At 43.7% G+C, this 225,000-nt stretch overlaps 2 protein-coding genes and 1 long non-coding RNA gene across 8 annotated transcripts in view; 2 read left to right on the top strand and 1 right to left on the bottom strand.

Moving 5' to 3' along the window:
* LOC123730512 (uncharacterized) overlaps positions 1 to 31,071 on the top strand; it is a 68,948-nt gene extending 37,877 nt beyond the window's left edge. The window contains exon 4 of the long non-coding RNA XR_006761954.1: positions 29,475 to 31,071. This is a non-coding gene — a long non-coding RNA (uncharacterized lncRNA). The remainder of the gene's footprint in view (positions 1 to 29,474) is intronic.
* Positions 31,072 to 102,027: 70,956 nt separating this feature from the next.
* LOC106586785 (lysine-specific demethylase 6A) lies at positions 102,028 to 215,925 on the bottom strand. Of its 6 annotated transcripts, none has more exons than XM_014174411.2 (31): positions 215,475 to 215,925; positions 215,277 to 215,340; positions 197,279 to 197,387; positions 196,646 to 196,695; positions 193,082 to 193,140; positions 187,711 to 187,773; positions 184,015 to 184,135; positions 160,788 to 160,842; positions 159,775 to 159,809; positions 149,181 to 149,274; positions 147,494 to 147,620; positions 139,217 to 139,315; positions 138,515 to 138,734; positions 137,835 to 138,002; positions 130,762 to 130,884; positions 130,399 to 130,452; positions 123,232 to 123,339; positions 122,597 to 123,037; positions 120,844 to 121,769; positions 120,234 to 120,363; positions 118,497 to 118,602; positions 115,007 to 115,212; positions 114,716 to 114,762; positions 114,466 to 114,540; positions 113,984 to 114,132; positions 113,187 to 113,301; positions 112,742 to 112,929; positions 112,344 to 112,485; positions 112,079 to 112,205; positions 108,282 to 108,452; positions 102,028 to 103,475 (listed from the first exon to the last, which is right to left on the bottom strand). In XM_014174411.2, the coding sequence occupies exons 1-31, from the start codon at positions 215,609 to 215,611 to the stop codon at positions 103,449 to 103,451; spliced, it is 4,536 nt and encodes a 1,511-aa protein (XP_014029886.2). In that variant the 5' UTR covers positions 215,612 to 215,925; the 3' UTR covers positions 102,028 to 103,448. The 6 variants fall into 6 exon arrangements, with proteins under 6 accessions (XP_014029886.2, XP_014029887.2, XP_014029890.2 ...); XM_014174412.2 differs by having other exon boundaries at positions 187,711 to 187,752; XM_014174415.2 differs by lacking the exon at positions 137,835 to 138,002.
* Positions 215,926 to 217,858: 1,933 nt separating this feature from the next.
* LOC106586791 (FUN14 domain-containing protein 1) lies at positions 217,859 to 221,031 on the top strand. Its single transcript, XM_014174446.2, has 5 exons — positions 217,859 to 217,949; positions 218,482 to 218,638; positions 218,867 to 218,942; positions 219,151 to 219,279; positions 219,533 to 221,031. Exons 1-5 carry the CDS (start codon positions 217,931 to 217,933, stop codon positions 219,608 to 219,610), a joined length of 459 nt encoding a protein of 152 aa, XP_014029921.1. The 5' UTR covers positions 217,859 to 217,930; the 3' UTR covers positions 219,611 to 221,031.
* The last annotated feature ends 3,969 nt before the right edge of the window (positions 221,032 to 225,000 follow it).

Here is a 225,000-nt window from a genome sequence, read left to right as displayed (position 1 = left end):
CTCCATGTCTCCATAGACCAGGAAATGGCTAATTGGAGCTGGCTTCCCTCTCTCTGGTTGGACGGTTCCTCAGATCAGACTCTCCAGATCTGGACATGTTGAAGCTGAGAACTAGTATCTGTTTGGCCGATGCTCTGAAAGAATGACATGGTAGTTGGTGCTGAAAGAGGACCAGAGAGTGAGGTGCTGTAGACTAAGGGTTGTTTATGGATCTCTGGTTTGAATTTCATTTAGTGCAAAAGCAACTTGTGTCTCTCAACTATGGATGAAAAGAGGAAACCATAGAAATTAAGATTCTGGGGCCTGTCGTCCCAACTCACACATCCTACACACACACACATCCTACGCACACACACTGTCCTCCCAACTCACACATCCTACACACACCCACTGTTCTCCCAACTCACACTCACACACTCACACTCACACATCCTACATACACCTACTGTCCTCCCAACTCACTCTCACCCTCACACACACACTGTCCTCCCAACTCACACATCCTACACACACACACACTGTCCTCCCAACTCACCCTCATCCACTTACACATCTTTTCACCCCTTCTTTGTCATTCTTCACTATGTTTATGTAACCGGTGTGAAATGGCTAGCTAGTTAGCAGGGTGCGCGCTAATATCGTTTCAATTGCTCTGAGACCTTGAAGTAGTTGTTCCCCTTGCTCTGCAAGAGCCGTGACTTTTGTGGAGCGATGGGTAACGATGCTTTGAGGGTGTCAGTTGTTGATGTGTGCAGAGTGTCCCTGGTTTGAGCCCAGGTACGGGCCCAGGTACGTGTTCTATATAAACCTTTTTTTGCCTACTGTAGGATCACGTTGTGTTTGGATGCTTGCTAGCTTTCAGGATTCTTAAAGTGTTGTAGATTTGCTAACCTACTGTATCTAAAAATCTGCTGTTTTTTTGCTTTGGTCACTGGAACCTGGACTAGTGTAGGTCTGTGTGAACAGAAAAGGATCTGTCTGTATGGTGTGACTGTGCTTCCATTGACCTTGTTCTGGTCAATAAGACTTGTGTCCCTCTCAGCCATACTCTTCTGGGTTTCACTGGAAATAACCGATCTCTTTACACACACTTGACCCTTTCTGATCAGCCACACTGGCAGAATCACACACGCACGCACTCACAAACAAACTAAAAAACAAACAAACAAACAAAGCATCATCAATGGATGGAAAGAAGCAGATCAGAGAGAGAGGGAGAGTGTAACATATCAGCTTACCACTGACCATGTATCTCTCCCCCCCCCCCTCTCTGTGTACAATGTCCCGGGTCCCTCTCAGTTCATTCATGCGGATCCAGGAAGTGCATTCCTCGCCACATCCCCAGGCCATGCTCCATCACCACGCACTCCGCCCATCCCTGCCACCCTACCACACACAGCACTGCCCAGTAGTTTCTAGATGGCCACGCTAGAAAGGACAGAAGTGACAATATCATCAGCAAGTGTCATTAAATAGATAAAAGACAGAAGTTTGGCCCATGTCGTTGACTAGGTAAAATACTGAGAAGTTTGGCCCATGTCGTTGACTAGATAAAAGACAGAAGTTTGGTGCATGTCGTTGACTAGATAAAAGACAGAAGTTTGGCCCATGTCCTTGACTAGATAAAATATTGAGAAGTATGGCCCATGTCGTTGACTAGATAAAAGACAGAAGTTTGGCCCATGTCATTGACTAGATAAAAGACAGATGTTTGGCCATGTCGTTGACTAGATAAAAGACAGATGTTTGGCCCATGTCATTGACTAGATTAAAGACAGATGTTTGGCCCATGTCGTTGACTAGATAAAATACTGAGAAGTTTGGCCCATGTCATTGACTAGATAAAATACTGAGAAGTTTGGCCCATGTCGTTGACTAAATAAAATACTGAGAAGTTTGGCCCATGTCATTGACTAGATAAAAGACAGAAGTTTGGCCCATGTCGTTGACTAGATAAAAGACAGATGTTTGGCCCATGTCGTTGACTAGATAAAAGACAGAAGTTTGGCCCATGTCGTTGACTAGATAAAATACTGAGAAGTTTGGCCCATGTCGTTGACTAGATAAAAGACAGAAGTTTGGCCCATGTCATTGACTAGATAAAATACTGAGAAGATTGGCCCATGTCATTGACTAGATAAAAGACAGAAGTTTGGCCCATGTCGTTGACTAGATAAAAGACAGATGTTTGGCCCATGTCGTTGACTAGATAAAATACTGAGAAGTTTGGCCCATGTCGTTGACTAGATAAAAGACAGATGTTTGGCCCATGTCGTTGACTAGATAAAATACTGAGAAGTTTGGCCCATGTCGTTGACTAGATAAAAGACAGATGTTTGGCCCATGTCATTGACTAGATAAAAGACAGATGTTTGGCCCATGTCATTGACTAGATAAAAGACAGATGTTTGGCCCATGTCATTGACTAGATAAAAGACAGATGTTTGGCCCATGTCATTGACTAGATCAAATACTGAGAAGTTTGGCCCATGTCATTGACTAGATAAAATATTGAGAAGTTTGGCCCATGTCCTTGACTAGATAAAAGACAGAAGTTTGGCCATGTCATTGACTAGATAAAAGACAGAAGTTTGGCTCATGTCGTTGACTAGATAAAAGACAGATGTTTGGCCCATGTCGTTGACTAGATAAAAGACAGAAGTTTGGCCCATGTCGTTGACTAGATAAAATACTGACAAGTTTGGCCCATGTCGTTGACTAGATAAAATACTGAGAAGTTTGGCCCATGTCATTGACTAGATAAAATACTGAGAAGTTTGGCCCATGTCGTTGACTAGATAAAATACTGAGAAGTTTGGCTCATGTCGTTGACTAGATAAAAGACAGAAGTTTGGCCCATGTCGTTGACTAGATAAAATACTGAGAAGTTTGGCCCATGTCATCATTGACTAGATAAAATACTGAGAAGTTTGGCTCATGTCGTTGACTAGATAAAAGACAGAAGTTTGGCTCATGTCGTTGACTAGATAAAAGACAGAAGTTTGGCTCATGTCGTTGACTTGATAAAAGACAGAAGTTTGGCCCATGTCGTTGACTAGATAAAATACTGAGAAGTTTGGCCCATGTCGTTGACTAGATAAAAGACAGATGTTTGGCCCATGTCATCATTGACTAGATAAAAGACAGATGTTTGGCCCATGTCGTTGACTAGATAAAAGACAGATGTTTGGCCCATGTCATTGACTAGATAAAATACTGAGAAGTTTGGCCCATGTCGTTGACTTGATAAAAGACAGATGTTTGGCCCATGTCATCATTGACTAGATAAAAGACAGATGTTTGGCCCATGTCGTTGACTAGATAAAATACTGAGAAGTTTGGCCCATGTCATTGACTAGATAAAATACTGAGAAGTTTGGCTCATGTCGTTGACTAGATAAAAGACAGAAGTATGGCTCATGTCGTTGACTAGATAAAAGACAGAAGTTTGGCCCATGTCGTTGACTAGATAAAATACTGACAAGTTTGGCCCATGTCGTTGACTAGATAAAATACTGAGAAGTTTGGCCCATGTCGTTGACTAGATAAAATACTGAGAAGTTTGGCTCATGTCGTTGACTAGATAAAAGACAGAAGTTTGGCCCATGTCGTTGACTAGATAAAATACTGAGAAGTTTGGCCCATGTCATCATTGACTAGATAAAATACTGAGAAGTTTGGCTCATGTCGTTGACTAGATAAAAGACAGAAGTTTGGCTCATGTCGTTGACTAGATAAAAGACAGAAGTTTGGCCCATGTCGTTGACTAGATAAAAGACAGATGTTTGGCCCATGTCGTTGACTAGATAAAAGACAGATGTTTGGCCCATGTCGTTGACTTGATAAAAGACAGAAGTTTGGCCCATGTCATTGACTAGATAAAATACTGAGAAGTTTGGCCCATGTCGTTGACTAGATAAAAGACAGATGTTTGGCCCATGTCGTTGACTAGATAAAAGACAGAAGTTTGGCCCATGTCGTTGACTAGATAAAAGACAGATGTTTGGCCCATGTCATTGACTAGATAAAAGACAGAAGTTTGGCCCATGTCGTTGACTAGATAAAATACTGAGAAGTTTGGCCCATGTCGTTGACTAGATAAAAGACAGATGTTTGGCCCATGTCATTGACTAGATAAAATACTGAGAAGTTTGGCCCATGTCGTTGACTAGATAAAAGACAGAAGTTTGGCCCATGTCGTTGACTAGATAAAAGACAGATGTTTGGCCCATGTCATTGACTAGATAAAATACTGAGAAGTTTGGCCCATGTCATTGACTAGATAAAATACTGGGAAGTTTGGCCCATGTCATTGACTAGATAAAAGACAGATGTTTGGCCCATGTCGTTGACTAGATAAAAGACAGAAGTTTGGCCCATGTCATTGACTAGATAAAATACTGGGAAGTTTGGCCCATGTCATTGACTAGATAAAATACTGGGAAGTTTGGCCCATGTCGTTGACTAGATAAAAGACAGAAGTTTGGCCCATGTCATTGACTAGATAAAATACAGAAGTTTGGCCCATGTCGTTGACTAAATAAAAGACAGAAGTTTGGCTCATGTCGTTGACTAAATAAAATACTGAGAAGTTTGGCTCATGTCATTGACTAGATAAAAGACAGAAGTTTGGCTCATGTCGTTGACTAGATAAAAGACAGAAGTTTGGCCCATGTCGTTGACTAGATAAAATACTGAGAAGTTTGGCCCATGTCATTGACTAGATAAAAGACAGAAGTTTGGCACATGTCGTTGACTTGATAAAAGACAGATGTTTGGCCCATGTCATTGACTTGATTAAAGACAGATGTTTGGCCCATGTCGTTGACTAGATAAAATACTGAGAAGTTTGGCTCATGTCATTGACTAGATAAAAGACAGAAGTTTGGCTCATGTCGTTGACTAGATAAAAGACAGAAGTTTGGCCCATGTCGTTGACTAGATAAAATACTGAGAAGTTTGGCCCATGTCATTGACTAGATAAAAGACAGAAGTTTGGCACATGTCGTTGACTTGATAAAAGACAGATGTTTGGCCCATGTCATCATTGACTAGATAAAAGACAGATGTTTGGCCCATGTCGTTGACTAGATAAAATACTGAGAAGTTTGGCCCATGTCATTGACTAGATAAAATACTGAGAAGTTTGGCTCATGTCGTTGACTAGATAAAAGACAGAAGTTTGGCTCATGTCGTTGACTAGATAAAAGACAGAAGTTTGGCTCATGTCGTTGACTAGATAAAAGACAGATGTTTGGCCCATGTCGTTGACTAGATAAAAGACAGAAGTTTGGCCCATGTCGTTGACTAGATAAAATACTGAGAAGTTTGGCCCATGTCGTTGACTAGATAAAATACTGAGAAGTTTGGCCCATGTCATTGACTAGATAAAATACTGAGAAGTTTGGCCCATGTCGTTGACTAGATAAAATACTGAGAAGTTTGGCTCATGTCGTTGACTAGATAAAAGACAGAAGTTTGGCCCATGTCGTTGACTAGATAAAATACTGAGAAGTTTGGCCCATGTCATCATTGACTAGATAAAATACTGAGAAGTTTGGCTCATGTCGTTGACTAGATAAAAGACAGAAGTTTGGCTCATGTCGTTGACTAGATAAAAGACAGAAGTTTGGCTCATGTCGTTGACTTGATAAAAGACAGAAGTTTGGCCCATGTCGTTGACTAGATAAAATACTGAGAAGTTTGGCCCATGTCGTTGACTAGATAAAAGACAGATGTTTGGCCCATGTCATCATTGACTAGATAAAAGACAGATGTTTGGCCCATGTCGTTGACTAGATAAAAGACAGATGTTTGGCCCATGTCATTGACTAGATAAAATACTGAGAAGTTTGGCCCATGTCGTTGACTTGATAAAAGACAGATGTTTGGCCCATGTCATCATTGACTAGATAAAAGACAGATGTTTGGCCCATGTCGTTGACTAGATAAAATACTGAGAAGTTTGGCCCATGTCATTGACTAGATAAAATACTGAGAAGTTTGGCTCATGTCGTTGACTAGATAAAAGACAGAAGTATGGCTCATGTCGTTGACTAGATAAAAGACAGAAGTTTGGCCCATGTCGTTGACTAGATAAAATACTGACAAGTTTGGCCCATGTCGTTGACTAGATAAAATACTGAGAAGTTTGGCCCATGTCGTTGACTAGATAAAATACTGAGAAGTTTGGCTCATGTCGTTGACTAGATAAAAGACAGAAGTTTGGCCCATGTCGTTGACTAGATAAAATACTGAGAAGTTTGGCCCATGTCATCATTGACTAGATAAAATACTGAGAAGTTTGGCTCATGTCGTTGACTAGATAAAAGACAGAAGTTTGGCTCATGTCGTTGACTAGATAAAAGACAGAAGTTTGGCCCATGTCGTTGACTAGATAAAAGACAGATGTTTGGCCCATGTCGTTGACTAGATAAAAGACAGATGTTTGGCCCATGTCGTTGACTTGATAAAAGACAGAAGTTTGGCCCATGTCATTGACTAGATAAAATACTGAGAAGTTTGGCCCATGTCGTTGACTAGATAAAAGACAGATGTTTGGCCCATGTCGTTGACTAGATAAAAGACAGAAGTTTGGCCCATGTCGTTGACTAGATAAAAGACAGATGTTTGGCCCATGTCATTGACTAGATAAAAGACAGAAGTTTGGCCCATGTCGTTGACTAGATAAAATACTGAGAAGTTTGGCCCATGTCGTTGACTAGATAAAAGACAGATGTTTGGCCCATGTCATTGACTAGATAAAATACTGAGAAGTTTGGCCCATGTCATTGACTAGATAAAAGACAGATGTTTGGCCCATGTCGTTGACTAGATAAAAGACAGATGTTTGGCCCATGTCATTGACTAGATAAAATACTGAGAAGTTTGGCCCATGTCATTGACTAGATAAAATACTGGGAAGTTTGGCCCATGTCATTGACTAGATAAAAGACAGATGTTTGGCCCATGTCGTTGACTAGATAAAAGACAGATGTTTGGCCCATGTCATTGACTAGATAAAATACTGAGAAGTTTGGCCCATGTCATTGACTAGATAAAATACTGGGAAGTTTGGCCCATGTCGTTGACTAGATAAAAGACAGATGTTTGGCCCATGTCATTGACTAGATAAAATACAGAAGTTTGGCCCATGTCGTTGACTAAATAAAAGACAGAAGTTTGGCTCATGTCGTTGACTAAATAAAATACTGAGAAGTTTGGCTCATGTCATTGACTAGATAAAAGACAGAAGTTTGGCTCATGTCGTTGACTAGATAAAAGACAGAAGTTTGGCCCATGTCGTTGACTAGATAAAATACTGAGAAGTTTGGCCCATGTCATTGACTAGATAAAAGACAGAAGTTTGGCACATGTCGTTGACTAGATTAAAGACAGATGTTTGGCCCATGTCATTGACTTGATTAAAGACAGATGTTTGGCCCATGTCGTTGACTAGATAAAATACTGAGAAGTTTGGCTCATGTCATTGACTAGATAAAAGACAGAAGTTTGGCTCATGTCGTTGACTAGATAAAAGACAGAAGTTTGGCCCATGTCGTTGACTAGATAAAATACTGAGAAGTTTGGCCCATGTCATTGACTAGATAAAAGACAGAAGTTTGGCACATGTCGTTGACTTGATAAAAGACAGATGTTTGGCCCATGTCATCATTGACTAGATAAAAGACAGATGTTTGGCCCATGTCGTTGACTAGATAAAATACTGAGAAGTTTGGCCCATGTCATTGACTAGATAAAATACTGAGAAGTTTGGCTCATGTCGTTGACTAGATAAAAGACAGAAGTTTGGCTCATGTCGTTGACTAGATAAAAGACAGAAGTTTGGCTCATGTCGTTGACTAGATAAAAGACAGATGTTTGGCCCATGTCGTTGACTAGATAAAAGACAGAAGTTTGGCCCATGTCGTTGACTAGATAAAATACTGACAAGTTTGGCCCATGTCGTTGACTAGATAAAATACTGAGAAGTTTGGCCCATGTCATTGACTAGATAAAATACTGAGAAGTTTGGCCCATGTCGTTGACTAGATAAAATACTGAGAAGTTTGGCTCATGTCGTTGACTAGATAAAAGACAGAAGTTTGGCCCATGTCGTTGACTAGATAAAATACTGAGAAGTTTGGCCCATGTCATCATTGACTAGATAAAATACTGAGAAGTTTGGCTCATGTCGTTGACTAGATAAAAGACAGAAGTTTGGCTCATGTCGTTGACTAGATAAAAGACAGAAGTTTGGCTCATGTCGTTGACTTGATAAAAGACAGAAGTTTGGCCCATGTCGTTGACTAGATAAAATACTGAGAAGTTTGGCCCATGTCGTTGACTAGATAAAAGACAGATGTTTGGCCCATGTCATCATTGACTAGATAAAAGACAGATGTTTGGCCCATGTCGTTGACTAGATAAAAGACAGATGTTTGGCCCATGTCATTGACTAGATAAAATACTGAGAAGTTTGGCCCATGTCGTTGACTTGATAAAAGACAGATGTTTGGCCCATGTCATCATTGACTAGATAAAAGACAGATGTTTGGCCCATGTCGTTGACTAGATAAAATACTGAGAAGTTTGGCCCATGTCATTGACTAGATAAAATACTGAGAAGTTTGGCTCATGTCGTTGACTAGATAAAAGACAGAAGTTTGGCTCATGTCGTTGACTAGATAAAAGACAGAAGTTTGGCCCATGTCGTTGACTAGATAAAATACTGACAAGTTTGGCCCATGTCGTTGACTAGATAAAATACTGAGAAGTTTGGCTCATGTCGTTGACTAGATAAAATACTGAGAAGTTTGGCTCATGTCGTTGACTAGATAAAAGACAGAAGTTTGGCCCATGTCGTTGACTAGATAAAATACTGAGAAGTTTGGCCCATGTCATCATTGACTAGATAAAATACTGAGAAGTTTGGCTCATGTCGTTGACTAGATAAAAGACAGAAGTTTGGCTCATGTCGTTGACTAGATAAAAGACAGAAGTTTGGCCCATGTCGTTGACTAGATAAAAGACAGATGTTTGGCCCATGTCGTTGACTAGATAAAAGACAGATGTTTGGCCCATGTCGTTGACTTGATAAAAGACAGAAGTTTGGCCCATGTCATTGACTAGATAAAATACTGAGAAGTTTGGCCCATGTCGTTGACTAGATAAAAGACAGATGTTTGGCCCATGTCGTTGACTAGATAAAAGACAGAAGTTTGGCCCATGTCGTTGACTAGATAAAAGACAGATGTTTGGCCCATGTCATTGACTAGATAAAAGACAGAAGTTTGGCCCATGTCGTTGACTAGATAAAATACTGAGAAGTTTGGCCCATGTCGTTGACTAGATAAAAGACAGATGTTTGGCCCATGTCATTGACTAGATAAAATACTGAGAAGTTTGGCCCATGTCATTGACTAGATAAAAGACAGATGTTTGGCCCATGTCGTTGACTAGATAAAAGACAGATGTTTGGCCCATGTCATTGACTAGATAAAATACTGAGAAGTTTGGCCCATGTCATTGACTAGATAAAATACTGGGAAGTTTGGCCCATGTCATTGACTAGATAAAATACTGGGAAGTTTGGCCCATGTCGTTGACTAGATAAAAGACAGATGTTTGGCCCATGTCATTGACTAGATAAAATACAGAAGTTTGGCCCATGTCGTTGACTAAATAAAAGACAGAAGTTTGGCTCATGTCGTTGACTAAATAAAATACTGAGAAGTTTGGCCCATGTCATTGACTAGATTAAAGACAGAAGTTTGGCTCATGTCATTGACTTGATAAAAGACAGATGTTTGGCCCATGTCATCATTGACTAGATAAAAGACAGATGTTTGGCCCATGTCGTTGACTAGATAAAATACTGAGAAGTTTGGCCCATGTCGTTGACTTGATAAAAGACAGATGTTTGGCCCATGTCATCATTGACTAGATAAAAGACAGATGTTTGGCCCATGTCGTTGACTAGATAAAATACTGAGAAGTTTGGCCCATGTCATTGACTAGATAAAATACTGAGAAGTTTGGCTCATGTCGTTGACTAGATAAAAGACAGAAGTTTGGCTCATGTCGTTGACTAGATAAAAGACAGATGTTTGGCCCATGTCATTGACTAGATAAAAGACAGATGTTTGGCCCATGTCATTGACTAGATAAAAGACAGATGTTTGGCCCATGTCGTTGACTTGATAAAAGACAGAAGTTTGGCCCATGTCATTGACTAGATAAAAGTCAGATGTTTGGCCCATGTCGTTGACTTGATAAAAGACAGAAGTTTGGCCCATGTCATTGACTAGATAAAATACTGAGAAGTTTGGCTCATGTCGTTGACTAGATAAAAGACAGAAGTTTGGCCCATGTCATTGACTAGATAAAAGACAGATGTTTGGCCCATGTCATTGACTAGATAAAAGACAGATGTTTGGCCCATGTCGTTGACTTGATAAAAGACAGAAGTTTGGCCCATGTCATTGACTAGATAAAAGTCAGATGTTTGGCCCACGTCGTTGACTAGATAAAAGACAGAAGTTTGGCCCATGTCATTGACTAGATAAAATACTGAGAAGTTTGGCCCATGTCATTGACTAGATAAAATACTGGGAAGTTTGGCCCATGTCGTTGACTAGATAAAATACTGAGAAGTTTGGCCCATGTCATTGACTAGATAAAAGACAGAAGTTTGGCCCGTGTCGTTGACTAGATAAAATACTGAGAAGTTTGGCCCAAGTCGTTGACTAGATAAAAGACAGAAGTTTGGCCCATGTCATTGACTAGATAAAAGACAGAATTTTGGCCCAAGTCGTTGACTAGATAAAAGACAGAAGTTTGGCCCATGTCGTTGACTAAATAAAAGACAGATGTTTGGCCCATGTCGTTGACTAGATAAAAGACAGAAGTTTGGCCCATGTCGTTGACTAGATAAAATACTGAGAAGTTTGGCCCATGTCCTTGACTAGATAAAAGACAGATGTTTGGCCCATGTCGTTGACTAGATAAAAGACAGATGTTTGGCCCATGTCGTTGACTAGATAAAAGACAGATGTTTGGCCCATGTCATTGACTAGATAAAATACTGAGAAGTTTGGCCCATGTCGTTGACTAGATAAAAGACAGAAGTTTGGCCCATGTCCTTGACTAGATAAAAGACAGATGTTTGGCCCATGTCATTGACTAGATAAAAGACAGAAGTTTGGCCCATGTCGTTGACTAGATAAAATACTGAGAAGTTTGGCCCATGTCGTTGACTAGATAAAAGACAGATGTTTGGCCCATGTCATTGACTAGATAAAATACTGAGAAGTTTGGCCCATGTCATTGACTAGATAAAAGACAGATGTTTGGCCCATGTCGTTGACTAGATAAAAGACAGATGTTTGGCCCATGTCATTGACTAGATAAAATACTGAGAAGTTTGGCCCATGTCATTGACTAGATAAAATACTGGGAAGTTTGGCCCATGTCATTGACTAGATAAAATACTGGGAAGTTTGGCCCATGTCGTTGACTAGATAAAAGACAGATGTTTGGCCCATGTCATTGACTAGATAAAATACAGAAGTTTGGCCCATGTCGTTGACTAAATAAAAGACAGAAGTTTGGCTCATGTCGTTGACTAAATAAAATACTGAGAAGTTTGGCTCATGTCATTGACTAGATAAAAGACAGAAGTTTGGCTCATGTCGTTGACTAGATTAAAGACAGATGTTTGGCCAATGTCATTGACTTGATTAAAGACAGATGTTTGGCCCATGTCGTTGACTAGATAAAATACTGAGAAGTTTGGCTCATGTCATTGACTAGATAAAAGACAGAAGTTTGGCTCATGTCGTTGACTAGATAAAAGACAGAAGTTTGGCCCATGTCGTTGACTAGATAAAATACTGAGAAGTTTGGCCCATGTCATTGACTAGATAAAAGACAGAAGTTTGGCCCATGTCGTTGACTAGATAAAATACTGAGAAGTTTGGCCCATGTCATTGACTAGATAAAATACTGAGAAGTTTGGCTCATGTCGTTGACTAGATAAAAGACTGAGAAGTTTGGCTCATGTCGTTGACTAGATAAAAGACAGAAGTTTGGCTCATGTCGTTGACTAGATAAAAGACAGATGTTTGGCCCATGTCGTTGACTAGATAAAAGACAGAAGTTTGGCCCATGTCGTTGACTAGATAAAATACTGACAAGTTTGGCCCATGTCGTTGACTAGATAAAATACTGAGAAGTTTGGCCCATGTCATTGACTAGATAAAATACTGAGAAGTTTGGCCCATGTCGTTGACTAGATAAAATACTGAGAAGTTTGGCTCATGTCGTTGACTAGATAAAAGACAGAAGTTTGGCACATGTCGTTGACTAGATAAAATACTGAGAAGTTTGGCCCATGTCATCATTGACTAGATAAAATACTGAGAAGTTTGGCTCATGTCGTTGACTAGATAAAAGACAGAAGTTTGGCTCATGTCGTTGACTAGATAAAAGACAGAAGTTTGGCTCATGTCGTTGACTTGATAAAAGACAGAAGTTTGGCCCATGTCGTTGACTAGATAAAATACTGAGAAGTTTGGCCCATGTCGTTGACTAGATAAAAGACAGATGTTTGGCCCATGTCATCATTGACTAGATAAAAGACAGATGTTTGGCCCATGTCGTTGACTAGATAAAAGACAGATGTTTGGCCCATGTCATTGACTAGATAAAATACTGAGAAGTTTGGCCCATGTCGTTGACTTGATAAAAGACAGATGTTTGGCCCATGTCATCATTGACTAGATAAAAGACAGATGTTTGGCCCATGTCGTTGACTAGATAAAATACTGAGAAGTTTGGCCCATGTCATTGACTAGATAAAATACTGAGAAGTTTGGCTCATGTCGTTGACTAGATAAAAGACAGAAGTTTGGCTCATGTCGTTGACTAGATAAAAGACAGAAGTTTGGCCCATGTCGTTGACTAGATAAAATACTGACAAGTTTGGCCCATGTCGTTGACTAGATAAAATACTGAGAAGTTTGGCTCATGTCGTTGACTAGATAAAATACTGAGAAGTTTGGCTCATGTCGTTGACTAGATAAAAGACAGAAGTTTGGCCCATGTCGTTGACTAGATAAAATACTGAGAAGTTTGGCCCATGTCATCATTGACTAGATAAAATACTGAGAAGTTTGGCTCATGTCGTTGACTAGATAAAAGACAGAAGTTTGGCTCATGTCGTTGACTAGATAAAAGACAGAAGTTTGGCCCATGTCGTTGACTAGATAAAAGACAGATGTTTGGCCCATGTCGTTGACTAGATAAAAGACAGATGTTTGGCCCATGTCGTTGACTTGATAAAAGACAGAAGTTTGGCCCATGTCATTGACTAGATAAAATACTGAGAAGTTTGGCCCATGTCGTTGACTAGATAAAAGACAGATGTTTGGCCCATGTCGTTGACTAGATAAAAGACAGAAGTTTGGCCCATGTCGTTGACTAGATAAAAGACAGATGTTTGGCCCATGTCATTGACTAGATAAAAGACAGAAGTTTGGCCCATGTCGTTGACTAGATAAAATACTGAGAAGTTTGGCCCATGTCGTTGACTAGATAAAAGACAGATGTTTGGCCCATGTCATTGACTAGATAAAATACTGAGAAGTTTGGCCCATGTCATTGACTAGATAAAAGACAGATGTTTGGCCCATGTCGTTGACTAGATAAAAGACAGATGTTTGGCCCATGTCATTGACTAGATAAAATACTGAGAAGTTTGGCCCATGTCATTGACTAGATAAAATACTGGGAAGTTTGGCCCATGTCATTGACTAGATAAAATACTGGGAAGTTTGGCCCATGTCGTTGACTAGATAAAAGACAGATGTTTGGCCCATGTCATTGACTAGATAAAATACAGAAGTTTGGCCCATGTCGTTGACTAAATAAAAGACAGAAGTTTGGCTCATGTCGTTGACTAAATAAAATACTGAGAAGTTTGGCCCATGTCATTGACTAGATTAAAGACAGAAGTTTGGCTCATGTCATTGACTTGATAAAAGACAGATGTTTGGCCCATGTCATCATTGACTAGATAAAAGACAGATGTTTGGCCCATGTCGTTGACTAGATAAAATACTGAGAAGTTTGGCCCATGTCGTTGACTTGATAAAAGACAGATGTTTGGCCCATGTCATCATTGACTAGATAAAAGACAGATGTTTGGCCCATGTCGTTGACTAGATAAAATACTGAGAAGTTTGGCCCATGTCATTGACTAGATAAAATACTGAGAAGTTTGGCTCATGTCGTTGACTAGATAAAAGACAGAAGTTTGGCTCATGTCGTTGACTAGATAAAAGACAGATGTTTGGCCCATGTCATTGACTAGATAAAAGACAGATGTTTGGCCCATGTCATTGACTAGATAAAAGACAGATGTTTGGCCCATGTCGTTGACTTGATAAAAGACAGAAGTTTGGCCCATGTCATTGACTAGATAAAAGTCAGATGTTTGGCCCATGTCGTTGACTTGATAAAAGACAGAAGTTTGGCCCATGTCATTGACTAGATAAAATACTGAGAAGTTTGGCTCATGTCGTTGACTAGATAAAAGACAGAAGTTTGGCCCATGTCATTGACTAGATAAAAGACAGATGTTTGGCCCATGTCATTGACTAGATAAAAGACAGATGTTTGGCCCATGTCGTTGACTTGATAAAAGACAGAAGTTTGGCCCATGTCATTGACTAGATAAAAGTCAGATGTTTGGCCCACGTCGTTGACTAGATAAAAGACAGAAGTTTGGCCCATGTCATTGACTAGATAAAATACTGAGAAGTTTGGCCCATGTCATTGACTAGATAAAATACTGGGAAGTTTGGCCCATGTCGTTGACTAGATAAAATACTGAGAAGTTTGGCCCATGTCATTGACTAGATAAAAGACAGAAGTTTGGCCCGTGTCGTTGACTAGATAAAATACTGAGAAGTTTGGCCCAAGTCGTTGACTAGATAAAAGACAGAAGTTTGGCCCATGTCATTGACTAGATAAAAGACAGAATTTTGGCCCAAGTCGTTGACTAGATAAAAGACAGAAGTTTGGCCCATGTCGTTGACTAAATAAAAGACAGATGTTTGGCCCATGTCGTTGACTAGATAAAAGACAGAAGTTTGGCCCATGTCGTTGACTAGATAAAATACTGAGAAGTTTGGCCCATGTCCTTGACTAGATAAAAGACAGATGTTTGGCCCATGTCGTTGACTAGATAAAAGACAGATGTTTGGCCCATGTCGTTGACTAGATAAAAGACAGATGTTTGGCCCATGTCATTGACTAGATAAAATACTGAGAAGTTTGGCCCATGTCGTTGACTAGATAAAAGACAGAAGTTTGGCCCATGTCCTTGACTAGATAAAAGACAGATGTTTGGCCCATGTCATTGACTAGATAAAAGACAGAAGTTTGGCCCATGTCGTTGACTAGATAAAAGACAGATGTTTGGCCCATGTCGTTGACTAAATAAAAGACAGAAGTTTGGCCCATGTCGTTGACTAGATAAAAGACAGATGTTTGGCCCATGTCATTGACTAGATAAAAGACAGAAGTTTGGCCCATGTCGTTGACTAGATAAAAGACAGATGTTTGGCCCATGTCGTTGACTAGATAAAAGACAGAAGTTTGGCCCATGTCGTTGACTAGATAAAATACTGAGAAGTTTGGCCATGTCATTGACTAGATAAAATACTGACAAATTTGGCCCATGTCGTTGACTAGATAAAATACTGAGAAGTTTGGCCCATGTCGTTGACTAGATAAAAGACAGATGTTTGGCCCATGTCGTTGACTAGATAAAAGACAGAAGTTTGGCCCATGTCATTGACTAGATAAAATACTGAGAAGTTTGGCCCATGTCATTGACTAGATAAAATACTGAGAAGTTTGGCCCATGTCGTTGACTAGATAAAATACTGAGAAGTTTGGCCCATGTCATTGACTAGATTAAAGACAGATGTTTGGCCATGTCGTTGACTAGATAAAAGACAGATGTTTGGCCCATGTCGTTGACTAGATAAAAGACAGATGTTTGGCCCATGTCGTTGACTAGATAAAATACTGAGAAGTTTGGCCCATGTCGTTGACTAGATAAAAGACAGATGTTTGGCCCATGTCGTTGACTAGATAAAAGACAGATGTTTGGCCCATGTCATTGACTAGATAAAAGACAGATGTCTGGCCCATGTCATTGACTAGATAAAAGACAGATGTTTGGCCCATGTCGTTGACTTGATAAAAGACAGAAGTTTGGCCCATGTCATTGACTAGATAAAAGTCAGATGTTTGGCCCATGTCGTTGACTTGATAAAAGACAGAAGTTTGGCCCATGTCATTGACTAGATAAAATACTGAGAAGTTTGGCTCATGTCGTTGACTAGATAAAAGACAGAAGTTTGGCCCATGTCATTGACTAGATAAAAGACAGATGTTTGGCCCATGTCATTGACTAGATAAAAGACAGATGTTTGGCCCATGTCGTTGACTTGATAAAAGACAGAAGTTTGGCCCATGTCATTGACTAGATAAAAGTCAGATGTTTGGCCCACGTCGTTGACTAGATAAAAGACAGAAGTTTGGCCCATGTCATTGACTAGATAAAATACTGAGAAGTTTGGCCCATGTCATTGACTAGATAAAATACTGGGAAGTTTGGCCCATGTCGTTGACTAGATAAAATACTGAGAAGTTTGGCCCATGTCATTGACTAGATAAAAGACAGAAGTTTGGCCCGTGTCGTTGACTAGATAAAATACTGAGAAGTTTGGCCCAAGTCGTTGACTAGATAAAAGACAGAAGTTTGGCCCATGTCATTGACTAGATAAAAGACAGAAGTTTGGCCCAAGTCGTTGACTAGATAAAAGACAGAAGTTTGGCCCATGTCGTTGACTAAATAAAAGACAGATGTTTGGCCCATGTCGTTGACTAGATAAAAGACAGAAGTTTGGCCCATGTCGTTGACTAGATAAAATACTGAGAAGTTTGGCCCATGTCCTTGACTAGATAAAAGACAGATGTTTGGCCCATGTCGTTGACTAGATAAAAGACAGATGTTTGGCCCATGTCGTTGACTAGATAAAAGACAGATGTTTGGCCCATGTCATTGACTAGATAAAATACTGAGAAGTTTGGCCCATGTCGTTGACTAGATAAAAGACAGATGTTTGGCCCATGTCCTTGACTAGATAAAAGACAGATGTTTGGCCCATGTCATTGACTAGATAAAAGACAGAAGTTTGGCCCATGTCGTTGACTAGATAAAAGACAGATGTTTGGCCCATGTCGTTGACTAAATAAAAGACAGAAGTTTGGCCCATGTCGTTGACTAGATAAAAGACAGATGTTTGGCCCATGTCATTGACTAGATAAAAAACAGAAGTTTGGCCCATGTCGTTGACTAGATAAAAGACAGATGTTTGGCCCATGTCGTTGACTAGATAAAAGACAGAAGTTTGGCCCATGTCGTTGACTAGATAAAATACTGAGAAGTTTGGCCATGTCATTGACTAGATAAAATACTGAGAAGTTTGGCCCATGTCGTTGACTAGATAAAATACTGAGAAGTTTGGCCCATGTCGTTGACTAGATAAAAGACAGATGTTTGGCCCATGTCGTTGACTAGATAAAAGACAGAAGTTTGGCCCATGTCATTGACTAGATAAAATACTGAGAAGTTTGGCCCATGTCGTTGACTAGATAAAATACTGAGAAGTTTGGCCCATGTCGTTGACTAGATAAAATACTGAGAAGTTTGGCCCATGTCGTTGACTAGATAAAAGACAGATGTTTGGCCCATGTCGTTGACTAGATAAAAGACAGAAGTTTGGCCCATGTCGTTGACTAGATAAAAGACGAGATGTTTGGCCCATGTCGTTGACTAGATAAAATACTGAGAAGTTTGGCCCATGTCGTTGACTAGATAAAAGACTGAGAAGTTTGGCCCATGTCGTTGACTAGATAAAAGACAGAAGTTTGGCCCATGTCATTGACTAGATAAAATACTGAGAAGTTTGGCCCATGTCATTGACTAGATTAAAGACAGATGTTTGGCCCATGTCGTTGACTAGATAAAATACTGAGAAGTTTGGCCCATGTCATTGACTAGATAAAAGACAGATGTTTGGCCCATGTCGTTGACTAGATAAAAGACAGATGTTTGGCCCATGTCGTTGACTAGATAAAAGACAGATGTTTGGCCCATGTCATTGACTAGATAAAATACTGAGAAGTTTGGCCCATGTCGTTGACTAGATAAAAGACAGAAGTTTGGCCCATGTCCTTGACTAGATAAAAGACAGATGTTTGGCCCATGTCATTGACTAGATAAAAGACAGAAGTTTGGCCCATGTCGTTGACTAAATAAAATACTGAGAAGTTTGGCCCATGTCATTGACTAGATTAAAGACAGAAGTTTGGCTCATGTCATTGACTTGATAAAAGACAGATGTTTGGCCCATGTCATCATTGACTAGATAAAAGACAGATGTTTGGCCCATGTCGTTGACTAGATAAAATACTGAGAAGTTTGGCCCATGTCGTTGACTTGATAAAAGACAGATGTTTGGCCCATGTCATCATTGACTAGATAAAAGACAGATGTTTGGCCCATGTCGTTGACTAGATAAAATACTGAGAAGTTTGGCCCATGTCATTGACTAGATAAAATACTGAGAAGTTTGGCTCATGTCGTTGACTAGATAAAAGACAGAAGTTTGGCTCATGTCGTTGACTAGATAAAAGACAGATGTTTGGCCCATGTCGTTGACTAGATAAAATACTGAGAAGTTTGGCCATGTCATTGACTAGATAAAATACTGACAAATTTGGCCCATGTCGTTGACTAGATAAAATACTGAGAAGTTTGGCCCATGTCGTTGACTAGATAAAAGACAGATGTTTGGCCCATGTCGTTGACTAGATAAAAGACAGAAGTTTGGCCCATGTCATTGACTAGATAAAATACTGAGAAGTTTGGCCCATGTCATTGACTAGATAAAATACTGAGAAGTTTGGCCCATGTCGTTGACTAGATAAAATACTGAGAAGTTTGGCCCATGTCATTGACTAGATTAAAGACAGATGTTTGGCCATGTCGTTGACTAGATAAAAGACAGATGTTTGGCCCATGTCGTTGACTAGATAAAAGACTGAGAAGTTTGGCCCATGTCGTTGACTAGATAAAATACTGAGAAGTTTGGCCCATGTCGTTGACTAGATAAAAGACAGATGTTTGGCCCATGTCGTTGACTAGATAAAAGACAGATGTTTGGCCCATGTCATTGACTAGATAAAAGACAGATGTCTGGCCCATGTCATTGACTAGATAAAAGACAGATGTTTGGCCCATGTCGTTGACTTGATAAAAGACAGAAGTTTGGCCCATGTCATTGACTAGATAAAAGTCAGATGTTTGGCCCATGTCGTTGACTTGATAAAAGACAGAAGTTTGGCCCATGTCATTGACTAGATAAAATACTGAGAAGTTTGGCTCATGTCGTTGACTAGATAAAAGACAGAAGTTTGGCCCATGTCATTGACTAGATAAAAGACAGATGTTTGGCCCATGTCATTGACTAGATAAAAGACAGATGTTTGGCCCATGTCGTTGACTTGATAAAAGACAGAAGTTTGGCCCATGTCATTGACTAGATAAAAGTCAGATGTTTGGCCCACGTCGTTGACTAGATAAAAGACAGAAGTTTGGCCCATGTCATTGACTAGATAAAATACTGAGAAGTTTGGCCCATGTCATTGACTAGATAAAATACTGGGAAGTTTGGCCCATGTCGTTGACTAGATAAAATACTGAGAAGTTTGGCCCATGTCATTGACTAGATAAAAGACAGAAGTTTGGCCCGTGTCGTTGACTAGATAAAATACTGAGAAGTTTGGCCCAAGTCGTTGACTAGATAAAAGACAGAAGTTTGGCCCATGTCATTGACTAGATAAAAGACAGAAGTTTGGCCCAAGTCGTTGACTAGATAAAAGACAGAAGTTTGGCCCATGTCGTTGACTAAATAAAAGACAGATGTTTGGCCCATGTCGTTGACTAGATAAAAGACAGAAGTTTGGCCCATGTCGTTGACTAGATAAAATACTGAGAAGTTTGGCCCATGTCCTTGACTAGATAAAAGACAGATGTTTGGCCCATGTCGTTGACTAGATAAAAGACAGATGTTTGGCCCATGTCGTTGACTAGATAAAAGACAGATGTTTGGCCCATGTCATTGACTAGATAAAATACTGAGAAGTTTGGCCCATGTCGTTGACTAGATAAAAGACAGATGTTTGGCCCATGTCCTTGACTAGATAAAAGACAGATGTTTGGCCCATGTCATTGACTAGATAAAAGACAGAAGTTTGGCCCATGTCGTTGACTAGATAAAAGACAGATGTTTGGCCCATGTCGTTGACTAAATAAAAGACAGAAGTTTGGCCCATGTCGTTGACTAGATAAAAGACAGATGTTTGGCCCATGTCATTGACTAGATAAAAACAGAAGTTTGGCCCATGTCGTTGACTAGATAAAAGACAGATGTTTGGCCCATGTCGTTGACTAGATAAAAGACAGAAGTTTGGCCCATGTCGTTGACTAGATAAAATACTGAGAAGTTTGGCCATGTCATTGACTAGATAAAATACTGAGAAGTTTGGCCCATGTCGTTGACTAGATAAAATACTGAGAAGTTTGGCCCATGTCGTTGACTAGATAAAAGACAGATGTTTGGCCCATGTCGTTGACTAGATAAAAGACAGAAGTTTGGCCCATGTCATTGACTAGATAAAATACTGAGAAGTTTGGCCCATGTCATTGACTAGATAAAATACTGAGAAGTTTGGCCCATGTCGTTGACTAGATAAAATACTGAGAAGTTTGGCCCATGTCATTGACTAGATTAAAGACAGATGTTTGGCCATGTCGTTGACTAGATAAAAGACAGATGTTTGGCCCATGTCGTTGACTAGATAAAAGACAGATGTTTGGCCCATGTCGTTGACTAGATAAAATACTGAGAAGTTTGGCCCATGTCGTTGACTAGATAAAAGACAGATGTTTGGCCCATGTCGTTGACTAGATAAAAGACAGAAGTTTGGCCCATGTCATTGACTAGATAAAATACTGAGAAGTTTGGCCCATGTCATTGACTAGATTAAAGACAGATGTTTGGCCCATGTCGTTGACTAGATAAAATACTGAGAAGATTGGCCCATGTCATTGACTAGATAAAAGACAGATGTTTGGCCCATGTCGTTGACTAGATAAAAGACAGATGTTTGGCCCATGTCGTTGACTAGATAAAAGACAGATGTTTGGCCCATGTCATTGACTAGATTAAAGACTGAGAAGTTTGGCCCATGTCGTTGACTAGATAAAAGACAGAAGTTTGGCCCATGTCCTTGACTAGATAAAATACTGAGATGTATGGCCCATGTCGTTGACTAGATAAAAGACAGAAGTTTGGCCCATGTCGTTGACTAGATAAAATACGAGAAGTTTGGCCCATGTCATTGACTAGATTAAAGACAGATGTTTGGCCCATGTCATTGACTAGATAAAAGACAGATGTTTGGCCCATGTTCATTGACTAGATAAAAGACAGATGTTTGGCCCATGTCGTTGACTAGATAAAATACGAGAAGTTTGGCCCATGTCGTTGACTTGATAAAAGACAGATGTTTGGCCCATGATCATTGACTAGATAAAAGACAGAAGTTTGGCCCATGTCGTTGACTAGATAAAATACTGAGAAGTTTGGCCCATGTCATTGACTAGATAAAATACTGAGAAGTTTGGCTCATGTCGTTGACTAGATAAAAGACAGAAGTTTGGCTCATGTCGTTGACTAGATAAAAGACAGATGTTTGGCCCATGTCATTGACTAGATAAAAGACAGATGTTTGGCCCATGTCATTGACTAGATAAAAGACAGATGTTTGGCCCATGTCGTTGACTTGATAAAAGACAGAAGTTTGGCCCATGTCATTGACTAGATAAAAGTCAGATGTTTGGCCCATGTCGTTGACTTGATAAAAGACAGAAGTTTGGCCCATGTCATTGACTAGATAAAATACTGAGAAGTTTGGCTCATGTCGTTGACTAGATAAAAGACAGAAGTTTGGCCCATGTCATTGACTAGATAAAAGACAGATGTTTGGCCCATGTCATTGACTAGATAAAAGACAGATGTTTGGCCCATGTCGTTGACTTGATAAAAGACAGAAGTTTGGCCCATGTCATTGACTAGATAAAAGTCAGATGTTTGGCCCACGTCGTTGACTAGATAAAAGACAGAAGTTTGGCCCATGTCATTGACTAGATAAAATACTGAGAAGTTTGGCCCATGTCATTGACTAGATAAAATACTGGGAAGTTTGGCCCATGTCGTTGACTAGATAAAATACTGAGAAGTTTGGCCCATGTCATTGACTAGATAAAAGACAGAAGTTTGGCCCGTGTCGTTGACTAGATAAAATACTGAGAAGTTTGGCCCAAGTCGTTGACTAGATAAAAGACAGAAGTTTGGCCCATGTCATTGACTAGATAAAAGACAGAATTTTGGCCCAAGTCGTTGACTAGATAAAAGACAGAAGTTTGGCCCATGTCGTTGACTAAATAAAAGACAGATGTTTGGCCCATGTCGTTGACTAGATAAAAGACAGAAGTTTGGCCCATGTCGTTGACTAGATAAAATACTGAGAAGTTTGGCCCATGTCCTTGACTAGATAAAAGACAGATGTTTGGCCCATGTCGTTGACTAGATAAAAGACAGATGTTTGGCCCATGTCGTTGACTAGATAAAAGACAGATGTTTGGCCCATGTCATTGACTAGATAAAATACTGAGAAGTTTGGCCCATGTCGTTGACTAGATAAAAGACAGAAGTTTGGCCCATGTCCTTGACTAGATAAAAGACAGATGTTTGGCCCATGTCATTGACTAGATAAAAGACAGAAGTTTGGCCCATGTCGTTGACTAGATAAAAGACAGATGTTTGGCCCATGTCGTTGACTAAATAAAAGACAGAAGTTTGGCCCATGTCGTTGACTAGATAAAAGACAGATGTTTGGCCCATGTCATTGACTAGATAAAAGACAGAAGTTTGGCCCATGTCGTTGACTAGATAAAAGACAGATGTTTGGCAAATGTCGTTGACTAGATAAAAGACAGAAGTTTGGCCCATGTCGTTGACTAGATAAAATACTGAGAAGTTTGGCCATGTCATTGACTAGATAAAATACTGACAAATTTGGCCCATGTCGTTGACTAGATAAAATACTGAGAAGTTTGGCCCATGTCGTTGACTAGATAAAAGACAGATGTTTGGCCCATGTCGTTGACTAGATAAAAGACAGAAGTTTGGCCCATGTCATTGACTAGATAAAATACTGAGAAGTTTGGCCCATGTCATTGACTAGATAAAATACTGAGAAGTTTGGCCCATGTCGTTGACTAGATAAAATACTGAGAAGTTTGGCCCATGTCATTGACTAGATTAAAGACAGATGTTTGGCCATGTCGTTGACTAGATAAAAGACAGATGTTTGGCCCATGTCGTTGACTAGATAAAAGACAGATGTTTGGCCCATGTCGTTGACTAGATAAAATACTGAGAAGTTTGGCCCATGTCGTTGACTAGATAAAAGACAGATGTTTGGCCCATGTCGTTGACTAGATAAAAGACAGAAGTTTGGCCCATGTCATTGACTAGATAAAATACTGAGAAGTTTGGCCCATGTCATTGACTAGATTAAAGACAGATGTTTGGCCCATGTCGTTGACTAGATAAAATACTGAGAAGTTTGGCCCATGTCATTGACTAGATAAAAGACAGATGTTTGGCCCATGTCATTGACTAGATAAAAGACAGATGTTTGGCCCATGTCATTGACTAGATAAAAGACAGAAGTTTGGCCCATGTCATTGACTAGATTAAAGACAGAAGTTTGGCCCATGTCGTTGACTAGATAAAAGACAGATGTTTGGCCCATGTCGTTGACTAGATAAAATACTGAGAAGTATGGCCCATGTCGTTGACTAGATAAAAGACAGAAGTTTGGCTCATGTCGTTGACTAGATAAAAGACAGATGTTTGGCCCATGTCATTGACTAGATAAAAGACAGATGTTTGGCCCATGTCATTGACTAGATAAAAGACAGATGTTTGGCCAATGTCGTTGACTTGATAAAAGACAGAAGTTTGGCCCATGTCATTGACTAGATAAAAGTCAGATGTTTGGCCCATGTCGTTGACTTGATAAAAGATAGAAGTTTGGCCCATGTCATTGACTAGATAAAATACTGAGAAGTTTGGCTCATGTCGTTGACTAGATAAAAGACAGAAGTTTGGCCCATGTCATTGACTAGATAAAAGACAGATGTTTGGCCCATGTCATTGACTAGATAAAAGACAGATGTTTGGCCCATGTCGTTGACTTGATAAAAGACAGAAGTTTGGCCCATGTCATTGACTAGATAAAAGTCAGATGTTTGGCCCACGTCGTTGACTAGATAAAAGACAGAAGTTTGGCCCATGTCATTGACTAGATAAAATACTGAGAAGTTTGGCCCATGTCATTGACTAGATAAAATACTGGGAAGTTTGGCCCATGTCGTTGACTAGATAAAATACTGAGAAGTTTGGCCCATGTCATTGACTAGATAAAAGACAGAAGTTTGGCCCGTGTCGTTGACTAGATAAAATACTGAGAAGTTTGGCCCAAGTCGTTGACTAGATAAAAGACAGAAGTTTGGCCCATGTCATTGACTAGATAAAAGACAGAAGTTTGGCCCAAGTCGTTGACTAGATAAAAGACAGAAGTTTGGCCCATGTCGTTGACTAAATAAAAGACAGATGTTTGGCCCATGTCGTTGACTAGATAAAAGACAGAAGTTTGGCCCATGTCGTTGACTAGATAAAATACTGAGAAGTTTGGCCCATGTCCTTGACTAGATAAAAGACAGATGTTTGGCCCATGTCGTTGACTAGATAAAAGACAGATGTTTGGCCCATGTCGTTGACTAGATAAAAGACAGATGTTTGGCCCATGTCATTGACTAGATAAAATACTGAGAAGTTTGGCCCATGTCGTTGACTAGATAAAAGACAGAAGTTTGGCCCATGTCCTTGACTAGATAAAAGACAGATGTTTGGCCCATGTCATTGACTAGATAAAAGACAGAAGTTTGGCCCATGTCGTTGACTAGATAAAAGACAGATGTTTGGCCCATGTCGTTGACTAAATAAAAGACAGAAGTTTGGCCCATGTCGTTGACTAGATAAAAGACAGATGTTTGGCCCATGTCATTGACTAGATAAAAGACAGAAGTTTGGCCCATGTCGTTGACTAGATAAAAGACAGATGTTTGGCCCATGTCGTTGACTAGATAAAAGACAGAAGTTTGGCCCATGTCGTTGACTAGATAAAATACTGAGAAGTTTGGCCATGTCATTGACTAGATAAAATACTGACAAGTTTGGCCCATGTCGTTGACTAGATAAAATACTGAGAAGTTTGGCCCATGTCGTTGACTAGATAAAAGACAGATGTTTGGCCCATGTCGTTGACTAGATAAAAGACAGAAGTTTGGCCCATGTCATTGACTAGATAAAATACTGAGAAGTTTGGCCCATGTCGTTGACTAGATAAAATACTGAGAAGTTTGGCCCATGTCGTTGACTAGATAAAATACTGAGAAGTTTGGCCCATGTCGTTGACTAGATAAAAGACAGATGTTTGGCCCATGTCGTTGACTAGATAAAAGACAGAAGTTTGGCCCATGTCATTGACTAGATAAAATACTGAGAAGTTTGGCCCATGTCATTGACTAGATAAAATACTGAGAAGTTTGGCCCATGTCGTTGACTAGATAAAATACTGAGAAGTTTGGCCCATGTCATTGACTAGATTAAAGACAGATGTTTGGCCATGTCGTTGACTAGATAAAAGACAGATGTTTGGCCCATGTCGTTGACTAGATAAAAGACAGATGTTTGGCCCATGTCGTTGACTAGATAAAATACTGAGAAGTTTGGCCCATGTCGTTGACTAGATAAAAGACAGATGTTTGGCCCATGTCGTTGACTAGATAAAAGACAGAAGTTTGGCCCATGTCATTGACTAGATAAAATACTGAGAAGTTTGGCCCATGTCATTGACTAGATTAAAGACAGATGTTTGGCCCATGTCGTTGACTAGATAAAATACTGAGAAGTTTGGCCCATGTCATTGACTAGATAAAAGACAGATGTTTGGCCCATGTCGTGTACTAGATAAAAGACAGATGTTTGGCCCATGTCGTTGACTAGATAAAAGACAGATGTTTGGCCCATGTCGTTGACTAGATAAAAGACAGATGTTTGGCCCATGTCATTGACTAGATAAAAGACAGAAGTTTGGCCCATGTCATTGACTAGATTAAAGACAGAAGTTTGGCCCATGTCGTTGACTAGATAAAAGACAGATGTTTGGCCCATGTCGTTGACTAGATAAAATACTGAGAAGTATGGCCCATGTCGTTGACTAGATAAAAGACAGAAGTTTGGCCCATGTCATTGACTAGATTAAAGACAGAAGTTTGGCCCATGTCGTTGACTAGATAAAAGACAGATGTTTTGGCCCATGTCATTGACTAGATAAAATACTGAGAAGTTTGGCCCATGTCGTTGACTAGATAAAATACTGAGAAGTTTGGCCCATGTCATTGACTAGATAAAAGACAGAAGTTTGGCCCATGTCGTTGACTAGATAAAATACTGAGAAGTTTGGCCCATGTCGTTGACTAGATAAAAGACAGAAGTTTGGCCCATGTCATTGACAAGATAAAATACTGAGAAGTTTGGCCCATGTCGTTGACTAGATAAAAGACAGAAGTTTGGCCCATGTCATTGACTAGATAAAAGACAGAAGTTTGGCCCATGTCATTGACTAGATAAAAGACAGAAGTTTGGCCCATGTCGTTGACTAGATAAAATACTGAGAAGTTTGGCCCATGTCGTTGACTAGATAAAATACTGAGAAGTTTGGCCCATGTCATTGACTAGATAAAAGACAGAAGTTTGGCCCATGTCGTTGACTTGATAAAAGACAGATGTTTGGCCCATGTCATCATTGACTAGATAAAAGACAGAAGTTTGGCCCATGTCGTTGACTAGATAAAATACTGAGAAGTTTGGCCCATGTCATTGACTAGATAAAATACTGAGAAGTTTGGCCCATGTCGTTGACTAGATAAAAGACAGAAGTTTGGCTCATGTCGTTGACTAGATAAAAGACAGATGTTTGGCCCATGTCGAGAGAGAGAGAGAGAGAGAGAGAGAGAGAGAGAGAGAGAGAGAGAGAGAGAGAGAGAGAGAGGAAAAAAGCTTTGACAATGTACAGACTCAGTGAGCATAGCCTTGCTATTGAGAAAGGTCGCCGTAGGCAGACCTGGCTCTCAAGGGAAGACAGGCTGTGTGCACACTGCCCACAAAATGTGGAAACTGAGCTGCACTTCCTAACCTCCTGCCAAATGTATGACCATATTAGAGACACATATTTCCCTCAGATTACACAGATCCACAAAGAATTACAAAACAACCCTGATTTTGATAAACTCCCATATCTACTGGGTGAAATACCACAGCAGCAAGATTTGTGACCTGTTGCCACAAGAAAAGGGCAACCAGTGAAGAACAAACACCACTGTAAATACAACCCATATTTATGTTTATTTATTTTCCCTTTTGTACTTTAACCATTTGCACATCGTTACAACACTGTATATATATAATATGACATTTTAAATGTCTTTATTTTTTGGGAACTTCTGTGAGAGTAATGTTTACTGTTCATTTTTATTGTTTATTTCACTTTTGTATATTATCTACTTCACTTGCATTGGCAATGTTAAGATATGTTTTCCATGCCAATAAAGCCCCTTGAATTGAATTGAGAAAGAGAGGGAGAGAGAGAGACACGCAGCGAGAGGGAGAAAAAGAGAGACAGAAAGAGAGGGAGAAGGAGAGAAGGCCATAGCGCTGAAGCTCATCAGACAGAATGCTAAAATCTAAGAGAGTAGAACAAGAGAGAGAGATAGAGACTTTCCCTTAATAAGGAGAAATTGGAGTCAAGTGAGCATCAGCTGGTTGAGTAGAGTACTAGGCAGCTATGTTTGATCAGCATGGTCATGAGGCTTCAGCTATGCAGAGGCCCAACTGGACACGTGACAAGAGGGAAAGCCCAGCATGCATACCTACCCTCCATCTAACCATTCAGCCCCTCTGTTCCCTTCTTTCCTCCCTCTTTTCGCTCAGTGTGCATTCCTCCATCCCTCCATTCATCCAACCCTCCATTCCATCATCCCTCCATTCCAACATTCCTCTATTCCTACATCCCTCCATTCCTCCATTCCACCGTCCCTCCGTTCCTCTATTCCTCCGTCCCTCTATTCCTCCGTCCCTCCATTCCTCCGTCCCTCCATTCCTCCATCCCTCCTCTCGTTCTTTTCATCTGCCTCTCTATTTATCCCTCCTCTACTCTCTCTATCACCCCATTCCCATGTCCTGTCTTCCCTCTCTCCGCTCATTAGGGGGTAACGTGTTCTCTGAAGGAGGTATACAGTAGATAACTGCCATGATAACACATTTGTCCCTATATTACTTTTTAATGGGATTCAGGGAGGGTAAGCTGATCCTAGATCAGTGGTGGAGTGATTATCTAATGGTTCAGGTAAGGATTTGGAGAGGTTAAGCTGATCAGTGCCTGGAACAAAGTGCCTAGAGGAAACTTCTCCCTGAGAGAGAGAATGCAAGCCCCATGAGTGTTGCATCGGAGCCATTGTGGGCTGCTGCCTCCAGTTGCCCCGGGCCTAATGGGAAGGAATGACAGGAATCTGCAACTGATAATGCCACGCTTAGAGATGGCCATACAAAGATAATTCCCATAGGCTATGCTTCCCCTCTCCCCTCAGCCCATCCTCTCCTCTCTATGTCTGTTCTCTCTCTTCGTCTCCCTCCTCCTCTTCCTTCCCTTCTCCTCACCCCATCCTCTCCCCTTGTTTCCTCTCCTCCCTCTCCCTCCTCACCCTTCTCCTCTTCCTTCCTTCCCTTCCCCTCTCCTCTCCTCACCCCATCCTCTCCCCTTGTTTCCTCTCCTCCCTCTCCCTCCTCACCCTTCTCCTCTTCCTTCCCTTCCCTTCCCCTCTCCTCTCCTCACCCCTTCCTCTCCCCTTGTTTCCTCTCCTCCCTCTCCCTCCTCACTCTTCTCCTTCTCCTCTCCTCTCCCTCCCCTCTCCTCACCCCATCCTCTCCCCTTGTTTCTTCTCCTACTTCTCCCGTCCTACTCCCCTTCCTCATCTCATCTCTCTTACTAGCTGCAGTAAATGTTACCTTATGATTCCTTACCCAATAATGACCATCTCTCTCTCTTTATCTGTGTCTCCCTCTCTCTCTAACCAGAATGGATCCTGATGATCATGATGAAGATTCTGAAGATTCTTCCAAGCAGCAAAGTCATCCACGTGGATCCTCTCTATCTGTGACCCAGTCCCTCGATCTCCCCATCCCTCTCCTCCATTCATTTACTCTGTATTTGCGTGTTGGTCAGTTGCTCAGTAGGCAGTGTAGATCCTGTATAATGATCAGCAGCTACATCTGGCTACTGGGTCTCTGAAGACACGCCTCCTACTTCCTGCCTAGTGGTTAATTGCACATTTCATTTCTCTCTGATTGGCTAGTATGTTATCATATGGGGGGGTTACATCCTATGAATCTCTCTGTGCCTGTCAGGGCTTTATTTCTGATTCTTTTCTTTCTGTCTCTTTTCTTTTTAATCTCTTCTTTTTCTCTCCTCTCCTGTCAAATCTCTTCTCCCGCTGTAGCGTCCTTGGCGGTGAGCCATTCAAAGGGTTCTTGGTATTCTTTAATGAATTGTGCTGTTTTCTAAAAGATGCTGACTGGCGGCCCATAGAAAAGAGATTGACGAGAGCAGAGAAAAACATGTCAGGCACAATAGAAAAGAGCCTTTAAGAGAGGAGAGCATTGTTTAGGATGTGATGCATGCAGTTTCCCTAGAAATCACTCAATAGAGAACAGATGAAATGCCACATTCTATGATAACTCTGTGTGTATGCATGGGTGCGTGAGTGGGTGCGGGTGTGTTTGTGTGTGTGTGTGTGTGTGTGTGTGTGTGTGTGTGTGTGTGTGTGTGTGTGTGTGTGTGTGTGTGTGTGTGTGTGTGTGTGTGTGTGTGTGTGTGTGTGTGTGTGTGTTTGTGTGTGTGTGTGTGTGTGCGTGAGACAGCTGATGAGACATCTTTGCTTGGTCCTGGACCTAGCATACAATGTAGATTTCTGTGTGGTTTAAGCTACAGCTACATTGTCTGCTGGGTTTTAGGCTGGCAACAAAAACAGCCTTGAACCGCTGAAGGATTTCAATAACTGGCAACATAAACAGCCTTCAACAGCTGAAGGATTCAATAACTGGCAACAAAAACAGCCTTCAACAGCTGAAGGATTCAATAACTGGCAACATAAACAGCCTTCAACAGCTGAAGGATTCAATAACTGGCAACAAAAACAGCCTTCAACAGCTGAAGGATTCAATAACTGGCAACAAAAACAGCCTTCAACAGCTGAAGGATTCAATAACTGGCAACAAAAACAGCCTTCAACAGCTGAAGGATTCAATAACTGGCAACATAAACAGCCTTCAACAGCTGAAGGATTCAATAACTGGCAACATAAACAGCCTTCAACAGCTGAAGGATTTAATAACTGGCAACAAAAACAGCCTTCAACAGCTGAAGGATTCAATAACTGGCAACAAAAACAGCCTTCAACAGCTGAAGGATTCAATAACTGGCAACAAAAACAGCCTTCAACAGCTGAAGGATTTAATAACTGGCAACAAAAACAGCCTTCAACAGCTGAAGGGTTCAATAACTCAATGACTCAACGAGGTAAGTTCACATTCATTCTGCAACTATGTGTCAAATGTTTCACATTGAAAATACAATAATTGAAAAATATGTAATAAACATATATATACACAAGTATATAGTTGTGTGACTGATATTTTATATGAAAGTTGAAAGAGTTTTATGGGAAAATATCACACTGGGAATAAACAATGTTTGGCTTGACAGCAAGATCACAAACAGATCTGGGACCAAATGATTTATCTAGAAATGATTTGTATTTAGAATAAATACCTGTATAAATCACTCCAAGCCACACAGATACTGCTAAGATGTATAGCTACAGTTGTTTAAATATTGTCCCTGCCAGAGAGAGAGAGAGAGAGGGAGAGAGAGAGACATCAACACACATTAGAGCTCAATCTGAGTTGTCAGACTGGAGGCATCAGGGTTCTTATTGAAGGCTAGACCTCTCTACCCTAGGGTACACACACCATCTCTACCCTAGAGTACACACACCATCTCTACCCTAGAGTACACACACCATCTCTACCCTAGGGTACACACACCATCTCTACCCTAGGGTACACACACCATCTCTACCCTAGGGTACACACACCATCTCTACCCTAGGGTACACACACCATCTCTACCCTAGGGTACACACACCATCTCTACCCTAGGGTACACACACCATCTCTACCCTAGGGTACACACACCATCTCTACCCTAGGGTACACACACCATCTCTACCCTAGGGTACACACACCATCTCTACCCTAGGGTACACACACCATCTCTACCCTAGGGTACACACACCATCTCTACCCTAGGGTACACACACACCATCTCTACCCTAGGGTACACACACCATCTCTACCCTAGTGTACACACACCATCTCTACCCTAGGGTACACACACCATCTCTACCCTAGGGTACACACACCATCTCTACCCTAGGGTACACACACCATCTCTACCCTAGGGTACACACACCATCTCTACCCTAGGGTACACACACACCATCTCTACCCTAGGGTACACACACCACCTCTACCCTAGGGTACACACACCATCTCTACCCTAGGGTACACACACACCATCTCTACCCTAGGGTACACACACCACCTCTACCCTAGGGTACACACACCATCTCTACCCTAGGGTACACACACCATCTCTACCCTAGGGTACACACACCATCTCTACCCTAGGGTACACACACCATCTCTACCCTAGGGTACACACACCATCTCTACCCTAGGGTACACACACCATCTCTACCCTAGGGTACACACACCATCTCTACCCTAGGGTACACACACCATCTCTACCCTAGGGTACACACACCATCTCTACCCTAGGGTACACACACCATCTCTACCCTAGGGTACACACACCATCTCTACCCTAGGGTACACACACCATCTCTACCCTAGGGTACACACACCATCTCTACCCTAGGGTACACACACCATCTCTACCCTAGGGTACACACACCATCTCTACCCTAGGGTACACACACCATCTCTACCCTAGGGTACACACACCATCTCTACCCTAGGGTACACACACCATCTCTACCCTAGGGTACACACACCATCTCTACCCTAGGGTACACACACCATCTCTACCCTAGGGTACACACACCATCTCTACCCTAGGGTACACACACCACCTCTACCCTAGGGTACACACACACCATCTCTACCCTAGGGTACACACACACCATCTCTACCCTAGGGTACACACACCACCTCTACCCTAGGGTACACACACACACCATCTCTACCCTAGGGTACACACACACCATCTCTACCCTAGGGTACACACACACCACCTCTACCCTAGGGTACACACACACCATCTCTACCCTAGGGTACACACACACCATCTCTACCCTAGGGTACACACACACCACCTCTACCCTAGGGTACACACACACCATCTCTACCCTAGGGTACACACACCATCTCTACCCTAGGGTACACACACACACCATCTCTACCCTAGGGTACACACACCACCTCTACCCTAGGGTACACACACACACCACCTCTACCCTAGGGTACACACACACCATCTCTACCCTAGGGTACACACACACCACCTCTACCCTAGGGTACACACACACCACCTCTACCCTAGGGTACACACACACCATCTCTACCCTAGGGTACACACACACCACGTCTACCCTAGGGTACACACACACCATCTCTACCCTAGGGTACACACACCACCTCTACCCTAGGGTACACACACACACCACCTCTACCCTAGGGTACACACACACCACTTCTACCCTAGGGTACACACACACACACCACCTCTACCCTAGGGTACACACACACCATCTCTACCCTAGGGTACACACACACCATCTCTACCCTAGGGTAACACACACACCATCTCTACCCTAGGGTACACACACACCATCTCTACCCTAGGGTACACACACACCATCTCTACCCTAGGGTACACACACACACCATCTCTACCCTAGGGTACACACACACCATCTCTACCCTAGGGTACACACACACCATCTCTACCCTAGGGTACACACACACACCACCTCTACCCTAGGGTACACACACCATCTCTACCCTAGGGTACACACACACCATCTCTACCCTAGGGTACACACACACACCATCTCTACCCTAGGGTACACACACACCATCTCTACCCTAGGTTACACACACACCATCTCTACCCTAGGGTACACACACACACCACCTCTACCCTAGGGTACACACACACCATCTCTACCCTAGGGTGCACACACACACCATCTCTACCCTAGGGTACACACACCATCTCTACCCTAGGGTACACACACACACCACCTCTACCCTAGGGTACACACACACCATCTCTACCCTATCGTACACACACACCATCTCTACACTAGGGTACACACACACCACCTCTACCCTAGGCTATACACACACCATCTCTACCCTAGGGTACACACACACCATCTCTACCCTAGGGTACACACACACCATCTCTACCCTAGGGTACACACACACCACCTCTACCCTAGGGTACACACACACCATCTCTACCCTAGGGTACACACACACCATCTCTACCCTAGGGTACACACACACCATCTCTACCCTAGGGTACACACACACCACCTCTACCCTAGGGTACACACACACCATCTCTACCCTAGGGTACACACACACCACCTCTACCCTAGGGTACACACACACCATCTCTACCCTAGGGTACACACACACCACCTCTACCCTAGGGTACACACACACCATCTCTACCCTAGGGTACACACACACCATCTCTACCCTAGGGTACACACACCACCTTACACATACAGTGCCTTCGGAAAGTATTCAGACCCATTGACTTTTTACAGATTTTGTTACATTACAGCCTTATTCTAAAATTGATTAAATTGTTACACACAATACCCCATAATGACAAAGCAAAAACAGGATGTTAGACATTGTTTATAATTTATAAAAAATTTAAACTGAAATATCACATTTACGTAAGTATTCAGACCCTTTACTCAGTACTTTGTTGAAGCACCTTTGGCAGTGATTAAAGCCTCGGGTCTTCCTGGGTATGACGCTACACGCTTGGCACACCTGTATTTGGGGAGTTTCTCCCATTCTTCTCTGCACATCCTCTCAAGCTCTGTCATGTTGGATGGGGAACGTTGCTGCACAGCAATTTTCAGGTCTCTCCAGAGATGTTCAATTGGGTTCAAGTACGAGCTCTGGCTGGGCCACTCAAGGACATTCAGAGACTTGTCCCGAAGTCCCTGCCGCTGAAAAACATCCCCACAGCATGATGCTGCCACCACCATTCTTCACCATTGGGATGGTGCCAGGTTTCCTCCAGAAGTGACGCTTGGCATTCAGGCCAAAGAGTTCAATCTTGGATTGTTCAGAGCATCTTGTTTCTCATGGTCTGAAAGTCTTTAGGTGCCTTTTGGCAAACTCAAGGCGGGCTGTCATGTGCCTTTTACTGAAGAGTGGCTTCCATATGGACACTACTATAAAGGCCTGATTGGTGGAGTGCTGCAGAGATGGTTGTCCTTCTGGAAGGTTCTCCCATCTCCACAGAGGAACCCTATAGCTCTGTCAGAGTGACCATCAGGTTCTTGGTCACCTCCCTGACCAAGGCCCTTCTCCCCTGATTGTTCAGTTTGGCCGGGCGGCCAGCTCTAGGAAGAGTCTTGGTGGTTCCAAACTTCTACCATTTAAGAATGATGGAGGCCACTGTGTAACTTGGGGACCTTCAATACTGTAGACATTTTTTGTCACCATTCCCCAGATCTGTGCCTCGATACAATCCTGTCTCGGAGCTCTACGGACAATTCCTTCGACTTCATGGCTTGGTTGTTGCTCTGACATGCACTGTCAGCTGTAGGACCTTATATAGACAGGTTTGTGCCTTTCCAAATCATGTCCAATCAATTGAATTTACCACAGGTGGACCCCAATGAAGTTGTAGAAACATCACAAGGATGATCAATGGAAACAGTGTCACGTGTGCTCCCTCTCCGGCCTCTAGGTCACCAGGCTGCTCATTATGGCGCACACCTGTCACCATCGTTACGCACACCTGCACATCATCAGACTCAGCTGGACTCCATCACTTCCACCTTCCCTCTCAATGTCACCCCCTTTGCTTCCTTCCCCAAGCGTTATTGTTTCTGTTTCATTTTCATGTCTGCGTTGTTCGTGTTTCTTGTTTTGTATTATGTTGTGTTTATTTATTAAAGCACTTTCTGAAGGCACTTTATATTGTCAAACAGTCACACACACACACACACACACATCCTTATTCTCATCATCCATCTGTGTGCCAGGGGTTTGTCAACACACACACACACACACACACACACACCCTTATTCTCATCATCCGTCTGTGTGCCAGGGGTTTGTCAACACACACACACACACACACACCCTTATTCTCATCATCCGTCTGTGTGCCAGGGGTTTGTCAACACACACACACACACACACATCCTTATTCTCATCATCCATCTGTGTGCCAGGGGTTTGTCAACACACACACACACACACACACACATCCTTATTCTCATCATCCATCTGTGTGCCAGGGGTTTGTCAACACACACACACACACACACACATCCTTATTCTCATCATCCGTCTGTGTGCCAGGGGTTTGTCAACACACACACACACACACACACATCCTTATTCTCATCATCCATCTGTGTGCCAGGGGTTTGTCAACACACACACACACACACACACACACACACACACACACACATCCTTATTCTCATCATCCATCTGTGTGCCAGGGGTTTGTCAACACACACACACACACACACACACCCTTATTCTCATCATCCGTCTGTGTGCCAGGGGTTTGTCAATACACACACACGCACGCACGCGGAACACACTTGTGCATGGACACAAACTCAGAGGTTTTTCTGTATGATTCCAGAAGCGTCTTACCCAGCTTCTATCCAAACACAGTTGTGCATGGACATCCATACACACACACATGCACCGACACACACACACAGATTTACACACACAGATTTATATCTAAGGGCGCAGAAGGACCCAACCACCAAACTTCACACAGCATCCCAAAGAGATGAATCAGAATACTGCGCACACACATGCGCGCGCGCAGGACTGATCTCTCCTCACTCCTCTCTGCTTCTGCAGGCTTTGATCTTTCTGATTCCACATTTATCAGGGCCTCTCTCTCCACACACACACACACACACACACACACACACACACACACACACACACACACACAAACACACTAAACTGACGAAGTATGTATATGTGATGGAAAGAAGGTTAGAAAGACAGAGAGAGAGAAAGAGATGGAGTATATACAGGTGAAGTGGGAAGCTTACATACACCTTAGCCAAATACATTTAAACTCAGTTTTTCACAATTCCTGACATTTAATCCTAGTAAAGATTCCCTGTCTTAGGACAGTTAGGATCACCACTTTATTTTAAGAATATGAAATGTCAGAATAATAGTAGAGAGAATGACTTATTTCAGCTTTTATTTCTTTCATCACATTCCCTGTGGATCAGAAGTTTACACACTCAAATAGTATTTGGTAGCATTTCATTTAAATTGTTTAACTTCGGTCAAACTTTTCGGGTAGCCTTCCACAAGCTTCCCACAATACGTTTGGGTGAATTTTGGCCCGTTCCTGCTGACAGAGCTGGTGTAACTGAGTCAGGTTTGTAGGCCTCCTTGCTCGCACATGCTTTTTCAGTTCTGCCCACAAATGATCTATAGGATTGAGGTCAGGGCTTTGTGATGGCAATACCAATACCTTGACTTTGTTGTCCTTAAGCCATTTTGCCACAACTTTGGAAGTATGCTTGGGGTTATTGTCCATTTGGAAGAGCCATTTGCGACCAAGCTTTAACTTTCTGACTGATGTCTTGCGATGTTGCTTCAATACATTCACATAATTTTCCACCCTCATGATGCCATCTATTTTGTGAAATGCACCAGTCCCTCATGCAGCAAAGCACCCCCACAACATGATGCTGCCACCCTGTGCTTCACAGTTGAGATGGGGTTCTTCGGCTTGCAAGCCTCCCCCTTTCTCCTCCAAACATAATGATGGTCATTATGGCCAAACTGTTCTATTTTTGTTTCATCAGACCAGAGGACATTTCTCCAAAAAGTACAATCTTTGTCCCCATGTGTAGTTGCAAACCGTAGTCTGGCTTTTTTATGCCGGTTTTGGAGCAGTGGCTTCTTCCTTGCTGAGCGGCCTTTCAGGTTATGTCGATATAGGACTCGTTTTACTGTGGATATAGATACTTTTGTACCTGTTTCCTCCAGCATCTTCACAAGGTCCTTTGCTGTTGTTCATATCTAGGAGACAAAACGCGTCTCCTTCCTGAGCGGTATGACAGCTACGTGGTCCCATGGTGTTTATACTTGCGTACTATTGTCTGTACAGATGAACGTGGTACCTTCAGGCGTTTGGAAATTGCTCCCAAGGATGAACCAGGCTTGTGGAGGTCTACAATTTATTTTCTGAGGTCTTTGCTGATTTCTTTTGATTTTCCCATGTCAAGCAAAGAGGCACTGAGTTTGAAGGTAGGCCTTGAAATACATCACCAGGTACACCTCCAATTGACTCAAATGATGTCAATTAGCCTATCAGAAGCTTCTAAAGCCATGACATCTTTTTCTGGAATTTTCCAAGCTGTTTAAAGGCACAGTCAACTTAGTGTATGTGAACTTCTGACGCACTGGAATTGTGATACAGTGAATTCAATGTGAAATAATCTGTCTGTAAACAATTGTTGGAAAATTACTTGGGTCATGCACGAAGTAGATGTCCTAACCGACTTGCCAAAATTATAGTTAGTTAACAAGAAATTTGTGGAGTGGTTGAAAAACAAGTTTTAATGACTCCAACCTAAGTGTATGTAAACTTCCGACTTAAACTGTACACTGTTGAAATTATGTTTTTAGTAAGACCAAAACAAGTGGCAACTGAGCTGCCACCAACATGAAAGAGACAAAACCTTGACTTTGCTGGAGTATTGAAACACGTCATCCAGAGATGTTCTGAAACATGACGTGTGTTGTAACACCACTTAGTCAAATGTTGTGCAACACCTTGCCAGGGACTGGGAGCACTAACAAAAAAGATTGAAAACATTATGTTTTCAATCTTGTCTAGTACAAAATTAGATCCTTTTATCTGGTGTCTTACTGTTTAACAATGGTTTATGTGTTTGTCATTTTTTCAGGCATTTGTCAAGCACAGTGTTCAAACCACTAACATTTACTAGCAGTTGAACTGCAAAATTTTGGGATTTTGTCTTTAACTTTTCCATTGACAATCAAGAATGTGGGAATGGGTGCTGAACGTCAATTTGTGTCACGGTTCTAATAGCTGTTCATCATGATCCATTACACCTCATGGAACAACAAGCTTAATACTTCATTCTAATATAGAAATATACTTTTCTTTCTTCAAACATGCATACAACATTGTGTGAAAGAATCATAAAGTCAAAAAAATATGAATTACCCACAATCCTCTAAAAACAGTCACGTGGCAAGATAGGAAATGCAAGATTTCCAATGAGTTTACTCAATTTTCTCTGTCTATAGTTGTCCTCATGAGAGATACTTACATTTTCAGCAACATATTAAAGTTGGATTTATTCTTTCAGTATTTTGGTCAAATGAAATTAGCATATCATTGAAACAACTTGCATAATAAATAAAAAAAAACATATTTTGGGGGTATTTTGATAGTTCTGAAATGACAGAGAGGACACAGACTTGTGGGAGAAACAGATTGTGGGGTTGGAGCAGGAAATTGAACCCCGTTCTTCAGTGAGGAGAGGGGTGACACGTCTAAACCGGGTGCGTTACCCCTAGACTCCTTTTTAAATTAAGTAGGCCTATATGTTGGTTGTTGTTTTGAGTCCATTTCAATTCACCCCAGAATAATGTCTTACTGCGTGGCTGTGTGGTTGAGTGGGTAAAAATCCAATATAAGTGCACCATCTTTAGCATCTGCTAAATGACGTAAATGTAAATCTTACTGCACCTCCCTTTTCCAATCTGTCTAAACAAAGCATAGAAAAAATAAAGGTGGAATTCCACAATAAATATTCTCCATAGGCCCTTATCATCAAATAACATTTAATATATAAACCATTTGTATTTCTAAACCATTGATTGTATAAGAAAACCAGTTTTTGTGCTTTAATGCTGCCTTTTCCATGCACTGAAACCCCAAAAAGTGTTTTTACAACACTTTCTTAAAAACACCAATATTTAGGTTGAAGAACCACTTTGGGTGTTTCAGAGTACTTCATTTCTGTTTTAAATCACGTTCTGTGTATTGAAACACTTACGTTGGATTTACATTCAAACACCCTCCAAGACCAGATCTGAGCTTATTCACACTACTTTTCATGGTTTCAATAAATAATCATGGTGTTCTGAGATGTTCTATTTTTACAGTGTAGAAATAACAGGACATGTTGTCTCTTGGCCAATCTCGGATCTACTGGGGAATCCCACAAGACAATCCAGATATAAATAGCTCTTCTGACACACTACCTACCAGGTCTCAGTTCTACACACGCACACAAACACATGTGCATGGAACACACACACACACACACACATAAACATACACAGTTAGGATGATGGGGCAGCATAAAGAGGGAGATGAGAGATTACCTTGAAATGGCCATATGACTAGGGTTGCAAATCTACTGGTAATTTAACATTAATTCAGTAATTTTGGTAATTAACAGAAAATGTATGACAATCTATCATAAATTTGGTAAATGAAAATTGAATAACTTGTATGTATTCATATATAGTATTCATTTATTATATCTGTGTCCATATTGTCCATCAATTTGTAGCAGATTGAACATACTGGTTCAAGAAAAAAAATGCCAAATTAATGAATAAAGCATCTACGGTGCATTCGGAAAGTAATCAGACCCTTTGATATTTTCCAATTTTTTTACTTTACAGCCTAATTCTAAAATTGATTAAATTCGTTATTTCCCTCTTCAATCTACACACAATACCTCATAATGAAAAAGAAAAAACAGTTTTTTATTTTATTTTATCAAATTAATAATATACTAATTTAAAAAAACCTTACATAAGTATTCAGACCCTATGCTATGAGACTCGATAATTGAGCTCAGGTGCATCCTGTTTCCATTGATCATCCTTGAGATGTTTCTACAATTTGATTGGAGTCCACCTGCGATAAACTCAATTGATTGGACATGATTTGGAAAGGCAAAACACCTGTCTAGATAAGGTCACACAGTTTACAGTGCATGGCAGAGTAAAAACAAAGTCATGAGGTAGAGGGAATTGTCCGTAGAGCTCCTAGACAGGATTGTGTCAAGGCACAGATCTGGGGAAGGGTACCAAAAATGTCTGTAGCATTGAAGGTCCCCAAGAACACTGTGGCCTCCATCATTCTTAAATGGAAGAAGTTTGGAACCACCAAGACTCTTCCTAGAGCTGGCCGCCCGGTCAAACGGAGCAATCGGGGGAGAGGTGACCAATAACCTTATGGTCACTCTGACAGAGCTCCAGAGTTAAACAAGATTCTCTGGTGTGATGAAACCAAGATTGAACTCTTTGGCTTGAATGCAAAGCTTCACATCTGGAGGAAACCTGGCACCATCCCTATGGTGACACATGGTGGTGGCAGCATCATGCTGTGGGGATCTTTTTCAGTCACAAGGACTGGGAGACTAGTCAGGATGGAGGGAGAGATAAACGGTGCAAAGTACAGAGAGATCCTTGATGAAAACTTGCTTCAGAGAGCTCAGGACCTCAGACTGGGGAAAAGGTTCACCTTCCAACAGGACAATGAACACAAACACACAGCCAAAACAACACCGGAGTGGCTGCGGGACAAGTCTGTGGCCCAGTCAGAGCCTGGAATTGAGCACGATCAAACATCTCCACAGAGACCTGAAAATAGCTGTGCAGCAACGCTCCCCATCCAACCTGACAGACCTTGAGAGGATCTGCAGAGAAGAATGGGAGAAACTCCCCAAATACAGGTGTGCCAAGCTTGAATTGTCATCCCCAAGAAGACTCGAGGCTGTAATCGCTGCCAAAGGTGCTTCAATAAAGTACTGAGTAAAGGATCTGAATACTTACAGTTGAAGTCGGAAGTTTGCATACACTTTGGTTGGAGTCATTAAAACTCATTTTTCAACCACTCCACAAATTTCTTGTTATCAAACTATAGTAATGGCAAGTCGGTTAGGATATCTACTTTGTCCATGACACAAGTAATTTTCCAACAATTGTTTACAGACAGATTACTTCACTTATAATTCACTGTACCACAATCCCAGTGGGTCAGAAGTTTACATACACTAAGTTGACTGTGCCTTTAAACAGCTTGGAATATTCCAGAAAATGATGTCATAGCTTTAGAAGCTTCTGATAGGCTAATTGACATCATTTGAGTCAATTGGAGGTGTACCTGTGGATGTATTTCAAGGCCTACTTTCAAACTCAGTGCCTCTTTTCTTGATATCAAGGGAAAATCTAAAGAAATCAGCCAAGACCACAGAAAAACAATTGTAGACCTCCACAAGTCTGGTTCATCCTTGGGAGCAAATTCCAAATGCCTGAAGGTACCACGTTCATCTATACAAACAATAGCACGCATGTATAAACACCATGGGACCACGCAGCCGTCATACCACTCAGGAAGGAGACGCGTTCTGTCTCCTAGAGATGAACGTACTTTGGTGCGAAAAGTGCAAATCAATCCCAGAACAACAGCAAAGGACCTTGTGAAGATGCTGGAGGAAACAGGTACAAAAGTATCTATATCCACAGTAAAACGAGTCCTATATCGACATAACCTGAAAGGCCGCTCAGCAAGGAAGAAGCCACTGCTCCGAGATCACCATAAAAAAAGCCAGACTACGGTTTGCAAATGCACATGGGGACAAAGATCAAACTTTTTGGAGAAATGTCCTCTGGTCTGATGAAACAAAAATAGAACTGTTTGGCCATAATGACCATCATTATGTTTGAAGGAAAAAGAGGGAGGCTTGCAAGCCGAAGAACACCATCCCAACCGTACACCACAGGGGTGGCAGCATCATGTTGTGGGGGTGCTTTGCTGCAGGAGGGACTGGTGCACTTCACAAAATAGATGAGGGTGGAAAATTATGTGGATATATTGAAGCAACATCTCAAGTCATCAGTCAGGAAGTTAAAGCTTGGTCGCAAATGGGTCTTCCAAATGGACAATGACCCCATGTATACCTACAAAGTTGTGGCAAAATGGCTTATGGACAACAAAGTCAAGGTATTGGAGTGGCCATCACCAAGCCCTGACCACAATCCCATAGAAAATGTGTGGGCAGAACTGAAAAAGCGTGTGCGAGCAAGGAGGCCTACAAACCTGACTCAGTTACACCAGCTCTGTCAGGAGGAATGTGATGAAAGAAATAAAAGCTGAAAGAAATAATTCTCTCTACTACTATTCTGACATTTCACATTCTTAAAATAAAGTGGTGATCCTAACTGACCTAAGACAGGGAATATTTACTAGGATAAAATGTCAGGAATTGTGAAAAACTGAGTTTAAATGTATCTGGGTAAGGTGTATGTAAACTTCCGACTTCAACTGTAAGTAAATGTCATATTTCAGTTTTGTATTTTTAATACATTTGCAAAAATGTCTAAAAACCTGTTTTTGCTTTCTCATTTTGGGGTATTGTGTGTACATTGAGGAGGGAAAAAAGCAATTTAATTAATTTTAGAATACATTTTAACCTTTATTTAACTAGGCAAGTCAGTTAAGAACAAATTCTTATTTACAATGACAGCCTACCGGGGAACAGTGGGTTAACTGCCTTGTTCAGGGGCAGAATGACACTGGAGTATGTGGGACGGTGGGGTCCCACTCGCCAACAGCCAGTGAAATAGCAGAGCGCCAAATTCAAAACAACAAAAATCTCATAATTCAAATTTCTCACACATAATGGTATTATACACCATTTTAAAGATACACTTCTCGTTAATCCAACCACAGTGTCCGATTTCAAAAAGGCTTTATGGCGAAAGCATAGCATTAGATTATGTTAGGACAGCACCTAGACAAGAAAAACCACACAGCCATTTTCCAAGCAAGGAGAGGCGTCACAAAAAACACAAATACAGCTAAGATTAATCACTAACCTTTGATGATTTTCATCAGATGGCACTCATAGGACTTCATGTTACACAATACATGTATGTTTTGCTCGATAAAGTTCATATTTATATCCAAAAACCCCATTTTACATTGGCGTGTAATGTTCAGAAATGTTTTGCCTCCAAAACATCCGGTGAATGAGCACATCAATTTACAGAAATACTCATCATAAACATTGATAAAATATACAACTGTTATGCATAGAATTAAAGATATACTTCTCCTTAATGCAACCGCTGTGTCAGATTTCAAAAAAGCTTTACGGCGAAACACACTTTGCAATAATCTGAGTACAGTGCTCAGACACCAAAACAAGCCATACAGATACCCGCCATGTTGTGGAGTCAACAGAAGTCAGAAATAGCATTATAAATATTCACCTTGATGATCTTCATCGGAATGCACTCCCAGGAATCCCAGTTCCACAATAAATGTTCATTTTGTTCGATAAAGTTCATCTTTATGTCCAAATACCTCAATTTTGTTCGTGCGTTAGGTTCACTATTCCAAATGCATAAACCGCGCGCACTAAAGTCCAGACAAAAAGTGAAAAAAGTCAAACATGTCAAACGATGTATAGAATCAATCTTTAGGATGTTTTTATCATAAATCTTCAAAAATATTCCAACCGGACAATTCCTTTGTTTTCATAAAGGAAAGAGAACTGAGCTCGTGCTCATGGCCGCGCGCGTAACTAAAATAATGGCTGACTGCCAGACACCTGACTGAATCAGCTCTTATTCTCTCCCCATTCACAGTAGAAGCCTGAAACAACGTTCTAAAGACTGTTGACATCTAGTGGAAGCCTTAGGAAGTGCAATATGACCCCATAGACACTGTATATTGGATAGGCAATCACTTGAAAAACTACAAACCTCAGATTTCCACACTTCCTGGTTGGATTTTTCTCAGGTTTTTGCCTGCCATATGAGTTCTGTTATACTCACAGACATCATTCAAACAGTTTTAGAAACTTCCGAGTGTTTTCTATCCACATCTACTAATTATATGCATATTCTAGCTTTTGGGCCTGAGTATCAGGCAGTTTACTCTAGGCATGCTTTTCATCCTGACGTGAAAATACTGCCCCCTACTCCAAAGAAGTTAAGAACAAATTCTTATTTACAATGACAGCCTACCGGGGAACAGTGGGTTAACTACCTTGTTCAGGGGCAGAATGACAGATTTTTACCTTGTCAGCTTGGGGATTCGATCCAGCAACCTTTCGGGTAAAGGGTCTGAATACTTATGTAAATGTGATATTTTAAGTTTTTGCTTTGTCATTATGGGGTATTGTGTGTAAATTGATGAGGTGGAAAAAAACTATTTAATCAATTTTAGAATAAGGCTGTAACGTAACAAAATTTGGAAAAAGTCAAGGGGTCTGAATACTTCCGAATGCACTGTAATCAACATTGGTATTCTTTTCGATTAACTCTATTGACTGTGTTCACATCTGCCACCAGTTTGATGCCAAAACATTGACAACAAATACATATTGACATAGTAAAAATAAATCTTATTTAATTCATTCATATATTTTCCATGTTAGAAGGCCAGAGACTATTACAGACACCTGTAATAATCTGAAGTACCCAAAAGGGCCACTATATATTCTTTTTCTTCACCTTTCTTTAACCAGGTAGGCCACTTGAGAATAAGTTCTCATTCACAACTGCGACCTGGCCAGGATAAAGCAAAGCAGTGCGACAAAAACAACAACACAGAGTCACACATGGGATAAACAAACGTACAGTCAATAACACAATAGAAAAATCTATGTACAGTGTGTGCAAATGTAGTAAGATTAGGGAGGTAAGGCAATAAATAGGCCATAGAGGCAAAATAATTACAATTTAGCATAAATACTGGAGTGATAGATGTGCAGATGATGTTGTGCAAGTAAAGATACTGGGGTGCAAAAGAGCAAAGAAAATAATAACAATATCGGGATGAGGTAGTTGGGCGTGAGCTGCTCTGACAGATGATGCTTAAAGTTAGAGAGGGAGATATAAGTCTCCAGCTTCAGTGATTTTTGCTATTCGTTCCAGTCATTGGCAGCGAGAACTGGAAGGAAAGGCGGCCAAAGCAGGTGTTGGCTTTGAGAATCACCAGGGAAATATACCTTCTGGAGCGCGTGCTACAGGTGGGCGTTGCTTTGGTGACCATTGAGCTGAGATAAGGCGGGGCTTTAACTAGCAAAGACTTATAGATGACCTGGAGTCAGAGGGTTTGGCGACAAATATGAAGCGAGGACCAGCCAACGAGGGCATACAGGTCGCAGCGGTGGGTAGTAAATGGAGCTTTGGTGACAAAATGAATGGCACTGCGATAGACTACATCCATTTTGCTGAGTAGAGTGTTGGAGGCTATTTTGTAAATGACATCGCTGAAGTCAAGGATCGGTAGGATAGTCAGTTTTATGAGGGTATGTTTGGCAGCATGAGTGAAGGCGGTTTTGTTGCAAAATAGGAAGCTGATTCTAGATTTAATTTTGGATTGGAGATGCTTAATGTGAGTCTAGAAGGAGAGTTTACAGTCTAGCCAGACACCTAGGTATTTGTAGTTGTCCACATATTCTAAGTCAGAGCCATCCAGACTAGTGATGCTAGTCGGGCAGGCGGGTGCGGGCAGCGATCGGTTGAAGAGCAGGCATTTAGTTTTACTACCATTTAAAAGCAGTTGGAGGCCATGGAAGGAGTGTTGTATGGCATTGAAACTTGTTTGGAGGTTTGTTAACACAGTGTCCAGAAAAGGGCCAGATGCATACAGAATGGTGTCGTCTGCGTAGATCAGATCAGAGAATCACGAGCAGCAAGAGCGACATCATTGATATATACAGAGAAAAGAGTCTGCCAGAGAATTGAAACCTGTGGTACCGCCATAGACTGCAAGAAGTCCGGACAACAGGCCCTCCGATTTGACACACTGAACTCTATCTGAGAAGTCGTTGGTGAACCAGGCGAGGCAGTCATTTGAGAAACCAAGGCTATTGAGTCTGCCGATAAGAATGCGGTGATTGACAGAGTCGAAAGCCTTGGCCAGGTCGATGAAGACGGCTGCACAGTACTGTCTTTTATTGATGGCGGCTATGATATCGTTGAGGACCTTGAGCGTGGCTGAGGTGCATCGATGACCAGCTCGGAAACCAGATTGCATAGTGGAGAAGGTACGGTGGGATTCGAGATGTGCCAAGCTTATAGAGATATACTCCAAGCTGTAATTGCTGCAAAAGGTGGATCTACAAAGTATTCACTTTGGGGGGTGAGTAGTTATGTACGCTGTTTTTTTGTCTTATTTCTTCTTTGTTTCACAATTTTGCATCTTCAAAGTGGTGGGCATGTTGTGTAAATGAAATGATACAAACCCCCCAAAAATATTTTTTAATTCGAGGTTGTAAGGCAGCAAAATAGGAAAAATGCCAAAGGGGTGAATACTTTCACAAGCCACTGTACCCTCCCTTTGCAACCATAAATATGACAATTGTGACACTGTAACACTTACCTCAACCAATCAAAGTTTGTGAATGGATAAACTGTAAGAATCCCAATTATGGGACTTCCTAGTACATTATGAGTGCTCTATAATGTTCTGTAATTGTTAGTAGTAATCCATAATGGGAGGGGTGTGTGGTGCTACATTGTTCCTTTGATAAGTGGAACGGTAAGAGTGTTGGGCCAGTAACTGAAAGGTTGCTGGTTGGTGAAAAATATGTCGATGTGCCCTTAAGCAAGGCACTTAACCCTAATTGCTCCTGTATGTCGCTCTGGATAAGAGTGCCTGCTGAATGAGTAAAATGTCAAATGTATAAGTTGATTGACGCTAGCCAGGCAAGGACTGGAGGACGGTCAGGTTATCATCAATATGCAAAGCAGCCGGAACTCCGAGTGATGAGAGAGAGAGAGAGAGAGAGAGAGAGAAACAGAGAGAGAGAGAGAAACAGGGAGAGAGGGAGAAGCAGAGAGAGTGTTTATAGGTTCCGGGAGAGAGAAACAGAGAGAGGGTTTATAGGTTCACAGAGAGAGAAACAGAGAGAGGGTTTATAGGTTCGGAGAGAGAGAAACAGAGAGAGGGTTTATGGGTTCACAGAGAGAGAAACAGAGAGAGGGTTTATAGGTTCGGAGAGAGAGAAACAGAGAGAGGGTTTATGGGTTCACAGAGAGAGAAACAGAGAGAGGGTTTATAGGTTCGGAGAGAGAGAAACAGAGAGAGGGTTTATGGGTTCACAGAGAGAGAAACAGAGAGAGGGTTTATAGGTTCGGAGAGACAGAAACAGGGAGAGGGTTTATAGGTTTACAGAGAGAGAAGCAGAGAGAGGGTTTATAGGTTCAGAGAGAGAGAAACAGGGAGAGGGTTTCTAGGTTCACAGAGAGAGAAACAATGTCATTCTCCAATTATATTGAATGAACAACAGGACAAAATACAAATGCTCCAACCACAAAAGGCCTGGGTGTTGATGGTATCCCAAATGAAATGATAAAATTTACAGACCACAAATTCCAATTATCTATATTTAAACTCTTTAACATCATCCTCAGCTCTGGCATCTTCCCCAATATTTGGAACCAAGGACTGATCACCCCAATCCACAAAAGTGTAGACAAATTTGACCTAAATAACTACCGTGGGATATGTGTCAACAGCAACCTGGGGAAAATCCTCCGCATTATCATTAACATCAGACTTGTACATTTCCTCAGTGAAAATAATGTCCTGAGCAAATGTCAAATTGTCTTTCTACCAAATTACCTTACAACAGACCACGTATTCACCCTGCACACCATAACTGACAAACAAACAAAGCAAAGTCTTCTTATACTTTGTTGATTTCAAAAAATCTTTCGACTCAATTTGGCACAAGGGCCTGCAATACAAATTGATGGAACGTGGTGTTGGGGGAAAAACATACAACATTATAAAATCCATGTACTCAAACAACAAAGGTGCGGTTAAAATTGGCAAAAAACACACACATTGCTTTCCACAGGGAAATATATCAACGAATTGGCGAGGGTACTAGAACAGTCTGCAGCACCCGACCTCACCCTACTAGAATCTGAAGTCAAATGTCTACTGTTTGCTGATGATCTGGTGCTTCTGTCACCAACCAATGAGGGCCTACAGCAGCACCTAGATCTTCTGCACAGACTCTGTCAGTCCTGGGCCCTGACAGTAAATCTCAATAAGACAAAAATTATGGTGTTCCAAAAAAGGTCCAGTTCCCAGGACCACGAATACAAAGTCCCTAGAGCACACAAAAAACGATACATACCTCGGCCTAAACATCAGCGACACAGGTAACGTCCACAAAGCTGTGAATGATCTGAGAGACAAGGCAAGAAGGGCCTTCTATGCCATCAAAAGGAACATAAAATTCGACATACCAATTAGGATCTGGCAAAAAATACTTGAATCAGTTACAGAACCCATTGCCCTTTATGGTTGTGAGGTCTGGGGTCTGCTCACCAACCAAGAGTTCACGAAATGGGACAAACACCAAATTGAGACTCTGTATACAGAACTCTGCAAAACTATCCTCTGTGTACAACGTAAAACACCAAATAATGCATGCAGAAGGAATTAGGCCGATACCCACTAATTATCAAAATCCAGAAAAGAGACATTAAATTCTACAACCACCTAAAGGGAAGCAATTCCCAAATCTTCCACACCAAAGCCATGACCTACAGAGAAATAAACCTTGAGAAGAGCCCCCTAAACAAGCTGGTCCTGGGGCTCTGTTCACAAACACAAACAGACCACACAGAGCCCTAGGACAGCAACACAATTAGACCCTACCAAATCATGAGAAAACAAAAAGACAATTACTTGACACATTGGAAAGAATTTACCAAAAAACAGAGCAAACTAGAATTCCATTTGGCCCTAAACAGAGTACACAGTGGCAGAATACCTGACCACTGTGACTGACCCAAAATTAAGGAAATATTTGACTATGTACAGACTCAGTGAGCATTTCCTTGCTATTGAGAGAGGCCACCGAAGGCAGACCTGGCTCTCAAGAGAAGACAAGCTATGTGCACACTGCCCACAAAATTAGTTGGAAACTGAGCTGCACTTCCTAACCTCCTGCCAAATGTATGACCATATTAGAGACACATATTTCCCTCAGATTACACAGATCCACAAAGAATTTGAAAACATATCCAATTTTGATTAAATCCCATATCTATTGGGTGAAATACCACAGTGTGCCATCACAGCAGCAAGATGTGTGACCTGTTGCCACAAGAAAATGGCAACCAGTGAAGAACAAACACCATTGTAAATACAACCTATATTTACCTATATTCCCTTTACTACTCCCTTTACTACTATTTGCACATCATTACAACACTGTATATATACATAATATGACATTTGAAATGTTTGTAAGTGTAATGTTTACTGTACATTTATCTATTTGACTTGCTTTGGCAATGTAAACATACATTGCCATTAAAGCCCTTCAATTGAAATTGAATTGAATCGAGAAACAGAGGGTTTATAGGTTCACAACAGTAAGTACAGTAAGTAAGCCTTGCCAGAACGGCACAAACAACATGCTGGAGTTCAAAGATCAAGGCATGAATGGCCCATCACCGACGTCATCATCAGAGCTGTGATGTGAGAGGATTTTGTCGCCATGGCCACCCTCACGTCACTCCTACTATAAGTAAACATTACCCCTCAGTCTCTCCCTCTCCACCCCTCTCTCTCTATCTCAGAATCATTCATCTCCAGATGTGAATGTGTGTGTGTTCTCTAGAGAGGTTTTCCACAGGAATACTGCAGCTGATAGCAGAAAAAGATTTGCATAATGTTATAATAGGTAACGTCAGGAGGTCATAAACAGACGTAGAGATGTCATAAGAACAGATTTATCACCAACTGACCTGACAAACCAAATCCAGGGAGGATGATGAAACTTTAAAAACCACAGTCTGTAAGATGTCCAGTCATTTTAGTTGATGGAATATTCATTGCTACAATATGTCATATTTATAAAACACCGTAGAGGCAAAATATTTGTTTAGTAATCTGAGTGATGGGGCTGGGGAAATGTAACCACTCTCTGAAACACAAACTCCAGATTGAGGCTTTAATGTCCTTGGACAGTGGAACTTTCTTAATGTAGATATCCACAACAGTCCTCTGTATCAACACTGCTGTGCTCCCATATCAACGTGTGGTTCTGTTCCACAACAGTCCTCTGTATCAACACTGCTGTGCTCCCATATCAACATGTGGTCCTGTTCCACAACAGTCCTCTGTATTAACACTGCTGTGCTCCCATATCAACGTGTGGTTCTGTTCCACAACAGTCCTCTGTATTAACACTGCTGTGCTCCCATATCAACGTGTGGTCCTGTTCCACAACAGTCCTCTGTATTAACACTGCTGTGCTCCCATATCAACGTGTGGTCCTGTTCCACAACAGTCCTCTGTATTAACTCTGCTGTGCTCCCATATCAACATGTGGTCCTGTTCCACAATCAGCCTCATATCTCACACACAGGAGACATACGGGTACCACGTACCAATAATATTATATTGGTAGTAAACTTCCCACCAGAAGCACATTGACCCAAAGCACTATATTTTTTAATATCAAAGTGACTTATTTCACTACAGAACTGGTGCGCCCTAATCCTAACTGTGATTTATTTCACTACAGAACTGGTGCGCCCTAATCCTAACTGTGATTTATTTCACTACAGAACTGGTTCGCCCTAATCCTAACTGTGCCTTATTTCACTACAGAACTGGTGCGCCCTAATCCTAACTGTGCCTTATTTCACTACAGAACTGGTGCGCCCTAATCCTAACTGTGATTTATTTCACTACAGAACTGGTGCGCCCTAATCCTAACTGTGATTTATTTCACTACAGAACTGGTGCGCCCTAATCCTAACTGTGATTTATTTCACTACAGAACTGGTGCGCCCTAATCCTAACTGTGATTTATTTCACTACAGAACTGGTGCGCCCTAATCCTAACTGTGATTTATTTCACTACAGAACTGGTGCGCCCTAATCCTAACTGTGATTTATTTCACTACAGAACTGGTGCACCCTAATCCTAACTGTGACGTACTCGCAATGTTTTGCAATTGATCACCGCAACCAATTTAAATGGTGAATTACCAAACATTACAGTTCTTTTTATTGCTTTGGTACTATTTCAACAAGTATGTGGTACATTTTCAGAACTCCAAACTGATCCCACTTGTAACGCAGCCAGTCTTTCATTCCAAACCTGTCATTGTGCATTCATTTGGATTGTTAACATCTCTCACCACACAACCAGGGAGGGTTGTACCAGCCCAGATCGTTAATATGTTAGATTAGTGAACCAGGTTGGCCTGTTGGGTTGATATGGTAGATTAGTCAGCCAGGTTGGCCTGTTGGGTTGATATGGGTAGATTAGACAGCCAGGATGGCCTGTTGGGTTGATATGGTAGATTAGTCAGTCAGGTTGATATGGTAGATTAGTAAGCCAGGTTGGCCTGTCAGGTTGATATGGTAGATTAGTCAACCAGGTTGATATGTTAGATTAGTAAACCAGGTTGGCCTGTCAGGTTGATATGGTAGATTAGTCAGTCAGGTTGATATGGTAGATTAGTCAGTCAGGTTGATATGGTAGATTAGTCAGTCAGGTTGATATGGTAGATTAGTCAGCCAGGTTGATATGGTAGATTAGTCAGTCAGGTTGATATGGTAGATTAGTCAGCCAGGTTGATATGGTAGATTAGTCAGCCAGGTTGATATGTTAGATTAGTCAGCCAGGTTGATATGTTAGATTAGTCAGCCAGGTTGATATGGTAGATTAGTCAGCCAGGTTGATATGGTAGATTAGTCAGCCAGGTTGATATGGTAGATTAGTCAGCCAGGTTGATATGTTAGATTAGTCAGCCAGGTTGATATGTTAGATTAGTCAACCAGGTTGATATGTTAGATTAGTAAAACAGGTTGGCCTGTCAGGTTGATATGGTAGATTAGTCAGCCAGGTTGGCCTGTTGGGTTGATATGGTAGATTAGACAGCCAGGTTGGCCTGTTGGGTTGATATGGTAGATTAGTCAGCCAGGTTGGCCTGTTGGGTTGATATGGTAGATTAGACAGCCAGGTTGGCCTGTTGGGTTGATATGGTAGATTAGTCAGTCAGGTTGATATGGTAGATTAGTCAGCCAGGTTGGCCTGTTGGGTTGATATGGGTAGATTAGACAGCCAGGTTGGCCTGTTGGGTTGATATGGTAGATTAGTCAGTCAGGTTGATATGGTAGATTAGACAGCCAGGTTGGCCTGTTGGGTTGATATGGGTAGATTAGACAGCCAGGTTGGCCTGTTGGGTTGATATGGGTAGATTAGACAGCCAGGTTGGCCTGTTGGGTTGATATGGTAGATTAGACAGCCAGGTTGGCCTGTTGGGTTGATATGGGTAGATTAGTCAGTCAGGTTGATATGGTAGATTAGCCATCCAGGTTGGCCTGTCAGGTTTGTAAGGTAGATTAGTCAGCCAAGTTGAAATGGTTGATTAGTCATCTAGGTTGGCCTGTTGGGTTGATATGGTAGATTAGTCAGCCAAGTTGAAATGGTAGATTAGTCATCCAGGTTGGACTATTTGGTTGATATGGTAGATTAGTCAGCCAGGTTGAGATGGTAGATTAGTCAGCCAGGTTGATATGGTAGATTAGTCAGCCAGGTTGATATGATATATTAGTCAGTCAGGTTGATATGGTAGATTAGTCAGCCATGTTGATATGTTAGATTAGTCAGTCAGGTTGATATGGTAGATTAGTTTTAGGACCTCTATTGTTTTCACTATATATTTTACCTCTTGGTGATGTCATTCGGAAACATAATGTTTACTTTCACTGCTATGCGGACGATTTACAGCTGTACATTTCGATGAAACATGGTGAATCCCCAAAATTGCCCTGGTAGCCCGTGTTTCAGACATAAGGAAGTGGATGGCGGGCACATTTTTTACTTTTAAACTCAGACAAAACAGAGATGCTAGTTCTAGGTACCAAGAAACAAAGAGATCTTCTGTTGGATCTGACAATTAATCTTGATGGTTGTACAGTCGTCTCAAATAAAACTGTAAAGGACCTCGGCGTTACTCTGGACCCTGATCTCTCTTTTGATGAACATATCAAGACTGTTTCAAGGACAGATTTTTTCCATCTATGTAACATTGCAAAGAATTTAACATATCTCGTCGAAAATGATGCAGAAAAATGTATCCATGCTTTTGTCACTTCTAGGTTAGATTACTGCAATGCTCTAGATTCCGGCTACCAGGATAAAGCACTAAATTCACTTCAGTTAGTGCTCAACACGGCTGCTAGAATCTTGTCTAGAACCAAAAAATGTGATCATATTACTCCAGTGCTAGCCTCTCTACACTGGCTTCCTGTTAAGGCTAGGGCTGATTTCAAGGTTTTACAGCTAACCTGCAAAGCATTACATGTGCTTCTTCCTACCTATATTTCCGATTTGGTCCTGCCGTACATACCTACACTTACGCTACGGTCACAAGACGCAGGCCTCCTTACTGTCCCTCGAATTTCTAAGCAAACAGCTGGAGGCAGGGCTTTCTCCTATAGAGCTCTATTTTTATGGAATGGTCTGCCTATCCATGTGAGAGACGCAGACTCGGTCTCGACCTTTAAGTCTTTATTGAAGACTTCAGTAGGTCCTATGATTGAGTGTAGTCTGGCCCAATGGTGTAAAGGTGAACGGAAAGGCACTGGAGCGACGAACCACCCTTGCTGTCTCTGCCTGGCCGGTTCCCCTCTCTTCTCTCCACTGGGATTCTCTGCCTCTAACCCGATTACGGGGGCTTACTGGCTTACTGGTGCTCTTCCATGCCGTCCCTAGCAGGGTTGCGTCACTTGAGTGGGTTGAGTCTCTGACGTGATCTTCCTGTCCGGGTTCGTGCCCCCCTTGGGTTCGTGCCGTGAGGGAGATCTTCGTGGGCTATACTCAGCCTTGTCTCAGGGTAGTAAGTTGGTGGTTGAAGATATCCTTCTAGTGGTGTGGGTGCTTGGCAAAGTGGGTGGGGTTATATCCTGCCTGGTTGGCCCTGTCCTGGGGTATAGTCTGACCGACCCCTCCTGTCTCAGCCTCCAGTAATTATTCTGCAATAGTTTATGTGTCGGGGGGCTAGGGTCAGTCTGTTATATCTGGAGTATTTCTCCTGTCTCATCCTGTGTCCTGTGTGAATTTAAGTATGCTCCCTACCTCTCTCTCTCTATCTCTCTCTCTTTCACTTTTCTCAGAGGACCTGAGCCCTAGGACCATGCCTCAGGACAACCTGGCCTGATGACTCCTTGCTGTCCATAGTTTACCTGGTTGTGCTGCTGCTCCAGTTTCAACTAATCTGCCTGCGGCTATGGAACCCTGACCTGTTCACCGGACGTGCTACCTTGTCACGGACCTGCTGTTTTCGACTCTCTCTCTCTCTCTACTGCACCTGCTGTCTCTAACTCTGAATTACCGGCTATGAAAATACAACTGACATTTACTCCTGAGGTGCTGACCTGTTGCCCCCTCTACAACCACTGTGATTATTATTATTTGACCCTGCTGGTGAACGTTTGAACATCTTGGCCATGTACTCTTATAATCTCCACTTGGCACAGCCAGAAGAGGACTGGCCACCCCTCAGAGCCTGGTTCCTCTCTATGTTTCTTCCTAGGTTCCTGCCTTTCTAGGGAGTTTTTCCTAGTCACTGTGTTTCTACATCTGCATTGCTTGCTGTTTGGGGTTTTAGACTGGGTTTCTGTGTAGCACTTTTTGACATCAGCTGATGTAAAAAGGGCTTTACAAATACATTTGATTGATTGATTGATTGATTGATTGATTGATTGATTGATTGATTGATTGATTGATTGATTGATTGATTGATTGATTGGTCAGGTGATATGGTAGATTTGTAAACCAGGTTGGACTGTCAGATTGAGATGGTATACTAGTCAGTCAGGTTGATATGGTAGATCAGTCAGCCAGGTTGATATGTTAGATTAGTCAGTCAGGTTGATATGGTAGATTAGTCAGCCAGGTTGATATGGTAGATTAGTCAGCCAGGTTGATATGGTAGATTAGTCAGTCAGGTTGATATGGTAGATTAGTCAGCCAGGTTGATATGGTAGATTAGTCAGCCAGGTTGATATGTTAGATTAGTCAGTCAGGTTGATATGGTAGATTAGTCAGTCAGGTTGATATGTTAGATTAGTCAGTCAGGTTGATATGGTAGATTAGTCAATCAGGTTGATGTGGTAGATTAGTCAGTCAGGTTGATATGGTAGATTAGTCAGCCATATTGATATGGTAGATTAGTCAGTCAGGTTGATATGGTAGATTAGTCAGCCAGGTTGATATGGTAGATTAGTCAGTCAGGTTGATATGGTAGATTAGTCAGTCAGGTTGATATGGTAGATTAGTCAGCCAGGTTGATATGGTAGATTAGTCAGTCAGGTTGATATGGTAGATTAGTCAGTCAGGTTGATATGGTAGATTAGTCAGTCAGGTTGATATGGTAGATTAGTCAATCAGGTTGATATGGTAGATTAGTCAGTCAGGTTGATATGGTAGATTAGTCAGTCAGGTTGATAATGTAGAACAAACACCAACACCTTACTATCACTCTCACGCAATCCAGCTGGTCCACACACACACACATACACACACACATGCATGCAGGTAGGCACTCACACACACCTCATGATGGCAATGTTTATGTGTTTATTCATACATTGTGTGAGAGAGCATCTGTCTGGCATCCGTACAGCAGTGTGTTGAGTGTTTTCAGGACCACGAGGCCTGCCCTCCAAACCAGATAGTCAGTGTGGGAAGAAGAGGTGGGTGTTTGAGTTCACTACATGTAGGGTACCATAACGTGAACCATAACGGTGTCATAATATTATCGGTACCACTTTACTGTAGCCCCCCTTATGTATGCATTCATAAAGCCTTTATAACAGCAACATAAAAAATAACATCCATCATAGCCAGTCATGAGAGAGAGAGAGAGAGAGAGAGAGAGAGAGAGAGAGAGAGAGAGAGAGAGAGCAACACAATTAGACCCAACCAAATCAGGAGAAAACAAAAAGATAATTACTTGACACATTGGAAAATAATTATCAAAAAAACAGAGCAAACTAGAATGCTATTTGGCCCTGAACAGAGAGTTCACAGTGGCAGAATACCTGACCACTGTGACTGACCCAAACTTAAGGAAAGCTTTGACTATGTACAAACTCAGTGAGCATTGCCTTGCTATTGAGAAAATCTGCCGTAGGCTGTCAAGAGAGGACAGGCTATGTGCACGCTGCTCACGAAATTAGGTGGAAACTGATCTGCACTTCCTAACCTCCTGCCAAATGTATGACCTTATTAGAGACTGTCACGAATCCCACCGAAGGTGGCTCCCCTGCCTGCTCGGGCGGCGCTCGGCGGTCGTCGTCACCGACCTACTAGCCGCCGCTGATCCCTTTTTCCTTTTTCATTTGGTATGTCTTATTGTTTGCACCTGTTCCTCATTTGGGTCTTTTGATTTTGGTTATTTAAGCCTGGTTAGCCCGCCCAGGTTTGTGCGGGATTATTTAGCGTCAGGTTGTGTTTTTTGTAGTTGGATGTGCTGGCGATTTGCTGCTGTTAAATTGTATGCATGCTGTGCACCTGTTCTGGGCACTTTGCATTTTTTCCGCGCCGATTGTGTTGGCGTCGGTCGTGTTGTGTTTTATTTAAATAAACACAAAGTTCCTTACCTCTGCTCTCTGCGCCTGACTCCTACCACCACTCCTAGCAACTACTGACAGAATCCCGCACCCGCTATGGAGTCAGCAGGAGCAGCCTCCCCTCCTCTCCCATCGATGGAGGAACGGGTCCTTCACCATACCACCATCCTCCACCGAATCGGCTCAGCGATGGAGCAGATGATGGAGAGGATGGACCGATGGGAGAGGAGTGGCCTCCCTAACGCATCCCCAGCACCAATTCCCCCTCCACCATCTACCCCTCCACCGACGTCCAGACCCGGAGCCATACGCCTGGCTCTCCCCAGGGAGTACGATGGAGCGGCGGCTGGGTGCCAGGGGTTCCTGCTACAGTTGGAGTTGTACCTGGCTACCGTTCGTCCAACTCCCTCGGGAGAGGAGAGCGTAAGCGTCCTCGTCTCCTGCTTAACGGGACGTGCCCTGGAGTGGGCCAACGCAGTGTGGTATGGCCCAGACTCGGCAAGGGATCACTACCCCGAGTTCACCCGCCGTTTCCGGGCCGTGTTCGACCACCCAGCAGAAGGCCGGGCGGCGGGTGAATGGCTGTTCCACCTACGGCAGGAGACGAGGAGCGCACAGGACTTTGCTCTGGAGTTCCAGACCTTGGCTGCTGGAGCGGGGTGGAACGACAGGGCCCTGATGGACCACTATCGGTGTAGCCTCCGGGAGGACGTCCGCCGTGAGCTAGCCTGTCGGGACACTACCCTGTCACTAGATGAACTAATCGACATGTCCATTCGTCTCGACAATCTGCTGGCTGAGCGCGGGCGTCCAGACAGGGCCCTGTTGGTTCCATCTCCAGGTCCTCCAGCTCCCATACCTATGGAGCTAGGGGGGGCCGCGTCCAGGGGAACCAGAGGAGGAGGCTCCTCTTGTACCCAGTGTGGTCGGAGAGGACACACTGCCGACCGGTGCTGGGGGAGCTCCTCTGGGAATCGGGATCGCAGGCGGAGCACTCCTCGTTCATCTCAGGTGAGTAAGCACCAACCTCACCCAGAGCTCCCTGTTGGTCACATGTTCGTTTTAGTAACTTTCCCCTTGTTTTCTCCCTCTTTCCAGCATAAGGCGCTAGTCGATTCAGGCGCAGCTGGAAACTTTATGGATCGTGGGCTCGCATTAAGGCTAGGGATTCCCCTGGTGTCGTTGGACCAACCTTTCCCCGTGCACTCCTTAGATAGCCGACCATTAGGGTCAGGACTGGTCAGGGAGGCCACGGTGCCACTGGACATGGTAACGCAGGGGGATCATGGGGAACGGATTAGTCTCTTCCTCATTGATTCTCCTACGTTTCCGGTGGTGCTGGGGATTCCCTGGCTGGCCAATCACAATCCCAATATTTCGTGGAGACAGGGGGCTCTCAGAGGGTGGTCAGAGGAGTGCTCAGGCAGGTGTAAGGGAGTTTCCATCGGTGCGACGACGGTGGAGAGTCCAGACCAGGTTTCCACTGTGCGCATTCCCTCAGAATATGTCGATTTGGCTATCGCCTTCTGTAAAAAGAGGGCGAACCGATTACCACCTCATCGACGAGGGGATTGCGTGATAAATCTCCAGGTAAACGCTACACTTCCCAGGAGTCACGTGTACCCATTGTCACAGGAGGAAACGTTGGCTATGGAGACATATGTCACGGAATCTCTGAGACAGGGGTACATTCGGCCCTCCATGTCACCCGTCTCCTCGAGTTTCTTTTTCGTGAAGAAAAAGGATGGAGGGTTGCGTCCGTGCATTGATTATCGAGGTCTAAATTCCATCACAGTAGGGTTCAGTTACCCACTACCTCTCATCGCTACGGCGGTGGAATCATTTCACGGCGCGCGTTTTTTCACGAAACTGGACCTCAGGAGCGCTTACAATCTGGTGCGTATCCGGGGAGGAGACGAGTGGAAAACCGCATTCAGTACCACATCGGGCCACTATGAGTACCTCGTCATGCCGTATGGGTTAAAGAATGCTCCAGCCGTCTTTCAATCCTTTGTTGACGAGATTCTCAGGGACCTGCACGGGCAGGGGGTGGTGGTGTATATTGACGACATCCTGATTTATTCCGCTACCCGCGCCGCGCATGTCTCCCTGGTGCGCAAGGTGCTTGGGCGACTGCTGGAGAATGACCTGTACGTCAAGGCTGAGAAATGTGAGTTTTTCAAATGAGCCGTTTCCTTCCTGGGGTATCGCATTTCCACCTCGGGGGTGGTGATGGAGGATGACCGCGTTAAAGCCGTGCGTAATTGGCCGACTCCGACCACGGTAAAGGAGGTGCAGCGGTTTTTAGGGTTTGCCAATTACTACCGGAGGTTTATCCGGGGCTTTGGTCAAGTTGCTGCTCCCATTACCTCACTGCTGAAGGGGGTCCGGCGCGCTTGCGCTGGTCAGCAGAGGCAAACAGAGCGTTCAGTCGCCTGAAGGAGCTGTTTACCGTCGCTCCAGTGCTGGCTCATCCGGATCCCTCTTTGGCATTCATAGTGGAGGTGGACGCATCCGAGACTGGGGTGGGGGCTGTGCTATCACAGCGCTCGGGCACGCCACCCAAACTCCGCCCGTGCGCTTTCTTTTCTAGGAAGCTCGGGCCGGCGGAGCAGAACTATGACGTGGGGGACAGGGAGTTGTTAGCTGTGGTCAAGGCTCTGAAGGTGTGGAGACATTGGCTTGAGGGGGCTAAGCACCCTTTCCTCATCTGGACTGACCACCGTAATCTCGAGTACATCCGGGCAGCTAGGAGACTGAATCCGCGTCAGGCCAGGTGGGCCATGTTCTTTACCCGTTTCCGGTTCACGATCTCTTATCGGCCAGGTTCACAGAACACGAAGGCCGACGCACTGTCCTGCCTATATGACACAGAGGAGAGGGCCATTGATCCGGCTCCCATTCTTCCAGCGTCGTGTTTGGTAGCTCCGGTGGTATGGGAGTTGGACGCGGAGATCGAGCGGGCGTTACGGTCAGAACCTGCACCATCGCAGTGTCCGGCAGGTGTTCAGTACGTACCGCTTGGTCTCCGTGATCGATTGATTCGATGGGCCAATAATCTCCCCTCTTCGGGTCACCCTGGGATCGAGAGGACAGTGCGGAACCTGAGGGGGAAGTACTGGTGGCCCACCTTGGGTAAGGACGTGCGGTTTTATGTTTCCTCCTGCTCGGTGTGCGCTCAGAGCAAGGCTCCTCGACACCTGCCTAGAGGGAAATTACACCCCCTCCCCGTTCCACAGCGGCCGTGGTCACACTTGTCAGTGGACTTCCTCACTGACCTTCCCGTATCTCAGGGGAACACCACTATCCTGGTCGTTGTGGATCGGTTCTCGAAGTCCTGTCGTCTCATCCCGTTGCCCGGTCTCCCTACGGCTCTGCAGACTGCGGAGGCCCTGTTTACCCATGTCTTCCGGCACTACGGGGTGCCCAAGGACATCGTTTCTGATCGGGGTCCCCAGTTCACGTCCAGAGTTTGGAGGGCGTTCATGGAACGTTTGGGGGTCTCAGTCAGCCTGACCTCGGGTTTCCACCCCGAGAGTAATGGGCAGGTGGAGAGGGTGAACCAAGAGGTGGGTAGGTTTCTAAGGACGTATTGCCAGGACCGGCCCAGAGAATGGGTGAGATGCGTGCCATGGGCAGAAATAGCCCAAAATTCTCTACGGCACTCATCAACCAACATGTCACCGTTCCAGTGCGTGTTGGGCTACCAGCCGGTCCTGGCTCCATGGCACCAGAGCCAGACCCGAGGCTCCTGCGGTGGAGGATTGGGTGCAGCGCTCGAAGGACACTTGGAGAGCCGTCCAAGACGCACTCACAAAGGCGAGTGGACGGCAGAAGAAGAGCGCTGACCAGCACCGCAGCGAGACCCCTGTGTTTACACCAGGGGATCGAGTCTGGCTCTCGGCTAGAAACCTGCCCCTCCGCTTGCCCTGCCGGAAGCTGGGCCCGCAGTGTGTAGGGCCGTTTAAAGTCCTGAGGAGGATAAACGAGGTGTGTTACCGGTTACAACTTCCATCTTACTACCGTATTAACCCCTCGTTTCATGTGTCTCTCCTCAGGCCGGTGGTGGCTGGTCCCATGCAGGAAGGTGAGGTGCCGGAGGTTCCTCCCCCCCGCTGGACATTGGGGGGTCCCCGGCGTATAAGATACGCGCCATTCTGGACTCCAGACTTTGGGGGGGGGGGGCCTACAGTACCTCGTCGACTGGGAGGGGTACGGCGCGGAGGAGAGGTGCTGGGTACCCAGGAAGGACATTTTGGACCCCCCACTACTGAGGGAGTTCCACCGCCTTCATGGGGATCGCCCTGCGCCTCGTCCTCCGGGTCGCCCTCGAGGTCGGTGGCGGCGCGCTGCGGGAGCCGCGCGTCAGGAGGGGGGTACTGTCACGAATCCCACCGAAGGTGGCTCCCCTGCCTGCTCGGGCGGCGCTCGGCGGTCGTCGTCACCGACCTACTAGCCACCGCTGATCCCTTTTTCCTTTTTCATTTGGTATGTCTTATTGTTTGCACCTGTTCCTCATTTGGGTCTTTTGATTTTGGTTATTTAAGCCTGGTTAGCCCGCCCAGGTTTGTGCGGGATTATTTAGCGTCAGGTTGTGTTTTTTGTAGTTGGATGTGCTGGCGATTTGCTGCTGTTATATTGTATGCATGCTGTGCACCTGTTCTGGGCACTTTGCATTTTTTCCGCGCCGATTGTGTTGGCGTCGATCGTGTTGTGTTTTATTTAAATAAACACAAAGTTCCTTACCTCTGCTCTCTGCGCCTGACTCCTACCACCACTCCTAGCAACTACTGACAGAGACACATATTTCCCTCAGATTACACAGATCCACGAAGAATTCGAAAACAAACCCAATTCTGATAAACTTCCATATCTACTGGGTGAAATACCACAATGTGTAATCACAGCAGCAAGATTTGCAACCAGTGAAGAACAAGCACCATTGTATATACAACCCATATTTATGTTTATTTATTTTCCTTTTTGTGCTTTAACCATTTGCACATCGTTACAACACTTTATATAGGCATAAAATTACATTTGAAATGTCTTTATTCTTTTGGAACTTCTGTGAGTGTAACGTTTACTGTTCATTTTTATTGTTTATTTCACTTTTGTTTATTTTCTACTTCACTTGCTTTGGCAATGTTAACATATGTTTCCCATGCCAATAAAGCCCTTAAATTGAATTGAAATTGAGAGAGAGAGAGAGAGAGAGAGAACTTGTCCATTATCTTTATATGGCTGTGTGGTTTCAGAGTTAACACACAGGTCATTGAGTACATGTGGTGTACTCAGAGCACTGCTATTTTAATAAATCTCTCTTTCTCGCTCTCTCTCTCTATATATATATTTTTAATCTCTCTCACTTTCACTCTCTCTCTTTCTCTCTCTCTCTATATATTTTCGATCTCTCTCTCTCTTTCTCTCTCTCTCTCTCTTTCTTTCTGTTTCTTTTCCTCTCTGTCTTCCACTAACCCCCCCTCTCTATTTATCTTTCCTGAATGAATGTCAGTCATGCGTGTTGATGACTGTGTCAACTTTAGCTCACTGATATTCCACAAAAAATACCTTTATCTTTCCATTAGTCACATCCAGCTATGCTGACGCTGCCCGCCTGTCACCGGAGACTGTGGTCGGATGATGTCATCGACCACTGGTGTCCCCTAGGGTATGTCACTAGAGGTCAAGCGTCAAAGGTGACATATCCGATAGACTTAATGCTATGGTGACATCTACTTTGAGTCCATGCCGTCACTGTCTTGTGATGTGGCGTGGTTGTGGGTCTCTATATTTGGTCATGCCCGTAGGCTACACGCCTTTGGGAGTCTGTCTGTCAGATTGTTGTGGCGATAGTTCACCTCTGACCCTTGACCCCAACGGCTGACCCCCAGGGGTCATCTTCAACTTTAACCTCTATTGACAAGGGTTCAAATTGCCACCGATGCAGGACCACCACGAAGCGGTTCTGTAGAATATTCCCTCAACACATTCCATTTCCATGCAGGGAAAACCCTGACCATGCAGAACGTGTCACAGAGAGAGAAGTCTATGACCTCACAGACCCACATCATGTGACAAGGGTCATTTCTTCATTCATTCACACTATGAGGCAGAGAGGAACAGTTGAGCAATACTGAAAGTCGGGGAAGGAGGGCGGATGGAGAGAGGGGGAGAGGGTGTAGAAGAGAGGGAGAGATGTAGGGAGAAAGAGGAAGAGAGGAAGAAAAATGGTATGTTGAAAATAAGGATCACATGACAGGAAGCTGTGGTGATTGTCAGCTCGTTTAGTCAGGATTTTAATGTGGTGTGTTTGTGTGTGTCAAATCAAATATTATTTGTCAGGTGCTTCGTAAATAACAGGCGATGATTAACAGTGAAATGCTTACTTACAGGTCCTTTTCCAACAATGCAGAATTAAAGATAAACTTTTTTTTTTTTAAATAGTGGTATGGGGAATAAATACACATTAAATAAAGAGTAAAAATAACATGGTTTGATATAGGGAGTACCGGTAACAAGTCGATGTGCAGGGGAACGAGGTAATAACATGGTTATATATAGGGAGTACCAGTACCGAGTCTATGTGCAGGGGTAAAAGGTAATGACATGGCTATATACAGGGAGTATCAGTACCGAGTCGATGTGCAGAGGTACGAGGTAATTGCAGTAACTATGTACATTTAGGTAGGGCTAAAGTGACTAGGCAATAGATAGATGACAGAATGTTGTAGCAGCGTATGTGGTGTGTGTGTGTGTGGGGGGGGGGGGTTAATTTTGAGTTTGTGGACAGAGAACAGTGTGTGTGCATAAAGTCAGTGCAAGAGAGTCAATGCAGGTAATCCGGGTAGCCAGTTTCAAGTTTGAATTTCACGTGCACAAGTACAGCAGACACGGATTCAACCACAAAGACCAGGGAGGTTTTCCAGTGTCTCGCAAAGAAGACGGGTAAAACATTTTTAAAGTGGTCACTGAATATCCCTTTGAGCATGGTGAAGTTATTAATTACACTTTGGATGGTGTTTCAATACACCCAGCTGCTACAAAGATACAGGCTTCCGATCTAACTCAGTTGCCGAAGAGGAAGGAAACTGCTCAGGGAATTCACCATGAGGCCAATGGTGACTTTAAAACATTTACAGTTGAAAGTTTACATACACTTATGTTGGAGTCATTAAAACTACTTTTTCAACCATTCCACAAATTTCTTGTTAACATACTATAGTTTTGGCAAGTCGGTTAGGACATCTACTTTGTGCATGACACCTGTCATTTTTCAAACAATTGTTTACAGACAGATTATTTCACTTATAATTCAATGTATCACAATTCCAGTGGGTCAGAAGATACATTAAGTTGACTGTGCCTTTAAACAGCTTGGAAAATTCCAGAAAATGATGTCATGGCTTTAGAGGCTTCTGATAGGCTAATTGACATCATTTGAGTCAAATGGAGGTGTACCTGTGGATGTATTTCAAGGCCTACCTTCAAACTCAGTTCCTCTTTGTTTGACATCATGGGAAAATTAAAAGACATCAGCCAAGACCTCCACAAGTCTGGTTCATCCTTGGGAGCAATTACCAAATGCCTGAAGGTACCACGTTCATCTGTACAAACAATAGTACGCAAATATATACACCATGGGACCATGCAGGCGTCATACCGCTCAGGAAGGAGATGCGTTCTAGAGATGAACGTACTTTGGTGCGAAAAGTGCAAATCAATCCCAGAACAACAGCAAAGGACCTTGTGAAGATGCTGGAGGAAACAGGTACAAAAGTATCTATATCCACAGTAAAACAAGTCCTATATCAACATAACCTGAAAGGCCGCTCAGCAAGGAAGAAGCCACTGATCAAGAACCGCCATAAAAAAGCCAGACTACGGTTTGCATCTGCACATGGGGACAAAGATCGTACTTTTTGGAAAAATGTCCTCTGGTCTGATGAAACAAAAATAGAACTGTTTGGCCATAATGACCATCATTATGTTTGGAGGAAAAAGGGGGAAGCTTGCAAGCCGAATAACACCATCCCAACCGTGAAGCATGGGGGTGGCAGCATCATGTTGTGAGGGTGCTTTGCTGCCGGAGAGACTGGTGCACTTCACAAAATAGATGGCATCATGAGAACGGAAAATTATGTGGATATATTGAAGCAACATCTCAAGACATCAGTCAGGAAGTTAAAGCTTGGTCACAAATGGGTCTTCCAAATGGACAATGACCCCAAGCATACTTCCAAATCTGTGGCAAAATGGCCTAAGGACAACAAAGTCAAGGTATTGGAGTGGCCATCACAAAGCCCTGACCTCAAATCCTATAGAAAATATGTGGGCAGAACTGAAAAGGCGTGTGCGAGCAAGGAGGCCTACAAACCTGACTCAGTTACACCAGCTCTGTCAGGAGGAATGGGCCAAAATTCACCCAAAGTATTGTGGGAAGCTTGTGGAAGGCTACCCAAAACATTTGACACAATTTAAACAATTTAAAGGCAATGCTACCAAATATTTTTGAGTGTATGTAAACTTCTGACCTACTTGTAATGGAAGAAAGAAAAGCTGGAATAAATCATTCTCTCTATTATTATTCTGACATTTCACATTCTTAAAATAAAGTGGTGATCCTAACTGACCTAAGACAGGGTATTTTTACTAGGATTAAATGTCAGGAATTGTGAAAAACTGAGTTTAAATGTATTTGGCTAAGGTGTATGTAAACTTCCGACTTCAACTGTATTTGATAGGAGAAAACTGAGGATTGATCAACAACATTGTAGTTACTCCACAATTTTAACCTAATAGACAGAGTGAACAGAAGGAAGCTTGCACAGAACACAAATATTCCAAAACATGCATCCTGTTTGCAACAAGGCACTAAAGTAATACTGCAAAAAATGTGGCAAAGTAATTCACTTTTTGTCCTGATTACAAAGTGTTATGTTTGGGGCAAATCCAATACAACACATTATTGAATATCCCAATCCATATTTCCAAGCATGGTGGTGGCTGCATCATGTTATGGGTATGTTTGTAGTCATTGAGGACAGGGAAGTTTTTCTGAATAAAAAAGAAACGGAATGGATCTAAGCACAGGCAAAATCCTAGAGGAAAACTTGTTTCAGTCTGCTTTTCACCAGACACCGGGAGATTAGTTCACCTTTCAGCAGGACAATAACCTAAAACACAAGGGCAAATCTACACTGGAGTTGCTTACCAAGAAGACAGGGAATGTTTTCCGAATGGCCAAGTTACCGTTTTGACCTAAATCTGCTTGAAAATGGTTGTGTGGCAATGATCGACAACCAATTTGACAGACCAACAACAAATTTGACAGAGCTTTAAGAATTCTGTACAATCCAGGTGTCCAAAGCTTTTAGATACTTATCCTTAAAGACTCACAGCTTTAATCGCTGCCAAAGAGGTTTTCTACCACTTATTGACTCAGGGGTGTGAATAGTTATGTAAATTAGATATTTCCGTAATTCATTTTCAATAAATTTGCTTACATTTCTAAAACATGTTTTCACTTTGTCATTGTGTGGTATTATTGTGTGTAGATGGGTGAGAGAGAAACATCTATTTAATCCGTGTTTTATTCAGGCTGTAATACAACAAAATGTGGAATAAGTTGAGGGGTAAGAATACTTTCTGAAGGCACTGTATATACAGGGTAAGTTCCAATACCATATTTACAATGTGCAGGGATACTGGAATGAGAAAGGGAGAATATATATATATATATATATATATATATATATATAGGGGTAAGGTGACTAGGCATAATGATATGTGATTAACAGAGTAGAAGCAGTGTAGATTGTGTGTGTGTGTTGTGTGTGTGTGTGTGTGTGTGTGTGTGTGTGTGTGTGTGTGTGTGTGTGTGTGTGTGTGTGTGTGTGTGTGTGTGTGTGTGTGTGTGTGGTGAGCTGCGATTGCGTGCACGTTCGCATGTGTGTCTGTGTGTGTGTGTAGTAATCAGCTGAGTACACTTTTTCCACTGGGGAAGACAAACCTGTTCCATACCACGTGATTCTCTCTGTCACATACACTCTCTACACACACTTTCCCCATTCACAGAGGACAGTACTTCGTCCTAGAGTAGAGTTGACCTGAGAGTGAATGGAAAGTAGTGATGAGCTGCTGTATGTTTTATCATAGGGGACACAGTCAAAGACCCTGAGACTGACACACAGCCCTGGGAGAAACATTCAGTCAGTGGGTGAAAGGCTGAGAGGGGTAAGATGGTGAAAGGGAGAGAGGGGTAAGATGGTGAAAGGGAGAGAGGGGTAAGATGGTGAAAGGCTGAGAGGGGTAAGATGGTGAAAGGCTGAGAGGGGTAAGATGGTGAAAGGGAGAGAGGGGTAAGATGGTGAAAGGGAGAGAGGGGTAAGATGGTGAAAGGCTGAGAGGGGTAAGATGGTGAAAGGCTGAGAGGGGTAAGATGGTGAAAGGGAGAGAGGGGTAAGATGGTGAAAGGCTGAGAGGGGTAAGATGGTGAAAGGGAGAGAGGGGTAAGATGGTGAAAGGGAGAGAGGGGTAAGATGGTGAAAGGGAGAGAGGGGTAAGATGGTGAAAGGCTGAGAGGGGTAAGATGGTGAAAGACTGAGATGGGTAAGATGGTGAAAGACAGAGGGGTAAGATGGTGAAAGACTGAGAGGGGTAAGATGGTGAAAGGCTGAGAGGGGTAAGATGGTGAAAGGCTGAGAGGGGAAAGATGGTGAAAGGCTGAGAGTGGTAAGATGGTGAAAGGCTGAGAGTGGTAAGATGGTGAAAGGCTGAGAGGGGTAAGATGGTGAAAGGCTGAGAGGGGTAAGATGGTGAAAGGCTGAGAGGGGTAAGATGGTGAAAGACTGAGATGGGTAAGATGGTGAAAGACAGAGGGGTAAGATGGTGAAAGACAGAGGGGTAAGATGGTGAAAGGCTGAGAGGGGTAAGATGGCGAAAGACTGAGAGGGGTAAGATGGTGAAAGGGTGAGAGGGGTAAGATGGTGAAAGACAGAGGGGTAAGACAACGCAGGAGTGGCTTCGGGACAAGTCTCTGAATGTCCTTGAGTGGCCCAGCCAGAGCCCAGACTTGAACCCAATCGAACATTTCTGGAGAGACTGAAAAGAATGAGTGAAACTCCCAACATATAGGTGTGCCAAGCTTGAAGGTGTAACAGTGTAGGTTCCGTCCCTCACTTCGCCCCAACCCGGGCTCGAACCAGGGACCCTTGCACACATCAACAACTGACACCCCACGAAGCATCGTTACCCATCGCGCCACAAAAGCCTCGGCCTTTGCAACGCAAGGGGAAACCCTACTTCAAGTCTCAGAGCGAGTGACGTCACCGATTGAAACGCTATTATCGCTCACCACCGCTAACTAACTAGCCATTTCACATCGGTTACATAGGGTCATACCCAAGACAAACTTGAGGCTGTAATCGCTGCCAAAGGTGCTTCAACAAAGTACTGAGTAAAGGATCTGAATACTTATGTAAATGTCATATCTTGTGTTTTTAATACATTTGCAAAAATGTCTAAAAACATGTTTTTGCTTTCTCATTTTGGGATATTATGTGTACATTGAGGAGGGAAAAAAGCAATTTAATCAACTTTAGAATACATTTGAACCTTTATTTAACTAGTCAAGTCAGTTAAATTAAGAACAAATTCTTACTTACAATGACAGTCTACTGGGGAACTGCCTTGTTCAGGGGCAGAATGACAGATTTTTACCTTGTCAGCTTTGGGATTCGATCCAGCAACCTTTCGGTTACTGGCCCAATGCTCTAACCTCTAACTACGCGACCTGCCGCCCCAAGGAACCTAGTGGTCGTAACGTAACAAAATGTGGAAAAAGTCAAGGGGTCTGAATACTTTCCGAAGGCACTGTATCCCCACCCAGCCCCCCCAATGGCTGCACCCCTGCCCAGTCTTGTGAAATCAATAGATTAGGGCCGAATGATTTTTTTTTTATTAAATGATTTCCATATATGAACTGTAACTCAGCAACATCTTTGAAATTGTTACATGTTGCATTCATATTTTTGTTCAGTATATTCAATTTAATTCAATTCAATTAGTCTTGATTGTCAGTTGTTGTAAAGGGAACCAAAACGGCTGACTCCTCTGTAAACTTAAGGGTTAACCTCACAAAGCAGAGACTGAAATCTGAGAACTGACAGAGGAAACAGAAAGAGAGAGAGAGAGAGGAAATGGGGACTGGTGACTTCTGGGTATTGACGAGAAGAGGAAGAATCCCTCCCTCGCTTTGAGGGCTGTCCTTCTGCTATTCAGACTGACACAACCCACTCTCGCTCGCTGTCTCTTTCCATCCCTTCCTCCTCCGTTAGTGCTGTCTTTGGTCTGACAAGGCAGGACTGGACAGGAAGCCACAGAGGGGGACCACATTCAGTGTCGTGCTATCACAGACGGTACTTGCTGAACCGTTAAATTGTTCCCTCACCTACTGCTCTGGGCTAATTCAGCCTCAAGGAATGTGCTAGAGCCGAGTCACACTTCCTCCTGGATATGACAGCACTTCCTCCTGAATATGACAGCACTTCCTGTCCTCCATGCTACTGATGTAACCCCACCCTCTCCCTGCTTCCCTCACTCCTCCTCCCTGAACCCTCTCTTTCCCTCACCCCCGCCCAATCTGCTTCCTCTTAGAGTTAAAGGTTTTAAGGGGACATTAGCAACAGCCACAATCAATGGATCTCTGAGCCGCCTGTACAGTACGTCTCTCTAGCTTAGCACAGGTCTACAAACAGCTGTCATTCAGTCATTCGTTGAATTTACATTTTCTTTCTATCCGGTATGTAAAAGTTTCAATTCATCGATTGAGGCATCAATTGAGTGAGTTGAAATGGAATGAAGCCCAACCTTACTAAGTCATTCCTATCCTTAGTTTTTAAACTAAGCTCCCATTATGTTATCTATCAAGGGTTAAAGTTCAGGTTAGTTTTAAGGTTAGGGTCCCATTCTTAGCCTGGTCAGATATAGAGAAGACTGTGGGATCCACTTTTATTAAACAATGGTTATTTGTGTGGGGTGTTTGCACAATCTGATCCACTTTATCACTGTGATTATTACAATGAGAACTAAAGTGAGCTCCAAAAGTATTGGGACAGTGACAATTTTGTTGTTGTTTTGGCTCTGTACTCCAACACTTTGGATTTGAAATGATACAATGACTATGAGATTAACGTGCAGACTGTCAGCTTTCATTTGAGGGCATTTTCATCCATATCAGGTCAATCGAAATTACAGCCTTTTTGCACATAGTATCCCCCATTTTAGGCCCCCAAAAGTATTGGGGAAAATTCACTTATATGTGTATTAAAGTAGTAAAAAGTTTAGCATTTTGTCCCATATTCCTAGGATGCAATGATTAAATCAATCTTGAGACTCTACCAAATTGTTGGATGCATTTGCTTTTTTGATTTGGTTGTATTTCAGATTATTTTGTGACCAATAGTAATGAACGATAAATAATGTATTGTCGTTTTGGAGTCACTTTTACTATAAATGAAAATAGAATGTTTCTAAACACTTCTACATTCATGTGGATGCTACCATGGTTATGGATAATCCTGAATTAATCGTCAATTATGATGAGTGAGAAAGTTTACAGACAAACAAATATCATACCTGCCACAAAAATACAAATATTGGGGGTATGATATTTGTGCATCTGTATCTTTCTCACTCATCATTATCCATAATTCACTCAGGACTGTAATTTGTAAACAGTTCAAGATACCCTCAAATTAAAGCTGACAGTCTGCACTTTAACCTCATGGTCATTGTATCATTTCAAATCCAAAGTGATGGAGTATAGAGACAATACAACAAAACATGTATCACTGTCCCAATACCTTTGGAGCTCACTGTATGATTCACTCACTGAAGTCCTGCTCCAAGACTCTTGGGCTGGAGCCAAGGGACTCACTCAGTCCAAAACCCCCTTACTTCCCTCTTCTTCACACACACAGACACGCACGCACGCACGCACGATACGCACTAACACACACACACACACACACACACACACACACACACACACACACACACACACACACACACACACACACACACACACACACACACACACACAGGCCTGTGCACAGACCATTCAGGGGCAGGTGTTCAAAATGAAAAAACAAACTCTCTGCTGCTTGTAACAATCAACCAGACCGAATATTGATGATGATGTAAATCAAGTGTTTTGACGCTTTAATCAAATGTTATGCTGCTATGGCATTACTGTTGATATTTAAACTAGGTAGCTAGCTACACACACTCCGCCGGTGACCTCATCTCAAGCCATGCATGTTTGGATACCGGGGCGTGCACAATCTCCGTACAGGGCAGACTGAGAATAAGGGTGTGTGTGAATTATTGTGTGTGAATTATCTAATCATTCTAGTTGTTAGAACAATGGAGTTCCCCTTGTAGCCCAGGTAGCTGGTCAGTCTGCCCTACTGTATCACCTGCTCAGAAGACCAATACTCAGGGAACTAAAACCCTTTTCTTATTAAAAAGCTAAAGAAATGTCCTAAATGCATTCATTCCATGGTAGAAAAATAGAATCCTGTATGTAGGCAATACCGCTGGATCTGCCAAGAGGTCTGGACTATTATGGCACATGATAACCACAGAGTCACTGGTTCAAGCTTCCATCTAGCTGTTCCTTCCTAACTGTTACATTAGTAATGAAGTCATTAGAGATATTGAGGGAGCGTTGACCCTTCACCTACTTTACTCTGTATGATTGTAATGTGTCTGAATATGACTAAATCTAACCTTAGCCACAATGGATTAACATGTACCCACTGTTTCAAATGAGCAATGTGCTACAGGCACGTTGTAGGCTATTTACTGGAACATCCCTGTGTCTTATTTAAAATAAATTGTTACAACATTCAACTGAGAAAAATAAAGGCGGGTTTGTAAAAACCCCTCACCTGTGAAGATCTCCTCCAGTGATATCAATCTCTGACAACAACAAAAAAGTCACATCTTATGTGTTGCCCTTACAAAAAAAGGTTGCATTAGAGCAGAATAACAGTTATACTGCAATCTAAACACAATATTACTGCAATAAAAAAAATGGTGTTATTTTTGGACAGCGTATTGCAGTATACTGCACTTTGACTGAAATATTTTTTCCAAAGGGTGATGATACATATTTGTTGTGAACAGTGCCACCACATGGCTTTTTTCTTTGTCAATATTGACCACATGCATCAAGTAGGAGAGACTACATTGAGGAATGTCAACTTTTTAATGGAAAAACTATGGAAACCAAGATAAACTAAATCTTTACCCAATGCAATCCTTCTAACAATAAGATGTATCATGTTTGGTATAAGTAAGACATCTTATCATATTCAGTAGGAGAGCACAAGTCTCCGACAAGAATGTCCTGTGGCGCAAACTTAAAAGTACCCAATGTGTGTTACTCACAATGGGAAATAAACTCCCCATTAATAAAAAAAAAAAGAATATTTAAACACTTTAACTAGACCATTGTGCCCAAACCAATTTAACATCAATGTCTCACTGCAGAGCGACCTGAAGGTCCTAATCCCCAGATCTGCTTTCACTCCTGAATCAGTCATAGGCCATATAGGAATGCACAGGAGTGGTGTTGACAAATATAGCGTGAGTGGACAGAGCTTCCCATTGAGTCCTCCTCTAGTCTGCAAAAACACGGGTACAGCTCGGTGGATGAAAGCAAAGTGAAGTATTTCATTATTTTACACCTGGCATATTATATAAATCCTGTGACTCGGTGCGTTACGATGCAAACCTCTAGAAACAACACCCGGCGCATCCGATGAGTCATGGCAGAGAGCAGCCTGTAACCTGACAGGAATCTCGGGGAATTCTACCAGATTGTGGCTTTATAGGCATTAGCGATGCACTGGTTGACTCATAACCCGCAGTCCCCGTGGTTATATCTGCAGGGCGGACAGGTTTAGGGGTCGGAGGCGCCATATGGAGGGTGTGATGCAATTGCGGAGCCTCTGGAGGCACACAGAGGCCAAATTGAGCTCCGTACCGCGTCGCTGTGCACCTCTCAAATTGTTCAACAATGGGGAGGGCTTCGTATAGCTCTGCATTGACATGATTGGTTGATGGTAGGTGAGGGCAGGAGGTACTGTATAAACACGAACTCACTTCCTTGACAACTTCCTTCACATCAGCTCTACCACTGCTCGGGAAGTGCAAGAAGTATAAATGCCCTGACTTCTGCAGAGGCCATTTCACTGTAAATGATACACAACCTATGCAGAAGTCAGCATGAACATGCAGTGCCTTTAAGGTAGTTCAATGTACCATAGCTATGTGGTAAAACACAAAGACAAAATGGTGTGTTAACCTCTCAATCAAAACAGAGTGCTTTAGACACACCCACTCCTGTCCACACACCTACTACTTTCATTTAGACACACCCACTCCTGTCCACACGCCTACTACTTTCATTTAGACACACCCACTCCTGTCCACACGCCTACTACTTTCATTTAGACACACCCACTCCTGTCCACACACCTACTACTTTCATTTAGACACACCCACTCCTGTCCACACGCCTACTGCTTTCATTTAGACACACCCACTCCTGTCCACACACCTACTACTTTCATTTAGACACACCCACTCCTGTCCACACGCCTACTACTTTCATTTAGACACACCCACTCCTGTCCACACGCCTACTACTTTCATTTAGACACACCCACTCCTGTCCACACGCCTACTACTTTCATTTAGACACACCCACTCCTGTCCACACGCCTACTACTTTCATTTAGACACACCCACTCCTGTCCACATGCCTACTACTTTCATTTAGATACACTCACTCCTGTCCACACGCCTACTACTTTCATTTAGACACACCCACTCCTGTCCACACGCCTACTACTTTCATTTAGACACACCCACTCCTGTCCACACGCCTACTACTTTCATTTAGACACACCCACTCCTGTCCACACGCCTACTGCTTTCATTTGGACACCACCTCACCATATTGGGCTGCAGCTACCCAGTTCTCTTCACATCCGGAGAGACATGGGACCGCAACCGCAAAGGGCATGAGCGCTTGGTGACTCACAGGGCGCGCGAGGAACCTATTTCTGGGCCGTATATATAGAGCCATGCGCACATGTGGAGACAAAGTTCTACTACAGTAGTTGACAGACAGGAGACAAAAGACTGAATCTAAAGGACAGACAGAGCAGTGTGGTCAGATTTTGGAACGCAGGGTTTTTTTCATGTGCGTGTTCTTCATTGCACTGTCCTTGTTCATTCCTGTTGATTGTTGAACAACTGAATGGCAATGTGAGATCGTGTCATTGTAATACCTTAACTATGGGACTAAGATACAATATGCTTGCCCTATAGTCCTAGTGAAAGTTGGATAACGCAACTAAGAAGGCTGCCATGAATTCAAATGGGGAAAAAAACATAGCTAAATATTTCATTAAACTAATAGGGAGTCTTTCAAATGTGGGAAACATGAATGAACATAGTAGACATGTTTAGACATAGTAGACATGTTTTCTAAGCATGACCAGAATGGGAATAAACTACATCATGACCAGAATGGGAATAAACTACATTATGACCAGAATGGGAATACACTACAGCATGACCAGAATGGGAATAAACTACATCATGACCAGAATGGGAACAAACTACAGCATGACCAGAATGGGAATAAACTACATTATGACCAGAATGGGAATAAACTACAGCATGACCAGAATGGGAATAAACTACATCATGACCAGAATGGGAATAAACTACATCATGACCAGAATGGGAATAAACTACATTATGACCAGAATGGGAATAAACTACATCATGACCAGATTGCACTGTGATGGTCCTGATGTTTCAGAGCAGAAGTGATAAAGACTGTCCATCTTCAACCAAAGATACAGCCTCTGCATTGGCTGAAGAATCGTAAAAGGCACCTTCAAATGTAACTGCATTAACTGTATTTAAAATCATAAAATATAAATTCCATGTATTAGCATATTCTGGTTGAGTCTTTCCAATCCTTGATCTCTCTCTCTCTATCCCATGAACATGCTTCTAACCCAATGAACCTTGTCCGTCACATTTCTCAACAGCCCACCACTTCCACAACTGACTGTGCTTCCCTCTGGGCTGGTGAAATATTACTCTACCCTGCTGTACATCCAGTTTCCTCTCCCAAAACATTGACATGTGTGTTATGTGCTGAAGTGTGTGTGACTCACGGGATATAAGAGTAAAAACAAACTGGAATGGAACGCACTCCAGCTGAGTCACTCTGTGACTCACACACTTAAAATACACCTTCAGCAATTAACAACTGCTTTGAACTAAGAACCTGTTCTTTCTTGTATGGGTGGGTGTCAGAGGAGGCTGGTGGAAGGCGCTATAGGAGGATGGGCTCATTGTATTGTCTGGAATGGAATTAATGGAACGGTATCAAACACGTGTAACAAATGAAACATGTTTGACTCCGTTCCATTTTAATATGTCTGATGTGTGGAGTAATTACAATGTTGTTGATCCATCCTCAGTTTTCTCCTATCACAGCCATTCAAATCTGTAGCTGTTTTAAAGTCATCATTGGCCTCATGGTGAAATCCCTGAGCGGTTTCCATCCTCTCCGGCAACTGAGTTAGGAAGGACGCCTGTATCTTTGTAGTGACTGGGTGTATTGATACACCATCCAAAGTGTAATTAATAAATAATTAATAACCATGCTCAAATGGATATTCAATGTCTGTTTTTTTTAAATCTGCCAATAGGTTCCCTTCTTTGCGAGGGATTGGAAAACCTCCCTGGTCTTTGTGGTAAAATCAGTGTTTGAAATTCACTGCCTGACTGAGGGACCTTACAGATAATTGTATGTGTGAGGTACAGAGATGAAGTAGTCATTAAAAAATCATGTTAAACACATGCAAGTTATTATATGATTTGTGAAGCACATTTTTATTCACACTTGTGTGACGGGTACATGTGTCTATGGGTACAGGTGTGTATGGGTACAGGTATGTATGGACACATTTTTATCCCTGAATGTATTTAGGCTTGCCGTGGCAAATGTGGTTGAATACTTATTGACTTAAGACACTTCAGCTTTTCATTTGTAATTCATTTCTAAACATTTCTAAAAACATAATTCCACTGTGAATATTATGGGGTATTGTGTGTAAGCCAGTTACATGAGATCTCTATGTAATCAATGTTAAGTTCAGGCTGTAACACAACAAAATGTGTAAAATGTGGAGGGGTTGTGAATACTTTCTGAAGGTACTGTATTATTATTGGTGTCACTACATCAGACTTACCACTGGACGACCTCTCTCAAGTTTACCTAGAGTGACACCTACTGGTTATGCATTAGCTCTGCACACTACAATTAGACCAGAATGCTCATACTTAAAGGCCCAACGCAGCCATTTTTATCTCAATATCAAATCATGATGTACCTTACTGTGACAGTTTTTAATTCAAATTTAAAAATAAAAAAAAAAAGACATTTCTCAAACAAGAATTTAGCTAAGACTCGCTGGGAGTGGTCTGAGTGGGGAGAGAAAACTGAAAACTAGCTGTTATTGGCAGAGAGTTTTGGAACTCTTTCTTTTTGGTCTATTAACTAATTAACCGCCAGACAAATCTCCATCCCACCAAAACAGGCTGAAATTTTCGGCGGTCATTTCAAACAGTTTTTACACTAGAAGGGCATTATCATCATTTTCACAATTTCACATTATTATTCCAACCTCATAGTGTGGAAATATATATAAAACACAGGGAAATCACATTTTTGACTGCACTGGGCCTAACTAAGTAAGGCAACACAAGATTGTTTCTTCACTCAGTTCAATTAATCAATCAATCAAATGTATTTATAAAGCCCTTTTTACATCAGCAGACATCACAAAGTGCTACACAGAAATCCAGCCTAAAACCCCAAACAGCAAGCAAATGCAGATGTAGAAGCACAGTGGCTATGAAAAACTAGCAGCAACCTAGGAAGAAACCTAGAGAGAAACCAGGTTCTGTGGGGTGGCCAGTCCTCTCTTATAAGAGTACATGGTCATTAAGGCCAAATCGTTCTCCAAGATGTTCAAACATGACCAGCAGGGTCAAATAATAATCACAGTGGTTGTAGAGGGTGCAACAGGTCAGCACCTCAGGAGTAAATTTCAGTTGGCTTTTCATATCCGAGCATTCAGAGGTCGAGACAGCAGGTGCGGTAGAGAGGGTGGTGGGGGGGTCTGGTAACACGTCAAGGTTCCATAGCCACAGGCAAAACAGCAGAAACTGGATCAGTATCACTACCAGGTGGACTAGGGACTGGGACAGCCAGGAGTCATCAGGCCAGGCAGTCCTGAGGCATGGTCCTAGGGCTCGGGTCCTCCGGGAGGGGGGAGAGAGATGGGAGAATTAGAGGGAGAATACTTAAGATCACACAGGACACCAGATAAGACATAAGAATTACTCCAGATAGGGCAGACTGACCCTAGCCCCCCGGCACATTGACTATCGCAGCATAGATACTGGATGCTGAGACGGATGGACAGGGGACACATTGGCCCTGTCTGACAATAACCCTGGACAGGGCCAATCAGGCAGGATATAACCCCACCCACTTTGCAAAAGCACAGCCCCCACACCACTAGAGGAATATCAACAGACCACCAACTTACAACCCTTAGTCAAGGCTGAGTATAGCCCACGAAGATCTCTACTGTATATTTCCTGTGCATTATAGTACTGTATGTTCCTCACATACCTCAATGTTACAGTAATGTGTGCCAAGAGTCAGAATGTGTAAAGTCTTAAGGAATATTATGACACAAGTACAGTAGATAATGGTGATACATCTAAAATACATGTCCTAAGACACCTGTTAAACTTCTGCCAGAGAAAATTGTTATATTTCCATTGTTTCCAACGGATGTTGTCCAATGGCCAGGAAAGATCAACTGAGCCTCAATTCTGTTCCAAGACTAATTTCCTTTCCTTACCAGTTATATATCTATATTAGAACAATAGTGACAGTGAAAGTTATAGCTACTGGTATACTTTAATCCCCTAGAGTCTATTGCCGGTGCATCAATCTAAGTAACATAATAAAAAAAATCCACATCAAAATCCGTCAGTTAAAGCTAGAGATATATTTTTTTGCATGGGCTGCATCTCAATCCACCACATCCATCTATGTCGGCCTTCCGCATCTGCCGTGGATTGGGATGCAGCCAATACAAAAAAAACATCTGCTGTGGAAAGTGGCAGAGCTACAGAGCCGTTTGTCCGACCAGGAGACATCATGAAAAATCGGGTCTTCTGACGAAAACGGCCTACTTCCTAATAGGACCACTCTATACAATAGTGTTCTCCGTTTTTCTCTACGACCCCCACAAGTATCACAGGACTAGTCTAAAGGTAACCCATACAAATTAATTGGAGTATTTTTGTGCCAACAAAATAAGGGGTTATGTGTAAAATAAACTACATATACAGTTGAAGTCGGAAGTTTACATACACTTTGGTTGAAGTCATTAAAACTCGCTTTTCAACCACTCCACAAATTTCTTGTTAACAAACTATAGTTTTGGCAAGTCGGTTAGGACATCTACTTTGTGCATGACACAAGTCATTTTTTTCAAAAATTGTTTACAGACAGATTTTTTTACTTATAATTCACTGTATCACAATTCCAGTGGGTCAGAAGTTTACATACACTAAGTTGACTGTGCCTTTAAACAGCTTGTACAATTCCAGAAAATGATGTCATGGCTTTAGAAGCTGCTGATAGGCTAATTGACATAATTTTAGTCAATTGGAGGTGTACCTGTGGATGTATTTCAAGGCCTATCTTCAAACTCAGTGCCTCTTTGCTTGAGATCATGGGAAAATCAAAAGAAATCAGCCAAGACCTCAGAAAAACAATTGTAGACCTCCACAAGTCTGGTTCATCCTTGGGAGCAATTTCCAAATGCCTGAAGGTACCACGTTCATCTGTACAAACAATAGTACCCAAGTATGAACACCATGGGACCACGCAGCCATCACATCGCTCTGGAAGGAGATGCATTCTATCTCTTAGAGATGAACGTACTTTGGTGCGAAAAGTGCAAATCAATCCCAGAACAACAGCAAAGGACCTTGTGAAGATGCTGGAGGAAACGGGTACAAAAGTATCTATATCCATAGTAAAACGAGTCCTACATCGACATAACCTGAAAGGCCACTCGCAAGGAAGAAGCCACTGCTCCAAAACCGCCATAGAAAGCCAGACTATGGTTTGCAACTGCACATTGGGACAAAGATCGTACTTTTAGGAGAAATGTCCTCTGGTCTGATGAAACAAAAATAGAACTGTTTGACCATAATAACCATCGTTATGTTTGGAGGAAAAAGAGGTAGGCGTGCAAGCCGAAGAACACCAACCCAACCGTGAGGCACGGGGGTGGCAGCATCATGTTGTGGGGGTGCTTTGCTGCAGGAGGGACTGGTGCACTTCACAAAGTAGATGGCATCATGAGAACGGAAAATTATGTGGATATATTGAAGCAACATCTCAAGACATCGGTCAGGAAGTTAAAGCTTGGTCACAAATGGGTCTTCCAAATGGACAATAACCCCAAGCATACTTCCAAAGTTGTGGCAAAATGGTTTAAGGACAACAAAGTCAAGGTATTGCAGTGGCCATCACAAAGCACTGACCTCATCCTATAGAAAATGTGTGGGCAGAACTGAAAAAGCGTGTGCGAGCAAGGAGGCCTACAAACCTGACTCAGTTACACCAGCTCTGTCAGGAGGAATGGGCCAAAATTCAACCAACATATTGTGGGAAGCTTGTGGAAGGCTACCCAAAACATTTGACCCAAGTTAAACAATTTAAAGGCAATGCTACCAAATACTAATTCAGTGTATGTAAACTTCTGACCCAAGGGGAATGTGATAAAATAAATAAAAGCTGAAATAAATCACTCTCTACTATTATTCTGACATTCCACATTCTTAAAATAAAGTGGCGATCCTAACTAGGATTAAATGTCAGGAATTGTGAATAACTGAGTTTAAATGTATTTGGCTATGGTGTATTTAAACTTCCGACTTCAACTGTATGTTATATCTCCTAGACAGAGGACAGACACTTCAAAACTTTCATCCTTATGATTTATTTTTTGACTCTCTTTTCTGCCTTTCATGAATGTGTTATTCAATTTGTTTCTTTGGGCTACAGTAGTAAAGGCCAAATTCAATATTTTAAGGAATAAATACACTGACCATGGAGATCACAATACAAGCAGCAGAGACCTCAGGTGACTCTGTCCAGAACAGAAGGAACCCCTTTGATGTAGCTGCTGCCTTCATTCCCCCCGTACGTGGATCAAAGGGGTTCCTACTGTTCTGGAGACAGAGTCATGGAACAACCCAGTGGCAAGCCCTCTGATGTTTGTTCACCATCTTACCCTCCTCCTCTCCTCCGCTGCTCTTCTCTGTATCCTGTTTCCTTCTCTCTTTTTAAAAATGTTCTTCTCCCCGTCTTCTCTCACCTCCTCCACTCCCCATTCCCAGATGTTCCCAGGCACAGAGGGCTGGCCGTTCCCCCGCCACCAGGGCTCGTGTGGCAGGCTGATGGTGTGGGCGAGCTCCAGACCTCTGTGGGGCCTTTTCTAGTTCCTCCAGGGAGTTCATCTAGAGGATTGATTAGGACTACCAGCTGCTCCAGATCACCCAGGACCTGGGCCACAACAGCCTGGGCTTCCTGCTCTACCATACCCGGCTAGGGGAGGACGTGTTCGGCTTGCTAGACAACCAGAGTGTTCATCACAGATGCCAGCAGCATAGGAGTCATCGACCTGGAGCAGGGTGAGTGGAATGAATGACTACCAGCGCTGACGTTACCGGGGGATGGGGAGACCGATGATGATGATAAGGGGTTGCAATTTCCCAAAGTACTCAAAGCTATTTTACATGTAGGTGGTGGGCCGAAGCCAAAAAACGTGAAGTTGATCCATCCCCTTCGAGGGAGGAGCAGAATTTTTGTTTATGACATTAAAACATTCTTATGATGACTATAAAATTAGTTGACGCCTTCAATTCTTGCCCATTTTCCCATAAAGAATATTTCAACACTGTCTGCTCAGGCAAATTTGCTGAACTGCTAAATGTAGAACCAATCAGAACTCCTGTACATTCCCTTCGTAATGAAGGCAGCCTTTGGCCTGCTATCTATGATGTAAACAAAGCCTCGTGAAAATGTGAGCTGCTGTCTAATGAAGAGGAACAGATATACACTATATATACAAAAGTATGTGGACACCCCTTCAAAGTTGTGGATTCGGCTATTTCAGCCACACCCATTGCTGAGGTGTATAAAATCGAGCACACAGCCATGAAATCTCCATAGACGAACATTGGCAGTAAAATGGCCTTACTGAAGAGCTCAGTGACTTTCAACATAGCACTGTCATAGGATGCCATCTTTCCAACAAGGCAGTTCATCAATTTTCTGCCCCTCTAGAGCTGCCCGGTCAACTGTAAGTGCTGTTATTGTGAAGTGGAAACGTCTAGGTACGCCACACAAGCTCACAGAACAGGACCGCTGAGTGCTGAAGAGCATAGCACATAAAAATCTTCTGTTCTCGGCTGCAACACTTACTACCGAGTTCCAAACTGCCAGTGGCAGCAAGTCAGCACAATAACTGTTCGTCGGGAGCTTCATAAAATAGGTTTTCATGGTCGAGCATTGCCAAGCGTCAGCTGGAGTGGTGTAAAACTCACTGCCATTGGACTCTTAAGCAGTGGAAACGCGTTCTCTGGAGTGATGAATCACACTTCACCATCTGGCAGTCCAAAGGACGAATCTGGGTTTGGCGGATGCCAGGAGAACGCTACCTGCCCCAATGCATAGTACCAACTGTAAAGTTTGGTGTAGGAGGAATAATGGTCTGGGGGTGTTTTTTATTGTCCGGGCTAGGCCCCTTAGTCCCAGTGAAGGGAAATCTTAACACTACAGCATACAATGACATTCTAGACGATTCTGTGCTTCCAACTTTGTGGCAACAGTCTGGGGAAGGCCCTTTCCTGTTTCAGCATGACAATTCCCCTGTGCACAAAGCAAGGTCCATACAGAAATGTTTTGTCGAGATCGGTGTGGAAGAACTTGACTGGCCTGCACAGAGCCCTGACCTCAATTCCATCAAAAACCTTTGGGATGGTTTCGAACGCCAACTGCGAGCCAGGCCGAATCGCCCAACATCAGTGCCCGACCTCACTAATGTTCTTGTGGCTGAATGGAAGCAAGTTCCCGCAGCAATGTTCCAACATCAGTGCCTTCATTCCCAGAAGAGTGGAGGCAGCAAAGAGGGGACCAACTCCATTTTAATGCCCATGATTTTGGAATGAGATGTTCGACAAACAGGTGTTCACATACTTTTGGTCATGTAGTGTAGCTAGCTCCCAAGACTGAAATAAGATAAATATCTGTTTTCGAGTGCATTTAAATATCTGTTTTTGTTGACCATTTAACCAATTTATTGAAAGCTAGCCACTGTTCATTTGACTAGCCTAGCCAGCTACTGTAAATGTCTATTTGTGTTTCATTACCTCTCTCTCTGTCAGTGAATTCAATTTTTGAATCATATTTTGGCATGATTATACACTCAGTGGCCAGTTTATTAGGCACACCCATCTAGTTGAGTCAGACCCCCCCTTTCCCTCCAGAACAGACTGAATTCTTTGGGGTATGGAAACATTGCTCAATTGGTATCAAGGGACCTAACGTGTGCCTGGAAAAACATTCCCACACCATTACACCACCGCCACCAGCCTGTACTGTTGACACCAGACAGGATGGGGCCATGGACTCATGCTGCTTACGCCAAATCCTGACCAAGCAATGTTTTTCCACTCCTCAATTGTCCAGTGTTTGTGATCGTGTGCCCGCTGGAGTCGCTTCTTCTTGTTCTTAGCTGATAGGAGTGGAACCCGCTGTGGTCGTGTGCTGCAGTAGCCCATCCGTGACACAGACCGATGAGTTGTACATTCCGAGACGCAGTTCTGCACAACACTGTTGTACTGCACCGTTATTGGTCTGCTTGAGGCCTGCCTGTTCGCTTGCAAGATTATTGCCATTCTCTCATCAACAAGCTGTTTTCACCCACAGGACTGCCACTGACTCGATGTTTTTTGTTTGTTGCACCATTCTCGGTAAAACCTAGACACCGTCATGCGTGAAAAGCCCAGCCGTTTCTGAGATACTGGAATTTGGCACCGACGATCATACCATGCTCAAAGTCGCTTAGGTCATGCGCTTTATTAGGTGGTGTACCTAATAAACTGAGTGTATGTCTCATTTCAAGTAATTAGTAGCGGGCTTAAAGAAACATTAAATAATATACTTTGCATAGAAACCCAAATAAAATCATGTAGATGGTAAGGTGTGAGTGGTGTAAGCAAACTAAGTGTGTGAGTGTGCGTGTCATGTATGCTTCATTAAAGTGGGCTTTTATTGTCCACAGCACAAGCTGCACCTGTGTAATGACCATGCTGTTTAATCAGCTTCTTGATATGACACACCTGTCAGGTGGATGGATTATCTTGACAAAGGAGAAATGCTCACTAACAGGGTTGTAAACAAATTTGTGCACAACATTTTTTATGTGTATTAAAGGAACACAATTGCCTCTGAATTACGAGCACACAAAAGAAACCTGGGTTGGGTCCGATAGGGAAATACACTGAAATTACACTGAACAAAAATCTAAATAATAATTTTTGGGAATATATTTTTTTAGCTCATTAAACATGGGACAAACACTTTACATATTGCGTTTATATTTTTGTTCAGTGTTAGTTGTTTCAAAACTTTCTTTCCCTATTGAACACAACCCAGGTTTCTTTTGTGTGCTCGTAATTCAGTGGCAATTGTGTCCCTTTAAGCATGACTGTAACTCTGTATTAGAGGGACAATTTACTGAGATGCTGTAATTGTCTACAAGAGATGAAAATGCTACCCCGCGAGCAGTGAGTGTACAAACAGAACATCTAAAAACAGTCAGATAAATAGTTCTAATAATCAGAGTCCTAAGGGCAAACAGTAGTTGTCTGAAGTAACTGCGAAGTTCCTTTTCCTTAATGAAACAAAAACAATATGTTCCACTATTCTATCAGATCTACAGAAGCACAGTGGGGATATTTAATGATGACTGCTGTCTTTGTGTATGGTGGCATCATATGGAAGATTGGGTTGGAATTGCGGGGGAAATAGGTCCACACACAGACTAGGGGAGAGAAGCTGATTTCTGACAGTATTTTAGAATGTAGTATTTTATTAGGATCCCCAGTTAGATGCTGCCAAGGAATTGGCTACTCTTCCTGGGGTCCAAACAGGAAACAAAACAACTAAAATACATACTATACATAGTACACTACATAGCACACTGCATAGTACACTACATAGTATACTGCATAGTACAATGCAAAATGCAATACAAAATATATCTCCATGTCTCTTCACAGTCCCCGTTGTGCCGTAAGGTGTTCTTTATCCAGTTTTTGAATGTGGTTTTATTGCTAGATTGAGTTACCTGGGATGGCAGAAAGCTCCATGTAGTCATGGCTCTATTTAATACTGTGTATTTCCCAGCCTCTGTTCTGGACCTGGGGACTGTAAATGTCTTGTACCCGTGAGTGTCCGAACTGTGTGTCAACTGCTTGAACAGACAGTTCAGTACCTTCAACACATCAATGCCTCGCACAAAGACAAATAATGATGCAGTCAATCTCTCCTCAACTTTGAGCCAGGAGAGATTGACATGCATATCATTGACATTCGCCCTCAGTGTACATCTAAGTGCAATACATGCTGCTCTGTTCTGGACCAACTGCAATGTCCTTCTTTGCCGCACATGACCACACAACTGGGCAGTAGTCCAGGTGCAACAAAACTAGAGCCTGTAGGACCTGTCTGGTTGATTGATATAAACACAGAGTATACAGTGCCTTTGGAAAATATTCAGACCCTTGACTTTTTCTAAATGTTATTATGTTACAGCCTTATTCTAAAATGGATTAAAAATAATAATACAAATCCTCAGAAATCTCCACAGAATACCCCATAATGACATCACAATACCCCATAATGACAAACCAAAAATAGGTTTAGACATTTTTGCACATTTATTAAAAGTAAAAAACAGAAATACCTTATTTACATTAATATTAAGACAGTTTGCTATGAGATTTGAAATTGAGCTCAGGTGCATTCTGTTTCCATTGATCATCCTTGAGATGTTTCTACAACTTGATTGGAGTCCACCTGTGGTAAATTCAATTGATTGGACATGATTTGGAAAGGCACACACCTGTCTATATAAGGTCCCACAGTTTACAGTGCAAGTCACTGGAAAAACCAAGCCATGAGATCAAACAAATTGTCCATAGAACTCCAAGACAGGATTGTGTCGAGAAACAGATCTGGGGAAGGGTACTAAAACATTTCTGTAGCATTGAAGGTCCCCAAGAACACAGTGGCCTCCATCATTCTTAAATGGAAGAAGTTTGGAACCACCAAGACAATTCCTAGAGCTGGCCTTCTGGCCAAACTGAGCAATCGGGGGAGAAAGGCCTTGGTCAGGGAGGTGACCAAGAACCCGATGGTCTCTCTGACAGAGCTCTAGAGTTCATCTGTGGAGATGGGAGAACCTTCCGAAATGACAACCATCTCTGCAGCACTCCACCAATCAAGCCTTTATGGTAGAGTGGCCAGACGGAAGCCAATCCTCAGTAAAAGGCACATGACAGCCCGCTTGGAGTTTGCCAAAAGGTACCTAAAGACTCTCCGACCATGAGAAACAAGATTCTCTGGTCTGAGGAAACCTAAATTGAACTCTTTGGCCTGAATGCCAAGTGTCATGTCTGGAGGAAACCTGGCACCATCCCTACAATGAAGCATGGTGGTGGCAGCATCATGCTGTGGAGATGTATTTCAGTGGCATGAATTGAGAGACTAGTCAGGATCAAGGCAAAGATGAAGGTAGCAAAGTACAAGGAGATCCTTGATTAAAACCTGCTCCAGAGTGCTCAGGACCTCAGACCAGGGTGAAGGTTCACCTTCCAATAGGACAACGATCCTAAAGAAACAGCCAAGAAAACAGGAGTGGCTTCGGGACAAGTCTCTGAATGTCCTTGAGTAGGGCTATGGCAGTCATGAAATTTCATAGGCCGGTGATGAACTGTCAGTCTTACGGTAATTAACCGATAATTAACAAACACATTTAGCATCTCCTTGGTTCCACACATAACCTACAACCCATTTAAAAAGTCTAATAATCCATGAAATATAGCCTACACCTTCACAATAAATCCATTATTTGTTTTAGACAGGTCGAAATGATATGAAGAAAATGTAGTCTATTTCAGAAGAACAGAGTAGCATACTGAGTTGTCCTTGTGTTAGGTCCTGATGTGGCTATGCCAAATGGCTGTGGGCTACACTAGTTCATTTGGCAGACAATATTTGCTTATAATTCCATGGCACTATTTTATGTTATTTTATAGTATGAAGAATACAATTGAATAAAGTTCAATTAAATATTATCTCCTAAACGATTTGAGGGAGTGCGCACATGCGGCTATTCTGTGTTGAGCAGATAACAAAGAAACAGGTACTCCTATATGCTTAATATACAGTTATCAATGTAACTTTAGTTGTTGTACAAATGTTGGGCTATATGTTTAGATTTTTAATACATTGTGATGAGATTAGAAATATGATTTGAAAAAAGGTGTGTGAAAGGCATGAGCTCTGCTTAGATTTTTGCTGGCTGTACACACTCCAATAGTCTCTCATTCACAATTTGACAAGCACTAATGCCTCCAATTTCATCCCATTTGTGGCCGTAATGCACCCTAAAAAAAAGTATGCTTTTTGCGGCCCGGAGTGCTGCGAAACATCGGCAACTGGCCGCGTCCTTAAATCACTAGCCTATGTCAATCTACTATCCCCCATAGTACCAAAGTCGACCTATTCGATTCTGTGCGAGAAACAATTATTCCAAACATAGTCTGAGATAGTTGTGGGATGCGATAGATCCCAAATTCATACAACCTTTAGCACCCAAAAAACTGTTTTAGCTTACGTTTAGCTTAAAATGTTGATAGCCTAATAGTTTATTTCTTCACATTGTAAGCGTAGCAATATGTACATGGTAATAGGCTATAAGCGTGAATGTTCCATTAGCATAATTCACCCTTATCAAAAGTGACAGCAAATGCAATTATGCATGCAATGCTTTTATTATAAAGGTGCATTTTTATGGTGAAAATGATCTTCCCCAAAATTGAAACTCATGTGCTGCTTATATATGCCAGTTAGGCTCTACACCCCTTGTAAAGTGGATTAATGTGCTTTATTTTAAGAAGTTATTTGGCCACTTTAGTTATAGGCCTATGGGCTAGGCTACATGAAGTGTGCGACTGATTTGGGCAGAAAAAAAAACAAAACAAAAAAAAAAAAGCCATTGTTTCTGATGCTGGGCATCATTCACAAGTGATAATATATACTGCTCAAAAAAATAAAGGGAACACTTAAACAACACAATGTAACTCCAAGTCAATCACACTTCTGTGAAATCAAACTGTCCACTTAGGAAGCAACACTGATTGACAATAAATTTCACATGCTGTTGTGCAAATGGAATAGACAACAGGTGGAAATTATAGGCAATAAGCAAGACACCCCCAATAAAGGAGTGGTTCTGCAGGTGGAGACCACAGACCACTTCTCAGTTCCTATGCTTCCTGGCTGATGTTTTGGTCAATTTGAATGCTGGCGGTGCTTTCACTCTAGTGGTAGCATGAGACGGAGTCTACAACCCACACAAGTGACTCAGGTAGGTGCTTCTTTCACATGCTTTGCTTGCTGTTTGGGGTTTTAGGCTGGGTTTCTGTACAGCACTTTGAGAATATCAGCTGATGTACGAAGGGCTATATAAAAATAAATTTGATTTGATTTGATTTGAGGTAGTACAGCTCATCCAGGATGGCACATCAATGCGAGCTGTGGCAAGAAGGTTTGCTGTGTCTGTCAGCGTAGTGTCCAGAGCATGGAGGCGCTACCAGGAGACAGGCCAGTACATCAGGAGAAGTGGAGGAGGCCGTAGGAGGGCAACAACCCAGCAGCAGGACCGCTACCTCCGCCTTTGTGCAAGGAGGAGCAGGAGGAGCACTGCCAGAGCACTGCAAAATGACCTCCAGCAGGCCACAAATGTGCATGTGTCTGCTCAAATGGTCAGAAACAGACTCCATGAGGGTGGTATGAGGGCCCGACGTCCACAGGTGGGGGTTGTGCTTACAGCCCAACACCGTGCAGGACGTTTGGCATTTGCCAGAGAACACCAAGATTGGCAAATTCGCCACTGGCGCCCTGTGCTCTTCACAGATGAAAGCAGGTTCACACTGAGCACGTGACAGACGTGACAGAGTCTGGAGACGCCGTGGAGAACGTTCTGCTGCCTGCAACATCCTCCAGCATGACCGGTTTGGCGGTGGGTCAGTCATGGTGTGGGGTGGCATTTCTTTGGGGGGCCGCACAGCCCTCCATGTGCTCGCCGGAGGTAGCCTGACAGCCATTAGGTACCGAGATGAGATCCTCAGACCCCTTGTGAGACCATATGCTGGTGCGGTTGGCCCTGGATTCCTCCTAATGCAAGACAATGCTAGACCTCATGTGGCTGGAGTGTGTCAGCAGTTCCTGCAAGAGGAAGGCATTGATGCTATGGACTGGCCCGCCCGTTCCCCAGACCTGAATCCAATTAAGGACATCTGGGACATCATGTCTCGCTCCATCCACCAACGCCACGTTGCACCACAGACTGTCCAGGAGTTGGCGGATGCTTTAGTCCAGGTCTGGGAGGAGATCCCTCAGGAGACCATCCGCCACCTTATCAGGAGCATGCCCAGGCGTTGTAGGGAGGTCATACAGGCACGTGGAGGCCACACACACTACTGAGCCTCATTTTGACTTGTTTTAAGGACATTATATCAAAGTTGGATCAACATTCATTTTGAGTGTGACTCCAAATCCAGACCTCCATGGGTTGATAAATTGGATTTCCATTGTTTATTTTAGTGTGATTTTGTTGTCAGCACATTCAACTATGTAAAGAAAAAAGTATTTAACAAGATTATTTCTTTCATTCAGATCTAGGATGTGTTGTTTAAGTGTTCCCTTTATTTTTTTGAGCAGTGTATAATTCACAAGTGATAGACTAATAGACTGTCACCCATCAGACTATTCTTGATTTAATCTTGTCTTTACATATTCTATATCATATATATGAGACATTTGATTTGATTTAGAATGGACCATTATCATGCACCTGTATTGAAAATACATGTCATCTATTCACTCAAATAGCGAATGGAGGACACTTTTCCCCGTGGTTTATTTTCATGACAGCCAGGTAGGCTATACTCCTGTGGTGAATATAAGCAATGTGCTTAATATTAGGAAAGTTGAGAAATAAATATAGTAGGTCTAGCCTATAGAATGCTGATGGGATCCTCCTCTTTTAATTAGCGACTATCACTCTGTTTTCTCCCGTAATTACATAGCCTATAGAAATGTTGTGCAACATGAGCTCATGCGCTCTCATGAAGTGTTTGATTAGATTTTCTAATACATTTACATTGATGTCAGAGTGATTAGAGGGACAACAGAGTGCTGATTACCAGGCAGTTAGCAAGTTTGATAGGCTACCAATGACCAGCAGCAGCATCAGAGCTTGGAGAAGCCTAATTACCTTGACTAAAAGGTCATGTGGAATTTGACTGGCTTCAAGACTCTTGACCGCCGGTGTGGCGCCGGTAATACAGTATGGTCACCGCAACAGCTCTATCCTTGAGTGACCCAGCCAGAGACGGACTTGAACTCGATCGAACATCTCTTGAGAGACCTGAAAATAGCTGTGCAGCAAAGCTCCCCATCCAACCTGACATTGCTTGAGAGGATCTGCAGAGAAGTATGGGAGAGACTCCCCAAATACAGGTGTACCAAGCTTGTAGCGTCATACCCAAGAAGACTCGAGGCTGTAATCGCTGCCAAATGTGCGTCAACAAAGTACTGAGTAAAGGGTCTAAATACTTACGTAAATGTGATATTTCTAAAACCCTGTTTTTGCTTTGTCATGATGGGTTATTGTGTGTAGGTTGATGAGAATATATATATTTTTTTCAATCCATTTTAGAATAAGGCTGTAACGTAACAAAATGTGTAAAAAGTCATGGGGTCTGAGCACTTTCCGAAAGCACTGTATATCCCTATAATGACCGCCATCTCAGCTGTAAAAGACGACGCAATGGTCAAACTTGCTTGTTGATATTACAAACTAGGGAATGGATGCAGAGAAATTATATACGTATATGTATCATAAATGTACAGTCAGATCCATAATTATTGGCACCCTTGATAAAGATGAGCAAAAAATAATACAAATACTGAGCTATATTGTATGCTACATTTTCTTTTGCAAATGTTATTTATACTAATAGAATTGCTCACAGAAAGAGAATTTGTTTAACAAGTAACACAAATTATAATAGGGGTCAAGATTATTGGCACCCCTGTTTTTAGTTCTACACTTGTGAGGATAATGACACTGAGCCTTTTTCTAAAATGTTTTATTGGAGAGCACATTGGAATGGATATTGGACCATTCCTCCATACAAAATATTTCCAGATCCTTAACATCATTCGACTGAGTTTATGGATTGTCCTCTTCAATTCAAACCACAGGTTTTCAATAGGGTTCAAGTCCAGAGACTTGTGCCCTTTTTGTGGTGGTATAATTTCCCCAAAAAGTAGTTTATTTTCCTATACATTTTTGGTCAGTTCTTTAAATTCTTATCTATACTTCAGAATCAAAAAGTTGCATGTCTTGATTCTTGACCAGTAATCAGCCTTGGTTTGCAAAGTGGGCATGCACATCCAGAGTGACCAAAAGTAACTTTTTTATAATTTACTCAATTTTTGCAAAAACAGAGTTTGCCTACGTTTATCATCCATAGAAAATTCAGTTTAGCAAAATCTACTAGTGACTCACCTTCACTAGAACAAAAGGCTACCTGGTGATCTACTAGCAACTCATCTAGAACAAAAGGCTACCTGTTGATCTACTAGCAACTCATCTAGAACAAAAGGCTACCGGGCGATCTACTAGTGACTCATCTAGAACAAAAGGCTACCTGGCGATCTACTAGTGACTCATCTTCACTAGAACAAAAGGCTACCTGGCGATCTACTAGCGACTCATCTAGAACAAAAGGCTACCTGGCGGTCTACTAGTGACTCATCTAGAACAAAAGGCTACCTGACGATCTACTAGCGACTCATCTAGAATAAAAGGCTACCTGGCGACCTACTAGCGACTCATCTAGAACAAAAGGCTACCTGGCGATCTACTAGTGACTCATCTAGAACAAAAGGCTACCTGGCGATCTACTAGTGACTCATCTAGAACAAAAGGCTACTTGGCGATCTACTAGTGACTCATCTAGAACAAAAGTCTACCTGGCGATCTACTAGTGACTCATCTTCACTAGAACAAAAGGCTACCTGGTGATCTACTAGTGACTCATCTAGAACAAAAGTCTACCTGGCGATCTACTAGCGACTCATCTAGAACAAAAGGCTACCTGGCGATCTACTAGCGACTCATCTAGAACAAAAGGCTATCTGGCGATCTACTAGTGACTCATCTTCACTAGAACAAAAGGCTACCTGGCGATCTACTAGTGACTCATCTTCACTAGAACAAAAGCCTACCTGGCGATCTACTAGCGACTCATCTAGAACAAAAGGCTACCTGGCGATCTACTAGTGACTCATATTCACTAGAACAAAAGGCTACCTGGCGATCTGATTGATCATTTTCATATTTCAGATACTGTAGGTGCAGTTCGGGTGGCTAGGGGCAGATTATACACACATGCCCGACTTAGACACAGGCAGTAGTGCTGACACAACAATGGCAATAGATTACTGTTTGTCAACCATTTCCAGTACCAGTGACTGTTCAGACATGGTCCTCCTCTTTTTTAATCAGCTCATGCCATGGCTGCAGATCCAACTTTTTCTGTTTTTTTTTGTCCCTGACTAAAAGATCAGGAGCTTCCTGAAGATTCTGTGCATGCAGATATTCTCCACGTGCAGAGAACCTGCTACTCAGGTGAAAGGTGCCTGTTTAAAAAAGTTAGACCAAGCTGAATCGATGTCTGCAAGATCTCATATAATGATCACAGTATTCGACATAACCTGAACCAAGTATAACAGCATTGCTTTACTGTAAGACAAAAGCACCACCGCATTTAATCGTGAATGATAATTCTTAAAGTTTTACCCATAGTAACCAACCATTTGATATCAGATCAGTTTCATGGGGATATATGGATTTAAATCTGGAGTTATACAGAGCTGTTTTTGAAGTAGCCTTCAGTGATGTTTTGAATGATGTACAATGAGCTAATTTCAGAGCAGATGGTGTGAACTACCTGTGTATTTTGCCTGGTGGCGTACACTGTTCATTTTGGCCACGAGCGAAAAATGCGGCGGAGGTTTAGTCTTACAGTAACATTACACTATGCTATTATATTCGGTAATGTTTTGTAGAATATTGTGATCATTATGTGATCTTGCAGACATTGATTCAGCTTGATCTAACTTGACCCGAGTAGCCTGTTCTCTGCGTGTGTAGTAGAGAACATACAGTAGGGAACTCCGGATCTTTTAGTCGGAGGACTAAAGATACAGAACAAGTTGGATCCGCAGCCAAAACAAATACAATACGTCAAAACACCCCAGGAAATAAAACTCACCACTAGATCTGTTCCTCTGTCTGGAGATACAACTCACCACTATAACTGTTCCTCTGGAGGTACAACTCACCTCTATAACTGTTCCTCTGTCTGGAGATACAACTCACCACTATAACTGTTCCTCTGGAGGTACAACTCACCACTATAACTGTTCCTCTGTCTGGAGATACAACTCACCTCTATAACTGTTCCTCTGTCTGGAGATACAACTCACCACTATAACTGTTCCTCTGTCTGGAGACACAACTCACCACTATAACTGTGCCTCTGTCTGGAGATACAACTCACCACTATAACTGTTCCTCTGTCTGGAGATACAACTCACCACTATAACTGTTCCTCCGTCTGGAGATACAACTCACCACTATAACTGTTCCTCCGTCTGGAGATACAACTCACCACTATAACTGTTCCTCCGTCTGGAGATACAACTCACCACTATAACTGTTCCTCCGTCTGGAGATACAACTCACCACTATAACTGTTCCTCCGTCTGGAGATACAACTCACCACTATAACTGTTCCTCTGGAGATACAACTCACCACTATAACTGTTCCTCTGTCTGGAGATACAACTCACCACTATATCTGTTCCTCTGGAGATACAACTCACCACTATAACTGTTCCTCTGTCTGAAGATACAACTCACCACTATAACTGTTCCTCTGGAGATACAACTCACCACTATAACTGTTCCTCTGTCTGGAGATACAACTCACCACTATAACTGTTCCTCTGTCTGGAGATACAACTCACCACTATAACTGTTCCTCTGTCTGGAGATACAACGCACCACTATAACTGTTCCTCTGTCTGGAGATACAACTCATCACTATAACTGTTCCTCTGGAGATACAACTCACCACTATAACTGTTTCTCCATCTGGAGATACAACTCACCACTATAACTGTTCCACTGTCTGGAGATACAACTCACCACTATAACTGTTCCTCTGTCTGGAGATACAACTCACCACTATAACTGTTCCTCTGTCTGGAGATACAACTCACCACTATAACTGTTCCTCTGGAGATACAACTCACCACTATAACTGTTCCTCTGTCTGGAGATACAACTCACCACTATAACTGTTCCTCTGGAGATACAACTCACCACTATAACTGTTCCTCTGGAGATACAACTCACCACTATAACTGTTCCTCTGTCTGGAGATACAACTCACCACTATAACTGTTCCTCTGTCTGGAGATACAATTCACCACTATAACTGTTCCTCTGGAGATACAACTCACCACTATAACTGTTCCTCTGGAGATACAACTCACCACTATAACTGTTCCTCTGGAGATACATCTCACCACTATAACTGTTCCTCTGTCTGGAGATACATCTCACCACTATAACTGTTCCTCTGTCTGGAGATACATCTCACCACTATAACTGTTCCTCTGTCTGGAGATACAACTCACCACTATAACTGTTCCTCTGTCTGGAGATACAACTCACCACTATAACTGTTCCTCCGTCTGGAGATACAACTCACCACTATAACTGTTCCTCCGTCTGGAGATACAACTCACCACTATAACTGTTCCTCTGGAGATACAACTCACCACTATAACTGTTCCTCTGTCTGGAGATACAACTCACCACTATATCTGTTCCTCTGGAGATACAACTCACCACTATAACTGTTCCTCTGTCTGAAGATACAACTCACCACTATAACTGTTCCTCTGGAGATACAACTCACCACTATAACTGTTCCTCTGTCTGGAGATACAACTCACCACTATAACTGTTCCTCTGTCTGGAGATACAACTCACCACTATAACTGTTCCTCTGTCTGGAGATACAACTCACCACTATAACTGTTCCCTGTCTGGAGATACAACTCACCACTATAACTGTTCCTCTGTCTGGAGATACAACTCACCACTATAACTGTTCCTCTGTCTGGAGATACAACTCACCACTATAACTGTTCCTCTGTCTGGAGATACAACTCACCACTATAACTGTTCCTCTGTCTGGAGATACAACTCACCACTATAACTGTTCCTCTGTCTGGAGATACAACTCACCACTATAACTGTTCCTCTGTCTGGAGATACAACTCATCACTATAACTGTTCCTCTGGAGATACAACTCACCACTATAACTGTTTCTCCATCTGGAGATACAACTCACCACTATAACTGTTCCTCTGGAGATACATCTCACCACTATAACTGTTCCTCTGGAGATACAACTCACCACTATAACTGTTTCTCCGTCTGGAGATACAATTCACCACTATAACTGTTCCTCTGGAGATACAACTCACCACTATAACTGTTCCTCTGGAGATACAACTCACCACTATAACTGTTCCTCTGGAGATACATCTCACCACTATAACTGTTCCTCTGTCTGGAGATACAACTCACCACTATAACTGTTCCTCTGTCTGGAGATACAACTCACCACTATAACTGTTCCTCCGTCTGGAGATACAACTCACCACTATAACTGTTCCTCCGTCTGGAGATACAACTCACCACTATAACTGTTCCTCTGTCTGGAGATACAACTCACCACTATATCTGTTCCTCTGGAGATACAACTCACCACTATAACTGTTCCTCTGTCTGAAGATACAACTCACCACTATAACTGTTCCTCTGGAGATACAACTCACCACTATAACTGTTCCTCTGTCTGGAGATACAACTCACCACTATAACTGTTCCTCTGTCTGGAGATACAACTCACCACTATAACTGTTCCTCTGTCTGGAGATACAACGCACCACTATAACTGTTCCTCTGTCTGGAGATACAACTCATCACTATAACTGTTCCTCTGGAGATACAACTCACCACTATAACTGTTTCTCCATCTGGAGATACAACTCACCACTATAACTGTTCCTCTGGAGATACATCTCACCACTATAACTGTTCCACTGTCTGGAGATACAACTCACCACTATAACTGTTCCTCTGTCTGGAGATACAACTCACCACTATAACTGTTCCTCTGGAGATACAACTCACCACTATAACTGTTCCTCTGTCTGGAGATACAACTCACCACTATAACTGTTCCTCTGGAGATACAACTCACCACTATAACTGTTCCTCTGCCTGGAGATACAACTCACCACTATAACTGTTCCTCTGTCTGGTGATACAACTCACCACTATAACTGTTTCTCCGTCTGGAGATACAATTCACCACTATAACTGTTCCTCTGTCTGGAGATACAACTCACCACTATAACTGTTCCTCTGGAGATACAACTCACCACTATAACTGTTCCTCTGTCTGGAGATACAACTCACCACTATAACTGTTCCTCTGGAGATACAACTCACCACTATAACTGTTCCTCTGTCTGGAGATACAACTCACCACTATAACTGTTCCTCTGGAGATACAACTCACCACTATAACTGTTCCTCTGCCTGGAGATACAACTCACCACTATAACTGTTCCTCTGTCTGGTGATACAACTCACCACTATAACTGTTTCTCCGTCTGGAGATACAATTCACCACTATAACTGTTCCTCTGGAGATACAACTCACCACTATAACTGTTCCTCTGGAGATACAACTCACCACTATAACTGTTCCTCTGGAGATACATCTCACCACTATAACTGTTCCTCTGTCTGGAGATACAACTCACCACTATAACTGTTCCTCCGTCTGGAGATACAAGTCACCACTATAACTGTTCCTCTGTCTGGAGATACAACTCACCACTAGATCTGTTCCTCTGTCTGGAGATACAACTCACCACTAGATCTGTTCCTCTGTCTGGAGATACAACTCACCTCTATAACTGTTCCTCTGGAGATACAACTCACCACTATAACTGTTCCTCTGTCTGGAGATACAACTCACCACTATAACTGTTCCTCTGTCTGGAGATACAACTCACCACTATAACTGTTCCTCTGTCTGGAGATACAACTCACCACTATAACTGTTCCTCTGCCTGGAGATACAACTCACCACTATAACTGTTCCTCTGTCTGGAGATACAACTCACCACTATAACTGTTTCTCCGTCTGGAGATACAATTCACCACTATAACTGTTCCTCTGGAGATACAACTCACCACTATAACTGTTCCTCTGGAGATACAACTCACCACTATAACTGTTCCTCTGGAGATACATCTCACCACTATAACTGTTCCTCTGTCTGGAGATACAACTCACCACTATAACTGTTCCTCCGTCTGGAGATACAACTCACCACTATAACTGTTCCTCTGCCTGGAGATACAACTCACCACTATAACTGTTCCTCTGTCTGGAGATACAACTCACCTCTATAACTGTTCCTCTTCTGTAGCCATTTGGTTTGCCTCCCTGTTGTGCTGTCTAGCTGTCTCAGCATCTTCTCTGCTGTCACTCTGTGCTTCTTCTTGTTCTCTGTCTATCTGCCTGCTTATGCCTTATACGTTATAAAGGCTAAGATACCGGCTTAGGTTATATTGCAAATGAGTACCTGTCGTATGTGTTCCCCTGAATCAACACCTACCCTGTGTGTTTATTATTACAGGCCTCCAGACTAACACTTTCCCTTGGCCCCTGACCAAATCATGAGTAGTCAGCTTACAAAGTAATTCATAGTGCTTTATTAAGAATGTAATAAATAGACTACTGAGCTATTCAAGAAATACGTTATTTCATCTAACACGTCCAAGCAGGAATGCATGACTGAAGATATTTTCTGCAACCTAATCCAGTGATTGTCAAGAATTTGGGGTAGACATAGACTATAGTTACTCTTATTTTACTGTCAAAATAGGACTCCTTTCCAGATTTATTTTTGTTCAATAGAGATTAATTACATACATATTTATGTGCACTAAGTAATATCACAGGAATTTGGGGTTTAACACCTAAGGAAGTGGAAACAACACATTAACTACAGTGAGGTCCAAAAGTATTGGGACAGTGATACATTTTGTTGTTTTGGCTCTGTACTCCAGCACTTAGGACTTGAAATTATACAATGACTGTAAGGTTAAAGTGCAGACTGTCAGGTTTGATTTGAGGTTATTTTCATCCATATCAGGTGAACCATTTAGAAATTACCACACTTCTTATACATAGCCCACCCCATTTTAGGGGACCAAAAGTATTGGGACAAATTCACATATATGCATTAAAGTAGTAAAAAGTTAACCTGTGTAGTAAAAAGTAAAGTATTTGGTCTCATTCATAGCACGCAATAACTACATCAAGCTTGTGACTCTACAAATTTGTTGGATGCATATTGCCAGATGGCCAATCCGCCCTACTACTGGCTATATGTCTAAAGAGAAGCAGCTGTAACATCGCACTGCCTTAAACCTTATAGGATGAAGATGTAATATTCTGGTATATTTAGAGCACTCTGCAGGCAGGCTGCCCTCCACAATACCCCATAATGACAAAGTGAAGAATGTTAAGAAATGTTTGCAAATTTATTGAAAATGAGATACAGAAATATCTCATTTACATAAGTATTGGCCTGTGGAATGTTGTCCCACTCCTCTTCAATGGCTGTGCGAAGTTGCTGGATATTGGCAGGAACTGGAACACACTCATCCATGTCGATCCAGAGCATCCCAAAAATTCTCAATGGGTGACATGTCTGATGAGTATGCAAGCCTTGGAAGAACTGGGAAATGTTCAGCTTCGAGGAATTGTGTACAGACCTTTTGACATGGGGCTGTGCATTATCATGCTGAAACATGAGGTGATGGCGGCGGATGAATGGCACGACAATGGGCCTCAGGTTCTGGTCACGGTATCTCTGTGCATTGAAATTGCCATCAATAAAATGTGTTCGTTGTCCGTAGCTTATGCCTGCCCATACCATAACTCCACCATGGGGCACTCTGTTCACAACATTGACATCAGCAAACCGCTCGCCCACACGACGCCATACACGCTTTCTGCCATCTGCCCATGAAGAGCACACGTCTCTGAAGTTGGTTACGATGCCAAACTGCAGTCAGGTCAAGACCCTGGTGAGGACGACGAGCTTCCCCGAAACGGTTTCAGACAGTTTGTGCAGAAATTCTTTGGTTGTGCAAACCCCCAGTTTCATCAGCTGTCCGGGTGGCTGGTTTCAGACTATCCCGCAGGTGAAGAAACGTGGTGGGGAGTTCTGGGCCGGCGTGGTTACACGTGGTCTGCGGTTGTGAGGCTGGTTGGACGTACTGCCAAATTCTCTAAAATTACATTTGGAGGCAGCTTATGGTAGAGAAATGAACATTAAAGTATCTGGCAAAAGCTCTGGTGGACATTCCTGCAGTCAGCATGTCAATGGCACACTTCCTCAAAACTTGAGATATCTGTGACATTTTAGAGTAGCCTTTTGTTGTTCCAAGCACAAGGTGAACCTGTGTAATGATCATGCTGTTAAATCAACTTCTTGATATGCCACACCCGTCAGGTGGATGGATTATCTTGGCAAAGGAGAAATGCTCACTAACAGAGATGTAAAGAAATTTGTGCACAACATTTGAGAGAAATAAGCTTTTTTTGCGTAAGGAACATTTCTGGGATCTTTTATTTCAGCTCATGAAACATGGGACCAACACATTACATGTTGCATTTATCTTTTTGTTTAGTGCATGAAGTGTGGTGATGTGTTGTGTTGGATTTGCCCCCAACAAAATGCTTCGTATTCAAGACAAAGTTTATTTCTTTGCCACATTTTTCTGCAGTTTTACTTTAGTGCCTTATTGTTTTGGAATGGAAAGGCTTCCTTCTGTTCACTGTCATTTACAAGGCCAATGGTGACTTTAAAACCGTTAGAGTTTAATGAGGAATGAGTCAACGGAGGATGGATCAACAACATTGTAGTTACTCCGCAATACTAAGGTGAAATCCCTGAAAGGTTTCCTTCCTCTACGGAAACGGAGTTAGGAAGGACTCCTGTATCTTTGTATTGACTGGGTGTATTGATACACCACCCAAAGTGTAAATAATAACTTCACCGTGCTCAAACGTATATTCAACGTCTGCTTTTTTTCTATACCCATCTACCAATAGGTGCCATTCTTTGCAAGACATTGGAAAACCACCAACAAAAGTCGAGGGGTGTAAATACTTTCTAAAAGGCACTGTAGGCAGAGTATGGCTGAGTATAAATAATATGAGGGAAAAAAAGGAACAGTAGCAGCAGCGTTTATGAGTGGGAAAGTATGGTGTGGTGTCAGTATGTGAATCCAACGATAAACTCAATAAAACATTTTTTACCATTTGATAGCCCTAGTAGTAATGCTTGCCTGCTTCAGACCTCAGCTGTGGTGTATTGATGCCTGGAGAAGTGGGTATACTCTTAATTTTTCCCAAAATCTCACAAAAAAGTGACATACACGCTGAATGACCTAAAATTATCTATCCCATATTGGTCTTTCACAGTCAGGCCAACCCAAGTAGGCTAATAGTAGACCAACTATTGAAACATGAGGCTATCAACCGAGTCAGAAATTCACAGGCTTCAGAGGTTTTATTTTCTTCAGGTTCTCTCTCAAAGTCCCACTTCTTTTTCTAGAAAAACAACATAGGATGTTCTAAGTCCACAACAATCCTTAAACCACATCAGGATACCACCTTTGACGTCTGGGGAAAATCTTAGAAATGTAGATTTGAGTGTAGTAACCCTTTATTTCACTGTGCAGGCACCTAGTACTGTTAGGTTTCTGTAGTGCACACATTTTACATTTACATTTTAGTCATTTAGCAGACGCTCTTATCCAGAGCGACTTACAGTAGTGAATGCATATATTTCATTTCCTTTTTTTGTTGTTGTACTGGCCCCCCGTGGGAATCGAACCCACAACCCTGGCGTTGCACACACCATGCTGGCGTTGCAAACACCATGCTCTACCAACTGAGCCACAGGGAAGACACGAGATGGATTATTGATGCAAATAATCACGATATCATTGTGCCACGTAAGCATATGCTACTTTGGAGATACAGCAGTTAACAAAGGCCTATCATTAGCATCGCTATGTTTTACCTTGCTTCAAAGCAGCCTATAGCCAAAATCCCACCATAGAAACGTGGAGGCAATTATTTAATAAAGACTTCCTCATATGCACTCTCCTGTTCTTTTGGTTTTCAAATCAACTTTATTTCATAGTCTAGCAGCCAAAGGCATTATCCTAGTTATATTAGCAACCCAAATGTAGTTTTTGCATCTTTAGATCTCCCCTCTTTCTAAATTTCTAATGGGATATTTCCATCTCTGTCCATGAAACTGCTCTTATGTGTGGTGTGCATAACCGTGTCTTCCCGCAAATTGCATTTTGGAACATTTGCGAGTAGGCCTACCACCGTGTGCACATTGCTGTGCTTAAAATGTGAAGAAGTAGTTTATCAACACTATAAGCTAAACATTCTGATCTGTTCCATCAGCCTTATTAATTGATATGGCGTATACCTCCACTACACTACTTTGATACGCATCGTGGGGATTAAGGAGTATACTCAATGCCGACAAAACAAGTGGGTATACCTACCACTGCACAACTGGACCTTGGCTAGCTACTATCCGGTAGTGAAATGGTCAGCAGCTGACCTCCAATAGCTACTTTCAGGTAGTGAAATGGTCAGCAGTTGACCTTGGCTTGCTAGTATCAGGTAGTGAAGCGGTCAGCATCTCTGTGCACCAGAGAGATGAAACTAGAGAAGAAACACGAGAGAAGTTCCAGATGTAAATAAAGACAACTTCTGTTTAATGACAAACATCCTTCAAACAATAAAACCATTTCAAGGAGTCTCTGGAAAAATGCTTTGCTAAAGCAGTTTTATTCATATAGAAAACGTAGGAAGGGTTGTGTATAAAATGACAACTCCTTTAATGGCAGGTAATCTGGGGAAAAAAATTACAGCATTCGATCAACAAATATTTTCAAGCAATAAATATACATTTTATAAATAGTGTAAATTTACAACAAGATTCGAAAAAAAAAAAGAGTTTATTCCATAAGTCTCTTGGTGACTTGGCTGTTAATTTTTCTCTCATTAGAATACTATTTTACCTACAGAACCAAACCATATGGTTCCAAAATATCAAAAGCAGTAAAAAAAATATATATTACTTTACAAAATGTTTTTTTCTTATTTTCTTGCCCAAAGACGACTTCTATTTACTAACATACAAAAGACCAGCGATTCTAGGACGTAGACTCAAGGGGGGGACACCAACTCAGAGAACGTTTGTATCAGCCCACAAACAGAATTAAAAATGGAAACGTGTATCAAGTCAGTAGTCTTTGTATGATGTTGTTGCCAGTTTTAACAAAATATATACAAAATAAATGCAGTCATCATTTTTGTCAGCTATTGAGCCAGACAGCAATTAAGTAGTTTGTACTTTACTATTTATATTTGACAACTTTTACTTCACTACATTTCTAAAGAAGATGTACTTTTTACCCCATACATTTTTCCTGACACCCAAAAGTACTCGTTACAATTGAAATGCTTAGAAGGACAGGAAAATGGTCTTATTCATACACTTATCAAGAGAACATCCCTGGTCATCCCTACTGCCTCTGATCTGGCAGACTCACTAATCACAAAATCTTCATTTGTTAATGATATCTGAGTGTTGGAGTGTGCCCCTGGCTATCTGTAAATGAAAAAAATGATTAAAATGTGTCCATCTGCTTTGCCTAATATAAGAAATGTGTAAATGTTAAAACTTGTACTTTTGATTAAGTATATTTTAGCAATTACATTTACTTTTGATACTGAAGTATATTTAAAACCATATAGTTTTAGATTTTTACTCAAGTAGTATTTTACTGGGTGACTTTCACTTGAGTCATTTTCTATTAAGGTATCTTTACTTCTACTCAAGTATGACAATGGGGTACTGTTTCCACCACGGCTGGTGGCGGAGGCAGGAGTAATGCTCTCCCCTTCCAGTCCTCTAAGAGGAGACACCTCACCTCCACTCTGGGCAGGTTGCATAGACACACAGCTTTTCACCCAGCTGCCTTGTGGAATATCTACAGAAAGCAGAAGAGGACTGCTGGCTCACTTCCTGAATATCAGAAAAGGGGCTTCCGGTGGGTTTTGGGAGTCCAGCATGGATTCTTATTGTCCTCAGAACAACAGAATGTTACCATCAAGAGGATGATGGCAGAGGAGGAGCCTGTGGAGGGAGAACGAGATAGGGATATATGAGAGAGAGAGAGAGAGAGAGATGAGATTCATGTAAACTGGTTGAAGACTTACTAATGAACAAGCTAGTACCTTTTTTCGAGAAAAAAAAGTGTGCATGCTCAGACTCTTACTTGAACTAATGAATTTTGACTCACTAGTGTGTAGACTTACTACTGAATGCCACCATGTGTAGGGTAATGCTTTTTAAGGGGTGCCCACCTATTGACACCATGTGTAGGGTAATGCTTTTTAAGGGGTGCCCACTTATTGACACCATGTAGAAGTGACTGCAGTAATTATGCAAGGAAGAATGAAAGCTTAGTGAAGTGAATGTTGGCTCCTTGCATAATGCAAATTTCCTTCTGGCTTGTCAATATCCTGTTTCAGTGTCCATTTTTCCACTTGTTTAAACCTCCATCCTTGGGACAGTAACTAAACTAAAAAAGAAACGTACTCTGTGTCAACTGCGTTTATTTTCAGCAAACTGAACGTGTAAATATTTGTATGAACATAAGATTCAACAACAGACATAAATTGAACAGGGGGGAGGGGCAAAATCAAAAAAGTAACAGTCAGTATTTGGTGTGGCCACCAGCAGCATTAACGTCTTTGGGCTAGGGGGCAGTATTCAGAAGTTTGGATGAATGAGGTGCCCAAAGTAAACTGCCTGTTACTCAGGCCCAAAGCTATGCATATAATTGGTAGTATTGGATAGAAAAGTTTCCAAAATAATGTCTGTGAGTATAACAGAACTGATATGGCAGGCGAAAACCCGAGGACAATCCATCCAGAATTATTATTTTTTCAGCTCACCTCATTACAATGGCTGGGAATGGGAATATAAAAGGAAGCCATCCCAGATTGCAGTTCCTAGGGCTTCCACTAGATGTCAACAGTCTTTAGAAAGAATTTCAAGCTTGTTTTTTGAAAAATTAGCTAGAACTTGTAGTTTTTCTAAGTGGCTCCCATTTTGGCTGTAGTGTTTGTAACGCGTTCTGGTGAGTGCCCGTACTTTGTTATTTATCTCCGGTAATGGTCTGCGGTATTCTCCGTCTTAAATGTTATTGTTTATTTACATACTTGAGGATTGATTAGGAACTTTATCGAACAAAAGGACCATTTGTTATGTAGCTGGGACCCTTGTGATTGCAACCAGATGAAGATCTTCAAAGGTAAGTGATTTATTTTATCGCTATTTCTTTCGCGACGCATCTGCTTGGTTGGAAAATGTATGTAATGCTTTTGTGTGCGAAGCGCTGTCCACTAGATAATCGCATGGTGTGCCTTCGCCGTAAAGCCTTTTTGAAATCTGATAGACCGGCTAGATTAACAAGAAGTTAAGCTTTTAAATGATGTATGACCCGAGGTCCTGAGTGCTCTGGAGCTGGTTTTCATCAAGGATCTCTATGTACTTTGCTGTGTTCATCTTTCCCTCACCCTGATTAGTATCCCAGTACCTGCCCCCGAAGAACATCCCCACAGAATGATGCTGCCACCACCATGCTTCACCGTAGGGATGGTGCAAGGTTTCCTCCAGACGTGACACTTGGCAATCAATCTTGATTTCATCAGACCAGAGAATCTTGTTTCTCATTGTCTAAGAGTCCTTTAGGTGCCTTTTGGCAAACTCCAAGTGGGCTGTCATGTGCCTGAGGAGTGGCTTCCGTCTGGCCACTCTACCATAAACGCCTGATTGGTGGAGTGTTGCAGAGACGGTTGTCCTTCTGGAAGGTTCTCCCATCTCCACAGAGGAACTCTGGAGCTCTGTCAGAGTGATCATCGGGTTCTTGGTCACCTTCCTGACCAAGGCCCTTCTCCCACGATTACTCAGTTTAGCCAGGCGGCAAGCTCTAGGAAGAGTCAAGTTGTAGAAATATAAAGGATGATCAATGGAAACAGGATGCACCTAAGCTCAAATTTGAGTCTCATAGCAAAGGGTTGAGTACTTAAGTAAATAAGGTCTCTTTTTTATTTGTAATAAATTTGCAAAATAATTCTAAAAACCTGTTTTCGCTTCGTGATTATGGGGTATTGTGTACGTTGAAGGAAAATATTAAATTAATTAATTTTAGAATAAGGTTGTAACGTAACAAAATGTGAAAAAGGGAAGCGGTCTGAAAACTATCCGAATTAACTGTATGTATGTATATACAGTACCAGTCAAAAATGTGGACACCCACTCATTCGAGGGTTTTTCTTGATTTGTTTTTACTATTTTCTACAATGTAGAATAATAGTGAATACATCAAAACTATGAAATAACACATATGAAATAAAAAATATATTTTTGATTTTAGATTCTTCAAAGTAGCCACCCTTGGCCTTGATGACAGCTTTGTATACTATTGGCATTTTTATTTATATCTTGGTCTTCTTGCCATTGCAAATTATGCACACACTCTCACTGTGTACTCCAAGTAAGTCAGAGTAGACTGAAAACTACTGATATTGTGTAGATAACCTTTTGAGATTCTAATTAGAATATACCAATACAAAAGAATGGCCTTCCCTGTTTTTCATTCACAAATATGACTCGTTTCAGGAAACTAAGCGTATGTCGCGTGTCACAGGAGAGCCTTCACTTCACAGGAGAGCATTCACTTCACAGGAGAGCCTTCACTTCACAGGAGAGCCTTCACTTCACAGGAGAGCCTTCACTTCACAGGAGAGCCTTCACTTCACAGGAGAGCCTTCACTTCACAGGAGAGCCTTCACTTCACAGGAGAGCCTTCACTTCACAGGAGAGCCTTCACTTCACAGGAGAGCCTTCACTTCACAGGAGAGCCTTCACTTCACAGGAGAGCCATTTGAACTTAAACTTTTTTTAAGAATTAAAATTCAGTTTTTGGGCAGAATTACCTTCTGGAATATGTGAACTTTGATGTGCCTTAATAACAAACTTGTATGCCATCTGTAAATACAAATAAAATTGTTAAAATTATGAACCTAGTTGTATTCGTCATGGAAAAAGTCGACAACTTTCCCGCTAGCCATGATTGGCTGAGATAATGAGTGGGCTGGACATGCCGAGAGATGAGTTCGGATTGGTCTGCCATGTAGCACGCTTCTGTCTATAATATGAGCTGGTCAGTGTGTGTAGGTAATCCTTTCTAGTGGTGCTTTTTTTTAAAGATATCATGAAGTAGAACTGCATAAGTGTTGCTCTCCACTGTCTGGTGGACCGAGTTTTGAAATCAGTGGAATTAGAGAATGACAGCTAAGGAAATACAGAAAAGTCTGCCGTTTGATTGCAATTATGCAGATAAGGTCGAAAAGAGAACACACAGAAGGCTGTTGTATAAGTCACCCGTCTCCTGATTACATATTCAAACTAAGTGGAATCGGTGACAGAGAGGGAGAAGTGTCCATCCATGTATACAGGTAAGATAGTTTAGCTAGCTACATTTTCAGATATTACACGTTTCTAATTTTGTCGCTTTCATTTCAAGTTTAAGTGTACTGTTAAAGCTGCCTGGCTTGCTAGCTAACGTTACATGTATGATCTGTGTAGTAATATAATTTGTGTCTCAGAGACATTTGCATTGCTAATTATAGCCTAATATTAGCTAGCTAACATTGAACCTGGTTGGTTAGCTACGTGCACATTCATTCAGGTTAGTAATGTTTTGAGTTGGGATTACGATTCATTGTTCACCTAGCTAGCTAGAGCACAGAATAACTGTCAGATTTACGAATGCTCAACACCCGTTGAATATGGCCGGTGTCAGTGAACGTTGGCAAAAAAGCATAATTAAATTGTTGCCAGCAGCACAGTTGCAGTCACCAAAGCTCTGGATAACATAAAAACAGCCTACCCAGCTCTGTTAGAACACTCAGTTTTACGAACGGCCAGAAAACACTCTGGCACTCCAGATTAAATTTACGAACACACCCGTAGTATAAATCAACCTTTAGTCTTTTAATCTTTGGTTGTTTAGTACATGGCCTCACATGTGAATTCTTAAAGAGATGATGGGTGGGGCTAAAGCTTAAGATGGTGTGAACGATGCTGAATGGTTGTAGACAAAGAGCTCTCCAGTAATAGTACCAAAACATTCAAAGGCCATTTTCTCAAAAGTGATTTTACAAGTGTATCAACTTTCAAAGCAGAATTACTTTCCTATCGTTCCTCAACTGTAGTGTATGAAATACATTTTTAGAGCTCCGAGTCTCTACTTTTATCAAATGTAAAAAACACAATTTCAAATTTTGCTACATAAGACCGAACTAATGGAGACGGTCGGTAACAACTGGTGATTACAATAATGCATTGTTTGTGTCCCCTCGCTCATCAACTCATCCATTCTCCCCCATCATACTTTTTCTTCATTTATTTCATCTGTTATATGTGTGAAATTAGTTTCGGTACAATTTAGGTTCGCCCCTTGGAACTCCCAATCACGGCCGGTTGTGATAGAGCCTGGAATCGAATCAGGGTCTGTAGTGACGCCTCTAGCACGGAGATGCATTGCCTTAGACCGCTGCGCCACTCGGGAGCCCAGGGTATGAACTGGGCACAGTACCTTCCACTTTTGTGAGAAGGAGCAGAGCATGCTCTACTGTCAGGAAGGAGGAGGAAAACCATTCATAAAATGGCATGCTGGTTAGAACTCCAGTTCTGTTTGTGAAATTAAGATTCTAACAACGACAGTGTGGATTATAGAAAAAGTCAAAGACGGGGGGGGGCATGGCAGAGTAATAAATGGTTTTAAATTCACGAGCAGTCAAAATGGCTGCTTTAGCTGTTCTAGTGTTAACCTACTGGCCATCGTCACTAGTGTCCTTGTTGACTTACGAGTATGAACTGGTCGTAGGCCTGTGTGAGGTCGTCCATCTTGTACTGCTCCAGCACCACAAAGTTGTCCAGGTTAGAGCTCCCCCTACGGGCACAGTCCTGACAGTGCACCACGTACGTCTTCCTGCTGTTACTCTCACTGGTTACAAACAGCAGGGCAAACACCTCCACCTGGAAATAGGGAGAGTGAGTGAGTGAGTGTGTGAGGAGAAGTACATGTGTATTTTTTGCTTTTACTATCCTTGTGGGGACCAGAAGTCCTCACAAGGAGAGTAAAACAAGGAAAATTCAGACAAGAGGGGACATTGCCAGTCCCCACAAGGAAAAAGGCTATTTTAGGTTTAGGGGTTAGGTTTAGGGGTTAGGTTTAGGGGTTAAATGGATACTTCGGGATTGTTGCAACGAGGCCCTTTAGTTACTTCCCAGAGTCTTCCCCACAATTTGCATGCCCCTGTGTCCAGTATGAAGGTAGTTTCACTAGCAAATGCTAACTAGTGTTAGCGCAATGACTGGAAGTCTATGGTATCTGCTAGCATTGACTAGCATTGACAAGCATTCTAGCAGATACCCATAGGCTTCCAGTCATTACGATAACGCTAATTAGGGGCAGAGTTCCCATTTGGGAAATGTGACGCCAGACAATGCGACCGGGAAGATTTTAATTTACTGTCCATTTGAGCAACTTTACTGAACCATATGCATTGGGTGCATAAACCCATTACGGTGTCCACCCATAGTGCTCAGAATGACAGAAATCACATTTATAATATGATAATGCATCTTAACAGAACATGCAACACATGTAATGAAGCAGCCAAGAAAACGTCAAACATTTGCCAAAATGTAATTTGCGGTAAAAACAACCCACCATTCTGAACAGCGCGCCTGCTAGTGGTTCCACATCGGAACAGTTAGAAAGAGTGGTAATCTGATGCTGTAACAACTAGGATGGGTTGCAATATGACTAGGATTGTACCTTTGGCTTCTGGATAAAAAAATAAAGTTTATATGAAAACCAATGGTAAGCTTCCCCAAACTTGAAACTGACGCACCTCTTATAAATCTTTATAAAAGAATTGCCTTGTTTCCATGGTCGGATTTCAAGCAAGGTAGGACATGCCTCATAACATGAAATAAAACAGTCAGGATACAAACGATAAAGTATGTTTTAAAATGCATACTGCGTCCAGCTCACATTGTTAAGTGGTGGGTGAAACGCTGATATCCTGTTGCCTGCACCTGAATGGTGAATTGGAGGCATGCTTCAACTACCAGTTGAGAAATAAAAATAGTAGCTTTTTTTAAATCATGCACTACATGTTTTAACTCCAGCAGCAACCAGCTGAGGAGCAGCAGGAGAACCACATGTTTTACTCCAGCAGCAACCAGCTGAGGAGCAGCAGGAGAACCACATGTTTTACTCCAGCAGCAACCAGCTGAGGAGCAGCAGGAGAACCACATGTTTTACTCCAGCAGCAACCAGCTGAGGAGCAGCAGGAGAACCACATGTTTTACTCCAGCAGCAACCAGCTGAGGAGCAGCAGGAGAACCACATGTTTAACTCCAGCAGCAACCAGCTGAGGAGCAGCAGGAGAACCACATGTTTTACTCCAGCAGCAACCAGCTGAGGAGCAGCAGGAGAACCACATGTTTAACTCCAGCAGCAACCAGCTGAGGAGCAGCAGGAGAACCACATGTTTAACTCCAGCAGCAACCAGCTGAGGAGCAGCAGGAGAACCACATGTTTTAACTCCAGCAGCAACCAGCTGAGGAGCAGCAGGAGAACCACGTTTTACTCCAGCAGCAACCAGCTGAGGAGCAGCAGGAGAACCACGTTTTACTCCAGCAGCAACCAGCTGAGGAGCAGCAGGAGAACCACATGTTTTACTCCAGCAGCAACCAGCTGAGGAGCAGCAGGAGAACCACATGTTTTAACTCCAGCAGCAACCAGCTGAGGAGCAGCAGGAGAACCACATGTTTTACTCCAGCAGCAACCAGCTGAGGAGCAGCAGGAGAACCACATGTTTTACTCCAGCAGCAACCAGCTGAGGAGCAGCAGGAGAACCACATGTTTTACTCCAGCAGCAACCAGCTGAGGAGCAGCAGGAGAACCACATGTTTAACTCCAGCAGCAACCAGCTGAGGAGCAGCAGGAGAACCACATGTTTAACTCCAGCAGCAACCAGCTGAGGAGCAGCAGGAGAACCACATGTTTTACTCCAGCAGCAACCAGCTGAGGAGCAGCAGGAGAACCACATGTTTTACTCCAGCAGCAACCAGCTGAGGAGCAGCAGGAGAACCACGTTTTACTCCAGCAGCAACCAGCTGAGGAGCAGCAGGAGAACCACGTTTTACTCCAGCAGCAACCAGCTGAGGAGCAGCAGGAGAACCACATGTTTTACTCCAGCAGCAACCAGCTGAGGAGCAGCAGGAGAACCACATGTTTTACTCCAGCAGCAACCAGCTGAGGAGCAGCAGGAGAACCACATGTTTTACTCCAGCAGCAACCAGCTGAGGAGCAGCAGGAGAACCACATGTTTTACTCCAGCAGCAACCAGCTGAGGAGCAGCAGGAGAACCACATGTTTTACTCCAGCAGAAACCAGCTGAGGAGCAGCAGGAGAACCACATGTTTTAACTCCAGCAGCAACCAGCTGAGGAGCAGCAGGAGAACCACGTTTTACTCCAGCAGCAACCAGCTGAGGAGCAGCAGGAGAACCACATGTTTAACTCCAGCAGCAACCAGCTGAGGAGCAGCAGGAGAACCACATGTTTTACTCCAGCAGCAACCAGCTGAGGAGCAGCAGGAGAACCACATGTTTTACTCCAGCAGCAACCAGCTGAGGAGCAGCAGGAGAACCACATGTTTTACTCCAGCAGCAACCAGCTGAGGAGCAGCAGGAGAACCACATGTTTTACTCCAGCAGCAACCAGCTGAGGAGCAGCAGGAGAACCACGTTTTACTCCAGCAGCAACCAGCTGAGGAGCAGCAGGAGAACCACATGTTTAACTCCAGCAGCAACCAGCTGAGGAGCAGCAGGAGAACCACATGTTTTACTCCAGCAGCAACCAGCTGAGGAGCAGCAGGAGAACCACATGTTTTACTCCAGCAGCAACCAGCTGAGGAGCAGCAGGAGAACCACATGTTTTACTCCAGCAGCAACCAGCTGAGGAGCAGCAGGAGAACCACATGTTTTACTCCAGCAGCAACCAGCTGAGGAGCAGCAGGAGAACCACGTTTTACTCCAGCAGCAACCAGCTGAGGAGCAGCAGGAGAACCACATGTTTTACTCCAGCAGCAACCAGCTGAGGAGCAGCAGGAGAACCACATGTTTTACTCCAGCAACAACCAGCTGAGGAGCAGCATGAGAACCACATGTTTTACTCCAGCAGCAACCAGCTGAGGAGCAGCAGGAGAAATCCAGCTCAGAATAGACTCTGTATGCTGTGCGCATGTGATAGTTGTGTTGGACAAATAGGATACATGGTGACTAATGAAAAAAAAAAAAAGGCCAATTTAATTCCAGTAAATTAGGCAAATTAACCAATAGACTGATAAGCATGACGGTCAACTGTATTTCTATGAAGTGGTATTACCATCAATTAATAAAAAGCATTATTCTGCAATGGGATAATTGTTTCTCCCGGTCGTTTTGGTCGGCAACAGTTTTACATAATCGGCTTTACCGCCTTTTTTAAATCATCACCGGCTAACGGAAACCCTGCTTAGTGAAAATAGGATTTTGAATGGGAATCAATTGTTTGGGCCCCATAAGGACAGTGTGTGTGTGTGTGTACCTCACAGATGCTGCAGTAGTGTGCGGGCTCGTCCCTGGTCCTGCCGTGCCACACCAGCTCCTTGCCTGACGCCTGCAGTAGCTCCCGCAGCATCTGACACTGCTTCAACGTCCGCAGCAGACAGTACCTAGCAGAGACCAAGAGACACAGGGGTTAGGTGTGTGTGTGTGTGCGTGCACGAGCGCAAGTGTGTATGAGTGAGAGGGCGAGCGAAAGGGAATTGTGTGTGTGTGTGTGTGTGTGTGTGTGTGTGAGTGAAACTCACTTGATCATCTGGAAGAGCTTGCTGTCGGAGACTTTGATATTTCTGGCCATGTTCCAGGAGAGGTGTATCATGGGGACGATGGACTTGACGCTCTGCAGCTTATTCCATTCATAACGCTCTGCTGCCAGCTTATACTGGTACGCTGAGGAGGGAGGGGAGAGAGAGAGAGACAGAAAGAGAGCAGGGGAGGAAGATAAAGCAAAAGTGAGGGAGACAGAGGGGGAGAGGAGAAGTAGAAGGGGGTATTAATGACAATATCATTTCAATTTCACAATGTCAAGGCTTATCAGAATCCATCTATCATATTTAAATGATGCTCCAACAAATTCAGCATTAAAACCCATAAAACAACAGTGCATGTTCATATTAAGCATATCCCCTTGTTCTCCCCGTCTTACCAGTGAGGGGTCCTACGTTCCAGGCGATGTTGTTGCACCAGCCGATGGCCTGGACCCAGTGGACGGTGCCCGTGTTGAGCCACACCAGGTCTCCGGGGCGCTGGATGAAGCGGTACACAGGGACATGTGCCTCGTACAGGTCCTCCAGGTTGGGCCACCATGAACCCATCAGGAAGTTGATGTTGTTCCTGGAGGAGAGAGACACACAGGATGTTAGAAATACAAATACTGCCGACTCCTTGCAGTTGATCAAATCAAATACATTGTTACATCATTTCTACAGTGAATGAAAATATGAAAAAATGAATTCTACTTTTATTAGCATTAGGTACACTATAGTCAAAGCAGAGTTCGACTTGTCTGTGACTTCAGATTGTATTGGCTGTAAACAGAGGTATGAGATCCACGGTGTTGAGTTAGAAGCAGGAGATTTTTGTTGACGTACTTTTCACAGAAGTCGTTGATGATTCCCCAGTAAGGCTGGGGCACAGAGAACCACTCACAGTCCCCCGGGCCAATGTTGATGTTCACTGAACAGAAGTTGTTGTTCTCTTGGTGACCTAAAAGACGAGACAAATACCTCATAAAACAAAATGCATAAAACAAAATGACTACAAAAAACAAATTGTGTGTCAGACCTGGAATCAAATATATGATTATTTGTTATTTAAATACATATTTTCTGTGTATTTGAGTACTTTCAAATAATGTGGACTGAATCAACCACTTTAAGTATTTTATTATGTTTTATTGTCACATACAACAGATAGGTGCAGTGAAATGTGTTGTTTTACAGGGTCAGCCATAGTAGTATGATAGATGCAGTGTAATGTGTTGTTTTACAGGGTCAGACATAGTAGTACGGCGCCCCTAGAGAAAATTAGGGTTAAGTGCCTTGCTCAAGTGCACGTTGGCAGGTTTTTCACCTTGTCGGCTCAGGTATTCAAACCAGCGACCTTTCTGTTACTGGCCCAACGCTCAAATACCTGGGTTAAATGCATGGGACTTAATTTGAGTCAGTGTATTTGAATATTTCTAAATACATTCCAATACTCAACTCCTCGTCTTAAAAAAAAATAAAAAATTACATTTCAATATTTACTTGGAAATGTATGCGAAAGTAACGTAGATATTTGAAATAGTATTTGAACCCAGGTCTGGTGTTTGTGTTGCATTTAGGTGTTCATAAAGTGTGTGTGTACAGTGTGTACAGTGTGTATGAGTGCATCTGTGTGTGTGTACCTGGCGTCCTGCTCCCAGGGACCTTCATGTAAAGCTGGACAGTGTTCATGCCCAGGATGGTGTGTCCTACGTGGCTGAGCAGGTTTCCAGCAGACACCACCCTGGCAAAGGCTGGCAGCTTACTGAGCTCCTGCAGATGCAGTTTCCACCTTGGATGAGGTCAGAGGGCAAGGGTCAGCAGTAAACTCTACTGCACAGACACACACCGCACCCAACCTCAGAGATCCTCATGATGATAACAATGCCTAATCCAAAACCAGCCCTTGTCCTTTTCTCCCTAGGCCATACCCCGTGTCTGTTTCTACAACCAAACGGTCTGGAGGCAGCTCCACCTGTAGACCCTAACCAGTCTGTTTTTGGACCATGATATAATCTGGTTTATATGAAAAGGTAAAATCGACTCACATTAAAATGGTCAAACTAAAGTCTCTCGTTAACAGAACTACATAATGTTGTCAGTGAGAGTTGTGTGGAACACTTACTTCCTATCGTCAGAGAGGTCGATGTTGGTGCCAAACTTGATGTGTTTGAAGGGCCCTTTCTTCCGCCACGCCGCACTATGGGATCATGGCATATGTAGTTTAGACAGAGCAGAGCGATATGACACACAGACCGAGAGAGAGACAGACGGCCAGGGAGGGAGGGAGGGAGGGACAGACAGACGGCCAGACAGACAGACGGCCAGACAGACAGACGGCCAGACAGACAGACGGCCAGACAGAGACGTCTTACCTCTCTGCGTTGGCTGCCTCTGCTTCCAGCTCCATCTTCTTCTCCTCCTGGGAAATACATTCAATATAGATTTATGTTGTCTAGTTTGAGTGACAGAGTCAGGAGAGAACATGTGAATATTCAGTGCCTGACAGGGGCAGGTCTCAGCACACACGGCCTTCAGAGAACAGGACCCCGCTCAAAACTCCTTGTGTCTCTAATCAACAAGGCCTTGTATTGAGAGCATTTGCAATGGTGATGGTTCTCTGTGTTGGTCTGTGTCTGTATCCTTCACCCGCTCCCTCTACTAACCCGTAGTGATTCCTGGAAGGACGACGCCTGGTATTGGGCGTACTTGGCGATGGTGGTGTGTGACTGGCTGCTTTGGCAGCGCCACATCTTCCTGGTGCCGCTCAGGTCCCAGTTCTCATCGGTGGGCTGAGACAGCTGGGTCCGGACCTCCACCAGGTGGTCTGGGTTAGCCTCCACCAGGGTCTTAGTAGAGAACAGACCCAGGTCTGAGAGAGTGGACGGGGGTGGGAGAGAAGGGTGGAGGGAGAGAGAGAAGGGTGGAGGGAGAGAGAGAAGGGTGGAGGAGAGGGAAGATAGCGAAGGAGAGGAAAGAAGTGGGAGACAGAGAAAGGGATGGGAAATTAGGAAAAGTGGAGAAATAAAAGAAATGTGATGTTTAGTAAACTCACAACTTGCATCTGCAAAAAATATGTCACTGAAAAACAGCTCATTTCTGGCAGCATGGCTGAAAAGTATTTCCCAGTGCAGTAAAACACAGAGTTCAGAAACACTAGCTTAATGAAATACAAACTACACTGCTCAAAAAAATAAAGGGAACACTAAAATAACACATCCTAGATCTGAATGAATTAAATCATCTTATTAAATACTTTTTTCTTTACATAGTTGAATGTGCTGACAACAAAATCACACAAAAATAATCAATGGAAATCCAATTTATCAACCCATGGAGGTCTGGATTTGGAGTCACACTCAAAATTAAAGTGGAAAACCACACTACAGGCTGATCCAACTTTGATGAAATGTCCTTAAAACAAGTCAAAATGAGGCTCAGTAGTGTGTGTGGCCTCCACGTGCCTGTATGACCTCCCTACAACACCTGGGCATGCTCCTGATGAGGTGGCGGATGGTCTCCTGAGGGATCTCCTCCCAGACCTGGACTAAAGCATCCGCCAACTCCTGGACAGTCTGTGGTGCAACGTGGCGTTGGTGGATGGAGCGAGACATGATGTCCCAGATGTCCTCAATTGGATTCAGGTCTGGGGAACGGGCGGGCCAGTCCATAGCATCAATGCCTTCCTCTTGCAGGAACTGCTGACACACTCCAGCCACATGAGGTCTAGCATTGTCTTGCATTAGGAGGAACCCAGGGCCAACCGCACCAGCATATGGTCTCACAAGGGGTCTGAGGATCTCATCTCGGTACCTAATGGCAGTCAGGCTACCTCTGGCGAGCACATGGAGGGCTGTGCGGCCCCCCCAAAGAAATGCCACCCCACACCATGACTGACCCACCGCCAAACCGGTCATGCTGGAGGATGTTGCAGGCAGCAGAACGTTCTCCACTGCGTCTCCAGACTCTGCCACATCTGTCACATGTGCTCAGTGTGAACCTGCTTTCATCTGTGAAGAGCACAGGGCGCCAGTGGCGAATTTGCTAATCTTGGTGTTCTCTGGCAAATGCCAAACGTCCTGCACGGTGTTGGGCTGTAAGCACAACCCCCACCTGTGGACGTCGGGCCCTCATAGAGTCCGTTTCTGACCGTTTGAGCAGACACAAGCACATTTGTGGCCTGCTGGAGGTCATTTTGCAGGGCTCTGGCAGTGCTCCTCCTTGCACAAAGGCGGAGGTAGCGGTCCTGCTGCTGGGTTGTTGCCCTCCTACGGCCTCCTCCACGTCTCCTGATGTACTGGCCTGTCTCCTGGTAGCGCCTCCATGCTCTGGACACTACGCTGACAGACACAGCAAACCTTCTTGCCACAGCTCGCATTGATGTGCCATCCTGGATGAGCTGCACTACCTGAGCCACTTGTGTGGGTTGTAGACTCCGTCTCATGCTACCACTAGAGTGAAAGCACCGCCAGCATTCAAAAGTGACCAAAACATCAGCCAGGAAGCATAGGAACTGAGAAGTTGTCTGTGGTCACCACCTGCAGAACCACTCCTTTATTGGGGGTGTCTTGCTAATTTCCTATAATTTCCACCTGTTGTCTATTCCATTTGCACAACAGTATGTGAAATGTATTGTCAATCAGTGTTGCTTCCTAAATGGACAGTTTGATTTCACAGAAGTGTGATTGACTTGGAGTTACATTGTGTTGTTTAAGTGTTCCCTTTATTTTTTTGAGCAGTATATTTATCCATCCAGATATTTTGAGTGAGTTTCTAGCAGGTGCACTAGCGGCTAATTTGCTCCAGGGGCGCCGTACTACCATGTCTGACCCTGTAAAACAACACATTTCACTGCACCTATCGTACCACTATGGCTGACCCTGTAAAACAACACATTTCACTGCACCTATCGTACTACTATGGCTGACCCTGTAAAACAACACATTTCACTGCACCTATCGTACCACTATGGCTGACCCTGTAAAACAACACATTTCACTGCACCTATCGTACTACTATGGCTGACCCTGTAAAACAACACATTTCACTGCACCTATCGTACCACTATGGCTGACCCTGTAAAACAACACCTATCATACTACTATGGCTGACCCTGTAAAACAACACATTACACTGCACCTATCATACTACTATGGCTGACCCTGTAAAACAACACATTACACTGCACCTATCATACTACTATGGCTGACCCTGTAAAACAACACATTTCACTGCACCTATCCATTGTGTGTTGATGTGGCATGCAACAGTAGAGAACTGATGGAGTGAGGGAGCCAATATATTTTCTTTGCAGCAAATACTTTACTCCACATGCTACATTGAATGTAATGACACTCTCTGCTTGCAGGTGGTGCTGTTCTCATACATGTAAAGTTGTTAGACACACACACCCCCCAAGCCAGTGAATGAGTGCAAACACACACACACACACACACACACACACACACACACACACACACACACACACACACACACACACACACACACACACACACAAAGAAATGAGTGCAAACACACACACACACAAAGAAATGAGTGCAAACACACACACACACAAAGAAATGAGTGCAAACACACACACACACAAAGAAATGAGTGCAAACACACACACACACAAAGAAATGAGTGCAAACACACACACACACAAAGAAATGAGTGCAAACACACACACACAAAGAAATGAGTGCAAACACACACACACAAAGAAATGAGTGCAAACACACACACACAAAGAAATGAGTGCAAACACACACACACAAAGAAATGAGTGCAAACACACACACACACAAAGAAATGAGTGCAAACACACAAAGAAATGAGTGCAAACACACAAAGAAATGAGTGCAAACACACACACACACACACACACACACACACACACACACACACACACACACACACACAAAGAAATGAGTGCAAACACACACACACACACACACAAAGAAATGAGTGCAAACACACACAGAAATGAGTGCACACACACACAAAGCTTTTACTAAGTTAAACAAAATTCGAATGATTTCCCAAACAGGACTAGACAGAAGACTATTATTTATTTTGCTGGAGTGGAATGCCTCCAGCAGCAGTACTGTATGTAATAGCGGTATATGACTGCCAGCAGTGTGTGTAACTCACCCAGTTTGAGCGCCCCGGCCAGCCCTCTGATGACAGTGACAGGGTTGGAGGGGTTGGTACAGAACTGATGAAGTGGAGGGAAGAAGGCGTCTCTCTTATTCTCCAGCTACACACCATGGAGAAACAGACAGATCAGAGACCACACACCCGCTCTAATGTCGAGTATAGCCAAACCACACTACAAAACTGTAACCAACTGAATACCAAATTATTTACATTTAAGTCATTTAGCAGATGCTCTTATTCAGAGCGACTTACAGGAGCATTGGGGTTAAGTGCCTTGCTCAAGGGCACATCCACAGAGCCTTGTCAGCCCGGGCATTTGAACCAGCAACATTTCAGTTACTGGCCAAACGCTCTTACCGCTAGCCCACCTGCCAGCCCGTTGACTTTTGACTTGAAACGCAAACTAGACCGTTAGTGTTTATTCCAACTAAGACCATAGAGCCCAGGCCAGCCAGCCATAGAGCCCAGGCCAGCCAGCCACAGAGCCCAGGCCAGCCCTGCCACGGAGCCCAGGCCAGCCCTGCCACGGAGCCCAGGCCAGCCCTGCCACGGAGCCCAGGCCAGCCCTGCCACAGAGCCCAGGCCAGCCCTGCCACGGAGCCCAGGCCAGCCCTGCCACGGAGCCCAGGCCAGCCCTGCCACAGAGCCCAGGCCAGCCCTGCCACAGAGCCCAGGTCAGCCCTGCCACAGAGCCCAGGTCAGCCAGCCCAGGAGCCCAGGTCAGCCAGCCGAGGAGCCCAGGTCAGCCAGCCGAGGAGCCCAGGTCAGCCAGCCGAGGAGCCCAGGTCAGCCAGCCGAGGAGCCCAGGTCAGCCAGCCGAGGAGCCCAGGTCAGCCAGCCGAGGAGCCCAGGCCAGCCAGCCGAGGAGCCCAGGTCAGCCAGCCGAGGAGCCCAGGTCAGCCAGCCATAGAGCCCAGGTCAGCCAGCCATAGAGCCCAGGTCAGCCAGCCATAGAGCCCAGGTCAGCCAGCCATAGAGCCCAGGTCAGCCAGCCATAGAGCCCAGGTCAGCCAGCCATAGAGCCCAGGTCAGCCAGCCATAGAGCCCAGGTCAGCCAGCCATAGAGCCCAGGTCAGCCAGCCATAGAGCCCAGGTCAGCCAGCCATAGAGCCCAGGTCAGCCAGCCATAGAGCCCAGGTCAGCCAGCCATAGAGCCCAGGTCAGCCAGCCATAGAGCCCAGGTCAGCCAGCCATAGAGCCCAGGTCAGCCAGCCATAGAGCCCAGGCCAGCCAGCCATAGAGCCCAGGTCAGCCAGCCATAGAGCCCAGGTCAGCCAGCCATAGAGCCCAGGTCAGCCAGCCGAGGAGCCCAGGTCAGCCAGCCGAGGAGCCCAGGTCAGCCAGCCATAGAGCCCAGGTCAGCCAGCCATAGAGCCCAGGTCAGCCAGCCATAGAGCCCAGGTCAGCCAGCCATAGAGCCCAGGTCAGCCAGCCATAGAGCCCAGGTCAGCCAGCCATAGAGCCCAGGCCAGCCAGCCATAGAGCCCAGGCCAGCCAGCCAAAAAGCACAGAGGAATGAAATCCCAACCAGGGTTTCTGTTAGGAAAATGTGGCGCCGGATATTTGGGATTTTTTCTTCTTCTCCCAGACAAATTGGCCAGCGCCAATTTCATTCATCTGGTTTTCTAAAAATAAAAAATGAATTGTCCAAAAGCCGGCTATTACAGGCTAACGGAAACCCTAATCCCAACATACAGACATGACTAAAAACCCTCACAGCGATTTACTCACGTAGATACTGGGTGTGGAGGGGTTGAGTTTGTCCTTCGGCAGCGAGGGTGAGGGGGGCAGGGGGGGCCGGGGCGGGGGACACTGATCAAGGAGGATACTGCGGCTGGACAGGCCGTTCTTCCCCAGGTTCCTAAAGACACGGGGGGTGATATAGAGAAAACACCAGGTCTTAGTATAAACAGTATTTTTAAACTGTTCCAATAACGATGCTTTTTGTTGTATCTCTCTCATCTCTCCTCTTTAATTGGCTAGGTGAGACAGCACAGATCACTTTTCAGCTAATAGCAGCAGCACAAACCAACACAATGAATCTGGAGTCTAGATATGCATTGTGGAGCGGAAAACACTTAAAACAGATCACCGTTAAAACAGATTACAGATTAACTGGCACCACAGTCAGGCACCACAGTCAGGCACCACAGTCAGGCACCACAGTCAGCTCCATGTGACTCAGACAGTGAACTCTAGTTAGTATGACATTTACAATGAAACACTGCATAACAACACATAGCCTTTACCACATCCATCTAATGGGCATACACTCCGATCAAAACGCAAATTGGCTACAATTGAAGTGTGACTGATGTGACAGAAGGATATGATGTCCTACCTGCATGCTTTGAGCACCTGGTTGGAGCTGGGGTAGATTGATACTGAGGACCATGAGGCCAGGGCTGGCCTTCTGTGAGCCAGCTCAGTGAGATCCGCCTTGACTGGGCTGCGAGAGTCCTCTAGCCCCTTACCATTGACCTGTGGGGTAGTGGTGGTACCGCTGGTTCCGCTGTTGGACGGGCTGCTGTTAAGGCTGGCGAAGTTGATGGCTGTGGGGGTGTGGGGGTTAGTGGAGCGAGGGGGGGAGGAGGTGGTGACGGACATGGCTGAGAGGGGCGAGGAGGCCACAGAGTGTTCCGACAGGGGTTTGGGACCTCCATGGTGGACACCCGGGTGGATGTTGTTGACCTTGATGTTATCGTCCATGGTGGCTCCTTGACTAACGCCACGATGATGATTATTATTACTATCGTGGTTTTCATCATCCTTATTATTGTCCTTTCCTCTGAGCAAGGCTGAGAACTGAGGATCGTCTGAACTGTGCGCGCCCAGAGGAGGAGAGCCGGGCTGGGATTGGCTCCCCGAGCTGTACGTGGTGGTCACCGCCCCCTGCTGGATGTGATTAGGCAATCCATGTGTAAGGGCGGTGAGACTGGGACTGAGCAGTGTCCCTGCAGGGGTAGCCAATCCGCTGCTGCTTCCTAAAGGCGTGGTCTCTTTGGTTTGGGCCCCTGAGGTAGTGGTGGCGGAGGGGAGGGGAGAGGAGGGGAGATGGTTGGGGGCACCGCCCCTCTGTGGCGAAGAGGAGAAGGAGGAGAGGGAGGAACAGGAGGAGGAAGAGGAGGCAGGGCAGGGCCCGGTGGAATGTCCGACCTGATTTAGACTTTGAGCACCAAGGCCAGCAGCCTGGGTGGGATGGGAGGGGGAGGAAAGGTGTTCTCCATTGGGACCTGCCGAATATGAACCTGGACCTTTGTGAAGCCCCTGACGGAGAAACAAAACAGCAACGAACATTAGAGGGTGAGACAAAACAGCAACGAACATTAGGAGGGTGAGACAAAACAGCAACGAACATTAGAGGGTGAGACAAAACAGCAACGAACATTAGGAGGGTGAGACAATACAGCAACGAACATTAGGAGGGTGAGACAAAACAGCAACGAACATTAGGAGGGTGAGACAAAACAGCAACGAACATTAGAGGGTGAGACAAAACAGCAACGAACATTAGAGGGTGAGACAAAACAGCAACGCACATTAGAGGGTGAGACAAAACAGCAACGAACATTAGAGGGTGAGACAAAACAGCAACGAACATTAGAGGGTGAGACAAAACAGCAACGAACATTAGAGGGTGAGACAAAACAGCAACGAACATTAGAGGGTGAGACAAAACAGCAACGAACATTAGAGGGTGAGACAAAACAGCAACGAACATTAGGAGGGTGAGACAAAACAGCAACGAACATTAGAGGGTGAGACAAAACAGCAACGAACATTAGAGGGTGAGACAAAACAGCAACGAACATTAGAGGGTGAGACAAAACAGCAACGAACATTAGGAGGGTGAGACAAAACAGCAACGAACATTAGAGGGTGAGACAAAACAGCAACGAACATTAGAGGGTGAGACAAAACAGCAACGAACATTAGAGGGTGAGACAAATCAGCAACGAACATTAGGAGGGTGAGACAAAACAAGAAAGAGTGAGTGTGAGACCAAGTCAGAGTGAAAGAGAGCTAGAACGAAGGAGATAGACAGACAAGACAGACAAGAGCAGCTCAACAGTGACAGTACCATCATTATGTACCTGAGTGGAGTGCTGCTGGCTCTTCCAGGCCTCCTCTGCATTACTGGTACTGTTACTGCGGTGACTCGTGTTGTTGCTGGTAGGGGTACTGGTATCACTAGTGGCTGTGCAGTTGTGAGGTAGACAGTTCTGCTGCAGGTAAGGCACGTTTCTGTTACTCCTGCCACCTCCTGTTAGACGTCCCGGTAAAGTCCCTGCACCCGGTAAACCGGGAGTGTGATTATTGCCCATGGTCCCCGCCTCCTGATTATCCAGCTGTCCCAGGTGACTTAAAGATAAAGGTCCGTTGGCCATTGGCTGAAGAGTGCAGGGAGGGTGGGCTGTGGTGTGACTGACAGGTGAAGTCCGGGAGAGGGGGTGAGGCGAGGGGAGGGAGTTTGGGGATAGCGAGGGGCCGTTGGGTAGGGTGGGCCACAACTGGCCTGCTGCCTGCTGTTTCACCTAGCCAATTAAAAGGGAGAGAGACAGAAAAGTATAGTTATTGGAAATTTAAATAAAACTACTGTCTACACTAACAGGTCTTTTTCTTATATATAGCACTCCAAATGTCTTTAAACACTGGAAGGGAATGATGGCTGAAGTTATTCATACATAAAGCCACAGGTTTGTTTGAGTGTGTGTGTGTGTGTGTGTACCTGCTGTTGATGCTGCTGCATGAGAGAGAACTGGTTTTCCAGCTGATCCAGCATCTGTACCTGTGGTGGTTTAAGACTGGTCCGGTTGGCCCGGAGCTGATCCAGGAGCTAGAGGTGGAGGGAAAGGCATTTAGAACCATCCTTAACTATTTACATTCTGAATTGTTTCGCTTACGACTTTTATTCTTACTATTCAGTCCTCAAGTTGCTTTGGAAAAGAGATGTAGGGTCTAAAATGACTCGCATTAAAACCCTGCAAAGCTGATTGATGCTCCACAGCATCAAACACTGACATCATGTTGAATCCTGAATCTCTCCCCGTGTGTTTATACTAGAGACATACCGTTGAGCCGCAGCTCCCCGTGTGTTTATACTAGAGACATACCGTTGAGCTGCAGCTCCCCCTGTGTGTTTATACTAGAGACATACCGTTGAGCTGCAGCTCCCCCTGTGTGTTTATACTAGAGACATACCGTTGAGCTGCAGCTCCCCCTGTGTGTTTATACTAGAGACATACCGTTGAGCTGCAGCTCCCCCTGTGTGTTTATACTAGAGACATACCGTTGAGCTGCAGCTCCCCCTGTGTGTTTATACTAGAGACATACCATTGAGCTGCAGCTCCCCCTGTGTGTTTATACTAGAGACATACCGTTGAGCCGCAGCTCCCCCTGTGTGTTTATACTAGGAGACATACCGTTGAGCCGCAGCTCCCCCTGTGTGTTTATACTAGACATACCGTTGAGCCGCAGCTCCCCGTGTGTTTATACTAGAGACATACCGTTGAGCTGCAGCTCCCCCTGTGTGTTTATACTAGAGACATACCGTTGAGCTGCAGCTCCCCCTGTGTGTTTATACTAGAGACATACCGTTGAGCTGCAGCTCCCCCTGTGTGTTTATACTAGAGACATACCGTTGAGCTGCAGCTCCCCTGTGTGTTTATACTAGAGACATACCGTTGAGCTGCAGCTCCCCCTGTGTGTTTATACTAGAGACATACCGTTGAGCTGCAGCTCCCCCTGTGTGTTTATACTAGAGACATACCGTTGAGCTGCAGCTCCCCCTGTGTGTTTATACTAGAGACATACCGTTGAGCTGCAGCTCCCCGTGTGTTTATACTAGAGACATACCGTTGAGCTGCAGCTCCCCGTGTGTTTATACTAGAGACATACCGTTGAGCTGCAGCTCCCCCTGTGTGTTTATACTAGAGACATACCGTTGAGCTGCAGCTCCCCCTGTGTGTTTATACTAGAGACATACCGTTGAGCTGCAGCTCCCCCTGTGTGTTTATACTAGGAGACATACCGTTGAGCCGCAGCTCCCCCTGTGTGTTTATACTAGACATACCGTTGAGCTGCAGCTCCCCCTGTGTGTTTATACTAGAGACATACCGTTGAGCTGCAGCTCCCCCTGTGTGTTTATACTAGAGACATACCGTTGAGCTGCAGCTCCCCCTGTGTGTTTATACTAGAGACATACCGTTGAGCTGCAGCTCCCCCTGTGTGTTTATACTAGAGACATACCGTTGAGCTGCAGCTCCCCCTGTGTGTTTATACTAGAGACATACCGTTGAGCCGCAGCTCATGGCCCGCTTTCTTTCCCCTGTTATAAAATGTGCGCCTATTCCATAACATGGGGCTTGTGAAAGCTGACTTTTTCTACACAGATCCGGACAAGAGAATCGTCATGATATCGTCTAAAACCTGAACCATGTAAGCTACAAACTACACTGAACAAAAATATAAACGCAACATGTAAAGTGTCGGTCCCATGTTTCTCAAGCTGAAACAAAAGATCACAGAAAAGTTCCATACATACAAAAAGCTAATTTCTTTCAAATGTTTTGAAAATGTGTTTACATCCCTGGTAGTGAGCATTTCTCCTTTGCCAAGATAATTCGTCCACCTGACAGATGTGGCATGTCAAGAAGTTGATTAAACAGCATGATCATTACACAGGTACACATTGTGCTGGGACAATAAAAGGCCACTAAAATGTGCAGTTGTGTCATACTCCAGATGTCTCAAGTTTTGAGGGAGCGTGCAATTGGCATGCAGACTGCAGGAATGTCCACCAGAGCTGTTGCCAGAGAATTGAATGTCAATTTATCTACTATAAGCCGCCTCCAACATCATTTTAGAGAATTTGGCAGCACATCCAACCGGCCTCACAACTGAAGACCACGTGTAACCACTCCAGCCCAGGACCTCCACATCCGATTTCTTTACCTGCGGGATCATCTGAGACCAGCCACCCGGACAGGGTGAAAGTGTGGTTTAGCACAACCAAATCATTTCTGCACAAACTGTCAGAAACAGTCTCAGGGAAGCTAATTTGTGTGCTCTTTGTCCTTAACAGGGTACCAGGGTCGTAACCAACTTCAGTGGGCAAATGCTCACCTTCGATGGCCACTGGCACACTGGAGAAGTGTGCTCTTCATGGATGAATCCTGGTTTCAACTGTACCAGGCAGATGGCGGGCATCATGTGGGCAAGCGGTTTGCTGATGTCAACAATGTGAACAGAGTGCCCCATGGTGGAGGTGGGGTTATGGTATGGGCAGGCATAAGCTACGGACAACGAACACAATTACATTTTATTGATGACACTTTGAATGCACAGAGATACTGTGACGAGATCCTGAGGCCCATTGTCGTGCCATTCATCCGCAACATCACGTCATGTTTCAGCATGATAATGCACGGCCCCATGTCGCAAGGATCTGCACACAATTCTTGGATGCTGAAAATGTCCCAGTTCTCCCATGGCCTGCAAACTCAGACATGCCACCCATTGAGCATGTTTGGGATGCTCTGGATCAACATGTCTGACAGCGTGTTCCAGTTCCTGCCAATACCCATCAACTTCGCACAGCCATTGAAGAGGAGTGGGACAACATTCCACAGGCCACAATCAACAGCCTTATCAACTGTATGCGAAGGAGATGTGTCGCCCTGCATGAGGCAAATGGTGGTCACACTAGATACTGACTGGTTTTCTGATCCATATCTGTGACCAACAAATGCATATCTGTATTCCCAGTCGTAAAATACATAGATTAGGGCCTAATGAATTTATTTCAATTGACTGATTTCCCTATATGAACTGTAACTCAGTAAAATCTTTTTTTTTAAATATATAAATGCAACATGCAATAATTTCAGTGTATTATGTCACCATTATGGAAAGGGGAGACTCTCACAAACACGATATTGTCAGGTGTTTGGCTCTACGACACCCACACATTTTACAGACATTCTGACTTTGAAGAAGTCTTCTCACAAAACCAACTGTCCAGACCAAACCGTTGGCACTACAAACAAATGTCACCAATATCTAATATTTTTTACAACTTTTACTTCACGACATTCCTAAGGAAAATGTACTTTTTAATCCATACATTTTCTAAAAGTACTTGTTACATTTCGAATGCTTAGCAGGACAGGAAAATGGTTCAATTCACAGACATCAAGAGAACATCCCTGGTCATCCCGACTGTCTCTGATCTGGTAGACTCACTAAACACATCAAGAGAACATCCCGGGTCATTCTTACGGCCTTTATCTGGCAGACTCACTCAACACATCAAGAGAACATCCCTGGTCATCCCTACTGCCTTTATCTGGCACACTCAATAAACATAAATGCTTCATTTGTAAATTATGTCAGAGTGTTGGAGTGTGCCCCTGGCTATCCGTAAAAAAACAACAAGATCGTGCCGTGTGGTTTGCTTAATATAAGGAATGTGAAATTATTTATACTTTTACTTTTGATACTTAAATATATTTAAAACCAAATACTTTTACTCAAGTAGTATTTACTGAGTGACTTTCACTTGAGTAATTTCCTATTAATTTATCTTTACTTTCACTCAAGTATGACAATTGTGTATTTTTCCACCAGTGCCCAGGACTGGGCTGTACAAATTGAAAAAATGTCATTGCGGGTAAAATGAGCCAAAAATAACGTGACAAAACATGGATCTAAAATATACTGCTCAAAAAAATAAAGGGAACACTTAAACAACACATCCTAGATCTGAATGAAAGAAATAATCTTATTAAATACTTTTTTCTTTACATAGTTGAATGTGCTGACAACAGAATCACAAAAATAATCAATGGAAATCCAATTTAACAACCCATGGAGGTCTGGATTTGGAGTCACACTCAAAATTAAAGTGGAAAACCACACTACAGGCTGATCCAACTTTGATGTAATGTCCTTAAAACAAGTCAAAATGAGGCTCAGTAGTGTGTGTGGCCTCCACGTGCCTGTATGACCTCCCTACAACACCTGGGCATGCTCCTGATGAGGTGGCGGATGGTCTCCTGAGGGATCTCCTCCCAGACCTGGACTAAAGCATCCGCCAACTCCTGGACAGTCTGTGGTGCAACGTGGCGTTGGTGGATGGAGCGAGACATGATGTCCCAGATGTGCTCAATTGGATTCAGGTCTGGGGAACAGGCGGGCCAGTCCATAGCATCAATGCCTTCCTCTTGCAGGAACTGCTGACACACTCCAGCCACATGAGGTCTAGCATTGTCTTGCATTAGGAGGAACCTAGGGCCAACCACACCAGCATATGGTCTCACAAGAGGTCTGAGGATCTCATCTCGGTACCTAATGGCAGTCAGGCTACCTCTGGCGAGCACATGGAGGGCTGTGCGGCCCTCCCAAAGAAATGCCACCCTACACCATGACTGACCCACCGCCAAACCGGTCATGCTGGAGGATGTTGCAGGCAGCAGAACGTTCTCCACGGCGTCTCCAGACTCTGTCACGTCTGTCACGTGATCAGTGTGAACCTGCTTTCATCTGTGAAGAGCACAGGACGCCAGTGGCGAATTTGCCAATCTTGGTGTTCTCTGGCAAATGCCAAACGTCCTGCACGGTGTTGGGCTGTAAGCACAACCCCCACCTGTGGACGTCGGGCCCTCATACCACCCTCATGGAGTCTGTTTCTGACCGTTTGAGCAGACACAAGCACATTTGTGGCCTGCTGGAGGTCATTTTGCAGTGCTCTGGCAGTGCTTCTCCTGCTCATCCTTGCACAAAGGCGGAGGTAGCGGTCCTGCTGCTGGGTTGTTGCCCTCCTACGGCCTCCTCCACGTCTCCTGATGTACTGGCTTGTCTCCTGGTAGCGCCTCCATGCTCTGGACACTACGCTGACAGACACAGCAAACCTTCTTGCCACAGCTCGCATTGAGCGAGCTGGATGAGCTGCACTACCTGAGCCACTTGTGTGGGTTGTAGACTCCGTCTCATGCTACCACTAGAGTGAAAGCACCGCCAGCATTCAAATTGACCAAAACATCAGCCAGGAAGCATAGGAACTGAGAAGTGGTCTGTGGTCTCCACCTGCAGAACCACTCCTTTATTGGGGGTGTCTTGCTAATTGCCTATAATTTCCACCTGTTGTCTATTCCATTTGCACAACAGCATGTGAAATTTATTGTCAATCAGTGTTGCTTCCTAAGTGGACAGTTTGATTTCACAGAAGTGTGATTGACTTGGAGTTACATTGTGTTGTTTAAGTGTTCCCTTTATTTTTTTGAGCAGTGTATATAAATACAAATCCTGACTTCTTATATCTCTCAGATACAGGACAAACACTAAAACATTGTTCGTAAAAATCCAAATAACTTCACAGATCTTCATTGTAAAGGGTTTAAACACTGTTTCTCATGCTTCTTCAATGAACCATAAACAATTAATGAACATGCACCTGTGGAACGGTCGTTAAGACATGAACAGCTTACAGACGGTAGGCAATTAAGGTCACAGTTATGAAAACTTAGGACACTAAAGAGGCCTTTCTACTGACTCTGAAAAACACCAAAAGAAAGATGCCCAGGGTCCCTGCTCATCTGCATGAACGTGCCTTAGGCATGCTGCAAGGAGGCATGAGGACTACAGATGTGGCCAGGGCAATAAATTGCAATGTCTGTACTGTGAGACGCCTAAGACAGCGCTACAGGGAGACAGGACGGACAGATGATCGTCCTTGCAGTGGCAGACTACATGTAACACCTGCACAGGATCAGTACATCCAAACATCACACCAGCAGGACAGGTACAGAATGGCAACAACAACTGCCCGAGTTACACCAGGGACGCACAATCCCTCCATCAGTGCTCAGACTGTCTGCAATAGGCTGAGAGAGGCTGGACCGAGGGCTTGAAGGCCTGTTGTAAGAGACCTCACCAGACATCACCGGCAACGTCGCCTACCGGCACAAACCCACCGTCGCTGGACCAGACAGGACTGACAAAAAGTGCTCTTCACTGACGAGTCGCGGTTTTGTCTCACCAGGGGTGATGGTTGGATTCACGTTTATTGGCGAAGGAATGAGTGTTACACTGAGGCCTGTACTCTGGAGCGGGATCGATTTGGAGGGTCCGTCATGGTCTGGGGTGGTGTGTCACAGCATCATCGGACTTAGCTTGTTGTCATTGCAGGCAATCTCAACGCTGTGCATTACTGGGAAGACATCCTCCTCCCTCATGGGTACCCTTCCTGTAGGCTCATCCTGACATGACCCTCCAGCATGACAATGCCATCAGCCATACTGCTCGCCTGTGCGTGATTTCCTGCAAGACAGGAATGTCAGTGTTCTGCCATAGCCAGGGAAGAGCCCGGATCTCAATCCCATTGAGCACGTCTGGGACCTGTTGGATCGGAGGGTGAGGGCTAGGGCCAATACCCCCAGAAATGTCCGGGAACTTGCAGGTGACTTGGTGGAAGAGTGGGGTAACATCTCACAGCAAGAACTGGCAAATCTGGTGCAGTCCATGAGGAGGAGATGGTGGCCACATCAGATACTGACTGTTACTTTTGATTTTGACCACCCCCCCTTTGTTCAGGGACACATTATTCCATTTCTGTTATTCACATGTCTGTGGAACTTGTTCAGTTTATCTCAGTTGTTGAATCTTGTTATGTTCATACAAATATTTACACATGTTAAGTTTGCTGAAAATAAACGCAGTTTGCTGAGTTTGTGTTTTATTTGTATACCTACAGGGGTCCTAAAATTCACAATCAAATGGCTTCATCATCTTAAAACAATTCCATATGTTAACTTAGTAGATATTGCAATTTAAGGGCTTAGACCTACAGGGGTTAACAAATACAGTTCAGGTCTGACTCTGACAGAGAATAACCCACCTGTAGTCTCTGTGCTGTTAGGTACCAGCTGGGGATCTGCTGTTGTACATCACTCTGTGCTCAGAGAAGAGAGAGAGAGAGAAGAGAGAGATGCTCGTCAATATACCTTGTAAACGTTTCAGCGTCATTCCTTTTTGCGTTCACCAGTTGTGTGATGGAGTGGACAGTTCCCAGGCTTTAGTACCCGAGCTGGATTGTTGTCATTAGGCACCAAATGGATGAAAACTTACTGAAAAAGGGTGGGACTATGTCCAATAAGAAACACTCACTTTAGTTATCCGTTGAAACACATTTGAATGAATGCCTTAATGAATATAACCCTAGTTTAGAGTCAGTTGGGCTGGGTAAAAGACTGAACCCTACCTTAGCTGGGCTGGTGGTGCGTTTCCTCTTGGCAGGGCTGGCCTGACTGTCAGTGTGGCAGGGATGGGGAGAGACCTGTGTCTGTACCTGGCCTCCCTCACCTCCCTGGTGGGGCTTACATGCCTGGAAGGGCAGGAGAGGAGGGAGGGGGGGGGCAGGAGTGGAGAGGAAGGTTATAGGGGGAGGCAGGAGAGGAGGGGGGGCAGGAGTGGAGAGCAAGGTTATAGGGGGGAGGCAGGAGAGGAGGGAGGGGGGGCAGGAGTGGAGAGGAAGGTTATAGGGGGGAGGCAGGAAGGAAGGAGAGGAGGGTATGGGGGAGGCAGGAGAGGAGTGGGATGGTTATAGGGGGAGGCAGGAGAGGAGGGAGGGGGGGCAGGAGTGGAGAGGAAGGTTATAGGGGGGAGGCAGGAAGGAAGGAGAGGAGGGTATGGGGGAGGCAGGAGAGGAGTGGGATGGTTATAGGGGGAGGCAGGAGAGGAGGGAGGGGGGGCAGGAGTGGAGAGGAAGGTTATAGGGGGGAGGCAGGAAGGAAGGAGAGGAGGGTATGGGGGGAGGCAGGAGAGGAGTGGGATGGTTATAGGGGGAGGCAGGAGAGGAGTGGGATGGTTATAGGGGGAGGCAGGAGAGGAGGGAGGGGGGGGCAGGAGAGGAGTGGGATGGTTATAGGGGAGGCAGGAGAGGAGGGAGGGGGGGGCAGGAGAGGAGTGGGATGGTTATAGGGGAGGCAGGAGAGGAGGGAGGGGGGGGCAGGAGAGGAGTGGGATGGTTATAGGGGGAGGCAGGAGAGGAGGGAGGGGGGGGCAGGAGAGGAGTGGGATGGTTATAGGGGGAGGCAGGAGAGGAGTGGGATGGTTATAGGGGAGGCAGGAGAGGAGGGAGGGGGGGGCAGGAGAGGAGGGAGGGGGGGCAGGAGAGGAGTGGGATGGTTATAGGGGGAGGCAGGAGAGGAGGGAGGGGGGGCAGGAGAGGAGTGGGATGGTTATAGGGGGAGGCAGGAGAGGAGTGGGATGGTTATAGGGGGAGGCAGGAGAGGAGGGAGGGGGGGCAGGAGAGGAGTGGGATGGTTATAGGGGGGAGGCAGGAGAGGAGTGGGATGGTTATAGGGGGAGGCAGGAGAGGAGTGGGATGGTTATAGGGGGAGGCAGGAGAGGAGTGGGATGGTTATAGGGGGAGGCAGGAGAGGAGTGGGATGGTTATAGGGGGAGGCAAGAGAGGAGTGGGATGGTTATAGGGGGGGCAGGAGAGGAGTGGGATGGTTATAGGGGGGGGCAGGAGAGGAGTGGGATGGTTATAGGGGGGGCAGGAGAGGAGTGGGATGGTTATAGGGGGGGGCAGGAGAGGAGTGGGATGGTTATAGGGGGGGCAGGAGAGGAGTGGGATGGTTATAGGGGGGGCAGGAGAGGAGTGGGATGGTTATAGGGGGGGCAGGAGAGGAGTGGGATGGTTATAGGGGGGAGGCAGGAGAGGAGTGGGATGGTTATAGGGGAGGCAGGAGAGGAGTGGGATGGTTATAGGGGGGAGGCAGGAGAGGAGTGGGATGGTTATAGGGGGGGCAGGAGAGGAGTGGGATGGTTATAGGGGGGGGCAGGAGAGGAGTGGGATGGTTATAGGGGGGGCAGGAGAGGAGTGGGATGGTTATAGGGGGAGGCAGGAGAGGAGTGGGATGGTTATAGGGGGGGCAGGAGAGGAGGGAGGGGGGGCAGGAGAGGAGTGGGATGGTTATAGGGGGGAGGCAGGAGAGGAGTGGGATGGTTATAGGGGGAGGCAGGAGAGGAGGGTATGGGGGAGGCAGGAGAGGAGTGGGATGGTTATAGGGGGAGGCAGGAGAGGAGTGGGATGGTTATAGGGGGGGGCAGGAGAGGAGGGAGGGGGGAGGCAGGAGAGGAGTGGGATGGTTATAGGGGGAGGCAGGAGAGGAGTGGGATGGTTATAGGGGGAGGCAGGAGAGGAGGGGATGGTTATAGGGGGAGGCAGGAGAGGAGTGGGATGGTTATAGGGGGGGCAGGAGAGGAGTGGGATGGTTATAGGGGGGGGCAGGAGAGGAGTGGGATGGTTATAGGGGGAGGCAGGAGAGGAGTGGGATGGTTATAGGGGGGGGCAGGAGAGGAGTGGGATGGTTATAGGGGGAGGCAGGAGAGGAGTGGGATGGTTATAGGGGGGGGCAGGAGAGGAGTGGGATGGTTATAGGGGGGGCAGGAGAGGAGTGGGATGGTTATAGGGGGAGGCAGGAGAGGAGTGGGATGGTTATAGGGGGAGGCAGGAGAGGAGTGGGATGGTTATAGGGGGAGGCAGGAGAGGAGTGGGATGGTTATAGGGGGAGGCAGGAGAGGAGTGGGATGGTTATAGGGGGGAGGCAGGAGAGGAGGGAGGGGGGGGCAGGAGAGGAGTGGGATGGTTATAGGGGGGGGCAGGAGAGGAGTGGGATGGTTATAGGGGGGGGCAGGAGAGGAGGGGGATGGTTATAGGGGGAGGCAGGAGAGGAGTGGGATGGTTATAGGGGGAGGCAGGAGAGGAGTGGGATGGTTATAGGGGGAGGCAGGAGAGGAGGGTATGGGGGAGGCAGGAGAGGAGTGGGATGGTTATAGGGGGAGGCAGGAGAGGAGTGGGATGGTTATAGGGGGAGGCAGGAGAGGAGGGGGATGGTTATAGGGGGGGCAGGAGAGGAGTGGGATGGTTATAGGGGGAGGCAGGAGAGGAGTGGGATGGTTATAGGGGGGGCAGGAGAGGAGTGGGATGGTTATAGGGGGGGAGCAGGAGAGGAGTGGGATGGTTATAGGGGGGGCAGGAGAGGAGTGGGATGGTTATAGGGGGGAGGCAGGAGAGGAGTGGGATGGTTATAGGGGGAGGCAGGAGAGGAGTGGGATGGTTATAGGGGGGGGCAGGAGAGGAGTGGGATGGTTATAGGGGGAGGCAGGAGAGGAGTGGGATGGTTATAGGGGGAGGCAGGAGAGGAGTGGGATGGTTATAGGGGGGGCAGGAGAGGAGTGGGATGGTTATAGGGGGGGGCAGGAGAGGAGTGGGATGGTTATAGGGGGGGCAGGAGAGGAGTGGGATGGTTATAGGGGGGGGCAGGAGAGGAGTGGGATGGTTATAGGGGGGGGCAGGAGAGGAGTGGGATGGTTATAGGGGGGAGGCAGGAGAGGAGTGGGATGGTTATAGGGGGGGGCAGGAGAGGAGTGGGATGGTTATAGGGGGAGGCAGGAGAGGAGTGGGATGGTTATGGGGGGGAGGCAGGAGAGGAGTGGGATGGTTATAGGGGGGGCAGGAGAGGAGTGGGATGGTTATAGGGGGGGGCAGGAGAGGAGTGGGATGGTTATAGGGGGGGCAGGAGAGGAGTGGGATGGTTATAGGGGGAGGCAGGAGAGGAGGGGATGGTTATAGGGGGGGGCAGGAGAGGAGGGGGATGGTTATAGGGGGGGGCAGGAGAGGAGTGTGGTGGTTATAGGGGGAGGCAGGAGAGGAGTGGGATGGTTATAGGGGGGAGGCAGGAGAGGAGTGGGATGGTTATAGGGGGAGGCAGGAGAGGAGTGGGATGGTTATAGGGGGAGGCAGGAGAGGAGTGGGATGGTTATAGGGGGAGGCAGGAGAGGAGTGGGATGGTTATAGGGGGGGGCAGGAGAGGAGTGGGATGGTTATAGGGGGGGCAGGAAGGAAGGAGAGGAGGGTATGGGGGAGGCAGGAGAGGAGTGGGATGGTTATAGGGGGGGCAGGAGAGGAGTGGGATGGTTATAGGGGGGGGCAGGAGAGGAGTGGGATGGTTATAGGGGGAGGGAAGAGAGGAGTGGGATGGTTATAGGGGGAGGCAGGAGAGGAGTGGGATGGTTATAGGGGAGGCAGGAGAGGAGGGGATGGTTATAGGGGGGGGCAGGAGAGGAGTGGGATGGTTATAGGGGGGGGCAGGAGAGGAGTGGGATGGTTATAGGGGGGGCAGGAGAGGAGTGGGATGGTTATAGGGGGAGGCAGGAGAGGAGGGGATGGTTATAGGGGGGGCAGGAGAGGAGGGGGATGGTTATAGGGGGGGGCAGGAGAGGAGTGTGGGGGTTATAGGGGGAGGCAGGAGAGGAGTGGGATGGTTATAGGGGGAGGCAGGAGAGGAGTGGGATGGTTATAGGGGGGGGCAGGAGAGGAGTGGGATGGTTATAGGGGGGGGCAGGAGAGGAGTGGGATGGTTATAGGGGGGGGCAGGAGAGGAGTGGGATGGTTATAGGGGGAGGCAGGAGAGGAGTGGGATGGTTATAGGGGGAGGCAGGAGAGGAGTGGGATGGTTATAGGGGGAGGCAGGAGAGGAGGGGGATGGTTATAGGGGGGGCAGGAGAGGAGGGGATGGTTATAGGGGGGGGCAGGAGAGGAGTGTGGTGGTTATAGGGGGAGGCAGGAGAGGAGTGGGATGGTTATAGGGGGAGGCAGGAGAGGAGTGGGATGGTTATAGGGGGGGGCAGGAGAGGAGTGGGATGGTTATAGGGGGGGGGCAGGAGAGGAGTGGGATGGTTATAGGGGGAGGCAGGAGAGGAGTGGGATGGTTATAGGGGGGGGCAGGAGAGGAGTGGGATGGTTATAGGGGGGAGCAGGAGAGGAGGGGATGGTTATAGGGGGAGGCAGGAGAGGAGTGGGATGGTTATAGGGGGGAGGCAGGAGAGGAGTGGGATGGTTATAGGGGGGGCAGGAGAGGAGTGGGATGGTTATAGGGGGAGGCAGGAGAGGAGTGGGATGGTTATAGGGGGGGGCAGGAGAGGAGTGGGATGGTTATAGGGGAGGCAGGAGAGGAGTGGGATGGTTATAGGGGGGGCAGGAGAGGAGTGGGATGGTTATAGGGGGAGGCAGGAGAGGAGTGGGATGGTTATAGGGGGAGGCAGGAGAGGAGTGGGATGGTTATAGGGGGGAGGCAGGAGAGGAGTGGGATGGTTATAGGGGGGGGCAGGAGAGGAGTGGGATGGTTATAGGGGGAGGCAGGAGAGGAGTGGGATGGTTATAGGGGGGGGCAGGAGAGGAGTGGGATGGTTATAGGGGGAGGCAGGAGAGGAGTGGGATGGTTATAGGGGGAGGCAGGAGAGGAGTGGGATGGTTATAGGGGGGAGCAGGAGAGGAGTGGGATGGTTATAGGGGGAGGCAGGAGAGGAGTGGGATGGTTATAGGGGGAGGCAGGAGAGGAGTGGGATGGTTATAGGGGGAGGCAGGAGAGGAGTGGGATGGTTATAGGGGGGGGCAGGAGAGGAGTGGGATGGTTATAGGGGGAGGCAGGAGAGGAGTGGGATGGTTATAGGGGGGGGCAGGAGAGGAGGGAGGGGGGGGCAGGAGAGGAGTGGGATGGTTATAGGGGGAGGCAGGAGAGGAGTGTGGGGGTTATGGGGGGAGGGAAGAGAGGAGGGGGTCAGAGCAGATGCCAAAATCCTGACAACAACCTAAGTGATACTTCTAATCAGAAATCTCAGAGCCAACAAACTGTGTGAAAGTATTTTTCTTGGCAAGAGGAATGAGATGAATTTTAATGTGAGAAACTTAAGGAACAAAAATATCTGGGTTACCACCGTTTACCATCAAACCTTTGGTGCCATGGTAGTTTTAATGTCAAACGGTTATCCAAGAAAAAAAGACAAGACATGCAAGTTGACAAGGAATTAAATATTCATAGTCACGAACAGATATCAACAGCATATCAGTAGTTTACATTCATTCTGTCATGTCATGTCAAACAGCTAGTCAGGGTGAGGAGATGGGGTGAGTGAGAAAAGGACTTGACTTATGACCTGTACTGCTCTATTATGAACCACACAGAGAATTACACCTAGTAAATCTACTGTATTATGAACCAGAGAATTACACCTAGTACATCTAATGTATTATGAACCAGAGAATTACACCTAGTAAATATACTGTATTATGAACCAGAGAATTACACCTAGTAAATCAACCGTAAATTCCGGACTATACTTTTTCCCCAGCTTTGAACCTCGCAGCTTAAACAATGACGCGGCTAATATATGGATTTTTCCCACTTTCAATTTCTTTCCCCCAAAAAAAACACATTCTGTGACGTGCTCAGTTTTTTGGCGGCATGAAGCTTTCATTAGACCAATGAAATTGCCGAACGGGTTAAGGTCAAACAACTTTTTTGTTTACTGTTTAGATTAAATCGAGCGCTCTCAAACTTCCCATCACTCTGATTACGGTAGTCATTTTGTCACCCTCATCATGACAAAAGACACGGAGAAATGCATATGAAGCAGCTTTCAAGTTGAAGGCGATTGATCTGGCTGTTGGAAAAGGAAATAGAGCTGCTGCACGGGAGCTTGGTCTTAATGAGTCGATGATAAGACGTTGGAAACAGCAGCGTGAGGAATTGACTCAGTGCAAAAAGACAACTAAAGCTTACTGCTAATTTTTAATTTTTTGTGACAAGCCGTGTTTCGTTAAAGCCTATTTATTTTTGTTACAAGCCGTGTTTCGTTAAAGCCTATTTATTTTTGTTACAAGCCGTGTTTCGTTAAAGCCTATTTATTTTTGTTACAAGCCGTGTTTCGTTAAAGCCTGTGTAAAGTTCATTTGTTTCAATGTACCGGTAGGCACCTGCAGCGTATAGACATGTGCGGCTTATTTATGTTCAAAATAAAAAAATCAAAAAAAAATCTGTGGGTGCGGCTTATATTCAGGTGCGCTTAATAGTCCGGAAATTACGGTACTGTATTATGAACCACACAGAGAACTACACCTAGTAAATCTACTGTATTATGAACCAGAGATTTACACCTAGTAAATCTACTGTATTATGAACCACACAGAGAATTACACCTAGTAAATCTCCTGTATGTGAGCTTAGTGTTTGTGAGGGGGATTCTCTCAACTCAACTCCTTTGGTTTGTCTGCACTGATGCAAAACGTTTCTAGACCGGTCAGGTGAATGTATATATTGCTAGAGGGCATCCACTGTATTCAACTATCCTGAGTTTGCAGATCAGTGCCAATGAGAGGAGGAAGACGAGGAAAGATGAAAGCTATTAAGATGCACCAGGACAGGTTAGTTTAGGTAGAAACAGGGGTTTGTTAGCTGGGGGGGGGGGTCTCTCTCGAGGTCTCACCTGCTGCTGTGCCTGTGGCCCTGGGCTGCCTGCTGCAGTGTTCAGGCCCCCCTGTCTGGAGGTGAGCTCAGCGGGGATGGGCAGGCTCCACGCCTCCTCAATACTAGGAAGCATTTTACCACCCTCCCCCCCCGCAACACTACCTGTCTGAGGGTTACACAACCGAGCCTATAGGAGGAGGGGGAATGGCATAAAGACACATTTCAGTACTGCTCTACGTTATGGTAGGACAACCCACTGACTGAGCACCTTGTTACACTATAGGTAATTGCACATGAAATACAGCCTCTCCAGAGATGAGATGAAGTCAAATGAAAATAATCACTCAAAGAATGGTCAATGCCATGAGATTATGTCTTACGATTACTGGTGAGAATGTGTAGTATCGCATCAATATGAATCAAGTGTTCATATCTCAATGATTCAAATAAAAAAACTGAATAATCACATCCTTTACAATAAACAAGGATACACACATGTATAAAATACAACTCTTTCAGAGAGTGAATAATGTCATTGGCTTTAAAACACATACAAACACTGCAACACAACTCACAGCACTACGTTTAATAGAAAACAGACAGTAAAATAATTTGCTTCTGCTTGGTGTGTGTGTGTGTGTGTGTTTTCATATCTCTGCATGTGTGTGTGTATCCCTCCCTCTCTGCATCCCTGCCTACCTGCAGCAGCTTAATGCGGTGTGTGAGGACAGCGGTGTTGGTGCAGGCCTTGCTGCGCGTGGCGTTGATGTAACACTTGATGGCGTCGTGCGGCTGCCCGCAAGACTCGTAGAGCGTGCCCAGGTCCATCCAGGCAGCCGCATGACTGTGGTCCAGCTGCACTGCACAGATGTACGCCTGCAGAGCGTCCATAGGCTGGTTCTGCTGCTGGTACAGAACACTGGGGGAGGGAGGGAGGGGGAGGAGAGAGAGGGAAGGGAGGGAGGGAAGGAGAGAGGGGAAGGAAGGAAGGTAGGAAGGGAAGAAAGAGAGAGGGGAGGGAAAGGAGAGAGAGGGGAGGGAAAGGAGAGAGAGGGGAGGGAAAGGAGAGAGAGGGGAGGGAAAGGAGAGAGAGGGGAGGGAAAGGAGAGAGAGGGGAGGGAAAGGAGAGAGAGGGGAGGGAGGGAAGAAGGAAGAGAGAAAGTGAGAAAGAGCAAGTGATGGGGAGAGGGGGGAGTGCATGGAGTTTTTAGTGTCCTCTCTCCCTCGGGTGGCCACACGCCAAGTCTATCCATATGTAACTCTAGGGACCACTACCTCCCTCCTGTTGCCATGGCCAACACCTATAAGCCTTCAGATTGAGTAATCCTTTAAGACTTCTCCAAGGTTCCTACAGACAGATGATAGGTGAGTACACGCTGGCTGCAGTGTGTCAGGTCTTACCCTATGGAGCACCAGGTGTCAGCGCTGGCCTCAGACTTGTCAATGGACTGTCTGTAGGAGATGAAGGCATCCTGGACTTTCCCAATACTGGAGTAGCACCTGGAGAGAACACACATTATGCTTAGTACTATCAATATGAGTATGAAGAGAGAGATACTGTCAGACTGTCAGAGACAGAGAGGGCGCGAGACAGAGAGGGCGAGAGAGAGAGAGAGGGAGCGAGACAGAGAGAGGGGGAGCGAGCCAGAGAGAGGGGGAGCGAGCCAGAGAGAGGGGGAGCGAGCCAGAGAGAGGGGGAGCGAGCCAGAGAGAGGGGGAGCGAGAGAGAGGGGGAGCGAGAGAGAGAGGGGGAGCGAGAGAGAGAGGGGGAGCGAGAGAGAGAGGGGGAGCGAGAGAGAGAGAGAGAGGGGGAGCGAGAGTGAGAGAGACAGGGGGAGCGAGAGTGAGAGAGACAGGGGGAGCGAGAGTGAGAGAGACAGGGGGAGCGAGAGTGAGACAGGGGGAGCGAGAGTGAAACAGAGGGAGCGAGAGTGAAACAGAGGGAGCGAGAGTGAAACAGAGGGAGCGAGGTTGCAAGAACGAGAGACAGAATTAACAAAAAACTGAAAACTAGAATGCTATTTGGCCCTAAACAGAGATTACACAGTGGCAGAATACCTGACCACTGTGACTGACCCAAAATGAAGGAAAGCTTTGACTACCGTAATTTCCGGACTATTAAGTGCACCTGAGTATAAGCCGCACCCACTGAATTTTTTTTATTTTATTTTGAACATAAATAAGTCGCACATGTCTATAAGCCGCAGGTACATTGAAACAAATTAACTTTACACAGGCTTTAACGAAACACGGCTTGTAACAAAAATAAATAGGCTTTAACGAACCACGGCTTGTAACAAAAATAAATAGGCTTTAACGAAACACAGCTTGTATCAATTTTTTTTTAATCAGCAGTAAGCTTTAGTTGTCTTTTTGCACTGAGTCAATTCCTCACGCTGCTGTTTCCAACGTCTTATCATCGACTCATTAAGACCAAGCTCCCGTGCAGCAGCTCTATTTCCTTTTCCAACAGCCAGATCAATCGCCTTCAACTTGAAAGCTGCATCATATGCATTTCTCCGTGTCTTTGCCATGATGAGGGTGACAAAATGACTACCGTAATCAGAATGATGGGAAGTTTGAGAGCGCTCGATTTAATCTAAACAGTAAACAAAAAAGTTGTTTGACCTTAACCCGTTCGGCAATTTCAATGGTCTAATGAAAGCTTCATGCCGCCAAAAAACTGAGCACATCACAGAATATGTTTTTTGGGAGATTTTTTTTTGAAAGCGGGTAAAATCCATATATTAGCCGCGTCATTGTTTAAGCCGCGAGGTTCAAAGCCTGGGAAAAAAGTTGCGGCTTATAGTCCGGAATTTACGGTATGTACAGACTCAGTGAGCATAGCCTTGCTATTGAGAAAGGCCACCGTAGGTCGACCTGGCTCTCAAGAGAAGACAGGCTATGTGCACACTACCCACAAAACGAGGTGGAAACTGAGCTTCACTTCCTAACCTCCTGCCAAATGTATGACCATATTAGAGACACGTATTTCGCTCAGATTACACAGACGCACAAAGAATTCCAAAACAAATCCAATTTTGATAAACTCCCTTATCTACTGGGTGAAATACCACAGTGTGCCATCACAGCAGCAAGATGTGTGACCTGTTGCCACAAGAAAAGGGCAACCAGTGAAGAACAAACACCATTTTAAATACAACCCACATGTATGTTTATTTTCCCTTTTGAACTTTAACTATTTGCACATCGTTACAACACTGTATATTGACATATGACATTTTAAATGTCTCTATTCCTTTGGAATTTTTGTAAGTGTAATGTTTACTGTCCATTTCGTATTTTTTATTTCACTTTTGTTTATTATCTATTTCACTTTCTTTAGCAATGTGAACATATGCTTCCCATGCCAATAAAGCTCATTACAACAGCCTCCACAATCGATCAGTCCACTCAAACAGGAGCCAATGAGACGGGTGTCTTGTACACCATTTATTGTTGTTGTTGCTAGTGCTCCATTAAAGAAATCTTGGCCGACCAACAGCCTATCAACCAAACAATTGACCGGTTGACTAAATGAGGTCAGCCCTAAAGCTAACACTCTACACACAGTTATGCAACTGCACATCTACAAGCTCAAAGGGTGACTACAGCTCATGCAGAACCATGCATTCAGTGGTTCTACCACACAACAACCAATAGCAGAAATCCCACGGCCTGCACTTCCCACTTGCACCAACTTTGACGATAATTACTTTATTGAGAAAAAATGTACTTGCTACGACTGTGATGTGGTTGTCTCACCTAGCGACCTCACCTAGCTCGGGCTCCTGAGTGGCGCAGCGGTCTAAGGCACTGCATCACTGTGCTAGAGGAGTCAATACAGACCCTGGTTGGAATCCAGGCTGAATCACATCCGTCAGTGATTGGGAGTCCCATAGGGTGGCGCACAACTGGCCCAACGTCATCTGGCTTAGGGTTTGGCAGGGGTAGGCCGTCGTTGTAAATAAGAATTTGTTCTTAACGGACCTGCCTAGTTAAATGTTAAATGAAATAAAATAATAAAGGGACAATCTGTAGTGCCTTCAGAAAGTATTTATACCCTTTGACTTATTGCACATTTTGTTGTGTTACAGCCTGAACCCATCTACACAAAATACCCCATAATGATAAAGTGAAAACATGATTTTAGAAATGTTTGCACATTTATTGAAAATGAAATACAGAAATCTAATTTTCATAAGTATTCACACCCCCCGAGTCAATACTTTGTAATAGCACCTTTGGCAGCGATTGCAGCTGCGAGTGTTTCTGGGTAAGTCTCCAAGAGCTTTCCACACCTGGATTTTGCAACATTTGCCCATTATTCTTTTCAACATTCTTCAAGCTCTGCCAAATTGGTTGTTGGTCATTGCTAGACAACCATTTTCAGGTCTTGCCATAGATTTTTAAGTTATTTAAGTCAAAACGGTAACTGGGCCACTCAGGAACATTCACTGTCTTCTTGGTAAACAACTCTAGTGTAGATTTGGCCTTTTGTTTTATGTTATTGTCCTGCTGAAAGGAGAATTCATCTCCCAGTGTCTGGTGGAAAGCAGACAACCAGGTTTCCCCTCTAGGATTTTGCCTGTGCTGACCGCCATTCTATTCCTTTTTTATCCTGAAAAAACTCCCCAGTCTTTAACAATTACAAACATACCCGTAACATAATGAGGGTGGTACTCAGTGTTGTATTGGATTTGCCCCAAACATAACACTTTGCAGTCAGGACAAAAAGTTAATTGCTTTGTCACATTTTTTGCAGTATTACTTCAGTGCCTTGTTGATACCGGGATGCATGTTTTGGCGATATTTTTTGGTCTGTACAGGCTTCCTTCATTTCACTGTCAAATAGGTTAGTATTGTGGAGTAACTACAATGTTGTTGATCCATCCTCAGTTTTCTCCTATCACAGCCATTCAACTCCGTAACTGTTTTAAAATCACCATTGGCCTCATGGTAAAATCCCTGAGCGGTTTCATTCCTCTCCGGCAACTGAGTTAGGAATCGTTGTATCGTTGTAGTGACTGGATGTATTGATACACCATCCAAAGAGTAATTAATAACTTCACCATGCTCAAAGGGATATTCAATGTCTGCTTTTATTATTTTTACTCATCTACCAATAGGTGCCCTTCTTTGCGAGGCATTGGAAAACCTCCCTGTTTAAACCTCACAGTTTAATCTGTGTTTGAAATTCACTGCTGGACTGAGAGACCTTACAAATAATTATATGTGTAGGGTACAAAAATGAGGTAGTCATTCAAACATCATGTTAAACACTTACTGCACACAGAGTGAATCAATGCAACTAATTATTTGACTTGTTAAGCTTATTTTTACTACTGAACTTATTTAGGCTTGCCATAACAAAGGGGTTTAATACTTATTGACAAGACATTTCAGCTTTTCATTTGTTATTAAATTGTAAACATTTAGTAAAACATAATTCCACTTTGACATTATGGGGTATTGTATCGACACCAGTGACAAAATAAATATCAATTTAATCTATTTTAAATTCAGGCTATAACAACCAAATGTGGAAAAAGTCAAGGGGTGTGAACGCTGTCTCAAGGCTAGGGTTGCGGAAATTTTCCATGGTAAATTAAGCCTGGGAATTTTGCTTAAAATTCATCAAAAATGTTAGCGTATAACGTTGAACCTTTTTTTGTGGGATACACATAAGGCAATTCTTGGTCTTGTGGCATATTTTGGTTAAACTATCCCCAATTCAATGGAAATGCAACCCTCTGCATGCACAGTGCATTCTTCCATCACATGTGCAGCTGATTCTCAAGATCTTGTACACTAATGAGATGCTATTGAGCCCACACTACTACACTGTCTGAGCCAAGGACTACATGCTTTCTGGTAAGTTTTGATTACAATACTGGGTGGGGTGAATATATTTTATATGACATACATTATTTTTTGGGGTTAATTAGTAAATAGTAGCCTACGGCAAAGTGTGTTTAAATAATTTCTAAATAATTTTAAATCATAACAATTTCTGTTAGTTAGTTTTAGCTTGCTTGAGCCTGCTAACTGAGGAGTGTTAATTCACCTGTTTCAATACATGTTTCATTTTAAAACATTATCTTACAAAGGAGTTGTTTAATCTAACTGCTTATCTATTTATCTGTACATGGAATTGTATTTGGGTTTTTTCTAATCTTTACAGGAAAATGCCACGGGCACTATCTGATGTGTGGAGACATTTCACTGCAGATAATATAGAAGGAAATGCTGTGTACATTTGCAAATACTATGCCAAATCATATGTGAAGAATGCAACAAAGATGCAGAATCATCTGGCCAAGTGCATAATGTTCCCTCAGCGCTCACAACAAGCAACCTCTGACAAAAGTCCCTCCACTTCTATTTGAGGTGAAAATGATGAATCAGACACCTTATCGATAGCAACAGCTCATGGTCCTCCTGGAATCAGACTTTTTTTTTACTCAATGGAGAAACAGAGAAATGCTGATGAATGTCTTGCTCGAGCTGTGTATGCAACTGGTTCACCTCTGATGCTCACAGGCAATATATATTGGAAGAGATTTCTGAATGTTCTTAACCCAGCATACACCCCTCCACCCAGACATGCTTTATCTAGTCATTTGCTGGATGCAGAGTTCCACAGAGTTCAAGTGAAGGTCAAGCAAATCATAGAGAAAGCAGACTGTATTGCAATCATCTCTGATGGGTGGTTGAATGTTCGTGGGCAAGGAAGAATTAACTACATCATCTCCACCCCTCAACCAGTATTCTACAAGAGCACAGACACAAGGGACAACAGACACCGGTCTCTACATTGCAGATGAGCTGAAGGCAGTCATCAATGACCTTGGAACGCAGAAGGTATTTGCACTGGTGACAGACAATGCTGCAAACATGAAGGCTGCTTGGTCTAAAGTGGAGGAGTCCTACCCTCACATCACACCCATTGGCTGTGCTGCTCATGCATTGAATCTGCTCCTCAAGGACATCATGGCACTGAAAACAATGGATACACTCTACAAGAGAGCCAAGGAAATGGTTAGGTATGTGAAGAGTCATCAAGTTATAGCAGCAATCTACCTCACCAAGCAAAGTGAGAAGAATAAGAGCACCACATTGAAGCTGCCCAGCAACACATGTTGGGGTGGTGTTGTCATCATGTTTGACAGTCTCCTGGAGGGGAAGGAGTCTCTCCAAGAAATGGCCATATCAGTCTGCCAATATGGACAGCCCCATCAAGAGGATCCTCCTAGATTATGTATTTTGGGAGAGAGTGGTAAGCAACCTAAAACTCCTGGATCATTGGGACCCTTCAATATTCACTTTATTTTGTTGTTCAGTGAAATCATCCCATGTGAAGAGTCGACTCATTTAATTAAAGTTAAAATCGTAACAATTGTTTTTTATTTATTTCTACAGGAAAGATTTAATAATCTGCAATTATGTCTACTTTTGATAAGGTAAAATGTTTATGTTTCTGTCTCCATATGATATGGTAAATATATCCAATGCAAAAAACATCTACATTTAAATGGTATTAATATTAACTTGCATCTATTTCCGTTAATTCCCATATATTCCCGTTAATTCCCCTGGAAAGTTCCCACCTCTGAATACTCCCCAAAATGTGCAACCCTGCTGAAGGCACTGGATATATATACCCACTGATTCTTGAATAATATAACCTACAAACGCTTCATAAGCTTAGTTCAACTGTCATACTCCATCAGAACCACAAATATAACATGGTTTCGGGTGAGCTGGACCGCAGAGTGAAGGAAAAGCAGTCAACAAGTGCTCAGCATATGTGGGAACTCCTTCAAGACTGTTGGAAATGCATTCCAGGAGAAGCTGGTTCAGAGAATGCCAAGAGCGTGGAAAGCTGTCATCATGGCAAAGGGTGGCTATTTGAAAAATCTTAAATATAAAATATATTTTGATTTATTTAACACTTAACCCTATTTAACACATGATTCCATATGTGTTATTTCATAGTTTTGATGTCTTCACTACTATTCTACAATGTAGAAAATAGTAGAAAATAAAGAAAAACCCTTGAATGAGTAGGTGTTCTAAAACTTTGGACCGGTAGTGTAAATAAACGCTGTATAGCCTCATAACATGGTTAAAACAATAATCTTCATATCATGTATGGTCAGTCCTTGCATTAATAGCTCTGTCTATTAATCTGAGTGGTTACATTTCTCCAGGCCCATCCCTCAGCTTTTTACCAAAACAGATTTGTTGATTTGCCCTTTAAACAGCTGCATATTATCAAGATATCAAAGTGTCCCCAATGAAAAGGTAAGCAACAGGCCTATAGCAAATGCAGCATATGGCATTCATTTTTCACATATAAATAACATTTCACATTTACATTTTAGTCATTTAGCAGACACTCTTATCCAGAGTGACTTACAGTAGTGAATGCATACATTTCATAATTCTTTTCCCCCCGTACTGGTCCCCCGTGGGAATCGAACCCACAACCCTGGCGTTGCAAACACCATGCTCTACCAACTGAGCCACACGGCTTCCGTAACACTTTTCAGTAGTGCTCAAAGCGTGCCATTCCATGAGCACAGCATTTATTTATCAACTGGAATCAATGAGCCCAATCAGTCCTCCATGACAACACAATCATAAACAACAGAGTAGGGCTGGCTAATAAATCCTTAGTTTTGGGTCATGCTCAGGTAAAACCATTTGGCTAATCTGTACCTTCATATTTCCAAGTCCTTTTCTTGAAGATCAAGGGGTATAACATTTATTGGAATGACTGGAATTCTGATAGATTTTGGTTTTTAACGTAAAGATGTAATTTAATCATGTTATTATATGTAGTAGAAAGTGATGGGTTAGAAGAAGCCATATAGTAAAACTGAACATCCATATATGGCCAGCCATGTGAACTTTCACATTGATGTATCCTGCAATAGATGTGTTTCAATTGGTAACATACATTTTGTCTTCTTCTAATGCCTCTTAAGGGGAAATTAATGTAAAAGTAACTGAATGTAATCATTACTGAGTTTGGGTAATCCAAATGTTTCGTTACCGATTACAATTTTGGACAGGTAACTAGTAACTAGTAACTAACATATTACATTTATAAAGTAACCTACCAAACCCTGCTTGCTAGCCATTAACTTCTCTCACAGCCGCTAACACAACAACATACTGCTGCAGCCCTTAGTTGTACTACAGACAGGAGGCCATCTATCCACTGCAATACTGTCTGCCACACTAGCCAAACCAGGTCAACTGTGGTCTAATGATCTATACTAAAATAAGTAGATTAAATAAGTAAGCACTATATAAAAGCCTTTATAAAAGCGTGTGTAATAACAGAAAGGAAAAATTCCATCTAATTAATAGGTCAGATTTACAGAGCTATTAATCATTAGGTGTCTGTGTAACACGCTGTCTTCCCAGAGAGTACAGACTTGAATCAATAAAAATCAGCGTGATCAGAGGAGCAGCTCTGAAACAGCTCTATAGATTGTAGAGAAACAGGTGAGACAGGAGCTGAAGAGAGAAAAGACCTTCAGGGCAGAGTCTTATTCTACACAAAGCGGTTTAACGTTTTACACACTTGCTAAAGGGAAACAATAGCCAGCAGGAATTCACTACGAAAGAAAATGCCAAAATGTTTACGAAAGAAAATACTTTTACCTGCCGAGGAAGTACCAGGACTGTCCAGAGTTGGGGTCTGCTTCTAGTGACTTCTGCAGACACTGGATGGCATAGCTGTCCTTGGAGCCTTGGTCCCGTAACTGCTCCACTGTGTGATGCATCCAGCCTGGAGGAGACCAGGGGAGTTAGCAGGGTGAAGGATCCAACAACCACCACCGCTAGTCTGGGTCCAGGGCTAGCCTTCTGCTAGCTGGTCAACAGAACCACTACACTTTACACCACTGCTAGTCTGGGTCCAGGGCTAGCCTTCTGCTAGCTGGTCAACAGAACTACACTTTACGCCACTGCTAGTCTGGGTCCAGGGCTAGCCTTCTGCTAGCTGGTCAACAGAACTACACTTTACGCCACTGCTAGTCTGGGTCCAGGGCTAGCCTTCTGCTAGCCGGTCAACAGAACCACTACACTTTACTGTCTCCAATAGTAAGTCAACACAACTGATCCTGCAGGTGCTTCTGCTAGTCCATTAGAAGGTCTAGTACTACACTAATATACAGTACATATTAAAACTACACTAGACTGTCAGTCACAGAGGGGAACACTGCTGTCTGTCTGGTGTGTAAAAGCACCAGTCTCATAAAAGGACCAAAAGGCACATCTATCTAGAGCTTTCTGAAGAAGAGGGAGGAGAAAGAGGGAGGGAGGGAAGGAGAGCGGGGGATTCATCGTCCACACATCAGCCGTGTCTTCAAAGGTCTAAACAACTCACCCCTGGGGTCGCTCCCACCTCTCTCTCTGTACACACACACACACACCTCCCCATCGCTCCACACAACAGCTGTGGCGAGCCTTGCTGGAAGGCCACCACCAAATAACATTTTATCGGTCACATACACATATTTATATCAGATGTTGTTGCGGATGTAGCGAAACGCTTGTGTTCCCCAGCAGGGTGGCTGGCAGGGCAGAAAGAGAGAATGTTTTTCAGACCCTAGGGAACATCCCAAATTGGGGGAGGACGGCAAGAAACAAGACAAGAGCTGTCTGTGTTCAGAGAGGACTACGTCGGGGAAGGTACGTGTGTGCATCAGTCAGTCCAGGGCAGAGAGAGACTGGAGGCTTGGGAGAGACTTGGGAAAACTGCGATGGGAGCAGGGAAGAGGTGGGGATCTGGGAATACTGTCCAGTTGGGAATATGGTAAACAACAAGGAGCACAACTTCTCCCAGAACACAATGCAATCCTGTGTTATCAGCCTTATACATATTAGTACCTTCAGCAACAAATGGTGCAGTTTGAGGACATGTGGAAGAAATGTATTAGGGTGCTGGATATAGGGCTAGTGGATATAGGCAGGTGTGATGCAGTAATGTTTGTATGTGTATGTTTTGTATTGTTTATAAAATAAAAATACATTTTATAAATCATAAAAAATAAAATACAAAGTACTAGAGAGGCATGTGGTAAAGTAACTGACGACTAAAACACCACACCGCACCTAGACACTGCTCTAGAAAGTTCAACACTTTTTATACATAACATGTAAAAGACTGCACTTTTCAAATAGAACCTTCAAGAACAAACTAGGATATATTTTTAACAAGACGCAAAGAAAATGATAGGTTAACGTTACCAAAAGGACATGTCAACAAGTGACATATTGCTTGTAACAAGTAGGCCCAAATGTATCGTCTTTGATGCAGTGGTACATAGGAGAGAGGAGGACTTACCTAGTTGCTGCAGTGTAGCAGCCTTCACCTGTGCAGGTAGATTCTCTGTCTGTAGTAAACTCTCATACGCTTCTTTTGCTGCTCTGAATTTCTTCTGCAGAATGACAGTGGGGGAAAGAGAGTGATAGAGAGAGAGGGGAAGGAAAAGAGAGAGAGGAAGGATGTTTAAGCCAGACCGAAGAGTCAGTGTGTTTTATGGTCTCACTGGTCAGTAACTAAGAAGTTTAGACACCTCAGACCACTCTCAGATACACTACAGGCTAAAAGTATGTGGACACCCCTTCAAATTAGTGGATTCGGCTATTTCAGCCACACCCATTGCTGACAGGTGTATAAAAATCGAGCACACAGCCATGCCATCTCCATATACAAACATTGGCAGTAGAATGGCCTTACTGAAGAGCTCAGTGACTTTCAACATAGCAACGTCATAGGATGCCACCTTTCCAACAAGTCAGTTCATCAAATTTCTGCCCTGCTAGAGCTGCCCGGTCAACTGTAAGTGCTGTTATTGTGAAGTGGAAACATCAACGTCTCAGCCACGGAATGGTAGGCCACACAAGCCCACAGAACGGGACCGCCAAGTGCAGAAGTGTTTTTGCATTCCAGTTCAACATTTCCCTGCTCTGTCACAGTCTATAATTAAAAACATTGAAGAAACATTTAAGACTACATGTGTAAATTTCATGCCATTTGAATTTGAGCAACATGACTGGCCGGTGATTCAAGCACCACCACGCTGCCACTAGTCACAACATCTGGAGCAGTACATGAGTTGCTGCCTTCACACAGCACACGCTAGCATCACTAGTCACAACATCTGGAGCAGTACATGAGTTGCTGCCTTCACACAGCACACGATAGCACCACTAGTCACAACATCTGGAGCAGTACATGAGTTGCTGCCTTCACACAGCACACGCTAGCACCGCTAGTCACAACATCTGGAGCAGTACATGAGTTGATGCCTTCACACAGCACACGCTAGCATCACTAGTCACAACATCTGGAGCAGTACATGAGTTGCTGCCTTCACACAGCACACGCTAGCATCACTAGTCACAACATCTGGAGCAGTACATGAGTTGATGCCTTCACACAGCACACGTCAGCTGTTCAGATCAAAAACAAGTGCCCATCAATCTACTTGCTGAGCTTATTTTAGAAAAAGTCATTTACAAATGTAAACCTTTAATAGTGAACATAAAATATGCTAGCTACGGTTGATAGAAAGCTAGAAAGACACCTACTGTAGCATTGATACACAGTGAGGCTGGGTTTAACTTGACCACTCCCCCTGAGTAGGGTACATAATAGCCAGAGCCCGGACTTGAACCCGATCAAACATCTCTAGAGAGACCTGAAAATAGCTGTGTAGCGATGCTCCCCATCCAACCTGACAGAGCTTGAGAGGATCTGCAGAGAAGAATGGGAGAAACTCCCCAAATACAGGTGTACCAAGCTTGTAGCGTCATAAGACTCAAGGCTGTAATCGCTGCCAAAGGTGCTTCAATGAAGTACTGTGTAAAGGGTCTGAATACTTATGTTAATCTGATTTCGTTAAAAAAAAAAAAAAATATATATATATATATATATATATATATATTAGCAAAAATGTCTAAAAAAACTGTTTTTGCTTTGTCATTATGAGTTATTTTGTGTAGATTGATGAGGGAAAACGAACTATTTCATCCATTTTAGAATATGGCTGTAAAGTAACAAAAAAGTCGAGGGGTCTGAATACTTTCTGAATGCCACATGGTGGTGTATAGGTTATTTACTAACGGTGTGCCAAATAGTCGGACAAAACAAGCATCTTAACGGATTTGGGCAATTTACTGTATACGACTAGGATGTGATTCTTTTTTGTAACAAATACATTTTCGGGTGCCAGCACACATCTTTCTCATGTCAGTCAGTCATGTGGCTGTCTGTAAAGAGAAGGACATGCTGTATGTTGATCCTGCTGCTCTGATTGGATAGAGTGAAGTTGTATTTCTCCATCCGCTCGCTTCATAATTTCACCCAATCAGTTTTCCCTTGCATGTTTTCGGTTTGATGATTTAGATTGCCGCTGCCTGTTCCCATAGTAAATCACATGCCGAAGGACGTTTGCTATCAAGCTATCATTTTGCATAATATCTAACAAGCGAGGCATGGGTAGGGAAAAATATGAAAAGGTGATGCGCATTCTGACTGAGTGACAGCAAACTTGGCTGCCGGCTGCAAGTTGAGGACACACACACACACACACACACACGCGCACCCTGCTCAAAATCTGTAGCAGTTAAAATGGGCACGTAGTTATTTTGCCAACATCTACTTAAGCATATTAAAACACTTCTGTTATTTTCATTCACAAGTATTATTCCATCCCATTATCAACTGTCAATTTATGGATACGATTACGAGTAAGGCCATGTCGGCACACCCATACCATTTACTGTGCTTTGATTGACAAACAGCAAGCTTGACTAGTTTATAGGTTGTCGAACTGACTGAATAAAGTCGATCTCATATCATTTCCATTCAGAAATCATACAACCTAGTTATATGTCCATGGTATCGCATCCAGACAAGTACTGTAAAGATCTTGTTTGCATTTTTCGATATGAAGTCCATCCGGACTTGCCAGAAAGTGACATTGAAGTGAGTGACTCGTCAGTAGCCTACCGAATTGTCTCGGTAAGAGAGCTGTTCATTTGGCTCCCTAATTTTCATACTGGTAGGCTTTTTGGCAATTATCTGCAGCTAAATTATGAAAACATTCAATAAAGATGGTGGATACTCCTCACTGCAAGAACAATAGGTAGGCTAGTGGAGAGAGCCTCACTGTGGTCTAAAATGGGATAATGGCGCAGGAGGGAATGGCGGCCATTTTACGGGGTCCTGACCAATTGTGCCATTTTGTGTATTTTCGGCGCTGATAGTAACTTGTTTCTATGACTGAAAAGAGCTTCTGGACATCAGGACAGTTATCACTAGACCTCCATTTGGACAAGAACTTCTACTTCGATGAGTTGGAGGCAAAGGACATTGATTATCGCAGACCAGGCCCAAAACACTGACAATCAAAGGAGGAGACGTCGCTATAGAGACCACCGAGCGGGATAACTAACGAGACAATGTCGCAGTGTGGATAATTCGCCTCTACTATTGGCGAACATGCAATCACTGGAGAGTAAACTGGATCAGCTCCGTTCGAGTCCATCCTATCAACGTGATCTGAAGAGCTGTAATATCCTAGGTTTCTCCAGGTCGTGGCTGAACAAGGACACAGTATAAAAGATTTTAAAAAATCTAGCTGGTTTTTCTATACATCAGCAGGACAGAACAGCTGCATCAGGGAAGCTCAGAAGGGGTATGTCTCTTTGATAACAACAGCTGGTGCACCATCTCTAATATTAAGGAAGTCTCGAGGTTCTGCTCACCTGAGACAGAATACCTCATGATAAGCTGTAGACCTCACTATCTAGAAAGAGAATTTATCTATATTGTTTGTAGCCGTTTTACCGCCAAAAACCGATGCTGGCACTAAGGTGACACTCAATGAGATGTATAGGGCCATAAGCAAACAAGAAAATACTCACCCAGAGGAGGCACTCCTAGTGGCCGGCGGCTTTAATGCAGGAAAACTGAAATCCGCTTTACCCAATTTCTACCAACGTCACCTGTCCAACTAGATGCGGAAAAAAAAAACTCTAGATCACCTTTACGGCACTATCAATCAGACGAATTCAAAGCTCTCCCTCACCCTCCATTTGGCAAATCTGACCATAACTCCATCCTCCTGATTCCTGCTTATAAGCAAAAACTCAAACAGGAAGTAGCAGACTGAAATATGTTCCGGGATTGATTCGATGGCATTGAGGAGTTAATCACATCAGTCACCGGCTTCATTAATAAGTGCATTGATGACGTTGTCCCCACAGTGATTACAGGCAACATACACACTGAGCTAAACATAATTTTTTTATATAAAAAAATATAAAATTTTTAAAATTTAAAAACGTAACCTTTATTTAACTAGGCAAGTCAGTTAAGAACAAATTCTTATTTACAATGACGGCTTACCCCGGACAACGCTGGTCCAATTGTGTGCCGCCCTATGGGACTCCCAATCACGGCCAGATGTGATACAGCCTGGATTCAAACCAGGGACTGTGGTGACGCCTCTTGCATTGTGATGCAGTGCCTTAGATCGCTGTGCCACTCGGGAGCCCTAAAGGCTAGAGCTGGTGCTTTCAATGAGCGGGACACTGATGTGGCAGGGCTTGCAAACTATCATGGATTACAAAGGGAAACCCAGCCACAAGTAGTCCAGTGATGTGAGCCTACAAGACAAGCTAAATACCTTCTATGTTGGCTTCAAGGCAAGCAACATTGAACTATGCACCAGCTGTTCCGGATGTCTGTGTGATCAAACTCTCTGTAGCCGATGTGAGTAAGACCTTTAAACAAGTTAACATTCACAAGGGGATATCAGGACTCGTACTCAGAGCATGCGCTGACTAGCTGGCAAGTATCTACAATGACTTTTTCAACCTCTCCCTGACCCAGTCTGTAATACCTACGTGTTTTAAGCAGACCACCATAGTCCCTGTGCTCAAGAATGCCAAAGTAACCTGTCTAAATGACTATCGCCCTGTAGCACTCACATCTGTAGCCATGACATGCCTTGAAAGGCTGATCATGGCTCACATCTTCTACACCATCATCCCAGACACACAACAATTTGCTTACCGCCCCAACAGATCCACAGATGACACAATCTCTATTGCACTCCACAATGCCCTTTCTCACCCGGACGAAAGGAACGCCTATGTGAGAATGCTGTTCATTGGCTGCAGCTCAGCATTCAACATCATTGTGCCCTCCAAGCTCATTACTAAGCTAAGGACCCTGGGGAAAAAAAAAAAAAACACCTCCCTCTGCAACTGAATCCTGGACTTCATAAAGGGCCCCCAGGTTGGTGACAATAGGAAACAACATATCCGCCACGCTGACCCATTAAGCATTGAGATTGCCACGGGGGCCCCTCAGGGGTGGGTGCTTAGTCCCCTCCTGTACACCCACAACATCATTAAGTTGGCAGACGACAACGGTAGTAGGCCTGATCACTGAAGACGATGAGAGAGCATACAGGGAAGTCAGAGACCTGGCAGTGTGGTGCCAGGACAACAACCTCTCCCGCAACATCAATTTAATATATTTTAAATTCAGGCTGTAACACAGGGACGTAAAACTCATTCCATGGAGGGTCTAGTGTCTGCGGGGTTAGTTTTTTTCCTTTCAATTAAGACAGACAACCAGGTGAGGGGAGTTCCTTACTAATTAGTGACCTCATTTCATCAATCAAGAACAAGGGAGGAGCGAAGACACTTTTGTTGTAACAGACAGAGTTTGACACGTACTGTAACACAAGAAAATGTGGAAAAAGTCAAGGGGAGTGAAAGACTGTCTTCAGAAAGATATGTACATATCTACCTCAATTACCTTGTACACCTGCACATCGACTCGGTACTGGTACCCCGTGTATATAGCCAAGTTATCGTTACTCATTTTGTATTTAATTCTTGTGTTATCATTTTTCCATTTATTTCTTGTTTTATCATTTTTCTATAAAATGTTTCTTTGTTGGGAAGGGATCGTAAGCATTTCACCGTTACTCTACACATGTTGTTTACAAAGCATGTGACAAAATAAAATGTTATTGGATTTTGATTTGAAATATGATAAAAGAAAACAGATTGAATTGTTTAAAAAAAGTTAAGACCTGCTTCATTCTATGATTGCATACCTGTATTGCAGAAAGCTGAGAAAGTGGCTATTAAAAAGGAAGCTTGAATCCTGTGGAAGTCGGCAGTAGAAATAATGTTTGTCTGGGGTTTTATATCATATTGTACAACAGTTAATGAAACTAACACTGTAAAAGTGTGACCTTTTTAAAATTCAGTGTTATTTCCTGATAGTTGCTGGTTAAAAATACAATCTAGCATTAGAATGTACCAGAGGACACCAAAATAGAGCTTGTCTGGGGAGCCTGGCTGGCTACTTTTTCTATTTGGCTAGCTACTCTATGTGCTTGTGGAAAAGTGTGTGTGTGTGTGTGTATTTTCCCACCTTCAGTGCTGTTTTGTATCTGGGTAAACCTGAAAAGCACACTCTGAGACTTGTTAATTATTCTCATTGATATTGGGTCTGATCCGGTTGTGTGTAGTCTGGAGGTCTCTGTTCTCATCTGCTCTTACTCAGCCATCACCAAGTCGAAGCACCTCCATGTCTGTAGCTGTAAAGGCCCTGATACATACACACACACACAGGGCCATAAAGCAGTCTGGCTTTGGCTCTTCCTGTCTGGCTATAAAAACCAGGGTAATCAAACCCAGTTGTACACACAGCACCCCAACCACCAGGATCTAATGCACCAACCATTACCAGTCACTACATCTCAATATGAGGTGGTGTTTACCTTTCCAATATGTCCCATTGGAAAATAAGTGTATTAATAGGCCTGGGATTTGCCAGGGACCTTACAATACGATATGATATTATCACGATAAGATACGTATTGCGATTCTCACGATTCTAAACGCTGCAAAAAAAGAAACATCCTCTCACTGTCAACTACGTTTATTTTCAGCAAACTTAACATGTGTAAATATTGGTATGAACATAAGATTCAACAACTGAGCTATAAACTGGACATGTTCCACAGACATGTGACTAACAGAAATGAAATAATGTGCCCCTTAACAAAGGGTGGTGTCAAACCAAAAGAAACAGTCAGTATCTGGTGTGGCTAACAGCTGCATTAAATACTGCAGTGCATCTCCTCCTCATGGACTGCACCCGATTTGAAGGTTCTTGCTGTGAGATGTTACCCCACTCTTCCACCAAGGCACCTGCAAGTTCCCGGACATTTCTGGGGGGAATGGCCCTAGCCCTCACCCTCCGATCCAATAGGTCCCAGACATGCTCAATGGGATTGAGATTCGGGCTCTTCGCTGGCCATGGCAGAACACTGACATTCCTGTCTTGCAGGAAATCAGCCATACTGCTCGTTCTGTGCGTGGTGGCATTGTCATGCTGGAGGGTCATGGCAGGATGAGCCTGCAGGAAGGGTACCATATGAGGGAGGAGGATGTCTTCCCTGTAACGCACAGCATTGAGATTGCCTGCAATGACAACAAGCTCAGTCCGATGATGCTGTGACACACCGCCCCAGACCATGACGGACCCTCCACCTCGATCCCGCTCCAGAGTACAGTCCTCGGTGTAACACTCATTCCATCGATGATAAACGAGAATCCGACCATCACCCCTGGTGAGACAAAACCGCGACTCGTCAGTGAAGAGCACTTTTTGCCAGTCCTGTCTGGTTCAGCGACGGTGGGTTTGTGCCCATAGGCGACGTAGTTGCCGGTGACGTCTGGTGAAGACCTGCCTTACAACAGGCCTACAAGCCTTCAGTCCAGCCTCTCTCAGTCTATTGCGGACAGTCTGAGCACTGATGGAGGGATTGTGCGTTCCTGGTGTAACTCGGGCAGTTGTTGCTGCCATTCTGTACCTGTCCTGCAGGTGTGATGTTCGGATGTACCGATCCTGTACAGGTGTTGTTACACGTGGTCTGCTACTGCAGGGACGATCAGCTGTCCGTCCTGTCTCCCTGTAGCGCTGTCTTAGGCGTCTCACAGTACGGACATTGCAATTTATTGTCCTGGCCACCTCTGCAGTCCTCATGCCTCCTTCCAGCATGCCTAAGGAGCGTTCACGCAGATGAGCAGGGACCCTGGGCATCTTTCTTTTGGTGTTTTTCCAGAGTCAGTAGAAAGGCCTCTTTAGCGTACTAAGTTTTCATAACTGTGACCTTAATTACCTACCGTCTGTAAGCTGTTCTTGTCTTAACGACCGTTCCACAGGTACATGTTCATTAATTGTTTATGGTTCATTGAACAAGCATGGGAAAGTGCTTAAACCCTTTACAATGAAGATCTGTGAAGTTATTTGGATTTTTACAAATTATATTTGAAAGACAGGCTCCTGAAAAAGGTACGTTTCTTTTTTTGCTGAGTTTATATGTATTGCGATTCAATACTGCGATTTTACTGCGATTCGATATTCCAAACATATTGCTCACCATATGTCTGCTGCAGAGGGACAACAGCCATGAGGAGTCAATATATGTTTCAAAGGCTGATTAAAACTAGTCCTACCAACTGTACATCTGAAATTCAACTCATTCTAAAGCTTTGGACACACCACGAACGGTTAAAAGCAGCAGGGCAGGTAGCTGTCCTATGGCTTGCTGTCACCACAGTGTGTTTCAGGGACCAACAGCAAGGTGTTGACAAGCAGTAGCTGTCTTAACCAATTGAACATGTCTACTATTCAGAAAATAACCATGTTCGCCCCTAAAACACCTCATTAACCGTGGACATTTGAAACTATTTGTTGTTGCCCTGGCATCACCACAGCTCCAGGCATGGCAGAGAAGAGCTGATTGGATGAGGAGTGGGGGGGGGGGCAGACTATAGCAGGTTAGGAGAGCACTGTGACTGGAGCTGTAGAGTTCTCCTGGCTCACGTTGTCACTGGACACTGATCTGAGGTCAGTTTTGTTTTTCACCTAAATCACACGTGTCAAAGTCATTCTTTGGAGAGCCGAGTGTCTGCGGGTTTTGCTCCTCACTTGGGGGGGGATCAGAGATCCGGCATTTACAAAATTACACTGATTGGCCCAAGGGGGGGCGCTATAATAATCAACTGAAATTCCAAACTTTGAACAAGCTTATATCCTATCCCTTTTGTGCTAGTCATGACATGTTGTACATAGAGTACCAGTCAAAAGTTTGGACACACCTACTCATTCCAGGGTTTTTCTTTATTTTTACTATTCGTTTAACCAAAAAAAGTGTTAAAGCAAAATATATTTTATATTTGAGATTCTTCAAAGTAACCACCCTTTGCCTTGATGACAGCTTTGCACACTCTTGGCATTCTATCAACCAGCTTCATGAGGTAGTCACCTGAAATGCATTTCAGTTAATTTGTGGAATTTCTTTCCTTCTTAATGCATGAGCAAATCAGTTGTGTTGTGACAAGGTAGGGGCGGTATACAGAAGATAGCCCTATTTGGTAAAAGACCCAAGTCCATTTAAGGCAAAGCAAAACGACAGTCCATCGTTACTTTAAGACATGAAGGTCAGTCAATCCGGAAATCCGGAATTCACAGTTCAAGTAACAGACATCTCAACAACTGTTCAGAGGAGAGTGTGTGAATCAGGCCTTCATAGGTCAAATTGCGGCAAAGAAACCACTACTAAAGGACACCAATAAGAAGAGACTTGCTTGGGCCAAGAAACACGAGCAATGGACATTAGATCGGTGGAAATCTGTCCTTTGGTCTGATGAACCAAATTTGAGATTTTTGGTTCCAACCGCTGTGTCTTTATGAAACGCAGAGAAGGTGAACGGATGATATCCACATGTGTGGTTCTCACCATGAAGCATGGAGGTGGTGGTGTGATGGTGTGGGGATGCTTTGCTGGTGACACTGTCAGTGATTTATTTAGAATTCAAGGCACACTTAACCAGCATGGCTACCACAGCATTCTGCAGCGATACGCCATCCCATCTGGTTTGTGCTTAGTGGGACTATCATTTGTTTTCCAACAGGACAATGACCCAACACACCTCCAGGCAGTGTAAGGGCTATTTGACCAAGAAGGAGAGTGATGGAGTGCTGCATCAGATGACTTGGCCTCCACAATCACCCGACCTCAACCCAATTGAGATGGTTTGGGATGAGTTGGACCGCAGAGTGAAGGAAAAGCAGCCAACAAGTGCTCCGCATATGTGTGAACTCCTTCAAGACTGTTGGAAAAGCATTCTAGGTGAAGCTGGTTGAGAGAATGCCAAGAGTATGCAAAGCTGTCATCAAGGCAAAGGGTGGCTACTTTGAAGAATCAAAAATCTATTTAGATTTGTTTAACACTTTTTTTATTACTACATGATTCCATATGTGTTATTTCATTGATGACTTCACTATTATTCTACATTATAGAAAATATTAAAAATAGAGAAAAATCCTTGAATGAGTAGGTGTGTCCAAACTTTTGACTGACTCGATAAGCTCATTCACAAAAAGTTAACATTTGATAAGTCTGTGTAGACTATGTATAGGTACTTTAATTCCATACAGATACAGTTGACAATAAATGTTGTTCATGTTTCTAGTTGTCACTAACAGGCCCAAGGGAGGGGTGGGCTGCATCATTCATGTTTACTGTTGCCTTGTTTCAGTTTGTATATGCCTACTTCCTGCTGTCACAGAGGACAAAGAAATAACGGTTTGTGCAGACCACAAGGTAAACAGACCACAGCTAACTTCCCTTTTAGGAGTAATGACAACAACTGATAATGGATTACAAGATAGGCTATATGACAAGGTATATAGTGATACTAGGTCATGAGAAGATCTATATTCTATGAGGTCAACTCAACCTATCCACCACCAATATGTACAGCAGACTTCACAGCAGACTTCACTACCAGCACCAGAGAAAAAGGGGAAATAAGGAAGGATTTCTTACCTGAATCTCATATAAATGAGCGATGTGGAACTGGACTGTAAATAGAAAGAGAGAGTTACAAACTGACACAAAGGACTGGAGATTACTTACATAGTGTGCTCTCTCACATTTCCCCTTAGTGATGAAACCAAACAGAAGCTCCAGCTGGGAGAAAAACATGTGTTTTTACAGAGAGGGCTATGGCAAATAAATCCATGCACTGCCTCTGACTCCCCTGTGGCACTGCCTCTGACTGCCCTGTGGCACTGCCTCTGACTCCCCTGTGGCACTGCCTCTGACTCCCCTGTGGCACTGCCTCTGACTCCCCTGTGGCACTGCCTCTGACTCCCCTGTGGCACTGCCTCTGACTCCCCTGTGGCACTGCCTCTGACTCCCCTGTGGCACTGCCTCTGACTCCCCTGTGGCACTGCCCCTGACTCCCCTGTGGCACTGCCCCTGACTCCCCTGTGGCACAGCCTCTGACTCCCCTGGGTGCAGAAGGAAGGGGTCTGCATGGTGTGTGGCTACAGATGGGAGAGAGGTTAGGTCTCCAATGTGTGTGTGTGTGTGTGTGTGTATAAAACTGCTCACATGTAAGTGTACGTGTGGCAGAGTCTGAGCTCTAGTCTGAGCTCTGCCGATCCCTTCTAATGTGGTCTCCTAGGCAACTCAATCTCAGGAAGGTGGTCGGAATGAGTGTGTGTGTCGCCTTGAAAACCCCAGGGTCAGGCGTACAGACCATGGGGAAATTGCACGGCAACCGGGAGTAAATAATGAAATGATAAAAATATCCAGACAGCGTTCTGTGCCCTTTCCTTTACGTGGTTAATACTGACAAATGACCAAGTCAACCTGACACTGTCATTATGGATAATGCATCATCTCACATAGCTAGTGAGTACATAACTCCACATGCTGGGGAAAAAGCAGGAAGGGGAATTCATTGGGGTTTCAGTGACGGTACCAAACAGCAGAAGAATGGTGTGTTTGAGTGTGAGTGTAGAAGAGAGAAATGGGGGTGTAATGGTTCTTACTTTCAGCTTTGGACAAAGTGCAGGGGTTGGAGCCAATCAAAGCCAGCTGAAAATGCTGCAGAGAGAGAATGCATGTCATTAAGGAGGGTTTCTATGCAGCATTGGTTAGCATTTCACATGAAGTATACAAACATGTCTGGTCCCGCCAGGCTTACAAACAAGAGCTAAAGTATGACAGTGCAACGGACAGAGAGGACGTTCAAAGACGGGGTTGACCATGTGACTAGCCACCACAACCCTGCTGCAGTGTCTCCTCAACAGCAGACCCAACTCTGCGGATGCACACGGCCTTACAACCAGGCTCTCCAACCCTGTTCCTGGAGAGCTACCGTCCTGCAGGGGGTTTTTCCAACACGAATATAGCACACCCAAATCTAATAATTAGCTGGTTGATAAGCTGAATCAGGTCATTTACAACTGGGGTTGGAGTGAAAACCTACAGCAGGGTCTCTCTACAGGGACAGGGTTGGAGTGAAAATATACAGGAGGGTAGCTCTCCAGGGAAAGAGTTGGAGTGAAAATATACAGGAGGGTAGCTCTCCAGGGAAAGAGTTGGAGTGAAAATATACAGGAGGGTAGCTCTCCAGGGAAAGGGTTGGAGTGAAAATATACAGGAGGGTAGCTCTCCAGGGAAAGAGTTTGAGTGAAAATATACAGGAGGGTAGCTCTCCAGGGAAAGGGTTGGAGAGCCCTGACTTAGAACATGTCATTTTCCCAACTCCCCTAGTCTAGTGTGTGTAGACCTGAATGGGACTGGATGTGTGTATAGGGTATGTTGTTCCCATGGTGACTATTAAAACCTACTCAAAACCTAGAGTCCTCAGAGCATGCGCAGACCAGCTGGCTGGAGTGTTTACAAACATATTCAATCTCTCCCTATCCCAGTCTGCTGTCCCCACATGCTTCAAGATGTCCACCATTGTTCCTGTACCCAAGAAATCAAAGGTAACTGAACTATCGCCCTGTAGCACTCACTTCTGTCATCACGAAGTGCTTTGAGAGGCTGGTTTTGATCATATCAACGCCACCTTACATGACACAATAGACCCACTTCAATTTGCTTAACGCCCCAAAAGATCCACAGACAACGCCATCGCACTGCAGACTGCCCTATCCCATCTGGACAAGAGGAATACCTACATCAAAATGCTTTTCATTGACTGCAGCTCAGCCTTCAACACCATAGTACCCACCAAGCACATCATTAAGCTCGTGGCCCTGGGTCTGAACCCAGCCCTGTGCAACTGGGTCCTGGACTCCTGACGGGCCGCCCCCAGGTGGTGAAGGTAGGGAACAACATCTCCACTTCGCTGATCCTCAACACAGGGGACCCACAAAGTTGCGTGCTTAGCCCCCTCCTGTACTCCCTGTTCACCCATGACTGCGTGGGTGAACACTTCCACGCACAATTCCAACTCAACTATCAAGTTTGCAAATGAGAACGTTAGTAGGCCTGATTACCAACAACGACGAGACAGCCTACAGGAAGAAGGTGAGGGCCTTGACAGAGTGGGGCCAGGAAAATAACCTCTCTCTAGACATCAACAAAACAAAGGAGCTGATAGTGGACTTCAGGAAACAGCTGAGGGAGCCACGGCCTGTTCACCCCACTATCATCCAGAAGGCGAGGTCAGTACAGGTGCATCAAAGCTGGGACCGAGGGACTGAAAAACAGCTTCTATCTCATGGCCATCAGACTTAAATAGCCATCACTAGCCAGCTTCCACCCGGCAACTCAACCCTGCACATAGAGGCTGCTGCCCTATGTACATAGACATGGAATCACTGGCCACTTGAATAATGTTTACATACTGCTTTACTCATCTCATATGTATATACTGTATTCTATTCTACTGTATTTTAGTCAATGCCACCCAATTATTAGATATTACTGCACTGTTGGAGCTAGGAGCTCAAGCATTTTCACTACAACCACAATAACATCTGCTAAATATGATTTGATGTGTAATCAATATGGAGATGGCTCAACCTATAGGCTAGTGGCAAGCCCACCCCGCCCCAACTAAAATGTGATACCTCTACCCGAGGTACAGTGGGGGGAAACGTTTTTGATCCCCTGCTGATTTTGTAAGTTTGCCCACTGATAAAGAAAGGATCAGTCTATAATTTTAATGGTAGGTTTATTTGAACAGTGTGAGACAGAATAACAACAAAAATATCCAGAAAAACGCATGTCAAAAATGTTATAAATTGATTTGCATTTTAATGAGGGAAATAAGTATTTGACCCCCTCTCAATCAGAAAGATTTCTGGCTCCCAGGTGTCTTTTATACAGATAACGAGCTGAGATTAGGAGCACACTCTTAAAGGGAGTGCTCCGAACCGCAGCTTGTTACCTGTAAAAAAGACACCTGTCCACAGAAGCAATCAATCAGATTCCAAACTCCCCACCATGGCCAAGACCAAAGAGCTCTCCAAGGATGTCAGGGACAAGATTGTAGACCTACACAACGCTGGAATGGGCTACAAGACCATCGCCAAGCAGCTTGGTGAGAAGGTGACAACAGTTGGTGCGATTATTTGCAAATGGAAGAAACACAAAATAACTGTCAATATCCCTCGGCCTGGTGCTCCATGCAAGATCTCACCTCGTGGGGTTGCAATGATCATGAGAACGGTGAGGAATCAGCCCAGAACTACACGGGAGGATCTTGTCAATGATCTCAAGGCAGCTGGGACCATAGTCACCAAGAAAACAATTGGTAACACACTACGCCGTGAAGGACTGAAATCCTGCAGCGCCCGCAAGGTCCCCCTGCTCAAGAATACATATACATGCCCGTCTGAAGTTTGCCAATGAACATCTGAATGATTCAGAGGACAACTGGTGAAAGTGTTGTGGTCAGATGAAACCAAAATGGAGCTCTTTGACAACAACTCAACTCGCCGTGTTTGGAGGAGGAGGAATGCTGCCTATGACCCCAAGAACACCATCTCCACCGTCAAACATGGAGGTGGATACATTATGCTTTGGGGGTGTTTTTCTGCTAAGGGGACAGGACAACTTCACCGCATCATTTGACGGGGCCATGTACTGTCAATGCCCTCAGCCAGGGCATTGAAAATGGGTCGTGGATGGGTATTCCAGCATGACAATGACCCAAAACACACGGCCAAGGCAACAAAGGAGTGGCTCAAGAAGAAGCACATTAAGGTCCTGGAGTGGCCTAGCCAGTCTCCAGACCTTAATCCCATAGAAAATGTGTGGAGGGAGCTGAAGGTTCGAGTTGCCAAACGTCAGCCTCGAAACCTTAATGACTTGGAGAAGATCTGCAGAGGAGTGGGACAAAATCCCTCCTGAGATGTGTGCAAACTACAAGAAACGTCTGACCTCTATGATTGCCAACAAGGATTTTGCCACCAAGTACTAAGTCATGTTTTGCAGAGGGGTCAAATACTTATTTCCCCAATTAAAATGCAAATCATTTTATAACATTTTTGACATGCGTTTTTCTGGATTTTTGTTGTTGTTATTCTGTCTCTCACTGTTCAAATAAACCTACCATTAAAATTATAGACTGATCATTTCTTTGTAAGTGGGCAAACGTACAAAATCAGCAGGGGATCAAATACTCCCCCCCCCCCATTGTATAACAAAACACCACCAAGGTCACCCATATATGAAATGGATGGTTGTGTAAAAATATTTTACTGCAAAAGTTGTTAAACCTATAGATATTTTGACACACACCCTGATCTCAAACAGTGAATAGTAATTATGGGGGGAGGGGCACATAAGGTAATGTAACCCAATATTGCAAGCTCAGATTGATGTGGAATATGAGTAGTCAATTGTCTGCTCTACATATAATACATTTGAAAGTATTCAGACCACTTGACTTTTTCCCCCTTTTGTTAAGTTACAGCCTTGTCCTAAAATTGATTAAATTCATTGTTTTCCTCATTAATCTACACACAATACACCATCATGACAAAGCAAAAACAGGTTTTAGACATTCTTTGGAAATGTATTTAAACTAAGAAACAAATACCTTATTTACATAACCATTCAGATCCTTTGCTATGAGACTCAATATTGAGCTCAGGTGCATCCTGTTTCCATTGATCATCCTTGAGATGTTTCTACAATATGAATGGAGTCCACCTGTGGTAAATTCAATTGATTGGACATGATTTGGAAAGGCACAAACCTGTCTATATAAAGGTCCCACAGTTGACAGTGCATGACAGAGCAAAAACCAAGCCATGAGGTCGAATGAATTGTCCGTAGATCTGGGGAAGGGTACCAAAAAACGTCTGCAGCATTGAAGGTCCTCAAGAACACAGTGGCCATCATTCTTAAATGGAAGAAGTTTGGAACCACCAAGACTCTTCCTAGAGCTGGCCGCCCGGCCAAACTGAGCAATCACGGGAGAAGGGCCTTGGTCAGGGAGGTGACCAAGAACCCGATGGTCACTGACAGAGCTCCAGAGTTCCTCTGTGGAGATGGTAGAACCTTCCAGATGGAAGATCAACATTCTCAAGGCTACACTATTTCAACATTTTGTTGTATTAAATCATTATAGTCTAAACTGTGACTTAGAATGAATTGCAAATGAAATGAAAAATGCCATATTATGCTCTATCTACAGTGCCTTTGAATCATCATTTTTCACAAACATGAGTGTGGCCAGAGTCTGTGGCTTCAGGCTCATGCGATGGTGCCTGAATAGCAGACCAGCAGCGAAGAATATCAGAGCTTGCAGAGCCACTGGGAATGCTAAACACCCTTCTGGTCACTCTGTCCAGGCTGGGCAGGGATGATTAGTTGTTTTTTTGGTTTTTTTCTCCTGTAGGTAGGCCTAAAGGACTTTAGGTAAAATAACCCTATCAAAACAGAAAGCTCCTTGAGAGGTAACTATTGGGCCAAAATCAATGACGGCCTATTGTATAGATAATATAACGAAAACTAATGAAACTTTTAAGAGATCTGATTTTTTTGTTTTGCTGCAATGACACACAGCTAGCTCCCCACCTCATTCCTTTATATTATAGCATGTGCATGTACTAAGTACACCATCATGCTTTTGGGATACTTGTCTTTTCAGATTTCACAATGATTCTTTAATTGTGGACACTACATCAACACACTCCCTCTCTTGCTCTTGGTCCTCTTAATCTTTAGCGGCACACAAGTAGACCACAAATGCATGCTGGGCTGGGCATGCCCTGAGCTCGTGAAGTGAGTGATACTGGAGGGAAATTGTAGCGGGCGAGAAGTCAGACGCTCCAGCCTTTAGGAAACTCGCTCCAAACTCCAGTCAAATTGGCCACGCTTTGCTCACATACTCTGCTCCACATTAGGCTTGGGCAGCATACAGATTGTCAAACCTTCATACCGACCTCGTGCCTTATCGGGATATTCCATAATACCTGCACTGAACACAAGGGGAGATAGTCAAACACCACTGAACATCTGCAAACGAAGGTTAGCAATGCTAACAAGTACATGTAATGCTACTGAAATTCTAACAAGCGCATTGAACATTAAAGTATCTGACCTAAATTATTTGTAGGATAGACATCCCCGCTCTTAAAGTTATACAAGTTACAAAAAAATGCTACTGAAAGTTTGCTGCACAAAACAAATATCAGAAAACAGGGATCTTGATCTAGGAGGGGGTTCTCTGCTGTTACCAAGTGAAACTTGATTTGGAAAAAAAGCTAACCACTTAGCTAGATATCTAACTAGCTACTAAATTAGCAAACCAGATGCCCAACTGCAGAGCATTTATCATATTTCAGACAGTTAACTTGATAGTTATGATATCTAACTGGCAAACATTTAGTTGTGAACTCTATACTGTAACTAGATCACATGCCGAGTGCTGCACAACAGTGAGTGACTAGCAAGGCTCCGGTCTCTCGTTGTGGTGTGCTTGTAAACATACACCACCACTGGGAACTACCGGTAAGCTTCATAATGAAAAATTGTGACGTGAAATTAAGAACACAATCTTCTTTTTTTCCTAGATCTTTATTTCCTAACAAATTGCACAAGTTGACTGCATGTATTCACTTTAAAAGTAACTACAAATATTCAAACATATTTAAAAAAAACTTAAAGGAAATGGTTTCAACGGTACTGAAAAACCATCTCATTGCCATATCCAAATGCCCGGAATACACAGGAATCTGCCCAAGCCTAATCGACACTCATCGCTTGCTAGATTTTTGTCACAGAATTCCTGCAGGATATCCTCATTCTCTTCCGATCCATCCATCTCACCACATCATATGTCCATTCATCTTATTCCTAGTAACTGTCTGTCGGGGGGGGATATCCTGCAGATATTCTGCAGGACGCTGCAGCAGGGTTGTGGAGGCTAGTCACATGGTCAACCCCGTCTTTGAACGTCCTCTCTGTCCGTTGCACTGTCATACTTTAGCTCTTGTTTGTAAGCCTGGCGGGACCAGACATGTTTGTATACTTCATGTGAAATGCTAACCAACGCTGCATAGAAACCCTGCTTAATGACATGCATTCTCTCTCTGCAGCATTTTCCGCTGGCTTTGATTGGCTCCAACCCCTGCACTTTGTCCAAAGCTGAAAGTAAGAACCATTACACCTCCATTTCTCTCTTCTACACTCACACACACACCATTCTTCTGCTGTTTGGTACCGTCACTGAAACCTCAATGAGGGGGGACAATGGGCAGATGACAGGGCTCAAGAGTAGCTTGGATGCTTATGCTGACGCTTGGCAGAGGGTTAGGAGCTTAATTAGCCTGGAAGCTGGTGCAAATGTTAACATTTGGCTAAACGCTAAGCGCTAACAACACCCATGGCTCACAGATATTAACCCAGAGCCAGATTGTCAGTCAGGTCAGCACCACCAAGCTTCACAGTACAAAGGCCAAGAATACGCTCATTGCTTTAGAATAGGTTGGAGATTCGAGTTACTTTAATCCTGCCCTGCATGACACTTAAGCAACAAACGTCCCAATCCCATTAATAATCCCTGCCAATCAGCCAAGCAGAAAGCCATCCGCTGCAGACAGTGCAGCCAACCAGTCAGCCAGCTCAGCCACCCGGGCCTAGCAGTATCTCACTCTCCTGTACCCGAGGTAGGCGGCAGGCCCCAGTCTCAACATATAGTTTAGGCCTCTATTGGTTTCAGTGTCATGTTCTGGTCATGATCCGGTAATCCTGGAGAGCTGCCGGCTTTTGTTCCAGCTGAGCTATACCACACCTGATACCACAACCTACATTTAGGCACCAAGTGTTAAGTGTTGGGCTGGAGCGAAAGCCTGCACATGCTATACCCCTATCAGAGTATTACAAGCAGAGCGAAGCTGGAGTGGAGCGAGCAATGGAGCGTGCTCAGTTTGACTGGAGCGTGGCGCCAATTTCCCCAAAGGCTGGAGTGTTGGCCTTCTTGCCCGGTCCAATTTCTCTCCAGTAATGCTCACTTCACGAGCTCAGGGCATGCCTTACCCAGCATGCATTGGTAGTCAAAGATGAGGAGGAAATCATTGTGAAATCTGAAAAGATAGGTATCCCAAAAGCATGATGGTGTACTTAGTACGTGCACATGCTATAACACAAAGGAACCAGGTGGGTAGCTAGCTAAGTGTATCATTGTAGCAAAGTATTTCTAAACTAAAAACCAGATCTCTTAAAAGTTTTGTTCATTTGTTCTATTATCTATACAATAGGCCATCATTGATTTTGGCCCAATATGCCTGGCATATTACCTCTTTCAAGGAGCTTTCCGTTTTGAAAAGGATATTAGGTCAAATAACCCTTAGGCCTACCAACAGAAAAAAATTATAAAACATATCCCTGCCCAGCCTGGTAAGAGTGGCCCGAAGGGTGTTTAGCATCCCCAGTGGCTCTGCAATCGCTGAGAGGGTAGTCTCTACTGCTGACCTGCTCTCCAAGCGCTGAGAGGGTAGTCTCTACTGCTGGCCTGCTCTCCAAGCGCTGAGAGGGTAGTCTCTACTGCTGGCCTGCTCTCCAAGCGCTGAGAGGGTAGTCTCTACTGCTGGCCTGCTCTCCAAGCGCTGAGAGGGTAGTCTCTACTGCTGGCCTGCTCTCCAAGCGCTGAGAGGGTAGTCTCTACTGCTGGCCTGCTCTCCAAGCGCTGAGAGGGTAGTCTCTACTGCTGGCCTGCTCTCCAAGCACTGAGAGGGTAGTCTCTACTGCTGGCCTGCTCTCCAAGCACTGAGAGGGTAGTCTCTACTGCTGGCCTGCTCTCCAAGCACTGAGAGGGTAGTCTCTACTGCTGGCCTGCTCTCCAAGCACTGAGACGGTAGTCTCTACTGCTGGCCTGCTCTCCAAGCACTGAGAGGGTAGTCTCTACTGCTGGCCTGCTCTCCAAGCGCTGAGAGGGTAGTCTCTACTGCTGGCCTGCTCTCCAGACACCATTGCATGAGCTTGAAGCCACAAACTCTGGCCAAACTCATGTTTCGAAATGTTGTTTAAATGCTGAGCGCTTAATGTCACTGCTAGCCTAGAGTGTCACTCTCACAAATGCTTCACAATGTAGTTCTTTGTAGGCTATGGCCTAAAAATTATTGAAATAAAATAGCCTAAATAATACATTTTAGTTCGTTTTTAGGCAACCTGTCTGAATCCTGAAATATTTAGTGTTTATATGCTTTTTAAAAATGACATGTAGCCCATTTCAAATGATGAGTGATTTTAATGAATGGAGCGAATTTGGAGCGTCAGGTTTTTTTGAGGAGCAGTTTTTAGCGGAGCGGTTGGAAAGGACATGCGCAAGCACCACTCCATGAGCTATGAGCGGGATTTCCGACCGCACAGCTCACATACTCTGACCCCTACACAAATACACCATGACAATAATGCTTAAGCTAAAAAAAACATTCATATCACAGGTTCTGCAACACACCTTATTACTTAGACAACATCTTATCACCATCACCAGCCTGTGACATACCAACAGAACATAGTATAATTAAGCAAACAGGCACGAGGGGGTGTGGTATATGGCCAATATATCACGGCTAAGGGCTGTTAGACACGACACAAACTCCCGAGGTGCCTTATTGCTATTATAAACTGGCTACCAACATAATTAGAGCAGTAAAAATACATGTTTTGTCATAAATGTGGTATACGGTCTGATATACCATGGCTGTCAGCCAATCAGCATTCAGGGCTCAAACCACCCAGTTTATAATAAAATACATACTGTAACATATGCACACACTGTACTGGTAACGCAACACTGGAAACTGGTAGCACACTGTACTGGTAATGCAACACTGAAAACAGGAAGCAAAGGAATGTAACCCACATCAAATAGATAAGGCATAACACCTCATCAAAAATAACAGAGCCGCTTGTCTAAAATAAATATATTTAACCGTGTCTCTCACACACGTCAATGTCAGGCAGATAAAAATCAGGGTACATCAGCCAACCTCCCTCCCCCCTCTCTCTCTTCCACACCTCAGTCAGTGCTGGCAGAGTGTAAGTCACAGCTCAGCTAATCACACACACACACACACACACACACACACACACACACACACACACACACACACACACACACACACACACACACACACACACACCAGCTGAGGAGATATACCTGGAACAAACAAACATCTTCAAAGTCACACACACTCAACATGGAAAATGAATCACTAGACCAAAACACAAAGAATACTCTACCATGTCTGCCAAACCTTATGTGCGGTGCAGGAACTCCCTGAAACATCATTACATCTTCCAGCAGCTCTCTACAGCTCCTCCTTGCCCCTTCTCTCCCTCTACTGCTCTTCTTCTCCCCTTCTCTCCCTCTACTGCTCTCTACTGCTCTTCTTTTCCCCTTCTCTCCCTCTACAGCTCTCTACTGCTCTTCTTCTCCCCTTCTCTCCCTCTTACAGCTCTCTACTGCTCTTCTTCTCCCCTTCTCTCCCTCTACAGCTCTCTACTGCTCTTCTTCACCCCTTCTCTCCCTCTACAGCTCTCTACTGCTCTTCTTTTCCCATTCCCTCCCTCTACAGCTCTCTACTGCTCTTCTTCTCCCCTTCTCTCCCTCTACAGCTCTCTACTGCTCTTCTTCTCCCCTTCTCTCCTCCCTCTTACAGCTCTCTACGGCTCCCCCTTGCCCCTTCTCTCCCTCCCTCTCTACTGCTCTTCTTCTCCCCTTCTCTCCCTCTACAGCTCTCTACTGCTCTTCTTCTCCCCTTCTCTCCCTCTACAGCTCTCTACTGCTCTTCTTCTCCCCTTCTCTCCCTCTACAGCTCTCTACTGCTCTTCTTTTCCCATTCCCTCCCTCTACAGCTCCTCCTTGCCCCTTCTCTCCCTCTACTGCTCTCTACAGCTCCTCCTTGCCCCTTCTCTCCCTCTACTGCTCTCTACTGTTCTTCTTTTCCCCTGCTCTCCCTCTACAGCTCTCTACGGCTCCCCCTTGCCCCTTCTCTCCCTCCCTCTCTACTGCTTTTCTTTTCCCCTTCTCTCCCTCTTACAGCTCTCTACTGCTCTTCTTCTCCCCTTCTCTCCCTCTTACAGCTCTCTACTGCTCTTCTTCTCCCCTTCTCTCCCTCTACAGCTCTCTACTGCTCTTCTTCTCCCCTTCTCTCCCTCTACAGCTCTCTACTGCTCTTCTTTTCCCATTCCCTCCCTCTACAGCTCCTCCTTGCCCCTTCTCTCCCTCTACTGCTCTCTACAGCTCCTCCTTGCCCCTTCTCTCCCTCTACTGCTCTCTACTGTTCTTCTTTTCCCCTGCTCTCCCTCTACAGCTCTCTACGGCTCCCCCTTGCCCCTTCTCTCCCTCCCTCTCTACTGCTTTTCTTTTCCCCTTCTCTCCCTCTTACAGCTCTCTACTGCTCTTCTTCTCCCCTTATCTCCCTCTTACAGCTCTCTACTGCTTTTCTTCTCCCCTTCTCTCCCTCTACAGCTCTCTACTGCTCTTCTTTTCCCCTTCTCTCCCTCTACAGCTCTCTACTGCTCTTCTTTTCCCCTTCTCTCCCTCTACAGCTCTCTACTGCTTTTCTTCTCCCCTTCTCTCCCTCTACAGCTCTCTACTGTTCTTCTCCCCTTCTCTCTCTCTACAGCTCTCTACTGCTTTTCTTCTCCCCTTCTCTCCCTCTACAGCTCTCTACTGCTCTTCTTCTCCCCTTCTCTCCCTCTACAGCTCTCTACTGCTCTTCTTCTCCCCTTCTCTCCCTCTACAGCTCTCTACTGCTCTTCTTTTCCCCTTCTCTCTCTCTACAGCTCTCTACTGCTCTTCTTCTCCCCTTCTCTCCCTCTACAGCTCTCTACTGCTTTTCTTCTCCCCTTCTCTCCCTCTACAGCTCTCTACTGCTCTTCTTCTCCCCTTCTCTCCCTCTACAGCTCTCTACTGCTCTTCTTTTCCCCTTCTCTCTCTCTACAGCTCTCTACTGCTCTTCTTCTCCCCTTCTCTCCCTCTTACAGCTCTCTACTGCTTTTCTTCTCCCCTTCTCTCCCTCTACAGCTCTCTACTGCTCCTCCTTGCCCCTTCTCTCCCTCCCTCTCTACAGCTCTCCACAGACTGCTGCAGTAGAGGATCTCCCCCTCTCGGTGTCACTGATTACTATTCAGCAGATGGCTGCAGTAGAGGATGTCCCTCTCCCTCCCTCCCCAGGAAGGATTCTCATCAGCTGACTAATATGTACCAGTCAGTTACTCTAGTGATCCCTTACCTTCTCCATCTGTCTCTCTCACTGCCTACATTAGCACCTGCTGAGAGAGTGACTGAGTGGGTGTGTTTGTTGTAAATACAGTAGCATGTGGTGTCAAAAGCACATCAATTTATGCAAAATGGCTGGTTATTTCCATAGGTTGGCTCATTGATTCCTTTTACATGAAAATACAAACCGTCTCTATGCCTTTTCTCCATTCAGCCAACTTACCACTGCCTCTCCCCCCCTCCCTCTTTCAGGAGGGATGGAAACCACTTCCACTAGGCCGTATGCTCCACCCCTCCCTTCTCTATTTCTCTCCCCTCCTTTACCCTCTCATCACTCAGCCTCCCTTCCATTCAGTCTGCTCGTACCCTCTCATCCCTCAGCCTCCCTCCCTGCGGCTATGGAACCCTGACCTGTTCACCGGACGTGCTTGTTGCACCCTCGACAACTACTATGATTATTATTATTTGACCATGCTGGTCATTTATGAACATTTTAACATCTTGACCATGTTCTGTTATAATATCCACCCGGCACAGCCAGAAGAGGACTGGCCACCCCTCATAGCCTGGTTCCTCTCTAGGTTTCTTCCTAGGTTTTTGGCCTTTCTAGGGAGTTTTTCCTAGGGAGTTTTTCCTAGCCACCGTGCTTCTTTCACATGCATTGCTTGCTGTTTGGGGTTTTAGGCTGGGTTTCTGTACAGCACTTTGAGATATCAGCTGATGTACGAAGGGCTATATAAATACATTTGATTTGATTCTGTCTGCTCGTACCCTCTCATCACTCAGCCTCCCTTCCATTGCATCTGCTCGTACCCTCTCATCACTCAGCCTCCCTTCCATTGCATCTGCTCGTACCCTCTCATCACTCAGCCTCCCTTCCATTGCATCTGCTCGTACCCTCATCACTCAGCCTCCCTGCTCTTATTCTCTCCATCTCCCCTCCTATTATTTTCTCTCTGCTCACACCTCTCCATCTCTCTGTAGATAACTGGGCCAGTGTGTGTGTGACTAAGGAAGAGAGAGGACGTGCAGCATGTGTGTAGCCTGTACAGCTCAATACTGCTGCTTGCACACACACGGCAACCTCATGAACCCAGTGCTGCACAAACACAAAACACACACACACACACACACACACACACACACACACACACACACACACACACAGTGTTCCACAAAGCTGATAGGCCGTCAGCAGCCAATCAACAGGAAGCCAGTGCAGAACCAGAGACAGACAAATGGCCTGTTCCTTTCCTGTCCCAGGGTAGGATGTCCCTCGCTGGCCATCTCCCCAGTCCTGAGAGAACCCAGTCTCCATAACAACATGTGTATCCATCCACAGCCAACACAGCCAGTCATTTAGATTAGGTCACTTTCTAGGCCTAGAGTGATGGAATTCAACATGCTGAGAGGGAGAGCTGTAGCAGCCTTATTTGGACAGATCCCTGAGGACTACTCCCCTAATCCAATATACTGCATGCAAATCCATAGTTACATATAGCATGCAAATGCATAGTAAGTAGCCTAGCGCATGGGGTTTTCAAACTGTGTCCACTATTGGAAAAAATATTTGTAGGGATTTGTCCATGTAAAAATCATTATTTTATAAATATCGCTAGCTGCAACAGAATACCATTGTGGATACCATTTATATGTCTCTGCGTCCAGAATGAAGGAAGTTATCATGCTAGCTGTTCCCGTTCATCTGACTCTGGGGAAGTAGATAAAGGGATTCATTGACAAAATCTCAAACTATCTCTTTAATATGGAGCTAATTACAGGGTTTTTTCTGTATAGATAATTCTTAGGCGGGCCGACTTAGTGGTAATTTTCTGAATGTAAAAACAATGTGTCAACTTAAACGACCAAAACCAGATAAAAAGTACATATATTTTATAATACCATCTCTGAGAACCAACAATCAAATAAAATCTAGACAGTCAGGGAGAATAGAACATTCAGGGAACATGCACATTGATTTAGTTAATGTTAATGAACAGAGGAACAACATTAGCCATGGCAAAATGCATAGAATTGGTGGAAATTAGCTTTAACAGCAAAATTCTTTCTCATCTCCATGCCAAAACGTGTATAATTTCCAAAAATATGCTTAAAAATTGCACATTTTCTCTTAGCTCAATGGAAACATTTCTAGAATCGCAGAAAATATGCTTTACAACAGCAACATGTTCTCTACAACGCCAAGATACCTTTCTAGCTAATAGACTGTCAGAGTTTACACTTAGTTCCATATAGCATGTAAACCCACCGTTCCATATTCTATATAAACCCACCGTTCCATATTCTATATAAAACCACCGTTCCATATTCTATATAAACCCACCGTTCCATATTCTATATAAACCCACCGTTCCATATTCTATATAAACCCACCGTTCCATATTCTATATAAACCCACCGTTCCATACAGCATGTAAACCCACCGTTCCATATTCTATATAAACCCACCCTTCCATATTCTATATAAACCCACCCTTCCATATTCTATATAAACCCACCGTTCCATATTCTATATAAACCCACCGTTCCATATTCTATATAAACCCACCGTTCCATATTCTATATAAACCCACCGTTCCATATTCTATATAAACCCACCGTTCCATATTCTATATAAACCCACCGTTCCATATTCTATATAAATCCACCGTTCCATATTCTATATAAACCCACCGTTCCATATTCTATATAAACCCACCCTTCCATATTCTATATAAACCCACCCTTCCATATTCTATATAAACCCACCCTTCCATATTCTATATAAACCCACCCTTCCATATTCTATATAAACCCACAGTTCCATATTCTATATAAACCCACAGTTCAATATAGCATGTAAACCCACCGTTCCATATAGCATGTAAACCCACCGTTCCATATAGCATGTAAACCCACCGTTCCATATTCTATATAAACCCACCGCTCCATATAGCATGTAAACCCACCGTTCCATATAGCATGTAAACCCACCGCTCCATATAGCATGTAAACCCACCGTTCCATATTCTATATAAACCCACCGCTCCATATAGCATGTAAACCCACCGCTCCATATAGCATGTAAACCCACCGTTCCATATAGCATGTAAACCCACCGCTCCATATAGCATGTAAACCCACCGCTCCATATAGCATGTAAACCCACCGCTCCATATAGCATGTAAACCCACCGCTCCATATAGCATGTAAACCCACCGCTCCATATAGCATGTAAACCCACCGCTCCATATAGCATGTAAACCCACCGCTCCATATAGCATGTAAACCCACCGCTCCATATAGCATGTAAACCCACCGTTCCATATAGCATGTAAACCCACCGTTCCATATAGCATGTAAACCCACCGTTCCATATAGCATGTAAACCCACCGTTCCATATAAACCCACCGCTCCATATAGCATGTAAACCCACCGCTCCATATAGCATGTAAACCCACCGCTCCATATAGCATGTAAACCCACCGCTCCATATAGCATGTAAACCCACCGCTCCATATAGCATGTAAACCCACCGTTCCATATTCTATATAAACCCACCGTTCCATATTCTATATAAACCCACCGTTCCACATAGCATGTAAACCCACCGTTCCACATAGCATGTAAACCCACCGCTCCACATAGCATGTAAACCCACCGCTCCACATAGCATGTAAACCCACCGTTTCACATAGCATGTAAACCCACCGTTCCATATTCTATATAAACCCACCGTTCCATATTCTATATAAATCCACCGTTCCATATTCTATATAAATCCACCGTTCCATATTCTATATAAACCCACCGTTCCATATTCTATATAAACCCACCGCTCCATATTCTATGTAAACCCACCGTTCCATATAGCATGTAAACCCACCGTTCCATATTCTATATAAACCCACCGCTCCATATTCTATATAAACCCACCGCTCCATATTCTATATAAACCCACCGTTCCATATTCTATATAAACCCACCGTTCCATATTCTATATAAACCCACCCTTCCATATTCTATATAAACCCACCCTTCCATATTCTATATAAACCCACCGTTCCACATAGCATGTAAACCCACCGCTCCACATAGCATGTAAACCCACCGCTCCACATAGCATGTAAACCCACCGCTCCACATAGCATGTAAACCCACCGCTCCACATAGCATGTAAACCCACCGCTCCACATAGCATGTAAACCCACCGCTCCACATGGCATGTAAACCCACCGTTCCACATAGCATGTAAACCCACCGCTCCACATAGCATGTAAACCCACCGTTCCATATTCTATATAAACCCACCGTTCCATATTCTATATAAACCCACCGTTCCATATTCTATATAAACCCACCGTTCCATATTCTATATAAACCCACCGTTCCATATAGCATGTAAACCCACCGTTCCATATTCTATATAAACCCACCGCTCCATATTCTATATAAACCCACCGCTCCATATTCTATATAAACCCACCGTTCCATATTCTATATAAACCCACCCTTCCATATTCTATATAAACCCACCGCTCCATATTCTATGTAAACCCACCGCTCCATATTCTATATAAACCCACCGTTCCATATTCTATATAAACCCACCGTTCCATATTCTATATAAACCCACCGTTCCATATAGCATGTAAACCCACCGTTCCATATAGCATGTAAACCCACCGTTCCATATAGAATGTAAACCCACCGTTCCATATTCTATATAAACCCACCCTTCCATATTCTATATAAACCCACCGTTCCACATAGCATGTAAACCCACCGCTCCACATAGCATGTAAACCCACCGCTCCACATAGCATGTAAACCCACCGCTCCACATAGCATGTAAACCCACCGCTCCACATAGCATGTAAACCCACCGCTCCACATAGCATGTAAACCCACCGTTCCACATAGCATGTAAACCCACCGCTCCACATAGCATGTAAACCCACCGTTCCATATTCTATATAAACCCACCGTTCCATATTCTATATAAACCCACCGTTCCATATTCTATATAAACCCACCGTTCCATATTCTATATAAACCCACCGTTCCATATAGCATGTAAACCCACCGTTCCATATTCTATATAAACCCACCGCTCCATATTCTATATAAACCCACCGCTCCATATTCTATATAAACCCACCGCTCCATATTCTATATAAACCCACCGTTCCATATTCTATATAAACCCACCCTTCCATATTCTACATAAACCCACCGCTCCATATTCTACGTAAACCCACCGCTCCATATTCTACATAAACCCACCGCTCCATATTCTACATAAACCCACCGCTCCATATTCTATATAAACCCACCGTTCCATATTCTATATAAAACCACCGTTCCATATTCTATATAAACCCACCGTTCCATATTCTATATAAACCCACCGTTCCATATAGCATGTAAACCCACCGTTCCATATAGCATGTAAACCCACCGTTCCATATAGAATGTAAACCCACCGTTCCATATTCTATATAAACCCACCGTTCCATATTCTATATAAACCCACCGTTCCATATTCTATATAAACCCACCGTTCCATATTCTATATAAACCCACCGTTCCATATTCTATATAAACCCACCGTTCCATATTCTATATAAACCCACCCTTCCATATTCTATATAAACCCATATTCTATATAAACCCACCCTTCCATATTCTATATAAACCCACCCTTCCATATTCTATATAAACCCACCCTTCCATATTCTATATAAACCGACCCTTCCATATTCTATATAAACCCACCCTTCCATATTCTATATAAACCCACCCTTCCATATTCTATATAAACCCACCGTTCCATATTCTATATAAACCCACCGTTCCATATTCTATATAAACCCACCGTTCCATATTCTATATAAACCCACCGCTCCATATTCTATATAAACCCACCGTTCCATATTCTATATAAACCCACCGCTCCATATTCTATATAAACCCACCGTTCCATATAGCATGTAAACCCACCGCTCCATATAAACCCACCGCTCCATATAAACCCACCGCTCCATATAGCATGTAAACCCACCGCTCCATATAGCATGTAAACCCACCGCTCCATATAGCATGTAAACCCACCGCTCCATATAGCATGTAAACCCACCGCTCCATATTCTATATAAACCCACCGTTCCACATAGCATGTAAACCCACCGCTCCACATAGCATGTAAACCCACCGTTCCACATAGCATGTAAACCCACCGTTCCACATAGCATGTAAACCCACCGTTCCATATTCTATATAAACCCACCCTTCCATATTCTATGTAAACCCACCCTTCCATATTCTATGTAAACCCACCCTTCCATATTCTATATAAACCCACCCTTCCATATTCTATATATACCCACCCTTCCATATTCTATATATACCCACCCTTCCATATTCTATATATACCCACCCTTCCATATTCTATATATACCCACCCTTCCATATTCTATATAAACCCACCGCTCCATATTCTATATAAACCCACCGCTCCATATTCTATATAAACCCACCGCTCCATATTCTATATAAACCCACCGTTCCATATTCTATATAAACCCACCGTTCCATATTCTATATAAACCCACCGTTCCATATTCTATATAAACCCACCGTTCCATATTCTATATAAACCCACCGTTCCATATTCTATATAAACCCACCGTTCCATATTCTATATAAACCCACCGTTCCATATTCTATATAAACCCACCGTTCCATATTCTATATAAACCCACCGTTCCATATTCTATATAAACCCACCGTTCCATATTCTATATAAACCCACCGTTCCATATAGCATGTAAACCCACCGCTCCATATTCTATATAAACCCACCGCTCCATATTCTATATAAACCCACCGTTCCATATTCTATATAAACCCACCGCTCCATATTCTATATAAACCCACCGTTCCATATTCTATATAAACCCACCGTTCCATATTCTATATAAACCCACCGTTCCATATTCTATATAAACCCACCGTTCCATATTCTATATAAACCCACCGTTCCATATTCTATATAAACCCACCGTTCCATATTCTATATAAACCCACCGTTCCATATTCTATATAAACCCACCGTTCCATATTCTATATAAACCCACCGTTCCATATTCTATATAAACCCACCGTTCCATATTCTATATAAACCCACCGTTCCATATTCTATATAAACCCACCGCTCCATATTCTATATAAACCCACCGCTCCATATTCTATATAAACCCACCGCTCCATATTCTATATAAACCCACCGTTCCATATTCTATATAAACCCACCGTTCCATATTCTATATAAACCCACCGTTCCATATTCTATATAAACCCACCGTTCCATATTCTATATAAACCCACCGTTCCATATTCTATATAAACCCACCGTTCCATATTCTATATAAACCCACCGCTCCATATTCTATATAAACCCACCGTTCCATATTCTATATAAACCCACCGTTCCATATTCTATATAAACCCACCGTTCCATATTCTATATAAACCCACCGCTCCATATTCTATATAAACCCACCGCTCCATATTCTATATAAACCCACCGCTCCATATTCTATATAAACCCACCGTTCCATATTCTATATAAACCCACCGCTCCATATAGCATGTAAACCCACCGTTCCATATTCTATATAAACCCACCGTTCCATATTCTATATAAACCCACCGCTCCATATAGCATGTAAACCCACCGTTCCATATTCTATATAAACCCACCGTTCCATATTCTATATAAACCCACCGCTCCATATAGCATGTAAACCCACCGCTCCATATAGCATGTAAACCCACCGCTCCATATAGCATGTAAACCCACCGCTCCATATAGCATGTAAACCCACCGCTCCATATAGCATGTAAACCCACCGTTCCATATAGCATGTAAACCCACCGCTCCATATAAACCCACCGCTCCATATAAACCCACCGCTCCATATAAACCCACCGCTCCATATAAGCATGTAAACCCACCGCTCCATATAAGCATGTAAACCCACCGTTCCATATAAACCCATAGATCCATATAGCATGTAAACCCACCGTTAGACTCAGACAGTCTACTACATGCAACTCCTCTGTGAGCTCTGCTGGGAATAATAGCACCATTCAACCCCCAGCCCTATCCAATGCATGGCAGCTCTAACCCTGTCTAGTTCAGAAGCCCTCAGGTGTCTGGTCTGGGCAAAACAAAGCAGAACAAAGTATACATTCAGATGTATCACTTTCACAGAGGACAAAAATCCACCCTAGCTTATAGTGTCAATGTCAATGGCACCAGACAGGCCTACACACCCACCAAACAGGCTATTCTTTTCTACACATAATCCAGTAGGGAAGGTCGTTCTGTGAAATAGGAGACATAGACTGTCATAAAGGAGAGCTCTGATTTAATCGCGCATTAGAGAGGCTGGTAAGACCATGCTAGTGTTAGACTGGGGAGGGACCTGTTGACCCCTAGAGGGTACTAGGGCAGTGGGTCTCACTCCTAGTTCTGGAGGACTGCAGTGTGCTGGCTAAGAGGGGTGTGTATCGTGTACAGTACTAGATAGGCTACATACCTAGGCTTATACAGCAGCAGGCTGTCCCCGACTAAAGAAAATCTTGGTCGATCAAAAGTTGTCTGTTCTTTTAACCAATCGATTGGTTTACATTTTTAAAAGTGTATTTTTACATATATAGACACACCCTATGTGTTTTAATAAAATCAACTATATGCATTGAGCTGGTCTGAAGCTTTAAGCTTACGGTTTGATGAAATAAGACAAAATGACAAGAGAGAGGGAGAGATCTAGATATGTTGACACTCGATATTGTTGATATTCTAAAAAAAGACCCAGGCCAATAATAACAACACATGCCTAATGATACACTTCTCCAATCATTCATTACTGCTGCAGTGTGTGATGAAGCGCTGAGCGGAAATAGGAAGAACATTTCCTGTCCTATTAAAAAAAAAAAAATAAAAAAAAATAAAAGTGTTGAAAGTGCTGAGTAAGAACTTAAACATGAATTCACTCAAAAACAGCATCTCTTTGCTGTATTCGTTGACAATCTCTCTCTAGTCATGGTTTTAGACGTTTTGAAATCTCACAGTATCAACTTTGCTGTAGCTTTTCTTTATGCTTGCTATGTTACTGAAGACAGGGTCATCTCAGCCATCCGATTGGCCAGCGGTAGATTTATAGGGCACTTGATTTGCTCACAATAAGGATTAGGCGCAATAGAGGAATTTGTGGTTTGCCTTCAAAATAAAAGTCATTGACAGTGATGCAAATTAATACAAAAAGTAGATTTATGTCATACTTTTATTTTGAAGGCTAACTGCAAACTCCACTATGTGACTAATCCTTACTGTGGCTAGCTTCACATAGATGGGTCTGGCCACCATTAATAAAATTAGAACCGTCTTATAAATTAGGGTTATTTTAGATGATGACACCTAGACTGTCGTTTTGCTATGTTTTTGGGGAAGAACATTGTTTGCATCCATGAGCTAGCTTTTTTTTTTTTTTATGACCAGCACTGTAGGTGCACGAGACAACTTTACCAGCATCATAGCATACGTATCAATGAATCGTTGTGACATGAAATACGAGTAATAGAGTAATCAATGTGTAATAACCATGTAAAAAATTTACAAAACGCGTTAATAAATTATGTGACGTGCAGTCATATTCAGGTCCTGATTGGTCAACAAGCTTATTTGACGCGCAAGACCCAAACGGCGTTCCGTAGCAAAGACCCAAACGGCGTTCCGTAGCAGAGACCCAAACGGCGTTCCGTAGCAGAGACCCAAACGGCGTTCCGTAGCAGAGACCCAAACGGCGTTCCGTAGCAGAGACCCAAACGGCGTTCCGTAGCAGAGACCCAAACGGCGTTCCGTAGCAGAGACCCAAACGGCGTTCCGTAGCAGAGACCCAAACGGCGTTCCGTAGCAGAGACCCAAACGGCGTTCCATAGCAGAGACCCAAACGGCGTTCCATAGCAGAGACCCAAACGGCGTTCCATAGCAGAGACCCAAACGGCGTTCCATAGCAGAGACCCAAACGGCGTTCCATAGCAGAGACCCAAACGGCGTTCCATAGCAGAGACCCAAACGGCGTTCCATAGCAGAGACCCAAACGGCGTTCCATAGCAGAGACCCAAACGGCGTTCCATAGCAGAGACCCAAACGGCGTTCCATAGCAGAGACCCAAACGGCGTTCCATAGCAGAGACCCAAACGGCGTTCCATAGCAGAGACCCAAACGGCGTTCCATAGCAGAGACCCAAACGACGTTCCATAGAAATCCTGGTTGAGAATGAAACGAATGAACAAAGAAACAGCACAGCAAGTAAGTGAAAGAAATAGGTTTTGATTATGTTTTACTGGTAATGGGGACATATGTGAATGCCAACAAAATAACTTTTTGGTCAGTGTGGTGTGTGTAACCTTTATTTAACTAGGCAAGTCAGTTAAGAATAAATTCTTATTTACAATGACGGCCAAACCTGGACGATGCTGGGCCAATTGCGCACCACCCTATGGGACTCCCAATCACAGCCGGATGTGATACAGTCTGGATTCAAACCAGAGACTGTAGTGATGCCTCTTGCACTGAGATGCAGTGCCTTAGACCACTGTGTCCATGTGTCCGTGTGTGTGTGTGTGTCCGTGTGTGTCCGTGTGTGTGTGTGTGTGTGTGTGTGTGTGTGTGTGATAACTATACAACATTTTTAAATATCAGTTATCGGTATCTTTTTTTTGGCAAGGAAAATATCGGAATCGGCCAAAAATGTCATATCGGTGCATCACTAACCAAAATGAGTACCGGAACCTATTTCAGTCCAAGTCAAGCACTAATAAGAAGTAATCAGGTAGGCCTGTTCTATGACGTTTCCACTGGATCAGAACATGACATTTTGCTCTTTCATGCTGAGAGGTTATCGAAAAGGGAGAGCGCTGGAAAGATGTTTCAAATACATTGAGGACCTGATGTCATTCTCAATGGATGTATAAACAGACTTTGTTTGCTTGATGTTTGAGGTGAAGAGAACATTACTCTGAGAAGCTCCACAGGTCATTAGGTTGTGTGTTAAGCTAATCAGAAATACTATCACATCCCCATATACATTTGCTCACAGCCCAGGTTGCCTATAGGCCTATATACGTCTATGTGTAATCAGGTGCGCGTCCTTACTCAACACTGACTGATTAAATCCAAACTAAAGATAATGACTAAATTGAATTGACAAAACTTGTAAATGGAATGAAATAAACAAAAACTTGTTTCTTGCAAGCGTAGCATAGGTTGTGCGCTCTGCAAACAATGTGTCCACTCCAACGATGTGAACGGTAAGACTGGAATAATTATAATAAATTGAATTCATTAACATAAATTACCATAATCTAACAAACGTAGATTACAAATGATAGGAATTACAGAAAATGTATCACTGGTGATACACGTAATGGGGAAGTGATATAGACTAAAAATCAAATGCAGTCGACTAATTGGGATCAGCCCTTTAATAGTAGCAGTACATACCTTCAGACTGGACTCGTAATCGGTGTTGCCTTTAAACATGAGGCCTAGCCTCATGTGGATCTCTGTGGCTCGGGAGAAACTGGGGTCAATATAGAGCCCATCCTGAAATGCTTTTATCGCCCTGCATACAGAGAGAAACAGGAGGAGAGCGTTAAACATAGGATGGAACAAAACACACACAAAAAAAAAAGCAAAATGTGTAGAAATAACCAGATATGTTAAATGAGGCTGCTTTTTTTTCTGGGATAAAAATCGAGTGAGTAAGAAAAACCTTGACACGCTCCTACTGTTGTAAAATACATTTCTATTTCACATTCAGAGGCATTGTAGAGTCCTCCAGTTCTGTACCCTGCTAGAGCATCTCTGGATTCAGAGAGAGCGAGAGAGAGAGAATGAACAGAAGCAAGAGAGCAAGCACTGCTGTTACCTTGGCAACATAACCCCCACCCATAACAACACTGATGTAAACCACATAAACTATATAGGCTGCAAAATAAACCTGACCCACTCTACTGCTTCACCCTCTGATATACAAATACCCATATTCAACACATAAACAAACAATTACAAGAACCTATTCCAAAAAAAAAATCCACTCACAGTGCAGTTGTGAAAACAAAGGCTATCGCATGACAGGGGACTGCCACAGCACGAGAGACTACTGTAGAAACACTGATCTCACTACACACAAACACACAGGATAAGCATTCTGAACCCATTGGCCTCACTCCCCCTCCTTTCCCTGTTCCAATCCTTCATCCCTCCCTCCCTCCCACTCTCTTATTCATACGTTCCTTCCAGAGTGGTAGGCACATTAGCTTCTCTAGGCTGGAACAGACTGGCAGTGAAACTGAGTGTACAGCAGACAAGCTAACAGAAAACCAGACTGGTAGAGACAGAAGCATAACATTAAACAGTCCAGAAGCCAAAGAGACTGGTAGAGACAGAAGAATAACATTAAACAGTCCTCAAGCCAAAGAGACTGGTAGAGACAGAAGAATAACATTAAACAGTCCCCAGGACAGACAGACTGGTAGAGACAGAGGGACAACACCACACAATGCCAAGTTCTCTCTGACTGAACCCCACTAATACCAGAATGATGCTATTACTGACAAAATCCTGTTGTATTATCAAATGTAGGGAAAATGTCCCACTGCTCTACTAGTCCAGCCCTGTAGCTCTCTGGGACCAGACCACTGCTCTACTAGTCCAGCCCTGTAGCTCTCTGGGACCAGACCACTGCTCTACTAGTCCAGCCCTGTAGCTCTCTGGGACCAGACCACTGCTCTACTAGTCCAGCCCTGTAGCTCTCTGGGACCAGACCACTGCTCTACTAGTCCAGCCCTGTAACTCTCTGGGACCAGACCACTGCTCTACTAGTCCAGCCCTGTAACTCTCTGGGACCAGGGTCGGTTGGAGACCACAGCTCTAGCCCTGTAGCTCTCTAGGACCAGACCACTGCTCTACTAGTCCAGCCCTGTAACTCTCTGGGACCAGACCACTGCTCTACTAGTCCAGCCCTGTAGCTCTCTGGGACCAGGGTCGGTTGGAGACCACAGCTCTAGCCCTGTAGCTCTCTAGGACCAGGGTTGGTTGGAGACCACAGCTCTAGCCCTGTAGCTCTCTAGGACCAGGGTTGGTTGGAGACCACAGCTCTAGCCCTGTAGCTCTCTAGGACCAGGGTCGGTTGGAGACCACAGCTCTAGCCCTGTAGCTCTCTAGGACCAGGGTCGGTTGGAGACCACAGCTCTAGCCCTGTAGCTCTCTGGGACCAGGGTCGGTTGGAGACCACAGCTCTAGCCCTGTAGCTCTCTGGGACCAGGGTCGGTTGGAGACCACAGCTCTAGCCCTGTAGCTCTCTGGGACCAGGGTCGGTTGGAGACCACAGCTCTAGCCCTGTAACTCTCTGGGACCAGGGTTGGTTGGAGACCACAGCTCTAGCCCTGTAACTCTCTAGGACCAGGGTCGGTTGGAGAAATCTGGTAACATTACATCTGATAGTGCTGCATTCCTCTGTAGCCTCTAGCTGTTGAAAGTAACTTGTAGTACATAGAGGGAATCCAGATTACATGCTTCCCTGTAGCCCCCTAATCAAAGTTTGTTTGCGTACACAGATTTGCAGAAATGTTTGTGTTTCTAGCTCCAACAGGGCAGTCAGACCTAGCATTAAAAAAAATCCAACAATAGATATATAATCCAGGTTGAGGTGAGAATTATTTAAAAGATACTGTTTGATGGTTAGGGTTTCAGATGTTTTCGGAAGATGGCCAGGGCTCTGCTGTCCTACCGGAGCGGGAGCTGCCCTCCCGTAGGGGTGGGAGGGCCAAGAGACCTGAGGTGGCAGAACAGAGTGCTCGGATTGGGGTGTAGGGTTTGAGCATAGCCTGAAGGTAGGAGGGGCAGTTCCTCTTCCAGTTCCGTAGGTAAGAACCATGGTCGTGTAGTGGATGCGCGCTTCGACTGGAACCCAGTGGAGTGTACGTAGGAGCAGGGTGACATGAGAGAACTTCGGAAGGTTAAAGACCAGGCGAGCTCCGGTGTTCTGGATAAGTTGCAGGGGTTTGATGGCACAAACAGGGAGCCCAGCCAACAGTGAGTTGCAGTAGTCCAGATGGGAGAGGACAAGTGCCTGGATTAGGACCTGCGCCGCTTCCTGTGTGAGGTAGGATGTTGTAGAGCATAAAACTGCAGGAGCAGGTCACTGCTTTGATGTTTGCAGAGAACAACAGGGTGTTCTCCAGGGTCACGCCAAGTTTCTTTGCACTCTGGGAGGGCGACACGAGTTGTCTACCGTGACGGTCCGACTGTTGGCTTTACAACACGTAGATTCAAGATGGCTCCTAGTCAGGGCAGTAACACTTACTAGTTACCTGCCTCACACTTACCTGCCTCACACAGGAAGCGGCGCAGGTCCTAATCCAGGCACTTGTCATCTCCCGTCTGGATTACTGCAACTCGCTGTTGGCTGGGCTCCCTGCCTGTGCCATTAAACCCCTACAACTCATCCAGAACGCCGCAGCCCGTCTGGTGTTCAACCTTCCCAAGTTCTCTCACGTCACCCCGCTCCTCCGCTCTCTCCACTGGCTTCCAGTCGAAGCTCGCATCCGCTACAAGACCATGGTGCTTGCCTACGGAGCTGTGAGGGGAACGGCACCTCCGTACCTTCAGGCTCTGATCAGGCCCTACACCCAAACAAGGGCACTCCGTTCATCCACCTCTGGCCTGCTCGCCTCCCTACCTCTGAGGAAGCACAGTTCCCGCTCAGCCCAGTGAAAACTGTTCGCTGCTCTGGCACCCCAATGGTGGAACAAGCTCCCTCACGACGCCAGGACAGCGGAGTCAATCACCACCTTCCGGAGACACCTGAAACCCCACCTCTTCAAGGAATACCTGGGATAGGATAAAGTAATCCTTCTAACCCCCCCCCTTAAAAGATTTAGATGCACTATTGTAAAGTGGTTGTTCCACTGGATATTATAGGTGAATGCACCAATTTGTAAGTCGCTCTGGATAAGAGCGTCTGCTAAATGACTAAAATGTAAAATGTAAAATGTAGTTGCATTATTCTCTATGGAATTACTAAAATGTATAATGACTGCCGTGACAACATATAGATTCAAGATGGCATCAAGTTGCATCAAAGACACATTCTAGCATAATTTCTCCATATGGAAACCAACATAGTGGGCCTACCTTCTCTGTCCTGCATGGGCCTCTGAGGAGGGCTGCACTGACCTAGACAGGGAGAAAGGGGACCTACAATAGTCAATATCAGGCAATGCCACAGACGCCTAACACCATTACACAGCCACAGCAAAGTTCTTACTCAACAAGGTCCCAACTTCAACTCTAAAGTACAGTAATATATTCCATATAATAGGTATATGGGGAGGGAGAGTATTTAGTAAGCTTCTGGTGTCATTTTTATTTTGTGATTTAAAATTATTTAGTTAGGCTTTTTCGGTTATAGTGGCATCTGTGGTAGTCACTCGTCCCATACACTTTACAGGCTTGGATAGTGGTAGAAAACAGTGAGGTAAGCTTGTGAAGAGACCGAGAGACAGTACTGTTAACAACACAGCAGGGTCTGGTAACTGGTTACCTGGCTGAGACAGACAACGAAGACTGAACACTGGATTCCACACAGAGCACCCCAATGCAGAGGCAAAGTGTGAGCAGATAAATAAAATTGTCCGGGAGAAAAATAATATCCCATTGCGAAATAATGTTTTTTAGCCTATTCATCGACGGAAATACCAGTTGATGTAAATCGGTCTATGGCTTCATTTGCATAATTTAAAGGAACTAAATTGATGTGTATTCGTTATGCATCTTATTTATCACATGCACACAGCATACAGACAGAACGGAAAAACCGTCAGACAACACTTTTATAAGCCCAATCATAGCGCAACAATTCTAAATGCAATCGTGTGTTAAAAAAAGTTTTGGGGCCATGATTAAAAAGTGTGCTTCTCATTCGCCATTCAAATGCTCAGGAGCTGGAGGCATTTTTAAAACATATAGCTACTTCATTTTATTTTTACTTGAACGTTTCACTACATATGAGGCATGTTTTACCTCGCTTCAAAGTAGCTTAGGCAAAAATGCGACCATATCCGGAGGCAATTATTTTATAAAGACTTCCAAAAGCCTTTGAAACCAGTAGCCTATTTCTATTGGTTTTCAACTTGCTTTCGTTGTCCAGTAGCCAAATGCACATTTGTGCGTAGCCTACAGCCTTGTGCGCTAATCATTTTAAGAAATTATAGTTTATCAACATTTTAAGCTAAATGTTCTGATCAGATTCATTGCTTTTTAAGTATTTAATTTTTTATGTAGTCTAGACCTACTGGTTGTATGAATTTGGGATCTATCGTCCCACAACTGTCCTAGAGTCTGTTTGGGTTATTTCTATCTCGACAAGTTGACCAATTGAATAGGTCAACTTTTCTACTATGGGGAAATAGTAGATTGACATAGGCTCATAGGCGGCGTGTCCATAAGGTTAGGGGAAGCTTTCCCCTAGTAATTATATAGCCTACTTCTGTCTATACATAAATAAATACTATCATTCAAAATAGGCCACTAATTTGATTTGCATGATTTGAACACAGAGGATCGTTAGCTTGTTTTAAACCATATTGCCTACAGTTGGAAGGAAAGGCAGGCAGCGCATGTAATTTGGGCAACGCGCGTGAGTTATACCAAATAGACGATTGTTGAGTTGCAACTGTCAGCAAAAAGTAGAGGCCCAGCCAGGCATACTGCAATATTTAAAACATGTAATCGCGGGAAAACATACGTTTCGAAAGCAAATGGCTCTTGCTGTAAAGAGAACACAATAAAAAAAAACAAATCTGCTTTTTAATTATCAAAATTCTCAACTTAATTGAGCTAACAGTAGGCCAATAGCCTATCTTATTGGCACCAGTGGAAAGCATCGGCCATATTCCCGGTGAGTGAGCACTGTACATACAGTGGGGGGAAAAAGTATTTGATCCCCTGCTGATTTGGTACGTTTGCCCACTTACAAAGAAATGATCAGTGTATAATTTTAATGGTAGGTTTATTTAAACAGTGAGAGACAGAATAACAACAAAAAAATCCAGAAAAACGCATGTCAAAAATGGTATAAAATTATTTGCATTTTAATGAGGGAAATAAGTATTTGACCCCTCTGCAAAACATGACTTAGTACTTGGTGGCAAAACCCTTGTTCGCAATCAGAGGTCAGACATTTCTTGTAGTTGGCCACCAGGTTTGCACACATCTCAGGAGGGATTTTGTCCCACTCCTCTTTGCAGATCTTCTCCAAGTCATTAAGGTTTCGAGGCTGACGTTTGGCAACTCGAACCTTCAGCTCCCTCCACAGATTTTCTATGGGATTAAGGTCTGGAGACTGGCTAGGCCACTCCAGGACCTTAATGTGCTTCTTCTTGAGCCACTCCTTTGTTGCCTTGGCTGTGTGTTTTGGGTCATTGTCATGCTGGAATACCCATCCACGACCCATTTTCAATGCCCTGGCTGAGGGAAGGATGTCCTTACCCAAGATTTGACGGTACATGGCCCCGTCCATCGTCCCTTTGATGCGGTGAAGTTGTCCTGTCCCCTTAGCAGAAAAACACCCCCAAAGCATAATGTTTCCACCTCCATGTTTGACGGTGGAGATGGTGTTCTTGGGGTCATAGGCAGCATTCCTCCTCCTCCAAACACGGCGAGTTGAGTTGATGCCAAAGAGCTCCATTTTGGTCTCATCTGATGACAACACTTTCACCAGTTGTCCTCTGAATCATTGAGATGTTTATTGGCAAACTTCAGACGGGCATGTATATGTATTCTTGAGCAGGGGGACCTTGTGGGCGCTGCAGTATTTCAGTCCTTCATGGCGTAGTGTGTTACCAATTGTTTTCTTGGTGACTATGGTCCCAGCTGCCTTGAGATCATTGACAAGATCCTCCCGTGTAGTTCTGGGCTGATTCCTCACCGTTCTCATGATCATTGCAACCCCACGAGGTGAGATGTTGCATGGAGCCCCAGGCCGAGGGAGATTGACAGTTCTTTTGTGTTTCTTCCATTTGCAAATAATCGCACCAAATGTTGTCACCTTCTCACCAAGCTGCTTGGCGATGGTCTTGCAGCCCATTCCAGCCTTGTGTAGGTCTACAATCTTGTCCCTGACATTCTTGGAGAGCTCTTTGGTCTTGGCCATGGTGGAGAGTTTGGAATCTGATTGATTGATTGCTTCTGTGGACAGGTGTCTTTTTTACAGGTAGCAAGCTGCTTTTAGGAGCACTCCCTTTAAGAGTGTGCTCCTAATCTCAGCTCGTTACCTGTATAAAAGACACCTGGGAGCCAGAAATCTTTCTGATTGAGAGGGGGTCAAATACTTATTTCCCTCATTAAAATGCAAATAATTTTATACCATTTTTGACATGCGTTTTTCTGGATTTTTTTGTTGTTATTCTGTCTCTCACTGTTTAAATAAACCTACCATTAAAATTATAGACTGATCCTTTCTTTATCAGTGGGCAAACGTACAAAATCAGCAGGGGATCAAATACTTTTTCCCCCCACTGTATTCACTATCATTGTTGGGTGTTTGTTTAGACAATCATTTCCCCCTCCAGTTTAGATGAACGTCATAGTCTATTCGTCTCCCCCCTTCTCATAAGCCTTATATACAAACTACTGTTCAAAAGTTTGTGGTCACTTAGAAATAGTCTTGTTTTTGAAAGAAAAGCACATTTTTTTGTCCATTAAAATAACAAACATTGTTAATGTTGTAAATGACTATTGTAGCTGGAAACGGCTGGTTTTCAATGGAATATGTACATAGGCGTACAAAGGCCCATTATCAGCATCCATCACTTGTGTTCCAATGGCACATTGTTTTAGCTAATCCAAGTTTATCATTTTAAAAGGCTAATTGATCATTAGAAAATCCTTTTGCAATTATGTTAGCACAGCTGAAAACTGTTGTGCTAATTAAAGAAGCAATAAAACTGGCCTTCTTTAGACTAGTTGAGTATCTGGAGCATCAGCATTTGTGGATTCGATTACAGGCTCAAAATGGCCAGAAACAAAGAACTTTCTTCTGAAACTTGTCAATCTATTCTTGTTCTGAGAGATGAAGGCTATTCCCTGTGAGAAATTGCCAAGAAACTGAAGATCTTGTACAACGCTGTGTACTACTCCCTTCACAGAACAGCGCAAACTGTCTCGAACCAGAATAGAAAGAGGGGAGGCCCCGGTGCACATCGGAGCAAGAGGACAAGTACATTAGAGTGTCTAGTTTGAGAAACAGATGCCTCAAGTCCTCAACTGGCAGCTTCATTAAATAGTACCCGCAGAAGACCAGTCTCAACGTCAACAGTGAAGAGGCGACTCCGGGATGCTGGCCTTATAGGCAGAGTTGCAAAGGAAAAGCAATATCTCAGACTGGCCAATAAAAGAATAAGATGGGCAAAAGAACACAGACACCAGACAGTGGAACTCTGCCTAGAAGGCCAGCATCCCAGAATCACCGCTTCACTGTTGACATTGAGACTGGTCGCACGCCCAACACATAACTAGCATTACTGCGGACAAGAGTTTAAGACAGCATATTACACTACGCCCTCTCCCCACGCTTTAACCTTTTCATGACCGTAACTTAAGCTCTTGAGTGTATGAACGTAGAAGGATTTCCTTTCCCTGAACTGTCAGCTGCCTAACTTCCTCATTCCACCCCCACCCCCCCCCCGAAACGCACAGGCTCTAGTCTGGCTGCATATCAAATCTTCTATATTTGCTGTAAGTAGTATTCTGGGCTGTCTGACCTACAATTGACAGTGGCAGTAAATATCAACATTCTTAGAAAAACAAGTGTCATACAAAGCAATGGCAGCACTGATAAACAGAATTTACAGAGATTGAAAAACAGCTTCTATCTCAAGGCCATTAGGCTGCTAAACAGCAATCACTAACTCAGAGAGGCTGCTACCTACATTGAGACCCAATCACAGGACACTTTAATAAATGGATCACTAGTCACTTTAAATAATGCCACTTTAATAATATTTACATTACTCATATCACATGTATATAGTGTATTTTATACCATCTACTGCACCTTGCCTATGCCGCTCGGCCATCGCTCATCCATGTACATATTCTCATTCTCCCCTTTAGATTTGTGTGTATTAGGTAGTTGTTGGGGAATTGTTAGATTACTTGTTAGATATTACTGTCAGAACTAGAAGCACAAGCATTTTGCTAAACATCTGCTAACCACGTGTATATGACCAATAAAATGTTATTTGAATTTAAAACTATGAGTTTATAGAATGAAAGAAGCATAATTGACTACTCAACAGTCAATCCCACCAGTCAGGTAAGGGTTCAATGAAAACACAACATACACACACAGTAAGGAACACACAATAGCTACACAAATGTAATGTACTATATAGCCTGTGTATCACTACACAGGCCCACAAGGCCAAGCAAATCCAGATCTCAGGTCTCTAGCTAATAAAAACGCACTACAGTCCAAAGGAATATACTGTGAATGTGTACTTACCAGTGAAATGTGTTGTAATGGAAGTAGACCAAACCAAGGCCATATAAAAAGCCAGCATTCTTGAGAGAGGGAGAAAAAAACATTAGTGGCAGGAACATTTCGTCTATTTCTCAAACAGCATTGGTACAAAAAAATTATTCAAAAAATTAAAAAATAAAAGATAGAATGTCTGAACAGCGCTGATTACTCAGTCAAGTTTCAACAAAAAAGGACACTTCACAGTCCCTCTAGGATTTAGCTGGGATATTTGCAGGGGAGGGGAGGGGGGGGACACTTGACTTCACAGTGCACTATTCTGACATTTTTGCATTAGAATATGCAAAGATCTTGTCCCAAAATGGAGATGATTTGACTGTTTTATGAGGAAATAGTGCCGTGATTAGTGAAGTTTGCAGGCCCTAGCGTAGCCTAATATGAAGGGAATTGTTGATTTTGCCCACAAAAAATGATAATGCAATCCTGGAGGGATTGATATTACTAAACGGAAAGTGTTTAGTTGGCCTAGCCAAAAAACAGTAGCTCCTCCTCCCTCTCAGGATTAAAGTGCATTCTATGCTCATAAGGGCAATGGTAGAGTAGAGGCCTAAATACATACTGCAGTGCATTTCCAAATAGTGAAATTCAGAGGTTACCATTGTGTCCCAGTAATTCACCTTTCAGAGGTTACCATTGTGTCCCAGTAATTCACCTTTCAGAGGTTACCATTGTGTCCCAGTAATTCACCTTTCAGAGGTTACCATTGTGCCATAGTTTCACATGACACTATAGTACCGGTATCAGTCACAACCGAAAGCCTCTAACCACAGAACCTCCTACTCATACAGACATACCAATCAACCTGAAAACAAATGTAATTTTCAATACCAATCAGATGTAAATGTTCTTAATAAGAATTACATTTTTTGGAGGTGAGAGGAGGAGAGAGGATCAGACAGACAGCATGGCTGAGGAGTTAGGAGGAGAGAGGATCAGACAGACAGCATGGCTGAGGAGTTAGGAGGAGGGCGGATCAGACAGACAGCATGGCTGAGGAGTTAGGAGGAGAGAGGAGAGGATCAGACAGCATGGCTGAGGAGTTAGGAGGAGAGAGGAGAGGATCAGACAGCATGGCTGAGGAGTTAGGAGGAGAGAGGATCAGACAGCATGGCTGAGGAGTTAGGAGGAGAGAGGATCAGACAGCATGGCTGAGGAGTTAGGAGGAGAGAGGATCAGACAGCATGGCTGAGGAGTTAGGAGGAGAGAGGATCAGACAGCATGGCTGAGGAGTTAGGAGGAGAGAGGATCAGACAGCATGGCTGAGGAGTTAGGAGGAGAGAGGATCAGACAGCATGGCTGAGGAGTTAGGAGGAGAGAGGATCAGACAGCATGGCTGAGGAGTTAGGAGGAGAGAGGATCAGACAGACAGCATGGCTGAGGAGTTAGGAGGAGAGAGGATCAGACAGCATGGCTGAGGAGTTAGGAGGAGAGAGGAGAGGATCAGACAGCATGGCTGAGGAGAGGAGGAGAGAGGATCAGACAGCATGGCTGAGGAGTTAGGAGGAGAGAGGATCAGACAGACAGCCTGGCTGAGGAGTTAGGAGGATCAGACAGACAGCATGGCTGAGGAGTTAGGAGGATCAGACAGACAGCATGGCTGACGGTTTCCACATGAGGTCAATATCATTACATTTGACTTTTTAGATTTGAATGTATGCATTAATGAATCAATTATATAAATCACAGTCAATTTGACAAACTGTTTCCCTTCCATTTGGGACTAATTTTATTGATCAACAACATCTGCATAGAAGAAGCAATCTGTTATTTTATAAAAGTCTGTGCTGTCTCTTTAAGACCCATGACATCTCAGACACAGACACAGACAGACAGCGAGGCTCGAGCTAAGATGATCTTGACTGGGAAAGAGGTGAAGCGGGGGAGATGAAGTGAATGAATAAAGTTATATAATGGACATTGTTTTGCAAAGAGTAATTCAATATTTTCAACAATTCTACATGCATTAGAGTTCAACTTCTGTGCAGCATAACTGATGCAGCCCAGACTCCCAGTGAGTGCAGTGGTTCCTCAGGACAGAGACTCTAGCCGCTACAACTAGCAATGAGTAAGTGGAGCAGACGACAAGGGGACATCGGCTGCACTGACAGACTTGATACTCTCTCTGTCAGTAGACGACGTGAGACACATTTGAGAGAAGTACCGAAAGCAAACATTTTAGTACCACACCGTTTTTCAGGTTCTAATATCGGAAAAAGTACAAAAGTTTCAGTATACCATGCAACACCAGTAATAATTCATCGATACGCATCGGTCCCCAGAGTAAGACGATGTGAGAGGTGAGAAAGTGAGAGAGGATGCGTGAGTCTGAGTAAGAACGTTTCTGACAGCCTGGCAGCCTACCCTTCACATTCACCTCACGTATCCCATGAGACAGACAGACTCAGTCAAGTTCAGTCAATGTTTTGACCATTTCTTCCACAGACTCAGGGAGTATAGCCTACCTCCCTGCTCCTCCCAGTCAAGTCCTCTACCCCAGACCTGGCTCCTCGCCAACAGTCTCACACTCAAGCTCCAACCCTACACCCAGCCCCTAGTCCAAAGCCCAACCTGATGCTCAGTCTAGAGATCCTCAATCAAGCTCCAACCCTACACCCAGCCCCTAGTCCAAAGCCCAACCTGATGCTCAGTCTAGAGATCCTCAATCAAGCTCCAACCCTACACCCCAGCTTCAGCGCTCTGCCCAGTCTCAGGTAGCCCTTCCTTACTCCAGTCTAAAGCCATAGCCCTTTCTCCCAGGCAGCCCCAGTCACAGCCCCAGAACACGAACCACAGCCCGGGAGAGATCATCAAACACTTCCCCAGCAGTGAACAGGGGCAGAAACACAACGCTGTCTGTCCCCATCATGGTCACATCCCCAACACCTTATCTCCACTCACATGCCAATGGGCACCACGGCAGACTGGAACTAACATCCATCCTCCTCTTATCCACCCACACTGGGCAGGGAAAGGACACACTGCATGATAAGAGCTGGTGGCTGGCCTGGCCGGGTCAAACGGTCGACTGAATATGACCCAGACACTGGAGAACAGCTTCCCTAGTCTAACACCATTCCTTTATGAACAGACTGTCATCGTCAAGGTGGTTGTATGCAGTTAAATGCCAAGACAACAAGGGGTCAGCAGTCAACATTTAGATCTACTTGGATACATGGTGTTTCAGAAAGTAGCAGTCGACAGCTAGACCTACTTGGATACATGGTGTTTCAGAAAGTAGCAGTCGACAGCTAGACCTACTTGGATACATGGTGTTTCAGAAAGTAGCAGTCGACAGCTAGACCTACTTGGATACATGGTGTTTCAGAAAGTAGCAGTCGACAGCTAGACCTACTTGGATACATGGTGTTTCAGAAAGTAGCAGTCGACAGCTAGACCTACTTGGATACATGGTGTTTCAGAAAGTAGAAGTCGACAGCTAGACCTACTTGGATACATGGTGTTTCAGAAAGTAGAAGTCGACAGCTAGACCTACTTGGATACATGGTGTTTCAGAAAGTAGCCACTCACCTTCCAGTAGTCCGACTGTAAACTGTAGTACTTCTGATACGCAGATAATGCTGAGAGGAGAGACCAGTTAGTGAACAGATCAAAACAATGCTGTAACAATTAGCCTACATTACATCATCTTCATCCACTCAACACACAATCCACTACCTCATCAGCTATACAGGCCAAATAAAACCCAAAGTATAACAATAAACAGCTCTTCGAACTTAAAAAAAACACTCAAGCATGAAAACGCACACAAACTACATTTCTTCAAGAAACTCCTCCAGACTTGTAGTCATATAAAGCCCAGAGCCATCCGCAAACAATGGCAGTGGAATTACATAACGGCAGACAAGTGAAGGAACTCAGACTATCCGTGTGACAACAGAGACAGCAGAGCATTCCACACACCAACATAACTGCCTACTATTATTTGTAATTTCCCAGACACCTTTTACAGGGTTTGGGAAGAATAAGAGGTATGACGTGTAGTCTGTCTGGCAGTTGCTGCTACTTTAAAGGACAAAGCCCAACACCGAAATCCTACATTCTGCCAAACATACAATTTCAAAAGCATTGTTATTACTAAATTAAGGATGTGATCTGGTGTAGACTGTGTGTGTGCGCACGCACGCATATATGTTTGATCACCTTTTGGATAGTCCTCCAGGAGAAGATTGAAGTGGCCCAGCTGGCAGAACACCTCTGGCTCTACTTTCCCTTCTGACTTCAGGATGGCAGAGTCATAGCAGCTTACAGCCTGCAGAGAGAGGGGGAGAGGGGAAAGAGGGAAATCATTTCAACACCCCGTATTAAAAATGGTGGTCTAAAAAAGGCCCCAACTTTTAGAAGTCCACACTAAATCAGTTTGAGCTTATAGGCCTACGTTTCCTAAAAACTATCCACGTTGATTACGGTCTGTCTAATGGCAAAAAATATCCAACATATGAAATCAATAACAGCCATCTAAATGTGTTACAAAACAGCAACTACAAGTCCCTCAAATAACTTGATCATCACTGAACCATATCGCTGTACCTCTCATAAAAATAGATACAGGTTTATGGCAGGTCGCCCCAGACACACAGGTGACCTTTCAGTGGGAGGGTGCATTGCAAGGCTTTCACCGCCCAAGTCGTTTGGCAAGGTGACAAGCCAAGGCTCCCATGCCAAAGTTGGGGTTATAGCCTGGCAAAATGTAAATAACAGCCACACAAATCACACAAACCACCACCACAGACTTTCAAAGAGGGAGGTGTGACTACCCACTTTGGCTGAGGGCCAAATGAGAGAGCAGCACCTGGAAACAGGCAGTGAGCTGGAGGATGGCGATTCACTGGCTGAATTAAAAGTATGTGCAGCCCAGCTGTATATCACCAGGACCAGTGGCCGGGATATAGCCTAGCCACTCAGAGAGAATAAAGGGGGTAGTTCGGTCGAGCAATTTCAAATCCTCCAACTTGATATCAAAACGACATTTGCATTTGTTAGGCATGTTATCACAGTGCAGGAGCAATGGCATTACAGGAACCAGGGTAAAGCGGTGGTCATGTCTTCATTTGACACACAATGTAGAGCAGGTGACACTGTAGAGCTGTACTGACTAGGAGGGGGATCTGAGTCAGTCAGGCAGCCAAAGGTGCCAGACAGAGTGAGTGAGTGAGTGAGTGAGTGAGTGAGTGAGTGAGTGAGTGAGTGAGTGAGTGAGTGAGTGAGTGAGTGAGTGAGTGAGTGAGTGAGTGAGTGAGTGAGTGAGTGAGTGAGTGAGTGAGTGAGTGAGTGAGTGAGTGAGTGAGTGAGTGAGCGAGCGAGTGAGTGAGTGAGTGAGTGAGCGAGCGAGCGAGCGAGCGGAAAGAGAGAGAGAGAAAAAGAGAAGCGAAAGAGGAGAGAGGTCAGTGCAGTCCTGAGGGGAGACAGAGACACACAGACAGCGTAGTCTCAATCGTCACACCACAGCCCTGTCTCATCCATTCAGATCTAGCCAGCCAGACACAGACATCCCAGACACTGTGCTACAGGATCACTCGGGACCTGACTGAAGCAGACAGTGGCTGATATGAACCAGACAAATGTCACCCCCCAAATAACACACCATTTCAGGTCACCCCTTTTTCCCCTCCAAATTACACAGCATTCCAGTCACCCCATTTCCCAAAAAGTAACACACCATTCCAGAGTTACCACTTTCCCCCAAAGTAACACACCACTCCAGAGGACTATTTCACCACCCTATGTGGGAAATATTTCCCATACACCCCTGGGTACAGGGCTCTGTCCTGAGTTGCCAGAGGAAGAGAGCCAGCCGTCCAATCAGGCACTGCAGCTAGGCTCCATAGCATGAGAAGCCAGCCTAATGAAGAACAGAGAATGGGAAGCAATGGGATGGCATGAAGTATGGTCCCACAGAAACGTTCAAACTTCCTCGACATGCTTGAATTCTATTGCAGGGTAAAAAAAAATACTTTCAGGCAAGCAGGCAAAGGTACATCAAATCTAATTTTACATACTTCGGAAAACAGGTGTGGACTAACACTGAAATGCTTACTTACAGGCCCTTCCCAACAATGCAGAGAGAAAGAAAAGAGAGAAAATGATACTTAAAATATATTTATTTAATAGAACAGTAAAACACGTACTGTTATAATAAAAATGTATAAAATGCACAGTGTGTGATAACTTGGCTATATACACGGTGAACCAGTACAGAGTCGATGTGCAGGATCTAAAATTAACAGCCTGCGGGTTGATTTTGGCATTGGCGGGTGATATATCTATTCACCAGCCACGTTGGCGGGTGTTCAGGGCTCCACAGTGAGCATTTCCTGAATGAAAAAAAGTCAAGTATGATCCCATTTATAGTCAAATAAATACTGCAGTAGCTGTTTTAAGTATTTCCGACATTTTATTTTATAGCTGGTAAATGAAAGTCAAACTACGAATCCTAAATAGTCTATTCCACCTGGCGCTGCAACACTGCCTGGATGGGGGCTGTGCACACAAAGAGCTGAGTGAAAGATTCATTTTTATAAGCCCTGTGCACAGGCATAAAAGTTAGTCTAATTGACTTGAAGCAAAAGTCTACCAAAGTGAAACTTTGTCCTTGTGTTTCTTGGCTATTTACAATGTTTTGATCACAACCTTTGTTGATTTTGTTTGAGTTTCAACTGCAAGGGAAGAGAAGACAACGCTTCTACTTGTCGGACTCTAATCTCACAGGCACAAACATGACTCAGGAAACGAAAATATAAACATAACAAGTCAAGTGTTGGTCCCATGTCACATGAGCTGAAATAAAAGATCACAGAAATGTTCCATATGCACAAAAAGCTTATTAATCTCAGTTTTTGAGCACAAATTTGTTTACGTCTCTGTTAGTGAGCATTTCGCAAAGATAATCCCTCTACCTGACAGGTCAGGTGTGGCATATCAGGAAGCTGATTAAACAGCATGATCTCTACACTGGTGCAACTTGTGCTGGGGACAATAGAAGGCCACTAAAATGTGCAGTTTTGCCACACAACTGCAGTTATGTCCAACAGAGCTGTTGCCAGCGAATTGAATATTAATTTCTCTACCATAAGCCGCCTCTAACATCGTTTTAGAGAATTTGGCAGTACATCCAACAGGCCTACAGACCACGTGTAACCACACCAGCACAGGACTGTCACATCTGGCTTTTTCACCTGCGGGATCATCTGAGGGGGGGTAGTTCTGTCTGTAATAAAGCCCTTTTGTGGAGATTCTGATTCTGACCCGCAAAAACCCAGTCTCAACGTCAACAGTGAAGAGATGACTCTGGGATGCTGGCCTTCTAGGCAGAGTTGCAAAGAAAAAGCCATATCGCAGACCAGTCAATAAGAATAAAAAGATTAAGATGGGCAAAAGAACACAACACTGGACAGAGGAACTCTGCCTAGAAGGCAAGCATCCCGGAGTCACCTCTTCACTGTTAACGTTGAGGCTGGTGTTCTGCGGGTACTATTTAATGAAGCTGCCAGTTGAGGACTTGTGAGGCATCCGTTTCTCAAACTAGACACTAATGTACTTGTCCTCTTGCTCAGTTGTGCACCGGGGCATCCCACTCATCTTTCTATTACGGTTACGACAGTGTGCGCTGTTCTGTGAAGGGAGTAGTACACAGCATTGTACGAGACCTTCAGTTTCTTGGCAATATTTTAACAATGTGAAATGTCAGAATAATAGTAAAGAGAATGATTTATTTCAGCTTTTATTTCTTCCATCACATTCCCAGTGGGTCAGAAGTTTACACACACTCAATTAGTATTTGGTAGCATTGCCTTAAAATTGTTTAATTTGGGTCAAACGTTTTGGGTAGCCTTCCACAAGATTCCCACAATAAGTTGGGTGAATTTTGGCCCATTGCTCCAGACAGAGCTGGTGTAACTGAGTCAGGTTTGTAGGCCTCCTTACTCGCACACGCTTTTCAGTTCTGCCTACAAATTTTCTATGGGATTGAGGTCAGGGCTTTGTGATGGCCACTCCAATACCTTGACTTTCTTGTTCTTAAGCCAATTTGCCACAACTTTAGAAGTATGCTTGGGGTCATTGTCCATTTGGAAGACCCATTCGCGACCAAGCTTTAACTTCCTGACTGAGGTCTTGAGATGTTGCTTCAATATATCCACATCATTTTCCTCCCTCTTAATGCCATCTATTTTGTGAAGTGCACCAGTCCCTCCTGCAGCAAAGCACCCCCACAACATGATGCTGCCACCCCCGTCCTCACATTTGGGATGGTGTTTTTTGGCTTGCATTCCTCCCCCTTTCTCCTCCAAACATAATGATGGTCATTATGGCCAAACAGTTCCAATTATTTATTTATTTTCATCAGACCAGAGGACATTGATCAAAAAAGTACGATCTTTGTCCCCATGTGCAGTTGCAACCCGTAGTCTGGATTTTTATGGTGGTTTTGGAGCAGTGGCTTCTTCCTTGCTGAGTGGCCTTTCAGGTTATATCCATATAGGACTCGTTTTACTGTGGATATAGATACTTTTGTACCGGTTTCCTCCAGCATCTTCACAATGTCATTTGCTGTTGTTCTGGGATTGATTCGCACTTTTCGCACCAAAGTACGTTAATCTCTAGGAGACAGAACGCGTCTACTTCCTGAGCGGTATGATGGCTGCGTGGTCTCATGATGTTTATACTTGCGTACTATTGTTTGAACAGATGAACGTGGTACCTTCAGGCGTTTGGAAATTGCTCCCAAGGATGAACCAGACATGTGGAAGTTTACCATTGTTTTTCTGAGGTCTTGGCTTATTTCTTTTGATTTTCCCATGATGTCAAGCAAAGAGGCACTGAGTTTGAAGGTAGGCCTTGAAATACATCCACAGGTACACATCCAATTGACTCAAATTATGTCAATTAGCCTATCAGAAGCTTCTAAAGCCACGACATCTGGAATTTTCCAAGCTGTTTAAAAGGCACAGTCAACTTAGTGTATGTAAACTTCTGACCCACTGGAATTGTGATACAGTGAATTATAAGTGAAATTGTTAGAAAAATGTGTTCTGTCATGCACAAAGTATAGTTTGTTAACAAGAAACAAGAAATTTGTTAACAAGAAATTTGTGGGACAGTTTAAGTTTTAATGACTCCAACCTAAGTGTATGTAAACTTCCGACTTCAACTGTACATACACACAATTGTTTTTTTTGTGCCTTTTTGATATCGCACCTCACGCGCACATTCAGTACTACCATATACATGGTCTTACCATGGTACTAGAGGTCGAACGATTAATCGGAATGGCCAATTAATTAGGGCCGATTTCAAGTTTTCATAACAATCGGTAATTGGTATTAATGAACACCGATTTGCCTATCTTTTTTTATTTATTTTTATTTCTACACCTTTATTTAACTAGGCAAGTCAGTTAAGAACACATTCTTATTTTCAATGACGGCCTAGGAACGGTGGGTTAACTGCCTTGTTCAGGGGCAGAACGACAGATTTTTACCTTGTCAGCTCGGGGATTCATTTTTGCAACCTTGCGGTTATTTGTCCAATGCTCTAACCACCTGCCTTACATTGCACTCCACGGCGAGCCTGCGTGGCAGGCTGACTACCTGTTACGCGAGGGCAGCAAGAAGCCAAGGTAAGTTGCTAGCTAGCATTAAACTTATCTTATAAAAAACTATCAATTTTAACATAATCACTAGTTAACTACACATGGTTGATGATATTACTAGTTTATCTAACGTGTCCTGCGTTGCATATAATCGATGCGGTGCCTGTTAATTTCTCATCGAATCACAGCCTACTTCGACAAACGGGTGATGATTTTACAAGCGCATTTGCGAAAAAAGCACTGTCGTTGCACCGATGTACCTAATCATAAACATCAATGACTTTTAAACCTGCATATATTTTTAAACCTGCATATTTAGTTAATATTGCCTGCTAACATGAATTTCTTATAACTAGAGAAATTGTGTCACTTCTCTTGCATTCCGTGCAAGCAGTCAGGGTATATGCAGCAGTTTGGGCCGCCTGGCTCATTGCAAACTGTGTGAAGTCCATTTATTCCTAACAAAGGCCGTAATTAATTATGACATAACATTGAAGGTTGTACAACGTAACAGCAAGATTTAGACTTCGGGTTGCCATCCATTAGATAAAATACGGAACGCTTCCGTATTTCACTGAAAGAATAAACGTTTTATATTGGAAATTATAGTTTCCGGATTTGACCATTTTAATGACCAAAGGCTCATATTTCTGTGTGTTATTATGTTATAATTAAGTCTATGATTTGTTAGAGCAGTCTGACTGAGCGATGGTAGGCACCAGCAGGCTCGTAAGCATTCATTCAAACAGCAATTTCGTGCGTTTGCCAGCAGCTCTTCGCAATGCTTCAAGCATTGTGCTGTTTATGACATCAAGCCTATCAACTCCCGAGATTAGGCTTGTGTAACCGATGTGAAATGGCTAGCTAGTTAGCCAGGTGCACGCTAACAGCGTTTCAAACGTCACTCGCTCTGAGACTTGGAGTAGTTTTTTCCCTTCCTCTGCATAGGTAACGCTGCTTCGAGGGTGGCTGTTGTCGATGTGTTCCTGGTTTGAGCCCAGGTAGGAGCGAGGAGAGGGACGGAAGCTATACTGTTACACTGGCAATACTAAAGTGCCTATAAGAACATCCAATAGTCAAACGTATATGAAATACAAATCGTATAGAGAGAAATAGTCCTATAATTCCTATAATAATATAATAACTACAACCTAAAACTTCTTACCTGGGAATATTGAAGACTCATGTTAAAAGGAACCACTAGCTTTCATATGTTCCCATGTTCTGAGCAAGGCACTTAAACATTAGCTTTCTTACATGGCACATATTGCACTTTTACTTTCTTCTCCAACACTTTGTTTTGCATTATTTAAACCAAATTGAACATGTTTCATTATTTATTTGAGGCTAAATTGATTTTATTGATGTACTATATTAAGTTAAAATAAGTGTTCATTCAGTATTGTTGTAATTGTCATTATAAAAAATAAAAAAATAAACGGCCGATTAAAATCGGTATCAGCTTTTTTGGTCCTCCAATAATCGGTATTAAAATCATAATCGGTCGACCTCTAGTTGCAATTGTCACTATTACAAATACATTTTAAAAAATGGCCGATTAATTGGTATCAGCTTTTTTTGGTCCTCCAATAATCAGCATCGGCGTTGAAAAATCACAATCGGTCGACCTCACATGGCACAGAAACGGTATCAACATCTGGATACAATCCAAACTAACAACGCCAAGTTAACTAATCAAATGTCTGTCAAATGTCCAAGCAAAGCAAGCTACTATAGTATCTCCAAACATGCCCTAATAAAAGGGTAGCCTACGTCAAGCTTTCCCGTCCTGTTTGTCCATCCATTGATATGAAAAAACAACAGTTGACAGTTTCTCTCTGTAATAGGAACTAGTGCGCACAGTACAGTAACCAATCAAAGCCTTCCAATCCAGGGCAACACTTTTACGTCCCCACTCTATCCCCCTTTCTGGAGCAGGTCCAGAGCTGGCTAACACTCTGTTTTCATGCCTTAATTATCAGCTGAAAGCCTGCCATGTGCCAAGAGAGGAGGGTTTAAAAAAGGAAAGTGTAGTGGCGTACTGGCTGGATGCCAAGTGGTCCGAAGTCCCTGCCCAATAATGTTTCTACCATGTTTTGTGCTGCTACCATGTTAAGATGCTACCATGTTATGTTGCTACCATGTTATGATGTTGTGTTGCTGCTTTAGGTTTCTCTTTATGTAGTGTTGTGTTGTCTCTCTCGTTGTGATGTGTGTTTTGTCCTATTTATATTGTATTTATTTATTTTAATCCCAGGCCCCTGTCCCCGCAGGAGGCCTGTTGCCTTTTGGTAGGCCGTCATTGTAAATAAGAATTTGTTCTTAACTGACTTGCCAAGTTAAATAAAGGTTATATAAAAAATGAAGTGACATGTCTTTAGCTCCAGCAGCAGAGCTCTCTCTGCCCTGCATGGTGCCGGGCCCGCCTTCATCTCCTCACAGGGTGGGTCATTACTCAATCAATCAAATATATATTACAGGGCTAATATTAACGTAGTGTTACAGTGTTGCATTCTGAAGTTGATGAAGTTAGGTCAATGGTTTTCAACATAGTGGGTCAGACTCAGAACCGCACGGTGGGTTTGTCTTGGGTCATGCTATGGAGTGGTTTCTTTGTTTGATGTGTTACAAGACGTCACAATGCTTCAGATTGGTCATCATTACACACTGAATTGCCATTAACCATGAGGAAAGTGGTAGCCTTACTACTAACTCCCAGCTAACTAGCTAGGCCTACCCTACATATAAAAGCAAAACATTTATAAACCAACAATGTTACCATGCAAACACTCTCTAAAAAAATAAACACTAAAAACCTACACTAGGCTGTGAGTGAACTAACCTACAAAATACAGGGCACAGGAAATCAGCGCCATGTATGGAGTTGTCATATTTCAAAATCTAATAGTTTACCCGCCTGAGAAACCAACAACTTTGATTGATGATTACTTGATTTGGCTCCCAGTGCAAAATCTGATAGGGACACCGTGGCAAGTTCTAGGCAGCTCAACAGATTCTCCATTTTCAATAACCCTGTATCCTCAATGTCAAAGCAAATTTCATTGGTCACATACACATGGTTAGCAGATGTTAATGCGAGTGTAGCAAAATGCTTGTGCTTCTAGTTCCGACAATGCAGTAATATCTAACAAGTAATCTAACAATTCCTAAACAACTACCTAATACACACAAATCTAAATGGGTGTATGAGAATATGTACATATAAATATATGGATGAGCGATGGCTGAGCAGCATAGGCAAGGTGCAGTAGATGGTATAAAATACAGTATATACATATGATATGAGTGATGTAAGATATGTAAACATTATTTAAAGTGGCATTGTTTAAAGTGACTAGTGAGCCATTTACTAAAGTGGCCAGTGATTGGGCCACTCTTTTACTGAACAAAAACTCAATATATAAAGAACAGACAAACAGGAGCCGTAGACCATTAAGTAACAGGCCTGCCCTTCATCAGCCATGCGTCTGTAGGTAACCTAGTAGTAAGTGTGGAGTCCACCAGCCTCGCCTCCCCCACGACAAGCTCTGATCAAACAGCAGTTTATTTGAGCTTGACACGTTTATATGATGGGACAGTTCCAATATGAATGGAACATTTGAGCTATGAAGTCTGTCACCAACACAGAAAAACAACACTGCAAAAAATGTGTTGTTGCTTATTAGCAAGCATTCCTGTACGTAAATTACGTAAAAACAATAACAAAGCTGTCTCCCGTCCCTGGTTTGGTAGAAAGCTGAGTGATGGGGCTGGAGAACTTTAACCACTCAAATTCATAGAGAGAGCTATGGATGCAAGCACTGACCATCCATGATATCAAAATTATAGTTTTAACTATGTAGTGTTTGATTACCTTTTCTTTGTTTACAGAGTAAAACAAGCTTATATTTTGGGTTCTGGTGGGATACGACAGTTGAACTAAGCTCATGGGGTGTTTCTAAGTTATATTCTTCAAGAATCATATTATTTTATAAGTCCAAAAAGGGATATAGTAACTGATGATTGCCCCTTTAATATGAAGTAGCTAGCTACCATGTAATTGTGTTATGGTATAAGTGCATGGTGACTGGTGATTAGTGTTGCACGGTATACTGAAACATCAGTACTTTTGATACTAGAACACAACATTTTTGTTACTTTCGGGACTTCTGTCAAATCTGTCTCCCGTCATACACGGATTGAGAGGATCAAGTCTGTCTAGTAATTTGTCCGAGTCTTCTCAATGGGGCAGCAGTAAGCTACCCAGGCTACTTGCGCTTGCAGCTGACACAGCCACTTTTGAGAAACAAACGAGAGGACAGAAAATGCCAACAGCATGGTTTCTAACGAAAACATACCTCCACGCATTACACTCATGTGAGCGTTATAATATGACATGTTTAAATAGCCTACAAAATACACAGTATAGGAAATCAGTATGCCCAGTGATTATTCTGTGACATTAGCTAATACGCTTCTGCCGCGGTATCGTTTTGGTATCGTGATACTAAATCTGGTATCGAAGTCAAAATTCTGGTATCGTGACAACACTACTGATGATAGTCAACCGAGGTTTCCGTTAGCCGGTAATAGCCAGCTTTAAGCCCCAAAGAAATATGATTTTTAGCCTATTCATTTGTGAAAATACCAGTCAATTTAAATACATTTGGCCGGGTTAATTTACATTATTTTGTGGAATTAAAATTGGGACGTGTATTTTTGTTAGTCGCTATGATTATTTATCACACGCACAGCATACAGACAGAGCCTAGCTTAAGCAGAGAATCTGTCAGAGTGCGAGAGCTGCTGCTACAGCTCCTGTTGCTGCTGCAGTAAAACGTGCATTCATAAGCCCAATCATTGTGCAACAATTCTAAATGAAATAATTTGTGGGGCCTCCCTAGTGGTGCATTGGTCTAAGGTACTCGGGAGGCACTCAACAGAACAATGACCCAACACACCTCCAGGCTGTGAAAGGGCTATTTGACAAAGAAGGAGAGTGATGGAATGCTGCATCAGATGACCTGGCCTCCACAATCACCCGACCTCAACCCAATTGAGATGGTTTGGGATGAGTCGGACAGCAGAGTGATTGAAAAGCAGCCAAGAAGTGCTCAGCATTTGTGGGAACTCCTTCAAGATTGTTGGAAAAGCATTCCAGGTGAAGCTGGTTGAGAGAATGCCTTGATGACAGCTTTGCCCACTCTTGGCAAAGGGTAGCTATTTGAAGAACCTCAAATATAAAATATATTGTGATTTGTTTAACACTTTTTTGGTTACTACAAGATTCCATGTGTTATTTTTTCTTGTATTTCTATCTACGAACTAAATATCCTGCAACCCACCTCACCCAATGTGGTACGGATCTGCTATTTTAATTCCATATAACAGGAACCTTCGTCAGCTGCTAGCCAGCTAACTAGCTACTAGTCTTTGTTAGCCACAGCTTGCGGTCTTCACGTTTTAGCTCGGACACCGCCAGCTTTAGCTCAGACAATACATGCCAGTCTGCACAGCGCGATATCAACACAGAGCATATCGGACTGCTTCTCCCTACCACATCACCAGATTGTTGCCGCTCTGGATCATTACACAGGATCATCGCAGCTAGCTAGCTGCTACCGAGTGGCTACTGTTAGCTAACGCCTCTGTCCCGAAGCAAGCACCAGTTAGCCTTGAGCTAGCCACGAGCTAGGGCCATATACCAGCTAATTCTAGGGCTACAATAGCTCTTTTCCCAATTGGCCTGGACCCTTTGTTGTCGACGCGGAGCCCCGCCGATCCATCACGACTGGTCTGCCGACGTGGTCACCCGATGTGGTCTCAACAGGCTTTTTCCGCGATGCCGCCGAAGACCTATCTTCTTGCCCGGCCCACTAGCTTTCTAAGCGCCGTGTCTCCCACTCGCCTAGCGTAGTACTGACTACTGAACGGCTCCCTGACTCACCTATTGCTGTTCATTGGACACTATGATCACTCGGGCACACAGCTGATGCCCCCTGGACTATTTCAATAACATGGTACCTCATTTTGTTTATCTGTCGGCCCCAACCTCGAACTCAGGTCCTGTATGTACCTAACAGACCCGCTCTGCCCATTCGTCGTCATTTAACCGTTGTCGTCTTAGATCTCCCGATCAACACTTGTGACTACTTTATGCTTCTCGCTAATGTAAATATGCCTTGTCTACTGCTGTCGGCTAGTCCGTATTGTTATATTTCACTGTAGAGCCCTCAGTCCCGCTCACCTTGCCTTAGATAGCTCTTTTGTCCCACTCCCCACACATGTGGAGACCTCACCTGGCTTAACTGGTCCCACCAGAGACTAAACCTCTCATCACTCAAAACCTAGGTTTACCTCCACTGTACTCACATCCTACCATACCCTTGTCTGTACATTATGCCCTGAATCTATTCTACCACACCCAGAAAGCTGCTCCTTTTATTCTCTGTTCCCAACGCACTAGACAACCAGTCCTTATAGCCTTTATCCATACCCTTATCCTACTCCTCCTCTGGTGATGTAGAGGTTAACCCAGGCCCTGTAGCCCCCAGTTCCACACCTATTCCCCAGGTACTATCATTTGTTGACTTCTGTAACCGTAAAAGCCATGGTTTCATGCATGTTAACATCAGAAGCCTCCTCCCTAAGTTTGTTTAATTCACTGCTTTAGCACACTCTGCCAACCCTGATGTCCTAGCCGTGTCTGAATCCTGGCTTAGGAAGCTCACCAAAAATTCTGAAATTTCCATCCAACTAAAACATTTTCCACCAAGATAGAACTGCCAAAGGGGGCGGGTTGCAATCTACGGCAGAGATTGTCTGCAGAGTTCTGTCATGATATCCAGGTCTGTGCCTAAACAGTTCGAGCTTCTACTTCTAAAAATCCACCTTTCCAGAAATAAGTCTAACTGTTGCCGCTTGCTATAGACCCCCCTCAGCCCCAGTTGTGCCCTGGACTCCATATACGAATTGATTGACCCCCATTTATCTTCAGAGTTCGTACTTTTAGGTGACCTAAATATGGGATATGCTTAACACCCCGGCCATCCTACAATCTAAGCTAGATGCACTCAATCTCACACAAATTATCAAGGTAACTACCAGGTACAACCCCAAATCCATAAACACGGCCACCCTCATAGATATCATCCTGACCAACCTACCCTCTAAATACACCTCTGCTGTCTTCAACCAGGATCTCAGCGATCACTGCCTCATTGCCTGCGTCAATAATGGATCTGCGGTCAAACGCTCCCTAAAACACTTCAGCGAGCAGGCCTGTCTAATCAACCTGACCCAGGTATCCTGGAAGGATATTGACCTCATCCAATCAGTAGAGGATGCCTGGTTATTCCTTAAAAGTGCTTTCCTCACCATCTTAAATAAGCATGCCCCATTCAAAAAATGTAGAACTAAGAACAGATAAAGCCCTTGGTTCACCCCAGACTTGACTTCCCTTGACCAGCACAAAAACATCCAGTGGCGTACTGCATTAGCATCGAATAGCCCCCGCGATATGCAACTTTTCAGGGAAGTTAGGGACCAATATACACAGTCAGTTAGGAAAGCAAAGGCTAGATTATTAAAATATAGATTTGCATCCTACAGCACAAATTACAAAAGGTTTTGGGACACAGTAAAGTCCATGGACAAAAAGAGCACCTCCTCCCAGCTGCCTACTGCACTGAGGCTAGGAAACACTGTCACCACCGATAAATCCCCGAAAATCGAGAATTTCAATAAAACATTTTTCTATGGCTGGCCATGCTTTCCACCTGGCTACCCTGGCCAACAGCTCTGCACCCCCCGCAGCAACCGAATAGCTTGTTCACAGTCTGTGTCAGCAGTCTTGTTGAGCAGGCGTTTCAATGTCATGACGTCTGCTGCAGACACAGTTGATGAGCTTATTTCTCGAGTCAGTTGTTCGATTGGCGCTAGCTAGTGTGTTGATGTTTCCAAGTTGCAGCAGCGGTATGACAACCAGCACATTCATGAGCATGCAATACGACTTTCCTCAGTACAAAATCCTTGACCACGCACTGTGATAGGGGCTGATATCGCTGGTCCAAATATCAGTCGTGAAGCTAATAGCAGTGACGCTATTACTATGTAACTCCGGTAGGGCAACATTTGAAAAATAGCGCACTTGGTAGTGTGTACCGGTTCTCGAACATTTTGCAAAAGCCAACATCACCCACGACAGAGAGCGGTTGATTGTCAAGGGCAATGAATTCCATTATCTTGGCGTTAACCTCTCTTGGGTAGGGGGCAGTATTTTCACGTCCGGATAAAAAACGTACCTGATTTAATCTGGTTATTACTCCTGCCCAGAAACTAGAAAATGCATATAATTGTTTGATTTTGATAGAAAACACCCTAAAGTTTCTAAAACTGTTTGAATGGTGTCTGTGAGTATAACAGAACTCATATGGCAGGCCAAAACCTGAGAAGATTCTATACAGGAAGTGCCCTCTCTGACCATTTCTTGGCCTTCTATAGCCTCTTTATCGAAAACAGAGGATCTCTGCTGTAACGTGACATTTTCTAAGGCTCCCATAGGCTCTCAGAAGGCGCCAGAACGGGGAATGATGACTCTGCAGTCCCTGGCTGAAAAACAGTAGCGCATTTGGAAAGTGGTTGATCTGAGAACAATGACACGGGCGCGCGTGTGCACATGAAGACACAATTTTCTTCTTTCAGTCTTTGAACGAAAACAACGTCTACCGGTCGGAATATTATCGCTATTTTACGAGAAAAATCGCATAAAAATTGATTTTAAACAGCGTTTGACATGCTTGGAAGTACGGTAATGGAATATTTAGACATTTTTTGTCACGACATGCGTCCGCGCGTCACCGTTCGGATAGGGACCTGAACGCACGGACAAAACAGAGGATATTTGAACATAACTATGGATTATTTTGAACCAAAACAACATTTGTGGTTGATGTAGAAGTCCTGGGAGTGCATTCTGACGAAGAACAGCAAAGGTAATCCAATTTTTCTTATAGTAATTCTGAGTTTAGTGAACGCCAAACTTGGTGGGTGTCAAATTAGCTAGCCCGTGATGGCGAGCTATCTACTCAGAATATTGCAAAATGTGCTTTTGCCGAAAAGCTATTATAAAATCTGACACCGCGATTGCATAAAGGAGTTCTGTATCTATAATTCTTAAAATAATTGTTATGTTTTTTGTGAATGTTTATTGTGAGTAATTTAGTAAATTCACCGGAAGTTTTCGGTATGTTTGCTAGTTCTGAACATCACATGCTAATGTAAAAAGCTGCTTTTTGATATAAATATGAACTTGATTGAACAAAACATGCATGTATTGTATAACATAATGTCCTAGGAGTGTCATCTGATGAAGATCATCAAAGGTTAGAGCTGCATTTAGCTGTGGTTTTGTTTTTGTGACATTATATGCTAGCTTGAAAAATGGGTGTCTGATTATTTCTGGCTGGGTACTCTCCTGACATAATCTAATGTTTTGCTTTCGTTGTAAAGCCTTTTTGAAATCGGACAATGTGGTTAGATTAACGAGAGTCTTGTCTTTAAAATGGTGTAAAATAGTAATATGTTTGAGAAATTGAAGTTATAGCATTTTTAAGGTTTTTGAATATCGCGCCACACGATTCCACTGGCTGTTGACTAGGTGGGACAATTTCGTCCCACATACCCGAGAGAGGTTAATGGATTTCGCCTTTGAGTTGTCTCACTGAAATGTTCTTACTCTTTCAAATGACTGCTCGACTTGTTGACTGCTCGATCCACACAGCAGACATTGTGGGCTAGGTTAGGAATGCTGTGTTGCACGTGTAGCGCTAAATTTTATATGGTGCCATTACGTCATGTGCCTACGTTATATAGTTATGCACATCAGCTTTAACATCGGTTTTGCACATCGCCGTTAAACGAGACATCGGGTCGATGTTGGCATTTTTAGCAAATATTGTCCGATTCCAATATGTTCATCGATATATCGTGCATCCCTAACATATACTAAGGAGTTTGTGAAAATGCTATAGAATACAGAGTGGGAAAGTGGACGTGCGTTTGGACAATTAATAGACACTGAAGCAAATAAAACCATCTGTTTCGTCCAGGACTAGAAGCCATAGCCAATCATAGCTACAATAGACCTTTATTTGCCACACAGGCCTGCCATCATTTACTTTGAACTAGACTGTGTGTTTACAGGCAGTAACAACAGCATGACTTTACATCATTAGAACACATTTGCCAAAAGCCACAAAATACACATGAATGGATTTCTGCAAATATGTAAATACCACTTGGGAGTCCTCATACATTTGGGAACTTCACAGTCCTATTGATCAAACAACCATGAAAAAGGTAGGCTCTCTCTCCCTCAGTCATGCATATCAACAAAAAGATCAACAACTTATGCTAGACCGAGAAAGAAGAGCTAAAATATAACGAAGGAACATTACATAAACCCTCAAAATTGCACTGAAACGATGGGGAATTGTAGCCTACTCGTCCTTCTGCAGCTTGGCTGACAACAATACATGCTTGTCCCAAACAAGCACCCAAAGCTAACTTGCTACAGTATTTCCAAACACAAATGAGACAACACCTTACTCTGACCATTTTACTCACCCTGGCAGAGCTAGTTAGGCTGTTTACATGTTATCTAGAGCGTTCTTGACTAACTATTACTTTCTTTGCCTACGTTTACTGACCCCGGTCGGTCATATTTAGTGGGTGTTGCGCTTTCGTAAATTCATCAGTCATTCTGCGCTCTTGCACACTCAGACGAGAGTGCTTTGAAATAGGAGTAGATAGCGAGAGTGAATTTGCGAAAGCAAGCGATATGCTAACTGGATAACAGTTGTTCAAGTTCTTGCTAGCTAACCAAATGACACCTGTATCTCTAGCTGAGTATAGTAAAGCCACCAAAAAACAATGAGGGGAAAAAGTGTCACTCACCCACTCCTCCAATGACATGTTGCTAATGTTAGGCTCCGTGTTTTTAGCTTGCTACATAAACAGATGTGCTAGCCTATTAGTCACGTTATGATAGACTTGTGATCTTTGCTAGTTTGATTGTATTGACATTCCCAGCCTTAGTTACATTATTCCATTTTTTTTATTTTTATATTGAGCCATTGAAACTAAAACAGTGCATCCCAATGGAGGCAGCAAACAATGTACCAGATCAGCTGTGATTTACATCCGGATAGCAATATTTTTGGACTACCAAGAAATTGTATTTTTTTTAAAAAAATTTCACCTTTATTTAACCAGGTAGGCCAGCTGAGAACAAGTTCTCATTTTCAACTGCGACCTGGCCAAGATAAAGCAAAGCAGTGCTACACAAACAACACAGAGTTACACATGGAATAAACAAACCTACAGTCAATAACACAATAGAAAAAAATATATATACAGTGTGTGCAAATGAGGTAAGTTTAGGGTGTTAAGGCAATAAATAGGCCGTAGTGGCGAAGTCATTACAATTTAGCAATTAAACACTGGAGTGAGTGTGAATTAAATGTATTGGTGAATTATAATCAAGCATTGAAATGCTTCCATCATATATATATTTATATATATATATATAATCCATCTATTCTGCCAACAATACCTTAGTCATGTCATGGAATGTTGAGGAAAACAGAACCTATTACTAAAACCTCTTATAAAGTTGGTTTTGTCACATAAACTGGGAAATTTATATTTTTGACTGATGATTGTCTGTTTCATATCTGCAAAGTACTTAAAACTCCATCAGTTCCACTTTAAGGAACGAACATTAGTATGTAGCCTACTGCCTTGTGCACATTGCTTCGCTTATAATGAGAAGAAAAATAGTTTTATCAACATTCTGTTCTGTTGCATCAGCATCATTGCATTCACATTTTTGTCAGATGTAGCCTAGTATTCATACTGGTAGTATGAATTTAAGAATCATCTTCCCACAACTGTCCCTGAGTCGGTTTGGAATAGGCCATTTCTTTCTCGCACATAACGAAAAACTGACCAACAGAATGTAAACTTTTCTACTATGGGGGATAGTAGATTGACATAGGTTAGTGATTTTGCTGTTCATTACTGGTGTTGTTGGCTGAGGAAAAGTAAATGTGGCAGTTATTCTAACATGTTTAAATGCGCATCAGAATTTGGTAAGGACGCACGCAGTTGCATCCTACAGTTACATCCTCTTAAAATTAATTACGATAATCTAAATGTGACTTGTGTCATTATGAGAACCGTGGGTGGACGCCGTAATCAGGTTACGCACCCAATGCATTTCTCAACTGTCCTGTAACGTTAGTTAAGTTTAAATGCTGCCGGACAAATGTCCGGTGCCACTTTTCCACATTTTGTCAAGATACAACTATAATTCACACTGACTGGAAAGAGAATTCATTAACGTAATATCCACCCACTTGTGCGCCTGGGCTTCTAACTAATGGAAGGGGATTGTGGTTAAATATCCAGCAGGTCCCTGACACTTATTCCAGATATGCACAAATCAGGAGTGACAGCGGAGGGGCGACTCTGGTCCTATCTGTGACATACCTTTAACAGCAAGGCCTTCGTTCTGGCGCCATCTTCATGAAGCCTCTGAAATCCAAATAGTGAACTGCAAGCAGAGGACAACACAGGCGGTTCCGTATTACTTGGGACATATACGTCGTTTTAAAAGACTTTAATGTACGAAAACTCAATACACAAAAACGTAGACAAAGAAAGCAAATGCATTGTTCATTCGCTAACCTGTCAATTTCGACCAAGCTGTCTCTCTCCTGAGCTGTTAGCTTCGGAAAGTCCAATTCGATTTCATTCGCTTTTCCCGCCGCCATTTTCTTTTCCTCATCACCAGCAGCGCCGAGCGACACTCCGCACGATTTCATAGAAAAGGAACAGGGAAGCGGGCGACAAACTCCACCAAAAATATAACAAGAACGAAAGTACACCACGGTATGTAGGACTGAAAACGTAGCTAGCTCAGCCGAGTGATTGCCAAATCCTGAAGGAAAACAAGACACGTCCAAAAAAGCCTTATCGCATGATTGTACACAAAATACTAAATGTATGTAATTGCCAAATAATGCATGGAGTAGAGTTGATGCCGGTTTTTACGATAGGACGTTATTTGGTAATATAGTAAACTTCCCCCCACACCAGCTCAAAGTTGTTGTAATTGTGTCACATAGGCGAATGCACGCCGCCACCGTAGAAACGCCCTCGCTTCACTGTGACCAACGAATGTATCTGTGCGTTATCATGTGACTTCATTTTTCTTGGGTGTCGTTCCTCACACACATGAATAACAAACCCTGAACTTTACGCAGTTCCACAGCTTCTTTCGATTGGTTTCCCATGTTGTATTGTGATTAGTATTACGTTTTTTGTAGGTCTACTTTGAGGTATCTTATTGGTTAAGGTAACTGTCCTTTTCAAATGTTGCCAGTATGGTTAGTGATAATTTGGGATCCTTGGGGCGTCCCTACACTAAACCCTAATCCTAACCTTTACTATAAACTTTTAACACAACCCTTACCTTTATTTTATTTTTTTAACTAGGAAAGTCTAGTTACCTAACCCTAACGTTAACCCTTACCTTGACCATTTGAAATCGAAACTACATGGGGGGTATGGACGTCCCAAGGATTCCGGAGAGAACGGATGGGAGGGGGTACAGGTCAGTTGGTTGCCAAGGATTATGCATGAATGCTACAGTGTTGCTATTACTATTTTATCTGATGTGATTGCTTTGTTATCACTGTTTGCTATAACAATGCTGTGTGTGATTTACAAAATTATAGTATGTAATACTTCAGAGAATGCCAAGAGTTTGAAAATCTGTCATCAAGGCAAAGGGTGGCTATTTTGAAGAATATAAAATATATTTTGATTTGTGTAACACTTTTTTGGTTACTACATGATGCCATGTGTGTTATTTCATAGTTTGATGTCTTCACTATTATTCTACAATGTAGAAAATAGTACAAATAAAGAAAAACCCTTGAATGAGTAGGTGTGTCAAAACGTTTGACTTGTACTGTATATAAGTGCTAAGTGTTACAAGTGTTAGCATAGACAAATGTGTTTATTTTTGCAAGATGCCAATGCCATTGTAGGCAAGATGCTGTATCTTCAGACATATGCCAGACTAGAACTTGCAGGAAAGGCATTTCACTGTACGTGTGCACGTAACAGTAAAACTTGAAGCTTCTCTAAATGGTCTGATGCTGGAGTACTCATATGGGAGCTGACTAAACATGCCCATCACAACACAACAGGCCTTGGAGAGTTGGGGTTGTTACCAATGTTCAACTCATAATGACATAAGGTGAAGATTTGGGTATTGGATGAAGTATATGGGGAGCCTTGATCCTGCTGGCTGTTGTTGTTGTCTCCTGCAGACGATGTGGCTTCGTCCATCAGACTTGATAACTCAGAGCAGAGGTCACTTTCCAGTTCGATTGATAAACTCCAGGTGCAAAAGTTATCTAATTAAAATCTGTCCATTAAATGGGTGGGCTGCCAAAGGGATGAAACACAGACTCCAGATTGTGTCTTTTCAATATAAAGGAAATAATAACCGACCATGAAGTCATAGAATAGGCTTAGTTACATAAAGCTCAAGAGCTCTTAGATATTGGAGATATTGAGTTAGATTATGTGTAATACTAAAACATCTCCCAGAATACCAGTCCAGTTGTCATAGTGTCATACTGTACAGTTGTCATATTACATACCATACAATAGTACCACAGGGTATATTACCCATAAATCACTCTGATGAATGTTAATATGAAATACACAAAAAACATTAAAACATTAATAAGTCATTTATTGCAAAGGCTACAGACCCGACTCTATTATAGCTATAATCCTGCTCCAAAATAACAGACTGAAGTAGCCTATTCTGTGCTGTTGCATTCACTGTGTGCAGTTGTATATTTTGTAAGCTATACATTTTTGGGGGGGTAAAACATTTTATTTGTTAATATGTCAGTTTTATTTATTTGTGAGCCAACCTACATTTATGAAAGCTGCATTAAATTCTAAACTGTATTGATACATTCTAATAAGATCAATAATTAGAGGGATATTTTTTAAATGCATGAAATTCTGTTTGACTGTGTGACAAACTATGCAAACCATGTATCCCATCACGCCTGTGACAGCATTTGTCAACATCATTCAAGTCAAGACACTCCAAAATGGCGGATCGTGAAGAGGGTAAGTGTCGCTCTCAAACCAAAAACGACCTTTATGTTTCCATATTTGGACCCATATTTCCATCTTAGATGTACGCTATAGAACATTAAATCATATCCACATATGTCAAATATGTGGCAACCTACTCGCTAAAAAAACTGTTAGGTCTACTCTCTCGGTCTCTGATCGCACTCACTCGGTGTGTTTCAATGTATCAACGTCATAGATTATATCAAGATAAGTAGGAATGGCTACAGTTGCAACATTGTTACCACGTTATAACACTGTGCAATTTTACGTTTTATTTCCCCACATACGCGAATGGATTATTATGCCAAGATGTGCCTGTAAGAAATCAGACTCATAATCCTCTCCTTCCAACATGGTTTTACGTTACTTCATTTATACTGTTTCTCACGAAAACGAAACAGACTTGCCAATGGAATATGGCACAATCAGCCAAAACGTCTGGCGGGGATATTAATACTTGTGCTACTGCCAATTGTTCGCCTCTTGTACATAAAGTGCTCTACTTTGTGTCTCCCGTCCCAAGACCCAGAGAATGAGGACACATATGAGGTGGTCGACCTGACACAATATGCCAGGCGTCAACAATGGTGGGGCTGCCTATTTGGTGGGAACAATTCGGGTCCTATGGCTGAGAAGTATTCGGTGGCCACACAAATAGCACTGGGTGGTGTGAGTGGCTGGTAAGTCCTGCAGGCCAAGGTAGCCTATATTGATTATACAACAGAGCATCCTCAGGACTGTTCTTTATCATTTGATATCTCTCTCACATGGTGGTCAGTGCTACTCTACTTTAATGCATGGTATGATCAAAATACAGGCTTCCTCTGTAGAGGATTCTATTGCCCTGTTTAGTGTACTACATGCAGGATAGGGTTTAATTTGAGTTTTGCATTGTCTCTCGCTGCCAGGTGTGCAGGATATCTTTTCCAGAAGGTGGGGAAGATCGCAGCCACCGCTGTGGGTGGAGGATTCCTGTTATTACAGGTAGGAAATCACCACAAGTTTTTAATGTACAGTATACAAGTCTAAATGAGTTATTTCACATGCTGGTCACCCACTGTGAAGAGAAGCTTGCTCTTTAGCTACAATACTATTAGCTAAAATCCTTATTGTCATAGATTATTTTACATAGCATTTTTGCTTAGTTTTTTTAATAGTCCCGAAAATAAAAAAACTCTATTCTATTCTCCAGATAGCCAACCACAGTGGCTATGTGCAGGTGGACTGGAAGAGAGTGGAGAAGGATGTCAACAAAGCCAAGAGGCACCTGAAGAGGAAAGCCGACAGGGCTGTACCAGAGCTCAACTCTTTTATCGACCAGGTAGCCCTACACCTGCTGTATTCGGCGCATGTGACACATAACATTTGATTTGATTTGATTTGTGCATGACAAAGCAGTGTGAATTGAACTACATTCATACTGACATAATACAAATTCTGCCTACTTGTACAGACTAGGCTACTAAGTCAAAGGATCAATTATCCATATGCATTCAGATTTGTTATTTGTCTTAAAAGGATATTGCACCTTTCTTATATTTTAATACCGTTATTTATCTCTATCTCTCTCCCAGTCCACAGAGTTTGTGAAGACAAACATTATCGTCACCAGTGGATTCTTCGGAGGCTTCTTGCTTGGGCTGGCATCCTAAGAACACAACAGGGGCCTGCAGTTTTATATAGGAATCACTTGAGAGGTGTGGCTGTGAAATGAAGTGCCCTTTTAAAAAGGTGATGGGAACAACAAGAACAGATGCACAGCACAATATATCAAAATGAGCCAATTACACAACCCGCAAACAGGTAACACAGTTGTAAATACTCTGTAATGTGTACTTACTGTACTGTTTCACAATACCTACCTGTCTATCTACCATGTAATTGCATGGTTTTAGCACCACCTGATAGAAACTGGAATCAAGATATCCTGCTGCTCCACCATATAAACAAAACCGTGTTTCTAGCTAGGCTTTAGCCCCCAACTCAAGGCAATTGGGTACAACCCAAAAGGAACTAGCCAGTGGGTCCTGTGGGAAACGCTGGTCAATAAAACAGTTATTCATCAAAACGCGATAAGAGCACACAGGTGTTGCAACCCTGTAGATGGGATCCAGTGTTCCTGACTCACTCTGATTCATATATTCATCATATGAAAAGATAGAAACATACTCCAATGGCTTTGAGCTGGTGCTGGAGATTGACGTATGTACATATGTAAAAAGGATAGGAAGATGTAAAACACTGCGATTGATGCTGTATTTATTGAGATCAACTGTGTGGTCTTCATCAGAACTTTATGCATGTGTACAGTATATGCACAGTGTACTGTTTCACTTGTTACACATACACACCTAATTGGGCTGCAATGCGGGAACTTATTGATTACATTTGGGTCTAGTTCTTTGGAGTGTTTTCTGGTCAATATAGTCCTACACCGCAAGTATACCCAAGTCATGCAGTGCTACATGTTTGCACAACATATGCCATTTTCATTCATTGTATGAGTTAATACTTCAATCACATTATATTTATTGATTTAGGATTACCATGACTATCTTTGTTTTGCCTTTACGAGCAGTGCAATATTTGCTTGGAGGTAATATAGCCTCTTTTGTGTTTTCTCTTTCACAGGAAAGCAATTTACCTTTGTTATTGAATTACAATGCTGTTGTAGTTTGTGTATATATTCTTAATATAAAAGACCAAATGCAACCAACAATCATGGCTTTCTTTCTTGTTTTCAAATGAAAGAATAGGCCTATGTCTGTGTCAAGTTTAGCTTTAAAAAACAGATAAAAACATTGTATCACAGCGCCTCTACTATTTCTAAAGATCTAATTTACCTGTACTGTATATAAGAATATGAATATGTATGTATAGTGTGTAAATTCTATTTTTGTTGTCTCTTGGTGTCTTTCCTATATATAACTTATTTTTTATTGTTCTTGTCTATTACTGTTCTGTACTTTGTCATGTATTTGAATGTTTTATGTGGACTCCAGGAAGAGTAGGTGCTGCATGTGCAGAGTGCTGTAGCTAATAGGGATCCTAATAAACTAAACTTCCTATGGTGCTTTGAGTTTAAGGCGCAGATATTTTCCTGCCCTCCAATTTGAGTTAAATTACTTTAATGAGCAAGTATTTATCTTTCAAGTCATCGTTACTATGTCATTGAAATTGTATATTATTTCCAAATGTTGTTGCAATATTGCAAAATGTTCCTGTACAGTGTTACCATTTTCAGAGAAGAATGTTGCAAAAAAATTAAACTGAAACCCTAGATTCTGACGCTGCACTGTTGCCGGGCAACGGAGGATAACCGGCACGCTCCATGGCAACCTGAAACTGGGGAAGGACGGAAGGAGTTCTCTGCCACTATGGCGCTGCCGATGCTGCCTGGCAATTCTCTTATCAAAAACGTACGTTTTGTAGTGGTTATATTTGACTGTATTTTGTTTATTGAATGACCATATATACTCTATGCTTGGCGAATTGAAGCGAACGGAAAAAACAGCTTACGCTAACTAACGTTATATACAGTGAGGGGAAAAAAGTATTGATCCCCTGCTGATTTTCTACGTTTGCCCACTGACAAAGAAATGATCAGTCTATAATTTTAATGGTAGGTTTATTTGAACAGTGAGGAGATAGTTTAACAACAACAACAAAAATCCAGAAAAACGAATGTCAAAAATGTTCTACATTGATTTGCATTTTAATGAGGGAAATAAGTATTTGACCCCCTCTCAATCAGAAAGATTTCTGGCTCCCAGGTGTCTTTTATACAGGTAACGAGCTGAGATTAGGAGCACACTCTTAAAGGGAGTGCTCCTAATCTCAGTTTGTTACCTGTATAAAAGACACCTGTCCACAGAAGCAATCAATCAATCAGATTCCAAACTCTCCGACCAAGACCAAAGAGCTCTCCAAGGATGTCAGGGACAAGATTGTAGACCTACACAAGGCTGGAATTGGCTACAAGACCATCGTCAAGCAGCTTGGTGAGAAGGTGACAACAGTTGGTGCGATTATTCGCAAATGGAAGAAACACAAAAGAACTGTCAATCTCCCTCGGCCTGGGGCTCCATGCAAGATCTAACCTCGTGGAGTTGCAATGATCATGAGAACAGTGAGGAATCAGCCCAGAACTACACGGGAGGATCTTCTCAAGGCAATCTTCCCATAGTCACCAAGAAAACAATTGGTAACACACTACGCCGTGAAGGACTGAAATCCTGCAGCGCCCGCAAGGTCCCCCTGCTCAAGAAAGCACATATACATGCCCGTCTGAAGTTTGTCAATGAACATCTGAATGATTCAGAGCACAACTAGGTGAAAGTGTTGTGGTCAGATGAGACCAAAATGGAGCTCTTTGGCATCAACTCAACTCGCCGTGTTTGGAGGAGGAGGAATGCTGCCAATGACCCCAAGAACACCATCCCCACCATCATACATGGAGGTGGAAACATTATGCTTTGGGGGTGTTTTTCTGCTAAGGGGACAGGACAACTTCACCGCATCAAAGGGACGATGGACGGGGCCATGTACCGTCAAATCTTGGGTGAGAACCTCCTTCCCTCAGCCAGGGCATTGAAAATGGGTCGTGGATGGGTATTCCAGCATGACAATGACACAAAACACACAGCCAAGGCAACAAAGGAGTGGCTCAAGAAGAAGCACATTAAGGTCCTGGAGTGGCCTAGCCAGTCTTCAGACCTTAATCCCATAGAAAATCTGTGGAGGCCTCGAAACCTTAATGACTTGGAGAAGATCTGCAAAGAGGAGTGGGACAAAATTCCTCCTGAGATGTGTGCAAACCTGGTGGCCAACTACAATAAATGTCTGACCTCTGTGATTGCCAACAAGGGTTTTGCCACCAAGTACTAAGTCATGTTTTGCAGAGGGGTCAAATACTTATTTCCCTCATTAAAATGCAAATCATTTTATAACATTTTTGACATGCGTTTTTCTGGATTTTTGTTGTTGTTATTCTGTCTCTCACTGTTCAAATAAACCTACCATTAAAATTATAGACTGATCATTTCTTTGTCAGTGGGCAAACGTACAAAATCAGCAGGGGATCAAATACTTTTTTCCCTCACTGTATCGACTAGCTGCGTCCACAGATTGTGCAAATGCATTGCCTTATATAGTGCATTCCTCATTGTGCAAGTGCATTGCCTTATATAGTGCATTCCTTTTTGCTGCGAGGAAATTAGGGCAGCAATTTGCATGTTATGAATTCCTGCTTGTCTGACTTTATCCTCTTACCACAAGCCATAATATTCCCCTGCAATTGGCTCTGTTGTCTTTTCTTGACTCACTTGTGACTTCCTTATCCTACAGTTGGGGAAAGACAAATTCCACAAGTCCTAGTAATTTGACTGTTCCAAAGGGGGTCCATATGATGGTGGGTTCAGGGAAGCCAGGCATTGAAGGGGAGTTGCTGCTGGGCAGGAAGGCGCAACCAAACTACTCTTGTCTCCCCCAAAGGAGAGGGCAGTGACACTCTGTCATGGGTGGCTTTTGACAAGCAGGTCTGTCATGGAACTGTTTTGGGCTTTCCAAAGAATCTTTGTGGAGTGCATACACATTGTGGTTAATTGTTGTCAAGAAGGATGACTACAAACAGAATGCTATATTTTCACCATCTCTCCCTCAGGTGCTGAGCTTCGACGCGTTCTTTTGGGAGGCTGTGCCTCAGAAAGCGAGAGGAGAAGTATCACGTAATTTTTTATTTAACCTTTATTTAACTAGGCAAGTCAGTTAAGAACAAATTCTTATTTACAATGACAGGGTCAGAAAGACATATTTTTACCTTGTCAGCTCGGGATTCGATCCAGCAACATTTCAGTTACTGGCCCCCAAAAAACAGAGCGCCCAATGTGGGGCGCGAACCCACGACCCTGAGATTAAGAGTCTCATGCTCTTCCGACTGCGTGTAAGATCTGTTTCTATCTGGAGGACAACGCCATCCAGGTGGTAGACTCAGAATTCAAGAACAGTGGGACTAGGAGACAATTGAGTGGCCGGGCCAAGCTTGCAAAACCAGGTATGAGCCTACTGTAATAACCAGCGAATCCAAGGAAAGACTGCACTTGTTTTACTGTCTGAGGGATAGCCCAGCCAGCTCTGGACAATGGCAATCTTCTCTGGATCAGGGGCAACTCAATCTCCACTGACAATTTGTCCCAGGATCTTGACCTGTTTGTGAAACAAAGTACATTTGTCAGGGTGCAGTTTCAAGCCAAATTTCTTCAGCCTTTCAAACACTATATCCAGGTCAAGTGTTTCGAAGTCTGCTAAATACACAATGAAACCGTCAAGGTAGACCAAAGTGGACTCTGCTACGAAGTTACCCAAACAGCTTTGCCTTAGTCTTTGGAAGGTTGCGGGGGCATTGCACGACCCAAAGGGCATGCGTTCAAACTCCTAAAGGCCAAGCAGGGTTCAGAAAGACATTTTCTCACGGTATTGGTCTGTCACTTCCACCTGGCCAAATCTAGGGTGGAATAGTAACTGGCTTTTGTGAGTGTGCTCAGTGCTTCCTCAAATCTGGGCAACGGGTGGGCATCTTTTATGAGTTTACATTTTTCATTTTCTGATAATCAACACAAAATCGAAGTTCTCCATTCTTCTTTCTGACTAAGACATTTGATGCGTCCCTGGTGCTTGTGCTTCCCTTACTAGTCCTGTTTTCAGCATGGTCCCTAAGATACTATCAACCTCCTGGTACATGGTGGGTGGTATGGCCATGTATTGTGGTAGCGTGGCAATATGACTGGAAAGGAGTTTAGATTCTTCACCCTGACAGGTACCCACACCTTTTATGTGGGTGTTGTGGAGGCCTGGATCCATGGCTGAGTGGTCAGCAGATGTTGGAAAGAAGTCATATTTAATCTGTGAAACAGAGAGAGGCGTATCCCGTCATGATGCAATGATGTTACTGCCTATAATGGGTAGGGAGTCAGGGTTATTGAGTTCACTCCTTGAAATCACAATCCCTTTGTACTTCAACACAAGCTCTCCCACCTATACATCT

This window comes from Salmo salar, chromosome ssa25, assembly GCF_905237065.1.
Source record: "Salmo salar chromosome ssa25, Ssal_v3.1, whole genome shotgun sequence".
Lineage (NCBI taxonomy): Eukaryota > Metazoa > Chordata > Actinopteri > Salmoniformes > Salmonidae > Salmo > Salmo salar.
The sequence above is the reverse complement of the archived record's forward strand: the minus strand, read 5'-3'. Positions and strand labels throughout refer to the sequence as shown.

Bases quoted from the DNA above. Each gene is read 5' to 3' on its own strand.
- LOC106586785 (XM_014174411.2), bottom strand. From the start codon at position 215,611: ATGAAATCGTGCGGAGTGTCGCTCGGCGCTGCTGGTGATGAGGAAAAG. The intron at 187,774-193,081 runs GTAAGTACACAT...TGACTATTGTAG, and splicing joins CATTACAACACATTTCACTG to GTCCCCTTTCTCCCTGTCTA. The intron at 112,486-112,741 runs GTAAGACGGGGA...CTCCCTCCTCAG, and splicing joins GAACGTAGGACCCCTCACTG to CGTACCAGTATAAGCTGGCA.
- LOC106586791 (XM_014174446.2), top strand. The intron at 218,943-219,150 runs GTAGGAAATCAC...TCTATTCTCCAG, and splicing joins GAGGATTCCTGTTATTACAG to ATAGCCAACCACAGTGGCTA. The intron at 219,280-219,532 runs GTAGCCCTACAC...TCTCTCTCCCAG, and splicing joins TCAACTCTTTTATCGACCAG to TCCACAGAGTTTGTGAAGAC.